Source organism: Musca domestica, unplaced genomic scaffold (assembly GCF_030504385.1).
Source record: "Musca domestica strain aabys unplaced genomic scaffold, Musca_domestica.polishedcontigs.V.1.1 25, whole genome shotgun sequence".
NCBI lineage: Eukaryota > Metazoa > Arthropoda > Insecta > Diptera > Muscidae > Musca > Musca domestica.
The window spans coordinates 1,403,483-1,654,445 of NW_026712277.1; the positions used below are offsets into that span (position 1 = coordinate 1,403,483).

Below are 250,963 nucleotides of genomic sequence, written 5' to 3' on the forward strand. Positions count from 1 at the left end.
AAAATCCACGTTTATTGGTCCTTTGATCCTGGTAAAAAAAATCTTTAAAAAATCCACGTTTATTGGTCCTTTGATCCCTGTAAAAATATTCTTTGAAAATCCGCGTTTAATGGTCCTTTAATCCTTAAAAAATATTCTTTAAAAAATCCACGTTTATTGGTCCTTTGATCCTTGTAAAAAAAATCTTTAAAAAATCCACGTTTATTGTTCCTTTGATCCTTGTAAAAATATTCTTTAAAAAATCCACGTTTATTGGTCCTTTGATCCTTGTAAAAATATTCTTTAAAAAATCCACGTTTATTGGTCCTTTGATCCTTGTAAAAATATTCTTTAAAAAATCCACGTTTATTGGTCCTTTGATTCTAAAAATATTCTTAAAAAAATCCACGTTCAATGGTCCTTTGATCCTTGAAAACATATTCTTAAAAATTTATTTTTTTGATCCTTGATTTCGATAAAAAGGTTCCTCGGCTGATTAACATCCCGAATTGTCACATGTTGCTTCAGTGGCATTTATTTTTGTTTTTGACGCACCACCAACAACATCACCAAAGCCAACACAACTGAGCGGGTCATTTCAAAATTTTGTTTTTAATTCGAAATGGAAATCTGAAACTAAGGCAACAATCGTCAGACAGTCATAACATAAAACCTGTTTGCTAACTGTAACAATTTCATTTGGGCGCCAAATTTAAAGTTTTGAGATATCCAAGAAATTCGACGAGTTCTCTTAGCTGGGTCATGCGCACTACGATCTGAGTGAAATATGGAGGATAATTTCAAAAAGAGAGTATAAGTGTTATATACTCCAGAATTTCCCCTTCAATAAAAGGGGTTGAGGGGGAGGAAACTTTCTAAACTCTTGACATCTTCTAGGACCTAGAGGAAGATAAAAAAACTGCAACAAAGTCAAAGCCATAATTTTTATTTATTTTTGTTTTTTAATTTTTTTGAATGAAAGCAAAAAATGTCGGAAATGGCATCAAATGTTAGAATAACTTTAGGTTTGTTCGAATTGGCACGAATTTTGACCATCAAACGGCCAATGAAACCGTCACACACTGCCCGAATGTTGTTCTGCGGTATTTTGGCCGATTGCCGGCATAGCGCTTGCTTGAGGAGATCGACACTTTGGTATTTTTTAGTGCCAACCTTGCTTTCCAAAATACTCCAGACCCAGTAGTCCAACGGATTGGTATCCGGAGATTTTGGTGGCCATTGTGCGCTGGAAATGAAGCGAGGAACCTCATTTAGTAACCATTCTTGGGTGGTGCGTGCTGAGTGCAATGGTGTTGAGTCCTGTTGGAATGTCCAAGGTCTTCGGCCGAAAAGTTTGCGTGCCCAAGGCTTTAATACACCCTTCAGAATATCCAGAATGTCCAAGGTCTGCGGCCAAAATGTTTGCGTGCCCAAGGCTTTAATACAACCTCCAGAATATTTTCGCAATAATATTCGGCATTTATTCTGATGACACGGTCGATTAATACGAGCAGAGAACGACCATCGGCTGTTATGGCGGCCCACACCATCACCATGGCCGACGCTCTTCGGCAAGTAAACACGATCATTTTGTTCGTTTATAAACTGCTGGACAACGAATGTTTTCTCATCGGAGAAAACCTAGTTCTTGCACTTCTTGGAATTTCAAGGGCTTTACCCCGAGCTCCATTCATTTTTCAATATTTTCCGAATGGAATATTGCGATATGTTCAGCTCAAGAGCCATATTTCGGCCACTGCGATGCGGGTTTCGATCTAGTCGCTTCTTTACTTTTCGAACCATTTCTGCTGATGTTACTGTTTTCTTCCGCCCACTTCCTTGACGTCGGTATAGGCTACCAGTATCATGGTAACGAGCGATGGTAGGATACACAAAAGAATAATTCACATTTAAATGCTCGAGTGCTCTAACGATAGCCACTTGTGGTTCTCCACCCAAATATAAAAAAATCACACCATTACGCTTGAGATCACACCATCACGAATAACTTTTTTCTGGAAAATTCTCACCAAAATGCTTTTGTACGCCTCTAAACAATGTAATGAGCTGTCACTGGAATAAATGCAATAGCTGTCGGACGAGTGGCTTAGGAATGACAGCAGTCTGAAGTTGGTTGCAGTTTTGTTATCTCACCCTGTATTATGAGTTGTAACTCATTTGGGGTCATTTCTAATATTTTTTAAATTAAAAAAAAAAAAAATTGAAAAAATGATGTTTTTTTTTTTGTTTTGAATAAAAAATATTTGTTTAAAAAAAATTAAATATTGCTGTTGTTATTTATGGTTGACCTAGTAGATTTTCAATATGTTTGATGATGGTTCGGCTGAAGGTCAATAAAACAATTTTATTTAGTTATTTTCTTTTTCTCTTTATTATATCCAATATTTCGATTGTCATCGACAATCATCTACAGGTATAATAGCTTTATTTTTTTTTAATTCTTTTTCAAAAAAAAAAAAAAATAATAATAATAATTCAAATTATTTTTAAAAAGATTTATCTTTTCAAAAAAAAAAAAAAACTGAATTGTTTGTCAAAAAAATATATTTTTTTTTTTTTGGATTTATTTGGATGGATTTATTTTTTAAATATTTTTTATAGAAGTGGATTTTTTTAAATATTTTTGAAGATTTCGATTTTTAAAAATTTATTTTAAGGACATAGACTTTTTAAATATTTGTAGGAATAAATAACTTTTAATCTTTTTTGGATGTGTGTTTTTTTCTCTTAACTAATTTTAAAGACATGAATTTTTTAATATATTTTTAAGGACGAGGATTTTTTTAAATATTTTTGAAGATCTGGATTTTTTAATATGAATATATATTTTATATATTATATAATATATATTTTAAAGATGAGGATTTTTTATTTTTTTTTTAAGAATGATGATTATTTTTAAATATTACGTGGGTTTTTTTTAATATTTTTAAGGACGTGTTTCTTAATTTTTTTAAGGACGTCGATTTAAAGAATAAATAAAAGCACGTGGATTATCAAAATATTTCTTTAAAAAGATTTATTTTTTCAAAAAAAAAAAAACTGAATTGTTTGTCAAAAAAATATTTTTTTTCAATTTTTATTTCAATATTTTTCAAATTTTTTTCAAAAAAAAAATATTTTTTTTAATTAAAAAAAATATTTTCCTATTTTTTTATCAAAAAAACAGTTTTCGGACGAGTGGCTTAGAAATGACAGCAGTCTGAAGTTGGTTGCAGTTTTTTCATCTCACCCTGTTTTATGAGTTGTAACCCATTTGGGGTCATTTCTAATATTTTTCAAATTTAATAAATATTTTTTGAAAAAAATTTTATTTAGTTATTTCCTTTTTCTCTTTATTATATCCAATACTTCGATTATCATCGACAATCGTCTTCAGGTATATTAGCTTTATTTTTTTATTCTTTTTCAAAAAAATAATAATAATAATAATAACAATTATTTTTTTTAATTATTTTTTTCAATTTAAAAAAAATATAATTCAATTTTTTGTCAAAAAAATATAGTTTTTCATTTTTTTCAAAAGAAAAAAATATTTTTTTCAATTTTTTTTCAAAAAAAAATATTTTTTTTCAAAAGTTACTTTGATTTTTTTTTTTAAATAACATCTCAAAGTTTTAATGCTGGATTTTTTAATTTTCTTTTCCAATACATTAACCTTTAGTCTTCACATGAGTTTTCCTGGAATCCTTGTTGGCCTGTCCATAGATCATCAAGTCGTTAACATAGAAATTGTCCACAGGCTGAATGCACTGCACTTAAACGCTTTGACAAGTCATCTATCAGCGAATGGGCAAACTCACACATACTCTCTCACATATACACATACACACACCATAACACAACATATCCTTTCACAATTGCAGTAAGGACCCTGGGTGCCATTGGATCTAGTTAACCTTACCACCTCCACAACCACCTCCATCCACTCTAGGATACCCAGGATCTCTAGGATTTTTTTTTGTCCCACACACACAAACACACACATTGAACTGGGAGTAACATTGTCGATTTAAATGGATAAATGGTTAGTTTTATGACCCACCATCCAGTCAGCTATCCAGTCAAACAAACATTTCAACGATGACTTTTATTGCCGGCAAATGCATTAAGCGAGAAAAATTATTGGCTCTCCTCTGTTGCCAGTCAAAGGCAGAAACAGCAAAAAAAAAATAAAAACGAAAAAAATACTGAATGAAATAAAAATTCGAAAGTTAGTTGGGATTTGACTCAAAATGTTGTGGAATTTTAAATGAAAATATTTAATGTGGGGTGGGGAGTTTCAAGGACCTGTTGACTAGAAAATGGGAGTTTTTTTATAGAATATTTTTTGCATGGATTTTTTAAAAAGAAAAATTGTCAGGGACTAACAAACGTGGATTTTTTTTGGTTTTTAGAGAATATTTTTCAAATAAACATGAATTCTTTTTAGCGACTAATAAAGGTTTTTAAATATTTTAAAAGACCAATGGACGTTGATAATTTTCAAATATCATTTAACGTGAATTTTTTTATTTTAATATTTTTAAAGATTCTAAAAGACTTTAAAGGATTTATTTTTTAAATATTTTTTATAGAAGTGTTTTTTTTTTTAAATATTTTTTTATAGAAGTGGATTTTTTTAAATATTTTTGAAGATTTGGATTTTTAAAAATTAATTTTAAGGACATCGACTTTTTAAATATTTGTAGAAATAAATCCTTTTTAATCTTTTTTGGATGTGTTTTTTCTCTTAACCAATTTTAAAGACATGAATTTTGTAATATATTTTAAGGACGAAGATTTTAAAAATATTTTTGAAAATCTGGATTTTTTTTAATATATTTTGTGGATGTGAATTTTGGAAATATTTATAAAAATAAATACTTTTTAATATTTTCGTTTTTGGATTTAGATTTTTTTTAATAATCTTAAGGACATAACTTTTCCATATATTTTTAAAGAGAGGATTTTTAAAATATTTTTTTAAGAGTAAGGATTATTTTTAATTATTACGTGAATTTTTTTTTTTTAATATTTGTAAGTACGTGTTTCTTATTTTTTTTAAGAATAAATAAAACACGTGGATTTTTCAAATATTTTTTTTAGGGACGTGAACATGTCAAAATATTTTTTGAGGCGTAAAATTATAAAAATATTTTTTAAAGTTTATTTTCTTTGTTTGTATTCGTTAAAATATTTTTAAAAAATATAGATTTTTTAATTTAAAAAATATATAATTTTTTAATTACATTTTCCCATAAATATGTAATTATACGATTTTTTAAATATTTAAAAAGAAATATATTTGTACATATTTTTTTTAAATTTTAAATTTGGATTTCGTTTAATTTTTTGCAGTGTTTCTTTATTTTAAATACCTTTAATTGCGTGAATTTTTTAAATATTTAAGAATGCGATTTTTTAATATTTTTATTGCTTTTTTGAAGAACGTATAATTTTTTTAATTGACGTTTTTTAAGGACAAGGATTTTTTAAGAGGTGGATTTTTTAAATTAATTTTTAAGGACGTGGATTTGTAAGAATGTGGATTAAATATTTTTAGGGACGTGGACCTGTGGAAATATATTTTTTATATATATTAAGAAATGCAATTGTTTAAATATTGTCAAGAACATGGATTTTTTGTAAAATTTTTGAGGCTATGCATTTTTTTTTATTTTTTTTTTTTTGACTTTTAAAGACATGGGTTTTTTTTATTTGGAATTTTCAATATTTCTGTTTTATTTTTTTAGTTATTTTTTAAATATTTCTAAATATTCAAGAATTTTTTTAATTTTTTTTTTCATTTTTTAAAATGTGAATTTTTTAAAATATTTCTAAGAACAAGATTATTTATTTATTTTTTAGCAATTTTAAATTTTCAAAATATTTTTTTAACAGTTTCAAGACGTGCATTTTTTTTAAAGAAAATTATTTAATTTTCTTTATTTATTTTGAATATTTTTAAATATTCAAAGTATTTTTTTATTTGTTTAAGGTGTGCATTTTTTAAATGGACATGATTATTTTTAATTTTTTTCATTTTTTATATTTTAAGGTTTTTAAATTTTCAAAAAATATATATATTTCTTAATTTTTAAGCTGTGCCTTTTTCAAAATGTTTTTAAGGACATGGCTTTCTTTGAAATATTTTTAAGAAAATTATTATTTATTTTTCTTTTTTGAAAAATTTTAAGAACATGTTTTTTAAAGACATGGACATTTTTAAATATTCAAAGTATCTTTTTTTATTTTTTTTAAATGTGAATTTTTTAAAATATTTTTAAGGACATGACTATTTTATTATATTCATTTATTTATTTTTTAATATTTTTCAAATTTCAAAATATTTTTCTTTAACATTTTTAAGATGTGCATTTTTTTTTTTTAAATATTTTTAAACGATTTATTTTTTTGAAAATTTTTAAGAACATTTATTTTTAAAAATATTTTTTAAGAACATGCCCCTTTTTAAATATTTTTAAATATTCAAAGTATTTTTTTAATTTTTTAGGTGTGTATTTTTAAAATATTTCTAAGGACAATAATCATGTCCTTAAAATATTTAAAAAATATAATATATATTATTAAAAATATATTTTTTATTTTTTTAATATTTTTATATTTTCAAAATATATTTGTTAATATTTTTAGGATGTGCATTTTTTAAATATTTTTTTAAGAACATGCATTTTTTTATATATTTTAAAGAAATTATTTTTTTGGAAATTTTTAAGAACTTCTATTTCAAAAACATTTATTTTTATTCATTTTTTTTTAATCTTTTTAAATTTTCAAAATATTTTTGTAATATTTTTAAAATGTGCATTTTTTTAAATATTTTTAAGAAATTAATTGTTTTTGGAAAATTTTGTAAGAACATGAACTTTTTTAATTTTTTTTAAGGGCGGCAATACTGCAATTTATTTTCTATAGTATTTAAAAAAAAAACATTTTTAAAAATACACGGCCATAGGATGTTTAAAAAACACATTTTAACAATGGGATTTTTTTTAATATTTTTGGAAGAATCTAACACCTGAAGATATTTTTTTAGTATTTTCTAAAGACGTTGATTTTTTTTAAATATTTTTGGGAGACGTAAATTTATTCAAATATTAAAAATTCATTCTTAAGCCAATTAAATTCTTTATATTTATATTTATTTTTTTTTCTCTTTTTTTTAGAATTTCTTATAATCTCATGACATTAATTTTTTTTTTTTTTTTTTGATTTTTATAAGAAAAAGTATTTCTCACATTTTTCCTATGGAAATATTTTTTCTCTTCAAAAAAAAATTTTTTTTCTAAGGACGTGGATTTTTTTAAAATAGCTTTGAAAGTTTCAAGTTTTTTAAAAACTTTTTAAATACTTGCGATTTTTTTTTTCTATTCAAAATTCATTCTCTGCAATTATGGATGTTTTATTAATTTTTATTTTAATTTTTCTCTAAGATAACTTGTTCTGCCTTTCTTCTCACCATTTATGTGGTATGTTATCTCTCCCTTCCCATGGCTTCTCATGAGTGTATGTGTTGAAATATATGTGCATTAATTATGCTTAACAGCCGATGCTGGTTGTGGTGGTGGGGATGATGGTCGTATTTTTTACGGCAGCCAACTCTCTTGTATTTTTACAGTTATTTTTTTTTCACCCGAAGACCATTAACTGCAAGACTTAATAACCGGAAATTATATTCACGGCATTATGTGGTTTATGGTTCCGGCATAAGTTTTATTTCCTTCTCCCACCCCTCTCTCTTCCACCTCCAAACCCTTTCACATGCAGTGGAGATCAAAAAAGAGTCCTTTTCGCAAATTATTATTTAAATTCTCAAATTAACTGCTGAGGTCCTTTGCCGGCAAATGACTGAATTTTATTGTATATCCTTTCGTTATGTCCTTTGGTATGTTTTTGAAATTGTTTCAACACAAAAATGTCCATGTGGTGCTTTTGGTTTGTTGATAAAAATAACTGGTGTTGTAGTGTTGTTGCTGATTTGTTGTAGATTCGTATCTCCCGGTTATGACGACCATGGCTAATCGTTTTTTGACCGAGGTATTTCTGGTTTATGACAAGTTTATTTTTTATGGGTCATTTCCGCAGTTTTATGGTTTTGTTGAAACAATGATGTTTGGAGCAGTGGACTAGACAGGGGATATCCTTATCTAGATACTGGAAACATGCACACAAAAATATATTTTATTAACTGCACCTAGATTTGTTAGAAAATATTATTTTTGTTTAAATATTTTTAATAATTTTCGATATTTTTCCCATTATTTTTTCTTAATTTATTGAAAAAAAAAATTTTTTTTGAGAAATTGTTTTCTGACCTCTTTAATTTTTTTAGGTTTACGCTCAATCACCTTAAAAATTATTTGGTATTTTTTTTAAAAAATATATATATTAAGAGATTTTGTCGGTGATTATTTCCATAAAAAGAATGAGGATGATTTTTTTTTTCTAAAAAATTCTCCAGATTCTCAAAAAAAAACTCAGTTCAGATCAGAACGTTTTTTGTAAAAACAAAGTTTTTTCTTTTGCCCAAAAAAATTCCCATTTTTTTAAAGAAAATCCTTTAAATATTTCACTCGTTTCTTGTTTGTTTTCCTTTTTTGCTACATTTAACGGTTTTCCCATCTCGCTAAGGTAACTTAACCACCATTCATCCTCCTCCACCTTCCTACCCCAAATGACAGGGGATTAATCATCGAATTGGCTTTTAGCCAGACATTTGCTAATCCTTTCAAGCGTATCATTTAATTTTGTTAAAGTATAGCCCATTTTGGAAACTTTTGATGCTCGTCTTTTTTTTTTCCTACCTCTTTTGTGTGCCATTAGCCACTTGAGCCCCTCGATTCAATGCGGGCGACATGTTTTTTTTGCCGCTGTTGTTGCTATTATTTGTTCAAGGGTTTCCACACACACACTCACTCACACACACTTTTGTGTATTTGGCTGGCATTTGCATTTGATGTCAAAAAATATTTACGTATTTACTCGAAAGAGCGAAGCACAGCAACACCATTAACGGGAAAATCAACAACAACAACAAAAGCGTCAATAGGTTTCTAAAAACCACCAAAAAAGAGGTAAACGGTTAAAAAGATACCAGAAAAGTTTTTTTTTTTCAATTCAGGCCCATCGAAGTAGCTGTTGCTTTTGCCTAATTCCCCAGTGATTAATGTTGTGGAATGGAAAGGGACAAGTTAGGGGACTTCTCAGTAAACATCAGCAAAATAAGTGCAGAAAACTTTTAAAAAAGCATATTACTAGAAAAAAGGACGTAATTGTGAAGTATAACCCAATTTTCTTTACTTCGATGGGAAAATAATAATGGAAAGTCAAAAGTATCGTAAAAATTTCAAAACTAAAGGCATTTAATGGAAAATACCCCAAATTCCAATTATTCCCATTAGAATAAGAAAGCATGACGGAATGTAAAATAGCGCCATCTAGTGATTGATAGTATTGAACAACAAACCTGTTTATTTCTCCCCTTCTAACAATACAGTTTGTGTACAATATTATGTGTGTACAGTACCCCAGTTAGAAATGTGACACAGCTGTAGGCTGTCACTATACAATGTTGTCGTTGTAGCGGTTTTATCAACTCGTAATTAATTGGAGTCATGAGATGTGCTTCAAATTGCAATGAAAACTTTAATGTTCTGTTCCAAAGCCCACAAGAATCTACTAGTTTTGACATTTTTTCAATATCAAATTTAGGTATAGTCACGATATTATAGGTACTTTAAAGATTTTGGTATTTGGGCCGCAATTTTCAATCTAATGGGCCACATACAACATTACATCCTGGTTTTCAGTATTTTTAAGGTCTCGGTCCCAATTTTCAACCAAATCAACTTTAATATAAAATTTGGAATTTTCACTGGGTAGGTCATGGTAAAATTAAGGAGGTAAAGTCATTTCAAAAATGACTACCCATCTCTGCATTTTCTGTAATTTAACTTGTCAAATGTCACTGTATAAAAAACAGATTCCCATCTCTGATTTCTGTGTATACTATGGATTTACAAATATACATTTTGACAATGAGATGTTGTCAAATAAATAATTTTGAAAAAAAAAATTGTGAACATATGCTTGCATGGTTTTTCCTTCTTAATTCTACCATGGGGTAGGTTATATGGATATTTTTTTTTATTTTTTCTTTATTAGAGTTTCTTCAGTTTTTCGGTATTTTAAAGCAATCAGCTTTAATGACAATGTATGTCGACATTTCGAGCTATCAATTAGTGATTTTACTTCTCAGTGCCCACATTAAGGAATCTCCAAATTTTAGGGATTTTGAGGCCATAAATCATATTTGGTATAAAAAGTTCAGCTCGTTCATGCTGGATGGTAAAGAAAATGTGGCTCAGTCGAACTTTCCTTTTTTATATCCTCCACCTTGAACTTTGTCATTCCGTTTGTAACATCCCAAAATATTCGTCGTAGACGCCTTAAAGTACATGTATTCATAATCAGCAAAAAATTCTAAGTCGATTTAACGATATCCGTCTGCCTGTCTGTTGAAATCACGACACAGAGCTTCAATATATGGCACAACAATTTGTATTGTGTCCAGGATGGTTGGTATTGAAAATGAGTTATATCAGTCTACGTTTTCGTATAGCCCCTATGTAACAGTGCCTACAGATATTCGGTATTTTGCCTAAAAATTGGTATTTGTAGGTCATAATGGGCTCTAGCTACGGTGGCGAAACATTTTTCTATAGCCCTCATACGGTACCTCCCAATATTCGGTATTTTGATGATAAAAAAAAAATATCTAAAAATTGGTGTTTGTAGTTCGTAATGGGTTCTAGCTCCGGTGGCGGAACAGGGTATATATAGGTACACGTTTTTATATGGCCCCCCCATATAACGGTACCTGCCGATAGTCGGTGTTTGGATGATTTTTGCCACATTTTTATACGGATTTGTCCACAAATTGATATTTGTAGTTCGTAATGGGTTTTCGTTCCTGTGGCGGAACATAGTATGTATAAGTCCACTTTTTCGTATGGCTCCCACATAATGGTACCTCCGGATATTCAGTATTTTGATGATTTTAGCCACATTTTTCTTCGGATTTGCCTAAAAATTGGTATTTGTACTTCATAATGGGTTCTAGCTGCGGTGGCAGAACATTGAAAATTTATGTCCACATTTTCCTACAGCGCACATATAACGATCTCCACAGATTTGTCTAAAAATTGGTATTTGTAGGTGATAATGGGTTCTAGCTCCGGCGGCAGAACATTGAAAATTTAGGTCCATATAACGATACCCTCCGATACTCGGTATTTTGATCATCTTATTCACATTTTTCAATTGTTTCAAATTTGCTAGATGACAATCCTCAAAGTATAAAATTGTCTATGGAGTTTTCCGTTTTGGTATGACCTCCGCCTAACCCACTTTATGTTTTTTTTTTTTTGAAAAGTTTAACAGCATTATCCAACTGGTATTTGTAGTTTAAAGTGGAATACATTTGAATTCAGATGCTTTTATATAAAAATGTTTTCTTTACCCAGGGAGTGTTTTAAAAGTTAGGCTCCGCCGAACTTAATCTTCTTTTTTAATTATTTCTTTGAATTTTCAGCAATATTTATTGTTTTTCGTTATCATATCTCCGGAATTGGAATATTAGGTGTGTCATGTTACCATGGCAGAAGAATACAGGTAGATGCATCAACGCTTGGGAGCATTGATATGTCAAAAAAAAAAAAAAAATAAGTAAATAAATGATTTTTCAAATATAAGTAGATTTTTATATGTTTTCTTATACTACGTCATTCGGAGGCTATTATAATTTGCATTTTTCAACAATTTTTACAAATTTAAATAATTTTTCATTCAACATTTTCAATTCCAAAATTGGTTTGACAGTTCATTGTCCCAGCAGCTGTGTCGACGCCTATACCTATATTCTTCTACCATGCCTCCGCCTTACCCACTTTATGTTTTTTTTGAAAAGTCTAACAGCATTATCCAACTGGTATTTGTAGTTTAAAGTGGAACACATTTGAATTCAGATACTTTTATATAAAAATGTTTTCTTCAACCAGGGAGGGTTTTAAAAGTTAGGCCCCGCCGAAATTAAAATTTTTCATTATTTTTTGAATTTTCAACAATATTTATTGTTTTTCGTTATCATATATCCGGAATGCAAATATTAGGTGTTTCAGGTTACTAAAAAATTTGTAAAAAGTGTTGAAAATTATTACTGATAGTTGTCTGTTAACACAAAAATTCTGCAAAAAAGAGCGGCGAAATTTGACAGTTTTTTTTATTGAATTTTGCAAATTTTCGCTAAACAAATATATTTTTCCAATCACTTGCAACTCTTCTGCTTGCGGCGATTAAAATTTGGACAACCAATTTTAAAACATCTTTATTTTGATATTTGATATTTTCGATTCATTTTTAATTTTGAATACTCAATTTCTTTTTATTTCGAACAAATTGTTTTGTTTTGACATATCAGCTGATTACTTCCATGCATGGTAGAAATACCAGGTAGCAACATAGGCGAAAATTACAACAAAGCAACTTTTTTGGAAACTTGATATGTCAAAGTTGTAGTCAGGGCGAATTGATTTGAAGTACAAAATTTGGGGCAAATTATTTTTCCAATCAAAATATTGAATTAAAAATTTTCAAAATTGTGTTTTTTTCTATTACAAAAGCAAATATTCAAAACTTCCAACATCGATTGAAAGTAATGCTGAAGCCGCTGCATCTTGGTTTGATTATAGCACGTTCAATACAACATTTTTGAAAATCACATAGACTGGAAATGGAGTAATTGTAGTCTCCAGCGCGCCAACGAAGGACATTTGCGATAATAGATGTCCAATCGTTGTTATCTCTTCATTATCCTTACACAGCATGCAGTCTTGGTAACGTTGGCAACGTTGATTTCATATTCAACAGCGATAATGTTCTTTAAAGGAAATATCCGGAAAATTATTTTTGATGCTTTAAAATTAGGTTTTGTGGTGGTTCTGGGGTGTACCCTTTTTTCTTTTGCTACATCGTCAGCTTTCTCGCTGTAGTGACATGCTACCTAAAAGGTACTTTAGGGTATATTTACTCCTCAGGCTTACTTAAGATTTGGATCAAAGATTGCAGAAGATACAGGGGGGCTGAGTCTACTCTGAGTTCAGGCATATTATTTGCTCAGCTATGAAATGTATAGCAGACAGGAAGTCTTTTAAGCATAGATAACTTTAATACATTCGAACAATTTGAAATAAAAAAATTATCTCAATATTTAATCACACCCCAAAAATTGCCAATATTTTGTTCCCCAAACCAATCCAATATGCTTTGGAATCATTCACCTTTCACTGTTGAAGCCCTATAGTGTATAACATAGTTGAAAATCCGTACAAATAAGATGATGAAATTCCATGTATCGGTTTATTTCCTAAATGAAATTGATTCCCTGTTTCACTTATTTCAAATATCCACGAATTTTAGATCTCCATATTACCTATGCCTACCATATGTTGAATATACACTTTTTCCCTCATACTCTATAAAAACGTAAAATCTCGATTTTCTATCAATAGCATTGTTAAAGTTTGAAATCTTGCAACAATTTTCTTATGTGTAAATGAAGGCGAATTCAAATTACAACAATTTTTTGACATATCAAATTGATACCAGCTGGCCTGAAAGGGTTACCTTGTAATTCTACCATGCTTCCATGTTTATGCTGGGATTCCGTCTATTTACTTTTTATTGTATTCTTTAAATAATGCAAATCATGTTTTAGGTAAACGCCAGGTTTCATTATTGTCATTAAAATTATTTTTATTTAAATTCTTGTTTTGTGAATATTTTTCATTTCACATTTTTGTGAAATCACCCCATACAAAACCAACGAAAAATCACTTGAGCGTTTTTTTACTAACGTCAACATTGGCATCACCACAAAACAGCTGTTATTTCTGTGACATTCCAGTTCATGACGATTGACGTTCAGGCGTTTGATTGTGTTTAGTAGAAAAAATAACAAAACAAAAGTGTCCGCCGGTTGTCGGGAAAAACGAATAAATCTTAGATTCCTCAATAATTTATAATATCTTGCAAAAAGATTGTGTTCGGTATTAATTGAAAAAGCCCCAACAACTACAACATGACCCAAGACATACTCATGAGCAGTGATGAGCCTGTGGCCCACACCAGTGACACATCCAGCAAACAATTGCAACAATTCTGTTTGCTGGCCAAGACGGCGCATGGTTCTGCCATTTTGGAGTTGATCAAACAAGTCCTGGAGGCACCGGGTGTATATGTTTTCGGTGAGCTGTTGGTGATGCCCAACATTGAGGCGGTGAGTTGTGAAATTGTCACGAAATATGTGTTTGTCTCTTAAATGGGGGGTTTCTTTTGTTCTTTTAGCTCAAGGAGGGTGACAATGTCAAGTATTACAACACCTTGAATTTATTTGCCTATGGCACCTATAAACAATATCGCCAAAAACCTGAGGATTATTTGGAGCTAACGGCGGCAATGCAAAAGAAGTTGCAACATTTGACCATTGTTTCGCTGGCCATACAAAACAAATCGATACCCTATGAAATGCTCCTGGAGGAGTTGGAAATCGATAATGTTCGTCATTTGGAAGATGTCATCATTGAGGCCATCTATGCAGGTGAGTTGGAGGAATTGAATAGAAAGAATATAATAAGTTTTAATTTGATATTAATGAATTGATGCGTGTATGCTATGGCGCCAGTTCCAGTTCCAATTGGAAAGAAATGCTACCTAGAATTTAAGATTTATGGTGACATTTTTGTTTAAATGCCATATGTGATTGAGGGTCCATTAATATAGAAGATTTGATGAAAGAAGTTTCACTAACATTGCATTTCAAATTCAAAAATATATTTAATGAGAAAACTAACTATTCTTGTACAGGGCATTGATTCAATGCCACTATTGGCAGGCAATAGTTTGAAATTCTTACAGAGGATAAAAAGAAAAGCCCTCATAGTTGTATATAAAATTATCAACATTACATTCAACTTGTCAAATTTAGGAAGGCAAGATGTTTTTTATGATCATTTTTACCGGCAGTTCAAAAACTGTGTTTCTGTTTGGAAATTGTCTGGAAAGACCAGCTCAACAACCGTCGTGAAATGTTTAAGGAAATATTTCTTTGAGGATCAGTATTTCAACAAATATAGAGTGAAATAGGAAGTTTCCCAACGTGACGTGAACTGTTAATCCTTTACCTTTCCGGAATTCCTTACCATCTACACGGCATAGAGATCGTAACGTATGCGGATAATTGCACGATCATAGCACTTTTGGTTTGACTTTTACTAGTCAATAAAAAAAACAAAATTCTTTTTGTTTTATTTTCTTGTAGCTTCTGCTACCACTTTATTTGAGTACTATTCTTAGACTAATTGAAAAACATAATTTCGGTTTTATTTATTAAATTAAAGTGCTTATTAAGCGTTCTTGTTCTTCTGCACGTTTATTATTTTATTTCAAAAAATATTGATTACTTGCATACGCGTGTTATATTAAATTATATTTCCCAACATTTTAGTTTCCCAGGTAAATTGCTAAAGTTGCAATTTCTAGGGTCAACAGCATAAGTGTGCTGAATTATATTTCCAACAAGTAAGCACACAAAAAATAATTACAACAACAAAAAAAAAAAAAAATAAAGAAGCAAGTGCATGAAGAACAGGAAACGCGTGTGTGTTATTTAAGAAAGGTAACCATTTAAATAATGACGCGATGGGGTGATATCATAACTCCCCCTCCGTTAGATTGAGGCTCCGACGAAATTTGGAGAATGGTTGCCCTTCTTTTACAAAATATAGGAATAATAATTAGCAATATAATTAATATTGTTATTGTGGTGCTATTTGTAGCTATGTTATATATTCTGTTTAATTCTTGAGTTCTGGTAAAATTATCTTCATATTTTATTTGTTTTATATATAGGTCCTCTAGATTTATTTCATTATATGTTCTATTTTCTTTTATTTCTTTTAAAAGAGAGGTTTGTATTAATTTTTCTTTAACTATTAGTTTTTCATTTTTAAATGTTAAGTTTCCAACATTGATTAAACAATTTTCGAATTTAATTATAAAGTTTTTACTTATATTAGTATGTTTTCTTTCAGAATGACAAGTATTAGTGAAATTTCCAAAGAAATTTTTGAATAAAATTATTCCTTCTTTTAATTCTTTTACTTCTGTGTTCTTATTATCTTTAAGGATACAATTTGCTGTTTTATTCTTTAAAATGCCCGAGATACATAGGTCGGTAATTTTTTTAAGGTTTTTATATAAACAAGTTTTATTTGAATAATATGCGTTTTGCTTATCGTCTATTAAAATTTTATTTTCCTTAAGAAGAATTGATTTATTCATGTTATTAGGCATTGGTTCGAGGATTATTTGTTCAAAGGATGATTTGGAAAATTGGGGAATGGAGAGGATGATGATAATTTGGTCTTTTTCAAAGGAAACGGCAACTTTTGTCTTAGTATATTTTTCAAAGTCGTCTATTAATTCAATTTCTTGTTCGTCGAGTAAGTCTGTTGGTATTATGTTTAATTTACTAGTAAATATAACTCCTGCGATATCATCTATATGATTTCTGAGTAAACTTATGTCGTTGTTAATTTGGTAAATGTGTTTAATGAAATCTATTTCGTCTTCTAATGAAGATATCTTATTTTCAATTTCATTACGGAACTTGTTGATGTACGTTTTAACTATATATTGTTGTCTATTAATATGAGTTGTTATGTTTTGAATCTGTGTAGAAAGAATTTTACTTATGCGCGCAATGTTTGCTATATCATTTGAGTTAGAATTATAAATTGTCGTTAAATTTGTAAGATAGGATCTGATTTCCTGTTCGTCATCACTATCCATATTTCCTGTTATAAATTTCAACCCTTTGCCTAAACCATTTATTAAACCTCGTCTAACTCTAAAATTTGGTGATAAATTCCCTAGTTTAATTTTCAAAATATGAAAATTATTTATAGTTGTATCCAATAACGACGTTGACTCAAATAGTGAGCCATGTAACGAATTAATATTATTCTCTATTATTTCTATAGTATTGTAGTAATCAGTTACATTAATAATATGATAAATTCTTCGGTAATGATCGATGATCCTTATGTTGCCGTCTTTAATTGGGATGTATCCTTCGTTTATAGATAAGTCGTGTATTTCCATTAGTTGGCAGTTGATAATGTTCACAATTGAAGTGAGTAATAAAAGATTTATTTGTAATTTCATCTAAAAATATAATGTAGTAATTATATTATGTTGAAGTCTGTTGCTAGTTAATGTTTTGAAATTTCTTTTTTCTTTTTATATGTGACTTATAATATTTTAGATTCTTATCTGTTACTACATGGTCAGAGTCTAGTTCGGTCACAATTACCTTTCGAAATTTAGAATGATTTTTCCCACCACGTTTATCATTTAAATAGACTGGACCTGTTTGGATGTCTACATTCTCGCGGTTTTCATTTAGTTTGTTTATGATCCTTTCCTTGGTTTTCATTATTTTTTCTTTAATTAGTGGATATTCATTTTGGCTTATTTTTCCATTTTTAAAATCTATTGGTTTCTTATTAGTTGTTGAATGGATAGTATTATTATAATACATTATGATTCTATACATTTTTTCTTCAACACTTTCTGTTTCTCGGTTGGGGTCATGTTTTAAAATTCGGATATGTTCATTAATGGTATTGTGGAGTCTTTCGACGTCTGCATTTGAAGTATGGTTATTATTTGAGGTATAGTGAATTTCAATTTCCTGCTCCCTTAAAAACTCTCTAAGGGGTATTGCCTTAAAACCTAGTTCATTGTCCATAACTAATTTCTCTATACTTCCAACTGCAGAAAGATATTGAGAAAGTGCTTTCTTAAATTCGATCCATGATCTATTTTTTATCCTAATAGCTTGAGCATGTTTTGAGAATTTGTCTAAAAAGGTAAGAAATAATGTTTTATCTAAGCTATAAAATACGTCCGCGTGAATTATTTCTCCGGGTTTATTAGGTGTTTCAGTAATTCTATATTGTTGTTTAATGGGGTTTCTTTCATATTTTTCTTTGTTACAAACGTCACAATTGTTAATGAACTGTGTTATACGTAACTTTAGTTGTGGGTGATAGATTTCGGTTTTTAATTCTGCAAAATTTTCATTAATTCCTCTATGGTTATTTTTTAAATGTTCTTTTTCTATTATTTCCGTCAACTCATTTTCGTCTGTAATATCCTTAAGGAGAAATTTACAACGTATGATCTTAAAGTTTTCGTTTTCCCCAAAGTATTTGTCAAAAGTTTGTTTCATTTCGTTAAAAACTAATTCATCATTAACAAAAATTGCGTTAGATCTGTCTGGATTAAAATGGATTTTTAATAGAGTGATTAAAGTATTTTCGTCAAAAGTTTTAGCATAAATTGTCTTCCTGTTATTATTAAAAATCTGTTCATTTTTTATCTTCAACGATCCTGACTGTGTTTTATGAATTATAATTTGTCTCTTGTAAAAATTTAGAGGATTATTTGTTTCTGAAATAGTGCTAGGTGCACTTCCATCGTCATTGAAATTAATTTCTATTCTGGATAATGCATCTGCATTTCCATTCATAATACCTTTTTTATACTTGATATCGTAGTCGTATTCTTGTAAGCGTAATCTCCATCTAACTAACTTAGAATTAGGTTCTTTTATAGAAAATAACCAGACTAACGGTCTATGGTCGGTCTCGATCAAAAATCTTCTTCCAAAGAGATATGGTCTAAAATACTTTGTTGCCCATACAATTGCAAGTAGTTCTTTTTCTATAGTACTATAATTCTGTTCGGCACCATTCAGACTACGACTAGCATAGCAAATGGGATGTCCATTCTGCGATAGAACAGCTCCCAGAGCGAATTTACTAGCATCGGTTTGAAGTACGAATTTTTGGTTAAAATCAGGATAAGCTAGAACAGGTGAATTTGTCAATAATCTTTTAAGTGATTCAAAAGATTCTATATACTCTAAATTTTCAATATCAACAACAGAATCTTTTTTAAGGCATTTTGTCATTGGCTTGGCTATCTTTGAATAATCTTTAATAAACTTTCGGTAATAGCCTGCTAGTCCAAGAAATTGCTTTATTTCTTTTTGTGTCTTCGGTAGGGGAAAATTTTGTACACAAGTTATCTTTTCAGGATTTGGTTTGATACCATTCTCTGATACTACATGCCCGAGAAATTTCGTTTCCCTTTTCATAAATTCACTTTTATCTAATTGGATTTTCAAATTAACTTCTTTGAGTTTCTGGAAAACCTTTGTTATGGATTCTATATGCTCTTGAAGAGAGGTTGAAAATATGATGATGTCATCCATATATACTAAACAAATTGTATTAGTAAGATCGCCCAAAACTTCATTCATTAAGCGTTGGAAGGTGGCTGGAGCTGTTTTCAGTCCAAATGGCATACGTAAAAATTCGTAGTGTCCGCCCTCCACGCTAAATGCTGTTTTTGGAATATCTTTTTCATGTATTTCGATTTGGTGGAATCCTTTCGCCAAATCAAGTGTGGTAAAATATTGACAGCGTCCAAGTTTTTCCAAAATTTCATCAATATTTGGTATTGGGTATTTGTCATCTATGGTTACTTCGTTGAGTTTTCTATAATCTATCACGAGTCTCCATTTAGGTTTACCACTGGCATCCATCTTTTTCGGGACAATCCAAACCGGCGCTGAGTAAGGTGAATGACTGGGTCTTATTATACCTTTATGTAGCATATCTTCAATTTGTTTTTTTACTTCAGTTTTATGAACATACGGATATCGGTATGTTTTTGTTGCAATAGGGATGTTATTCATGGTCCTTATTTCATGTTTAATGGCGTTCGTAAATGTAAGGTCACTTTCTTCCGAGTAAAATATATCTTTATATTTCTTAATAATCGGTACAAGTTTTCTATTTTCTTCTTCGTTTAGATGGTCCAAACGAACTTGTTCTAGTATTGGTTTGTCTATATTATCGCCAAAATCAAATGTATAAAAATTATCAGAGGTTATTTCTTTTGTGTTCTGGCTTTCTAAAATAACTCGTTTTGGTAAATTTCCATTAACTTTAATGAAAGCATTAATTTTATAATTTTCTGCTTCATATACACCTTCCATTATTTCGATATTCTTATCGTCATATATGGTTTGGGGGTTATATACAAGTCCGTTTTTCTGTTCAACAGGTAACGAGACTTGATGAAAACCTGTTTTTTCGAAATAGTATTCAACACCGTCATTGGTATATTGAATAGGTATTTTAATTTCTCCAGTTTCTAAAAAGTTATCCTTCAGATTTACTATTGATTTAATTTGTCTTAATATATTATTGCCAATTATTCCATCATATTGGTTATGGAATTGACAAACGAGGAATTCTATTTTGGTATCTACATTTGTTCCAAATTCTTTAAATGCTGGTATGGTTACTTTTTCCGAAATTTTAATAGTGTGTTGGAGGGTCTTAATGTTTGTGACATTGCAAGGTACCTTCCACTTAGGGTTGCAGATTCCAGGGTTAATTATGGAATGTGTTGCTCCCGTATCAATTAGGAATTTTAGACTTCCTAGTTTGGTTTTTATTGTTATATATGGTAAGTTTCCGTTGAGGCCTTCGGCTGAAAATTTTGGACATTCTTTGTATTTGTTCCCTTCTGTTTGTTGTCCTGATTGCAATGACATTGGTAACCCTTAGTTGAGGATGTCGGTTGAAAATATTGTATGTTATTAATTTCCATAGGTTCTACTGTTTGGGGTTGATTATATTTATGCATATTACGATGTTGGTATTGGTTATGATTTTGGTTATAATTTTCGCCGTTGCGATGATGATTTTGGTGGTAATTATCCGAATTGCGTTGGTAATAACTATTTTGATTGTCCTGTCTATAATTGTATTGGGTATCTCGATGATAATTGTTGCGATTGTTAGATTTATTAAAGTATTGTTTTCTATTATTATTCGTTTTATTCCCCATTGATTCGCGGTTACCGTCTAGTTCTTCACTATTATGTTTTTTTATTTTGTCGGTCTTTTTTATAATTCGGCCGTCCTTTCCCATACGTTCATAACCATTTTCAAATAGGATATCCATCGCGGATTCTAAAGTTTCAGGATTTCTACAAGCTAACACTGTTCGCATTGGCTCTGGCATCTTATTTTTAAAGATGTGCAGGGCAGATCTCCTGTTGTTAAGAGCTACTTGATTGGCTCCCTCACCCTCGCCTAAAACTTGTAGGGCTTTGTTATTCAGACGCCTAAGTCTGTGTTTTATTTCGTTATAAAAATCGATTGTGGTAGTTTCGAAATTGACCGCCCTTAGTTCGTCAAATAACTGTTCACAGTTTTTCTTTTCACCGAAATTATTTTCTAATACTGTCTTTATTTCTGTCCAGGATTGTGCCTGTGTATTTATTTCTATAATTTCCTTTGCGCTACCGACGAGTCTACTTTTTATAATGTCTGAGAATAATAGTTGTGATAGTTCGTCATAGGTCCTAAGCATTGGGTGTATTCGGTCTATTAGTCTGGTAAAGTTCGTCAGATCATTGCGGTTTCCATTGAATGGGGGGATCGTGTTAAGGTATTTAATAGGGTCTAACTGTATTTGATTAGGGAGTGCCATTTTATGATTTTCAATAAGTATATAAGTTATAAGTCTAAACAAAAATACTTATAATAGATATATAAATATATATAACAATGTTCTTACTTTAGTTTCTCCTTCTACTTCGTTTTCGTTTTTTTTATCTTCTTAATTCTTGCCAGCTCCTTCTTCCTCTGCGTGTGATTTTTCCTTCCGTCTTGTTTTCCTCCTCCTTGCCAGATCTTTCTTCTTTTGTAATATTCTTCTTTGGTGATGTCACCTCTTTTTTCCAAAAATGTTTCACCTTTTTTTTCTTTTTAACAATTTTTCGATTTCACCTTTTTTTTAACAATTTTTTATTTTGTTTTTACTGTTGTTTTTTTTTTTTTGTAAAATAAATATTATTGTCTTTTGTAAGGATCGCTTTAAAAGGATAAATTAATTATTGTCCTTTTTTTTATTGTGATATCCTTTTTCACTTTCACTTTTGTAAAGCACTTGTGTCACTATGGATCAGTTTAAAAGGATAAATTAATTATTTAATTATCGTCTTTTTTTTTCAATATCCTTTTTTATTGTAACTTTTGTAAAACACTTTTGTCACTAAGGATCACTTTAAAAAGGATAAATTAATTATTTAATTATTGTCCTTTTTTTAATATCCTTTTTTTTTATTGTAACTTTTATAAAACACTTTTGTCACTAAGGATCACTTTAAAAAGGATAAATTAATTATTTAATTATTGTCCTTTTTTTTTCTAATATCCTTTTTTATTGTAACTTTTATAAAACACTTTTGTCACTAAGGATCACTTTAAAAAGGATAAATTAATTATTTAATTATTGTCCTTTTTTTTTTAATATCCTTTTTTTTATTGTAACTTTTATAAAACACTTTTGTCACTAAGGATCACTTTAAAAAGGATAAATTAATTATTTAATTATTGTCCTTTTTTTAATATCCTTTTTCACTGTCACTTCGGATCGCGTTAAAATATTTAAAATATTAACAAGGAAATAATTAATTCTTTAATTAATATCCTTATTCGCGATATCCCATCCTCGTCGCCACTTTTGGTTTGACTTTTACTAGTCAATAAAAAAAACAAAATTCTTTTTGTTTTATTTTCTTGTAGCTTCTGCTACCACTTTATTTGAGTACTATTCTTAGACTAATTGAAAAACATAATTTCGGTTTTATTTATTAAATTAAAGTGCTTATTAAGCGTTCTTGTTCTTCTGCACGTTTATTATTTTATTTCAAAAAATATTGATTACTTGCATACGCGTGTTATATTAAATTATATTTCCCAACATTTTAGTTTCCCAGGTAAATTGCTAAAGTTGCAATTTCTAGGGTCAACAGCATAAGTGTGCTGAATTATATTTCCAACAAGTAAGCACACAAAAAATAATTACAACAACAAAAAAAAAAAAAAATAAAGAAGCAAGTGCATGAAGAACAGGAAACGCGTGTGTGTTATTTAAGAAAGGTAACCATTTAAATAATGACGCGATGGGGTGATATCATAACTCATAGCATCGGCTCCTGGTGTTGATGACATATGTGTAAGGTTGAAGATCTATCTCGCGGAGCTTACCGTATATTTCCACGCGAGGAATATGAAAATATTAGGCCCTAAATCAACGGTCACCACATTGTCTTCGGAGATGAGATCAGAGCTGAATATGCATGTTAAGGGAAATGTAATTCCGACCACGAACAGAACTACCCCAAGATCATGGGGTCACATCCGACAGCATCTTCAAGTCGTCAGCGCGATCCACAGGTCTTTGCGACACAGGAACCAGGTCCTCAAGGCGCTAGCTGGAAGCACTTGAATGCGAACCTCTTAACAGGTTGCCTCCTCATGACACCAGTGTATCATCTACATGAGGGGGCGTAGGCCCTTCCTATGCAGACCTGCCAGAGTGCTTCCCTGAAAGTGTCTTCTCAGGATAACAGTGGACCATCTACATGAGGAGGCGAAGGTCCTTCCCATACCTCAGCATAATCATATGCTTTCGTTGCTCGAGTGTTATTGTGGCAGTCATCTAAACCATAACAAAACTCCCCACCCAGGCGTATCAAGAAGGACGTACGCGATCAAGGGAGGTACGTCCAACGGTATAAGAGAGATCAATAAACCTATCCGGCAGGTCATGCAACCACAGGTGCCATCATCAATTTCCGTATGAATGTCGTCCTCGGAGTCCACCCCATCCATTGCAATTGAAGAACGTTGGCTGCCTAGACAAACCAGGTTAGTTTTGGCGTAATTAAGTTCAGAATGGTACAGTCGCGCACACAAAACTCTGGGCCTCTATAATTGTCCAGCCAAACCTATCCCACTTACTCCAGAATATCTTTGGCTACAGCCCACGAAATTAGCCGAATACTTGAAAATGATGTTAGAAACGGATTAGCAAAAAACAAACAAAACCTGTGTAGCTGATAAAAATGGAGAACCAATGAGAAATTTTGAACTCCATTTTTTAAGGACTTATCGCCACCGAATGTGCTTTTTTAAATAAATATTTTTTTAAGATCCAGCTGTCCTTAAGTCGTGGAATTTGTTGATATTTTGTGCAAGAAACTGTATACCACCGAACGTGTTGTTTTATGATTAATTTTTTATTTAGAGGCCAGCAGCAGAAAGTCTAAGTTTTATAAAGTCCAGCAACATTTAAAACATGGATTTTAACAGACTTTTTTTGGAAGGCCAGCAAATCACCCAACGTGAATTTTTATACATTTTTGTCAAGTATCAGCAGACCACTCAACGGGGATTTTTTAAATTTTTTTTTCAAGGATCAGCAGACCACAAGTCGCAATTTTGTCCAATAATATTATTTTCAAGAAGTAGCAGGCCAACAAATGTAGCTTTTTATGATTTTTTTGGATCAATAATTTTTCGAAAATTATTTTTTTCAAGTATCATCAGACCCATAACGTTCTATTTTTTAAAAATATTCTTTCAAAGGCCATCAGACCAACGTTGGTGAAATTTTAAAACGAAAGAATTTGTTGAGGTTTTCAAAGTTCAGACAAGCACAGGTGGATTTTTAAGGAGGGTAGATTTTTGAGGAATAATAATTTTCGAAGTTTAACAGGCCACTCACCGTGGATTTTTAGCCAAGTTTTTTAAGATCCGCCTGAAAAATCAATTTTAAGCATTCAAAGAATTACTTTTCATAGAAATTATTTAAGGACCAGCAGAGTTAAATTTTTTGAGTATTTTTCAAGCGGCAGCAAATTACTATTATATCTGCAAAAACTGAATTTTTAAAGCGTTTTTTTTTTTCAAGGGCTAAAAGACGAAAAAAAATTGGATTTTTGAGGGCATGGATTTTGAAGGACCAGCCATCCTATACTTTTCAAAAAGTATTCTTTTTTATATCCAACAACATTTTTATTTATTTTTCAATTGTTTAGTAAGTAAGGTCTTCTGCAGACCTGCACAGGGTCGGCCAAAAACTAATTTTGACAATAAATTTAGAATTTGTTGATACTACTGTGATTTGACAGCAAACTTAGTTGTCAGATGGGCTTACTGGTCGACCTTATATAGGCCATGACGTAGTCCATAGGGCCATGGACGGTACCAAACACTTCTATACATTGCTGTATTCCAATATTTAATATCTAAATGCTCTAATATTTTTTTCATGGACCACAGAGTCAAAAATAGGTGATTTTTCAAAGGGATTTCTTTAAGGACCAAAAATCGTTGATTGTTTGAGGAAGAGTTTCCTAAGGAGATTTTCGAAGCTTTTTATACCCTACCCCACAAGGTGGTCAGGGTATTATGTCTTTGTGCATTTGTTTGTAACAGGTAAAAGGAAACGAGATAGACCCATGGTTCCTTTTGATGATCTGCATAGAATCACATTCTGAGTCGATTTATGCATGTCCGTCCGTCCGTCTGTCCGTCTGTCCATGTATTTTTGTAAACAAAGTACAGGTCGCATTTATTGTCCGATCCAGATGAAATTTTGCACAAATTATTTGTTTCGCCCAAGGACGAACCCTATTGAAATTGGAAATAATCGGTCAAAATTTAGATATAGCTCCCATATATATCTTCATCCGATTTGCCTTGTATTGTGCACCAAACGTGTAATATCAGCCCGAATTGTATGGAATTTTGTATATACACCCAAATTAGGTCTGAAAATATGTATGCCAAATTTGATAGAAATCGGTTCAGATATACCTATAGCTCCCATATATATTGTTCATCCGATTTGTTATTTTTGTCCTCCGCAGCCGTAATATGCACTCTGTAACAACAATATTTGGAGAAATATATCAAATACAGCTCAGAAATACATTTGCTAAATTTTATCGAGATCGGTTCAGATTTGGATATAACTCCCATACATAACTTCGTCCGATTTACTTTTGATTGTGCACCAAACGTCTAATATTTGCCCAAATGGGATGAAATTTGGCACATACGACCGAATTGAGTCTAGAAGCTAGTATGTCAAATTTGGTGCAGATCGGTTCAGATATAGCTATAGCTTCCATATATACTGTTCATCCGATTTGTTATATTTGTTAACCACAGCCGTAATATGCACTCCATAACAACGATATTCAGGGAAATATATCAAATACAGCTCAGAAATATATTTGCCAAATTTTATCGAGATCGGTTCCGATTTTGATATAGCTCCCATATATATTTTTATCCGATTTCAAATTAATTGTGCACCAAATGGGCAATACAAGTCCGAATTTAAAATATACAAATGCTTCGGCATATTTAGTCCTTTGAACTTTAAATTATAATTATGATCATAGCGTGTATGACTGAATTCTCCCATAAAAACTTTTTGTAAACATGCGGAGCTGTACTAAATGAGTAAAGTGGTGTAGGGTATCATAAAGTCGGCCCCGCCCGACTTTAAGACTTTCTTTACTGGTTTTAACAATACTACTGTGATTTGACAGCAAACTTAGTTGTCAGATGGGCTTACTGGTAGACCTTATATGGGCCATGACGTAGTCCATAGGGCCATGGACGGTACCAAACACTTCTATACTTGCTGTATTCCAATATTTAATATCTAAATGCTCTAATATTTTTTTCATGGACCACAGAGTCAAAAATCGGTGATTTTTAAGGGATTTCTTCAAGGACCAATAATTGTTGATGGTTCGAGGAAGAGTTTCCCAAGGAGTTTTTCGAAGCTTTTCAAAAATTTTTTATATTCCAATTTTATTTTACTTCCCTCCAAATAACCACCATTTCAATCACTCGCCAAATTTCCTCTTCAAAAAAACGCGAGCTTATCTAAATTGTATCTAAGATTGATTTCATCAAATCCTAGGCCATCCAAAATACAGCCATATGTAGACAACATTAATCATTGTCAGATTTGAAGAAAATTCCTTTTAAAAACAGTTTCGTTTTTTTTTTTTAACAATTTCAGTTTCAAACATATTATCTGGGAGGATAAATCTTGGAGATTGCATAAAAGTGATTTTCAAGCTGTTATTGTCTTAAGGCTACAACACACACACTCGTACACACGAAGACTCCTGCACTTATACTCTCGCTGGCAAATTGTCTTCATGAAGATAAAGCGAAGAATATATATCACAACACGAACAATGACAAAATTAAATTGTTATATTACAGCGTCTTTTGTTGACTGTGTGCTATACGCTCCGGCGAATTGTGTGCGTGCTGTTTTGTCAGAAAATTTAAATGAAATTCTTTCAACTCAATTTTGGAGAGAGAGATAGTTGGTAGTCAGTCAGTCAGTCAGTTAGTTAGGCAGTCACTCAACCAGTCATTTAGTTAGACTGCTACCCGGGTACATATATGTACATACATATTTATATGCATTTGTCAATTTGCTTTCCGAGGAGGAACACATGTTTACAGATGTGAATTCAATTTACATTATGCTGTTCAGATGTATGTGCGGAACATCTCCCCAGATATAAGACGATATGCAAGGAATTCGAGGGGTATTGTATCGCTTTTATGAAATTTTTTTTTACATTTTTTTATTAATTTTCTTGATCTGCTCTATTTAGAAACAATGATTCCCTGGAAGTCTTTGATGGTCTGGGTAACATGGTCAAATAGTATGGGTTACATGGCATCATCAAGCCAATATATTCCAGGTATTTTTCGGAAAGTTTCAATCAAGAAATTTAGGAGTCTAGGACTAGCTTTTTGAAATTTCCTGAAAAATTATGGAATTATACTCAACCTCAAAAAAAAAAAATAAAGGAAAAAAATTAGCTATGTATGTATCCTCCATAAAATCAATATAAAACCCAATTGTAAATTTTCATTAATAGCTCTCATTCAGGAACATAAGTCCCCTGAAAGACTTCGATGGTATGGACAAAAATTTAACTAAAACAAGCTAAAAAATATCAATCGGTTTTGCCGAAAAATGCATACCCTTAGCCAATGGTCGATTCTTTAAATACATTTAAACTTCTGTTATGAAGTCTTCACAGCAGATCTTTTGTTACCAAAAATGTTTATATGTGTGAAATTTGAAGAGAATCGAATGCTTTTTTCGGATTTTATAAACGTTTTGGTTATTCAAAATTTTGACTCTTTGTGGAGGAGGTACCAGAAGGAGTGGACCGATATATCCCGTCTTCACACTTGACCTCGGGTTAATAAAAATAACGAGATGTGTGAAATATGAAGACAACCGGATGCTTATTGCGGATTTAATGATCGTTTTGTTTATTCAGAACGTTGACCCTTTGTGGTGGAGGTACCAGAAGGAATGGTCCGATCTCCACCATCTTTATAACAGATCTTGTGTTGATGGAAATATTGGGATGTACCAAGTCTGAATGGGATCGGATGTTAACTTCGTGTTTTATGGGCTTCATGGATACGCAAAATGTTGACCCTTTGTGGGGAAGGTACCTGAAGGAGTAGACCGATATATTCCATAGTCGCACCAGACCTTGGGCTAATAAAAATTTTGTGATGAGTGTAATTTGGAGAGAACCTTATGCTTATTTCGGATTTTGTGATCGTTTTTGAATATTCAAAATATTGACTCTTTGTGGGGGAGGTACCGGAAGGAATGGTCCGATTTCTACCATCTTTATAACAGATCTTGTGTTGATGGAAATATTGAGATGTACCAAGTCTGAATGGAATCGAATCTTAATTTCATGTTTTATGAGCTTCATGTATACTCAAAATGTTGACCCTTTGTGGGGGAGGTACCAGAAGGAGTAGACCGATATATTCCATTTTCACACCAGACCTTGGGTTAATAAAATAATTGGGATGAGTGTAATTTGAAGACAATCGGACTCTTAAATCATATTTTATAAGAGTTGTAATTATTTAAAAATTTGGACCCTTTGTGGGGGAGGTACTTGATGGCGTGATCCGATATTGTCAATTTTCACACCTGATCTAGCACTGATGCAAATATTAGAATTTACAAAGTTGGAGCAAAATCGGAGTATCCATTCTCATTCTGTGCAGTAAATTATTTTCCTTGAAGATGTTGACATTTTGTGTGGAAGGAGTGGACCTATATTGCCCATCACCGAACTCGATCTAAGTTTGAAAAAAATATTACGATTAACCCGGCGAAGCGCTTGCTTGAGGTGATCGACACTTTGGTATTTTTAGTGCCATCCTTGTTTTTCAAAATACTCCAGATACAATAGTCCAATTATTTTTAAAAAATCCACGTTCATTGCTGGTTCTCAAAAAACTATTTTTAAAAAATCCACGTTCATCGCTGGGTCTCAAAAAACTATTTTTTAAAAAATCCAGGTTCATTGCTGAGTCTCAAAAAATTATTTTTAAAAAATCCAGGTTCATTGCTGAGTCTCAAAAAATTATTATTAAAAAATCTAGGATTATTGCTGGGTCTCAAAAAATTATTTTTAAAAAATCCACGCTTATGGCTGGGTCTCAAAAAATATTTTTAAAAAATCCACCTTCATTGCTGAGTCTCAAAAAATTATTTGTAAAAAATCCACGTAGGTCTCAAAAAATTATTTTTAAAAAATCCACGCTTATGGCTGGGTCTTAAAAAAATATTTTTAAAAAATCCACCTTCATTGCTGGGTCTCAAAAAATTATTTTTAAAAAATCCAGGTTTATTGCTGGGTCTCCAAAAAATATTTTTAAAAAATCCACGTTCATTGCTGGGTCTCAAAAAATTATTTTTAAAAAAAATCCAAGTTCATTGCTGGTTCTCAAAAAATTATTTTTAAAAAATCCACGTTCATTGCTGGGTCTCAAAAAATTATTTTTAAAAAATCCAGGTTCATTGCTGGGTCTCAAAAAATTATTTTTAAAAAATCCAAGTTCATTGCTGGGTCTCAAAAAATTATTTTTAAAAAATTCAGGTTTATTGCTGGGTCTCAAAAAATTATTTTTAAAAAATCCACGTTCATTGCTGGTTCTCAAAAAATTATTTTTAAAAAATCCAGGTTTATTGCTGGGTCTCAAAAAATTATTTTTAAAAAATCCAGGTTCATTGCTGGGTCTCAAAAAATTATTTTTAAAAAATCCAGGTTCATTGCTGGGTCTCAAAAAATTATTTTTAAAAAATCCAGGTTTATTGCTGGGTCTCAAAAAATTATTTTTAAAAAATCCACGCTTATGGCTGGGTCTCAAAAAAATATTTTTAAAAAATCCAAGTTCATTGCTGGGTCTCAAAAAATTATTTTTAAAAAATCCACGCTCATGGCTGGGTGTCAAATAATTATTTTTAAAAAATCCACGGTCATTGCTGGGTCTCCAAAAAATATTTTTAAAAAATCCACCTTCATTGCTGGGTCTCAAAAAATTATTTGTCAAAAATCCACGTAGGTCCCAAAAAATTATTTTTAAAAAATCCACGTAGGTCTCAAAAAATTATTTTTAAAAAATCCACGTTCATTGCTGGGTCTCAAAAAATTATTTTTAAGAAATCCAGGAGATCATAAGAGTAGTTTTTAGAAAATTCAGGGGTTTTGCCAGGAATTTTTACCCAAGAGATCCCAAAAGTAGTCTTTTGAAATTTCCAATATTGGAATACTTATATATTTACTACCTTATTTCTTCCTGAAACATTATGGAATTATTTCCTACCAAAAATACTATGGTACATAGCCTCCATAAAATCATTATAAAATCTGATTTTTATTTAAATATAATTTTTTTTCTTAGAATCCCTTTTCTAAACTTCCATCGACACCCCACCACAAATTACATACCAAGGAGATCCCGCGACTAGCCTTTTGAAAATTCAAGAGTCTTGTCAGGAATTTTTACTCAGGAGATCCCAAGAGTAGTCTTTTGAAAATTCAAGGGTTTTGCCAGGAGTTTTTTCCCAGGAGTTCCCAAGATTAGTCTTTTGAAAATTCAAGGGTTTGGCCAAGAATTTTTGCCCAGGAGATCCCTAGACTAGCCTTTTGAATTTTCCAATATTGGAATACTAAATATATAAGTATTATTTCTTCCTGAAACATTATGGAATTGTTTCCTACCAAAAACCCTATGGTACGTAGTCCCCATAAAATCATTATAAATCCATTTTTAATTTAAATTAATTTTTTTTCCTTAGAATCCCTTCTCGAAACTTCCATGGCGACCCCATCACAAATTACATGCCGTTTCACAGTGCTTAGCCCACAACTTGCTTGTTGTACTGGCAACATTATCTAACCAATCTATGAAATAATTACATTTTTATTCTCTATTAAATGGTGTTTGTCTGAATACAAGAAATTGTGAAGGAGGGGTGGTGTCCTCCATCTATCCTTACCACTTTTACAAAGGAGAACAACCAAAAGAAATCTAGCATTTATAGATGAATGGCTGATATGCCAGCTCTCCTGTAGTTTCTTCTATTTTTCTGCTGCTAAGGGAGATTGGATTAAACGCTTTGCCATTCAGCCAGCCAACCAACCATTCAGCGTAGCATTCAGTAGCTGTAGTTATGTGGATGTGTGTGTAACGATGGCATGTTATTTGTCGCTCGCTCGGTTTAAAGGAAATGTTACCAATTTAGTTGTTGTCACAAAAAAAAAAAGCAAAGCGAACATAACTCTAACGACTTGGGGTATAACTGAGAATACAAGTGTACTTTTGTGTAAAAGGCAATGCATTGGCTGTATCGGTTTATTTTTTGTATTTTTGCGAATTTTTGTTGAAGCAGTGTTTCCCTTCACAGCAGGAGAGCGTCTTAAGTGACATTGGATTTTTGCAGAGATATGGAGAAAACTAGGTATTGAAATCACGTAGCATGACAATAAATGCTTGTTCAAAAGACATTTTGAAAATTGTCGGAAGCAAGATATGTTTTTTCTGTTGTTGTAATAGATGTGCAATTTCCAAATGGTGGTGTTTTGAATGCAGACAGAGATAGAGACGGAGATTGGTTACAAAAGGCTTATAGCAGCAAATAAACAACTAATGGGAAATGTTTCATGGATGGCAAAACATTGATATTTCAAGGCCAAAGGTATTTGGTTCTCGAACAACTTATTCTTCAAATCCAGAAAATGGTGGTGTTTTAAATGCCGACAAAGATGGAGAGAGATTGGTTACAAAAGGCTTATCAACAGAAATTAAATCTTAGATGGCAAAATATTGATATTTCTAGCTAAGCGATATTTGGTCCTCGAACAACTTATTCTTAAAATCAAGAAAATGGTGGTGTTTTGAATACCGGCGCAGAGACAGGGATTGGTTACCAAAGGCCTATCAACAGAAATTGTATCGTAGATGGCAAAATATTGATATTTCAAGGTAAGCGATATTTGATCATAGAACAACTTGTTGTTAAAATCCAGATTTGATGGTCTTTTGAGCCCTTGGAAAATGCGATGGCCCTTGAAAAAATGTTTGGAAAAATCAAAGTTTATGGGGTTTTAAAAAATTCGTATCAAAAATCCACGTTTGTTGGGTCCTTACAAAATATGTTTTAAAATCCATGTTTAATGTCCTGCTGGGTTTCTGGGTCCTTGAAAAAAAATATATATTTTCTTGGAAAAATCCTCCGTAACAAAAGATGATTTTTATATCCTCCACCATACATAGTATGGAGGGTATATAAAGTTCGTCATTTCGTTTGTAACTCATTGAAATAATAATTTTAGACACTAGAGTCAAAACGAATATAGATAGGAAGCTAAAATTTTGTACAGATCAGCCATGGAAGAGAAATGTCTATATAGGTTCACGATATCGTATAGGCCACACACAACGGTTCCCCCGATATTCGATATTTTAACGATTTTAGGGACATTATCCACTGGAGTTGTTTCAAAATTCGTATTTAGAATTCGTAATGGATACTACAGCCTGTGACAGAAAATTGTCCATGCAGGTCCACGTCTTCGTATAGCCTCCATATAAAGGTACCTCCCAATATTCGGTATTTGGATGAATTTAGCGACATTTTTCCCCAGAATTGTTTCACATTTGGTATTTGAAATTCGAAATGGATATTACAGCCTGTGACAGAAAATTGTCCATGCAGGTCCAAGTCTTCGTATAGTCTCCATATAACTGTACATCCCAATTTTCGGTATTTTGATGATTTTAGCGACATTTTTCAACGGAGTTGTTTCAAATTTCGTATTTAGAATTCGTAAGGGATACTACAGCCTGCGACAGAAAATTGTCTATGCAGGTCCAAGTCTTCGTATAGTCTCCACATAAAGGTACCTCCCAATATTCGATGTTTTGATAATTTTAGCGACTTTTTTCAACGGAGTTGTTTCAAATTTCGTATTTAGAATTCGTAATGGGTACTACAGCCTGTGACAGAAAATTGCGTATGCAGGCCCACGTCTTCGTATAGCCTCCATATAAAGGTACCTCTCAATATTCGGTGTTTTGACAATTTTAGGGACATTATTCACCGGAGTTTTTTCAAATTTCGTATTTCAAATTCGTAATGGGTACTACAGCCTATGACAGAAAATTGCGTATGCAAGCCCACGTCTTCGTATAGCCTCCATATAAAGGTACCTCCCAGTATTCGGTGTTTCGATGATTTTAGTGACATTATTCACCAGAATTGTTTCACATTTGGTATTTGAAATTCGAAATGAATACTACAGCCTGTGACAGAAAATTGTCTATGCAGGTCCAAGTCTTCGTATAGTCTCCATATAACGGTACCTTCCAATATTCGGTATTTGGATGATTTTAGCCACATTTTTCACCAGAATTGTTTCAAATTTGGTATTTGAAATTCGAAATGGATACTACAGCCTGTGACAGAAAATTGTCCATGCAGGTCCAAGTCTTCGTATAGCCTCCATATAAAGGTACCTCTCAATATTCGGTGTTTTGACGATTTTAGGGACATTATTCACCGGAGTTGTTTGAAATTTCATATTTAGAATTCGTAATGGGTACTACAGCCTGTGACAGAAAATTGCGTATGCAGGCCCACGTCTTCGTATAGCCTCCATATAAAGGTACCTCTCAATATTCGGTGTTTTGACGATTTTAGGGACATTATTCACCGGAGTTGTTTGAAATTTCGTATTTAGAAATCGTAATGGGTACTACAGCCTATGACAAAAAATTGTGTATGCAAGTCCAAGTCTTCGTATAGCCTCCACATAACGGTACCTCCCAATATTCGGTATTTTGATGATTTTAGCCACATTTTTCACCAGAATTGTTTCAAATTTGGTATTTGAAATTCGAAATGGATACTACAGCCTGTGACAGAAAATTGTCTATGCAGGCCCACGTCTTCGTATAGCCTCCATATAAAGGTACCTCCCAATATTCGATGTTTTGATAATTTTAGCGACTTTTTTCAACGGAGTTGTTTCAAATTTCGTATTTCAAATTCGTAATGGGTACTACAGCCTATGACAGAAAATTGCGTATGCAAGCCCACGTCTTCGTATAGCCTCCACATAACGGTACCTTCCAATATTCGGTATTTGGATGATTTTAGCGATATTTTTCAACGGAGTTGTTTCAAATTTGGTATTTGAAGCTCGTAATGGGAACTACAGTCTATGCCAGAAAATTGTCCATGCAGTTCCAGATCTTCGTATAGACCCCATATATGCCTCCCTCCCTATATTCGGTATTTTGACGATTTTAGCTACAATATTCATCGAAATTGTTTGAAATTTCCTAAGTCGATCTGGCGATGTCCGTCCGTCCGTTCGTCTATCCGGCTGGCTTGTGCGCACGACAACTCTCGAAGGGAGTATCCGATTTCGTCCAAACTTGGTACCTGGTAATATTATTGTCAAACGTAGATCGAGTTTGGAGATGGGCAATATCGGTCCACTCTTTCTGGTACCTACCCCACAAAAGGTCGAAATTTTCAAAAAAAAAAAAAAAACATTTTTTTGCACAGAAGGAGAAAGGATAATCCGATTGTGCTCTAACTTTGCAAATCCTAATATTTGCATCAGTGCTAGATCAGGTGCGAAAATGGACAGTATCGGTCCACTCCATCAAGTACCTCCCACACAAAGGGTCAACATTTTCAATAATTATAACTCTTATAAAATGTGATGCAACAGCCCGATTGTCTTCAAATTACACAAATCATAATATTTTTATTAACCCAAGGTCTGGTGGGAAGATGGAATATATCGCCGCACTCCTTCCGGTACCTCCCCCTCAAATGGTCAGAATTTGGAATAGCCATGAATCTCATAAAACGCGAAATTTGTATGTGATTCCATTCAGTGCATGTGACACATCTCAATATTTCTATCAACTCAAGATCTGTTATAAGGATGGTAGAGATCGGACCATTCCTTCCGGTACCTCCCCCACAAAGGGTCAACATTTTGAATATTCATTACGATCATTAAACTCGAAATTAACATCTGGTTCAATTCAAACTTGGCACATCTCAATATTTCTATCAACACAAGATCTGTTTTAAGGATGGTAGAGATCGGACCATTCCTTCTGATACCTGCCCCACAGAGGGTCACAGTTTTGATAAACAAAAACGATTATAAAATCCGAAATAAGCTTCCGGATCTCTTTAAATATCAATCGTGCTATTATTTTTACTAACACAAGATCAACGGAGTTGTTTCAAATTTCGTATTTAGAATTCGTAATGGGTACTACAGCCTGTGACAGAAAATTGCGTATGCAGGCCCACGTCTTCGTATAGCCTCCATATAAAGGTACCTCTCAATATTCGGTGTTTTGACGATTTTAGGGACATTATTCACCGGAGTTGTTTGAAATTTCGTATTTAGAAATCGTAATGGGTACTACAGCCTATGACAAAAAATTGTGTATGCAAGTCCAAGTCTTCGTATAGCCTCCACATAACGGTACCTCCCAATATTCGGTATTTTGATGATTTTAGCCACATTTTTCACCAGAATTGTTTCAAATTTGGTATTTGAAATTCGAAATGGATACTACAGCCTGTGACAGAAAATTGTCTATGCAGGCCCACGTCTTCGTATAGCCTCCATATAAATGTACCTCCCAATATTCGGTATTTGGATGAATTTAGCGACATTTTTCCCCAGAATTGTTTCACATTTGGTATTTGAAATTCGAAATGGATACTACAGCCTGTGACAGAAAATTGTCTATGCAGGTCCAAGTCTTCGTATATCCTCCATATAAAGGTACCTCCCAGTATTCGGTGTTTCGATAATTTTAGCGACATTTTTCCCCAGAATTGTTTCACATTTGGTATTTGAAATTCGAAATGGATATTACAGCCTGTGACAGAAAATTGTCCATGCAGGTCCAAGTCTTCGTATAGTCTCCATATAACTGTACATCCCAATTTTCGGTATTTTGATGATTTTAGCGACATTTTTCAACGGAGTTGTTTCAAATTTCGTATTTAGAATTCGTAAGGGATACTACAGCCTGCGACAGAAAATTGTCTATGCAGGTCCAAGTCTTCGTATAGTCTCCACATAAAGGTACCTCCCAATATTCGATGTTTTGATAATTTTAGCGACTTTTTTCAACGGAGTTGTTTCAAATTTCGTATTTAGAATTCGTAATGGGTACTACAGCCTGTGACAGAAAATTGCGTATGCAGGCCCACGTCTTCGTATAGCCTCCATATAAAGGTACCTCCCAATATTCGGTATTTGGATGAATTTAGCGACATTTTTCCCCAGAATTGTTTCACATTTGGTATTTGAAATTCGAAATGGATACTACAGCCTGTGACAGAAAATTGTCTATGCAGGTCCAAGTCTTCGTATATCCTCCATATAAAGGTACCTCCCAGTATTCGGTGTTTCGATAATTTTAGCGACATTTTTCCCCAGAATTGTTTCACATTTGGTATTTGAAATTCGAAATGGATATTACAGCCTGTGACAGAAAATTGTCCATGCAGGTCCAAGTCTTCGTATAGTCTCCATATAACTGTACATCCCAATTTTCGGTATTTTGATGATTTTAGCGACATTTTTCAACGGAGTTGTTTCAAATTTCGTATTTAGAATTCGTAAGGGATACTACAGCCTGCGACAGAAAATTGTCTATGCAGGTCCAAGTCTTCGTATAGTCTCCACATAAAGGTACCTCCCAATATTCGATGTTTTGATAATTTTAGCGACTTTTTTCAACGGAGTTGTTTCAAATTTCGTATTTAGAATTCGTAATGGGTACTACAGCCTGTGACAGAAAATTGCGTATGCAGGCCCACGTCTTCGTATAGCCTCCATATAAAGGTACCTCTCAATATTCGGTGTTTTGACAATTTTAGGGACATTATTCACCGGAGTTTTTTCAAATTTCGTATTTCAAATTCGTAATGGGTACTACAGCCTATGACAGAAAATTGCGTATGCAAGCCCACGTCTTCGTATAGCCTCCATATAAAGGTACCTCCCAGTATTCGGTGTTTCGATGATTTTAGTGACATTATTCACCAGAATTGTTTCACATTTGGTATTTGAAATTCGAAATGAATACTACAGCCTGTGACAGAAAATTGTCTATGCAGGTCCAAGTCTTCGTATAGTCTCCATATAACGGTACCTTCCAATATACGGTATTTGGATGATTTTAGCCACATTTTTCACCAGAATTGTTTCAAATTTGGTATTTGAAATTCGAAATGGATACTACAGCCTGTGACAGAAAATTGTCCATGCAGGTCCAAGTCTTCGTATAGCCTCCATATAAAGGTACCTCTCAATATTCGGTGTTTTGACGATTTTAGGGACATTATTCACCGGAGTTGTTTGAAATTTCATATTTAGAATTCGTAATGGGTACTACAGCCTGTGACAGAAAATTGCGTATGCAGGCCCACGTCTTCGTATAGCCTCCATATAAAGGTACCTCTCAATATTCGGTGTTTTGACGATTTTAGGGACATTATTCACCGGAGTTGTTTGAAATTTCGTATTTAGAAATCGTAATGGGTACTACAGCCTATGACAAAAAATTGTGTATGCAAGTCCAAGTCTTCGTATAGCCTCCACATAACGGTACCTCCCAATATTCGGTATTTTGATGATTTTAGCCACATTTTTCACCAGAATTGTTTCAAATTTGGTATTTGAAATTCGAAATGGATACTACAGCCTGTGACAGAAAATTGTCTATGCAGGCCCACGTCTTCGTATAGCCTCCATATAAAGGTACCTCCCAATATTCGATGTTTTGATAATTTTAGCGACTTTTTTCAACGGAGTTGTTTCAAATTTCGTATTTAGAATTCGTAATGGGTACTACAGCCTGTGACAGAAAATTGCGTATGCAGGCCCACGTCTTCGTATAGCCTCCATATAAAGGTACCTCTCAATATTCGGTGTTTTGACAATTTTAGGGACATTATTCACCGGAGTTTTTTCAAATTTCGTATTTCAAATTCGTAATGGGTACTACAGCCTACGACAGAAAATTGCGTATGCAAGCCCACGTCTTCGTATAGCCTCCACATAACGGTACCTTCCAATATTCGGTATTTGGATGATTTTAGCGATATTTTTCAACGGAGTTGTTTCAAATTTGGTATTTGAAGCTCGTAATGGGAACTACAGTCTATGCCAGAAAATTGTCCATGCAGTTCCAGATCTTCGTATAGACCCCATATATATGCCTCCCTCCCTATATTCGGTATTTTGACGATTTTAGCTACAATATTCATCGAAATTGTTTGAAATTTCCTAAGTCGATCTGGCGATGTCCGTCCGTCCGTTCGTCTATCCGGCTGGCTTGTGCGCACGACAACTCTCGAAGGGAGTATCCGATTTCGTCCAAACTTGGTACCTGGTAATATTATTGTCAAACGTAGATCGAGTTTGGAGATGGGCAATATCGGTCCACTCTTTCTGGTACCTACCCCACAAAAGGTCGAAATTTTCAAAAAAAAAAAAAAAAAACATTTTTCTGCACAGAAAGAGAAAGGATAACCGGATTATGCTCCAACTTTGCATATCCTAATATTTCCATCGGTTCTAGGTCAGGTGTGAAAATGGACAGTATCGGTCCACTCCATCAAGTACCTCCCACACAAAGGGTCAACATTTTCAATAATTATAACTCTTATAAAATGTGATGCAACAGCCCGATTGTCTTCAAATTACACAAATCATAATATTTTTATTAACCCAAGGTCTGGTGGGAAGATGGAATATATCGCCGCACTCCTTCCGGTACCTCCCCCTCAAATGGTCAGAATTTGGAATAGCCATGAATCTCATAAAACGCGAAATTTGTATGTGATTCCATTCAGTGCATGTGACACATCTCAATATTTCTATCAACTCAAGATCTGTTATAAGGATGGTAGAGATCGGACCATTCCTTCCGGTACCTCCCCCACAAAGGGTCAACATTTTGAATATTCATTACGATCATTAAACTCGAAATTAACATCTGGTTCAATTCAAACTTGGCACATCTCAATATTTCTATCAACACAAGATCTGTTTTAAGGATGGTAGAGATCGGACCATTCCTTCTGATACCTGCCCCACAGAGGGTCACAGTTTTGATAAACAAAAACGATTATAAAATCCGAAATAAGCTTCCGGATCTCTTTAAATATCAATCGTGCTATTATTTTTACTAACACAAGATCTGCTATGAAGATGAGATATATCGGTCCACTCCTTCTGGTACCTCCTCCACAAAGGGTCAACATTTTTAATATCCATGAGGGTTATAAAAACGCGAGCTTAACATCCGATTCCAGTTTTTTTTGTTTTAAGGATGGTAGAGATCGGAACATTCCTTCTGGTACCTCACCCACAAAGGGTCAAAGTTTTCAATAACCAAAACAATAATTAATTCCTAAATAAGCATCCGGATCTCTCCATATTTCACACATCCTATTATTTCTACCAGCACAAGATATGCCGTGAAGATGAGAAATATCAGTCCACTCCTTCTGGTAACTCTCCCACAAAGGTTCAAAATTTTGAGTAACCGTGAAGCTCATAAAAAGCGAAATTGACATATGATACGAATTGGTCAATATTGTCCAACTGCTTTGGAACCTCCACCATAAAGGGTATGCAGTTTGAATAACCATAACTCAAGACTGGGGGTATATATCAATCAAACATTGGCTAAGGCTATACATCTTTCGGCAACACCGACTGATACTATCTAACTTGTTTTCTACATAAAAAATATTCCCTAATTATTTATGAAAATATTTTCTAATTTAGATACCTGTTGTGCTTTCATAATTAAATATGAGTTACTGCCATTCCGGTCTGGACTAGACTTTCTTCCGTGGAATGTCTGATGGAACCATATTCCAAGGAATTCCGACGTACCAACACATATGTGTGACACAAAAATCAGCAGCTGGAGTATTCACAAGAAATCCAAACAAAATGAGAAACAACAGACATGAATATATTATTTCAACTTGCTTTTGATGAATAATTAGTCTACTGTTATTGCTGCAAACCTTGAGCCTTCATTAATCGACATGGTAACGCATTTGAATTTTGAGAGACAGAGAGAGAGAGAGGGGAGAGCCTTATAAATTTTGTGTTTTTGTGACAAAACATTGAAAACGAATCCAAATGGAATGAATGAAGAGTCCACATTTATTTAATTAAAAATTTAAAGCCGCCCTAAATCCCTTGGCTTTTCGTTTTCCTCCGCCCCCCCATCAGCCTAAAATTATGCTTTAATATTATTCATTTCAATTGTAATTTCCAATCTATTTTAAATGGCGTTAAAAATTGCAATTTGTAAAATTATGTTGTCTCTCTTTTTTTGTATACCCTCCACCATAGGATGGAGGGTATATTATGGTTATCATTCCGTTTGTAACACCTCGAAATATACATTTTAGACCCCACCAAGTATATATTTTCTTGATCAGCATAAAGTTCGATGTCAAGTTAGCGATGTCCGTCCGTCTATGGAAATCTCTGCAGCTTCTGAACGAAATGAAGTAGATTGATAAAATTTTACTCAAATGTATATTATGTCTGCAGGACTTTTAGTATTGAAAATGGGCCATGTAGGTCCACGTTTTGGTATAGCCCCCATATAATTGTACCTCCCTATTTTCGATATTTTGGTGATTTTAACGACGTTATTCATCGAAAATGTTTCAAATTTGGTATTTGAAGTTCGTAATGGATACTACAGCCTATGACAGAAAATTTTCAGTGCAGGTCCACGTCTTCGTATAGCCTCCATATAGCGGCACCTCTTGATGTTCGATGATTTTAGCGACATTATTCACCGGAATTGTTTCAAATTTGGTATTTAAAGTTCGTAATGGATACTACAGCCTAAGACCGAAAATTGTCTGTGCAAGTCCTTGCTTTGGTATGGCTCCCATATAACGCTACCTCCCATTGTTCGAAATTTTGATGAGTTTAGGGACATTATTCAACGGAATTGTTTCAAATTTGGTATTTGAAGTTCGTAATATATGCTACAGCCTAAGACGGAAAATTGTCTGTGCAGGTCCACCTCTCCGTATAACCCCCATATAATGGTACCTCCCGATATTCGGTATTTTGATGATTTTAGCAACATCATTCAACGGAATTGTTTCAAATTTCGTATTTGAAATTCGTAATGGATACTACATCCTATGCCAGAAAATTGTCTGTGCAGGCCCACGTCTTCGTATAGCTCCCATAGAATGGTACCTCCCGATATTCGGAATTTTGACGATTTTAGCGACATTATTCAACGGAATTGTTTCACATTTGGTATTTGAAGTTCGTAATGGATACTACAGCCTAAGACAGAAAATTGTCTTTGCAGGTCCAGGTCTTCGTATAGCTCCCATATAACGGGACCTCTCGATATTCGGTATTTTGATGATTTTGGAGATATTATTTACCGGAATTGTTTCAAATTTGGTATTTAAAGTTCGTAATGGATACTACAGCCTAAGACCGAAAATTGTCTGTGCAAGTCCTTGCTTTGGTATGGCTCCCATATAACGCTACCTCCCATTGTTCGAAATTTTGATGAGTTTAGGGACATTATTCAACGGAATTGTTTCAAATTTGGTATTTGAAGTTCGTAATATATGCTACAGCCTAAGACGGAAAATTGTCTGTGCAGGTCCACCTCTCCGTATAACCCCCATATAATGGTACCTCCCGATATTCGGTATTTTGATGATTTTAGCAACATCATTCAACGGAATTGTTTCAAATTTCGTATTTGAAATTCGTAATGGATACTACATCCTATGCCAGAAAATTGTCTGTGCAGGCCCACGTCTTCGTATAGCTCCCATAGAATGGTACCTCCCGATATTCGGTATTTTGACGATTTTAGCGACATTATTCAACGGAATTGTTTCACATTTGGTATTTGAAGTTCGTAATGGATACTACAGCCTAAGACAGAAAATTGTCTTTGCAGGTCCAGGTCTTCGTATAGCTCCCATATAACGGGACCTCTCGATATTCGGTATTTTGATGATTTTGGAGATATTATTTACCGGAATTGTTTCAAATTTGGTATTTGAAGTTCGTAATGGATACTACAGCCTATGACAGAAAATTGTCTCTGCAGGTCCACGTCTTCATATAGCCCCCATATGACAGCAGCACCCAATATTCGGATTTTTGATTATTTTAGCGACATCATTCACCGGAATTGTTTCAAATTTGGTATTTGAAGTTCGTAACGGATACTACATCCTGTCACTGAAAATTGTCTGTGCAGGTCCATGCCTCCGTATAGCCCCCATATAATAGTACCTCTCGATATTCGGTATTTTGATGAGTTTAGGAACATTATTTACCGGAATTGCTTCAAATTTGGTATTTGAAGTTCGTAATGGTTACTACAGCGTAAGACAGAAAATTGTCTGTGCAAGTCCAGGTCTTCGTATAGCCACCATACAACGGGGCCTCCCGATTTCGGTATTTTGACGATTTTAGCAACATTATCCACCAGAATTGTTTCAAATTTGGTATTTGAAGTTCGAAATGGATACTACAGCCTGTGACAGAAAATTGTCTGTGCTGGTGCACGTCTTCGTATAGCTCCCATAGAATGGTACCTCCCTATTTTCGAAATGTTGATGATTTTAACGACATTATTCACCGGAATTGTTTCAAATTTGGTATTTGAAGTTCGTAGTGGATACTACAGTCTGGGACAGAAAATTGTCTGTGCAGCTCCACGTTTTCGTATAGACCCCATATAATTGTACCTCCCTATATTCGGTATTTTGACGATTTTAGCGACATTATTCAACGGAATTGTTTCAAATTTGGTATTTGAAGTTCGTAATGGATATTACAGCCTATGACAGAAAATTGTCTGTTTAGCTCCACGTCTTCGTATAGCCCCCATATAATGGTACCTCCCGATATTCGGTATTTTGAAGATTTTAGCGACATTTTTCACCGAAAGTTCTTCAAATTTGGTATTTGAAGTTCGTAATGGATACTACAGCCTATGACAGAAAATTGTCTGTGCAGGTTCACGTCTTCGTATAGCTCCCATATAAGGGCACCTCCCTATATTCGGAATTTTGATGATTTTAGCGACATTATTTAACGGAATTGTTTCAAATTTGGTATTTGAAGTTCGTATTAGATATTACAGCCTACGACAGAAAATTGTCTCTGCATGTTTACGTCTTCTCATAGTCCCCATATAATGGCACCTCCCGATATTCGATATTTTAATGTTTTTAGCGACATTATTCACCGGAATTGTTTCAAATTTGGTATTTGAAGTTCATAATGCATATTACAGCCTATGACAGAAAATTGTTTGTGCAGGTCCAAGTCTTCATATAGCCCTTATGTAACGGCACCTCCCGATGTTCGGTGTTTTGGTGATTTTAGCGACATTATCCACCGGAATTGTTTCAAATTTGGTATTTGAAGTTCGTAATGGATACTACAGCCTGTCACTGAAAATTGTCTGTGCAGGTCCACGTCTTCGTATAGCCCCATATACTGGTATCTCTCGATATTCGGTATTTTGGTGATTTCGTTTTTTCGCATTGGGGTATTGTAATGGCTTATGACTTGCGGTATTTTTAAAGATTTTAACAGAATTTTTAACGGATTTTATTTTTTTGAAAATTGCCAAATTTGTTCCAAATGGTGGAGGGTATTAAAAATTCGCCCTGCAAAACTTACAGCTCTTTTAATTTTTTTTAAATTTATAAAAGCAATTAGTTTTAATGTTTTCCGTCGATCTCCAAACAAAAACTAAAAGCTAAAAACGAAATGGTTTTTTTTGCGATGCAACAAAGCCACACATTACAAAGAGAAGAAAAGCCAAACAAAACCCCATGGCATGACATTATTGTCAGCAGAATAATCCGGGGATTTGATGACTTGTCTCAATGCAATGCGAAGCGTGTTTTTTGGAAACTAAATAATTTGCAAATTCAGCACATATTTGACATACCCTCCTCTCTAGCTGATTTTCCCCCCCTTTCTTTTTTTTAGAAAATTTGTTTTAAATTTGTTAAACTATTAGTTGCTGTTATTCCATCGATTCAATTGAAACATTTGTAATAATGACTGTATGAAACATTGAAATTGTTTAGCTTTTTTGGTATAGATTTCTCCCAAACTTTTTTTTTGTGTGGCATTCAATTGAAACTAATGAATTTGTAGAACATGTTTCGTTGTGCTTTTTATTGAAAAAGTTTTGCGACAACCTTTTTTGGGTGGTTGGTTGTTTTTTTTTTTTTGTTAAACTATTTGTGGAGGATATAAAAATGGATGGAACTATTTTTGGTTACTCGTTTTTTTCTGCCTTTCTTTCAATGGACAATTTGTAGATTTTAATTGCAAGTTTTTATGGCAATTTTGGAGCAGTCTAAAAATCAGCTTAGTTGCAAAATGGCGTTGATTAAACTGAAATGGATTTTTTTTTTATAAAAAGGTATGTACTCGGAGTGAAGCGACATTTTTTTAGAGAAAAAACTTCGACCTCAGATCCTGAGGCGACATTTTTTTCTAGAGAAAAAACCTCGGCCTAATATCCTGAGGCGACATTTTTTTCTAGAGAAAAAACCTCGACCTTATATCCTGAGGCGACATTTTTTCCAGAGAGAAAAACTCGACCTCAGTGCCTGATGATGAACGAACAGTCCCCATTTATTAAATTAAAAATGTAAAGCCGCCCTAAATCCCTTTGCTTTTCGTTTTCCCCCAACTGCCTAAAATTATGCTTTAATATTATTCATATCAATTGTAATTTCCAATCCATTTTAAATGGCGTTAAAAATTGCAATTTGTAAAATTATGTTGTCTCTCTTTTTTGTATACCGTCCACCATAGTATGGAGGGTATGTGAATTTTTTTTTCTAGGGAATAAACCTAAATTTCTGAGCTTAAAGCGAAATTGTTTTCTATAGTAACAAGTTAAAAAGTATCGGTCGGTTTTGTCGACAGCTGTATACCCCCAGCCAATGTTCGATTATTTAAATATATTTTGACTTCTGTTAAGATTACTCAAAGTCTTGACCCTCTATGAAGTAGGTTCTGAAGGAATGGACCAATATTGTCAATTTCGTATCGGTTCTAAATATATATGATATAAATATTACGACGTGCCAACTATGGACTATAACGACTACTTCCTTCACTTTATATGAGATATGTGATAATTTCTAGAAAATGTTAAAATGTGCGTGAGATATTGTCCGACTTTATACTTCATCCACTACAGATAAAAACATTGGCATTGGCAAAACTATAAGGAAATCAAACATTTATATCCAATTTTATGCGAAATCATTAATTTTATATTCATTTCAGGTTTCTGGCTGAGAGAAATTTTTAAATAGAGCAAGTTGTAAAGATAAAAGTATGGAAAATTGTTATCCCCATTGTGGGTGAGGTACCAGAAGGGGTTTGCAGATATATATCATATTCTTCATAACAGATGTTGTGTTCTCGAAAATGTTGAGACGTGTGAAATATGAAGAGAACCGAATTCTTATTTTGGACTTTATGATCGTTTTGGTTATTCAAAACTTCGACCCTTTGTGTGGGAGGTACCAATAGGAATGGTCTGATCTCTACAATCTTTATAACAGATCTTGTGTTGATGGAAATATTGAGATTTACCAAGTCTGAGTGGAATCGGATGTTTTTTCGGATTTTATGATCGTTTTTGTTATTCGAAAATTTGACCCTTTGTGGGGAAGGTACCAGAAGGACTGGTCCGATCTCTACCATCGTTATAACAAATCTTGTGTTGATGGAAATAATGAGATGTGCCAAGTCTGAATCAAATTTAATTTCGCGTTTTAAAAGCTTCATGGATATTCAAAATGTTAACCCTTTGTGGGGAAGGTACCAGAAGGACTGGTCTGATCTCTACCATCGTTATAAAAGATCCTGTGATGATGAAAATATTGAGATGTGCTAAGTGTGAATGGAATCGGATGTTAATTTCGCGTTTTATGAGGTTCATGGATATTCAAAATTTTGACTCTTTGTGGGGAAGGTACCAGAATGAGTGCATTGATATATCCCCTCTTCACAGCAGATCTTTTGTTCGTGGAGATAATGGAATGTGTGAAATTTGAAAAGAATCGGATGCTTATTTCGCATTTTATTAGAGTTATTTTTCAAAATCTTGAACCCTATGTGGGAGAGGTACCAGTAGGAATGGTCTGATCTCTAACATCTTTATAACCGATCCTATGTTGATGGAAATATTGAGATGCACCGAGCCGAAATAGTATCGGATGTTAATTTCGCGTTTTTCGAGCTTTATGGCTATTCCATATTCTGACCCTTTGTGGTGGAGGTACCAAAAGGAGTGGACCGATATATCCCATCTTCACAGCAAATCTTTTGATAGTAGAAATAATGGGATGTGTGAAATTTTGAAGAGAATTAGATGCTTATTTCTTGTTTTATGAGCTTCATGCCTATCCAAATTCTAAACCTTTGTTGGGGAAGCACCAGAAGGATTGGACCGATATTGTCCATTTTCGCACCTGACCTAGCACGGATGCATATATTAGGATTCGCAAAATTTGAGCAAAATCGGATCATTCTTTCTCTTTCTGTGCAATAAATTATTTTCTTCGAAAATGTTGAAATTTTGTGGCGGAGGTTCCAGAAGGAGTGGACCGATATTGCTTATCCCCGATATTGCTAAGTTTGACAATAATATTATGATGTACCAAGTTTGGATCAAGTCGGATACTCCCTTCGAGAGTAATCGTGCGCACCTGCCAGACAGAGAGACGGGCCTCCAAATGTCCTGAAACGGATTTGTTCCAAAGAAACCTAGGATCTAAAACCGTTATTTCGATGAGGCACGTTATGAGGCTGAGGGTATAAAAAAAAACTTGACCCCAGTGTCAGAAGCGACATTTTTTCTAGACCTCGACCTCGGGCGAATTTTTTTTCTAGAAAAAACCTCGATTTTAGGCGAATTTTTTTTTAGAAAAAAACTCGACCTATGGCGAAATTTTTTTCTAGAAAAAAAATCTCGACCTGAGTCTAAATTTTTTTTCTAGGGAAAAACCTGGACGCCAGGCGAAATTTTTTTCTAGAAGAAAAAAACCTCGAACTCAGCCGAAATTTTTTTCTAGAAAAAAAACTTTGATCTCAGGCGATTATTTTTCTAGAAAAAAACTCGATGTCAGGCGAATTTTTTCTAGAGAAAAACCTCGACCTCAGGCGAATTTTTTCTAGAGAAAACCTCGACCTCAGGCCTAATTTTTTTCTAGAAAAAAAAAACTTCGAGCTCAGGCGAAATTTTTTTCTAGAAAAAAAAAAAAAAAACTCGACCTCAGGCGAAATTTTTTTTCGAATTTTTTTCTAGAAAAAAACCTCGACCTCAGGCGATTTTTTTTTTTCTAGAAAAAAACCTCGACCTCGGGCAAAATTTTTTTCTAAAAAAAAACGTCAACCTAGGCGAAATTTTTTCTTTTTCTAGAAAAAAACCTCGAAATCAGGCGAAATTCTTTTCTAGAAAAAACCTCGACCTCAGTCAAAAATTTTTTCTAGAAAAAAATCTTGACCTCAGGCGAAATTTTTTTCGACATTTTTTTCTAGAGAAACAAATTTCCAGCCCAGTTCCTGAGTCGAAAATTTTTTCTAGGGAAGAAACCTTAAGCTCTGTTTCTGTGGGGATTTTTTTTCTAGGGAAAAAATCTCGACCTCCCTTCCTGAGGCCAAACCATTTTCTTTTTTTCTTAGGAAATATTTTTTTCTTTCAAAAATCTTTTTTTAATTTCTTAACCGTTTATTGGTCTGCGGCCATTCTAAAATTTTTTAATTTCTCCCTAATTACTTTTTGCAATTAACCACTTTTTCCCTTTTCAGGATCTAAAATAATCAATCATTTACTAACCCAAAACCTTTGGCAAGGACACATTTTTAAAATACTATCCCCAAACAAAAATGTTGTGACCAAATTGCTGGTTAACTATCTTCCAAGAAAAATTACTTAAAACTATTTCTTGTTTCTCGGGCTTAGAGAGTTCGATAAAAAAAAAAGTTGAGCTGCTCATTCGTTGTCGTCGAAGAAGAAGTTGAGGAAAAATAATTGTGTGAAAAACTACTAACACTTTTGGTCAATGCGAACTTTTTAATAAAGCAAAGAAAAATGACAAGAATTTTCGCCAAAGTTCTGTGGCTGCTCTTATATTTTTTTTGTAGAAATTCTGTCCTCCCCGATGCCGCCAAATGCATTGTGTCATTGTGTCTTGGGCCAAACAAAAAAGGAGGCAAAAGTTTTGTGGTTTACGTTTAAAGTTAGCAACATTTTTACAAAATTACATTGTGGGCCAGGGCACACTACAACTTTGCCTTGGTGCTGCAAAGCGGGTTCAGTTTATGTGTGTCACCAGGCACGAGGAATAGTTGCGTTGAACAAAATGCTGTGACAGCTAAAGTAAATGTGGTTCAAACTTTAGCTATCAACGTCATCAGAAGAGGTGTAAAACTGGAAATCCCAGAGTTTTTTTTCTTTGCCAGCACAGGAAACGGGTCCTTAATTGGTGTGAACCAACCAGCCCGCCAGCCAGCCAGCCATCCAACCAACCAACACCGATGCTAACTTTAAACGACAAAGTCGTAAAAGCTTTCTCGCCTTTTCCAGTCTCCAGCCTCTCTGTCCGCTCTCTCTCTCTCTCTCTCTCCAACAAACCAATATTTTGAACAAATATTTTCCGCCTCACCGCATTGCAGGAAACTTTTTGCCACATGGCTGCTGTCTCAAAGTTACAATGTTGAGATATTTATTTTTTTCTTCTTCTTTTTTTCGTAGAAAACTAAAATGCTGACCAAGCTCTGGCATTGTGGTGGTGGAAGAGAAAGTTCACTTGGAGTTTATATTATTGTTATTATTGTTCCTTGTCTAACACTTGGTTAGACCAAGTTCTGGGAATCTGTGCATTAGGAGTTGTTCAAAGATTTATTTCAAAGAATAACATATACAGCACTTTGGTAATTTGAGGACACGTGCAACAACAATCTGCAAATCAATGAAATTTTAAATAGTTTATTTTCTAAGCATACTTTTAGGATGCTTTAAAAATTATGCTGGAGCTAGGGAAAGAAAGGTGAATTTGTGTCCTAGGAACAAATGTTGCCTTGGGAACTATAATGGGGTATTTTTGATAGAAAGTATTGAAGGTCAAAATACTACCAAACGTGGACTTTTTATGAATATTTTTCAAGGGTCAGTATACCAATATTTCCGCAAAGATCTGCAGTCGATCAATCATTTCAAAGAGTAGTATACAGCACTTTAGTAATTTAAGGACACGTGTCTAAAAATCTAAAAATCAATGAAATTTTAATCTTTTTTTTCTAAGCATACTTTTAGGATACTTTATTAGTTGTCAAGTAGCTGAGGAAACTATGTTGGGATATTTTGGATAAGAAGTATCAAGGATCAAAATACTACCAAATCTGGACTTTTTATGATTTTCTATCAATATTTCCGCAAGGATGCATAGACGACCAAACATGGATTTTTTATGAATATCTTTTTAAGAATCATATGAATATTTTATTAAAGGATCTACAAATCACTGGACGGGGATTTTTTAAGAATATTTCATCAAAAATTCGCAGACCTCCAGATGGGGATTTTTTATGAATATTTTTTCATAGATCAGGAGCCCTCCAGAAAGGGATATTTTCCAAAAGATCACCAGACCACCAAATGAGGATTTTTTTAAGTATATATATATCCTTGGGAAGAGATCACCTGACCACCACACGGGCATTTTTATGAATTTTTTCTCAAGGATCTGGAGATCATAAATTGTGGATTTTTTTTTGGGAATATCTTCTCAAGTATCAGGAGACCACTAAACTCGAATTTTTTATGAATATTTCTGCAAGGACCCCTAGACCACCAAACATGGATTTTGTAGGAATATTTCCTCAAGATAAACAGACGTGGACTTTTTAAGAACAAATGTTCAAGGATCAGCAGATCAATAAACTGGTATTTTTATGAATATTTTCTCAAAGTTCTGGAGACCATCAATCATGGATTTTATATAAATATTTTTTCTTAGGATCAGCAGACCACCAAACGTGAATTTTTACGAAAAATTTCTCAAATGTCAGCAGACCTTCAGATGTGAATTTTTTATGTATGTTTTTCCAAGGATCAGTATACCGCCGAACGAGAATTTTAATGAATATCTTTCCAAGGATCAACTGACCACCACACGGGGATTTTTAAGAATATTTTTTCAAGGATCAGGAGATCACTAAAATTGATTTTTTATGAATATTTCCGCAAGGACCCGTAGCCCACCAAACATGGATTTTGTAGGAATATTTCCTCAAGGTAAAAAGACCACTTGACGTGGATTTTTAAGAGAAAATTTAAGGATATGCAGACCACAATTATGGATTTTATATAAAATTTTCCCCAGGATCAGCAGACCACCAAACGTGGATTTTTACGAAGAATTTCTCAAGGATCAGCAGTCCTCCAAAGACCAAGTCTTTATGATATTTTCGTATGGGTAAGCAGTGAACCAAATGTGGACTTTTTAAGAATATTTTTTCGACGATCAGCAGACCACCAAACCTGGCTCTTTTACGAATATTTTTTTCAAATGTTAGCAGACCTCTAGATGTGGATTTTTTATAAATATTTTTCCAAGAATCATCAGACTATCAAACGAGGATTTTTATGAATATCTTCCCAAGGATCAACTGACCTCAACACGGGGATTTTTATAAATATTTTCTCAAGGATCATGATATGACTAAAATTGATTTTTTATGAATATTTTCGCAAGAACCCGTAGATCATCAATCATGGATTTTATATGAATGTTTTCCCAAGTAATAGCAGACCACCAAACGTGGATTTTAATAAAGGATTTCTCAAGGATCAGCAGTTCACCAAAGGAGATGTTTTTTTTTTTTTTTTTTTTTTTTTTTTTTTTTGATGCAGAGAACCAAATGTGGACTTTTTAGAAATATTTTTTCAATGACCAGCAGACCAACAAACGAGAATTTTTATAAATTTCTTCTAGGGTTCTGCAGACCATCGAACATGGATAATAAAATTAGGGTCGTCTAGACATCGGAACTGGATTTTGTTTAAGACAGACATTTTAAAGTCCTGAATTCGTTATACCCTCAGCCATATGGCTACAGAGCGTACATATCATTTGATACGACCAAAACGTGCCTCGTCGAAACAAAGGTTTTAAACCCTAGGTCTCTTTGGACCAAATTTCTTTTGGTCCATTTTCAGGACATTAGGGGTCGATCTAGCTATGTCCGTCCGTCCGCCTGTCTGGCTGGTGCGCCCGATAACTCTCGAAGGAGGTATTCGATTTGATCCAAAATTGGTACATCGTAATATTATTATGAAACTTAGATCGAATTCGGAGATGGACAATATCGGTCCACTCCCACAAAAGGCTGAAATTTTCAAAAATTATATTTTACTGCACAGATAGAGAAAGGATAATCCGATTTTGTTCAAACTTTGCAAATCTCAATATTCGCATCAGTGCTAGGTCAGGTGCGAAAACGGACAATATCGGTCCACCCCATCAAGCAACTTCCCCACAAAGGGTCAAAATTTCGAATAATCGTAATTCTTATAAAATGTGATGTATGATTCCGATTGTCTTCAAATTACACACATGTCAATATTTTTATTAACCCAAGGTATGGTGTGAAGATGGGATATGTCGGTCCACTCCTTCTGGTACCTCCCCCACAAAGGGTTAAAATTTTGAATATTCACGAAGCTCATAAAACGCGAAATTAATTTCCGATTCTATACAGACTTGGCACATCTCAATATTTCTATCAACACAAGATCTGTTTTAAAGATGGTAGAGATCGGGCCATTCCTTCTGGTACCTCCCCCACAACAGGTCAAAAATTTGAATAATCATATCTTTCATAAAATATTGAATAAGCATTCGACTCCCTTATAATTCCAAAACAAAAGGACTTGGACTTTCAAACCCTAATAAAGTTCCAGTCAGATAAAATTCTTAAACAAAACACAGATCTAATGTCCAGACTATCCTTAAATGTTTAAATCCACGTTCGGAGGTCTGCTTTTCTTTAAAAAAAATCTTAAAATAAGCTTGTTTTGTGGTCTGCCGATCCTTGAAAAAATGCATAAATTATCCTTGTTTGATGGATTGATTCCAGAAATATTATTGTTAAAAAAATTCACCGCTGGTGGTATGTCGATAAAAAATATTCTTAAAAAATCCACGTCTTGTGGCCAGTTGATCCTCGAGATTTTTTTTTTAAATTCCACGTCTAATGGGCAGTTGATCCTTGAGAAAATAAAAACATCCGATTCTATTCAGACTGGGCACATCTCAATATTTCTATCAACACAAGATGTGTTATAATGATGATAAAGATCGGACCACACCTTCTGGTACCTTCCCCACAACGGATCAAAATTTTGAATAATTATATCACTCATAAAATATAAAATAAGCATCCGACGACTCCCTTAAAATTTCACACATTCCAATATTTTTATTAGCTACAATTTTCAATAGAAAAAAATGTTGCCACAAGATTTCGTCTCTGGAGGTCTGAGGATGTTTTCTCTTTAGAAAAAAAATCGTCTCAAGAACTGTCGAAGTTTTTTTTTTCTTCCAAATTGTAATTGTAATTTTTGTCTGAGCACCTCAAAGTATGCTTTGCTTTTCTATCTCCAACATTTTGTTTTCTTGTTCTTGCCACCAGATAATTATTGACTTAATTTTCAATTAGTCCATTAAGCAAACGGCAACAGGTGCTTGCTTGCTTGCTTGCTGGCCCGGCATCCATCCATGCCAAAATCAAATAATAATCAACATCATTATTATTTCTGACAAGAATCAACAACAAACATGTAACCTTCATTGTTGGAATATTTATTTTAATAAAAACGTTATTATTTCGAATAATTACTACGACCGGCAAAGGACAACAAAAGCAAAAGAAAAACAATGCTGGTGGTGGCGTTGAAATCACAGGACACTGCATACAAATCAATAGCAACAATCTCAAAGTAAACAAAGGAGGACAGGACAGTATGGGGGAGCGTTGTCCTGGAGAGGAACGATGAACCATGGCAAATGTTCAACATTTAGCTCACAGCATAAACATTGTCAAGCTGAGATTTTTTTTTTCGGATTCGCTTTTTGTTTTTTTCTGCTGGTGGTCCGGCAGGTAAGCTCTGTTATTGTTACTACTACCCCACTGCTTGGCCTGAGGACAACAAATCAACCAACAAATGTAGACCAAAAATTACTCTACATTATTCTCTGTTTCCTCCTTTCTCCCGTTCTGCCTTTTTTCACGACCACTGCTGTCTGGATGTCTATCTTGTGTTTTTTTTACTTTTCACAATCCATCTCTCTCTCTGTGTCCAATGTCCATCCACATTGTTGTGCCATTCATTTTTACTACCATCCAATTTTCTCTTGGCCATGGAACAGCCAGCCGTGATGGTCCTTGTTGTAATAGCCACACTTTAGACAGGTGAAAAGTGCCAACAAGAAATATAGGTACAAGCTTTTAACATTTTGCTACCGACAACTGTCAGTGTGTTACACCGCTCAACACTTGGTCTGGAAAACCAGTATGGCCTACTTTTAGGCTGTCGAAAAAAAAACGAAATGACCGGACGACAAACAAAATAAATGGAATATTTTTTGTCGTTGTTGTGGGATTGAGTTTAGTAAACGGTTACTTAATGCTACAGGATACCAGTATTTAAGAGCTCTATGTTTTTTTTTTGTTGCATGCTAAAGCCTTAATATTAGAGGGGATTTAGGGTAGGAATTATCTTCGGCAGGTTCATACATTTGGATTAGATTGGTAGGGGTATTAAATAAATTGTTACTGGGGGAAGAAAATAAAAAAAAAATTATTTGTGGGCTTTTGGGGCGGAATTCGTTATTCTCAGATAAAGTTCATCTTCAGTCTCTCAGGTGTATTTTTTCTTCAAAAAAAAATTGTTTTTTACTGAGGCTTTTTTTCTAACGAAAAAGTCCTACTGAAAAAAATCAATTCCAGGGTCAATTTTTTTTCTAACGAAAAACCCACCTCAATCCCGAAGTATTTTTTTTTTTTTTTTTTTTTTTTTGACTAAGGAAAAAATTTATCTGAATTCCTAAGGAGATATTTTTCTGAGGTGACTTTTTCTTAAATAAAAATCCTACAACAGCTCAGGAAAAATTCACTTTGATTAAAAAAAAATCGTCAAATATATCAAAAAATTGCTTTTTTTCAGATAAAAATTCCCCAACTTATGCCCAGACACTTCAAAAATTAAAAAAAAAAATTCTCTCAAAAAATATTAAAAAAAAAAAACTAAATAAATAATTTATGGCCCTAAATGTCTTCCTCAAAATTCTTGAAATTCCCAAATTTTAACTCTGAGAGTCCTTTCTATGGATCCCAGAAATGATTTAAAAAAAATCGTCAAATATATCAAAAAAATTGCTCTTTTCAGATAAAAATTCCCCAATTTATGCCCAGACACTTCAAAAATTAAAAAAAAAATCTCTCAAAAAATATTAAAAAAAAAAATTTAATAAATAATTTATGGCCCTCAATGTCTTCCTCAAAATTCTTGAAATTCCCAAATTATAACTCTGAGAGTCCTCCCTAGACTCTTCTTAGGTATTCCTAAAATGCGCGTTTTTGTCCCCGAAAGTCCTTACCAAAATCCAAGTCTATGGCTCTGAAAGTCTTTCGTAAAACCACGGTTAAGCTTCTGAAAGTCTTAGGTAAAAACCAAATTCATGACTTTAAAATATCTTCCTTTAACCAAAGTACTGGGACTTTCAAATCCTAATAAAGTTCCAGTCAGATAAAATTCTTAAACAAAACACAGGTCTAATATCCAGACGATCCTTAATTGTTTAAATCCACGTTCGGTGGTCTGCTGTTCTTAAAAAAAAATCATAAAAAATGCTTGTTTTGTGGTCTGCTGATCCCTGAAAAAATGCATAAATAATCCTTGTTTGATGGATTGATCCCAGAAAGATTATTGTTAAAAAAATTTAACGCTGGTGGTATGTCGATTAAAAATATTCTTAAAAAAATCCACGTCTTGTAGCCAGACGATCCTTGAGATTTTTTTTTAAATTCCACGTCTAATGGGGAGTTGATCCTTGAGAAAATATTCTTAAAAAATCCACGTTTTGTGGTCAGTTGATCCTTGAGAAGATTTTCCTTCAAAATTACACCTCTGGAGGTCTGTAGATCCTTGGGAAAAAATTCTTAAAAAATCCACGTCAGTAATGTTCAGTTGATCCTTGAGAAAATATTTTTAAAAAATCCATGTCTAATCGGCAGTTGATCCTTGATAAAATATTTTGTTTTAAATCCACGTCTGGAGGTCTGCAGATCCTTGGAAAAATATTCTTAAAACATCCACGTCTGAAGGTCTGTAGATCCTTGAGAAAATATTTTTAAAAAGTTCTAATTTTTTAGTCTGTTAATCCTTGAGAAAGTATTCTTAAAAAATTCAGGTCTGTATATCCTTGAGAAAATATTCTTAAAAAAATTAACTTTTGGAGGTCTGTAGATCCTTGAAAAATTATTCTTAAAAAAAATAACGTCTGGAGGTCTGTAGATCCTTGAGAAAATATTCTTAAAAATAATAATGTCTGGAGGTCTGTAGATCCTTGACATCAAATATTCTTAAAAAATCCACGTCTGGAGGTCTGTAGATACTTGAGAAAATATTCTTAAAAATAATAATTTTTGGAGGTCTGTAGATCCTTGAGAAAATATTGTTAAAAAATCCAAGTCTTGTGGTCTGTAGATCCTTAAGAAAATATTGTTAAAAAATCCAAGTCTTGTGGTCATTTGATCCGTGAATATTCTTACAAAAAATTAAAGTCTGGTGGTCTGTAGATCCTTGAGAAAATATTTTTAAAAAAATAATGTCTGGAGGTCTGTAGATCCTTGAGAAAATATTTTTAAAAAAATTAACTTCTGATGTAGATCCTTGAGAAAATATTTTTAAAAAAATAATGTCTGGAGGTCTGTAGATCCTTGAGAAAATATTTTTAAAAAAATTAACTTCTGATGTAGATCCTTGAGAAACAATTCTTAAAAAAATCCTCGTCTGGAGGACTGTGGATCCTTGAGAAAATATTCTTAAAAAATCCAAGTCGAGGTCTGTAGATCCTTCGGAAAATATTCTTAAAAAATCCACGTCTGGAGGTCTTTAGATCCTTCAGAAAATATTCTTAAAAAATCCACGTCTGGAGGTCTGTAAATCCTTGAGAAACTATTCTTAAAAAATTCACGTCTGGAGGTCTTCAGATCCTTGGGAAAATATTCTTAAAAAATCCACGTCTGGAAGTCTGTTGATTCTTGAGAAAATATTCTTAAAAAATCCACGTCATATCGTCAATTGATTCTTTAGAAAATATTCTTAAAAAATTTACGTCTTGTGATCAGTTGATCTTTGAGAAAACACTCCTAAAATTGGGTTGATCTTTGAGAAAATATTCTTAAAAAATCCACGTCTGAAAGTCTGTAGATCCTTGAGAAAATATTCTTAAAAAATCCACGTCTGGAGGTCTGTAGATCCTTGAGAAAATATTCATAAAAAATCCACGTCTAAAGGTCTGTTGATCGTTGAGAAAATATTGTTAAAAAATCCATGTCTGGAGGTCTGTAGATCCTTGAGAAAATATTCTTACAAAAAATTAAAGTCTGCTGCAGATCCTTGGGAAAATATTCTTAAAAATAATAACGTCTGGAGGTCTGTAGATCCTTGAAATCTAAAAATATTCTTAAAAAATCCACGACTGGAAGTCTGTAGATCCTTGAGAAAATATTCTTAAAAATAATAACGTCTGGAGGTCTGTAGTTCCTTGACATCAATTATTCTTAAAAAGTAAACGTCTGGAGGTCTGTAGATCCTTGAGAAAATATTCTTAAAAATAATAACGTCTGGAGGTCTTTAGATCCTTGGGAAAATATTTTTAGAAAGTCCAGATCTTATGGTCACTTGATCCTTGAGATTTTTTTCTTAAAAATTTCACGTCTGGAGGTCTGTAGATCCTTGAGAAAAAATTCTTAAAAAATCCAAGTCTGGAGGTCTGTAGATCCTTCAGAAAATATTCTTAAAAAATCCACGTCTGGAGATCCTTGAAATAAAAAACCTTAAAAATCCAAGGAAATTGGTCCCAAAAAAATTACATATTCCACGTCTGTTGGCCAGATGGTCCTTGTGAAAATCCGTAATTTTTTTCTACTAAAAATAACCTTTTTCTTATATCATAATTTCAATTAAAATTCAATATTTTTTGGCTGCGGTTCTGTGGCCTGCCCATAATCAAAAAATAATGTATGTCTGACAACCTTACCGATCTGAAATACTTATTTCATATGGCCGCTATTATGGTTTCATATTTTTCGTCTGCTTTCATTTTGGTGTCTTGTCTCTCTCCTGGTCTCCTGCCCAAATGCAAGACACCAACTATAACTCAAAAAACATTCCAAAGCAGATAATAATTTGTATAATTCAGCGACTAAAACCAGTCAGTCAGTCTGCCAGCCAGCCAGCCATGGTGTGTAACTGTCATTTTCTAATTAAATATCTATTCAATTTAATTGAATGTGATTTATTTTTCTCGGTTACAGTCCATTAACTAACTGACATAAAGTACTTAAAAGGGATGATGGAGATAGAGACAAGGTGCTTTATACTTGGAGCAGAGTTTCTTTGGTGGTGGGGGTTAGTGGTCTGTTTGGTTGGTACTGATTCTACGATTTTTATTTCAAAATCACATGACATTGTGTGTTTGCTTTGCAATTTAATTCTTATTTTAATTAGTTTATTGAATGTAATTTAATTAAAAAAGTTTCGAAAAAAAAGCTTTTCAACGAGCTGTTGCTCTCTGACCATGTCTATCAACTTTGTCCTACGCAGAACATGTGAGGCATTTCCAAATTTTAATCTAAAGGAGGAAAAATGTTCTGCTTTTTGGCGACTCCTTCAAGTAATGCCCTCTAATGATATTTAAAGTCTACAGCCTAAGGGTATGCTTTAGAAAAAATACCTTAACTTTTTTCCTCTCTCTCTAAAAATTAATAAAAGTTTTGTTTCTAATTTTAATTTTTTTGTTCTGCTGCTAATCTCCCTCTGCATTTTTTTTCTTCTATTTCCAGGTAAAAATCTAGTTGCACTCTTCTTTTTTGGAAACTTTGGTAATTTAATTATCAATGCTTTGATTTTGCTTGAGCAGAGAGTAGTAGAGAGGTGAGGGAGGACGCACACGTGTGAAGTTTGTCGAACCTGGAAACTGTTGCTTTTATAAGCAAAACTTTACGAAAACAAATTAATGCCATGGCAAAACTTTCTTTACTGCTGACACTAAAATTTAGCAAAAACAATTAGAGCAAATTAGCAGGGAAACAAGTTATGGATTGGAATGAGGACCAAGAGGGCAATAGAGAGGGATTGCTTTAAAATATATTTTTCTTAATGACCAGAAGAACCATAAAAGTGGATTTTAAAAGAGCGATTTTTTTAATGGCCAGCAGATCATCGATGGCGTTTTTTTATTTCAATTAACAACAACCCTCAAAGACCAGAAGATAGGGCCAAACTTGGTTTTTTAAAGAATATTTTCTCAAGGATCATCTGAAAGAGTATTCTTCCAAGGATCGACATGCTATCCGACGTGGATTTTTTTAACAATATTTTCTCATGGATGAGCAGAGCACCTAACGTGGATATTTTCGATAATATCGCAAAGGGTGTTTTGTTTTTTAAATATTTACTCAAGGATCAGGAGGTAAATTTTAAGGAATATTTTCTCAGTTATAAACTGACCAGCAAACGTGGAAATTTCATTTTTATTTTTTAAGGACTTGCTGACCATCAAACGGGAATTTTTAAAAATGTTTCTCAAGAAACAGCAGACGACTGGAAGCACGTAAAAATAATTTCATAGGAGTTGAAGCCATTTGAATAAGGCATTGAACTGACTTTTTTTAAAAAATATTTTCCAAGGTTCAGCAAAATTTGATTCTTGTATTTATGAATATTTTTCAAGGATGAGCAACGAATACCAAATTGAGAATATTTTTCATGCAGCAGGAGAACAGTAAACCTATTTTGTTTAGAAATTATTGCAAGGACAGACCGGGGATCTCAAGAATTTTGTTTCAAGAATCCATAGATGTTATCTTTTATTTTTAAGGATTAGCAGACTACAAAGCTTAGATTTTTTTACAGATATTTTCTCAAGCCTCTTGAAATGTGGATTTTTAAGAAAATTTTTTCAGGGATCTACAGCCCTCCAGAGGTGGATTTTTTAAGAATATTTTTTGCCAAAGATCTACAGAACTCCAGACTTGTTTTTTTTAATAATATTTTCTTTAGGATCGACAGACCTCCAGTAGTGGATTTTTTAAGAATATATTCTCAAGGATCTACAGACCTCCAGATGTGGATTTTTAAGAATATTTTCTCAACAGACCTCCAGACTTGGATCTTTTAAGAATATTTTTTGTTCAAGGATCTACAGACCTCCAGAGGTGGAGAATGCTTTTTTAAGGATCAACAGACTGCCAGGCGTAGATTTTTTATAGATATTTTCTCAAGTCTTATCGGATGTGGATTTTTAGGAATATTTTTTGTTTAGGATCTACAGCCCCCAGACGTGTTTTTTTTAAGAATATTTTTTGTCAATGATCTACAGGCCTCCATGCGTGGTTTTTTTTAAGAATATTTTTTGTCAATGATCCACAGGCCTCCAGGCGTGGTTTTTTTTAAGAATATTTTTTGTCAATGATCCACAGGCCTCCAGGCGTGGTTTTTTTTAAGAATATTTTCTTAAGGAGCCGTGGGTTTCTTAAGAATATTTTCTCAAAGATTTACAGACCTCCAAACATGGATTTTTTAAGAATATTTTATCAAGGAATTACAGACCTCCAAACATGGATTTTTAAGAATATTTTCTCAAGGATCTACAGACCTCCAGTCTTAGATTTTTAAAAAATATTTTCTCTACAGATCTGCAGACGAGGAATATTTAAGAATATTTTTGTCAAGGATCTACTATCTTCCAGATGTGGATTTTTTATGAATATTTTCTCAAGGATCTACAGTCTTCCAGGCGTGGACTTTTTAAGAATATATTCTCAAGGATCTACAGACCTCCAGACTTGGATTTTTTAAGAATATTTTTTCTCAAGGATCTAAAGACCTCCAGAGGTGCAGAATGTTTTTTCAAGGATCAGCAGACTGCGTAGATTTTTTATAGATATTTTCTCAAGTCTTATCGGATGTGGGTTTTTAAGAATATTTTTTCTCAAGTATCTACAGACCTCCAGACGTGGATTTTTTAAGAATATTTTCGCAAGGATCTGCAGACCTCCAAACGTGGATTTTTTTAAGAATATTTTCTCAAGGATCTACAGACCTCCAGACATGGATTTTTTAATAATATTTTTTGTCAAGGGTCTACAGACCTCCAGACGTGGATTTTTTAAGAATATTTTCGCAAGGATCTGCAGACCTCCAAACGTGGATTTTTTTAAGAATATTTTCTCAAGGATCTACAGACCTCCAGACATGGATTTTTTAATAATTTTTTTTGTCAAGGGTCTACAGACCTCCAAACGTGGATTTTTTAAAGAATATTTTCTGTCAAGGGTATGTAGACCTCCAGCCGTGGATTTTTTAAGAATATTTTTTTGTCAAGGATCTACAGAACTCCAGACGTGGATATTTTAAGAATATTTTCTCAAGGATCTAGAGACCTCGAGACGTGGATTTTTAAGAATGTTTTCTCAAGGATCTACAGACCTCCAGAGGTGGATTTTTTAAGAATATTTTTTGGATTTCTCTTCCCTCCCTTCCCCTCTCTTAAGAATCTCTTACAAAACTTGTTTGTCCAAATTCAATACTTTTTCATGAGATCCTAAACGAATTCCTCCTCTCGAAAGATCAAACTCCTTCCCTACTTATTTCAAATTGTTTCTCTTCTCTTTCCTCCCTTCTCTTTCTAAAAGGATCTATCTCCTACAACACGTTTGTCAATGATATCATCTAACTCACATTTTGCACACATTTCGTATAGGTTGTGTATGGCCTGCTAAAGTGTTTGTTTGCCAACACATGAACTCATACGCACACACACACACACACACAGGCATTTAGTATGCATTCGAGTGAATGTCTGTCGTCTATTCATGTCCCATAGTTTGCCAAAAGCCGTCCTTAATAGGTACACTTATATGTCACTCATGGAAAATGGCATTTTTTCGGTTAACCACTTCATAGAGAGCACAACATAGAAATGTCCTTTTACAAATTTGAATTCATTGTAAATCATACCTGAACATGGCGAGCAAATAGGAAATGGGAAGGAGGAGAGGAGGGACAAGGCAGGAAGCGATACAGTTGTGAAGGGAATTTTAGCAATGTTAGGGGAAATATTTGAAAAAAAATGCTTTGAATAGCTGGGAGGAAAAATTCCAAATAAATTCAGGATTAAAGGTCGGAAGTACTTGATATAAAATCTATAAAAATTTCGGGAGTCCTGTTCCGCATTGTGGAATAGATATTGTTAAAAAAACTCTGTAAAAAAAACGTTTTCAATGTCTGTGAGGAAAATTTCAAAAAAAAAAAAAAAAACAGGATTTAAGATCGGAAGTACTTGAGAAAAATCTACAAAAATCTCTGATTATCCCGCGCTGCGGAAGAGATATTAGTGACACAAAAAGTCTTCAAAAATCCACATTTGTAGGGCCGAGGGTCCTTAGGAAAAAGTTTAAAAAATCCGTTTGGGGGTCTGGAAGTCCTTGAGAAAAACTTTTGAAAATCTACAAATGTAAGGCTGGTAGTTTTTGAGAAAAACATTAAAAAATCCAAAATCAGGATTGAAGATCGGAAGTACTTGAGAAAAAATCTATAAAAATCTCTGATTGTGAGTCGGGAAATCCTTGAGAAATAAGATATCCGGCATTGTGGAACAGACATTGGTAAAAAATCCACTTTTGTAGGGCAGTCCTCCAGAAAATGTTAAAAATTCGTTTAGGGGTCTGGAAGTCCCTGAGCCTGGTGATTGTAGATCTGGTGGTAGTTCTTCAGAAAATCTTTTAAAATTAACCTATAGAGCCTCTAGAAAAAATATTAAAAAAATCACTTTTGTAGTCCCCAAGAAAAAAAAAAAAAATAAATAAATAAATAAATAAAAATAAACGCGTTTAGAAATCTGCAGTTCCTTGAGAAAAAAAATCCGAAAATCCACATTCGAAAATTCTGCATTTTTTGAGAAAAAAAAAATTAAAAAATACTTTTTGGAAAACATTTGGAAATCTGCTAGTCCTTGGGAAAAATCTGAAAACTAATATTTGGAGGTCTTGCAATTTCTTGAAAAAAATACACGTTTGGAGGTCTTTAGTACTTGAGAAATCCATGCTTGAAGGTCTGGTAGTCCTTGAGAAAATATTTTAGAAAACCACGTTCATACAAAACATTTTATATAAATCAGCGATTGGAAACCTGAAAGTCCTTGATAAGAAAAATTGAAAATCTCTATATGTAAACCAGGTAGTCTTTGATTATAGGTCTGGTGGTAGTCCTTCGGGAAAACAAAAATCTACCTTTGGAGTCTCTGAGAAAAATATTTAAAAAATCATTCTTGGAGGTCTGATAGTATTTGGAAAAAAATATTACTAATGATCATTTGGAAATCTGCTAAGTCCTAGTCCTTGGAAACTGAAAATCCGTATTTTTAAGGTCTGAAGTTTTTGAAAAAATGCACATTCGGAGGTTTTGTAGTCCTTGAGAAATTCATGTTTTTACGTCTGTAGTCCTTGAAAAAGTCTTTAAGTAAGCCACGTTTAAAGGCCTTATAGTCCTAAGGAAATATTTATAAATTCGCGTTTGGGGTCCGACAATCCTTGAGGAAGAAGATTGAAAAATCCATGCAGATCCTTGAGAAACAATTTTATAAAAAATATAAGTCCGTATCGACCATGAAATATTTTTAAACTCCATGTATAAATGTCTGGTAGTGCTTGAAAAAATATATATTTAAAAAATCCTCATTTGCAGGTCTGGTAGTCCTTAAAAAAATATTTAAAAATTCCAAGTCCTTGAGGAAATATTAGAATAAAATAAAATTTGGAGGCAGTCCTTGAAAAACAAAATTAAAAATCCACATTTGGAGGTCTGTTAGTCCTGGAAAAAAATTAAATTCTACATTTGGAGGTGTGGTAGCCCTTGAGAAAAATATTTAAAAATCCAGATTTAAAAAAAAAATGTTTAAAAATCCACATTTGGGGTCTGGTTGTCCTTGAGAAAAATATTTAAAAATCCATGCGAGTCCTTGAGAAAAATATTATAAAACATATATGTTGGTATTGACCATGAGGATTTTTTTTAAAATTCCACTTATGGAGGTCTGGTAGTCCTTGACAAAAATATTTAAAAAAAATCCACACTTGGAGGTCTAGAAGTTCTTGAGAAAATGTATTTTAAGAATCTGCGTTTGGAGAATTTGTAGTCCTTAGGAAAATATTAAAAAAAAATTTGGAGGTCTAGTAGACCTTAAAAAGAAATATTTAAAAATACACATTTGGAGGTCTGCGAGTCCTTGAAGAAATATTTTAAAAATCAACTTTCGTTTGGCTGATAGTCTTTGAAAAAAAAAAAACACTCAAAAACTGAAAATAGTAGTCCTTAAGAAAATTGTTTTTATTCCACCTTTGAAAATCTGGTAGTCCTTGAGAAAAATTTTTAAAAATCTACTTTTGTATACAATCGAATGTCTTTGAGAACATATTTTAAAAATCTACATTTGGAGCGCAGGAGAGAATAGAGAATAATAGCTAGTCCTTGCGAAACAATTGAAAAATTGTCCTTGAGAAAATATTTAAAAAATTCACTTTTGAATGTCTGGTAGTCCTTGAAAAAATATTAAAAAATCCGTATTTGGAGGTCTTGCAGTCCTTAAGGAAATATTTTAAAGAATACAATTTGGATGTCTGGTAGTCCTTGAAAAAAAAATTAAAAATCCACATTTGGAGGTCTGGTAGTCCTTGAGAAAAATATTTAAAAATCCATACCAGTTCTTGAGAAAAATATTATAAAAAATATATACGTTTGGAGGACCATGAGGGAATATGAGTCCTTGAGAAAACTCATATTTGTTCTTGGATAGTCCTTGGAGGTTTGGGAGTCCTTAAGAAAAAGTAATTTTAATAATTCAAGGATTGACGTTTGGAGAATTGGTAGACCTTGGGAAAATATGTTAAAAATAAAATTTGAAGGCCTGGTAGTCCTTAAAATATTTAAAAAGTCCACATTTGGAGGTCTGGTACTCCTCGAGGAAATATTTTAAAAACTCATATTTGGAGGTGTGTAAGTCCTTAAAAAAATTAAAAAGACTTCATTTGGAGGTCTGATAGACCTTGAAAGAAAATATTTAAGAATCCACATTTGAAGGTCTTGTAATCCTTGAAGAAATATTTAAAAAAAAAACAAAATTTGGAGGTCTGGTAGTACTTAAAATATTTAAAGAGTCCACATTTGGAAGTCTGGTACTCATCGAGGAAATATTTTAAAAACTCATATTTGGAGGTGTGTAAGTCCTTAAAAAATATTTAAAAAGTCTTCAGTTGAAGATCTGTTAGTCCTTACGAAAATATTTAGAAAAAATTAACATTTGGAGGTCTGGTAGTCCTTGAGAAAATATATTTAAAATTCTCGTTTTTGGATGTCGGTCTCTTAGTCCTTACGAAAATATTTTAAAAATCCACATTTGGAGGTCTTGTAGTCTTTGAGGAAATATATTTAAAATCCTCGTTTTTGGAGGTCTGTTAGTCCTTGAGGAAATATATTAAAAATCCTCGTTTTTTGAGGTCTGTCAATCCTTGAGGAAATATATATTAAAAATCCTCGTTTTTGGAGTTCGGTTAATCCTTCAGGAAATATATTAAAAATCATCGTTTTTGGAGTTCTGTTAGTCCTTGAGAAAATATATTAAAAATCCTCGTTTTTTGAGGTCTGTTAGTCCTTGAGGAAATATATTAAAAATCCTCGCTATTGGTTACGAAAATATTTAGAAAAATCCACATTTTGAGGTATGTTAGTCCCTGAGGAAATATATCAAAAATCCTCGTTTTTGGAGGTCCTTACGAAAATATTTAGAAAAAATCCACATTTGGAGATCTGGTAGTCCTTGAGGAAATTTATTAAAAATCCTCGTTATTGGTTACGAAAATATTTAGAAAAATCCACATTTGGAGGTATGTTAGTCCCTGAGGAAATATATCAAAAATCCTCGTTTTTGGAGGTCCTTACGAAAATATTTAGAAAAAATCCACATTTGGAGATCTGGTAGTCCTTGAGGAAATATATTAAAAATCCTCGTTTGTGGCGGTCTGTTAGTCCTTAAAGAAATATATTAAAAATCCTCGTTTTTGGAGGTCTGTTAGTCTTTGAGAAAAATATATTAAAAATCCTCGTTTTTTGAGGTCTGTTAGTCCTTGAGGAAATATATTAAAAATCCTCGCTATTGGTTACGAAAATATTTAGAAAAATCCACATTTGGAGGTATGTTAGTCCCTGAGGAAATATATTAAAAATCCTCGTTTTTGAAGGTCCTTACGAAAATATTTAGAAAAAATTCACATTTGGAGATCTGGTAGTTCTTGAGGAAATATATTAAAAATCCTCGTTTGTGGAGGTCTTGTAGTCTTTGAGAAAATATATTAAAAATCCTCGTTTTTGGAGTTCGGTTAGTCCTTGAGGAAATATATTAAAAATCCTCGCCTTTGGTTACGAAAATATTTAGAAAAATCCACATTTGGAGGTATGTTTGTCCCTGAGAAAATATATTAAAAATCCTCGTTTTTGGAGGTCCTTACGAAAATATTTAGAAAAAATCCACATTTGGAGATCTGGTAGTCCTTGAGGAAGTATATTGAAAATCCCCGTTTGTGGAGGTCTGTTAGTCCTTAAAAAAATATTTTAAAAATCCTTGTTTTTCAGGTCTGTTAGCCCTTAAGAAAATATATTAAAAATCCTCGTTTTTTCGGGTCTGTTAGTCCTTCAGGAAATATATTTAAAATCCTCGTTTTTGGAGGTCTGTTAGTTCTTAGTCCTTGAGGAAATATGTTAAAAATCCTCGTTTTTGGAGGTCGGAAATATATTAAAAATCCTCGTTTTTTCAGGTCCGTGGTCCTTGAGGAAATATATTAAAAATCCTCGTTTTTTGGAGGTCTGTTAGTTCTTACGAAAATATTTAGAAAAATCCACGTTTGGAAGGCTGGTAGTCCTTGAGAAATAAATGTTAAAAATCCACATTTATAGGTCCTGCAGTCCTTGGGAAAAAATTTAAAAAATCCACCTTTTGAGGTCGGTTAGTTTTTCTGGAAATATTTTAAAAATCCACCAGGTCGGACATTAAGGAGAAAAAAATATTAAAATTGTTTTAAAAAGTTTATGACTTTTATAGCCCTTTAAAAATTATGCCCATGAAGAATTTTGTTGCCATGTCTGCCGATTTATGACCTCAACTGTTGCCCCCCGAAATATGCTCTCGTAAATCGTTCAGAACACAGATCCTGCCCTCCATGTCCCTGTCCTCAGTCCTTCGTCAAAGTACCAATATCCTTTTAACAATTGAGTCATGACATCGACCACAAATGCTACACTTGCAAACTTGAAACGTATTACATGTGTTGTTGTTGTTGTTGTTGCTGCTCTTGTTGTTGTTGTACGACTACGAACGAGCATGCATGTAAATACATCATTTGGACATTGTATTGTGCACACATTTGAATGGTTTGAATATCCTTCTTAAACAAGGTTGAACACAAAGCTATATGTATATGTAAAAATAAATGGCAGGATAGACACGCACGTAGCATTCCAACACACAGGCACTCACTCAGATGGACACATTTATACAATTGTATTTTGGGAGAAGAATTTCTGTATGTAAATATTTACAATAGACATGTGAGAATATAGTCAAAAAGTTTTTTTTTGCTCTCTCCGATTTTTTTTCCGAATTTGGTAAACACGAAAATTGTCCTCCCCCGCCACACTCGTTGTCTAACATGCGGGGGACATTTATAGTGATTTATGTTATGAAAGTCGGATGTTGACATTTGATCTGCTGCTACCCCTCGGGCCAACAACTCTCGAGAGTGAAATTTCAACATGAGCTGAGAGTTGGCCGGATGGAGAGATGGAGGAGGTTGAAGTTTTAACATACGCTCCCTCTTCCGACCATCAAGTAAGTTTTTGGTTAAGTTTTGCATGGTATACCAAATAAATGTTGATATTCCATAAAGGCCATAACCACTAGGATATGATGCAGAAGTTAGAGGACGAAATACAAATAAAAAAATATAAATTTTATTTTGATTTCTTTCTTCTTGTGATTGTTGTTTTAGTTTGCCTTTTTATTTATTTCCCTCCCTAACTTAACCTAAGCACAGGATTTATTTAACAGCAGTTGTTGGCGTTAAGGAAATGACAAATGTTGTGGAAATTCCACAAGGAAATTTGACATACCTTTCGAAATCCGTTTTGGAGGGGAAGAAGATATATGTGGTAAGAAAAATATTATTCAAGGACATTTTTGTGAAGGTCTAATTGTGTGTTTTTATTTATTTGCAGAGCGAGAAGGATTTTTTATGAATATTTTGCCAAGAAAACGTGGATTTTTAAGAAAATCTTTTCAAGGATTGGCAGAGCTAGAAATGTGGAATTTTTAAAGAAATGTTTTCTAAAGGATAAGAAGAGCCAAAAATGTCTATTTTTGAAAAATATTTTTTCAAGGATTAGCAGAGCTAAAAATGTGGAGTTTTTAAAGAATATTTTCTCATGGATCAGATGAGACAAAAATGTGGATTTTTTTAAGAAAATCTTTTCAAGGATTAGCAGAGCTAGAAATGTGGTTTTTCAAGGAATAATTCTTCATGGATCAGGAAGAGCCAAAAACCTGGATTTTTTTAAGAATATCTTTTCAAGGATTGACCGAGGTGGAAATGTGGATTTTTCAGAAATAATCCCTCATGAATCAGAAGAGCCAAAAATGTGGATTTTTTAAAAATATCTTTTCAAGGATTAGCATAGCTAGAAATGTGGAGTTTTTAAAGAATATTTTCTCATGGATCAGAAGAGCCAAAAATGTGGATTTTTTAAAAAAATCTTTTCAAGGATTAGCAGAGCTAGAAATGTGGAATTTTTAAAAAATATTTTCTAAAGGATCAGAAAGAGCTAAAAACCTGGATTTTTTAAGAATATCTTTTCAAGGATTGGCAGAGCTAGAAATGTGGATTTTTAAGGAATAATTCTTTAAGAGCCAAAAACGTGGATTTTTTTAGAATATTTTTTCAAGGATAAGCAGAGCTAGAAATGTGGATTTTCAAGGAATAATTATTTGTGGATCAGGCAGAACTAAAACGAGGATTTTTTAGAATATCTTTTCAAGGATTATCAGAGCTAGAAATGTGGATTTTTAAGGAATAATTCCTCATGGATCAGAAGAGACAAAAACGTGGATTTTTAAAAAAAAAATATCTTTTCAAGGATTGGCAGAGCCAAAAACGTGGATTTTTCAAACGTTTATCTCCAAGTCTCTCAGTTCTACAAGTGTGAATTATAAAACAATTTTTAAGTACTGTCAACCTTATAATTTTAGACATTATAGTAATTTTGTCCCGAGGATGGCAGCTCGTGGATTTTTAAAAATTTTTTTCTCAAGAGCTAATAGCTCCATAAACGTGGATTTTTTAAGATTTTTTTTCTCAAGAACTAAAAGCTTCATAAACGTGGATTTTTTAAAGAATTTTTTCTCAAGAACTAATAGCTCCATAAATGTAGATTTTTTAAAGATTTTTTTCTGAAAAACTAATAGCCCCATAAACGTGGATATTTTGAAATTTTTTTTTCAAGAACTAATAGCTAAATTTGCGTGGATTTTTTAAAGAATTTTTTTTTTCTCAAGAACGAATAGTCCCATAATCGTCGATTTTTCAATATTTTTTTTTCTAGAACTTATAGCCCCATAAACGTGATTTTTTAATAATTTTTTCTCAATAGCTTATAGCCCCATAAATGTGGATTTTTTGAGAATTTTTTCTCAAGAACTAATAGCTCAATAAACGTGGATTTTTTAAGATTTCTTTTTCTCAAGAACTAATGGCCCCATAAACGTGGATTTTTTAAAGAATTTTTAATCAAGAAATAATAGCTTCATAAACGTGGATTTTTTAAAGAATTTTTCTTAAGAACTAATAGCTCCATAAACGTGGATTTTTTGAATTTTTTTTCAAGAATTAAGAGCTTCTAAACACGTGGATTTTTAAGATTTTTTTCAAGAATTAATAGCTTCAAAAAACTTGGATTTTCAAGAATTTTTTTCAAGAACTAATAGCTCCATAAACGTGGATTTTTTAAAGAATTTTTTCTCAAGAACTAATAGCTCCATAAAAGTGGATGATTTATAATTTTTTTCTAACAACTAATGGCCTCATAAACGTGGATTTTCAAGAATTTTGTCTCAAGAACTAATGGTCCCATAAACGTGGATTTTTCAAGAATTTTTTCTCAAGAACTAATAGCCCCACAAACGTGGATTTTTTAAGAATTTTTATTCAAGAACTAATAGCCCCATAAAATTGTTTCTTTATGTTTTTTTTCTTCTAAAAACTAATGGTCCCCTAAACGTGGATTTTTTAAAGAATTTTTTCTCAAGAACTAAACTTGAATTTTTTAAAGAATTGTTTCTCAAGAACTAAACGTGAATTTTTTAAAGAATTTTTTCTCAAGAATTAATAGCGCCACAAATGTGGATTTTTTGAGAATTTTTTCTTAAGAACTAATGGCCCTATAAACGTGGATTTTTTAAAGAATTTTTTCTCAAGAACTAATAGCTCCATAAACGTGGATTTTTTAAAGAATTTTTTCTCAAGAACTAATAGCTCTATAAACGTGGATTTTTTAAAGAATTTTTTCTCAAGAACTAATAGCTCCATAAACGTGGATTTTTTAAAGAATTTTTTCTCAAGAACTAAAGCTTTATGAACGTGGATTTTTTAAAGAATTTTTTCTCAAAAACTAATAGCTCCATAAATGTGGATTTTTAAAGAATTTTTTTCTCAAGAACTAATAGCTCCATAAACGTGGATTTTTTGCAGATTTTTTTCTCAAGAACTAATAGCTCCATAAATGTGGATTTTTAAAGAATTTTTTCTCAAGGATCGTCAGGCGTTTATTTGTAGGCAGTCAGCTCTTTAAACGTGGATTTTTTAAGAATTTTTTCCCAAGGACCCTCAGGCGTATATTTGTAGGCAATCAGCTCTACAAACCTGTATTTTTTAAGATTTTTCTCAAAGACCATCAGCCCCATAAAACTTGATATTTGTCGAGTTTTTTATTTTTTTTTTTCTCAAAGACTATTAACTCCATCACGTCGGATTTTAATAAAATTTTTCTCAGTGTCCGTCAGTCCTAAAAACGTGGGGTCTTTAATATATTCTTTTAATGATATATTTTTTTAAGACCCTCAATCCCTGAAAATCATATTTTCTAAGGGCTCTAAAAACATAAATGTTTTCACATTTTCATAAGGCTTTACAAACTTGAATGTTTAATAATTTGTCTCAAATATCATCAGTCCCAAAAACCTGGATTTTTAGCTCCAAGTTTGCAAGGGTCTATATATCATAATATTTTAATAATTCACATTTGGATGTCTTGTAGTGCTTGAGAAACTAAAATCAGTTTTGAAGGTTTGGTAGTCATTTAGAAAATATTTTAAAAATCCACGTTTGAAATTTCTGAGAAATTATATGAAGAATGCAGGCCCCCAAAGCCTGGAAATCCTTAAAAAAATATTTCAAAAATTTACCAAATTTGGCAGTTCTTGAAAAAAAAAAATGATTAAAATCCCCGGTTTAAGGTCTTGCAGTCCTTAAGAAAATATATATTAAAAATCCACGTTTAAAGGTCTGGTAGTCCTTAGATCTTCAAATTGTATATTTTTTACAATTTTGTAAAGTTATATAGACCTGGTTTATTTAAAAAATTTTTTTTTTTGCAATAACCGCAGGAACCAGAAATGTGGATTTCCTTAAGGATTACCAGAACAGCAATCTTGAATTTACCTAATATTTTCCTTAACTATGTGGATGTTCAGATTTTTTCTCAAGAAGTAGATTTTTTGTGAATTTCTCAAGAACTAAATGTAGAAAAATATACATAAATTTTCATTCAGGCTTATTAAGTCAAGATTTTTTAAGCATCGGTCCCCTGAAAATAAGTCCTTCGTTTTTGGGTTCAAAAAAAAAATCTCAAGGTTAATTAACCTTTTCAACTTGGATTTTTTAGGATTTTTCTCTTCGATTTGGGACTTTTCAAGAGTTGTCCTGTATGACTTTTAGCTCTAAGGACCAACAGGCCGGGGATTTTTTCAGAAAATATTATTTTTTTGGCAGGACCAACAATCTGAGATTTTCTGAAAGTAGTTGTTTGCCAGGACAAAGTGAGTATTTTTGCCTGGGATTTAAGAAAACATATTTTTCCCAAAAATAAACATTCTTTGGTTTTAAATAAACTCGGTCCTGGCAAAAAAATTATTTTTAAAAATCCCTGAGTGTTGAACTTTTCAGAAAATATATCCTTTTTAAAAATCCACAACTGTTGGTCGTGAGAAAAATTAGTCTAAATATTCAAACGTCCCAGAATGTTAATTATGCAAAAAAAAAAAAAAAAAAAAAAAAAAAAATTGAAAAAAATATTCAGTACTTCAAAATAAATATTTTTTAAGGAATTTTTCATCAACATTTTTTCAAGGTTTTTAGGAAATTCTGTAGGAATATATATTTTTAGGACTACGAACATTTCTTTTTTACAAGATCTATAAAAATTGAATTTAAAAAAATTAAAAAAAAAATATTCTTAAAGACTATCAGTACTTGAGTATTTTTTTAAAGGAATTTTTCATCAACATTTTTTTCAAGGTTTTTAGGAATATTTTTTACCACGAATTTCTGTAGGAATATATATTTTTAGGACTACGAACATTTCTTTTTTACAAGATCTATAAAAATTGAATTTAAAAAAATTAAAAAAAAATATTCTTAAAGACTATCAGTACTTGAAAATAAGTATTTTTTTAAAGGAATTTTTCATCATTTTTTTTTCTAGATTTTTAGGAATATTTTTTGAAGAAAGATTTTTTACCACGAAATTCTGTAGGAATATATATTTTTAGGACTACGAACATTACTTTTTTTACAAGGTCTATAAAAATTGAATTTAAAAAAATCCAAAAAATTTCGCTGCATATTTTTAGGGCGTTTGAATATCACTGAAAAAATTTCCAACATTTTCGTAGTAAAATAGTTTTCACTTTAAGGATATTATATTGTTGCCTCTCTCCTCTCCCTCTGTGTCCCGTCTTTCGCCATGCAATGACATTTTGAACTATAAATTGTAGTCTACTCAAAAGGGGACTTTAAAAATACATCTGAAAAGTTACAATGAAACGAGCAAAGTTTGCTAAGTATATTTGACAAGTTAAGCAGATATGCAGGTGCAGCATTTCGGCAACACATTGTCATGTCTGTGTAATGTTTGGAAAAATGCACATTACGAAGTTTGTTTTGAAGCATTTGCGATCCTAAAAGTATGCTATTGTTTGTAGGATGTGAAGAAATGGAGGAATTCTTTTGAGGATTTTTTGTGTCTTTGTGGGCAAAGAAAGGTGGTCTTTGAGAAGCCAAGATAGTATTGAGAAATTTAAGTTAATGGCTTTTAGAAAGAAAAAATAAATAAATAAAAATCCATGATTTTGGACCTAATACTTGTTCCGAAAGCATTTAATTTATGACTTTGAAGTCTTTTCATATAATATTCGTAATTATACCCTACACCACAAGGTGGTCAGGGTATTATGTCTTTGTGCATATGTTTGTAACAGGCAAAAGGAAACGAGATAGACCCATAGTTCCTTTTGATGATCTGCATAGAATCATATTCTGAGTCTATTTATGCATGTCCGTCTGTCCATGTATTTTTGTAAACAAAGTACAGTTCGCATTTATTGCCCTATCCATATGAAATTTTTCACAAATCATTTGTTTGGCCCAAGGACGAACCCTATTGAAATTGGGGATAATCGGTCAAAATTTAGATATATCTCCCATATATATCTTCGTCCGATTTGCCTTTTATTGTTCACCAAACGTGTAATATCATTCCGAATAGAATGGAATTTTGCACGTACGATCTGATTAGACCTAAAAATAAGTATGCCAAATTTTATTGAAATCGGTTCAGATATAGCTTTAGCTCCCATATATATTGTTCATCCGATTTGTTATATTTGTCCTCCGCAGCCGTAATATGCATTCTGTAACAACAATATTTGGGGAAATATATCAAATACAGCTCAGAAATACATTTGCTAAATTTTATCGAGATCGGTTCAGATTTGAATATAGCTCCCATATATAATTTCGTCCGATTTACCTTTGATTATGCACCAAACGTCTAATATTTGCCCAAATGGGATGAAATTTGGAACTTACGACCGAATTGAGTCTAGAAGCTAGTATGTCAAATTTGGTGAAGATCGGTTCAGATATAGCTATAGCTCCCATATATACTGTTCATCCGATTTGTTATATTTGTTACCCACAGCCGTAATATGCACTCCGTAACTACGATATTCAGGTAGTCCTTCCGAAATATCCTTAAATATTTAACTGTATGACCTCAATAATCCTTTTTCAAAATTTTCATTTTTTTTTTTTGTCCGATAGCTTCCTCTTTTTGACCACTGTTCCCACGACCATTAAGTCCTCCCAAAAAATGGCCACATTTTCATCATTATGTATCATTTATTCCCCCCCATCTACCCATGAAACCACAAAATTCTCAAGAGCCAGCCATCAGTAACACCGACCACCACTCTTCTGTATGACTACTTGTGAAATAGTTCTGCCATTAATGATTGTTGGACACTTCAAATGAAGTGTCTCGCTGGAGTTAGAAATGTATAGCATCGTAGGACATTTCGCATGACCACATGTGTAAATTGGTTAGATTGTAAAAGGACTATGATGCTTCGGAAGGACATCATCTTTAGAAAGATATAACATTGTCCTCTTCCATCTATGATTCATTGAAGAGTAGTGCAAATATTTTAGTTAAATTGTCTTTCATTCTCTCTCTCTCTCTCTCTCTCTCTCTCTCTGCATTGCAAACCATAAAGGATAACATCCTTTCGGTAATGTCATACACATGTGCATTTGTTTGTATGTTTTGCATGTGTAAGTCAATCAAATCCTTATTAGAATAAGTAAGATTAGAAAATGTGTGACACCACACACAAATATACTCAAAAGATTTATGCAAATTATGGTAAATTGACCAAAGGAGATTGCAGCTGGGCAATGCAGGACGTACGTGTGGGAATATTTGAATATTGAGGGGTTAATAAGGACTTCAATTAGCATTCAAGGACATTTTTTAACTCCATGACAGTTGGAATGTTTGAAAAATATTTTTAAAAAAATCTAGCTTTTTTTTGTTGAAAAAATCCACGATTGTTGGTTCTTTGGAAGCATTTAAAAAAATTCCTGAGTGCTGGAGTGCACAGATTAAAAATCTGCGATTGTTGGCCCTTTAATTTTTTTTAAATCCACGACTTTTTGTTTTTGGAAAATATTTTTTAACAAATATTTTTTTTTGTTAAAAAAATACCACGATTGGTCCTTTGGTCCTTTGAAAGAATTTAAAAAAAATTCTTGAGTGCTGGTATTTAAAAAAATTCCTGAGTGCTGGACCATTGAAAAATATTTTTTTTAAAAAATGGACGACAGTTGGTCTTTGGAAAACAATATTTTTTAACAATCCGCGATTGTTGGTCCCTTAATTTGTTTTAAATCCACGACCTTTGGTCTTTGGAAAATATTTTTTAAACAATTTTTTTTTTAAAGGATTCACAATTTTTTTTTTTTAGAAAACCAACAGTCAGTTTTATTTTTAAAAATGTGTCTTTTCAAGAAGATATCTTTTTAAAAACAATGGCTGTCGGTCCTTTATTTTTTTTAATCCGCGAATGTACGTTCTTTGGAAAAATATTTTTTTAAAGATTCACTCCTGTTGCTCCTGTGGAAACATTTATTTTGAAAAATTCATGTCTGGTGGTCCTTTGGAAAAATACATTTTAAATCGCGGAGTGTTAGTCCTTTGGATTTTTTTTAACCCCTCAACTGTTAGTCCTTTGAAAAGATATTTTAAAAAATCCTGGAGTGTTGGTTCTTCGATTTTTTTTTAAATATTCCTGAGTGTGGTGCTCTGATTTTTTTTTTCAAATCTAGAACTGTTGGTCCTTTAAAAAATATTTTGTTAAAAAAATCCACGACCTTTGATTTTTTTTTAAATCCCTGAGAGTTGTTTCTTAAAAAAATATTTTGTTAAAAAAATCCACGTCCTTTGAAAAAATATTTTTTAAAAATCTCTGAGAGTTGTTCCTTTAAAAAAATATTTTTTTGGTCCCAAATATTTGGTTCATTGAAAACTAATTTTTTTTTAAATTCAAGTCCTTTGAAAAAATATTATTTTTCAAATCGCGACCTTTGAAAAAATATTTTTTGTCTGTTAGTCTATTGAAAAAATATAAAAAAACAAAATTGTTTGTCCTTTGATAAAATGTTTTAAAAAAATCCACGAATGTTCTTTTTGGAAAATATATTTTTTAAAAAATCCACAATGATTCAAATATATAATTGCTTTAATTTACGACCGTTGGTCCTTAGAAAAATATTTGTTAAAAAATTCACGAAACTTAGTATTTTTTTTTTTAAATTCACAGAACTCTTTTGAAAAAATAATTTTTAAAATATCCACAGAACTCTTTTGAAAAAATAATTTGGAAAATATTTTTTAAAAAATCCATGACAGTTCGTCCTTACAAAAACTATTTTTTTAAAAATCCAATACTGTTGGATCTTAGAAAAAATATTTTTTTAATAAATCCACGATTAAATTATTTTGATAATTGGTCCTTTAAAATATATATTAAAAAAAATCCGAGACTATTGATCCTTTGGAAAAATATATTTTTTTTTAAATCCAAGACTAATGGTCCTTTAAAAAAAATTGTTTACATTTTTTTAATTTTTTAGAAGGACGACTGTTTGTCCTTAGAAAAATCTACCACAGTTAATTCTTTTGAAAAAATATTTTTTAAAAAATCCACGACAGTTATTTCACGAGCGTTGATCTTTTGAAAAATTATTTTTTAAAAAATCCACGACAGTTATTTCACGAGCGTTGATCTTTTGAAAAATTATTTTTTAAAAAATCCACGACCGTTGGTCCTTTGAAAAAATATTTTTTAAAAAATCCACGACCGTTGGTCCTTTGAAAATATATTTTTTAAAAAATCCACGCCTGTTGGTCCTATGAAAAAAATATTTTTTAAAAATCCACGACCGTTGGTCCTTTGAAAATACATTTTTTAAAAAATCCACGCCTGTTGGTCCTATGAAAAAATATTTTTTAAAAAATCTACGACCGTTGGTCCTTTGAAAATATATTTTTCAAAAAATCCACGCCTATTGGTCCTATAAAAAAATATATTTTAAAAAATCCACGACCGTTGGTCCTTTAAAAAAAATATATTTTTTAAAAAAACAGGAGTGTTGGTCCTTTAAAAAAATATATTTTAAAAATCCACGCCTGTTGGTCCTTTAAAAAAATATATTTTAAAAATCCACGCCTGTTGGTCCTTTAAAAAAATATATTTTAAAAATCCACGCCTGTTGGTCCTTTAAAAAAATATATTTTAAAAATCCACGCCTGTTGGTCCTTTAAAAAAATATATTTTTTAAAAAATCCACGCCTGTTGGTGCTTTGAAAAATATATTTTTTTAAAAATCCACGCTTGTTGGTGCTTTGAAAAAATATATATTTTTTTTAAATTCCACGCCTGTTGGTGCTTTGAAACAATATATATATTTTTTTTGTTTAAATCCACATTAGTTAAAGGGATTGAAGATTTTTTTTTAAATCCACGTCCATCGGATAGTTTGAAAAATATTGGTTATAAAATCCACATTTATCGGATAGTTTGAAAAATATTTTGTTTTAATCCAGGTCTGTCGAATATTTCGAAAAATGTTTTTTTTTTAAAAAATCCACATCAATCGGATATTTTGAAAAATATATTTTGTTAAATGCAGGTCTGTCAGTTATTTTGAAAAAAAAAAAAATCACTTCTGCCGGATATTTTGAAAATAATTTTTTTAAAAATCAAAAACTGCCAGATATTTCAAAAAAATATTTTTTAAAAAATCCCGGCAGACGTGGATTACTTCGAAAAATATTTTATAAAAAATACCGGCTGACGTGGATTAGTTCCAAAAATATTTTTTTTTAAAAAATCCACATCTGTCGGTTAGATCGAAAATTTTTTTTAATAAATCAACGATTGTTGGAGAGTTCGAAAAATATATTTTTTTTAATCCACGTCTGCCGGATATTTCGATTTTTTTAAGAAAATTCGCGTGTGTCGGATATTTCAAAAAATATTTTTTTAGAAATTTACATTTGATGGATATTTTGCTCTTTATTTTTTCTAATATCCACGTTTGTTGAGGAGTTTGAAAAAATATTTTTTAAAAAATCCACATTTGTTGGATACTTCGAAAAATATTTTTTAAAATTTCAAATTTGTTGGAGAGTTTGAAATTTTCTTTTTAAGAAATTTATGACTTGTTCCCTCGAAAACAAAAATCTAAAGAAGATCTCCTTCTTTTTCTCCCCACAAGAAAATTCCCTTCCTTTTCTCTCTAGAATAACGCATGTCTTCTTTTAAAATGTAATCAATCAAGCCTGATGAGCATGTTTGTTTGCCAAAACCTGGGCGTATCTCGTCATTCGATGACATGACACGAAAATAAAAAAAAAAAAAAAAAAAAAAAAACATTGAAAAGGACTTCTGGATATTTATATAAAAGTTTTGTTTTTGGTGGCTTAATTTGTGTTGATTATTTTCAGCACTCAGTCTGCCATATGCCTTGTGACACACACACGCACACACCCACATCCCTTGGAAAAAAAAACATATTCCTCCCATGCCAATCCTTAAAAATCCCTGGGCAATCAAACATTCCATCAGACTGTCATTTATTCTTATCGATTGAATTGACACCGAATGGAGAACTTGTGTCAGCCACCACCACCACCAACCACGAGCACCACAATGAAAAAGGAAGAACTTGTAAGATGGATCTTCCAGGACATGTTGCTGCCCACCACTTGTTGTTCATTGCATGACGGCCGTCGGGGCATAAAGTCCTTTGGAGTAGTGGACAAATTGTTCTTTTTTTAAGGTCATATTTATAGATGGCCAATAACTTTGTCACAATGGATATCTCTTGTTGGTTTTGTGTGACATATATACACAGCCTGCTGTATGGCCTTACCAATTTCGGTGGGATGGAAAATGGATGAAGACTGAATGGTTGTTTAATATTTGATAACTTTTTCATTGAATAAATTGATGTTGGTATGGCCGATTTTTTTTCCTTCTCAAAAAAAAAAACAAAAACAAAAAAAGAGAACAAAAATTGCCACGATATCCTTTTTAAGGATATGGGTAAAGGGGTCATGAAGTTGCCCACAATTTTCGGGAAAATAAAGGAGACAAGTTTAAAAAATTCATTAGCTCTTATCATTAATGCCCTCTAGGGGTTTCCAAACCCTTTTCCATTTCAACGCCTAAGGACATCATTAGGTGCATCGACATTTCCCTATCCCGCAATGCAGTCTGTTTTGGCATTTCCAAATCGAAACTTTGTATGGAGTATTACCTTGGCAACGTTGACATGTCCTCAATGTCCTTGCCATGGCCCAAAAAAATAGAGGTTGACGATGGTGCGTTGCGTGCAACATTGACATAGAAATTCCGAAACAACATCATCACCATCATCATTATCTTTGGCAATACTCCTGTGGTTGATGTTCTTGTTGTTGTTGCTGTTGTCGTTTTGGAGAAAACATTTTGGGTTTGGTTTTGTATGACTGTCAAAACTAATTAAAAGTTCGCCTCCAGACTTTTTGCCATAGATAGATCCCTTTGGTGACTGCAGTTTCCCCCCCCCCCTCGCACTTCGGAAAAACGATGCAAGGAGAATTTGCACAAATATTTTAATTGCTGTCTCTCTCTCTCTCTCTCTTCCCGTCAGCCAAAAATCAGGGGAAGGTCATGCGAAACCACAGTAGAGTAAAAGTAATGAATATATGTGTTTTGGCGACGATGTTGAGATTTACAGGCGATGGGAAATAAATTATTACCGAAAAAGTCTTTTCACCAGCAAGTTGGCGACAAGGTTTTCCAAGGGTCTCACAACAAATTTATTTTAGAAAGAAAGTCCGCCACTTTGCCAGGAATGGATACCTCGAAATATTCTCCAAAAATAACTTGAACTATTCCACAAGAAAACTTAGAAGACTTTTTGAATAGGTTCTTATAAGCTTTTTAGGAAGACCTCGAAGTCTTTTCACCAGAAGACCTAAAACTCTTCTCAAAAAATACAGAGAAGTTTTCTTTTCGTGGAAAAGGAGAAAATATATATTTCAAATGAGCCGAGCAGCTACTCATTATATTCTCTCAAAATATTTGAGAAAACGTCGATTTGATTTGCTTTAAATATATTTTAAGGTACCCACAAAATGTCCGAGTAGAGGAGACCCAAAAGTCTTTTCCAAGAAATTCTCTTTTTAAGGAAATTAAGAAAAAAAATCTCAACAACTACTTAATATATTCTAGCACATAATTCCCAATATGTATGAGCAGAGGAGCCCCAAAAGTGTTCTCCAAGAAGACCAGGAATCTTCTGTTCATGGGAAGTTACCGTCAATTACATCCCCATAGCTGGTAAACCAAGTCATTCACTTCCAAAGGACATTGAAATTGAGAACTCGGTTAGACCACTCTTGTGCCACTTCTTTCGTGCGATACTCGAACATTACCGCGGGAGATTCTAATGAAAATGGTTAGATGAAATGCCCCTAAAAATATCTGGCCCATAATCTCCGAGAAGAGAACAATATTTCCCATCTTACAGGTCACTGTAGCTTGAGAGTCATGACTTCTGAATGGAGTAGCGATAATAACTATTACTTCAGGTTCTGCCAAGATGGGGAAGAAATTGAGACATCCGAATATCCCATAATCTCCGAGAAGAGAACAATATTTCCCATCTTACAGGTCACTGTGGCTTGAGAGTCATGTCTTCTGAATGGAGTAGCGATAATAACTATTACTTCAGGCTCTGACAAGATAAGGAAGAAATTGAGAAAATTTACTCGGCCAATGCCCCACTCTCCCCCAATGTGAGACCCAGGTGGTCTGGCCTATAATCTCCGAGCAAGATCGTTGAGACCCAGGTGATATTATCTTTGAGAAAATTCTTTTTAAAAATAGCAATGGTGCTTTTTTTCTTTAAAAATTTTTTCTTAAAATATTTTCTTTGAACACACCTGCGTTCGTATTGTTTATCGTGAATTTTTTGGCCTCTGAAAATATATTTGAGAACGAATTCACATTTAGATGGCGCCTGACGAATATAAGTCCAAAAACAGATGGCGCTTTAATAATATTATACAAATTAAAATATTTTCAACAGATCTGCCTTCAGATTGCGGTTCAAAACGTGATATTTTTAATTTATTATCTGCTGGTATCTGAAAAAATCATATTTACTAACCTTGCGTCCTGATGGCTCTAGAAAAATATTTTAATGGAAGTCGACATTGAGATGGTGCTTCAAAATATGTTTCGAAATGAAAATAGGATATTCTCAACAAATTTGCGCTCATATTTCGAATCAAAAGTGTTATCTTAAATCCTTTGAATCTCTGAAAGAAGTATTTTTTACAAACTCCACGATCAGATGGCGATTCATACATATTTTATTAATTCCACAAAAAGATGGCGCCCTATAAAGTAAATTAAAAGATATTCATTATTTTCTGGGCCTTTGAAAAATATTTTCCAAAAAACCAACTTAAAAGTCCATAGTTAGATGGCGCTACAAAAAATATTTTTAAAAATACCCACATTCTTTTGGGCGTCTGGAAAAATATTTTAACAAATTTCTAATCCTAGACCAAAATATTTAAAAAAAAATCTACGATTTTAGGTCTTAGGAAAATTATTTTCTAACACAGCAAAGTTAAAATTTTGACAAATATTTTCTGAAACCCCGTTTTTCGGAACGAATAATAGGTATTTTTTTTTCTTTTACATCAAAAAGTCTTCAAAACCTTTACCATTTTTTCAATCCAAAAATATTTCAACGTCATATGGAGACCCTAGACACCAACAGTGACCTCAGGATCAAATTTCAGAATTTCAGCTCTATTTCTTCACCTAATACCAAACTTAGGTAATAAATTCACCTCCATATCTCAATTCCAGATATCAACCTCAATATCAAATATCGGGATTTGAGCTCTAACCCTTCACCCACTACCTAATTAAGTACCACATAGTACTTTTCGTACAATTATAGTTCACATTTCCAAAACTATCTCCATATCTCAATTCCAGATAAAAAGAGAGACCTCAATATTAAATTTGGGGATTGCAGCCTAATCCCTTCATCCAATACCAAATTTAGTACCATTTATTACTTTTCGTACAATTTCCGAAACCACCTTCATGTCTCAATTCCAGATACCAACAGATATCTCAATATCGACTCTTTCCAGCAACTATTCCTTCACCCAATACCAAATTTAGTACCATTTCGTACTTTTCGTATAAATATAGGACGCATTTCCAAACCACCGTCAAATATCAAACACAGATGTCGTTAGTTATCTAAATATCAAATTTCAGAATTGTATCTCTATCACTTGAACCAAAACCAAATTTAGTACCATTTAGTACTTTTCGTACAAATATGAGAAATATTTCCAAACTACCCCCAAAACCTCAAACACAAATACCATCAGTAATCTAACTATCAAATTTCAGAATTTTATCCCTATTTCTTCACTTAATAAGGTACTACTTAGTACTTTTCGTACAATCGTAGTACATATTTCCGAAACCACTTCCATATGTCCAGGCTAAATATCTCAATGCCAGATACCAACAGAGGTCTCAATATAAAATTTGAGAATTCCAGTATTATACCTTTACATAGTATCAAATTTAGTACCATTTCGTACTTTTCGTACAATTATGGGACCCATTTCCAAACAATCGCAAATATGAAACCCAGATAGCATCAGTAGTCTAAATATCAAATTTCAGAAATGTATCTCTATCCCTTTACCCAATTTCAAATATAGTACCATTTAGTACTTTTTGTACAATTGTAGTACACATTTCCGAAACCACCGTCATATGTCCAGGCTAAACATGCAGAGCAAGCCTTATACCAAATTTCTGATTTCAAGCACTATCCGTTCACCCAAAACCAAATTGTACGACATGTAGTACTATTCAGTACTTTTTGTACATTTGTAGTACACATTACCAAAACCTCTTTTTTTATCAGAAAACTACCGCCAACAGGGAGGCCAATACAAAATTTCAAAGTACCAGCTTCATCCGTTCATCCTAAACCAACCTGTTCCAAATTTAGTACCATTTTGGTACAGTTCGCACACTTGGTACACATTTCCAAAAACACCCTCATATATCAAACTTATGTTACTTACCTTGATTCTCATACTAAATCTCAAGTTTTTAGTCCTATTCGTTTACATAACACCAAATGGTACCATTTTAGATGTTTGGTACCATTTTGAGATCTTTTCGTAACCTTTAAGTTTGAATTTCCAAAAACCTTTTGGTACATCTATCCTGTACTCCATTGGTGACCCTACTTCCAAATTTCAGAATTCTGGCTCATTCCGTTTGCCCAATACAAGCTATTCAATTTTAGTATTTTTTAACTCCAAAGGCATTTTTTTAAACTCCACATTCAGATGGCGCTCGAAAAATTTCTCTATAATGATCCACAAACAGGTGGTGTTTAATATTTTTTCAAGAATTCAAATATAGATGGCGCTTGAAATATATTTTTATAATTAAAAATAAAAGTTGTAATAATATGCCTGCCCGGATTCTGTAGCTCTTTCTCTATATATTTTCTGTCTGCATTTAAGCAGAGCTATTTGAATGCACAGGAAACTATCTTCCTTGGCATCTGGTTTGGGGAATAATGTTGGTTGTCAAGGATATTTGGTTTTAATGAAACAAAGTTGCATTTGGTTATTGCATACAAGGCAGGACTATTTCTAGTATTCCCTCCTGATGATGTTCGAAATATTTTTAGTCATATTTGCAAGGGTAATTTGTTTGTCTTGACTTGGTATTTCGAGCCACCTCAGTGGACATTCTTTGGAATATTTTTTGGAAATTGCAAAAATAATTCAGGCAATTAATTTTATTTTATTGGGAATTCAAAATTTATGGCACAAAAATTTAAATTGAAAAAATATATTTCTAATTTTCCTTTGTTTATACAACCTGGAAATTTGCAATTTTCCAAACGCTTAGGTGGTGGATTAAACTTCGGCCACGGGTATTGCAAAATTTTGTATTTTGAAAAAGAAAAAGCCCATTTCGAAATAACGAACAGCTTTTGCTTTGGATTACCAGAGAAAAATTGATTGTTTTTTTCTTCGTCATTTGTCTTGGCCAGATTTTCGTTGGTTCTGTTGGCTGGCACTACATTCCACATTTGAAAGCGAAGCAATGGGGAAAGAAAATTTCACGGCAAACACACAATCAATTTAAGCCGATATTGCATGGGAAAGGAATTGACGAACGCGAACCACACAGGACATAACAAAAAGGAGGATAAACTCGTTATGACACAATTGCTGGAGGATAGAATAACACGGTTAGTTATAACAGGATTTTTGATTGATACACAGATAAATCAAAGGAGATATGGGAAGTGATAGGAGATTTTGCGGAAACTTTGTTCTCGAGGAAATCTCAAACTTGGCAACTAATCATTGTTATATCCTCGGACATATGGCTAGAGAGGGAGGGCATATATCATTTGATAAGGCCAAAAAGTGCCTCATCGAAATAACGGTTTTAGACCCTAGATCTTCTTGGACCAAATCCTTTTCAGGACATTTGGAGTCGATTTAGCGATGTTCGTCCGTCTGTCCGGTACGCACGATAACTCTTGAAGGGAGTATCTGATTTGACTCAAACTTGGTACATCGTAATATTATTGTCAAACTTTGATAGAGTTCGATGAAAGGCAACATAGGTTCATTCCTTCGGGTAACTCCCCCACAAAAGTTCGAAATTTTCCAAAAAATATTTTCTGCACAGGAAGAGAAAGGATAATCCGATTTTGCTCCAACTTTGCAAATCCCAATATTTGCATCAGTCCTACGTCAGGTACGAAAATGGACAATATCGGTCCACTCCATCAAGTACCTCCCACACAAATGATCAAAATTTTGAATAATTACAACTCATATAAAATGTGATGTATGAGTTCGATTGTCTCCAAATTACACACATCACAATATTTTTATTAACCCAAGGTCTGGTGGGAAAATGGACAACATAGGTCCACTTCTTCTGGTACCTCCCACACAAAGGGTCAAAATTTTGAATATCCACGGAGCTCATAAAACGCGGAATAAACATCCGATTCCATTCAGACTTGGTACATCTCAATATTTCAATCAACACAACCTATGTTATAAAGATGGTAGAGATCGGACCACTCCTTCTGGTACCTCTCCCACAAAGGGTTAAATTTTTGAATCACCAAAACGACTATAAAATCAGAAATAAGCGTTCGAATATCTCCATATTTCACGCATCTTATTATTTCTACTAACCCAAGATCTGCTGTGAAGATGGGATATATCGGTCCACTCCTGCTGGTACCTGCTCCCACAAAGGGTCAAAATTTTGAATATCCACGGAGCTCATAAAATGCGAAATTAACATCCGATTCAATTCAGACTTGGTACATCTTAATATTTCCACCAACACAACATCTGTTATAAAGGTAGTAGAGATCGGACCATTCCTCTGTTACCTCCCCCACACAGGGTTTAAGATTTTGAAAAAAAAAAAATATGATTTCGCATAAAATTTGATATAAATGTTCGATTTTCGTAATAATAACAGAAGTCAACATATATTTAAATAATCGAGCATTGGGCTGAGGTTATACATCTGTCGACAAAACTGACTGGTACTTTTTTAGTTTTTTTTTTAAGGATAAATCATCCCAGATAAGACCTGGAGGTACCTGCAAGAGGGCATTGAAATCTTTCTTTGTGAGGAAAATCCATTAAAATTTTATCAAGAAATTTCTTGGATTCAAAGTAGGCGAAAAGCGACATCTAGTTCTCATCTTAAAACACACCATTAGATCTCAATGATGTTATTCAAATAATCTAACCACCCACTCATAACCTCCGAAAAAAATACCCATTCACAAACACCTGTAATCAATAGCACATTTAAAAAAAATATTCAATAAAACCCCTAAATTTTAAATTCTCCTTTTGTTCCAAATTGACCATTCATTAGTGCTGGGAATTTTTCCGAGAATATTCAATATGTATTTTCCCGGGATTTTGTTTACAAGTTTTATAATTGAAAAAGTTGCAGCTCAACTCACACCAATCACCCTCCCGCCCGCCATTCATTCAAACCAACAAAAGCCAAAAAACAAAAATTTGTTTCCTAAAACGTCAAGAAGCCAAAAAAAAAAAAAAAAATACTGAGCGGGGAAGCCAATACCTAGAACAAAAAAAAAAAAAACAAACTCTATTTCGAATCCCCACGTAACGGAAACTATATTCAATAGAAAAAGTTTTCGCTAAAGTAATAAACGATGAAGTTATGAACAACATGTTTTCAATACAAATTTTTTCAAATATCGTGTATTTTAATATGTAAAGTGTGCTTTTAGGAGGGGGAGCAGGAGCCAACAAGGAAACATAAAATATGCAGTGGACACCTTTGGGCTATTGGCACAAGGTGGGAAAGGTATATTTAAATTTAGAACAAAAAAAAATTTGAAAAAAACATTCCAAAAAATCCAATTATGAAAAAATGAAGACCTCAACGTGCATAAATAAATATTACAGAAATTCAAATATAGATGTCGCTTGACAAAGACTTATAAAAGGAACCATAATTCGGATGTCGCCTAAAATATTAGATATTAAAAATGTATTCTGCATTGGCCCGGGGATAAAAATTGAAGAGAATACACCCTCAGATTGTGCTCCATAATTTTTAAGTCTTTCATCCACCAGCCTTTGAAAATCAAAAAAAGAAATAAAAATCAAAAATTGATGGCGCTTGACAGATACTTAAAATATTACCAAAATCGAAAGTCACTTAAAAAATTAAATATTAAGAATCTATTGGAATAATATTTAAAAGAATACACCCGCAAATTGTTCTGCATATAATATATTTAAATCTCTAATCCGCCAACCTCTGAAAATTTAAAACCCCCAAAAATAGATGGCGCTTTACAAACACTTAAAAAATAAACTATAATCGCTTCACCTAAATATAAAAAATCGATCATTTGTTGGTCTTGGAATAATATTTAAAAGAATGCTCCCAAAGATCGAGAGATGTGTCATCCTCTAGCCTCTGAAAATTAAACAAAAATTCAGAAATAGATGGCGCTTGACAGATACTTAAAAAAAGAACCATTATCGGATGTCACTTAAAAAATTAAATATTGAGAATCTATTGGAATAATATTTAAAAGAATACACCCTCAGATTATCTTTCATATTATATCTTTAAATCTCTAATCCACCAGCCTCTGAAAAATTTAAAAACCCCAAAAATAGATGGCGCTTTACAAATATTTAAAAAATGAACCATAATCGAATGTCACTTAAAAAAATTGAATATAAAAAAATCTATTATATGTTGGTCTTGCAATAATATTTCAAAGAATGCACCCAAAGATAGAAAGATCTATCATTCTCTAGCCTCTGAAAATTAAACAAAAATCTAGAAATAGATGGCGCTTAAAACCGTTTTGATTACGAATCTATTATCAGATGGTCCTAGAAATTTTTTTCAAAGAAAAATTATCCACAGATTGCACTTCGAAATACATTTTTTTTAATTTATAATCTACTAGGCCCTAAAAAATTATGAAAAAAAAAACCAGAAGCAGATGGTGCTATTTATAGAATATATAGCATCTGGGAGGCCTAGAAATTAATTTGTAAAACAAACTGACCATCAGTTTGCGCTTCAAAAATATATATTTATAAATATGGATATTTTTTTTAATCTGGATTCTGAAAAAATATGTTTCACAAACTTCCCGATCCAATGGCGCCTGATTAAATTTGTCTTTACAAAGATTCACAATCAGGTGTCGTTGCAATAAATATTTTTTTAAAAATATTCACAATCTTCTATAGCCCTTCGGAAAGTATTTTCAACAAATGCATAATCTCAGGTTTTATGAATAATTCTTTCTAACAAATCATTAACCAACTTATCACCCTCTACCTTCTAAAATAAAATGAAAAATCAGGAATAGATGGCGCTAAAAATTTGAATCTATTATCTGTTGGCCCTAGAAAAATATTTTAAAAGAAAATGATTATCTTTAGATTGCATTTCGAAAAAATATTTCTTAATTCATTATCTGAGAATTAGGAAAAATGCAAAAGTAGATGGTACTATTTATTATCATCTGGGTGGCCTAGAAAATTATTTTTAAAACAAATTTACCACTAAACTTACCTCAAATGTATGTTATGTCTGCAGGACTTTTGGTATTGAAAATGGGCCATGTAGTTCCACGTTTTGCTATAGCCCCCATATAACGTTACCTCCCGATATTCGGTATTTTGATGATTTTAGCGAATTTATTCACCGGAATTGTTTCAAATTTGGTATTTGAAGTTCGTAATGGATACTACAGCCTATGACAGAAAATTGTCTATGCAGGTCCATGTCTTCGTATAGCCCCTATATAACGGCTCCTCCCGATATTCGGTATTTTAATGATTTTAACGACATTTTTCACCGGAATTGTTTCAAATTTGGTATTTGAAGTTCGTAATGGATACTACAGCCTAAGAGAGAAAATAAACTGTGCAGGTCCACGTCTTCGTATAGCCCCCATAAATCGGCACCTACCGATATTCGGTATTTTGATGATTTTAGCGACATTATTCACAGGAATTGTTTCAAATTTGGTATTTGAAGTTCGCAATGTATACTACAGCCTATGACAGAAAATTGTCTGAGCAGAAAATTGTCTTCTTATAGCCACCATATAATAGTATCTCCCAATATTAGGTATTTTTATGATTTTAGCTACATTATTCTCCGATTTTTTTTTCAAATTTCGCAATCGAATATTGTAGTGGCTTATGACAAAAGTTGCCTAAGCAGGTCCACTTCGTCGTAGATCATAGACCCTAACATAACGGCTACATTCCGTATTTTTAAGATTTTGGCAGGATTTTTAACGGATTTTATTTTTTTGAAAATTGCCAAATTTATTCCGGGTGGTGTAGGGTATTCAAAGTTCGGCCCGGCAGAACTTACACCGTTTTTATTTGTTTAAATTGAGGTTCTGGAGGTTTGCAATTTTATTTTTAAAAAAATCGTGATTATTATCTTGTCACTCTTTGAAGAAATATTATCCCTTTCAATTCTTTGTAGTTACAAGAATATTATTTATTTTATTAATTCCCATTACACACACACAAATTCCTAGCTGTTAATTAATTTTCAATATTAAATAAGTCACCATGTCAAATATATTAATTAAAAATAATTTTTATATGAATGGTATTTGCAACTGAATTATTTATTTATTTATTTAACTTGGCAGAGGGAGAGAGAGAGCGAATGACATATCTTTGATAAATTAATTAAAATAGAAATGGACATCAGAGGCCTAGTGCGTATTTAATTACAATAATTTCTTTGAATTGTTTGACAGCGATGCAGGGGAGGCTTAGCAGAGAGTAGGGAGTGAGGAGAGAGCTACTCAAATGTATTTGCATACATGTCTATCAAATAGCTCTTGGCAATTAAATGGATTTCCCAAGAAACACCATTTGCTGATGCTGCTGCTCCTGCTACTCAGCCACTTTTGTTCAACATTTCCATTAAAGGAAAACATTGAAATATTTATTGAATTTGTTGCAGATTGTTAGGCATTGAATAAAATGCTATAGCTTACATTTGGGATTTGAATTTGAAGAATGGTAGCAGCACCCACACACACACTCATGATGAATGTAAATTGGGGATTATAACTCTAGGTATTTGCAAGATCTGAATTCTTAAGATATGCCATACATTTCAATATTTAAATGGCGCCTTAAAGTATGCAACAGATTTTTTTAAAAATATATTATCAGTTATCAATAATAGTTGCAAATATAAAAATGGTGCCTTAAAGTATGCAACATATTTTTTATTATTGCGATTGCAGTGCTGGGGTTTTAAGGATTTCCTCTCAATGATTGTCAGTACCTTTGGGCTCGTGAAAATTATTTTATTAAAATTTAAATTTTTTTATACTCCTCCTTGGAAAAAAAAATATATATATTTTTTAAAATATTTAAAAAAATTTAATTTTTTTTTTATATTTAAAATATTTTTTTTTTAAAATCTTTTCCTTGAAATTTCTTCCTTGTATCGATATCAGTACCTTTGGATTCTTGAAAAATATTTTGTTTAACATTTTTTTAATATATATTAAAATATATTAAAGATATATTTTCAAACAGCCAACCTGGTTCTTGAAAAAATTAAGAACAATCAAATCCACCTTTTAACAATTTTTGAAAAAAATATATATATTTTTTAATTCCCTGAAAAATTTGTTTTTTAAAATTTATAATTTAAAAATTATAAAAAATTTTGAAAAATTTGTTATATAAAATTGAAAAATTTGTTATTTAAAATTAATTATTTTTAAATTTCTTCCTTGGAAAAAAATTACAACATTAAAAATATATATTTATTTAAATCCCTTACTTAAAAATATTCTTAAAAAATATAATTTCAGTTATCAATAATAGTTGCAAATATAAAAATGGTGCCTTAAAGTATGCAACGTATTTTTTATAAATTTTATATTCTCACTCTTTTTGCTATCTTTTCTAATTACCAACTATAAACTCTAGGTATGGGCAAGATCTGAACCCTTAAGGTATACCATATGTATCAATATTTTTAATGGCTCCTAAAAGTATGCAACATATTTTAAAAAATATAATTTCGCCTTTTTGTTATCATTTGTAAATGGTGCCTAAAAGTATGCAACATATTTTATATAAATTTTATATTTTCACTTTTTTGTTGTCTTTTCTAATTACCAAATATAAACACTAGGTATTGGCAAGATCTGAATCCTTAAGCTATACCATATATATAAATATCAATATTTAAATGACTCCTAAAAGTATGCAATATATTTTTTTTAAAAAATAAATATAATTTCGCCTTTTTATTGTCATTAATAGTTGCAGATATATAAATGGTGCCTAAAAGTATGCAACATATTTTTAATAAATTTCATATTTTCAATTTTTTTACTATCTTTTCTAATTACCAGCTATAAAATCTGGGTATGGGCAAGATCTGAATCCTTAAAGTATACCATATATCATATTTAAATGGCTCCTAAAAGTATGCAACTTTTTTAAATATATTTTTGCCTTTTTCTTGTCATAAATAGTTGTAATATATAAATAGTGCCTAAAAGTATGCAATATTTTTTTATACATTTTATATTTTCACTTTTTGTTGTCTTTTCTAATTACCAACTATAAACTTTAGGTATTGGCCAGATCTGAATCCTTAGGGTATACCATATATATCAATATTTAAATGGCTCCTAAAAGTATGCAACATATTTTTTAATATATAATTTCACCTTTTTCTTATCATTAATAGTTTCAAATGCATAAATGGTGCCTAAAAGTATGCAACATATTTTTTATACATTTTTATATTTTCACTTTTTTCTGTTATCTTTACTAATTACCAACTATAAACCACAATCCCTGGTTTTAACCCCATAATCTCTCTCGCTTTAAGTCCTGGCATATAAACAATATTCCATTCCATTTTTGTTTTTTGCTACCATCTGACCTTGACATTAACTGGCATTAGCATCTATGTAACAATGTAAACACTTCACATATGAAAGTAAAATCACACACACATACACACCCACACATATGTGTGTGTGTAAGCTAGATTATGTTAGGATCGGGTAGAAATTACCCTCTCGCCGGGAACGTTACTAAAATTTAAATATTTTTTTTTTTTTTTTTGATTTTCAAACAAAAAAATCTTTTTCAGCTCTCACGTCAAGAGTTGAGTTCAGAATGTGAAAGAGATAAATGAAAAAAAAATCTCTGTGTGTGTAGAGGAGGGGGCAATGGAGGAAAGGTAGAAAGCGAAAATAAAATTTGTATTCTGCCAACATTCGGGAACGTGGCAAACAAACGAGAGATTCACAAAATGATGCAAAACATTAGTGACTGGATGAGGTGAGAGGGGGTTCGAGGTGTAGAGGTTGGAGTGGAGCCAGAGATGCTGAGAATTTTGGGATCTTATGTTTTTTGGAAGTGAAATTTTGAAGGATTGTCCTGGATTTTTAAGTATTCATTTGAAGAACAATCCAGGGTCATATTCCTGGATTTAAGGATTTTAGGATTTTATTTCAAGGACCATTTAATACAAATTTTAAAGAACTATATCTTTGGGTCCATATGGGCCCTGTTAGTCCTTAAAAATAATTTCTTTAAAAATCCACGACCTGTTAGGCTTAAAAATATTTCTTTAATATCCACGGCCTGCCAATAACATTTTTTTTAAAGTCATTCAAAAAATATTTCTCTAAAAATACACGATCTGTTAGTCCCTCAAAAAAAAATATTTTTAAAAATCCACGACCTGTTAGTCCTTCAAAAAATATTTCTTAAAAATCCACGACCTGTTAGTCCTTCAAAAAATATTTCTTAAAAATCCACGACCTGTTAGTCCTTCAAAAAATATTTCTTAAAAAACACGTCCTCTTGGTCCTTCAAAAATATTTCTTTAAAAATCCACGACCTGTAAGTCCTTCAAAAAATATTACTTTAAAAATCCACGACCTTTTAGTCCTTCAAAAAATATTTCTTTAAAAATCCACGACCTGTTAGTCCTTCACAAAAATATTTCTTTAAAAATCCACGACCTGTTAGTCCTTAAAAATATTGCTTTAAAAATCCACGACCTGTTAGTCCTTCAAAAATATTTCTTTTAAAATCCACGACCTGTTAGTCCTTCAAAAAATATTTCTCTAAAAATCCACGAACTGTTAGTCCTTCAAAAAAAATTTCTTTAAAAATCCACGACCTGTTAGTCCTTCAAAAAATATTTCTTAAAAAAAACACGTCCTCTTGGTCCTTCAAAAATATTTCTTTAAAAATCCACGACCTGTTAGTCCTTCAAAAAATATTTCTTTAAAAATCCACGAGTTGATAGTCCATAAAAAAATATTTCTTTAAAAATCCACGACCTGTTAGTCCTTCAAAAAATATCTTTACAAATCCATGACCTGTTGTTCCTCAAAAAAATATTCCTTTAAAAAACCACGCTAAGTTGGTCCTCAAAAAATATTTATTTAAAAAACCACGCTAAGTTGGTCCTTAAAAAAATATTTCTTTAAAAATCTTCAAAAATCCACGACCTGTTGACGTTATTTTTAAAATTAAAAAATCCTCGACTACTTAAAAATATATCTTTAAACATCCACGATCTCTTAGTCCTTAAAAATATTTCTTTAAAAATCCACGACCTGTTAGTCCTTCAAAAAATATTTCTTTAAAAATCCACGACCTGTAAGTCCTTCAAAAAATATTTCTTTAAAAATCCACGACCTGTTAGTCCTTCAAAAAATATTTCTTTAAAAATCCACGACCTGTAAGTCCTTCAAAAAATATTTCTTTAAAAATCCACGTCCTGTTAGTCCTTAAAAAAATATTATTTTTAAAAATCCACAACCTGTTAGACCTTAAAAAATATTTCTTAAAAAATCTACGACCTGTTAGTCTTTAAAAAAAAAATTTCCTTAAAAATCGACGACCCATTAGTCCTTAAAAAATAATTCCTTAAAAATCCACTACCCGTTAGACCTTAAAAAAATATTTCTTTAAAAATCCACGACCATTTTAGACCTTAAAAAAATATTTCTTTAAAAATCCACGGCCTGTTAGTCCTTCAAAAAATATTTCTTTAAAAATCCACGACCTGTTAGTCCTTCAACAAATATTTCTTTAAAATATACGTCCTGTTGGCCCTAAAAAATATATCTTTAATAAAAATCCACGACCTTTTAGTCCTTCAAAAAATATTTCTTTAAAAATCCACGACCATTTTAGACCTTAAAAAAATATTTTTTTAAAAATCCACGACCTGTTAGTCCTTCAAAAAATATTTCTTCAAAAATCCACGGGTTGATAGTCCATAAAAAATATTTCTTTAAAAATCTAGGAGTTGATAGTCCATAAAAAAATACTTCTTTAAAAATCCACGACCTGTTGGTCCTTCAAAAAATATTTCCTTAAAAATCCACGACCTGTTAGTCCTTCAAAAAATATTTCTTTAAAAATCTACGACCTGTTAGTCCTTCAAAAAATATTTCTTTAAAAATCCACGACCTGTTAGTCCTTCAAAAAATATTTTTTTAAAAATCCACGACCTGTTAGTCCTTCAAAAAATATTTCTTTAAAAATCCACGATCTGTTAGTCCTTCAAAAAAAAATATTTTTAAAAATCCACGACATGTTAGTCCTTAAAAAAATATTTCTTAAAAAATCCACGACCCGTTAGTCCTTAAAAAAAATATATTTCTTAAAAAATCCACGACCTGTTAGTCCTTAAAAAATATTCCTTTAAATTCCCCGACCTGTTAGTCCTTAAAAAATATTTCCTTAAAAATCCACGTTCTGTTAGTCCTTACAAATATTTATTTGAATATCCACGTATGTTGGTCCGCAAAAAAAATTCTTTAAAATAAGTCCTTTCAAATATTTCTTCAAAAATCCACGTCCTGTTGACGTGATTTTTAAAATCCCTTCTCAAACTACCCTCGTCCACTGAAACTTCTTCCCCTCCCCTCTCTCTACCTTGCCATCCCTCCATTCATCCACCTGTGCCAAAGGATTCATTTGCAATGTCACTGTAGGATATGCCAAAGGAAATAGAAAAAATAAAAACAAAAACCAAAGCAGCGGATGAACAACAAAGAGTAGCATAGAAAACGAAAACATGTAGAAAGCAATTAACTAAGCGTATCCAAAAGCAAAAACAGATGAAAAATGTAAATGAACACCGCCACCACCAGTCGAACTAAGACTAGGTGGGTCCTGATGAAACGTATACAAATCCTGGTAAATGTAAACAAAAACAAACATGGTTTGGTAGGTGGCCATAACCAGACTTAGATATGGGGTCATGAAAAAGTAGTAGAAAGTTGTAGAAAAAACGATAGAGACCAGACCATCCATATGTTCTTTTGTTTTTATTTTCGAACGGAACCCTCTCTCTCTCTATGAAATTCCATGCCACATTTCCAATTGCGAATGGGGGAAAAAACTGAAACGAAAGCAATATATTTTCCCCCCATTTCTTTTTTGCCAGGATATAAATTTACAAAGAAAGGAAGTTTATTAAATAAAAATTGTGCCAGAAATGGGTCAAAATATGTCATAAACCAAGGGAGCTGCTGTAGAGCTAGCAAGCCAGCCAACATAGAAGTCAAAGGACCAAATGGTGTGTGTGTGTAAAGCAACAATTCAACAGGCTGGCAGGCGACCCGCCAAATATCCAACTAACCAGGCAACCATACATCTAACCATGATGCATAACATACTCCAGGATACTCCTCCTTCCTTTCTCTCTCTCTCTCTCTCTCACACTATCTCTCCCACACATATTGGCGACAGATCACCGCTTTAGGGGATTTTTTTTAAGTGAAAGCCACATAAAACAACAAAAACAACAATTTAGCCTAATAAAAAGCTATTACATCCTATGCAGATGCTCCCTCCGGCATGTGGATACATTTGAATTGTCTGTTTTGAAAAAAAAAAAAAAAAAATGATGTGAAACAAAGGAAAAAATGTTGAATTCAAGGCCAATTTGAAATAAAACTAAATTGCCCTTGAATTGTGGTTTTGCAAGGGAGGCTGAAACTAAAGGGACAACTAGGTCTTGTAATTTTTCCAAGAACTTTTCCAAGGAAAACCATGGATCCGTTGTTTTATCTGTTAATAAATAGTATTGGAAAATATCCGAATGACTCATTACGCAAGTTATAACAGATAAAAGTATTGAAAATTGTGGTCGTTTATGGGTGAGGTACCAGATGGGGTTTGCAGATATATATCATCTACACAACAGATCTTGTGTTAGCAAAAATGTTTGTGAATGTGAAAATTAAAGAGGTTAAAAATATTGAATCATATGTGGGGGAGGTACCAGAAAAATGGTCCGACCTCTACCATCTTCATAACAGATCTTGTATTGATGGAAATATTGAGACGTACCAAACCTGAATTAATTGGGAAATTCGCGTTTTATGAGCTTCAAAATTTTGACCCTTTGTGGGTGAGGACCAGAAGAAGAAGGCCGATATATTACAGCATATCTTGTGTTAGTAGAAATAATGGAATGTGTGAAATATGAAGTAAACCGGATGTTATTTAAAACTTTGACCCTTGGTGGGGGAGGTGCCAGCAGGAGTGGACCGATATATCACAACTTCACAGCTGTACAACTTTTTTTTTTTTTTTTGAAAATTTCGAACTTTTTTGAGCGAGGTACCAGAAGATGTGGACCGACTTGTTCATCTCCGAGTTTCATCTAAGTTTGATAATAATATTGTGGTGTACCAAGTTTGGTCCAAATCTGATACTGCCTTCGAGAGTTGTCGTGCTCACAAGCCAGCCAGCCAGACAGATAGATGGGCGGGCGGACATCGCTAGATCGACTCCAAATTTCCTGAAACAGGATATGCCCTAAAGAGACCTAGGGTCTAAAACCATTACTTCGATGAGGCAAGATTTCGGCGTAGCAAATGATATATAACCTCTTCAGCCATATGGCTGAGGGTATTAAAACTCACTTTCCAGGTCCTTTAGGAAACCTACAAATCATTTCAAGGCATTTGAAGATTCTAAAAAATTGTCTACCTCTTAGGGAATTGCAGAATTCTAGAAAGTAGTAGTCAAAGTACTAACGCCTCACGTTTCCGGGCCCTTATGAAACGTAGATAGAAAATCTTTAAAATCCCATTTAAAATTCTTGAATGATCCTAGAAAAGATTCCATAAAAATTCCACATTTTAAGGTCTCAAAAATGTCTTAAAAAAGTCCTTAAAAACTCTGAGGTTTTATGGTCTCGGAAAATGCCTAATTCAAAAAAAAAAAGGTACCTGGAAAAAGTGGTCTGCAAAAAGTCTTGGAATATTCCTAAAAACTCTAAAAAAAATCCCTTTATAATCTTGAAAAAGTCAATTTTTTGAAATCCAAAAATAAAAAGTACCTGAAGTTCCACTTTTGAAGGTCTCGAAAATGACTTGGACAATTCCCTAAATATTCTAGGGTTTTACGGTCTTAAGAACTCTACTTTTTAAATTTAGATGTTATATTCCACATTTTAAGGTCTCGAAAAGGTCTTGAAAAAATCCCAAAAAAACTGTATGGTTTCATGGTATGGAAGAAGCCTAATTTTTTTTAATAAAAAAAATATCTGAAATTTCCACGTTTATAGGTCTCGAAACAGTCTTGGAAAATTCCCTCAAAACTCTAGCCTACTTTTAAGGTTTTGAAAAAAAATCTCTACAAAACTTTGTTTGGTTTGAAAAAACCTAATTTTTTAAATCAAAAAAAAAAAAAACCTGAGAATTCCTCGCTTGAAGGTCTCGAAAAGGTTTTGGGGTCTTACAAAAAACTCCTTTTTTTAAATGCAGATGTTATATATCACATTTTAAGGTCTCGAAAATAACTGGTCTAGAAAATAATAACTTAAATAAACCTACTTTTAAGATCTCGAAAATGTCTTGAAAAAATCCGTAAAAAAGCCTAATTTTTTAAATCCAAAAAAAGATACATGAAAGTGAACTTCTCGAAAAGGTCTTGGAAATCCCCTCAAAACCCTAGGGTCCTACAAAAGACTACTTTCTAAATTCAGATGTTATATTTCACATTTTAAGGTCTCGAAAATGTCTTGAAAAAATCGATAAAAGTTTTAGGGCTTTATGGTCTTGAAAAAGAATAATATTTTAAATTCGAAAAAAATTATCTAAAAAATTCCACATTTTAAGGTCTTGCCTAATTTTTAAAATCTACATTTTATAGCCTTGAGTCTTGAGTAAACCCGGAAAAATTCTTGGAAAAATCAACATTTTAAGGCCTAGCAAACATTTAAAAAAAACTTGTTTAGAAGCATTAACACAGGCCCGAAAATGGTTGAATAAAATAATTTAATGTGTCTTGGAAGAGTTGGGCTATATCTTAAAAAATGCGTTTTTAGGACCCCCCATTTTTTTTTTTTTTTTTTGAGAAAAAAAATTATTTTTTTAGGTTTTGAAGAAGTGTAGGCATTATTTTTGATCCTTGAAAAGGTTTAAAGCATTCTTTAAAAAATCCGCACTTTTGGAAAAAAAATCTTTAAAAATCGTGAAAAATCTACATTTTAAGGCCTAGCAAACATTTCAGAAAAAATCTTGTTTTAGACGCATTAACACACTCCCGAAAATGATTGAAAAAATACATTTTTATGGTCCTTAAAAAAGTTAGGCTAAATCTTAAAAAATTTACGATTTTAGAAAAATTACGTTTCTAGGACCTTAGGAAACTCGAAAAGTTTTTGGAAAAAATACATGTGTTTTTTTTTGGATTTTGAAAAAGTATAGAATTTATTTTTGGGGCTTAAGGAGGTGTAAAGCCTTATTTCAAAGGTCCTTAAAATTCGTGGAAAATCTACGTTTTAAAGCCTGGAAAATATTTGAAAAAACTTATTTAGATTTTTTAACAAAGCCCCGAAAATAATTTAAAATTGAATTTATGGGTCCTTAAAAATTAAGACTTATTTTAAAAAAATATACGTTGTAGGACCTTATAAACCACGAACATTCATTTTTTGAAGTTTTTTTTTGGATCCTGAAGGAGTGTAGAAATTATTTTTGAGTCTTGAAGAGGTGTAAATAATTTTTTTTTTTAATCCACCATTGTAAAAAAAATCCCTGAATTGTTGCTTTAAAAAGAATAAAAAAAATTCGAATTCTTTAAAACACATCTCCAATTACCTGCTAATTTGCAAAACGCACACCAATTTGTTTGAAATCTTTTGTGAGCTGTGGAAATTTAATTCAATTCAATGAACTTCACTTTTATCAACGAATTTCTTAAGGCATTTTCAATCAAAATCATTCCGCCCATCCTTCGCCCACCCTCCAGCCACAAAATTAGAGGTTTATTTTCCATATTATTGAAATATTTACAAAAGCCAACGACAACATTATCATTTGGCTTAGATTACTGCGGCAAGTGATGGGAGTTTGGATGGGCGTGGCAGTCAATGAAAAATGTGGCGACACAAAGATGACACGTTTTGGGGGGTATATATGTATGTGTGCATGCAATTTGCCTCTGGGCCGCCCGCTCCCATCTTCTCACATATCTCTTTGAATTTCTTGGGCATAAATATTTACATAAAATGTATGCATAATTTCTTCATACTCAAAGAAAATATCAATCACTTATCAATTTAAACGAGGGGTGGTATGATGAGATGGGGAAAAATTTCGAAGAATTTTTCAAATATAAAAAAGGACATCATTTTGTGATTTTTCAAGGAAAATATTTTTTTTCAAGTATTACCTTAAATTAATTTAAAAAATATATATATTTTTTCCTCCTCATTCTTTAAAAACGAAAATGAAGAATATTTTTTTAAATATTATAATTCATGACATTTTTTCATGGTACATATTGAATGTACAAATTTCTTTTGTTCAGAGACTCACACTGAAATTTAATCTAGAATAATTCTTCCTTTGACACTTTTCCCAAAAAATGTAGTATAATGGGAGATTTTGACTTGGAGTGGAAATGTGGCAAATTGACGGTAAAAAAATGGAACAATTTTCACTTGTATTACATACATTTTAAGTTTAAATTTTTTTTAACTATTGCACCTAGGTATATAAGTTTATTCTGAGATATATAGTGAAATTTTGTGTAGAATATTTTTTCTTCTAACACCTTTTGTCTAAAACAAAATTTTATGTTAACTTCAGGCCTCAACTCGAAAAAGTCCGACGAAAAATTGATCAAAAAAAGAAAATATTTCAAAAAATGAAAAATTTTTTTAACAAAAATTTTTGATATTTTTTCTTGGCAGCTATTGAATATACAAATTTCTTTTGTTTCGAGACTCACAATGAAATTTAATTTTGAATAATTTTTCTTTTGACACTTTCCCCCAAAAATGTAGTATAATGGGAAATTTTGACTTGGGAGTGGAAGCGTGGTAAATTGGCAGTAAAAATGGAAACATTTTCACTTCATACATTTTGAGTTTAAATTTTTTTTTAAAACTATTGCACCTAGATATATGGTTTATTCTGAGATATATAGTGAAATTTTGTGTAGAATATTTCTTCTTTTAAGACCTTTTGCCTAAAACAACATTTTATGTTAACTTCGGGTGACAACTGAAAAATTGATCAAAATAAGAATATATTTCAAAAAATCAACAATTTTTTTTAACAAAAATTAATGATATTTTTTCTTGGCAGCTATTGAATATAGAAATTTCTTTTGTTTAGAAACTCACAATGAAATTTGATCCAGAATTATTCTTCCTTTGACACTTGCTCCCAAAAATGATGATTAAAGGGAGATTTCGACTTGAATTGGATACGTGATAAATTTACCGTAAAAAAGTCAAGTCAACATTTTCACTTTTATTAGCTAAATTTCGAATGTAATTTTCTTAAAAACCATTGCGCTTAGATTTATAGTTTATTCTAAGATTTATAGTGAAATTTTGTGTAGAATATTTCTTCTCTTGACACTTTTTGCCTAAAATAAAATTTTATGTTAACTTCCGGTGTCAAGTCGAAAAATTGAAAAAAAGAGGAATTATTTCAAAAATTAACAAGTTATTTTTATTAACAAAAATTGATGATACTTTTTCTTGGCAGCTATTGAATATAGAAAATTCTTTTGTATAGAGACTCACAATGAAATTTGATCTAGAATAATTCTTCCTTTCACACTTTCCCCCAAAAATTATGAATAAAGGGAGATTTCGACCTGGATTGGATATATGTTAAATTAACCGGGAAAAGTGACAACTTAGAATTTTAACTTTTAGTAGCTAAATTTCGAATGTAATTTTCTTAGAAACTATTACACCTAGATATTTGATTTATTCTAAGATTTATAGTGAAATTTTGTGTAGAATATTTCTTCTCTTGACACTTTTTGCCTAAAACAAAATTTTATGTTAACCTCCGGTGTCAAGTCGAAAAATTGATAAAAAAAAAATTAGGAAATATTTCAAAAATGAACAAGTTTTTTTATTAACATAAATTGATGATACTTTTTCTTGGCAGCTATTGAATATAGAAATTTCTTTTGTTCAGAGACCCACAATGAAATTTGATCTGGAATTATTCTTCCTTTGACACTTCCTTCCAAAAATGATGAATAAAGGGAGATTTCGACCTGGATTGGATACATGTTAAATTGACCGGGAAAAGAGACAACTTAGAATTTTCACTAAATTTCGAATGTAATTTTCTTAAAAACTATTGCACCTAGATATTTGATTTATTCTAAGATTTATAGTGATTTTTTGTGTAGAATATTTCTTCTTTTAAGACCTTTTGCCTAAAACAAAATTTTATGTTAACTTCGGGTGTCAACTCAATAAAAGTGCGACAAAAAATTGATCAAAATGAGAAAATATTTTAAAAAATAAAAAAAATTTTAACAAAAATTAATGATATTTTTTCTTGTTATATATTGAATATAAAAATTTCTTTTGTTCAGAGACCCACAATAAAATTGAATCTAGAGTAATTCTTCCTTTGAAACTTTACCCCAAAAATTATGAATAAAGGGAGATTTAGACCTGGGTTGGATACATGTTAAATTAACCGGGAAAAGAGACAACTTAGAATTTTCACTTTTAGTAGCTAAATTTCGAATGTAATTTTCATAGAAATTATTGACCCTAGATATTTGATTTATTTTAAGATTTATAGTGAAATTTTGTGTAGAATATTTCTTCCTTTGACACTTTTTGCCTAAAACGAAATTTTATGTTAACCTCCGGTGTCAAGTCGAAAAATTGATAAAAAAATGAGGAAATATTTCAAAAATGAACAAGTTTGTTTCTATTAACATAAATTGATGATACTTTTTCTTGGCAGCTATTGAATATAGAAATTTCTTTTGTTTAGAGACTAACAATGAAATTTGTTCTAGAATTATTCTTCCTTTGACACTTCCTCCCAAAAATGACGATTAAAGGGAGATTTCGAACTGGGTTGGATACATGTTAAATTAACCCTAAAAAAGTCAAGTCAAAATTTTCACTTTTAGTAGCTAAATTGCGAATGTAATTTTTTTAAAAACTATTGCACCTAGATATTTGATTTATTCTAAGATTTATAGTGAAATTTTGTGTAGAATATTTCTTCCTTTGACATTTTTTTCCTAAAACAAAATTTTATGTTAACTTCCGGTGTCAAGTCGAAAAATTGATAAAAAAAATGAGGAAATATTTCAAAAATGAACAAGTTTGTTTTTATTAACATAAATTGATGATACTTTTTCTTGGTATATATTGAATATACAAATTTCTTTTGTTCAGAGACCCACAATGAAATTGGATCTAGAGTAATTCTTCCTTTGAAACTTTACCCCAAAAATGATGAATAAAGGGAGATTTCGACCTGGATTGGATACATGTTAAATTAACCGGGAAAAGAGACAACATAGAATTTTCACTTTTAGTAGCTAAATTTCGAATGTAATTTTCTTAAAAACTATTGCACCTAGATATTTGAGTTATTCTAAGATTTATAGTGAAATATTGTGTAGAATATTTCTTCTCTTGACTCTTTTTGCCTAAAACAAAATTTTATGTTAACTTCCGGTGTCAATTCAAAAAAAGTCCGAAGAAAAATTGATCAAAAAAAAGAAAATATTTCAAATAATTAACAATTTTTTAACATAAATTTATGATATTTTTTCTTGGCAGCTATTGAATATAGGAAATTCTTTTGTTTAGAGACTCACAATGAAATTTGATCTAGAATTATTCTTCCTTTGACACTTTCCCACAAAAATGATGAATAAAGGGAGATTTCGACCTGGATTGGATGCATATTAAATTAACCGGGAAAAGAGACAACTTAGAATTTTCACTTTTAGTAGCTAAATTTCGAATGTATTTTTCTTAAAAACTATTACACCTAGATATATGATTTATTCTAAGATTTATAGTGATTTTTTGTGTAGAATAATAAATTGATAAAAAAAAATGACGAAATATTTCAAAAATGAACAAGTTTGTTTTTATTAACATAAATTGATGATACTTTTTTTGGCAGCTATTGAATATACAAATTTCTTTTGTTCAGAGACCCACAATGAAATTTGATCTAGAATTATTCTTCCTTTGACACTTCCTCCCAAAAATGATGAATAAGGGGAGATTTCGACCTGATTGAATACATGTTAAATTAACCGGGAAAAAAGCCAACATAGAATTTTCACTTTTAGTAGCTAAATTTCCAATGTAATTTTCTTAAAAACCATTGCGCTTAGATATTTGATTTATTCTAAGATTTATAGTGAAATTTTGTGTAGAATATTTCTTCTCTTGACACCTTTTGCCTAAAACAAAATTTTATGTTAACTTCGGGGTGTTAAGTCGATAAATTGATCAAAATAAGAAAATATTTCAAAAAATGAACAATTTTTTTTTTCACAAAAATTGATGATACTTTTTCTCGGCAGCTATTGAATATAGAAATTTCTTTTGTATAGAGACTCACAATGAAATTTGATCTAGAATTATTCTTCTTTTGACACTTCCTCCCAAAAATGATGAATAAGGAGAGATTTCGACCTAGATTGGATACATGATAAATTAACCGGGAAAAGAGACAACTTAGAATTTTCACTTTTAGTAGCTAAATTTCGAATGTAATTTTCTTAAAAACTATTGCTCCTAGATATTTGATTTATTCTAAGATTTATAGTGAAATATTGTGTAGAATATTTCTTCTCTTGACACTTTTTGCCTAAAATAAAATTTTATGTTGACTTCGGGTGTCAACTCAAAAAAAGTCCGACGAAAAATTGATCAAAATAAGAAAATATTTCAAAAAATCAACAATTTTTTTAACAACATTTTATGATATTTTTCTTGGCATATATTGAATATACAAATGTCTTTTGTTTAGAAACTCACAATGAAATTTGATCTAGAATTATTCTTCCTTTGACACTTTCTCCCAAAAATGATGATTAAAGGGAGATTTCGACTTGGATTGGATACGTGATAAATTTACCGTAAAAAAGTCAAGTCAACATTTTCACTTTTAGTAGCTAAATTTCGAATGTAATTTTCTTAAAAACTATTGCACCTAGATATTTGATTTATTCTAAGATTTATAGTGATTTTTTGTGTAGAATATTTCTACCTTTGACACTTTTTTCCTGAAACAAAATTTTATGTTAACTTCGGGTGTCAAGTCGAAAAATTGATAAAAAAAATGACGAAATATTTCAAAAATGAACAAGTTTGTTTTTATTAACATAAATTGATGATAATTTTTCTTGGCAGCTATTGAATATACAAATTTCTTTTGTATGGAGACTTACACTGAAATTTAATCTAGAATAATTCTTCCTTTGACACTTCCTCCCAAAAATGACGATTAAAGGTAGATTTCGAACTGGGTTGGATACATGTTAAATTAACCCAAAAAAAGTCAAGTCAAAATTTTCACTTTTAGTAGCTAAATTGCGAATGTAATTTTTTTAAAAACTATTGCACCTAGATATTTGATTTATTCTAAGATTTATAGTGAAATATTGTGTAGAATATTTCTTCTCTTGACTCTTTTTGCCTAAAACAAAATTTTATGTTAACTTCCGGTGTCAAGTCGAAAAATTGATAAAAAATGAGGAATTATTTCAAAAATGAACATATTTGTTTTTATTAACATAAATTGATGATACTTTTTCTTGGCAGCTATTGAACATAGAAATTTCTTTTGTATAGAGACTCACAATGAAATTTGATGTAGAGTAATTCTTCCTTTGACACTTTCCTCCCAAAAATGACGTATAAAGGGAGATTTCGACCTGGATTGGATACATGATAAATTAACCGGGAAAAGAGACAACTTGGAATTTTCTCTTTTAGTAGCTAAATTTCGAATGTAATTTTCTTAAAAACTATTGCACCTAGATATTTTACTTATTCTAAAACTTATAGTGAAATTTTGTGTAGAATATCTCCTCTTTTGAAACTTTTCGGCCAAAATAAAATTTTATGTTACTTTCCGATCCAAACTCGAAAAAAGGAAAAATTTATCAAAAAAATTTTTCGCGTTTTTTTCTTGGGAACATTAATGCAAATATTTTTTTGACTTACAATGAAAATAGCGATTTCTTGTCTTTGCTGACTTGGAGTAAAATTTGATGAGGAACATTTTTGCCTTTGAGGTCATCCTTCTAAAATGATTTTTTTGTTGGAGATTTTTACATTAATTCACACAAAGTAAGGCTTTAACCCCAAAATATCCTTTGAGGATGAGATAAAAAAAACTTCAACAAAGTTAAACGCCATAATTTTTACATTTTTTTTTTTTCAAATTTTATTGAATGAAAGCAAAAAATGTCGGAAATAGCATAAAATTTTAGAATAAGTTTAGATTTGTTTGAATTGGTCACCTTTGGTACGAATTATGACCTTCAAACGGCCAATGAAACCGCCGTCACACGCTGCCCGAATGTTGCTCTGCAGTATATTGGCCCATTCCCGGCGAAGCGCTTGCTTCAGGTGATGGACACTTTGGTATTTTTTAGTGCCAAATTTTTTCTCCCAAATACTCCAGACACAATAGTCCGACGGATTGTTATTCGAAGATTTTGGTGGCCATTGTGCGCTGGAAATGAAGCGAGGAACCTCATTTTGTAACCATTCTTGGGTGGCGCGTGCTGAGTGCGATGGTGTTGAGTCCTGTTGGAATGTCCAAGGTCTGAGGCAAAAATATTGGCGTGTCCATGGCCTTAACACAACCTCCAGAATATTTTCGCGATAATATTCGGCATTTATTCTGATGCCACGGTCGATTAAGACGAGCGGAGAGCGACCTTCGGCTGTTATGGCGGCCCACACCATCACCATGGCCGGCGGTTGATTTAAATTTTTATTATTATACCAAATCAATTATTTTTCTTCTCGGAATGATGCATACTTTTAGGCGCCTGATTCAATTTATCATCTTTTAAATTGTTTTCCATTATTACCAGTTTTTCTTTCCCACTTGCTGTTTAAAAATAACATTTATTGATTGAAAATTTTCGTTGTTATTGAAAAATAATTTTTATTATCGCGTAAAAAATCATTTTTGGGAAGGATATTTAACAAAAGTTTATTTAGGGATTGCCCCCTGCCCCCCGTATAAACCACAAAAAGTGGTTGGCATGTGATGTTAGGTGCTGTGACAAAACCATGATATGACATTTGAATACAACTTCGTTTCCTCTTCAAACAAAGGCAGAAGTTTGGTTATCAGTACGAGAGAGGGGTGGGAGTGGAGGAAGAAATTCATGTCCCGCGGGTTTTTTACACTTTGACACGAGTTGTCTTCCTTCCCGCGTTTTTTCTTTCTTTTTCATGTTGGCTCATCAATGTTTGTTTAACTGACAACCTTGTGTTAAATATTTGTATTTTACTTTGCCTGCTTTCCCTGAAGAAAAACAGAGGAGAGGGGGGTGGTGCCTGGAATGTGTGTTTGATTTTGAAATTGAGGTCTATAACTACATTTTGTATCAAAGCAAAGCAGGGCAAAAAAACAATTCCATCTAATGAAATTTGAGTCATGGAATAGGAGCTCCTGTTACGCGTGGCATCTCCTTCTGCTGTCGGCTGTCGTTCATCATCGTGTCATCAAATATCGACAAATAAGAAGAATTTATTATTAGCTTCCATGTTTTGGGGGGGACCTGGGGCTGTGCGGCAACAGTTGGCTGGCTGGCTGAATGAATGTTAAGGTGTAATTTTATATTAGCATTTTTAAATTTCATTCATTCCTTATCATCATCTTCTCTACTTTTGCTTCTGCATCTTTCATCAGCAATCAAAAATATGTCTTTGCAAGGATTTATTAGCTCTCACCCGGGCTTAAGCCAATTAAATTGCCTAAGAACTTTAAAATTTAAGAGACGTCTTAGGGAAATGAGTTACTTGTGTTTTTTATTTCATTTTATAAACATAACCATATTTTTTATTAATTTTGTTTTCCTTCATTCCATCCTGGCCCCTAATTGTAGGCCATAAATTTTATTTCTTTAATTTTTGTTTATTTCATTGCCGAGATTTTTATGACTCTTTGTTGAAACGTGAACTTGTGTCGAAAAAAATATTTATTGTAAAATATTTGTGTAACAGGTATAAAAAAAAACTGGGAAATAAAAACTTCACCTAAAAGTATGCCTTGTGATAACATTTAAATATTCTTGGCCCTAAAAGTATGCAACAAATTTTGTTTGTTATTCGTTTTATTAGCTCATCAGAAAATAAAATACATATTTATGAGGAGGGGAAATGGGAGGGGGTAGAGAAACAAGGAACAGCAGGGCAGAATATTCTTTCAAGGACCAAAAATGAGGAGTTTTAAAAAGAATTATTTATTTTAAATAAAAAATAAAGACCAAAAACAGGATTCACACGTTTTTTGAGGACCAATGGAAATAAGTTAAAGGTCCAAAAAAATGGGAATCTTTTAACGTGATTTGGATTTTTATAAAACTAATTTTCTGGGACGTGGATAATTCTCAAGGACGTTTTTACAAAAATAATTTTCAAGGACGTGGATTTTTATAAAAATAATTTTCAAGGACATGGATTTTTATAAAAATAATTTTCAGGGATGTGGATTTTTAAAAAAATAGTTTTCAGGGACGTGGATTTTTTTATAAAAATAAATTTCAAGGAGGTGGTTTTTATAAAAATAATTTTCAAGGATGTGGATTTTTACAAAAATAAATTTTCAAGGACGTAGATTTTTATTAAAAAAATTTTCAAGGACGTGGATTTTTATAAAAATAATTTTCAAGGACGTGGATTTTCATAAAAATAATTTTCAAGGACGTGGATTTTTATAAAAATAATTTTCAAGGACGTTGATTTTTATAGAAATAGTTTTCAAGGACATGGATTTTTATAGAAATAGTTTTCAAGGACATGGATTTTTATAAAAATAATTTTCAAGAAGGTGGATTTTTTATAAAAATAAATTTTCAAGGACGTAGATTTTTAAAAAAATAATTTTCAAGGACGTGGATTTTTATAAAAATTAATTTTCAAGGACGTGGATTTTTATAAAAATTAATTTTCAAGGACGTGGATTTTTATAAAAATTAATTTTCATGGACGTGGATTTTTATAAAAATAAATTTTCAAGGACGTGTATTTTTATAAAAATTAATTTTCAAGGACGTGGATTTTTATAAAAATTAATTTTCAAGGACGTGGATTTTTATAAAAATTAATTTTCAAGGACGTGGATTTTTATAAAAATAATTTTCAAAGAAGTAGATTTTTATAAAAATTAATTTTCAAGGAGGTGGATTTTTATAAAAATAATTTTCAAGGAGGCGGATTTTTATAAAAATTAATTTTCAAGGACGTGGATTTTTATAAAAATTAATTTTCAAGGACGTGGATTTTTATAAAAATTAATTTTCAAGGACGTGGATTTTTATAAAAATTAATTTTCAAGGACGTGGATATTTATAAAAATTAATTTTCAAGGACGTGGATTTTTATAAAAATTAATTTTCAAGGACGTGGATTTTTATAAAAATAATTTTCAAGGACGTTGATTTTTATAGAAATAGTTTTCAAGGACATGGATTTTTATAGAAATAGTTTTCAAGGACATGGATTTTTATAAAAATAATTTTCAAGAAGGTGGATTTTTTATAAAAATAAATTTTCAAGGACGTAGATTTTTAAAAAAATAATTTTCAAGGACGTGGATTTTTATAAAAATTAATTTTCAAGGACGTGGATTTTTATAAAAATTAATTTTCAAGGACGTGGATTTTTATAAAAATTAATTTTCATGGACGTGGATTTTTATAAAAATAAATTTTCAAGGACGTGTATTTTTATAAAAATTAATTTTCAAGGACGTGGATTTTTATAAAAATTAATTTTCAAGGACGTGGATTTTTATAAAAATTAATTTTCAAGGACGTGGATTTTTATAAAAATAATTTTCAAAGAAGTAGATTTTTATAAAAATTAATTTTCAAGGAGGTGGATTTTTATAAAAATAATTTTCAAGGAGGCGGATTTTTATAAAAATTAATTTTCAAGGACGTGGATTTTTATAAAAATTAATTTTCAAGGACGTGGATTTTTATAAAAATTAATTTTCAAGGACGTGGATTTTTATAAAAATTAATTTTCAAGGACGTGGATATTTATAAAAATTAATTTTCAAGGACGTGGATTTTTATAAAAATTAATTTTCAAGGACGTGGATTTTTATAAAAATTAATTTTCAAGGACGTGGATTTTTATAAAAATTAATTTTCATGGACGTGGATTTTTATAAAAATAAATTTTCAAGGACGTGGATTTTTATAAAAATTAATTTTCAAGGACGTGGATTTTTATAAAAATTAATTTTCAAGGACGTGGATTTTTATAAAAATTAATTTTCAAGGACGTGGATTTTTATAAAAATTAATTTTCAAGGACGTGGATTTTTATAAAAATTAATTTTCAAGGACGTAGATTTTTAAAAAAATAATTTTGGATTTAAAAAAAATATATTTTTAAGGACACGCAGGACAGCATATCTGCGTTTTACAAAGGAACTCCTAAACAACAAACCTGGAAAAATTTTAAAATGGATTCTCCTGGATTATTTGAAGAATATTAATACAAGGACATTCTTTGTATTCTTAAGGGAGTATTTTTACAAGGACCTCCTGCGTACAGTAAATATTTTTAAGACGTTAATATTTTAAAAGGACAAGGAATTTTAAAATACATTTCTTAAGGATGTGAATTAACAAAATTAAAAATATTTGTTCTAGGACAATGTACGAGAATTTTTTAGGGTCCTCCTGAACAACAAACCTGGATTTTTTAGGAATTTTTAAGGACCTCTTGCGTTATTTTTATAATATTTTTAGGGCCTCCTGAGCAATGAAAGAGAAATTTTTTATAAATTATTTTAAGGACTTCCATTACAATACAATGGCAAGGTTCTCCTGAGCAATGATGTTTATGAATATTTTTGCAAGGATATTTTTCAAGGGCTTGCTGACCAATGAATGTGGATATTCCTTCTGACGAATAAAAAGGGATTTTTAAGAGCATTGTTTTGAGGATCTCCCTACAATCATGTGGATTTTTTAACCGTAATTTGGCAACGACCTGCCAAGAAATGATTTTTCAAAATATTTTTTTTAAAGAAATTTTTGATTTTTAAAAATATTTTTCCAAGTATATTAAAAAATGAAGGTGAATTTTTAAGAAATTTTCTCAAGAACCTCCAGACCAATGAACGTAGCTTTTTTGTGCGTATTCTTTCAAGGACATCTTTTAAAATAAATGTGGTCTTTTAGGAATTTTTTTTCAAGGACCTCCTGGCAATGAACGTAGATTTTTGGCAATGATTTAAAAAAAAAATTAATTAAAAAATGTTGCTTCAAGGACCTCTTGACCAATGAACGTGGATTTTTAGCGTATTCTTTCAAGCACTTCTTTAAAAATAAATGTGGTCTTCTAGGAATAATTTTCCAAGGACCTGCTGGCAATGAAGGTAGATTTTTTAAGAATATTTCTTTTTGGGACCTCCTTGCCAGTGAACTTGTATTTATTAAAAATATTTGTTCAAGAAAAAATCTGTATTTGTTTTATTTTTTTTTTTTCTAGGACCTTGTGAGCAATTAACCTAGATTTTTAAAATTTTTTCAGACGAATTGACATGGAATTTTTATCAAGGACCTTCTGTATAATTTTAAAATAATTTGTAAGGACCTTCTGGCAATGATTTAAAAAAATATTTTTTAAGGATAAAAATATTACTTCAAGGACCTCTTAACAATGAATCAGGATTTTTAAGCGTATTTTTTCAAGGACCTCTTTTAAAATAAACGTGGTCTTTTAGGAATATTTTTCCAAGGGCCTCTTGGCAATGAACGTAGATTTCTTAATAATATTTTTTTGCACCTCCTTGCCAGCGAACTTGTATTCATTAAAAATGTTTGTTAAAGGACCTCCTGGAGACAAAATCTGTATTTATTTGATTAGGACCTTGTGAGCAATTAACATAGATTTTTATGATTAACATAGATTTTTATCTTTTTAAGGACCTTCTGGCAATGAATTGAAAAATTGATTTTTTTAGGGATATTTAAAATAATATTGCTTCATGGACCTCTTGACCGATTTTTAAGCGTATTTTTCATGGACCTCTTTTGAAATAAACATAATCTTTTAAGAATATTTTTCCAATCGCCTCCTGGCAATGAACGTAGTTTTTTTAGAATATTTTTAGTTACCTCCTGACGTGGACTTAATAAGAATATTTGTTCAAGGACCTCCTGAAAAAAAAATCTGTATTTTTGTTCAATGGCCTTATGAGCAATAGACCTAGATTTTTAATAATTTTTCAATGACCTCCTGAATTATTTAAAGAATATTATTTCAAGAAACCCCAGACGAATTAACAAAAAATTTTGAAGGATATTTCATTAAGGACCTTCTGGGCAATAAAAATGATTTGAATTTGTTTTTGGAGAGCCTAAAAGTGTAATTTGCTTTTGAACATCCTAACAATTGAGCGTAGATTTTTAAGGTCCTCCCGAGCAATGATTTTTAAGAAAAAAAAATTTCAAGGATATTTAAAAAAAATTACTTCAAGGACCTCTTGACCAATGCACGTGGATTTTTTAAGTGTATTTAAGGAACTCTTTTTAAAATAAACGTGGTCTTTAAAGAATATATTTGTGTAAGGACCTCCTGAAGAAAAAAATCTGTCTCCAAGGGCTTTACGAAAATAAACCTAGATTCTTAAGTGTTATTATTTAAAGAATATTATTTCAAGGACACCCAGAAGAATTAACAAGGCATTTTGAAGGATATTTTATCAAGGACCTTCTGTATAAATATAAAATAGTTTGTAAGGACCTTCTAGGACCTTGTAAAACCTTCTAGGCAGATAGTTTTTTAAGAAAAAAAATTGGAGAGCCTAAAAATGTAATTACCTCTTGGACCTCCTAAAAAATGAGCGTGGATTTTAAGGTTTTTTTTTTTTGAGAAACCTCGTAAGCAAACAAAATAATAGAAGGACACCTTGAATAGTGAGCGCGGTTTTCTTAAAATATTTTTGAAGAACCCCTTGAGTGGTGAACGTGTTTTTTTACAATATTTTTCTAGGACCCCTAGAGTGGTGAACGTCAATTTCTTTAGAAAAATTTTATGGACTCTTTAAGAATATTTTTTAAGAGCTCACAAAAAATCGGATTTTTAGGAATATTGTTTCCAGGAGGTCCCTGAAGTTGGATTTTTGAAAATATTTTTTAAGTGTCTCTGGAGCAATGAAAGTGTTTTTTTTTTTTCACGGCCATCCGGAACTACGAACGTCGATTTTTTGAGACTCATTTTATTGATTTTCTATTGACTCATTGTAACCTCCTGCTAAAAGCTCATCCACTTTCCTTAATATTTGTGTGTTTTTTTTTTTCTTTCGACACAAATCAATCGAATTAGAAAAGTTTAGTTTTCTATTAACCCGCCCACAAGTTGATTTTAGTTTTATTTTTTGTTGTTTTTGTTTGTTTTGTTAACTAATCATAATCTATGCTTTGTTGCTCTTCGTAACAACTGGGTATTTAATAGACTTTCTCGTTTTCCCTTTTTGTTTTTGTTTCCCCCTTGTTTTTTTGTTTTGCTGTTGTCAGCCTGAAACTATGCACCTTTAATGCTCAGCATTTAAGCCTTTAAGTATGCTGTGACTTTTGATGAAGGAAAACAAGAAAAACTATTAAAAAAGTTGTTATCCCAAGTTGGTGGTAACATTTAATCTACTAACATAATAAGAAGGCAAAGGCAAAAAAGAGAGAGAGAGGGCGAACAGCTACTGAATGAGAGAATAGAGACAAAAACCTGTAACAACAAAAACACAACAACACAAATAATGCAAATCTTTGGAGAATGGATATTGTAATAGTCTCAATGAAGCAGTTCCTTGTAGTTTCGGAACTAGAATTCAACAACAGCCAACAACAAATAACACAACTTTGCCAAGTAATTAATCTTGAAGTGAGAGAGAGCGAAAGCTTTAAGGCGAGAGAGGAAGCGAAAGAGTGAGAGGCAAGAGATGTTGTTTGCGGTTGTCATCGGGTTTGGGGCGTTAATAGGAAATCAACGAAAAAAATAAAGGATTACAAGGAATCCCATCAACTTAACAAAACAAAAATCATGGCATCTCGCCCCTGCCCCTTCTCCCCCCTCCTCCACCCCTCCACCTTCACCTAACCTCAATGGGAAGTTTAACTCATTTATAAGGAAATTTAATTAAGATTCATCCCCGGTAATGGCAAACGGAATTAGAAAGGATATCTCCGCTGTGTGGCACACACACAGCGAAGCAAAAGCCAAGTCATTCATCACGTAATAAAATATCATTAACTTTAGATTTTTAATGAAAGTCCGCCGGTTTTTCTTTTTTGGGAGATGGTTTTGGAAAATTCACATTTGAGAGTGTGGCATGAATATTAAGAAGTTGGGAAATTTATGTATTTCCGAACATGTGTAAAAATAAATGCGAATTTTTTAAATATCCCATGTTTTTAACGTAATTTGGAATTTTGAAAAGTATTTGTTTTAAGAGACTTTGAACAAAATATTTAAAAAAAAAAAAAAAATTTTTACTTTCGAATAATTTTCTGGTCTCAAATGTGAACTTTTTGGAATTTTTTCTAGACCTCTTTTAGTAATTTTTCTTGGCTTTTCCAAGGTTTTGTGACATAATTGTTTTAATTTTTTCAGGCTTCCCAGATATGAAAATATTCGATTTTTTCATCTGATTTGTTTTTTTTTTCAGGGATATAGTCTCATTGTTAGGTTTTAGGCTTTAAGTCGTGGATTTTCAAGGAATTTTCTAAGGATTTTACAAGGTATTACTCCGTGGATTTTTCTAAGAATTATTTCGGGCCTTTTTGATTTTTTTTGTGCTTTATATTTAGGTTTTAGGACTTAGATCGCGGATTGTAAAGGAAGTTTTCTTACATGGTACTGGTCCATGGACTGTTTTAAGAATTATTTCGGGCCTTTTTGGCGTCAAGAAATACCGATTTTTTTAGATTTTTTTTCTGGTGTTAATATTTGTTTTTATGATTTTTTTTTCAAGGATATCGGTTGGGGTTTTAAATGATTCTTCATGGCCTTCCAAAGTAAATTTCTCAACTAGAAACCTACATTTTTATACCCTCAGCCATATGGCTATATATGTTTTGATACGGCCAAAACGTGCCTCATCGAAATAACGGGTTTAGACCCTAGTTCTCTTTTGTCCAAATCCGTTTCTAGCGATGTCCGTCCGTCCCTCTGTCTGGCTGGCAGGCTGGTGCGCACGATAACTCTCGAAGGGAGTATACGATTTGAACCAAACTTGGTACATCAAAATATTATTATCAAACTTAGATCGAGCTCGGAGATGGGCAATATCAGTCCACTCCTTCTGGTACATCCTCCAAAAAAGGTCGAAATTTAAAATAAAAAAATATCTTTTTCGCACAGAAAGAGAGGGGATAATCCGATTTTGCTCCAACTTTGCAAATCCTAATATTTGTATAAGTGCTAGGTCAGGTGCGAAAATAGACAATATCGGTCCACTCCATCAAGTACCTCCCCCACAAAGGGTCAAAATTTTGAATAATTAATACTCTTATTAAATGTGATTAGAGTCCGATTGTCTTCAAATTTCACAAATCACAATATTTTTATTAACCCAAGGTCTAGTGTACAGATGGAATATATCAGTCCACTTCTTCTGGTACCTCCCCCTCAAAGAGTCAACATTTTGAATATCCTGAAATTCATAAAACGTGAAATTGGCATCCGATTCCATTCAAAATTGGCACATCTCTATATTTCCATCAATACAAGATCTGTTAGAAGGATGGTAGAGATCGGACAATTCCTTCTGATACCTCCCCCACAAAGGGTCAAAGTTTTGAATAACCAAAACGATTATAAAATCCGAAATAAGCATCCGGTTCTCTTCATATTTCACACATCCCGTTATTTTTACTACCACAAGATCTGCTATGAAGATGGAATATATCGCTCTACTTCTTTCGGTACCTCCCCCACAAAAGGGTCAAAATTTTGAATATCCATGAAGCTCAAAAAACGCAAAATTAATATCCGAGTCCATTCAGACTTGGCACATCTCTATATTTCTATCAACAAAAGATATGTTATAAACATGGTAGAGATCGCATATTTTCTTCTTTACCTCCCCCACAAAGGGTCAAAATTTTGAATAACCAAAACTATCATAAAATACGAAATAAGCATCCGGTCCTCTTCAAAAATGTTGAATATCCATGAAGTTCGGAAAACTCGAAATTAACATCCGATTCCATTCGAATGTGTTATATCTCAATATTTCCATCAACACGAGATCTGTCACAAAGATGGTCGAGATCGGATGGGGGTATACATCTGTCGGCAAGACTGACTGATACTATTTTACTTGTTAAACATTTAGCCTTTTTCTCGTGACCTAGGGACGTGGATTTAAACGTGACTTTTTTAAGTTTTTTTTTTTTTAATTCTAGGATTTTGATTTTTTAAAAATATTTTTTAGGCCTTCAGGATCTTGATTTTTTGAGCTTTTCAAAGGTCTTAGGAATTGCGAAATTTTTGAAACTTGCCTGGGTTTTTGAGCCCTTAATATTTGAAAATTTTCCTACGGTTTTCATATTTTTTTGCATTTTTTCTCCGCATTTTTAAGTTCTAGGGACGTGGATTTTTCATGACTTTTCCCAGGTTCTTCGAGGTCATAGAACGTGATTTTTTGCGTTTTTTGGTAGACATCGGATGGGGGTATACATCTGTCGGCAAGACTGACTGATACTATTTTACTTCTTAAACATTTAGCCTTTTTCTCGGTATCTTTAAGACCTAGGGATGTGGATTTTTAAGACATTTTTCAGGTGCTGCGAGGTCATAAAACGTGACTTTTTAAGCTTTTTTTTAAATCCTAAGATTTTGATTCTTTAAAAATATTTTTTAGGCCTTCAGGACCTTGATTTTTTTAGGCTTCTCAAAGGCCTTAAGAATTGCGAAATTTTTGAAATTTGTCTGGGCTTTTGAGATCTTAATATTTAAAAAATTTCCTGCGGTTTTCATATTTTTTGCATTTTTTCTCCGCATTTTTTGAGTTCTTGGGACGTGGATTTTTCAAGACTTTTTCCAGGTTCTTCGAGGTCATAGAACGTGACTTTTTTTGCGTTTTTTTTTTTCAAAGTCCTAGGATATTGATTTTATAAAAATATTTTCTAGACCTTCAGGGCCTTGGTTTTTAGGCTTCTCCAAGGCCTTATCTTTTGTAAATTTTTCCACGGTTTAGTTTTTTTTTTTGAATTTTTTTCCTCCGCATCTTTAAGGCCTAGAGACGTGGATTTTTGTCAAGACTCATAAAACGTGACTATTTTAAGCTTTTTTTCTAGGTCCTAGTATTTTGATTTTTATCAAATATTTTGTAGGCTTTCAAGACTTTGATTTTTCTAGGCTTGTCAAAGGTCTTAGGAATTGGGATTTTTTAATATTTGTCCAGGCTTTTATCGCCTTACTTTTTGAAGAATTTCCCAAGGCTTAACATTTTTTAATTTTTTCCTATTTCAATTTTTTTTCCTATATCAATTTCTAAGACCTAGGGACGTGGATTTTTCAAAACTTTTTTCAGATCCTGCGAGGCCATAAAATGTGACTATTTTTTAAGCTTTGTTTCTAAATCCTATATTATTGATTTTTTAAAAATATTTTCTAGGCCTTCAAGACTTTGATTTTTCTAATCTTTTCGAAAGTCTCAAAAAGTTGGATTTTTTTTAATATTTTGAAAGCTTAATTTTTGAAAAATTTAAAAAAAATTAAAAAAAAAAAATTTTAATTTTTTTCTCCCCATTTTCCTTCAGGCATGAGGCTTTAATTTTTGAAAATTTTTCCACGGTAAAAAAAAACATTTTTGCATTTTTTCTCCGCAAAGCTGTTTTTAGGTCCTTCGAGGTCATTAAACGTGATTTTTATAAGTTTTAAGTCAAAGTCCTAGGAAATTGATTTTTTCAAAATATTTTCTAAGCCCTCAGGACCTTGATTATTGATTATTCCCGAAGGTCTCAAGAAGTTTTTTTTTTTTGTAATATGTGTCTAGGCTTTCCAGGCCTCAATTTTTGAACAATTTCCCACGGTTTATTTTTTTTTTTTGCATTTGTTCTCTGCATCTGGGCCTGAGAACGTGGATTTTTAACTACTTTTTACCAGGTTCTTCGAGGTCATAAAACGTATTTTTTTTTTACAGATATTTTCTAGGCCTTCAAGACCTTGATTTTCATGGCTTCTCGAAGGTATTAAGAAGTAGGTTTTTAAAAACTTATTTATAGTTTTTTGGTCTTAATTTTCGAAGAAATTCCCGCGGCTAATTATTTTGCATTTTTTCTCCGCCTCTTTAGGGCCTAGTGACGTGCTTGTTTTCAAGAATTTTTCCAGGCCCTGCGATGTCATAAAACGTGATTTTTTTTTTAAACTTAAAATTTTAAAATATTTTCTGGGTCTTCAAGACCCTGATTTTTTTAAGCTTCTCGAAGGTATTAAGAGGTTGGTTTTTAAATATTTATCTAAGCTTTTAAGGTCATAATTTTTGAAAAATTTCTCACGGTTAGTTTTGTTTTTGCATCTTTTTCTTCCCATATTTAATGCCTAGGGACGTGGATTTTTTCAAGAATTTTTCCAGGTCCTGCGAAGTCATAAAAGGTCCTAGGATATTGATTTTTTAAAAATATTTTTTAAGAATTCAGGACCTTGATTTTTCTTGGCTTCTCGAATATATTAAGAAGTTAGATATTTTAATATTTGTCCCAGGGATGGTTTTTTTTCAAGACTTTTTCAGGTCTTTCGAGGTCATAAAACGTGATTTGTATAAGCTTTCATCAAAGTCCTAGGAAATTGATTTTTCAGGACCTTGATTATTTAGGCTTCCCGAAGGTCTCAAGTTTTTTTTGTTTTATTTTTTTTCTCCGCATCTTTAAGGTCTAGAGACATGTTTTTTTTTTTCAAGGCTTTTTCAGGTACTTCGATGTCATAAAACGTGACTATTTAAATCTTTTTTTCTAAGTTCTTAGATATTGATTTTTTACAGATATTTTCTAGACTTAAGAGACCTTGATTTTTCTATGCTTCTTCAAGGTCTTGAGAATTTGAATTTTTTATTTTTTTGTGCAGGCTTTGAGATCATAATTTTTTAAAATTTTAAGGCCTAGGGACATAGATTTTTTTAAGACTTTTTCCTTAATTTTTTAAAAATTTCAGGCCTAGGGACATAGATTTTTTTTCAAGACTTTTTCCGGGTCCTTCGAGCTCACACAACGTGAATTTTCTAGGTTTTTTTCTAAGTCCTAAGATATTGATCTTTTAACATATTCTAAGCTTCTCGAGAATTTGGATATTTTAAAATTTATCTAAGCTTTTAAGATCTACATATTCGAAAATTTTCCCAGTTAAAAAAAATAATTTTTTATAGGTCAAAATCCTATTTGACTTTTTTTTAATATTTTTCTAAGCCTTCAAGGCATCTCGAAGCTCTTTATGTAAGCTTTTAAGGTCATAACTCTTGAAAATTTTCCAACGATTACAGTTCTCCATTTTATTCGATGCTGCTTCTACGCCTACGCACGTGAATATTTTCTAAGTTATTCAGGGCTATAGACCTTGACTTTTTAATTTTGTTTCTGCATTTTCTAAGGTAGTTGAGTTTTAGGACATTTTCCTGGCTTTTAAGGCCTTAATTTTTTTAAGAATTTCTCCTGGCCTTTCCATGGCCTTAAAACTTGGATTATTTATACAATTATCTTTAAGACCCTCACTTTTTTATGAATTTCTCATGGCTTTAAAACCTCATGTTTTTTCCATAAACTTAATATTTTTTTTTTCTATGTCCAAATGGCATCCTGCAAAGTATTTAAAATAGGAAAACTTCCTCGAAAGTATTTTACATAAAATTTAATTTCTTGGCATATTTGCCTTTTGTCCTAATGCCAGTTCATCTTAAACTTTTTTATTCTCCCATATTTTTTTTCCAACTTTTACACCCTTAGATTATGCCCATATCCTTGGGGGCTTTTCTTGAAATATCCTTAGTCTCTTATTTTTTTTCTTTATCCTCATACATATGTGGGCCATTGTGTAATCTGGAAAAATCTTATATCGACCATTAGTTTCTCATCGTTTAGCCCAGTAACAATAGACGCACACACACACACATATGCAAAACTTTGAAAATAAAAATTCATTGCCTACTTTAAGGGGGCAAAACGCATTTCAAGGCCTACTTTAAGGAGGAAGTTTTGGATTCTTTGTTTTTTTCTTTTTTTGTTTTTGTTCAAATATTTTGTCAATTCAATTTGATGTTTGGAGGGAAAAGTTTAATATCCTCTTAAAAACAAATGAAATCACACATTTTGTGTGAAAGGAAGGAAGGTGGGTCAAAGGACCTCGTGACATGTCGCCAAGGAGTGTTTTTTTTTTTTTTGGTAAAATAAACAAAAAATGTGTCACAAATAATTCTCTATAAATTTTTCAAAGTTAAAGTCACATGGTGACAGGACGGCAGACAGAAACTTAGTTGGAACAAATGGCCAGAATGCTTGGCCAAAATGCATGCCTCTTCCCCCCTGCTCCGCTTTTTATAAAGTAAATATCATCAACCACAAAATAAATATCCCCTACCCTCCTGAAAAAAATCAAGCCCCCCCCCAAAAAAAAAAAAAAAAAAAAACAAATCACTGACAAATTAAGTAAAAAGTTCGGCAAGTAAATATTTTGTGTAGGAGTGTGTGTTTGTACGACTCCTACATTAATTTATTTAAGTGTGTGGCATATAGAGGTGGCTTGGTGGTTCGGTGGTTCCTTACAAGGTCAAAATAAATATGCCTCAGGGGAAACAGAGTCTTGTGCCCTGTTTTCCTTTGGGCTTTGAAAGTTGCCAACAAGTCTCTAAGTTTGCATAAAAATAAGTGCTAATTTACCATCAATACAGAGAGAGGAGAAAAATTGTATGTCTGGCTGTCGGTCTGTCTGTCCGCCTTCACTTTCTTTCTTGTCTGTGTTGCTTGGCAGGCAACAACAACCAAAAAATCTTCATTTAGTCATAAAATCATAAAGTTCTTATTTTCAGCATTCATTCATTCATTATTAGGTGGGAGGTCGGTCTTTCTTTTGATGAACACTTGATTTTGGTTTATTTTTTATTCATTTTTCTAAGTATCATCAAATATTCTTATCGAATGACTGACAGACAGACTGACAAGTGCCTGCAATTTATGTGAGTGTGTGGGTGGGTTGGAATAAAATAAAACAAAGAAAAAAACTAATGGGAAGTCAAAAGGAAAAATAATTCAAATGAATTTAGGTTATTTTAGGAAGAATATTTTCCGAAAGAAGCCTAAATGTATGCTCTCATTTTGGCAGGCAAATGATAAGCGCCCCAAAAGTATGCTAATTTTTTTTTTTGGTATGGAAAGTTTTTATTTAAAATTTTAAATTTTGAATAATTTTCGAAAAAAAATATTTAATGGCCCCAAACAGATTTTTAAACAAATTCTGGGCTCCTAAAACTATGCTAATTACTTTTGGTATAGAGAATATATCATACAAGGCAAGAATTTACGATACATTAGAAAGATAATATTTTGGAATAAAGCCTAAATATATGCTATTAATTCTAGCAGCCAAATGATAAGCGCCCAAAAGTACGTTAACTTTTGGTGAGAAGAATTTCGAGTACCAGTACGAGCATTTTCTTGATTTTTCGAAATATTAAATGGCCACAAAACGCATTTTTTAAACAAATCCTCAACTTCAATATCAGTGCCATGAACTTGGGATATGCTGGGAGAGGATATTTTGGAAAAAATCCTCAATATATACTCTAATTTTGGCAGGTAAATGATAAGCACCCGAATGTATGTTAATTATTTTTTATGTGAATTTTTTTTTTTTTCAAAAGCCTTAGGTGGACCTCAAAACGGATTTTTAAACAAATCCTTAATTTTCTAAATATCAGCGCCTAAAAGTATGCCAATCACTTTTGGTATAGAGAATATATCATATAAGCCAAGAATATCAAATTAATCTGGAATATTTTGAGAGGACGATTTGCGGAAAAAAGCCTCAATGTATACTCTCATTTTGGCAGGCAAATGATAAGCGCCCGAAAGTATGTAAATTATTTTTGGTTTGAAGAATTTTTATTAAGAGCCATAGGTGGACCTATGAGTACCGATATGAGTCTTTTGATATTTTTTTTAATAATTAATGCCCTCAAATCGGATTTTTGAACAAACCCCTAACTTTCAAATATCAGCGCCTAAAAGTATGCTAATTACTTTTTGGTGTATAGGATATATATTATATGAGCCAAGTATTTCAAATGAATTTTAGGATATTTAAGGTAGACGGTCCTTTGAAAGAAGCCTGAATATATGCTCTCATTTTGGCAGGCAAATGATAAGCGCCCATAAGTATGCTAATTTTTTTTTTGGTATTTTATTTCAAAGCCATAGATGCACATTCCGAGTACAATTATGGGAATTTTGATGATTTTTTTTAAAATATTAAATTGCCTCAAAACGGAATTATCAAAAAACTCACCAACTTTAAAAGATCAGTGCATAAAAGTATGCCGATTACTTTTGGTGTCGAGAATATGGCATATATTTTTTGAAAGAAGACTGAATATATGCTCTCATTTTGCCAGGCAAATAAATAGTATGCTAGTTTTTTTTTTGATATGGAGACTTTTTATTCAAAGCCATGGATGGCCTGTCGAGTACCGATATGAGCATTTTGATGAATTTTTAAAAAAAAAATATTTGAGGGCCTCAAAACGTATTTAAAAATGCTCTACTTCAAGGTATCAGCGCCTAAAATTATGCTAATTATTTTTGGTATCGAGAATATATCATATAAGCCATAGTTCAAAGTTTCCCTCGATGATTTTTTTATTAGAGGCTATTAAGGGACCTTTGGACGTGGATCTTTTCTAGAATTTATCTAAGCGATCTGCCAGCGTTCAAGTCTCCAGACTTCAAAACTTCAATTTTTTTCAAAACTTTTCTAGTATTCCTCATTTCAATTTAAAATTACTGAGCTAGGCTTCCTCAAAGCTTAACCAATTTTCTTTATTTTTTCTTTGATTTTTTAAAGACTTTCTCTAGACTTTTTAATGTCTTCAAACGGATTTTTTCCGCGAATCTGTTTATGATTCGTCAAGGGGTATGTTTCTTCAAGAGGTACGGACATGGATTCTTTCAAGGATTTTCTATTTTTTTCTATTTTCAAGACATAGCTTCCTTAAGTCCTTGGGAAGTGGATTTAAAAATCTTTGGCTTCAAAAGATAAACGCCAAAGTATGCCAAAGAGAATATTTCTTATGAGCTACAGGTCATAGGTTTCGTCAATAGTCCTTTGCAGAATTTTTTTAGACCCATTTCAGGCCTTTCAAAGGGATGGGGTTCATAAAGGACTTTTGGAATTTTTCTAGACCAATTTCAGGCCTTTCAAAGGGATGGGGTTCATATAGGACTTTTGGGGTTCCCTTGGAGGTCGTATAAAAATTGATTTTCAAGGACTTTTGTGGGTCTTTCGTGGATTTAAAAGGAGAATTTTGAAAGAACTTTTCTAGACTTTCAATAGGTCCTGCTTTTAGGATATATTAAAGGTTTTCTACGTCCTGCAATGTGAATATTTTGAAGGATTTTTTGGTCGAGCTATTTTGATTTTCAAGGACTTTTGTGATTTCGATGATTTCAGATTTTTTTTTTTAATTAGATAAATAGATATTAAGAGACCTTAGGACGTAGATTTTTTCTAGCATTTATCTTAGGAACATAATTTTTTCAATACCCTTTTTTGGGGCTTCCACATTTCAATTCAAATTTATTGATTAAGGCTTTCTCAAGTCCTAACCAATTTTTCAGGACTTACAAACGAAAGGGATTTATAAAAAAATTGTGGGGTCCTCTTGAGGTCGTAAAAAAATGATTTTTAAGGACTTTAAATCCTAAATTAGTTTTTTCAAGACTTCCTAAAATTTCTACTTCGAGGATGTTTTAAAGAATTTCTAGGCTTTTAAGGTGCGGATATTTTGAAGGATTATTTGTAGCTTCTTCGAGCTATGAATCAAGTTTTGATTTTCAAGGACTTTTGTGAGCCTTTCGAGGATTTGAGGTATTACTAGTCAAGGATTTTTCTTGGTTTCTTTAAGGTCCTACATTTAAGGAGGGTACATTCAAGAATATGTCAAGGCTGTTTTTAAAATATGCACTTGATATTTTTAAGAATATTTAGGCTTTTTCAAGGTTCTAGTTCGATGATAATGGAATTATTTTCTGGACTTCTCCAAGGTAGTTTATTTCATGGATTTTAAAGAATTTTTTCTGGACCTCAAAACGTGATTATGCAACATCTTTTTAATACAATCTGGGTTTTTGACCAGAAATTCCTGATTTTTTCCTGACATTAAAACGCGAATTGTTATTTTAGGTCCTAAGATGAGGAATTTTTAAGAATTTGTCTATGCCTTAAAACCTGGATTTTAAAACATTTTTAAATGCATTTTTTAGGCCTTAAGATGTGGATTTTTAAAGAAGTTTTCCAAGGCGTAAAATGTGGTTAAAAAAAATTAGATTTTTTTAGGTTTTAAGACTTGGATTTTTTAAAAATTTTCTAGGCCTTAAAACGTGGATTTATAAAGGATTTTTTTAAAAACTTTTCTTGACTATAAAACGTGGATTTTTTATGAAATTTTCTGAGCCTTAAAAGTTGGATCTTTGGTTACTTCTAGTGGCGCCCAACGTGGAGCACTGTTGAAATTTGCCCTAAATAGTGGATTTTGAAAGATTTTTATTACGATTTTTTCTAGACCTTAAAGCGTGGATTTTTAAAAACTTCCAAAAGTTTTCTATGCCTTAAAATGTGGATTTTTAAAGTTTTTTTTAAGAAATTTTCCAAGCTTTAAAACGTATTTTTTTCAAACTTTTCCTAGATTTTTCCAGACCTTGAAACGTGGATTTTTTAAAGAATTGTTGTAGACCTTAAAATTTAAAAATGTGGATTTTTTTAGATCTTGTGTACATGGATTTTTAACAAATTTTTCGAAGGCTTAAACTGTGGATTTTTTAAAGAATTTTTATAAGGCCTTAAAACGTGGATTTTTTAAAGAATTGTTGAAGACCTTAACATTTAAAAATGTGGATTTTTTAAATAATTTTTAGACCTTGTGGATTTTTAACAAATTTTTCGAAGGCTTAGAACGTGGATTTTTTAAAGATTTTTTTCTAGACCTTAAAACGTGGATTTTTTAAAGATTTTTTTCTAGACCTTAAAACTTGGATTTTTTCTAGAATTTGCAAGGCTTAAAACGTGGATTTTTTTAGAATTTTCCAAGGCTTAAAACGTGGATTTTTTCTAGAATTTTCCAAGGCTTAAAACGTGGATTTTTTATAGAATTTTCCAAGGCTTAAAATGCGGATTTTTAAAAAATGTTCCAAGGTTTAAAACGAGAGTTTTTTTAAGAATTTTCAGACGCCATCAAACGTGGATTTTTTAAAGATATTTTTAAATATTTTTTCAACGTTAATTTCTTAAGAATTTTTGATGCCTCTCTTCAGGCTTTACAATCTGGATAATTCAAAAACGTTATTTTCCTACGACGTGGATTTTTAAAGGATTTTTCAAGACCCTCTTCGGACCCTACAACGACTGTTTTTTATAAAATTTTTCTAGTTTCCCTTTTGACCATACAACGTGGTAATATTAAAGAATTTTAAGCCTTCATTTTAAAGGAATTCCAACCCTCTCTTCCCCTCCTCTCCCTTTTACACTGACCCCATTTAGAGACAAAATTAAACTGTCACTTTTCTCTCAACCCGAAGCATTGTTTCCATTCTCTTTCCAAAAAAAAAAAAAAACAAAAACGAAACAATCTTCATTTGCCGTTTGAAGCAAAACTTATGACAGCTTCAAATGGAATTGCATCATTAGCCTCAACTGATTTCCTCTCCATTGCAACAACAACAACAACAAGCCACGTTCAACAAGTTTGAAGAGCCATTTGCCAAAACTTCAATGTTGTTATTGTTGTTGTGGCAAACTGCAAAACTGACACAACTTTTATTTAATAACATCGTTGTGTCACTTTTGGTTCTATGCAAAAATTTTTGCTACTACTTTTCAGTGTCAACTGTCAGAGAGACTAGTGCTGTCATGTGGAATAACATGGAAGCTACGTGGAAATTTTGCAGAGAAAGTCAGGGAGGAGAAATGGAGGGGGAAGAGGAGTATTGAAATATTCATGATGGGAAATAGTTGAGGTAGAAAACTTAAGGAGTAGTTCGGAAGTAAGAAGAGCCAATCATGCGAAGAAATATATCAAGGGTGTAGAGATCAGAGGTTAACCTTTTAAATATTTTTTTAATTCTAGTGGCGCCCAAAGGGAGATCTTGGGGTGATGGAAATGTCATGAGATGTACCAAGTCTGAAAGGAATCGGATATTAATTACGCATTTTATGAGCTTCTTGGATATCGACAATTTTGAACCTTTGTGGGGGAGGTACCAGAAGGAGTGTGCCGATATATTCCATCTTCACACCGGACCTTGGGTTAATAAAAACATACTGATGTGTGTAATTTGAAGACTACCAGATGCTTATGTCGGATTTTATGATCGATTTGGTTATTCAAATCTCGAACCTTTGTGGGGGAGGTACCGGGAGGAGTGGTCCGATCTTTACCATCTTCATAACAGATCTTGTGTTAATGGAAATATTGAGATGTGCCAAGTCTGAATAGAATCGGAGGTTAATTTCCCGTTTTATGAGCTTCATGGATATTCAAAAATTTGAACCTTTGTGGGGGAGGTACTAGAAAGAGTTGACCGATATATTCCATCTTCACACCAGACCTTGAGTTAATAAAAGTATTGTGATGTGTGAAATTTGAAGACAATCGGGCTATTATATCACATTTTATGAGGCTTATAATTATTCAGAATTTCGACCCTTTGTGGGAGAGGTACTTGATGGAGTCGACCGGTATTGTCCATTTTCTCACCAGCCCTGGCTCTGATGTAAATATAAGGATTTGCAAAGTTAGAGCAAAATCGGAATATCGTTTTTCTTCCTGTGCAGAAAATATATATTTTTGAAAATTTCTGCTTTTTGTGTGGGAGGTACCAGAAGGAGTGTACCGATACGTACCATCTTCATATCAGACCTTGGGTTAATAAAAATATTGTGATGTGTGTTATTTGAAGACAATCGGACACGTACATCACATTTTATAAGAGTTATAATTATTCAAAATTTTGACCCTTTGTGTGGGAGGTACTTGATAGAGTTGACCGATATTGCCCATTTTCGCACCTGACTTAGCACTGCTGCAAATATTAGGATTTGCAAAATTGGAGCCAAATCGGATTATCCTTTCTCCCACTGTGCAGTAAATTATTTATTTTGAAAATGTTGACATTTTATGGGGGAGGTACCAAAAGGAGTGGACCGATATTGCCCATCTCTGAGCTCAATCTAAGTATAATAATAATATTACGATGTACTAAGTTTGGAGCAAATCGGAAACTCCCTTCGAGAGTTATCGTGCAGACCAGTCAGCCACGCAGACAGACGGGCACACGGACGGACTTCACTAGATCGACTCCAAATGTCCTGAAACGGATTTGGTCTAAAGAGACCTAAGGTCTAAAACTGATATTTCGATGAGGCTCGTTTTGGTCTTATCATATGATAAATTCCCTATTTAGCCATAGGGCTGAGGCTATAATGAAGGGTTAAAGACACTAAATGAGTGGCGCCCAACGTGGGGAAATCGGAAATACACTGTATTTGCTAAAATATAAGCTAATATTAAAAAATTGTATTCTTAACATGTTATATTGAATATGTGAGCTGTTTAAAGAAGTGGCGCCCAACGTGGGGAACCCTTCGCAACTAGATTCTTTTTATGAAAATACGTTACTCGAAATATTTGATAACCAAACTTGACAAACGAATATGTTTAAGTTAATTAATGAGTGGCGCTCAAAGTGGGGAATCTCTTTTTTAACTAATTTTAAAAGTCAGGAGGATGGAGGGGTGGTAAGAGTATTTGAATATTCCTGATGAGAAATAGTTGAGGTAAATATGCCAAGGAATAGTTGAGTGGTAAAATGAGCCACTCACGGACAAATACATCGAATTATTTCAGAGAAGCAGAAAATAGTGATTCACCTCTATGATATATGTTAATTATAGTGGCGCCCAACGTGGGATTCCGTTGAAATTGGATTATATGGCAAGGAATATTTGAGTGGTAAAATGAGCCAATTACGGACAAATACCTCAAATTATTTCAGCGAAGCAGAAAGTAGTGATTCACCTCTTTGATATATGTTAATTCTAGTGGCGCCCAACGTGGGGTTCCCTTGAAATTGGATTATAGGGCAAGGAATAGTTGGGTATCATGGCCAAATGCTTAAAATTATTTCGGAGGAGAAGAAAATAGTGGTTCACCTCTTTGTTATTGGTTATTTCTAGTGGCGCCCAACGTGGAGTTCCGTTGAAATTTGACTATATTTAATAAAAAATTAAAGAAAGAGTTCTAGTTATTTTATAAATTGCGCCCAACGTGGGGTAACCTCTCATTTTTTTGGTCTAAGTAACTTAATTTAGGCAGTTGGTTTTCGAACTCGAAATATGAAGGTTTAACGACACGAAATGAGTGGCGCCCAACGTGGGGAAATTGAAAAAATCACTGAAGTTGATAAATTGTAGCCTAAAAATAATAAAAAAAATTGACACCCAGACATGTTAAATTGAACCGGTGCGGTTTTTAAATAAATGGCGTCCAACGTGGGGCAACCTTCTTAACTAGCTTCATTTTATGGAAATAACATAATATTAAAAATTTGTTTTCCAGACATGATAAATAAAAGATTTATGTTAAAAAATGAGATGGCGCCCAACGTGGGGCATTGCCTTTTTTGAACAAATTCCAAAGAAAATAGTCTTTTTTTGCTTAGCCACAATAATCAGTTGATCCATACCATTTCTCACTCATCCACTTTCCCTGCAGCCCCACATGGCAATAATTATTTTGACATTTTATTCATATCCATCACTCATCGGACATAAAACAACGGAAATTGAGCACGAAGAAAGACATTTAACAACAAGTCCATGGAAATTTCAAGTACAAAAGGAAATAAATGCCATAAATCCCCCCCTTCCCCCAACTCCACGAAAACCCCTTCTGCCAATTCTCAAATTCATTTGTATAATTGTCAAGTTAAACCACATGTTTGCATATACACTCACACACACACACACTCACACACAAGCAATTTTCGCAATGTTGTCCTTGGCCATTAGGAGTAATACCATGTTCAGCTATGAATTATTTCCTGGAACTCCAAAGAATCATAATAACAACAACAACAACAATAATTTTGCTGATGTTGTTGGACGACTACGACGATGATGTTGATGATGATGACATGAATGAATGTTTATTTGGCCATCGTTTGTTTGTCGTCTAATGGCCCAGAGTGGGGAGAGAAAAAAGAGTGATGGAGCATAAAACCAAAAACGAAAAACGGAAGTTCAACTACTAGTACTACTATATGGTCATGTGTGTTTGGCAAAGGAACTTGTCCGGAAATGTTCTTCCAAAAAAAAAAATATGCAAAAATAAAACAAAAAAATCATGCATGACATTAGAGTATGTGTCATTTAATTAAAGTTGATGTTAGTTACTTACATAGAATGGACTTTGCATACGACACACATATACAGTGAGACTCCAAAGAGGACTCACAAAAAATCTGATATTCTTAGGAAAGTTTGGAAATATTCTTCAGAAATTGAAAATTCTAAAAAAAATATTTTTTTAAAGAATTTTTAGAGGTCACTTAGAGATCAGAAAACGTGTTTTTTTTAATTTTTAGAGGTCACTTAGAGACCAGAACACGTGGATTTTTAAGAATTTTTGAGGCCACCGTACGCCCAGAAAACGTGGATTTTTTAAAGAATTTTTAAAGGCCACCTAAAGACCAGAAAAAGTGGATTTTTCAAAGAATTTTTAAAGGCCACCATAGGCCCAGAAAACTTGGATTTTTTAAAGAATTTTTAGAGGTCACTTAGAGACCAGAAAACGTGAAATTTTTAAAGAATTTTTAAAGGCCACCTGAAGCCCAGAAAACGTGGATTTTTTAAAGAATTTTTAAAGGCCACCTGAACCCCAGAAAACGTGGATTTTTTAAAGAATTTTTAAAGGCCACCTGAACCCCAGAAAACGTGGATTTTTTAAAGAATTTTTAAAGGCCACCTGAAGCCCAGAAAACGTGGATTTTTTAAAGAATTTTTAAAGGCCACCTGAAGCCCAGAAAACGTGGATTTTTTAAAGAATTTTTAGAGGCCACCTGAAGCCCAGAAAACGTGGATTTTTTAAAGAATTTTTTTAAAGGCCACCTGAAGCCCAGAAAACGTGGATTTTTTAAAGAATTTTTAAAGGCCACCTGAAGCCCAGAAAACGTGGATTTTTTAAAGAATTTTTAGAGGTTACTTAGAGACCAGAAAACCTGGATTTTTTTAAAGAATTTTTAGAGAATAGAAAGAATTGTTAAAGGCCACCTGAAGCCCAGAAAACGTGGATTTTTTAAAGAATTTTTAGAGGTCACTAACCAGAAAACCTGGATTTTTTAAAGAATTTTTAGAGAATACCTTAAGACCAGAATACGTGAATTTTTTAAAGAATTTTTAGAGGTCACTTAGAGGCCAGAAAACGTGGATTTTTTAAAGAATTTTTAGAGGTCACTTAGAGACCAGAAAACGTGGATTTTTTAAAGAATTTTTAGAGGTCACTTAGAGACCAGAAAACGTGGATTTTTTAAAGAATTGTTAGAGGTCACTTAGAGACCAGAAAATGTGGATTTTTAAAGAATTTTTAGAGGTCACATAAAGATCAGAAACCAAGGATTTTTTACGTGAATTTTTTAAAGAATTTTTAGAGGTCACTTAGAGACCAGAAAACGTGGATTTTTTAAAGAATTTTTAGAGGTCACTTAGAGACCAGAAAACGTGGATTTTTTAAAGAATTTTTAGAGGTCACTTAGAGACCAGAAAACGTGGATTTTTTAAAGAATTTTTAGAGGCCACCTAAAGACCAGAAAACGTGGATTTTTTAAAGAATTTTTAGAGGCCACCTAAAGACCAGAAAACGTGGATTTTTTAAAGAGTTTTTTAGAGGCCACCTGAGGACCAGAAAACGTGGATTTTTTAAAGAATTTTTAGAGAATACCTAAAGACCAGAAAACGTGGATTTTTTAAAGAATTTTTAGAGAATACCTAAAGACCAGAAAACGTGGATTTTTTAAAGAATTTTTAGAGAATACCTAAAGACCAGAAAACGTGGATTTTTTAAAGAATTTTTAGAGAATACCTAAAGACCAGAAAACGTGGATTTTTTAAAGAATTTTTAGAGAATACCTAAAGACCAGAAAACGTGGATTTTTTAAAGAATTTTTAGAGAATACCTAAAGACCAGAAAACGTGGATTTTTTAAAGAATTTTTAGAGAATACCTAAAGACCAGAAAACGTGGATTTTTTAAAGAATTTTTAGAGAATACCTAAAGACCAGAAAACGTGGATTTTTTAAAGAATTTTTAGAGAATACCTAAAGACCAGAAAACGTGGATTTTTTAAAGAGTTTTTAGAGAATACCTAAAGACCAGAAAACCTGGATTTTTAAAAGAATTTTAAAAGGCCACCTGAAGTCCAGAAAACGTGGATTTTTAAAGAGTTTTTAGAGAATACCTAAAGACCAGAAAACCTGGATTTTTAAAAGAATTTTAAAAGGCCACCTGAAGTCCAGAAAACGTGGATTTTTAAAGAATTTTAAAAGGCCACCTGAAGCCCAGAAAACGTGGATTTTTTAAATAATTTTTAGAGGCCACCATAGGTCCACGATACTTGGATTTTTTAAAGAATTTTTAGAGGCCACCATAGGTCCACGAAACTTGGATTTTTTAAAGAATTTTTAGAGGCCACCATAGGTCCACGAAACTTGGATTTTTAAAGAATTTTTAAAGGCCACCTGAAGCCCAGAAAACGTGGATTTTTTAAAGAATTTTTAAAGGCCACCTGAAGCCCAGAAAACGTGGATTTTTTAAAGAATTTTTAAAGGCCACCTGAAGCCCAGAAAACGTGGATTTTTTAAAGAATTTTTAAAGGCCACCTGAAGCCCAGAAAACGTGGATTTTTTAAAGAATTTTTAAAGGCCACCTGAAGCCCAGAAAACGTGGATTTTTTAAAGAATTTTTAAAGGCCACCTGAAGCCCAGAAAACGTGGATTTTTTAAAGAATTTTTAAAGGCCACCTGAAGCCCAGAAAACGTGGATTTTTTAAAGAATTTTTAAAGGCCACCTGAAGCCCAGAAAACGTGGATTTTTTAAAGAATTTTTAGAGGTTACTTAGAGACCAGAAAACCTGGATTTTTTTAAAGAATTTTTAGAGAATACCTAAAGACCAGAAAACGGGAATTTCTTAAAGAATTGTTAAAGGCCACCTGTAGCCCAGAAAACGTGGATTTTTTAAAGAATTTTTAGAGGTCACTAACCAGAAAACCTGGATTTTTTAAAGAATTTTCAGAGAATACCTTAAGACCAGAATACGTGAATTTTTTAAAGAATTTTTAGAGGTCACTTAGAGACCAGAAAACGTGGATTTTTTAAAGAATTTTTAGAGGTCACTTAGAGACCAGAAAACGTGGATTTTTTAAAGAATTTTTAGAGGTCACTTAGAGACCAGAAAATGTGGATTTTTTAAAGAATTTTTAGAGGTCACATAAAGATCAGAAACCAAGGATTTTTTAAAGAGTTTTTTAGAGGCCACCTGAGGACCAGAAAACGTGGATTTTTTAAAGAATTTTTAGAGAATACCTAAAGACCAGAAAACGTGGATTTTTTAAAGAATTTTTAGAGAATACCTAAAGACCAGAAAACGTGGATTTTTTAAAGAATTTTTAGAGAATACCTAAAGACCAGAAAACGTGGATTTTTTAAAGAGTTTTTAGAGAATACCTAAAGACCAGAAAACGTGGATTTTTTAAAGAATTTTTAGAGAATACCTAAAGACCAGAAAACGTGGATTTTTTAAAGAATTTTTAGAGAATACCTAAAGACCAGAAAACGTGGATTTTTTAAAGAGTTTTTAGAGAATACCTAAAGACCAGAAAACCTGGATTTTTAAAAGAATTTTAAAAGGCCACCTGAAGTCCAGAAAACGTGGATTTTTAAAGAATTTTAAGAGGCCACCTGAAGCCCAGAAAACGTGGATTTTTTAAATAATTTTTAGAGGCCACCATAGGTCCACGAAACTTGGATTTTTTAAAGAATTTTTAGAGGCCACCTGATGCCCAGAAAACGTGGATTTTTAAAATAATTTTTAGAGGCCACATAGGTCCACAAAACGTGAATTTTTTTAAAGAATTTTTAGAGGTCATCATATGCCAAAAAAAACGTGGATTTTTTAAAGGCTTTTAAAAGCTTCCCTTCAGGTCTTTCAACCTGTATTTTTAAAGGATTTCAAAAGCCTTCTTTCAGGTCATTAGGCGTGGAGTTTTTAAAGAATTTTTGACTCTTTCCTTTAGGTCATTAGGCGTGGTTTTTTTAAAGAATTTTTGAGACCTTCCTTCAGGCTATTAGGTGTGGTTTTTTAAAGAATTTTTGAGGATTTTCTTAAGGTCGTTAGGCGTGGATTTTTTAAAGCCTCCCTTCAGGTCTTTTAACGTGGATTTTTTAAATAATTTTTAAAGTCCCTCTTCAGATCATTAGGCGTGGATTTTTTAAAGAATTTTTGAGGCCTTCCTTTAGGTCATTAGGCGTGGTTTTTTTAAAGAATTTTTGAAGCCTTCCTTTAGGTCATTAGGCGTGGATTTTTTAAAGAATTTTTAAGGAATATATTCAGGTCATTAGTTTTGAGACCTTCCTTCAGGTCATTAGGCGTTTTAAAGTTTCATTTCAGGTCTTCCAACGCGATTTTTTTAAATTATTTTTTCACCCTTGTACCCACTTTTGATCCCCACTGTGTCCATGAATTCTCATGAAAATGAGCTGTGAGTGAAAGTCTTTAGTTTTTGCATGTAGTTTGTTTTCTTCTTTTGATTAATGTAATGAGCATTTTGGAACACTTAGAACGAGTGTAGGGACCAGAAAAAAATTAATTGGAAAAATAATTTCAAAGGAAAGAATAACCAACCATTTTGACAAAGTATGTGAAATACTCTACAAAGCTGGGACGTTTCTGACGAAAGTTATATGCGAAATGTTGTAATTTGTTAATGTGTTGGTGTGGAGTGCTTTGAAAAGAAATATTAAAAAATATTTCCAAGTAAAACAAAGAAACAAAAAATCTGCCAAATGGACTTTTAAAATTTTTTAAATAAAAAAAAAATAAGTGGCGCCCAAACAGGGGCACAAAATTTGAAACAGTAATATATAAAAAGAAAAATATATATTATTAATCCCTCATTGGATTTTGTTAATTTTTCTGAAGATATAATGACACCAAATAATCAAAAATTAAATATTTTTTCTAATGGCGCCCAACGTGGGATAACGGATTAAAATAGTAAAATGACCTTAGAGAAAAATTCTATTAGGCACTGGTTGGTTTGATATTTTTTTTTTCGAAGATATGATGCCAGAAACTCTTTAATAAAATACTTATTTAAATGGCGCCCAACGTGGGGTAAGGAATTTAAACTGTAAAATAGCCTAAGAAAAATGTATATTAATCACTCTTTAGTTTTTATACCCTCCACCATAGTATGGAGGTTATATCAAGTTTGTCATACCGTTTGTAACACCTCGAAATATACATTTTAGACCCCACAAAGTATAAATGATCTTGATCAGCATAAAATTCTATGTCGATTTTGCGATGTCCGTCCGTCTGTGGAAATCACTCTAGCTACCGAACGAAATGAAGTAAGTTGATAAAATTTTACTCAAATGTATATTATGTTTGGAGGACTTTTGGTATTGAAAATGGACCATGTAGCTCCTCGTTTTCGTATAGCCCCCATAGAATGGTACCTCCCGATATTCGGTATTTTGATGATTATGGCGACATTATTCACCGGAATTGTTTCAAATTTGGTATTTGAAGTTCGTAATGGATACTATAGCCCATGACAGAAAATTGTCCATGCAGGTCCACGTCTTCGTATAGCCCCCATATAACGGCACCTCCCAATATTCGGTATTTTGATGATTTTCGAGACATTATTCACCGGAATTGTTACAAATTTGGTATTTGAATCTCGTGATGGATACTGCAGCATATGACTGAAAATTTTCTGTACAGATCCACGTCTTCGTATAGCCCCCGGATAGCGGTACCTCCCGATATTCGTATTTTGATGATTTTAGCGACATTTTTCACCGGAATTGTTTGAACTTTGGTATTTAAAGTTCGCAATGGATACTGCAGTCTATGGCTGAAAATTGTCTGTACAACTCCACGCCTTTATATAGCTCCCATATAACGGCACCTCCCGATATTCAGTATTTTGATGATCTTAGCGACATTTTTCACCGGAATTGTTTCAAAATTGGTATATGAAGTTCGTAATGGATAGTACAGCCTATGACAGAAAATTGTCTGTACAGGTCCACGTCTTTATATAGCTCCCATATAACGGCACCTCCCGATATTCAGTATTTTGATGATTTTAGCGACATTATTCACCGGAATTGTTTAAACTTTGGTATTTAAAGTTCGCAATGGATACTGCAGTCTATGGCTGAAAATTGTCTGTACAACTCCACGCCTTCGTATAGCCCCCATATAACGGCACCTCTCGATATTCGGTATTTTGACGATTTAAGCGACATTATTCACCGAAATTGTTTCAAATTTAGAAATAGAGTTTCGTAATGGATACTCCAGCCTATCACAGAAAATTGTCTGTGCAGCTCCACGTCTTCGTATAGCCCCCAGATAGCGGTACCTCCCAATATTCGTATTTTGATGATTTTAGCGACATTATTCGCCGATTTTTTTTTTTTTTTTTTGTTTGAGTTTCGCATTTAAATTTTGTTATGGCTTTTGATAAAATATGCCTTTACAGGTCCACGTCGTCGTTTAGACCCTAATATAACAGCTGCATTCGGTATTTTTAAGATTTTAACAGAATTTTCAACAGATTTTTTTTTGAAAATTTCAAAATTCGTTCCAAATGGTGGGGGGTATTCAAAGTTCGGCCCGGCCTTTTTTAATTGTTTATTTTTCTGATGATGCAATGTTCTTAAATAAAATATTTTTTTAAATGGCGCCCAACGTGAGGTGAAAAATTAAAGCTTTAAAATTGCCTTAGAAAACATTTTATTAATCGCTGTTTGGTTTTATATTATTTTTTCCGAAGATATGATGCCAGAAATTCTCTTTTATAAAATGTCTTTAAAATGGCGCCCAACATGGGGTAAAGAATAAAAATTGTAAAATTGCCTTAGAAAATGTATAATGTATCACTCATTAGTCTTTTCTTTTTCTGATGATGTTATGCCAGCAATGCTCTTAAATAAAGTATTTTTTTAAATGGCGCCCAATGTGGGGAAGGAACATAAAATAGTAAAATAGCCTTGAAACAATATATTAGTCGCAGGTATGTTTTATATGGTTTTTTTCGTAGATATGATTCCAGTAATTCCCTCTAATAACAATATTTTTTTAATGGCGCCCAACGTGGGGTAAAAAATTAAAAAAGGAAAAATGACCCTAGAAAAAATTCTATTAATCACTCATTAATTAAAAAAAAAAATAAAAAATATGATGCCAGAAATTCTTTTTAATAACAATTTTTCTTTTTGAATGGCGCCCAACGTGGTGTAAAAAGAATTAAAACAATAAAATAACCTTAGAAAAAATTCTATTAATCACTCATTAATTAAAAAAAATTAAAAATATCATGCCAGAAATTCTTTTTAATAAAAATATTTCTTTTTGAATGGCGCCCAACGTGGGGTAAAAAATTAAAACAGGAAAAAAAAACCTTAGAGATTCTATTAATCACTCTTTAGTTTTTTTTAAATAAAAAATATGATGCCAGAAGTTCTCTGTAATAAAAATATTTTTTTGAATGGCGCCCAACGTGGGATAGAAAAAAATTAAAACAGGAAAATGGCCCTAGAGAAATTTCTATTAGTCACTCATTATTTTTTTTTTTTAATAAAAGATATGATGCCAGAAACTCTCTTTAATAAAAATATATTTTTTTTTTGAATGGCGCCCAACGTGGCGTAAAGATTAAAACTGGAAAATAACCTTAAAAAAATGCTATTAATCTTTAATTCTCTTTAGTTTTTTTTTTTTAATAAAAGATATGATGCCAGAAATTTTTATAAAAATGTTTTTTTCAATGGCGCCCAAGGTGGGGTAAAACAATAAAATAACCTTAAAAATTCTATTAATCGCTCTTTAGTTTTTAAAAAAAAATTAAAAATATGATGCCAGAAATTCTATTTAAAATAATATTTATTTGGAATGGCGCCCAACGTGGGGTAAAAAAATAAAACAGGAAAATGACCCTAGAAAGTTTATATTACTCACTCTTTAGTTTTTTTTTTAATAAAAGAAATGATGCCAGGAACTCTCTAATAAAAATATATTTTTTTGAATGGCGCCCAACGTGCGGTAAAAAAATTAAAACAGGAAAATGACCTTAGAAAAAATTCTATTAATCACTCATTAATTTAAAAAAAAAAAATGTGGCCAGAAATTCTTTTTAATAAAAATATTTCTTTTTGAATGGCGCCCAACGTGGGGTAAAACAATTAAAAAAATAAAATAACCTTAAAAAAATTCTAATGATCAGTATTTAGTTTTTTTTTTTTAAATAAAAATTTGATGCCAGAAATTCTCTTTAATAATTTTTTTTTTTTGAATGGCGCCCAACTTGGTGTAAAAAATTAAAACAGGAAAATGATTGTAGAATATTTTTTTTTTGTGGGGTTGGTTTTTCCTTTTTTTTTTTTTGACAATGTGTCAGCTTAACTCTAAAATAAAAAAAAATATTTTAAATGGCGCCCAACGTGAAATAAGAAATAAAGAATGCGAAATAGGCTACCCAATCCCAGGTTGGATAATTTGTAACATTTTTTGATTATTTTTATGATTTCGAGAAGATATGATGCTCCAAAAATTTTTATTATTATCAAATGGCGCCCAACAAGGGGCATTGACATTCCTTCCAACAAAGAAACCTTGTAACATTTAGAAAACTATTTTCTACTACTCCTGCTTGTCTTCCATTAAATCTTTTGCTCAATTGGAAATGTTAAATTAAAAGCAAACCACTTGCTATGGCAATCGACAAAAAATTTCAAAGAATATGAAAGCAGGCTACTCAATTCAGGATACTTGCAACATCAACAACAGCTCTAAAACCTTACACCTCCCTCCCTCTCTCTCTCTCTCTTTCTTTAGCCATTATCCCATACAATTCAATTCATTGGGAATTGGTATTTTTTTTTTTTGTTTTGTTTCTTGTTGCTTTTTTGCATCCAATCAAACACATGCGTCCCCATCAGCCGCATCACATGCATTTGTCGACCGAGAAATGTGTGTGTGTGTGTTGTTATCCTTTTGCGAAAAGGATAATCTTGCTGTATGTACTTTATATCTCTCGCTCTCTACTAATAATCCCATATTGTTTCATTTTGCATTTAAGTGAGTACTACATATATGTGAGTGTGTGTGTGTTTCGTTTCATTGCAGATATTATTCATGGAAAGCTGTTCCAGAATAATCGCTTTCTGGAAATCGATTATGCCCAGGGTCGTGATATACCACCCGGTTATACAACAAAGATTGCTAAAACCCTACAGGATTGGGTCGATTCATGTGATGCCATTTCCAATTGCATTGTCGAACAGATAAAACATGCAAATGCCGAGAAATCAAAGAAGCTGGATAATAAAAAGCAAATTGAACAAAAGGTAAGGCCAAATAAAAAACATGGTAGTGATGATGGGGGTACTAATGCTGGACGGATATGTTTTAATGCATTTTTTTTTAAGAATTTCTTAAGATTTAATTTTGGTCTTAAACAAATAATTTTCGAGGACCCCTTGAAGGATCTTGTAAAAAAATTTCGGGGAGTCCTCGAAGACCTTGTCACAAGGATTTCTCAATAATTTTTTGAGGTGTCCTAACAGCCTTGATACGGAAAATTTTTGAGGCCTTCCACGTGGATTTTTAATGAATTTTCATAGCCTACTCCAGACCTTACCACGTGAATTATTCAAGAATTCTTGAGGAATACTAAAATGTGTTACACCTGAATTTTTAGAGCTTTTTAGGCTTTGATTTGTTTTTTTTAAATAATTTTTGAGGCTTCCCTTCAGGTCTTTAAACGTGGATTTTTTTGAAAAATGTTTGAAGCTTTCCAATGTGTTTTTTAAAGAATTTGTTTAGGCTTTCCTTCAGGTCATTAGGCTAGGATTTTTGAGGCCTCCATTCAGGTCTTTCAACGTAGATTTTTTTAAAGAATTTTTGTGGCCTTCATTCAGGCCGGTAAGAGTGGATTTTTCGAAGAATTTTTGAGGCCTTCCTTCAGGTCATTAGTCGTGGATTTTTTAAAGAATCTTTAAGGGCTTCCCTCAGGCCTTTCAAGGTGGATTTTTTAAAGAAATTTTAAGGCCTTCCCTCAGACCTTTCAATGTGGATTTTTTAAAGAATATGTTTAGGCCTTCCTTCAGGTCATAAGGCTAGGATTTTTTTAAGAATTTGTTTAGGTCTTCCTTCAGGTCATTAGGCGTGGATTTTTAAAGAGTTTTTGGGGCATTCCTTCTTTCAGGTCATTAGGCGTGGATTTTTTAAAGAATTTTTGAGACCTTCCTTCAGGTCATTAGACGTGGATTTTCTAAAGAATTTTTGAGGCCTTCCTTCAGGTCATTAGGCGTGGATTTTTAAAGAATTTTTAGAGGCCCTCCTTCAGGTCATAAGACTAGAATTTTTTAAATAATTTTTGAGGATTTCCCTCAGGCCTTTCAATGTGGATTTTTTGGAGAATTTTTTAAGGCCTCCCTCCAGCCTTTCAAAGTGGCTTTGCGACATGAATTTTTTATATAATTTTTGAGGAATCTTTAAATTCATTTTCCGTAGATTTTTGGGGACTACTCAAAGACGTTACCAAGTGGATTTTTTAAATCCTTAACCCCTTAAACTTTATTCTGCTAGAACTTTTTAGATGTGGGGTTTTTGAAGAATTTTTTGAGAATTTCTAAAGCCCAAAAAATGTGGAATTTTTAAAGAAATTTCAAAAAATACCTAAAGCTCAGGAAATGAGTTTTTTAGAGAACATCTAAGGCTCAGAAAACGTCGATTTTTTATAAAGATTTTTTGGGGTTCTCTATAGACCAAAAAACGCGATTTTTTTAAAGATTTTTCTGAGGCCATCCTATTGCCCTGAAACGTGAATTTTTTTAAGATTTTTCTGAGGCCATCCTATTGCCCTAAAACGTGGATTTTTTAAAGATTTTTCTGAGGACATCCTACTGCCCTAAAACGTGGACTTTTTAAAGATTTTTCTGAGGCCATCCTATTGCCCTGAAACGTGGATTTTTTAAAGATTTTTCTGAGGCCATCCTATTGCCCTGAAACGTGGATTTTTTAAAGATTTTCTGAGGCCATCCTATTGCCCTAAAACGTGGATTTTTTTAAAGATTTTTGAGGTCATCCTATTGCCCTAAAACGTGGATTTCTTAACGATTTTTCTGAATCCATCCTATTGTTCTAAAACGTGGATTTTTTAAAAGATTTTTGAGGTCTCCCGTAGACCTAAAATGTGGATTTTTTAAAGATTTTTCTGAGGCCATCCTATTAGCCTAAAACGTGGATTTTTTAAAGATTTTTCTGAGGCCATCCTATTGCCCTAAAACGTGGATTTTTTAAAGATTTTTCTGAGGCCATCCTATTGCCATAAAACGTGGAGTTTTCAAAGATTTTTCTGAGGCCATCCTATTGCCCTAAAACGTGGATTTTTTAAAGATTTTTCTGAGGCTATCCTATTGCCCTTAAACGTGGATTTTTTAAAGATTTTTCTGAGGCCATCCTATTGCCCTAAAACGTGGATTTTTTAAAGATTTTTCTGAGGCTATCCTATTGCCCTTAAACGTGGATTTTTTAAAGATTTTTCTGAGACCATCCTATTGCCCTAAAACGTGGATTTTTTAAAGATTTTTCTGAGGCTATCCTATTGCCCTTAAACGTGGATTTTTTAAAGATTTTTCTGAGGTTATCCTATTGCCCTTAAACGTGGATTTTTTAAAGATTTTTTTTATCTTTATTTTAATTTCCAAATGTTTGCTATTTAAAACTATTCAATTATTTATTAAAAAAGCATTCTACCGATTCGGTATTTTTTATGCATTTCAGTTTCAGGCTTTTTTTAATTTAAACAAATCACAATTTATCTGCAGATAAATTTCCAAATTTTGGCAATTGATAAAATTATCCATCTTTTAATAAATTATTATTTAAAAATTCACTCTCCACATTGGGGATTTATTTAATGAATTTCTAAAGCATACTTTCAGGCTAATTTTTTAATTTAAATCAAATCGCAGTTTATCTGCAGATTAATTTCCAAAAATTTGGCCATTTAAAAAAGTGACCATGTTTTTGTCAAACATTCATTAAAAATTCATTCTCCACAAATTGTGGCACTTGATGGCGAAATTACAGCCACTTGACTGGCTGGGATTTCATAGACAGACACCCTCACTCATGATTTCATCGTCGTTCGTCATACCTTATTAATTTAATTAAAACTTTGTCACTGATTTTGTTTTATGCGAATGAGAATAATGCCTGGGAGTTAGCCAAACCTATTTGTTTAACAGTCAGTCCAACCCTCCCGCTAAACATTGCTAATGCTCTTCCAAATGCGTCTTCTCTTCTTTTCTTTTCAGATATTTAATTTGAAGAAAGTTTTCAAAACTCAAATTAACGACAACGATGATGCCATGCAAATCGATTCACGGGAAACAACAACCTCATCCACCAGCCAGGAGGCAGCGCGCAAGAAAAGTTCCAAAGTTAAGCCATCACGATCTGCGGGTAAGTTGGACGAAACGGGAAAAAAAAACTTTCAAATTCACTTAAATGTTAATTCAATTGGTGGTGGGGTTGGAGAGGTGTAGGAGAAGCTTGGAGGGTGTCCATTACAATGTAAAAAGGTGCAATGTGTTTGCACAGAAAATAATTCTCCAACCCTCCCCTCACCCACTTTTCAAACTCTCGCTGGCAAAGTCAACAATCAAGGATCTTCGACGCCCAACACTTGAACACTTCAAGTTTTGCTGCAGCACTTTCTGACAGTTGCAATGCTGGGCTCTGCTGCATCAGTTTCAGTCAGTCCGTCAGCCAGCCAGTCGTCATTCATCCATCAAATGCCATGATGAATACCCATTAGAAGCTACTGTTGTTGTTTGCCATTTGAATAGATTTCCCAGCCCAGCCTTGTGGCTGGCCATTGGAGTTCCAGGAAAGACTGCTGATGGTGGCGTTGATGATATTGCATCTGCATGAAGCTGCAGCCATTTGTTGCTTTCTCCATTGCGGCGGGTACTTTTCATCATCAATATTAACGGCATTAAGTTGGCGATCCTTGAAGTTGATTCAATGAAGCGTGCATATTTTTCAAACTAGCTCTTAATTTGTTTTCTTTGGCATCGGCAAATTTGGCGAATTGATTTTTTTCCTGTTAAAAGTTTTGAGGGGGAGTCCTCCGCTAAATTGCTGCAATTGATTTGTAAGCGAGAGAAAGTTAGGAATTGGGTGATTTGGGAAGGGAAGAACACCAAGAGAATTTTTTCCTATAAAAATCCGAAACAAAATACCAAATATTTTCTCTAGGAGAGTGGCAAAAAAAATCATTATAGAAGGACAAAAAGGCCGGGCCGAGCTTTGAATACCCTTAACCATTTGGAAAAAATAAAATTTGAAACAATTCCGGTCAATAATGTCACTAAAATCACCAAAATACCGAATATCGGGAGGTACCGTTATATGGGGGCTATACGAAGACGTGGACCTGCACGGTCAATTTTCTCTCATAGGCTGTAGTATTCATTACGAACTTCAAATACCAAAATTGAAACAATTCCGATGAATAATGTCGCTTAAATCATCAAAATACCGAATATCGGGAGGTACCATTATATGGGTGCTATACGAAGGCCAGGACCTGCGCGGACAATTTTCTGTCTTAGGCTGTAGTATTCATTACGAACTTCAAATACCAAAATTGAAACAATTCCGATGAATAATGTCGCTAAAAGCATCAAAATATCGAATATCGGGAGGCACCACTATATGGCGGCTATACGAAGACGTGGACCTGCACGGACAATTTTCTCTCATAGGCTATCATATCCATTACGAACTTCAAATACCAAACTTGAAAGAATTCTGGTGAATAATGTCGCTAAAACCATAAAAATACCGAATATCGAGAGGTACCGTTATATGGGGGCTATACGAAGGCATAGACCTGCGCTCACAATTTTCTGGCTTAGGCTGTAGTATCCATTACGAACTTCAAATACCAAATTTTAAACAATTCCGCTAAATAATGTCGCTAAAATCATCAGAATACCGAATATCGGTAGGTACCGTTATATCGGGGCTATACGAAGACGTGGACCTACATGGCCCATTTTCAATAACAAAAGTCCTGCAGACATAATACACATTTAAATAAAATTTTATCAACCTACTTCATTTCATTCGGAAGCTAGAGTGATTTCCACAGACGGACAGACGTACGGACATTGATAAATCGACAGAATCTTATGCTGATCAAGAGACTATATGTACTTTGTGGGGTCTAAAATGTATATTTCGAGGTGTTACAAACGGAATGTCAAACTTAATATACCCTCCATACTATGGTGGGTATAAAAAAGATTTATTTTTAGATGATTAAAAAGGTCGGTTTGGAGAAGGACCTTAAACGATTGATACACAAGACCCTATCCTATAAGACACCTAAGACGTCTGCTCAAAAACGACGACGACGAAACATCTAATGAAGTTCAAAAAGAAGTTTTATAAACGTTGTTAGAAGTCGAGGAATGAAACAAGTCCGCTTTGTTAGGGTGTAATTTCAATTCTAGTTTTTATTTAAAAATAGGTTCCTTAAGTTCTACTGAAACTTATCTTACTTAACCTAATTATTCTTATCTATTCTAATATTGAATGGAGAACATTGCAGGACTGCTTGCCATTTTATTCAAGTGGTCTTGTACATACAGGGTGAGATGAAAAAACTGCAACCAACTTCAGACTGCCGACATTTCTAAGCCACTCGTCCGCCAGCTGTTAAAATTATTCTAGTGACAGCTCATTATATTGTTTACAGGCTTACAAAAGCATTTTGGTGAGAATTTTCCCGGAAAAAAGTTATTCGTGATGGAATTCAAGCTGGATAGGTGTGATTTCTTGATATTTGGCTGGAAAATCACAAGTGGCTATCATTAGGCCACTACAGCATTTAAATGTGAATAAATCTTTTCTGTCTCGTACCATCGTTGATACTGGTAGCGTAGCCCGACATCAAGGAAGTGGACGGAAGAACACAGCAACATCAGCAGAAATGGTTCGAAAAGTAAAGAAGCGACTTGATCGAAACCCATGACGCAGTGGCCGAAAAATGCCTCGTGACCGGAAATATCGCAATATTCCATTCGGCAAATATTGAAAAATGAATGGAGCTCGGGGTAATGCCATTGAAATTCCACAAAGTGCAAGGTTCGAAAAGTAAGGAAGCGACTTGATCGAAACCCACGTCGCAGTGGCCGAAAAATGGCTCGTGAGCTGAACATATCGCAATATGCCGTCTGGCAAATATTGAAAAGTGAATGGAGCTCGGGGTAAAGCCATTGAAATACCAAAAAGTGCAAGAAGTTACACCTCAGCAGAAAGAAAATAAGCTCAGAAGAGCTAAAGAGTTGCTTCGCTTGGCCAAAAGTGGTGAATTGCCGAGTTTGGTTTTCTCCGATGAGAAAACATTCATTGTCCAGTAGTTTGTAAACAAACAAAATGATCCTGTTTACTTGCCACAGAGGTCAGCTGAAATGTGCACCTTTCGTTGGCCACCTGAACTCAAGCGCCGGCCATGGTGATGGGGCATGCCAATATTTTGCCCGCAGATCTTGGACATTCCAACAGGACTCAGCGGCATGGCACTCAGCACGCCAACGCCACACAAGGATTACAAAATGAGGTTCCTTCCAATATTTTGCTCGCAGATCTTGGACATTCCAACAGGACTCAGCAGCATCGCACCCGTTGGACTATGGTGCCTGGAGTATTTTGGAAAGCAAGGTTGGCACTAAAAAACACCAAAGTGTAGATCATCTCAAGCAAGTGTTTCGCCAGGAATGGGCCTAAATACCGCAGAGCAACATTCGGGCAACGTGTGACGGTTTCATTGGCCGTTTGAAGGCCATAATTCGTGCCAAAGGTGACCAATTCGAACAAATATAGACTTATTCTAAAATTTGATGCTATGTCCGACATTTTTTGCTTTCATTCAATGAAATTTAAAAAATATGTAAAAATTATGGCGTTTGACTTTGTTGCAGTTTTTTTTTATCTCAACCTGTATTCTTATCTATTCTAATATTGAACGGAGAACATAGAAGGGCTGCTTGCCATTTCATTCAAGTCGTCTTGTACATCTACTGAGCGAATCGATATCTCTGCGCGGAAATCATAACCTTTATTATCTCACACATTATCGAATTGTTCACATGTAGTATTTTATGTCGACTGGAAAATATGTAATTTTAGAATATTTATTGTCTATTGCGAGATTTTTCCAGCGCCTCAACCGCACTCAAAAGTATGTCCAAAGTATTTTGTACAAACGTTGCTTGGGAAAAAGGAAATCCCTTCCTATTGAAGTATTAAAACATTTTCTTATCAAAATCATTAGAATTATCCAATATAAGTATGAATATGTCTTTTAAAAATGGTATCTCTCTATGGGACCAAGAAGGACTTTTGAAGATGGGAATCTTTAGCTGATAAGGAGACACGATACAGCTTTTTTAGCGTTGGGCCTTAAGAACTGCTTATGATAATATGTCTTAACCTAGCTTAACCCGGATTGGCTGTCCGTAAGTTAGATCCCTGTTTAAGTAAAATCTCTCTATATCTGCTTGAACATTGAAACACCAGGAATACTTAGAGTGAATGCCATTAATATTCGATTTTTTGTTTATTTTTTAAGTAAAAATTTCCTTTTAAAATTATAAAAAATCTGCCATTAGTATTCGGGTTTTAAGTTATAACCTAGAAAACTATTAAAAAAAAAATACATAAATATTAATATCTTGTAGGATAGCCCTTATTTTTAATCACTTCTGAAAGGCGATTTGGCATATTCTTAATGCATTTTTGTAAATAATCAACTCCGATTTTATTCCATTCTTCTTGAAGCCTGTTTTTAAGATCATTTTTCGAAGAAACTGGCTTCTCACGAACACGCCGATCCAAATGATCCCACAAATTTTCAATCGGATTCATGTCGGGTGATTGTGATGGCGTATTTATAACTTTTGGGCAATTGTATAATATGCTTAGGGTCATTGTCTTGGTATAATTTAAATGTAGACAAAATACCCATTTTTTCAGCAGATTGCTTCAAAGTGTCTTTCAAAATTGTTAAATAAGACTCCTTATTCATTATAGCATCAATGAAATCTAGGTTTCCCACTCCTTTCGCCGATATGCATCCCCACACCATGACACTTCCACCTCCGTGTTTTACTGTTGGAGTGATATTTTTCCCTTTCAGTTCCTCATTCGGTTTACGCCAAACCATAGCCTTCCCATCACTTCCAAATGTGTTAAATTTGTTCTCATCGAGGAAAATTACATCATCCCACCAAGATACATCCTTCTGAATATGTTCCTTCGCAAAATTGAGGCGATTTCTTCTATTGACCAAATTCACAAAGGGTTTTTTTTTTTTGAGCCACTCGACCGTTGTACCCTTCTCTTTTTATTATGCGGCGTACAGTTAACTCAGAAATTGATTTTTTTTTTAATTCCGTTTTAACCTCGGCCACAATTTTAGGAGCACTAAGTCGCGGATTTACTTTTATTTTCCTGACACTATTGCGTTCTTCCATCTTGGTTAGTTTTTTGGGCTGGCCAGTTTGTTTCTTAAACTCAATTCTACCCTCATTTTTGTACCTTTTGACGATATCACCAATCGTATTTTGTTTTATATTTAACATTTCAGCAATTTCTTTATACTTTTTTCCGTTTTTGTAATGTATAATTTCCAAATTTCTCAAATTTGGCGGAGTATTTTTTCTTTTACGACCCATTGTAGTTTATAAGAGTCAAAAAATAAAAAGAATGCTGTTTATGCATGTGTTGAACTTTTTTTGTGTTTTGTTAATGCGTGATTCCCCACTTTCTACAGAAAACATGCAGCATTGAAGATTTACAGCGTTGTATTTGCGAGTTTGGGGAAAAACCGAATATTAATGGTGCACAAATATTTTGATATTTTCCGTATTGGTCGAATTTGCCATATTAAAGTAAATATTACGAAATAAATTATGAGGTAATTTTTACCTCTAAATATGTATATTTCACTACATAAAAAATAGATTTTTTTAAAATCTAAATAGAAATTTCGACTTACAAAAAAATCTATAAAAAACCGAATATTAATGGCATTAACTGTATGTCTTAATTTGGAGCTTCTGAAACATTTTTTATGTCTCCCGTTTTTTGTTTTTTTTTTTTGCAAATTTATTTTTCTCCTTTCCCTAGCCGACTCATTTCTTCTCCGCTTCTCACTTTGGAAATTCACTGTGCCACATGTGATATATCGTTATGAGTCTTATTAATTTTTGACATTTTGCTTGGCATTTGCGATTTTTTTTGCTCCCTGTGACCTTAAGGATAATATGGGATTTAGATTTACTTAAAGCGAGAAAAAAAACAAGGAAAAAAGGAAGCTTCTGTGACATTGAAATATGGGTGTTGTGCTCCATTTGACTGTGTCCAAAAATACATATTATGGTATTTAACCTTTAGCGTGAGATAAAGAGTCTTATACAATTTGTTATCATATGCCCTGCAGCGTTTTTTCGTATTTTTTCTCTCTCTCTTTTAACTTATTAACAGTAACTTTATTCGCAGCAAAATATTTAGATTGGGGTGGTGCTTGGGCGAAAAATTTATTTTATATTATCTAAGTTTTCCCTTTTCTTCTCGTTTTTTGCAGTTTGAAAGGATTCCGGTGACTGGTTGCGGAATACTAAGTGTGTCGCTGAAATGGACAGCATCTCGATTTATGAATATTCAAATTATGAACACGCTCGCTCATCCAATATAATTTGCCAATAAAATATCATTTTTGGAATTTAATTTAACTGCAAGGCCGTTTTATATTTTGGAGATGGCTGCATGCAGTTGGCAACGGCCATGGAAAACGAATTAATTTTTGTTCTCAATAAATTTTTTTACAAAGAATCAGCGACGTTACAAATTAAGACAAGACTGCTACATAAAATTATGGCAAGTGGCAGTTTGGTGATAAGAAACTTGTTGTTGGAATATATTATCAAAGGGTCGAGGTAATTTAAGATTTAAAATATTTCTATTTCAGTCTAGGTCAGCGAAGTTTCGGACGAGTTGGCAACGGCCATGGTGGCTAGGAGACGGCCATATGAAAAACGAATCAATTTTTGTTCTCAATAAAAATTTTAACAAAGAATCACCTACGTTACAGATGAAGGCAAGACTTCAACATAAAATAATGCCAAGTGAAGATTGGAGATAAGAAACTTGCTGTTGGAATATATTATTAAAGGGTTAAGGTAATTTAAGATTTAAAATATTTCTATTTCAGTCTAGGCCAGCGCAGACTGGACCAAGAGAAGTTGAATATGTCATCAAAGGGCACTTTAAGACGGCCATATGAAAAAAGATAATACAGGGTTCCCCATTCCAATCGACGAGGCTTGTCCGCAGGCAACATTCTTTGTGTCAATTGAATTTTGTACGGGAACAAATGCAAATCAATGCGAATAATCCATTGTAAAGTGGACCGAGCCATGCCCAACTGTTGAGAACGGCGTTTTTTGGATGTTCTTGAGGACCTCTCAACACTGGCTCGTACGGCAGCGATATTCTCGGCCGATCGCCTTGGTCGACTTTTATATGGCCTCTATGGATTAGAAAGAGCCTTACCAGTCGAAAATTTTTTGTATAAACGCTTAATGGTGTTCTTAGAAGGCGCACTTCTCACATTTTTTTTCACAATTGACTTCTTCTGTTGAATGTAAATTTCAACTATTTCAGAGCGCTCGCGTGGCGTGTATTGGTTCATGGTAAAAATCTGCTTGGACTGACGCTTCAAAGGCGGTATGTCATTAAGCGATGTGACATCTCTGTCAAAAGTTATGGCGTTGCCAGATGGATCCGTCGAATATGGGCAACTCTGTAAACTTGTTGCGGAATATGTTATCAAAGGGCACTTTGAGATTTAGGTTAGCGGAGATCGAATCTAGGTAGGTCACTCGCTTTCAACTCATCGGGCATGTTAGATGCTGTTAGATGCTGAATATGCTGATATAAAATTCCATTGGATAAATGCAGTCCGACTGTAAAAACCTATTTCAATACTCAAGGCAACGGCCATGATGATCAGGAGACGGCATACGAATGAATTAGTGTTCTCAATGAAATTTTAACAAAGAATCCGCGAGGGAATAAATTAGACCAAGACCACGCGCAAAAAAGTCAAGTGGCAGAATGGAGATAAGACACTTGTTGTGGAATATTTTATCAAAGGGTTATTTAAAATTGGGAATATTTTTCTAGTCTAGGCCAGCGGAGATTGAAACTAGGGAAGTTCCATGCACCCAACCAATAGACTACATGTTTCGCTGTCGGTTAGGGAACCCATAAGGCATATGAGATGCTATTTTAGAGACTATGATGGCTAGGAGACGGGATATGAAAAACAAATTAATTTTTGTTCTCAATAAAATTTTAACATAGAATACGCGAGGATATACATTAAGTCAAGACGACATGAAATAATGCCAAGTGGCAGATTGGAGATCAGAAACCTGTGGAAAGAGTCAAGGTAATTAAAGTTTTCAAAATATTTTTTAAGTCTAGGTGAGATAAGATTGAATCTAGGCGGGTCACACGCATCCAATTAGTAGGCGATGCTATTCATCGTAGGTTAAGGGACTCATCAGGTCTTCTTTGAAATATTTTATATGCGAATTAATGTCAAACATTTTTCATTCCAAGTTTGTCTTTAATCTGGCTTTGGAAACCTATTTCAGGTTTCAATCCTTTTCTGGTTTAAAGTTTTTATTCTTCTAATAATGCCCACCATAATATTGAAACCCCGATCTTATCTTCTGTTGACACAGGTCAACATTGAAAATCGATTTTTAGGTAGTTTTAGGTCGAAGATAGAATTATTTATCCATCGAAATTTCTGAATGTCGAATTTTGCCCTTGAAAACGTATTCTTAACTTAGTTTGAGCCCAGCAGTTTTTTTTAATTACAGAGCTTAAATTGAAATGTATTTCCCCATTTTTATACCCTCATCCTTATGGTTAAAGGGGGGGATATATCATTTGATACGGCCAAAACGTGTCTCATTGAAAAAAAGGTTTTAGACCCTAGGTCTCTTTCGACCAAATTGGTTTCACGACATTTGGAGTCGATCTAGCGATGTCCGCCCGTCCGCCTGTCTGGATGTTGAGCACGCTAACTCTCGAAGAGAGTTTCCGACTTGATCCAAACTTGGTATATCATAATTTTATTGTCAAACTTAGATAGAGTTCGGAGATGGACAATATCGGTCCACTCCTTCTGGTAACTCCCCCAAAAATTTCGAAATTTTCAAAAAAAAAAAATTACTGCAAAAAAAAGCGAAAGGATAATCCGGTTTTGCTCCAACTTTGTAAATCCTAATATTTGTATCAGTGCTACGTCAGGTGCGAAAATTGACAATATCGGTCCACACCATGAAGAACCACCCCACCACCAAAAGGGTAAAAATTGAATTTAATATCCTTGAAACTCAAAAAATGCAAAATTAACATCCGATTCCATTCAGACTTGGCAAATCTCAATATTTCCATAAACACAAGATCTCTTATAAAGATGGTAGAGATCGGACCATCTTGTGGTACATGCCCCACAAAGGGTCAATGTTTGGAATAACCAAAACGATCATAAAATTCGATATAAGCATTCGGTTCTCCTCAAATTACACACATCACAATATTTTGAATTAACCCATGGTCTGGTGTGAATATGGAATATATCGGTGCACTCCTTCTGGTACCTTCCGCACAAAAGTTCAAAATTTTGAATATTTTTGAAGCTCATAAAACGCAAATTAACATCCGATTCCATTTAGACTTGTCGTATGCCAAAATTTCTAGCAACACAAGATCCGTTGTAAATATGGAAGAGATCGGACCATTCCCCACGGAGGGTTCAACATTTTTGAAAAAAAAAAAAACAAAACTCTCAAAGAATGCGAAATCCAAATATTTTTGCTAACGCAAGATCTGGCCAAGCCCTTTTGGTACCTCATGTACAAAGGATCACAATTTTCAATGCTTATATCTGTCACAACTTGCGAAACAATTCGGCGATTCTTTACAACTTGACATCTCTAAATATTTCTCTTAGCCAGAAATCTGATATGAATATATAATTTATGATTTCGCATAATATTGTATATAAATATTCGATTTTTATTCCTCTTCTAAATTTTTTTTTTTTTAACTCAATGACACTTGTTCTAGTTTTCTTTGTCCTGAAATACTTCATAAATTTACAAATTTTAATTTTCCCCAAAATATTTGAAAAAAATTATCCTGAAAATTTACACATAACAAACTTAATTAAACAAAGTTTTCAATACCCAAAACAAATTTCCATAATTTCTCAACTTCAAAATAATATCACAAATCATCCATTTTTGCCCCCTTCGAAATTGTTTCAAATTGCCATTTAGGCTTCATAGTAGCACATAGACATTTCTCTAATTCGCAAAACTTTTAATAGCACTTAAACAATTTTAATACTATCTCCAATATTTTATAGAGTTGTACATGCACACACACAAACACACACACACACAGATATCTACAACTGCATATGTGCGCCAAGCAATTTTCCCCCAAAAAAAAACTGATATTAGATCTTTGCTGCTGTTGGAAAAAGTTTCGGCTCTTTCTCTGTTTTTACCATTTTCTGCTTGAGAAATTTCCTATATTGCAGTGTAATTGAGTTGTAGAATTTTTTTTCAGCTGCTAGAAAGGATTATGGCAAAGGGTGGTGATTGGAGGAATTTGTTTAAAATGTCAAAGAATAGGGGGCAGGACATTTTTGGAAAAATTACATTTGAAGGGCCAAGAATCTAAAGGAGGATTAAGGGAGAAAAATCAAACCGCAGCACCCACTTTCGTGGTATAGTCAAGTATCTGAAGATAAGTAAGCGGAAACTTTGCAAAAACTAGGTAAGTTCAAGAGATATTCCATGTCTATGTTATTTTCTACTTTTGCAGATCCACATCGCTAGTTTCTTTCAGGGGAGAAAGTCTTGACTAATTGTTGGCGTTCCATTTATTTGGAATCTCATGACAAAACCCTCGGATGCCGATGCTCGCATTTTAGAACCGATCTGAAGATAATTATGGTGGAACAACTAAATTTCCCGATTCACATTTCAAACATCATCACCACATAATGACCGCATGTATTTTCAATTTCTTGTTCACTTTCGATTTTATAATCCAATAAGGTATTACGTCCAAAAAGAAGTCATCCACAAAAAAAAAACCGGTTCATCGAATTCTTACAAATTTGTACATGTTTGACGTGCGGACATGCGCTTCTTTGATGGTTTGTTGTTTCTTTGTTTTTGTCGTTTGAACTCAATGGCCATAAAAATTATAACTATTAACACCATTTGGCATTCAAAATTATGGATAATTTTGGAATCACAAAAAAAGAAGCAAAACAAAAACTGGTTCAAGTCATCTTTGATGATTGACATGTAGATTTGTCAAATGGCATATGACAGTTTGTAATTAGTGTGAGTGAAGGATGGATAACATATTTTTAAGAATTTTTTTGCATTTAATGATATGCTGTGAAATCAAACGCGGAAAGAGGCCTTAAAATTAAACAATGGAATCCTATTTTGAAGAAAAACTTAAATTTTAATTTTTCTGGAACGTTGTTTTAGGTTTTCAGTTTGGTCCAATTTCACAAGATCCGAACTTATTTAACCATACAAGAGCAGATAGATTCTTCTCGTCAACACAAAATAAAAACATTTTTAAATTCGACGAAAACAAACCCAAAAAACCTGCTAAAAAATCTTAAAAAAATTACATTCGCCATTAAATTGAACAGTTATAATTGAAAGAATTTATTGAAGATGATATTTGAATGCTGCTTACGTATTTTCAAAATTCACGTCTGGTTTAACATTTCAAAACAAAGAAATTTTGCAATTGAAAATTAACAGTTAAAAATAATTCAGAACACCCAAAAAAAACCAGTTACTTTTTAGTCTCGAATTCTAAAGACGATTCCAATCAAAACAATTATTATTCGTAACACTTCTGTTGTTGTTTTCGATACTATTTTGCGACAAACAAAAACATAGTGTGATCATAATTTATAAGTTATTTTGAATGAAAGTTGTGAGATCCATGCTTTCATTGTGGAGTATTTCCAAATCAGGTTTATTAATTGGGTCACAATTCAGTAGTTTCTTAACTTATTTTAGAAACAAGGAATCTAGTTTAGAATGCAGTTTTACTACAAATTTTGAGGGAATCCGATAATATGATTCACCTGAGAACATAATTTAATCGGGGATAATTTTTTTTTAATATTTGTGAAGCTAGATATCAGATTGAATTTTAAAAAGGTTTTTTTTTCAATGATTAGCAAGGCCAGAAAAATTAAAATGCTTAGAATATTTAATGTCAAGGACTTACAAGGCCAACAAAATGAGACTTCTAACAAAATTTCCTCTAGAACAGCTTTTATTTTTTTTAAATATTTTCTCAAGGATCTTTCAAAGCCTTAAACGTGGATTCTAATAAAAAACTTTCAAAAGAATCTTCCAAGGCCACAAGGGGGAAATGTATAGATATTTTTTCAAGAATCTCCCTGGCCACAAATGTGGACTTTTTTTAATTCCTTAAGGATTTTAAGAGTCTTCAGCGTGGAATCTTAAAAATATTTCCTTAAGCATCTCCCAGGTCACAAATCTGGACTGTTTTAATTCCTTAAGGATTTTAAGAGTTTTTTGCGTGGATTCTTAAAAATATTTTCTCAAGGCTCTCCTAGGCCGCAAATGTGAAATGTTTTAATATTTCTTAGGTATTTTAAAGGCCTTTTAAGTAGATTTTTCAAATATGTTTTATTTTTTTGAAACATATTTTCAGAGCCATAAATGTAATTTAAACAAATATATACATTTTTAGAGCCAAATACTTGGTTTTTTGGAAAAAATATTTTCAGAGCCATAAACGTGGCTTTTTTAATTTTTTTTCGGAGCCATAAATTTGGATTTTTGAAAAAGATTTTCAGAGCCACATAATTGGATTTGTGAAAAAAAATCTTCAGAGCCATATTTTTTTAAAATATTTTTTAAATTTTTATTTATATATTATATTTTATTTTTTTTTTAAATGTATCAACCCGGATTTTTTAAATCCATAAACGTAGATTTTTTAAAATAGTATTTTCAATCCGTAAACGTGGATTTTTTAAAATATTTTGTTTCAATTCATAACCCCGATTTTTTAAAATAATTTTTAAATCTATAAACGTGGATTTTTTAAAATCATTTTTTCAATCCATAAACGTGGATTTTTTTAAATAATTTTTTTCAATCCATAAACGTGGATTTTTTTAAATATTTTTTTTTCAATCCAATAACGTGGATTTTTTTAATTTTTTTTTTTCAATCCAATAAAATGGATTTTCTTAAATTTTTTTTTTCAATCCAATAACGTGGATTTTTTTAAAATCATTTTTTTTCAATCCATAAACGTGGATTTTAAAAAAATATTTTTTTTAAATCATTTGGATTTTAAAAAAATATTTTTTTTTCAATCATTTTTATTTCAAAAAAATATTTTCAGAACCATAAACGTGGATTTAAAAAAAATATTTTCAGAACCATAAACGTGGATTTTAAAAAAAAATTCAGAACCATAAACGTGGATTTTAAAAAAATATTTTCAGAACCATAAACGTGGACTAAAAAAAATATTTTCAGAAACATAAACGTGGATTTTAAAAAAAAATATTTTCAGAACCATAAACGTGGACTAAAAAAAATATTTTCAGAAACATAAACGTCGATTTTAAAAAAATATTTTCAGAACCATAAACGTGGACTAAAAAAATATTTTCAGAACCATAAACGTGGATTTTAAAAAAAATATTTTCAGAACCATAAACGTGGACTAAAAAAATATTTTCAGAACCATAAACGTGGACTAAAAAAATATTTTCAGAACCATAAACGTGGATTTTAAAAAAATATTTTCAGAACCATAAACGTGGACTAAAAAAATATTTTCAGAACCATAAACGTGGATTTTAAAAAAATATTTTCAGAACCATAAACGTATTTTTTTAAATATTCTCAAACGTGAATTTTTTTAAATATTCTCAAACGTGATTTTTTTTTAAATATTCTTAAAAATGGATTTTTTTTTAAATATTCTTAAAAGTTGATTTTTTTTAAATATTATCAGACGCGGATTTTTTTTAAAATATTCTCAGAATGTTGATGTTTGAAATATATTCTTAAACGTGGCTTTTAAAAAAATATATTCTGAAACGTGGATTTTTTAAAATTATTTTCAGAAAGTGGATGTTTGAAATATATTCTTAACCGTTGATTTTTTAAATATATTGTAAAATGTATTTTTTTAAATATTCTTTGACGTGAATTCTTTAAAAATATTTGCAAACTTTTTTTTTTCGGAAAATATTCTCAAACGAGGATTTTTTAAAAACACTCTCAAATTTTCTCAGTCATGGATTTTTAAAAAATATTTTCAAACGTGGATTTTTGAAAAATATTCTCAAAACCATAATCATGGAATTTTGAAAAATATGTTCAGATTATTGAAATATATTTTTAGAGCCATAATCATGAAAAATTTTTTTCAGTCACGTGAACAAGAACTGTGTTTTTTAAGACTTTTTTCCACAGACACAAACGTGGATTCTTTTCAGAACTTTTGAGTTTTTTTTCGAAACCATGAACGTGAATTCTTCCGAATTTATATACATGGACTTTTGAAAAACACAAACGTAATTTTTTTTTGAGGAGGGAGTATCTGATATTCGATTTTATTTTTACTGTCTTGTCCAAAAATATCACTTGTCCGAACAGGTTTTTCAATTATAATTGAATAATTTACAAAAATGTATTTGTGGCAATGCAAATATATTCTACAATTCAATTTGAAATTAAAGAAGAGCGATTTGAGATAGTTAAGATTTGTTCTAGAATCTCCAAAAAATGATGTTAGCAGTTCTTCATTGGATGGCATGCTAAAATGTAGAGGAGGATGATGAAAGTTTGTGAGAGAGTTTAATGTGATTGAGAATTATTTCCTCACAAAAAAAAAACATTTTTTTCTTTTCTCAAAATAAACATTTTTAATTTTTTTCATTTTTTCCTTCCAATTTTACTTTCCTTTTTTCAGTTCATTGTTCCTTTTCAAGCTTACATCTTCAAAGTGAAATTTACTAAATGCCGACTGCCCTCTGTCCACGTAATGTTGATACCAATCTCCCTCTCTCTCACCCTCCCAGCATTTGCATTCATTCATTCATAACTTCGGCGTTCTCGTTTTTGTATTTCTTTTATTAATAATGTCAATTAGGAATGACACAAAAGCGAAATTTGCCTGCATTCATTACTCAATACTCAAAATGCCAAATTAATTGCTCCAATTCCCAATAACAAATGGAAAAATATGTTCCAGGAAAAAGGTCAACAAATTCCACGTTATTGATTCCTCGTTAATGTTAAACGTGTACCGAATAATAATTACGTTTACATTATTGTGAATGAAGAGCGGGGAAGGTGGAGAAGAAGGAGAGGAGGAAAATATATATCCCGTAATTTCTAAACTTTTGCATTGAAGATAAATGGCCGTGATCGGTAGAGCAGGAGCGGAATAAAAAAAAAACCACCAATGAAGAAGGGGGGTTAAAGGCAGATTTTTTTAGATTATGTCCCGACAAGTACAAATATTCCCAAACGTGGATTTTTGAAAAATATTTTCAAACGTTGATTTTTTAAAAATACTTTTAAATGTGGATTTTTTAAATATAATTTCCAACGTGGATTTTTTTTGAAAGCATTCTCAAACGTGTTTTTTGAAAATATTTCAAAATGTGGATCTTTTTCCAAATATTCTGAAACGTGAATTTTTCAAAAATATATTCAGAACGGATTTTTGAAAAATGTTCTCATTCGTGGATTTTTTAAAACAATTCTCAAACGTGGATTTTTTAAAAATATTCTCAAATGTGGTTTTTTTAATTTTACTCAAATGTGGATTTTTTTAAATTTTACGCAAATGTGGATTTTTTAAAATTTTACTCAAACGTGGATTTTTTAAAAATATTCTCAAACGTGGATTTTTTTTAAATGTTACTCAAATGTGGATATTTTAAAATTTTACTCAAACGTGGATTTTTTAAAAATATTCTCAAACGTGGATTTTTTAAAAATATTCTCAAACGTGGATTTTTTAAAAATATTCTCAAACGTGGATTTTTTAAAAATATTCTCAAACGTGGATTTTTTAAAAATATTCTCAAACGTGGATTTTTTAAAAATATTCTCAAACGTGGATTTTTTAAAAATATTCTCAAACGTGGATTTTTTAAAAATATTCTCAAACGTGGATTTTTTAAAAACATTCTCAAACGTGCATTTTTTAAAATGTTCTCAAAAGTAGATTTTTTAAAAATATTATCAAACGTGGATGTTTTAAAAATATTCTCAAACGTGGATTTTTTAAAAATATTCTCAAACGTGGATTTTTTAAAAATATTCTCAAACGTGGATTTTTTAAAAATATTCTCAAACGTGGATTTTTTAAAAATATTCTCAAACGTGGATTTTTTAAAATGTTCTCAAAAGTAGATTTTTTAAAAATATTATCAAACGTGGATGTTTTAAAAATATTCTCAAACGTGGATTTTTTAAAAACATTCTCAAACGTGGATTTTTTAAAAATATTCTCAAACGTGGATTTTTTAAAATGTTCTCAAAAGTAGATTTTTTAAAAATATTATCAAACGTGGATGTTTTAAAAATATTCTCAAACGTGGATTTTTTAAAAATATTCTCAAACGTGGATTTTTTAAAAATATTCTCAAACGTGGATTTTTTAAAATGTTCTCAAAAGTAGATTTTTTAAAAATATTATCAAACGTGGATGTTTTAAAAATATTCTCAAACGTGGATTTTTTAAAAATATTCTCAAACGTGGATTTTTTAAAAATATTCTCAAACGTGGATTTTTTAAAAATATTCTCAAATGTGGATTTTTTAAAAATATTCTCAAACGTGGATTTTTTAAAAATATTCTCAAACGTGGATTTTTTAAAAATATTCTCAAACGTGGATTTTTTAAAAATATTCTCAAACGTGGATTTTTTAAAAATATTCTCAAACGTGGATTTTTTAAAATGTTCTCAAAAGTAGATTTTTTAAAAATATTATCAAACGTGGATGTTTTAAAAATATTCTCAAACGTGGATTTTTTAAAAATATTCTCAAACGTGGACTTTTTAAAATTTTACTCACATGTGAATTTTTGAAAAATGTTCTCAAAAGTAGATTTTTTAAAAATATTCTCAAACGTGGATTTTTTTAAAAATATTCTCCAACGTGGATTTTTTAAAAAATATTCTCAAACGTGGATTTTTAAAAATATTCTCAAACGTGGAATTTTTTACAAATATTCTTAAACGTGGATTTTTTCAAAATATTCTCAAACGTGGATTTTTTAAAAATATTCTCAAACGTGTTTTTTGAAAATATTTTAAAACGTGGATTTTTTTAAAATATTATCAAACGTGGATTTTTTAAAATTTTACTCAAACATGAATTTTTGAAAAATGTTGTCAAAAGTGGATTTTTTAAAAATATTATCAAACGTGGATTTTTTAAAATTTTACTCAAATGTGGATTTTTTTTAAATTTTACTCAAATGTGGATTTTTTAAAAATATTCTCAAACGTGGATTTTTTAAAAATATTCTCAGACGTGGATTTTTTTAAATTTTACTCAAATGTGGATTTTTTTTAAATTTTACTCAAATGTGGATTTTTTAAAAATATTCTCAAACGTGGATTTTTTAAAAATATTCTCAGACGTGGATTTTTTTAAATTTTACTCAAATGTGGATTTTTTTAAATTTTACTCAAACGTGGATTTTTTTAAAATATTTTCAAACGTGGATGTTTTAAAAATATTCTAAAACGTGGATTTTTTAAAAATATCCTCAAACGTGGATTTTTAAAAATATTATCAAACGTGGATGTTTTAAAAATATTCTCAAACGTGGATTTTTTAAAAATATTCTCAAACGTGGATTTTTTAAAAATATTCTCAAACGTGGATTTTTTAAAATGTTCTCAAAAGTAGATTTTTTAAAAATATTATCAAACGTGGATGTTTTAAAAATATTCTCAAACGTGGATTTTTTAAAAATATTCTCAAACGTGGATTTTTTAAAAATATTCTCAAACGTGGATTTTTTAAAAATATTCTCAAATGTGGATTTTTTAAAAATATTCTCAAACGTGGATTTTTTAAAAATATTCTCAAACGTGGATTTTTTAAAATGTTCTCAAAAGTAGATTTTTTAAAAATATTATCAAACGTGGATGTTTTAAAAATATTCTCAAACGTGGATTTTTTAAAAATATTCTCAAACGTGGACTTTTTAAAATTTTACTCACATGTGAATTTTTGAAAAATGTTCTCAAAAGTAGATTTTTTAAAAATATTCTCAAACGTGGATTTTTTTAAAAATATTCTCCAACGTGGATTTTTTAAAAAATATTCTCAAACGTGGATTTTTAAAAATATTCTCAAACGTGGAATTTTTTACAAATATTCTTAAACGTGGATTTTTTCAAAATATTCTCAAACGTGGATTTTTTAAAAATATTCTCAAACGTGTTTTTTGAAAATATTTTAAAACGTGGATTTTTTTAAAATATTATCAAACGTGGATTTTTTAAAATTTTACTCAAACATGAATTTTTGAAAAATGTTGTCAAAAGTGGATTTTTTAAAAATATTATCAAACGTGGATTTTTTAAAATTTTACTCAAATGTGGATTTTTTTTAAATTTTACTCAAATGTGGATTTTTTAAAAATATTCTCAAACGTGGATTTTTTAAAAATATTCTCAGACGTGGATTTTTTTAAATTTTACTCAAATGTGGATTTTTTTAAATTTTACTCAAACGTGGATTTTTTTAAAATATTTTCAAACGTGGATTTTTTTTAAACTTTACTCAAATGTGGATTTTTTAAAAATATTCTAAAACGTGGATTTTTTAAAAATATCCTCAAACGTGGATTTTTTAAAAATATTCTTAAACGTGGATTTTTTAAAAATATTCTCAAACGTGGACTTTTTAAAAATATTCTCAAACGTGGATTTCCTAAAAATATTCTCAAACGTGAATTTTTTAAAAATATTCCCAAACGTGGATTTTTTAAAAATATTCTCAAACGTGGATTTTTTAAAAATATTCTCAAACGTGGATTTTTTTTAAATATTCTCAAACGTGGATTTTTTAAAAATATTCTCAAACGTGGATTATTTAAAATTTTTCTCAAACGTGAATTTTTAAAAAAATGTTCTCAACGTGGATTCTTTTTAAATTTTACTCAAACGTTTTTTTTTTTGAAAAATGTTCTCAAACGTGGATTTTTTAAAAATATTCTCAAACGTAGATTTTTTAAAAATATTCTCAAACGTGGTTTTCTTTAAATTTTACTCAAATGTGGACTTTTTAAAATTTTACTCAAACGTGGATTTTTTTTTTAAAAATATTCTCAAACGTGGATTTTTTAAAATTTTACTCAAATGTGGATTTTTTTTTAAATTTTACTCAAATGTGGATTTTTTAAAAATATCCTCAAAGGTGAATTTTTTAAAAATATTTTCAAACGTGGATTTTTTAAAAATATTCTCAAACGTGGATTTTTGAAAAATGTTCTCAATTGTTTTTTTTTTTAATTTTACTCAAATGTGGATTTTTTAAAAATATTCTCAAACGTGGATTATTTAAAATTTTTCTCAAACGTGAATTTTTTAAAAAATGTTCTCAACGTGGATTCTTTTTAAATTTTACTCAAACGTTTTTTTTTTTGAAAAATGTTCTCAAACGTGGATTTTTTAAAAATATTCTCAAACGTAGATTTTTTAAAAATATTCTCAAACGTGGTTTTTCTTTAAATTTTACTCAAATGTGGACTTTTTAAAATTTTACTCAAACGTGGATTTTTTTTTTAAAAATATTCTCAAACGTGGATTTTTTAAAATTTTACTCAAATGTGGATTTTTTTTTAAATTTTACTCAAATGTGGATTTTTTAAAAATATCCTCAAAGGTGAATTTTTGAAAAATGTTCTCAAACGTGGATTTTTTAAAAATATTCTCAAACGTGGATTTTTTTTTTAAATTTTACTCAAACGTGGATTTTTTAAAAATATTCTCAAACGTGGATTTTTTAAAAATATTCTCAAACGTGGATTTTTTTTTTAAATTTTACTCAAACGTAGATTTTTTAAAAATATTCTCAAACGTGGATTTTTTAAAAATATTCTCAAACGTGGATTTTTTAAAAATATTCTCAAACGTGGATTTTTTAAAAATATTCTCAAACGTGGATTTTTTAAAAATATTCTCAAACGTGATTTTTTTTTTAATTTTACTCAAATGTGAATTTTTTAAAATTTTACTCAAACGTGGATTTTTTAAAATTTTACTCAAACGTGAATTTTTGAAAAATGTTCTCAAACGTGGATTTTTTAAAAATATTCTTAAACGTGAATTTTTTTAAAAATATTCTTAAACGTGAATTTTTTTAAATTGTACTCAAATGTGTATTTTTTAAAAGTATTCTCAAATGTTGATTTTTTTAAAAGTTTAAAACGTGTATCTTTTTCAAAATATTCTGAAACGTGGATTTTTCAAAAATATATTCAGAACGGATTTTTGAAAAATGTTCTCAAACGTGGATTTTTTAAACATATTCTCAAAAGTAGATTTTTTTAAATTTTACTCAAATGTGGATTTTTTAAAATTTTACTCAAACGTGGATTTTTTAAAATTTTACTCAAACGTGAATTTTTGAAAAATGTTCTCAAAAGTGGATTTTTTAAAGTATTCTCAAACATGTTTTTTGAAAATATTTTGAAAAGTGGATCTTTTTAAAAATATTCTGAAATGTGGATTTTTCAAAAATATATTCAGAACGGATTTTTGAAAAAAGTTCTCAAACGTGGATTTTTTAAAAATATTTTGGATTTTTTGGATTTTTTTAAATTTTACTCAAAAGTGGATTTTTTAAAAATATTTTGGATTTTTTGGATTTTTTTAAATTTTACTCAAAAGTGGATTTTTTAAAAATATTTTGGATTTTTTGGATTTTTTTAAATTTTACTCAAAAGTGGATTTTTTAAAAATATCAAACGTGGATTTTTTTAAATTTAACTCAAATGTGGATTTTTAAAATTTTATTCAAACGTGAATTTTTGAAAAATGTTTTCAAACGTGTGGACTTTTTAAAATTTTACTGAAATGTGGATTTTTTTCAAATTTTACTTTAACGTGGATATTTTAATAAATGGCCTTGATCAGCAGGGGCGGGGGCGGGGTAAAAAAAAAACCACCAATGAAGAAGGGGGGTTAAATGCAGATTTTTTTTTTTGATTATGTCCCGACAAGTACTTGCCATTTTCAAACACTTCCTAGAAAGTCCCTGGCTACGCCCTTGACCCAAACTGGCTGATGCAAGTAAACCGGCCAAAGATGGATATCTTTTTCGTTTTAAATGTTAAATTATTTATTAATTCCTTAAATAAGATGTTAATGAAACACGATTTGCAGCATTTACCACAAAACCAAAAAAAAAAAAGCACAAAAATAAAAATTCAAAATCTTTCCTTGAAGCTTTGCAACCTCCAGCCAGGTGGCTGTGAACTCTGATTTCAATTAAAAAAAAATCCGAAAAAACGTTAATTATTAATAAAACGTAATTTTACGAAGATAGACTTCGCAAAAAAAAAAGGCATAAACACAGCAAAGCCATCAGATTTCGAAATTTAATATAAAAACCTCAAATAAATCTCAAAACCACATCAGTTATTTTTAGGGGATCACAGAACAAAAACAAACTGAAGATGAAATATGTAAGTAAAACGCAAGGATCCAAAGGAACAGGACTAATAACTTATTTTTCTAACATCCCATCAGTTCATACTCCTTGCCCTGTTGGCCTTTGCTGCCGCCTCCGACGATGAGGTCCATGCCGAAATCAAGGAACTTAAATCCGATGTCCGTCCCGATGGTTTCGATTTTGTTTTGGACACCAGCAACAGCATCCATCAGGAGGCTGCCGGCGATGAACATGGCAATATGCACGGCTCCTATGAGTATGTCTCACCCGAAGGTGAACACATCAAAGTGACCTATGTGGCCGATGAGAATGGTTATCATCCCGAAAGTGATATCCTACCAACACCACCACCAATTCCAGAGGCCATTCTCAAGGCTTTGGAATACATCAAGGCCCATCCACCAGCAGCTGATCCAGAACATTAGGCTTCCGAATTGGGGAGAGGATTTTGTATATATTAACCTGTATATATGTGAACGATGCTTTCAATAAAGAGTTGACAAACAACTGCCAAAAAAACCAAAAAAAAAAAAAAAAAAAAATGTGGAAATTATTGTGGAGGGAATCCGTTCTAGCCAAGAGGCTAGGTTTATGGCTCTGAAAAAATTATAAAAAAATCTGCATTTATCGCTCTAAAAATCAAAATTCTCAGAATCCGTTCAACAACACGTTTACGATTCTTAAAAAACTCACGTTTATGGTTCTGAAAAAAATCGTAGAAAAATTCCTTACAAAACCACGTTTATGGCTTTGAGAAAAACTTTATGGTTCTGAAAAATGTTTGAGAAGTTATTTAAAAAATCCACATTTGTGGCTCTGAAAAAATGTTTTAATTTTTTTTTTAATCTAAAATAATTATTTAAAAATCCACGTTTGTAGCTCTGAAAAAAATGTTTTAATTTTTTTTAAATCTAAAATAATTATTTAAAAATCCACTTTTGTGGCTCTGAAAAAAATGTTTTATTTTTTTTTAAATCTAAAATAATTATTTAAGAAATCCACGTTTGTGGCTCTGAAAAAGAAATTATTTAAAAGACCACGTTTGTGGCCCTGAAAAAAAAAATATTTAAAAATCCACGTTTGTGGCTCTGAAAAAATGTTTTAATTTTTTTTTTTGTAAAAAAATCTAAAATAATTATTTAAAAATCCACGTTTATGGCTCTGAAAAAAATGTTTTATTTTTTTTTTTAAATCTAAAATAATTATTTAAAATTCCACGTTTGTGGCTCTGAAAAAAAATATTTAAAAATCCACGTTTGTGGCTCTGAAAAAAAATATATTTAAAAATCCACGTTTGTGGCTCTGACAAAAAAATTATTTAAAAGTCCACGTTTATGACTCCGAAAAAAAATTTATTTAAAAATCCACGTTTGTGGCTCTGAAAAAAATTATTTAAAAATCCACGCTTATGGCTCTGAAAAAAATTTATTTAAAAATCCACGCTTATGGCTCTGAAAAAAATTTATTTAAAAATCCACGTTTGTGGCTCTGAAAACAATTTATTTAAAAATTCACGTTTGTGGCTCTGAAAAAAATCGTAGAAAAATTCCTTAAATCCACGTTTGTAGCTCTGAAAAAAAAAATTATTTAAAAATCCACGACCTTAAAATTAGTTTTTAATAAATCCATGACTATAATAGACCTACAAAAATATTTTGAAAAAATTTACGATTGTTATAGGTCTCCGAAAAATATTTTTAAAAAATGCTTGACTATTATAGACCTACAAGAATTATTTTTTAAAAAATCCACGATTGTTATAATATTTTTTTAAAAATATTTTTAAAAATTCCAAGATGGTTATAGGGTTTCGGAAAATATTTAGAAAAAAAATCCACGATTGTTATGGACCTTCTAAAAATATTTTTAAAAAATCCACAATTAATAAAGGCCCTTAAAAAATATTTTTTAAAAATTTAGAATTGCTATAGTCCTTTGGAATTTTTTTTTTTAAATCCACGACTATTATAGTCCCTAAAAAATATTTTTAAAAAATCAACGACTATTATAGGACCCAACAAAAATATTTAAAAAAAATCCATGATTATTATATGAGTTCAAACAAATATTTTTAAAAAGTTAAATTTATATTTCTAAAAAAATTCACGATTTTTATATTTTTAAAAATTCCAAGACTGTTATAGGCCTTCGGATTTTTTTTAAATCCACGACTATTATAAACCTTCAAGGAATATGTTTCAAAAATCCACGATTATTAAAGGCCTTTAAAAATATTAAAGAAAAAATCCACTGCTATTTTTGTGTCATCAAAAAGGTAACAAATTAGAATACAATGCCATTAGGATTAAAGAATATAACGAGAGAGAGAAAAGGGCCGACAGGTATAAAGTTCACGTTTATATATCCGTGTAAAAACGTTCTCCTTCCAGCGGTGGAAATGTTGGAGTCACCGAGTTCAATAATATGTCTTTGTTACTTCTAGACAATACATTCTTGCATTTTCTAAGGTAGGCAAGGATCCACACACAATACCTCAGCCATAAACACCTCCGCATCAGAAGAAGCTCACGGGTTCGCCATTTGACCTTACCTTTTTCGCTTGTCTAAGGGACATGTTACTAGCATGGTAACTCACCTAACGAAGTACGAATTTTGATCCCAGCCCATGTCTTTTGTTTTTACTTCTAATCCCTGGATTTTTCTGTATTACTTTGAAACGCCGTCCTCAATAAGATTATGATCACTTATATCCAAAATCCTTTCCGAGGAGGGTGCATTCGTATATAACCCTAGCCTTATAAGAAAAATACTCCCAAACGACCCCAATGGTGAGCCAAATTTACAATAGATGCTACCCAACAACATATTTCCCTCTCCCCGTTTCACGGAGATAGAGACACTAATTGAACAAAAGGTAAAATCAATGTCACTAGAAGAACTACTCTTTTCGAGTCCAGAGAAACTGGTGACCGCCGCGAAGTCTTTCAAGAACTTTGCGAAAAGGATGCATTTATAGAGGTTAGAGGCCAATTACTCCCAAAGTGTAGTGTACCGAATCCATATAATTTAAATACGGCACCAGTCAACTTTACAATAGATGCTATCCAACAACATATTTCCCTCCACCCCGTTTCACAGGGAGAGAGAGAGAGAGAGACACCCACGACTATTATTGGCCCTGAAAAAATATTTTTAAAACATCCACAGTTGTTGTAAGCCTGCAAAAAATATATTTTAAAAATTCACGACTATAATAGACCTTCAAAATAATGTTTAATAAATCCACGACTATATTTGACCTACAAATATATTTTTTTATAAATCCACGACTATATTTGACCTACAAATATATTTTTTAATAAATCCACGATTATTATAGGTCTCCGAAAAATATTTTTAAAAAATCCTTGACTATTATAGACCTAGAAGAAATATTTTTTAAAAATCCACAACTGTTATAGGCCTTCGAAAAATATTTTTAATAAATACACGACTATTATAGGCCTTGGAAAAATATTTGAACAAAAAAATCCATCTTGAAAAAATATTTTTAAAGATTTCAGGATTGTTATAGGCTTTCGAAAAATATTTTTAAAAAATAATTTAAAAAAATTCTTAGACCTTCTAATAATATTTTTAAAAAATCCAAAAATTTACGACTATAATAGACCTTTAAAATAATTTTTAATAAATCCATGACTACAAATATATTTTTAAAAAATCCACGATCCACTTGAACAAACAGTACAATCAATGTCACTAGAAAACTACTCTGTTCGAGTCCAGAGAATCAGGTGTCCGCTGCGAGATTTTTGAGGACCGTGGCGGGAAAGGTGCACTCCGAAGTATAGTATCGAGTCCCTATAATTGAAATACGACTCCAATGGTGAGTCAAATTTACAATAGATGCTATCCAACAACATATTTCTCTCCTCCTATTCCCCAGAGAGAGAGAGAGAGAGGGAGATATAACCTCATATCTACTACAGAGAACTAGATGACCGCCTCGAAATCTTGGACGAATGCAGCAAGGAGGACACTCTTCCATCTATTTCTTCCCAAGAGCAGTACAATTTACGTTTAACTAAATTTACAATAGATGCTATTCAACAACATTCTTCATTTCAACCATTCCACAGAGAGAGAGAGAGAGTGAGAGAGAGACACTGATTTAATCAATGCAACTGAAACAATTAACTACTCAAGATAAACTTCTCCCTGCCACAGATTAGTACCGAATCCATATACCTTGAATGCGACTCCAACGGTCATAAACATTTTCTTTTTTTGCCTCGTATTATTTTTTATTTCAAATTCATCATAGCTTCGAGTTCCATATTCAAATTCTAGTCCATTTTTATGCAAATACTTTAAACACGACTCCAGCAGTTGCTACTGATTTAGCAGTCGGCTATCACAAACTACTTTTATATTTTTTAAAAAAATAAGAAATAATCCAATTTTTTCGGATTTTTTTGTTACCATTGCAGTTTTCCATAGTTTCTTTATTCCCTTTAAATTCCACTCCTTGTTGATCCATATACCTTAAGTACGACTCCAGAAAAAGCTAATGGTTTTAACCCCGGCAATTAATGACGAATTCTCAAAATTAAAAAAAATCTTTTTTTAACTTTCTTTAACTTCTTTTTATTGTCGTTTTTTTAATATTTTTTTAATTCGCATTAGTTTCTCGTATCCTCTTTAAGTTCCAGTCCATTTTCGTCTCCCCCCGCCCCTTTTATTCTGCATGAGGATGAGCCTTAATGTATTCAATGGCCTTCAAGATGTAATCTGGGATTGGTGGTGGTGTGGGAAGCCATTCACTTTCGGGATGGTAGCCATTTTCATCGGCTGTATAGGTGACCTTAACATGTTCGCCCTCTGGCGTGATATATTCGTAGGCTCCCTTCATGTTGCCATGTTCATCGCCGATGGCACTTTGGCGGCTGTGATGTTCCAATTCAACGTTCGTTTCAAACCCATCAGCGCGTACATCGTTCAGATAAGTCTTGACAACCAGGTCGTCGGCAAAAACGAGCGACAAAAGGGCGCTGAAGACAATCTAGGTTGGGAAATTTAAAGGATTACAAGAATATTTCCCTTATCGCCATGCGATTTCCTTGGCTCAAACTTACCCACTTGAACATTTTGGAATAGAGGTTTTAGTTTGTGTCACAAATGAAGGCTTTGCTTGAAACTGATTGGATTCGAACAGTAGCTGGGCTTTTAAACAAAAATTCTGCAGAGCATTTCTCTTACCTTTTCTTTTTTAGGGAACAAGTTTGCTTTGGCTGGCTAATTTAAATTTTGATTTGCTCCGTCTGCAAAGCAAATTTATTGTATTTTCAATTACCACCCAAGAGGTGGATTTTGAACTGACGTCGGCTGGCCTATAATTAGGACTAGTTTGATTGTTCGATTATTTCTAATAGGCCAACGGAAATATTTGCTCACCGAACGGTAAATATTAAATGTCAGGAAATAACCGTTACTTCTGTTTTGTTCCAGTTTTATTTTCTCCCGCAAAGATTTGCTTTAAAAGCTCGCCCGTGATGGGTTAGCAAATCAGTTCTAGTCATAGATCTTAATATCTTCCAAGATTTCCAAAAAAAAAAAAAAAAAAAAATGTTCAAATTTGTAAGTTCCCATTTTTATCCTGCCATATCCTTCCCCCACACCCATTACCTAAAAGAAAATATCATTTTAGCTTGTCTTCAGCGCTATTTTGGCTCTCGTTGTTGCCGACGACCTTGTTGTCAAGACTTATCTGAACGATGTACGCGCTGATGGCTTTGAAACGAACGTTGAATTGGAACATCACAGCCGCCAAAGTGCCATCGGCGATGAACATGGCAACATGAAGGGAGCCTACGAATATCTGACACCAGAGGGCGAACATGTTAAGGTCACCTATACCGCCGATGAAAATGGCTACCATCCCGAAAGTGCATGGCTCCCAACACCACCACCAATTCCAGATTATATCTTGAAGGCCATTGAATACATTAAAACTCATTCGCATTCGGAATAAGGGGGGGCGGAAAAAATGGACTGGAATTTTCGAGAAGATGGACAAAACCGTAACGAATTGAAAAAATAATAAAAAAAATAACAAAAAAAAAAAAAAGAAGTTAAAGAAAATTATTTTGAGAAGTTTTTTATTATTGGGAGGGAACTTGGTGAGTAGATCACAAGCTACTGTTGAAGTCGTATTTAAGGTATATGGATTAAAATGGACTGGAATTTAAAGGGAATGCAAGAAACTATTGCGAATTGTAATAGGTATTAAAACAAAAAATATTAAGTTTAGTGAATTTATTTCAATATTTCCTATTTTTAAAATATCGGTATTGATAGAGGGTGGCTAAATCAGTAGGAACTGCTGGAGTCGTATTTAAGGTATATGGATCTGAAAATGTTTAAAGAAATTTGAAACAAAGGAAAAGAGGGAACTTGGTGACTAAATCGCCAGCTATTGTTGGAGTCGTATTTAAGGTATATGGATAAACATGGAGCGGAATTTAAAGGGAATACAAGAAACTATTGCGAATTGTAATAGGAATTGAAAAATAAATACATTTGCTCAAACTTATTTGATTACTTCTTAATCCTAAATTGTAAAAGTCGGTGGGTAAATCAAGTGCAACTTCTGGAGTCGTATTTAAGGTATATGGATCTGAAAATGTTCAAAGAAATTTGAAACAAAGGAAAAGAGGCACACCACAGACAGAGGATGGAAAATGGCGGAAAAAACTCGCCTTTGCAGCTCATATCCAGTGAATGCCTATAAAAATATCAACAAAGGAAGATGCTAGAGGAAGATGAAGCCATATGGCTAGAGGAAGACAAAGGAAGATGAAGCCATATGGCTAGAGGGGGTATAAACGGCCAAAAAGTGACTAGCCGAAATTACGGGTTTAGATTCTAGGTCTCTTTGGATCAAATCCGTTTCAGGATATTTGGAGTTGATTTAGCAATGTCTGTCCGTCCGTCTGTCTGTCTGGCTAGTGTAATTCTCGAAGGGAGTATCGGATTTGTAATATTATTGCCAAACTTAGATCGAGTTCGGATATGGGCAATATCGGTCCACTCCTTCTGGTACCTCCCCCACAAAAGGTCGAAATTTCCAAAGAAAATAATTTACTGCACAGAAAGAGAGAGGATAATCTGATTTTGCTCCAACTTTGCAAATCCTCCTATTTTCATCAGTGCCAGTCAGGTGAGGAAATTGGCAATATCGGTCTACTTCATCAAGTACCTGCCCCACAACGGTTTAACATTTTTGATAATTTGAACTCTCATAAAATCGTATGTAAGAGTCGGATTGTCTTCAAACGATATTCATCACAATATTTTTTATTAACCCAAGGACTGGTGTGAAGATGGATTATATCGGTCCACTCCTTCTGGTACCTCCCCCACAAAGGATCAAAATTTTGAATACTTACAACTCTCAAAAAATGCGATGCAAAAGTCCGATTGTCTTCAAATGACACTCATCACAATATTTTTAACAACCCAAGGTCTGGTGCTAAAATGAAATACATCGGTCCACTCGTTCTGATACCTCCCCCACAAAGGGTCTAAGCCTTAAATAACCAAAACGATCATAAAATTCGAAAAAAAAAAACATTCGGTTCTCTTTAAATTACACACATCACAATATTTTTATTAACCCAAGGTCTGGTGTGAAGGTGGGATATTTCGACGCACTCCTTCTGGAACCTTCCCCCTACAAAGGGTCAACATTTTGAATATCCATGGAGCTCGTAAGACGTGAAATTGACATCCGAATCCATTCAGACTTGGCACATGTTGGCATTTCCATCAACACAAGATCTGTTATAAGGATGGTAGAGATCGTTCCATTCCTTCTGGTATCTCTCCCCACAAAGGGTCAACATTATGAATAACTTTGAAGCTCGTAAAACGTGAAATTAACATCAGATGCCATTTCGGCTCTGTACATCTCAATATTTCCATCAACACAATATATGTTATAAGGATGGTACAGATCGGACCATTTCTTATGGTACCTCCCCCATATAGGGTTCAAGATATTAAAGAAAAGAAAGCGATATAAGCATCCACCTCTCTTCAAATTTCACACATCCTCATATTTTTGCTAACACAAAATCTGTTGTGAAAATGGTATATATCTGCGCACTCCCTTCTGGTATCTCACCCACAATGGGTCACAATTTTCAATACTTTTATCTGTCATGGCTTGCGAAACAAGTTAGCGATTCCTTAGAACTGAGAGCTATAACTAAATATTTCTCTCAACCAGAATCCTGAGATGAATATGGAATTTATCGGAAGTTATGATTCACATAAAATTGGATATATAGATAGACCTATATTTATAACCTACACCACAAGGTGGTCAGGGTATTATGTCTTTGTGCATTTGTTTGTAACAGGCAAAAGGAAACGAGATAGACCCATAGTTCCTTTTGAGGATCTCCATAGAATCACTTTCTGAGTTGATTTATGCATGTCAGTCCGTCCGTCCGTCTGTCCATGTATTCTTGTGAACAAAATGCAGGTCGCATTTATTATCCAATTAAGATGAAATTTTTCAAATAACATTTGTATAGCTCAAGGACAAACCCTATTGAAATTGGAGATAATCGGTAAAAATTTAGATATAGCTCCCATATATATCTTCGTCCGATTTGCCTTTTATTGTGTGCACCAAACGTGTAATATCAGTCCGAATAGTATGGAATTTTGCACATACAACCAAATTAGACCTGAAAATAAGTATGCCAAATTTAATCGAAATCGCTTCAGATATAGCTATAGCTCCCATATATATTGTTCATCCGATTTGTTATTTTTGTTCTCCGCAGCCGTAATATGCACTCGGTAACAACAATATTTGGGGAAATATATCAAATACAGCTAGGAAATACATTTGCCAAATTTTATTGACATCGGTTCAAATTTGGATATAGCTCCCAGATATAACTTCGTTCGATTTACCTTTGATTGTGCACCAAACGTCTAATATTTGCCCAAATTGGATGGAATTTGGCACTTACGACTCAATTGAGTCTAGAAGCTAGTATGTCAAATTTGGTGAAGATCGGTTCAGATATAGCTATAGCTCCCATATATATTTTTCATCCGATTTGTAGTATTTATTACCCACAGCCGTAATATGCACTCCGTAAGAACGATATTCAGGGAAATATATCAAATTAGGCCTGAAAATAAGTATGCCAAATTTGATCGAAATCGCTTCAGATATAACTATAGCTCCCATATATATTGTTCATACGATTTGTTATTTTTGTCCTCCGCAGCCGTAATATGCACTCTGTAACAACGATATTAGGGGAAATATATCAAATGCAGCTCAGAAATACCTATGCTAAATTTTATCGACATCGGTTCAAATTTGGATATAGCTCCCATATATAACTTCGTCCGATTTACCTTTTATTGTACACCAAACGTCTAATATTTCCCCAAATGGGATGGAATTTGGTACATACGACCGAATTGAGTCTAGAAGCTAGTATGCCAAATTTGACGGACATCGCTAGATCGATTCCAAATGTCCTGAAACGGATTTGGTCTAAGGGGACCTAGGGTCTAAAACCGTTATTGAGGCACGTTTTGGCTGTATCAAATGATATATACCCTCTCTAGGCATATGGCTGAGGGCATAAAAATAAAAAAATTATGCTAAGTAGTTTTAATAATTAATGTTACTATATTAGTTATCACCTAATTGTTTCTGTGTTCGGTGAAAACAAATGAATACTAAATAAATAAATAAATTACGCCTGAAAGTATGCTCTGAAAATTATAACGTAAGATTACGAACAAATCAAATAAATATCCAAATTGCTATTTACCAATGGAAATATTACCATTTTCAATAGCAACACTTCTTTTTAGGTCTTCATGGAAGCTATGGAAGTGGGGCTTGATTTTCGGGCTTTGGAAAATATGAAATGAAGAACATTTTTTTAAGAAATTTTTCATTTAAAAATGAGTTCCTGGGGCTAAATTTTTTCTTTTTTTTTTTTTTGAAAGAATTAAATTATAATTTGTATGAATAAAAAAATTGAAGATCAAATGAAATATTTTATAAAAAGAATATCTTTCGCTTCATGTTTTCATAGGACTCTGAACTCAAGTTTCTTACAGAAAATGTTCTTTGAGAGGAGGAATTTTTAAGAATATTTTTCACAGGCCTCCATTTTCAAAAACCTATAAAGTTTAAGAATATTTTTAAGGAGGAATTTTTAAGAATATTTTTCAAAGACTTCCGTTCTCAAAAACCTGAAAAGTTGACGAATATTTTTAAGGAGGATTTTTTAAGAATATTTTTCATAGACCTCCGGAATTTTTAAGAATATTTTTCACAGGCCTCCGTTTTCAAAAACCTATATAGTTTAAGAATATTTTTATGGAGCAATTTTTAAGAATATTTTTCACCGGCCTCCGTTCTCAAAAATCCTAAAAAGTTTAAGAATATTTTTTAGGACCAACGGAATCATATACTTGCATTTTTGGCAGGGAAAATCTCCATGTTTATGATTGGAGAAGTTCTTGAGAAAATATTATTCCTGAAAAATTTATGTTTGTGACCTAAAAAGTCCTTAAAAAATATATTTTGTAAAAATTAACTTTTGTGGCCTTAGAAATCCTTGTAAGTCTCCTTAGAATTGTTTAAGAAAAAAATAATTCTCAAAAAAAATTTAATAAAAAAATTACAGCCTTTCAAATTCTTTTGAAAATATTTTAAAAAAGCCTCATTTTTACTATGGAAGTCCTTGATTTGTTAACTTGTTATTGACCTTCGAAGTCTTTGGAGAAATATTCTTAAAAAATCAACATCAGTTCACTTTTTTGGGCTTAAAAATCCTCGTAAATCTCAGAAACATAATCCTAACAAGTCCACTTTCCGACCTTGGAATTCTTTAAGAACAAAAATTATTGTCAAAAAAATTTTAATAAAAAAATCACAGCCTTTCAAATTCTCTTGTAAGTATTTTTAAAAAGCCTAATTTTTACCATGGAAGTCCTTGATTTTTTTTGGAATTCTTGTTATTGACCTTCGACGTCCTTGGAGTAATATTCTTAAAAAAATCAACATCAGTTCACATTTTTGGCCTTTGAAATCCTCGAAAGTCTCAGAAACATATTTTTAAAAAGTACACTTTTTGACCTTGGAATTCCTTAGAAAAAAATAATTCTCAAAAAAAATATTCCAAAAAAATTCACTTTCAAATTCCTAAGAAAATATTTTTAAAAAGCCACATTTTTTACTATGGAAGTCCTTGATTTTTTTTTCTAAATTCTTGTTATTGACCTTCGAAGTCCTTGGAGAAATATTCTTAAAAAATCAACACGAGTTCCTTTAGAAAATTTTCTTTTTTGTAATTTCAATATTAAGGCTTTAAAAGTATTGAGCGAGTATTTCAAAAAAAAAAATCTTAGAGATAATATATTTAAGAGAACCAATATTGAGGCCTTGAGAAATAAAAGTTTGCCTTGAATACTTGAGAAAATGTTTTTAAAAAAATATTCAGAAAATCCTTGGTGGTCTTGGAAATCTTGGAGAATTTACTTTTAAAGAATCCTTGGAAATGCTTGAAAAATATTCTTAAAAAAATTTGACGTTTGTGTCCTGGGAAGTCCTTCAGAAAATAAATTTAAAGAAATCAAAATTGAGGTCTTGAGAAAAACTATGAAAAATCCTTCAAAATATTGAAAACATATTTAAAAAAATCCCGGAGATAATATATTTAAGAGATCCAATATTGAGGCCTTGAGAAGTACAAGATTGTCCTTAATCCTTGCGAAAATGTCTTTTAAAAAAATATTGAGAAAATCCTAGGTTGTCTTGGAAATCTTTCAGAATTTACTTTTAAAAAATCCTTGGAAATGCTTAAAAATATTCTTACAAAAATTATACGTTTGTGTCCTGGGAAGTACTTCAGATTATAAATTAAAAATATAAAAATTGAGGTTTGAAAAATAAATCTAAAAAATCATTTAAAATCTTGAAATGATATTTTTAAAAATCTTGTGATCCAAATTTGTAGTCCCTTTGCATTCTTTTTAAATGTGTGGAAATCCTTGGGAAAATATTAAAAAAAAAATACGTTTGTGGCTCTGGAAATCCTTGAGAAAATTTAGTTGGAATGGTTACCGATTACTTTTACCATTAATTTTTTGTTTAAAACATTATTTTTGTTGCATAAAATCAGAAAATATTTTAATTTACAGTATTTTTTGAAAAAAAAATGAACATTTTACTTAAATGGTTACCGATTACTTTTCCGAATATATCAGTAATTTGAAGATTTGTGGTTGAAAGCTTTATTTGTGTTCCATAAAATCATAAAATATTTTAATTTGGAGTATTTTAAAAAAAAAAATAATGAACATTTTGTTCAAATGGTTACCGATTACTTTTGCCAATATATCAGTAATTTGAAGATTCGTGGTTAAAAGCTTTATTTGTGTTGCATGAAATCATAAAATATTTTCATTTGGAGTATTTTTTTTTAAATAATGAACATTTTGTTCAAATGGTTACCGATTACTTTTGCCAATATACCATTGAATTGGATAATTTTAGTTTCTAACATTGTTTTTGTTGCATAAATTTAGAAAATATTTTAATTTTGTGTATTTTTTTTTAAATTAATGAACATTTTACTTAAATGGTTACCGATTACTTTTCCCAAAATATCAGTAATTTGAAGATTTGTGATTGAAAGCTTTATTTGTGTTGCATAAAATTAGAAAATATTTTAATTTGGAGTATTAAAAAAAAAAATAATGATCATTTTGTTCAAATGGTTACCGATTACTTTTGCCAATATACCATTGAATTGGATAATTTTAGTTTCTAACATTGGTTTTGTTGCATAAATTTAGAAAATATTTTAATTTGGAGTATTTTTTTTTTTTTAAAAATTAATGAACATTTTACTTAAATGGTTACCGATTACTTTTCCGAATATATCAATAAAATTAAAAATTTTGATTTAAAACTTAATTTGTGTTCCATAAAAGCAGAAAATATTTTAATTTGGATTATTTTTTGAAAAAACAATGAACATTTTACTTGAATGGTTACCGATTACTTTTACCAAATACATCAATAATTTTAACAATTTTTGATTTAAAATATTATTTTTGTTGCATAAAATCGAAAATTGTTTTAATTTAAAGAATTTTTTTTGGAAAAAATTTTGGAAATTCAACAGTTCTTGGGAAGAGATTTATAAAAAAAGGTCCTTAGAAATCCTTCAGAAATATTTTTCAAGAATCCATTGTAGAATCCTTGAAATGCGTGAGAAATATTTTTTTTTTTAAGGAAAGGCCTGCAGCTATGGGAAATTTTCGTGGGCAGCTATCTAAACCTCTTACCTAAGGAGCAGAAGGCAAGAAGAAGTTTTTATCCTTGCACCAAAGGATAATCTTAGGGCTATGATTAATTGGATTTAGAAAAATAATAACTTTTAATATTTTTCTCTCATATCCTTTACTTCTCTCTCTCTCTCTTTCTCTCTCTCTCTCTCCTTCCTTCTCTGTTTGAAATATATGATTCCTAAAACCCCCATTGGAAGATATGTCTTTACACCAAAGGATAATCTTAGGAGTATAATTTTTTGGATTTGAAAAAATAATAATATCTTATATTTCTCTCCCATTTCCTTTTCTCCTCTTTTTATTTCACTCTCTTTTTTTAAAGATCTCCCTATGAAAGTTATGTAATTCGATCTTTAAATTATGGAAATGATTCATTTGAATATTTTTGGCATTGGTAAAATTTTGCAGACACCACAGGGCAATAAACTTCCCCGCGGAACCCAAAACCAATCGGAATATTCAAATCTGAATTGGAAATTCTAGTGGAATAGTAAGTGCCATTTAAAAATCGCCATAAAAAATTAAGGCAAGTTATGGATGGAATTTCATTATTAGATAAGGGGTAATTCAAGGCCCACACAAAAAAAAAAATAATTAAAAATTTCTCTAGACTCTGCAGCAGAAGAAGAAATGCAGCCGAACAAATGTTTGAAGCAGAGCAATTCAAAAAAAACCAGTACAGGGCAGTTATTCCGAACGACAAGAATTCCCAAAAATTTCTTGATATAAATACCAAGAGTGGGAGATCGAAAGACAACAGTTTTACGATTCCAATTGAAAGAACAATGATAAAATTTGTAAGTTCCGCAAAAGAGATCCTCAATATCAAAATATCAAAATCCTTAATCCATATCCTTTCAGCTGATCCTTACTCTCTTCGTTGCCTATGCTGCGGCTGGCGACAGCGATGTCCATGCCGAAGTTAAGGAACTTAAATCCGATGTCCGTGCCGATGGCTTTGACTATGCTCTGGAAACCTCGAATAGCATTCATCAACAGGCATCCGGTGATGAACATGGAAATATGCATGGCTCCTATGAATATGTCTCACCCGAGGGTGAACACGTCCTGGTCTCCTATACGGCCGATGAAAATGGTTATCATCCCGTCAGTGAATATTTGCCAACACCACCACCAATCCCAGACTACATCTTGAAGGCCATCGAATACATTAAGGCTCATCCATCAAAGGAATAAGAGGAGTTTTTAATGGACAACTGAATGGACTTCTGGGAACACTGATCTGGAGGATTATGCAATTTATGAGGCGAGACATATTTAATTCGAATATAGAGATTATTTTGCAGACAAACAAAGAAACAAGAAATCTTTTTTAAATTAATAAATAATTAATGCATTTTGAAAAAAAAAAAATCAAAACAAAAGAGAATTTGTGTATTAGGGTGGACCGCAAAAAAAGTGAAAAGATCTGGAAAATTAAATTTTTTTGGAATTTTTTACAAATTTTTTTCATAAGGGGCCCACAGGACTTTCTAAAGGACTTTTTGATTCACATTTGGTGACACTAACTGGAATTTCTGAGAAAAATATTTTCCAATGTCCTTCAGAACATTATGCGAATTTTTGGGATTTTTTTTTGACAATCTGTGTGGCAGTACAGGTTCTGAACAAAGATTTTAAAAGAGAAATTTCTAAAGGACTTACAGATCCACATTTTGGGAGGAATATATATTTCCAATGCCCTTCAGAACATCATGTGAATTTTAAGAATATTTTTTCGAGAATCTGTGTGGCTATACTGATCTCAAAAAAAAATATTATCCTTAAAAAATTTTCTAAAGGACTCACAGATCCACATTTTGGGAGGAATATATTTCCAATGTCCTTCAGAACATCATGTGAATTTTAAGGGCATTTTTTTGAGAATCTGTATGGCTATACTGATCTAAAAAAAATATTATCCTTAAAATTCACATGTTGTTCTGAAGGACTTTGGAAACATATTTCTCCCAAAATATGGATCTGTAAGTCCTTTAGAAATTTTTTCTTAAAATTATTTTTTCAAGGATCTACGCTTCTAAGGTGGATATAATGAAATTTTTGTAGCCCCATTACGGAATTTTTTTGGAATATTTTTTATTCAAGGATAGCTAAGGGGGGTTTTTAAGAAATTCTGTACAAGATGCTCTAAAGGACTTTAAGGTCCATATTTGGGGATAGAACTGGAATTTTTAAGTAATATATTTCCAATGTCCTGAAGAACATCATGTGCATTTTAAGGAATTTTTTTTTTGATATCCTGTAGAGCCAAAAATACTCTTTCAAGGATGTGCGCTTCTAGCGAGGATTTAATAAAAAAAATTTATAACCCTATTGGGGCAATTTTGGATTATTTTTTTAAGGATTTTTTCATCCATAGGGGGAATTTTAGGGAATTCAAGGGCAAAGACAGACACAAACGGGAATTTTAAAGATTTTTTCAATATAAATTGAAATTCTTCAGAAAATAATTTGTTTAAAAAATTCACATTTGTGTCCAGAGAAATCCCCGATCAATTATTAAAAAATTCCTTGGACATCCATGAGAAAATATTTTTTTAAAAATCCTTATAAATCATTGAGAAAATATCTTTAATATCCCTTGAATATCCTTATTTTATTTTTTAAATCCTTGAGAAAATATTTTTTAGAAATTCAAGAAATTATTTTTAAATAATCCCTGGAAACCCTTGAGAAAATATGTTTTTTTTTTAAATTCACATTTGTGTCCTGAGAAAACCTTGAGAAAAAAATTTTTAAAAATCTTTGGAAATCCTTGAGAAAATATTTTTAAAAAATTCTTAGAAAGCATTGAGAAAATATCTTTAAAAGTCATTGGAAATCCTTGAAAAATATTTTTTTTTAGAAATCAAACATAGAGGATCTGAAAGTTCCTGAGAAATATTTCTTGGAAATCCTTGAAAGAATATTTTTTCAAGCATCCATAGTTGTGTCCTTGAAATCCTTAAGAAATTATTTTTGAATAATTCTTGGAAATCCTTTAGAAATATTTTTTCTTAGAATTCACGCTTGTATCCTGAGTAATCCTTGAGACAAAAGTTTTAAAAAATCCTTGCAAATCCATGAGAGAATATCTTTAAAAATCATTGGAAATACCTAAAAAATATTTTTAAACTATCCTTGGATATCATTGAGAGAATATATTTCAAGAATCCATGTTTGTATCTTTGAATTCCGTGAGAAAATATTTAGAAACAGTCCTTGGAAATCCTTGAGAGTATATATATATTTTTTTAAATTCACATTTGTGATTTGAGAAATAATTGAGCAAATATTAAAAAAAAATCCTTGAGAACATATGCTTAAAAAGTCCTTCGAAATCCATATGAAAATATCTTTAAAATTTTTTGGAAATCCTTAAAAATATATTTTTTTAAAAAATCCTTGGAAATCCTTGAGAAATATTTTGTAGAAATCCTACATTGAGGATCAGAAAATTAATATTATAAAATAAAATATTTATAAAGCGTCCTTGGAAATTCTTGCGAGAATATTTTTCAATAATCAATATTTGTGTCCTTGAAATCCTTGAGAAATTATTTCTGAATAATTCTTGGAAATCCTTGAGAAAATATATTCTTTAGAATTCCTTAGAAATCCTCGAGAAAATATTTAAAAAATGTTGGAAATCCTTGAGAATATTTTTTTTAAAAAAGTCCTTGGAAATCCATCAGAAAATATCTTTAAAAACCCTCGGAAATCCAAAAAAAAATATTTTTAAAAAATCCTTGTGATAAATATCTTTCGAGAATTCATGTTTGTGTCCCTAAAATCCGTGAAAATTTTTTTTTAAAAAAAATTTTAATACTTTTTTTTTAATTCAAGTGTGTGTCCTGAGAAATCCTTGAGAAATTTAAATAAAATCCTTGAGAATTCTTGAAAGAATATTAAAAAAATCTTTTAGGAAATATTTTTAAAAAACCCTTGAAAATCCTTGGAAGTCCTAAAAAAAATATATTTTTAAAATTCCTTGGACATCCTTGAGAAATATTTTTTGGTAATTTTAAGATTGAGGGTCTGCAAGTTCTTGAGAAAATATTTATAGCTAGTCCTTGGAAGTCCTCGAGAGAATATTTTTCAACAACCCATATTTAAACAACAAATTATTTAAAAAAAAAAAAACATCTTTGGAACTCCTTAAGAAAATATGATTTTTAAACATACACGTTAGTGAATTATCCTTGGAAGTCCTTTAAAAGTATTATTCGCGCCTCTTCTGTGGCTCTCAGAGCCTATAAGCAAATACTAAAAAATTCCTAACAATCGTTAAAAAATTAACTTCAAAAAATTTTTAGATGTCCTTAAAAAATTCAAACCAAGGTCCTTGAGAGACAGTTTTAAAATAATTAAAAAATAATTATTAAAAAAACATTCGTGAGTGTCCTTGAGATAAAATTTAAAATATCCTTAAAAAACGTAAGAACGGATGTTTTAGATGTTTTGATGGCCCTAAAATTTCTTAAAAAATGTAAAAAAATCCTTTAAAAAATATTTTTAAGAAAGTCACATTTTAGACCCTGGAAGTCCCTGACAAAATACTCTTAAAAATCACCGCCTGGGGCTCAGAGAGTTCTTTAGACAATATTTAAAAAATTTATACCTTAACATTTCTTAAGAAAACCTTTCGGAGAAATCCACGAGTATTTCTTTGGAGGTCTTTGAAAAATAATTTTAAAAGTCCTGAAAAATCCTTAAAAAAATATCCTAAAAATATTTTGATGTCTTTTAGAAAATATTAAAAACAAATCTTAAATAGTGGCTTTAAAGGTCTTTTAGAAAATATTTTTTTATGAAATTCTGAAAAAAATATTTTAAAAAAATATTCAGATGTCCTTCAGAAAAATATTAAAAAGCAAATCTTGGTGAGGGGCTTTGAAAGTGCTTGAGAGAATATTTTTTATAAAATTCTCAAGAACAAAATGATAAAACCCACATTTGTAGCCTTGGATGTCCTTGGGATAATATTCTCAAATTTGAATTGAAATATGACCTTCAGCAAAATATTAAAAAGAAAATCGTGGTGAGGGTCTTTGAAAGTCCTTGAAAGAATATTTTTATAAAATTCTCACTGAAATATTGAAAAAAATATGCAGGATATATGCATACTTTTAGCAAAATATTGGAAACCAAGCTTTGAAAGTCCTTGAGAGAATATTTTTATGATATTCTCAAGAAAATATTGAAAAAATCCCACGTTTGTAGCCTTGGATGTTCTTAGGATAATATTCTCAAATTTGAATTGAACCAAATATTCCGATGTCCTTCAGCAAAATATTAAAAATAAATTCTCAAGAAAATATCGAAAAAAAAAAACACATATGTCCTTGTGACTATATTCTCAAATAATTCTCAATTGAGTCCTTCAGATTTTTTCTTCAAATTTTTAATCCCCAAATAAAAATATTCAAAAATTTCCAATAATTTCGAGTTTTCTAAAAAATAATATCCATTTTATTTATCATTATATACAAATTTATGTGTTTTTTTTTTTCTTCCAAGGAAAAAAAATATAATGAATATCACAACTCAATGGTCCTTCGAATCCACCTCGCACGCCTGCCATTCGTCGTACCATCAGCCATCAGCAAGGATTTCGAAACAATTTAATGTTTTCCCTCCTCCTTTGGTGGATGGGCCTTAATGTATTCGATGGCCTTCAAAATGTAATCGGGAATTGGTGGTGGGGTGGGTATCCAGGCACCCTCGGGATGATAGCCATTTTCATCGGCAACATAGGTCACCTTGACGTGTTCTCCCTCGGGAGTAAGGTACTCGTAGGAGCCATGCATGTTGCCATGCTCATCGCCGGCGGCTTCTTCGCGAATGTAATTGGATGTTTCCAGGGCGTATTCAAAACCATCGGCACGGACATCGGAATGCATGTTCTTCACCTCGGCATGGACATCATCGGCGGCAACCGCGGCGGCGGTGGCATAGGCTACCAGGGTGGCAAGGATGAGCTGTAATTTTTGCAAAAAAAAAAAAAAAAAAAAAAAAAAAAAAAACAAAAATACATTAGACCAGTGATTATGGCGATGATCCTGGCAAAGCCTTTTTCAATTACACTGAGGCTGCGGGAGGACTTACGAATTTCAACATTCTGCTTTGTTTGTGGAAAGTTTATCAATTAATTGATTCAATTGCTAGACTGTGCCTAGGCAGAGCTTCCAATTAGCTATTTATATGATTGGCATTGGAATTGGGAAGCAGGCTTAAGCTTCTTTGTTTTTTCTTTAAGAAATTTCGAAATTTGCAAAAAAAAAAAAAAAAAAAAAAAACAAATACTTGCAGGCCTTGTATTTTCGGTATGGATAGATATTGGGTTTGGGAATTTATGGGACAGTCAAACCCAGGTATATCAGCCAATTTTTTCAGAATTGTAAAATTAAAATAAATTTCAAATATTTCTCCTTTCAAAATTGCCGTAATAAAATAATTACGAAATAATGAAATTTCCGAACATATGGCTAGCAAAATTCATTTTAACCTGGTTTCACTGTCCCTGCTAATGACAAATAATTGCATAATAATTTGCTGTGCAAACATTATTATTGTCCAAATCGAATAATTCCAAATCGAATAAAGAAATCTTGCAATTACGCCTCGTTATTTGGTAATTTTGAATTGGGCAAGTTGCAGGTATTTCGAACCGGTTTCAATTTCTCCAGAATTTTTTTGAGTCATCCCAAGCCAGTCTCAGATTACCGATCTTCTTCAAGGTTTATTTTTATATAATATTTACAGCCAAAACGTGTTCATAACGGTATTGGCAATTAAACCGTTAAACCAAAAGTGAATTACAATTTTTGAAATGGGTTGTGGAGGGAACCGGATAAAAATGGATGTGATGTGAGAAATTTTTCTCAGGGATTTCCAAAAAATACACACACACAAACGTGGGTTTTTTGATATGATTTTCTCAGGGATCTTCGAGTCCTGTCATCTTTTGAATATATTTTCACAAGGATTTTCAAGGACATACACGATAATTTTGTAAAAATATTTTCTAAAGGATTTCCGAGGCTACAAACCTAGATTTAGAAAATACTCATTGATTTCCAAGACTTTAAACGTATTTTTGTTTAAATATAGTCTCAAGGATTTCCAAGGACACAAACGTGGATTTGTAAAAAGATTTTCTCAAGGATCTCCAAGGCTTAACAGGTGGATATTTTCTTATGGGTTTCCAAGGAATTTTTAAAAATATTTTTTCGAGGATTACCACGGTAGAAACGTGGATTTTTTTAAAAGGAGTTTTAAAAATATTTTCTCAAGGATCTCCAAAGCTGCACAGGTGGATATTTTTCTCAAGGGTTTCCAAGGAATTTTTAAAAATATTTTCTCGAGCATTACCACGGCTACAAACGTGGATTTTTTGAAAAGGATTTTTAAAAATATTTTCTTAAGGATTTTTAAAAATTTTTTCTCAGGGACTTTCCATATTTTTGTTGATATATCTTCAAGGATTCCCAAGAACACAAACGTAGTTTTTTATTTAAATTTTCTCAAGGATTTCTACAACTACAAACGAGGATGTTTGAAATATATTCTCTCAAGGATTTTCGAAGGACACAAACGTGGATTTTTCAGAAATATTTTCTCAAGGATTTTTAAAGCTACAAACGAGGATATATTACAAATATTTTCTCAAAGATTTTCAAAGGACACCAATGTGGATTTTTCAGAAATATTTTCTCAAGGATTTCTAAAGATTTTTTTAAAATATTTCTAAGAATTTTTAAAAAATATTTTCTCAAGGATTTTCTAGAAATTTTTCGAACGATTTTCTAGGACACGAAATTGGATGTTTTAAAAATATTTTCTGAAGGATTTCCAATGGTTAACAAAGATATTTGCTCAAGGATTTCGAAGAGTTTTGGAAGATATTTTCTCAAGGATTTTCAAAGCTACAAACGAGGATATTTTAAAAATATTTTCTCAAAGATTTTCAAAGGACACAAACATGGATTTTTAAAAATATTTTCTCAACGATATCTAAGGATTTTTCAAAAATATTTCTAGGAATTTTTAAAAATATTTTCTCAAGGATTCCCTAGGACTGTTAAAATTTATTTTCTAAAGAATTTCTAAAAAAACTCAAAAGTGGATTTAAAAAAAAATATTTGCTCACAAATTTTCTAGAAATTTTTCGAAGGAATTTCTAGAACACGAAATTGGATGTTTTAAAAATATTTTCTGAAGGATTAACAAAGATATTTTCTCAAGGATTTCGAAGAGTTTCTGAAGATATTTTCTCAGGGATTTTCAATACTACAAACGCGGATTTTTTGAAGGATTTCTAATGATTTTTTTTAAAATATTTTCCCAAGGATTTACAAGGACACAAATGTGGATTTATAATTTTTTTCAAGGATTTCCAAGGATTTTTTAAATATGTTTTGTCGAGGATTTCCAAGGCTACAAACGTGGATTTTTTTTAAAATATCCTCTCAAGGATTTTTTAAAGACATTTTGTCAAGGATTTCCAGGGCTACAATCTAGGAGTTTTTAAAAATATTTTCTCAAGGATTTCCAAGGATACAAGAGTGATTTTTTTAATATTTCCTGGAGGATTTTCCAAGGACACAAACGTGGATTTATTATTCAAGATTTCCAAGGATTTTGTTAGATATTTTGTCAAGGATTTTCAACGCTACAAAAAAGGATTTTTTCGATATATTTTCTCAAGTGTTTTTTAAAAATATTTTCTCAACGATTTTTAAGGATACAATAGTGAATTTTTATAAATTTCTTCGAGGATTTTCCATGGACATGAATGTGAATTTTTTAGAAATATTTTCTAAGGAATTTCCAAGGATACAAGAGTGAATTTTTTTGATATTTCCTTGAGGTTTTTGCAAGGATACGTGCGTGGATTTAAAAAAAAAAATTTTCAAGAATTTCTAAGGTTTTTATTTTTTTTCTGAATTTTTTTAATAATAATTTCTCAAGGATTTCCAAGGATACAAGAGTGATTTTTTTAAGTCTCACTCAAGGATTTTCGAAGGACACAAAAGTGGATTTTTAAAAATATTGTTTCGAGGATTTTCGAAGGACACAAATGTGGATTTTTAAATATATTTTCTCAAGAATTGCAAAGAACACAAGCGTGGATTTTTTAAAATATTTGCTCAAGGATTTCTAAGGATTTTTTAAAATATTTTTAATGGAATTCCAAGGTTATCAACGTGGATTTTTTACAAATATTTTTTTCAAACAAAAGTAGATCTTTTTAAGAATATTTTGTTAAGGATTTTTTTTAAGAACTTTTCTGAAGGACTTACGGAGAATAAAATTTGAATTTTTAAAATATCTATATCAAGGATATCGAATTTCCTATAAATATTTTTCTAGAATCTCCAGACCACCCAAAGTGGACTTTTTAGCAAATTTTTTAAAGGACATATTTTGTGGACCGATTTTTTTTTTTGGATTATTTTTATCAAGGACATCGAATGTAGATCTTTAACAATATTTTTTTCAAAGACCTTCAGGCCACCTACCATGAAATGTACATTTTATAAGGACCTCTAGACCTCCGAGTTTCCACTTTTAATGAATAATTTCTCAAGGACTTACTATCTGAGAAACGTGGATATTGTTGGAGATTATTTTTTGCAATGATCTTCAGACCCCCAAATATTATTTGTTTGGACATTTTTTTCACAGGCCCTTGGGCACCTAAACTTCGATATTTTTTGAAAAAATTTCAAAGGACATCCGGACCACAAAACGGTGATTTTAGTAATATTTTCTCAGGGACTTCCTAGGCCACAAAAGTAGACCTTCAAACCATTTTTCTCAAGGACATTCAAGTTCCAAAAAGACTACCTTTTGAAAGATCTACAAGTTCGTAATACTTTTGAAATGCCTTGGCCGTGGATTTTTTGGAGTATTTTTCCAAGGACATTTTTCGTGGTTTTTTGTATATGTTTAAAGACCTTTTTACTGGATTTCTTGAATAATTTTTTCAAGAAACTTGGATGTGGATTTTTGGTGTATTTTTTCCAAGGACTTTGGACGTTGATTTTTTCAAAAATATTTTTAAGGACATTGGACGTTGATTTTTTTAAATACCTTTGATGTGTTTTTTTTGAATATTTATTTTTTCTACGACAGAAATGTTTTTTTTTTCTCAAACCTCAAAACGTGGACTTTTTGAAGTTATATTTAAAGGAATTTTTAGACCATCAAACTTGAATTTTCCAAGGACCTTCCGACCACATAACGTGTTTTTTTGAGAAAAATCTTGCAAGGACTATCAAATTTCTAGTATTTTTAGAAATTTATTTTTCTGAACAGGCAAACGTGCATTTTTTAAAGACCTTCAGACCTTCAGACCACCAAGCCAGAAACCAAAAATTTAATATTTAATTATTTTTTTCGGAATATGAAACATAGATTTTGTACTATTTTTGAAAATTTTTAAGGAAAGTTAGAACGACATAGATAGATAGATATTTCATCCCATATCACCTCACTTCATCAATATCGACACCACAATGACCTCTGCCGAAAATGTTTCTATACACATGTGTATATAGTTCATAAACAATAAGCTATTATAATTTAAATTAAACCATAACAAATAACTCACATATTTCTTGGCCAACAACAATAGAGCACTAGGTAGCAACAATAACAACAACAAACAAATAGAGTTGATATCAGAGTCTCATTTAAACCGGTCGCCCCATTCACCATCGTGCAAGCAAGCAAGCAAGCATCCATCCAATTATAATGAGAAATATTTAAAATTTATGCAGCGATAAAATAAAATTAATGCAATCAAACAATGAAAGTATCGAGATTTCGAATCAAAGAATCGATTTTGGATCAAAAAGAATAGCAAAAAAAAAAAAAAAAAATAATAATAAGCGAAGTGTGAAGTGGATCAGAAAAGGTCAAAGCAGAATTGAAACAGAATGTAATGAACCGAAGGGCTGTCAGAGCTATATAGGGGGAATTTTTAAATTTTTTTTGAGGGATTTTTGCGAATTTTATTCTTAATTTTTTTATTTTGGCCCAAAGCCTACTTCACAATCTAAGAATATTTCTGAGGACTATTTAGGGTCCAAAACATGGAGTTTTTGTTAAACGTGAAAAGCAAAAACAAAGATTTAAATTTTTTTCAGTTCGTGCTGAAATGTCTTTTATGAGATTTTTCATTTATGGGATTTTACATTTTTTTTAGCAAAATATCCAAATATTTTTCAATAGCGTTTTTAATTTTTTTTCTCAACGACTTTTGAAGGTCATAAACTCGAAATATTAAAAATTTTTTATCAACGATATTTCAGGATTTTTCAGTATATTTTCTAAATTATTTCTAAGGCCTCAAAAGTGGAATTTTTTTAATATTTTTTCAGGACAATTTTATTCAAGGACATTCAGATTATCAATCTTCGATTAAAAAAAATCAAGGACCTTAACCTCAACTTTTAGGACTACTTTTAAAGGAATTTGCGGATTTTTAACAATTTTCTACATTTTACCAGAATTTTTCGAAAGGTCCTTTATGAGTCCTAATAAGGTTTTTTTGGAATGGTTTCAGAATCGTTAACATAGATTTTTTCTAGAGTTTACGAAACTTTTTTATGAGGCCATTTAGAACCCGAAACGTGATACTTTTTGTAGATTTTAGACATTTTATGATTTTTCCCCAAATAATTGGCAATTTTTGTGGAAGGTCTTTTAAATCCCAAATAAAAAACTTTTTGAAAATAATTTTGATTCCATCGAAACATACATTTTTTAAGAATTTTTGGAAGGTTTGTAAGACTCCTTAATGTGAATTTCTAATTTATTTTTTTAATGGTTTTAAGATTTTTTTTAAATTATTGCGGAGTTCCTCGTGTGACCTTTTTTTAATTTTTTTTAACTTTTTTTTCCAGAATTTTTTGTAAGAGGAATTTTTTTTTTTGTTGATGGAAGCTCTTTCTTGAAGTGATTTTTTTAAATAATTTTATCGTATTTCTTTCAGATTTTCTTGAGACATGTTTTTAGATTTTTTGGAATTATTTCTGCGGGGGTTGAGGGCTCTAAATGTGTAATTTTGAGAAAGATTTATCAGAATTTTTGTGGACATCAAATTCGACTTTTAAGTATTTTTCTGAGGACTATTAAAGCCATGTCACGGTTTTCTTTTTTTTTAATTTCTGGAGGACTTTTTGAGTCCTAAATGTGGAATTTCATTGCCGAAGAACTACCAAACCCAAAAAAGTAGCATTTTTCCGTATTTTCTCAAAAAACAATTTTTTAAGATTTGTTTTGAGGACTTCAAAAGAAAGTCTTAGTTTTTTTGCAGAATTTTGTGGAAGTTAAATCCAATATTTTTTTTCCATTTTTTCCGAGTTTTCTGGGGTTGTTCTTCAGAGCCTTTAAGTCGATTTTAAAGTATTTTTCCATCAAAGCCAAAAATACAGGCTTTATTTATTTATTTATTTATTTTTTTGAAGAACTTTAAGAGCCAGGAAAGTGAATTCTTTTTCCAAACTTTTGAAAGCCATAAATGCAATTTTTTTAGCCTTTAAAGAGGATTTTGAATAAGATTCTATAATGTTTTTTTTTTATGATTTTATTTCCGAATAACCATTAAAGCCAAATAATATGGATTTTTTCTCAAGGACCGGTAGAGCCTTAACTTGACTTTTCCAAATTTTCTTTTGGGGGTCTACACAGAATATTTTTCTATATTTTTTCAAAGATGGTCATTGAGTGGTTTTTGGATGCTGATTTTTTTTTTTGGGAGACTATCAGAACCTTGTATTCGGAGTTTATATATATTTTGAAGGACAATATTTAAGGAGTTATGTCCATTTTAAAATATTGACTAATTCACATTTCAAAAAGTGATCACAAATAATAGCTAAAAACGCTCTAAAGTCAATATTTAAGGAGTTATGGCCATTTTAAAATATTGAATAATTCACACTTAAGAACTTTTTCCATATTTTTTTCGGAGATGGTCTTTGAGAGTTTTGAATGTTGATTTTTTTTTCTGGGAGACTATTATAGCCTTGAATGTGGCATTTACATAAGTTTTCTTGAAGGACTCTAAAGTTCAGGAAAATATTTTCTAAGGACTTTAAGGGGTTTTTTTATAATAATTTCCGAGGATAAGTAGAGTCTTAATCATATATTTTTCATCATATATTTCCCCTAGTATATTTCCTGGTGTTTGTTAGAGTCGACAACGTGATTTTTTTTTAAGATTTTATTATCTAAAGACATGAGAGCCTAAAAGTGATTTTTTTTTTAAGATTTTTCGGAGGTTTGAAAAATGGATTCCTTAGAATTTTATTGAGATTTTCAAAATTTCCAAGTATTTTTTTAAAGGTGTTTATAATGTATCTTCTTAAGGCCACAAACGTTTAATATTTAAAATATGTTATCAATGATATTCAAAGATTTGTCTAAATATTTTCTAAAGGATTTCTAAGGACACGAAAGTGGATTTTTCAGATTATTTTTTTTTTCAAAGAATTTTTGTTTCACGAATTTGGATTTTTTTACAAATCATTTTCAAGGACCTTCAGACCACCAAACGTGGACTTTTTAGAAAAAAAAAAAAAAAACAAGTAAAAAAGCTGTTGAATACCCTCCACCATTTGCAACGAATTTGGAAATTTTCAAAAAAAATAACATTCGCCAAAAATTCTGTTAAAATCTTAAAAATACCAAATGTAGCCGTCATATTAGGGTCTAAACGATGAAGAGGGCCTGCGTAATAAACTTTTGTCGTACTCAAATGCGAAATTTAAAAAAAGTATCCCTTACGAACTTCAAATGCCGAATTTGAAACAATTTCAGTGAATAATGTCGCTAAAATCATCAAAATACCGAATATCGGGAGGTACCGTTATATTGGGGTTATACCAAAACGTGGACCTTCACAGACAATTTTCTGTCTTGGGCTGTACTGTTCATTACGAACTTCAAATACCAAATTTGAAACAATTCCGTTGAATAATGTCGCTAAAATCATCAAAATAACGAATATCGGGAGTTACCGTTATATGAGGGCTATACGAAGACGTGGACCTGCACAGGCAATTTTATGTAATAGGCTGTAGTATTCGTTACGAACTTCAAATACCATAAATGAAACCATTTCAAAATCGTCAAAATACCAAATATAGGGAGGTACCGTTATATGAGGGCTATACCAAAACGTGGACCTGCTTTGACAATTTTCTGTTATAGGTCGTAGTACCCATGAGGAACTTTAAATACCAAATTGTAAATAATTCCTTTGAATAATGTAACTGTATGTACCTACTATCGGGAGGTACCGTTATATGGGGGCTATACGAAGACGTGGACCGACATGACCCATTTACGATCTTAACCTGCCTACTGACTGGTAAACTATGCATGTATGCAAAATTTAAGCCTTCTATCCCAAGAATTGTGGAGTTTATAAAAAATGCAAGGACATTAACTTCGATTTTAAGACAATTTTTAAAGATATTTGCGGATTTTTAAAGATTTTCTACATTTTAACAGATTTTTTCGCAAAGTTCTTTATGAGCCCTAATAAGGATTTTTTTTCGGTATTTTTTTCAAGGATCCTTTAAGATTTTTTAATTTTTTGAAGGTTTTTCAGAACCTTTTAGATAAATATTTTTTGATAGTATTTTCGGAAAATTTTTTTGAGGCCTAGTTACAGTGATTTTATTTCTTGACGGGTTTTTAGAGATTTTTTTCTAGATTATCTCAAAATTTCTTTATGAGGTTTTTAAAGATCCAAAAAAGGGGATTTTAACATTTTACCCGCAAATAATTGCCATTTTTCTTTCAAATTTTTTATTTTTTTTTAAGGTTTGTCAGAACCTTTAAGTTAAATATTTATTCGAGAGTATTTTCGGAAAATGTTTTTGAGGCCTAGTTGCAGTGTTTTAGGGATTTTTTTCTAGTTTTTCTCAACATTTCTTTAGGAGGTTTTTAAAGCTCTAAAAAAAGGGGATTTTAACATTTAACCCGCAAATAATTGCCATTTTTTTTTCAAATTCCGTATCAAAAACTTTTTGAAAAAAATTCAATTTTTTTTTTAAATATTCCAGTGGGTCTTTATTGAGATCTAATTGATATTTTTTTTGGAGTTATTGGCAAACTGGAATTAGCCCAAAAAAGGGGATTTTAACATTTCCCCCCCAAATAATTGCCATTTTTCTTTCAAATTCCGAATCAAAAAAAAAAACCGATTTTTTTTAATATTCCAGTGGGTCTTTATTGAGATCTAATTGATATTTTTTTTGGAATTATTGGCAAACTGGTATTAGTTTCAGGAATATGTACTCAGTTCTCTGTTGAAGAATTATTCAATAAAAATTCTACGAATATCTATCCTCAGAAAATAAAATAACCATCCTCTGAACAGAAATTGTTAAAAAAAACGACGGATATTCTGTTCATAATTCTCCTCCTTAATTATTATATGTTCAATGAATATTTCCCTGGATTCTCCTCAACAAAAAAAATATAAAGTTTGACATAAAATCATTCCCAAAATAAAAATCAACTTCTTAACTTCCTCCAAAAAAAATTCCAAAAAAAAAAAAAAAATCGACAAATATCCAATTAAAATTCCATTAATATTGCCCCAAATCAAGTCGCTAAAAAATTGCTGACTGCACCTATTAAACCATGAATATTGTCCGCCATTTACCACCAAGGACTTACCATCTGCTCAAATATTTAATATCATTCGACATCAAATTCGACTTTTAAGTGATTTTTCTGAGGGCTATCAAAGCCATATCACGGTTTTCTTTTTTTTTAATTTCTGGAGGACTTTTTGAGTCCTAAATGTGAAATTTCATTACCGAAGAACTACTAAACCCAAAAAAGTAGAATTTTTCCGTATTTTCCCAAAGAACAATTTTTCAAGATTTTTTTTGAGGACTTCAAAAGGAATAAGTCTTACTTTTTTTTGCAGAGTTTTGTGGTTAAATGCAATAACATTTTTTCCGAGTTTTCTAGGGTTGTCCTTCAAAGCCTTTAAGTCGATTTTATAGTATTTTTCTATCAAAGCCAAAAATGCAGGCTTTATTTATTTATTTATTTATTTTATTTTTTTTTGAAGGACTTTAAGAGCCAGAAACTTGAATTGTTTTTCCAAACTTTTGAGAGCCATAAATGCAATTTTTAAGGATTAATTTTGATTTTTTTGAAGGCCTTTCAGAGCCTTTAAAGTAGATTTTGAAAAAAAAAAAATAGATTCTATAATGTTTTTAATGATTTTATTTCCGAATAACCATTAAGGCCAACTAATGTGGCTTTTTTTCTCAAGGACCGGCTGAGTCTTAATTTGACTTTTCCAGATTTTCTTTTGGGGGTCTACAAAGAATATTTTTCCATATTTTTTCAGAGATGGTCATTGAGTGCTTTTTGGATGCTGATTTTTTGGGAGACTATTAAAACCTTGTATGCGGAGTTTATATATTTTTTGAAGGACAATATTTAAGGAGTTATGGCCATTTTTAAATATTGTCTAATTCACACTTCAAAAAGTAATCACAAAAAATAGCTAAAAACTTTGAAAACTCAATATTTAAGGAGTTATGTCCATTTTAAAATATTGACTAATTCACACTTAAGAACTTTTTTCTATATTTTTTTCGGAGATGGTCTTTGAGAGTTTTGAATGTTGATTTTTTTCTGGGAGACTATTTGAGCCTTAAATGCGGCGTTTACATAAGTTTTCTTGAAGGACTCTAAAGTTCAGGAAAATATTTTCTAAGGACTTTAAGGGGTTTTTTTATAATAATTTCCTAAGATAAGTAGAGTCTTAATCATATATTTTTCCCTAGTACATTTCCTGGGGTTTATTAGAGTCGTAAATGTAATTTTTTTTAGGAATGTTCTTCTGAGGACATGAGAGCCAAGAAGTGATTTTTTAAGATTTGTCTGAGGTTTGAAAAATGGATTCTTTGGAATTTTATGGAGATCTCCATTATCTCCAAGTATTTTTAAAGGTGTTTATAATATATCTTCTGGAGGCCACAAACGTGTAATATTTAAAATGCGTTATTAATGAAATTCGAGGATTTCTTAAAATATTTTCTTAAAGAGTTCTAAGGATTCAGATTTCTGATTCAGATTTTCAAAGAATTCCTGTGTCACAAATTTGGATTTTTTTACAAATCATTTTCAAGGACCTTCAGACCACCAAACGAGGACTTTTTAGAAAAAAAAACAAGTAAAAAAGCTGTTGAATACCCTCCACCATTTGCAACGAATTTGGAAATTTTCAAAAAAAAAAAAAAACATTCGCCAAAAATTCTGCTAAAATCTTAAAAAATGCCAAATATAGCCGTCATATTAGGGTCTAAACGATGATGAGGTCCTGCATAATAAACTTTTGTCATAATCCATTACAATATTCAAATGCGAAACTTGACAAAAAAAAAATCGGTGAATAATGTCGCTGAAATCATCAAAATATCGAATATCGGGAGGTACCTTTATATGGGGGCTATACTAAAATGTGGACCTGCACAGACAATTTTCGGTCATAGGCTGCAGTATTCATTACGAACCTCAAATACCAAATTTGAAACAATTCCGGTGAGTAATGTCGTTAAAATCTTCAAAATATCAATTATAGGGATGTACCTCCACAGATAATTTTCTGTCTTAGGCTGTAGTATCCATTACGAACTTCAAATACCAAATTTGAAACTATTCCGGTGAATAATCGGAAGGTGTCGTTAATGGGGGCTATACGAAGGCGTGGACCTGCATAGACAATTTTCTGTCATAGGCCGTAGTATCCATTACGAACTTCAAATACCAAATATGAAACAATTCCGGTGAATAATGTCGCTAAAATCATCAAAATACCGAATATCGGGAGGTACCTTTATATGGGGCCAAATACCAAATTTGGAACTATTCCGGTGAAAATGTCGATAAAATCATCAAAATACCGAATATCGGGAAGTACCATTATATGGGAGCTATATGAAGACGTGGACCTGCACAGACAATTTTCTGTCATAGGCTGTACTACTCATTGAGAACTTCAAATACCAAATTTGAAATAATTCCGGTGAATAATGGCGGTTATACGAAGACGTGGACCTGCACAGGCAATTTTCTGTCATAGGCTGTAGATTCCATTACGAACTTCAAGTACCAAATTTGAAACATTTCCGATGAATAATGTCGCTTAAATCATCAAAATGTCGAATATCAGAAGGTACCGTTATATGGGGGCTATACGAAGACGTGGACCGACATGACCCATTTACGAACTTAACCTGCCTACTGGTAAACTATTCACGTATGCAAAATTTTAGCCTTCTATCCCTAGAATTGTGGAGGGTATAAAAAATTCAGGGACCTTAACTTCGATTTTTAGGAATACTTTTAAAGGAATTTGCGGATTTTTAAAAATTGTCTACATTTTAACAGAATTTTTCGAAAGGTCCTTTATGAGCCCTATTAAGGATTTTTTTCAGTATGTTTTTCAAGGATCCTTTAAGATTTATTAAATTTTTTTTTTTTTGAAGGTTTGTCAGAATCTTAAAATTAAATATTTTTCGAGAGTATTTTCGGAAAAATTTTTTGAGGCCTAGTTGCAGTGTTTTTATTTTTTTGCTGTATTTTTAGGGATTTTTTTTTTCTAGATTATCTCAAAATTTCTTTAGGAGGTTTTTAAAGCTCCAAAAAAGGGGGATTTTAACATTTAACCCCCAAATAATTGCCATTTTTCTTTCAAATTTTTTATTTATTTTTTTTTAAGGTTTGTCAGAACCTTTAAGTTAAATATTTATTCGAGAGTATTTTCGGAAAATGTTTTTGAGGCCTAGTTGTAGTGTTTTTATTTTTTGCAGTGTTTTTTATGATTTTTTTTCTAGATTATCTCAAAAACTCTTTAGGAGGTTTTTAAAGCTCCAAAAACATTTTTCCCCAAATAATTGCAATTTTTCTTTCAAATTCCGTATCAAAAACTTTTTGAAAAAAAAAATCCGATATTTTTTTAAATATTCCAGTGGGTCTTTATTGAGATCTAATTGATATATTTTTTTTTTGGAATTATTGGCAAACTGGAATTAGTTTCAGGAATATGTACCCAGTTCCCTGTTTCAGAATTATTCAATAAAAATTCTACGAATATCTATCCTCAGAAAAAAAATAACCATCCTCTGAACAGAAATTGTTAAAAAAGCGACGGATATTCTGTTCATAATTCTCCTCCTTTATTAATATGTGTTCAATGAATATTTCCCTGGATTCTCCTCAACAAAAAAAAAATATATAAAGTTTGACATAAAATCATCCCCAAAATACAAATCACCTTCTTAACTTCCTCCAAAAATTTCAAAAAAAAAAAAATCGACAAAAATCCAATTAAAATTCCCTTAATATTGCCCCAAATCAAGCCGCTAAAAAAATGGGTGACTGTACCTATTAAACCATGAATATTGTCCGCCATCTACCACCAAGGACTCACCATCTGCTCAAATATTTAATATCATTCCTTGAAAAATCATTAAGAAATTCGATGCATATCCCTTTCAAAATTCACAAAATCTTTCACTCAATCGTCCTCCCAAAATATCGATCAATTTCAACGAATATACCTTTGAAAATCGTCGCAATATTCCTATTAAAAATTAATAATAGTTAGACCAATATCACATTCAAAATCCAATAATATTGCCGGTAATGTGCCCACAAAGTAATTTCTGAAAATTCCGCAAAAAACGTCTATAAAAACTCACGAAAACTGCCACCAATTCTAAAGCCAGAAAATCATTTTAATATCCACGAATTTTGCCAAAAAAAAAATCTCCAATTCTAGGAATATTAATTTCAAATTTCACGAATTATACTCTGAATCCTCCTTTTTGTGAATATTCGACAAATATCCTTTTTAAAAAGCAATACTCCAAAAAGAGCATAAAAAAGTAGGACGAATACCCTTTCACCCTAAAAAAGGCATTAACACATCGATCGTGTAACGTCTTTCCATATTTTTGATATTTTGAGTTTTATCGAACGCCAACCAACGCCGTTTTTATACCCTCCACCATGGGTAGGAGGGTATATTAACTTTGTCATTCCGTTTGTAACACCTCTAAATATTCGTCGTAGACCCCATAAAGTATATATATTCATAATCAGCATAAAATTCTAAGACGATTTAGCGATGTCCGTCTGTCTGTCTGTCTGTCCGTCTGTCTGTTGAAATCACGATAGAGCCCACATTATTTGACGTAGACCTTTGAAATTTGGCACAAGTGTGTGTATTGTCCCTAGGATGGTTGGTATTGAAAATGAGATATATCGGTCCACGTTCTGGTATAGTCCCCATATAACGGTACCTCCCGATATTCGGTATTTTGATGATTTATGCCACATTTTTTCACGGATTTATCTGAAAATTGGTATTTGTAGGTCATGACGGGTCCCTGAGCGTGTGGCAAAACATTGCATGTATAGGTCCACGTTTTGGTATAGCCGCCATATAACGGTACCTACCGATATTCGGTATTTTGATGATTTATGCCACATTTTTTCACGGATTTGTCTGAAAATTGGTATTTGTAGGTCATAATGGGTCCTAGTTCGTGTGGCGAAACATTGTAATTATAGGTGCACGTGTTGGTGTAGCCCCTATATAACGGTACCTACCGATATTCGGCATTTTAATGTTTTTTGCCACATTTCTTCTAATGTTCTTTTACCCTAGGGTGGAGGGTATTAAAAGTTTGGCCCGGCCGAACTTAATGTTTTTTTACTTGTTATTTATTTTTTATGCATAGATAAATAAATAAATAAATAAATATATAATGCATTGGCACCACTTTAACGAAATGTTATAATTTTAAGTAGATAATTAATCTAAACACCCAAAAACAAACTATTCATAATCCCCCCGCCCCTTCCCCACCAACAGAAAACTCACATAAAATATTTATGAATTTTTAATTTATTTAATTTAAATGTTAATTGGTCGGTATTGTTGTTTTTTTTTTTTTGTGATTTGATTATGTTAATCGTTTGGCTAGCTAGCTAGCTGACCCGACAACTGATTGACGTCAAACCGTTTTGACCGAAACAAAAGCGGAAACTAGAAACAACTGGGTGTGTCGCGTTGTGTGTCCGATTTATTGACGCTGATGATTTTATTTGAGCGTGTGGGCCCCAAATTAATAAAATGTCAATGAAAACGAAAAAAAAAAAAAAACAAAAACGTTATGAATGAGAAAAGATGATGATGATGTTGATGATAACAAAAGAGCAAATAAAGTGTGCTTTTGGACCAAATAAAAAAAAACACATTTTTTAATGGGGACCACCTGCCAATTTTGTGTGAATCGCAACCGACAGACATTGTGGCGACCATATTTGGAGGGAGGTTTATTGTAAATTTTGTTTATTTGTTTTTTTTTCGCGGTCACGAACCCAAAATGGCAAAAAGTTGGCCAGTAATTTGAAGAATGGGGATATACGGTTTCTTGGGGACCATTTCAAACCTTAACCTAAAAAAAAAACAAAAAAATAAATAAATAAATAAATTAAAACTAAATAAATATTTTTGAATCCAACATTGGTGGATTTCTTGATAAATATTTGTCAAAATCTTATGGGGTAGCAATTAGTGCAATATTCCTGGATTTAAAAAAAAAAAAATATTTATCTAATATCTAACAATTTTTCGATCAGAGTATTGGGGGTAATACTCGTTAATCTTGATGGTAATAATTTTTCAACAGAATCACGGACAATATTTGGAGGATTCAAAACAATTGAAAAACATTTTGAAAATTCTTTATTAAAATTTATTAAAAATCCAGGAAAACCAAAGCTAATTCGGTCCAATTATCGTCCAATGTTTGATAATTTTTTGGTCGAGTGTTGAGGACAATATTTTTAGAATTTCGTCGGAATTTTTTTGGGAGAAACATTGGGGGCAATACGCCATAATTTTTATATATATTTTTAAATTTTATTGATTGAAAGCGAAAAATGTCAGAAATAGCATCAAATTTAAGAATAAGTTTAAATTTTTTGGAATTGGTCACCTTTGGCACGAATTATGGCCTTCAATAGGCCAATGAAACCGTCACACGCTGCCCGAATGTGAATGTGTGCTCTGCGGTATTTTGGCCGATCCCCGGCGAAGCGCTTGCTTGAGGTGATCGATACTTTGGTATCTTTTAGTGCCAACCTTGCTTTCCAAAATACTCCAGGCACAATGGTACAACGGATTGGTATCCGGAGATTTTGGTGGCCATTGTGCGCTGGAAATGAAGCGAGGAACCTTATTTTCTAACCATTCTTGGGTGGCGCGTGCTGAGTGCGATGGTTGGTACTGAGTCCTGTTGGAATGTTCAAGGTCTGCGGCCAACACGTTTGCGTGCCCAAGGCATTAATACACCCTCCAGAATATTTCCGCGATAATATTCGGCATTTATTCTGATGCCACGGTCGATTAAAACGATGGAAGAGCGACCATCGGCTGTTATAGCGGCCCACACCATCACCATGGCCGGCGCTGGAGTTCTGGTGGCCAACCGAAGGTCACATTTTCAGTTTTCAGCTGACCTCTTTGGAGAGTAAACAGGAGCGGATTATTTTGTTTGTTTACAATCTGCTGGACAACGAATGTTTTCTCATCGGAGAGAGAGAAAACCAAATTCGACAGTTCACCACTTTCGGCCAAGCGAAGTAAATCTTTAGCTCTTTTGAGTCTATTTTCTTTCTGCTGCGGTGTAAGTTCTTACACTTTTTGGAATTTCAATGGCTTTACCCCGAGCTCCATTCATTTTTCAACATTTGCCGAATGGAATATTGCGATATGTTTAGCTCACGGGCCATTTTTCGGCCACTGTGAGGCGGGTTTCGATCAAGTCGTGATATTCCAAGGTTTTTTTTTTTGTTATATTTTTGGGAGGAGTATTTATCGATTTTTTGATGGGACTCGATGCCATTTTTATTATTATTGTTATTTTTTTGGGACAAGGATTTAGGGGAAAGGGGGAAGAATTTGTTGTTTTTGTTATACAAATTTGTCGAATTTTAAATATTTTTTAGGAGAATTTTGGGGCTTATTTCGCGGATGTGGAAAAGATGCTTGTCATTTTTTGGAAGGATGTTCGCGGACAATACTTGTGGATTTTAAAAATCAGCAATGTCCGTCTGTCTGTCCGTCTAGCCTCCGAACGAAATGAAGTAAGTTGATAAAATTTTTCTCAAATGTGTATTATCTCTGCCGGACTTTTAGTATTGAAAATGGGTCCTGTAGGTCCACGTTTTGGTATAACCCCCATATGGCGGTACCTTCCTATATTCGGTATTTTAATGATTTTTTGCGTCATTATTCGCCAGAATTGTTTCAAATTACGTATTAAGAGTTCGTTAATGGGAACTACAGTCTGTGACAGAAAATTGTCTGTGCAGGTCCACGTCTTTGTATAGCCCGCATATAACGATACCTTCCGATATTCGGTATTTTAATGATTTCAGCGACATTTTTCACCGGAATTATTTCAAATTACCTATTAAGAGTTCGTTGTGGGAACTACAGACTGTGACAGAAAATTGTCTATGCAGATCCGGGTCTTCGTATAGCCTCCATATAACATTACCTCCCGATTTTCGGTATTTTCATGAATTTAGCGACATTATTCACCGGAATTGTCTCAAATTTGGTATTTGAAGTTCGTAATGGATACTACAGCCTATGACAGAAAATTGTCTATGCTGGTCCAGGTCTTCTTATATCCCATATGCCTTATTCGGTGTGTTGATTATATATACGACATAAATTTACCGGAATTACTTCAAATTTGGTATTTGAAGGTCGTAATAAATACTACAGCCTATGACAGAAAATTGTCTGTGCAGGTTCACGTCTTCGTATGGCCCACATATAATGGTACCTCCCGATTTTCGGTATTTTGATGAGTTTAGCGTCATTATTTACCGGAATTGTGCCAAATTTGGTATTTGAAGTTCGTAATGGATGCTACAGCCAAAGACAGAAAATTGTCTATGACAAAAGTTGCGTATGCAGGTCCACATCGTCGTATAGACCCTAATATACGGCTTCATTCGGAATTTTTAAGATTTTAACAGAATTTTTAATGGATTTTAATTTTTTGGAAAATTCCCAAATTTGTACCAAATGGTGGAGGGTATTCAAAGTTCGGCCCGGCCGAACTTACAGCTTTTTTACTTGTTTATTTTTGGGAGGAGTATTTATCGAATTTTTAATGGGACTCGATGGCATGAATTTAAAACTATATTTTTTTTTTGTGACAAGGATTTTTTTTTTTTGGTTTTTTAGTATTTCTTGTTTTTTTATACAAATTTGTCGAATTTTAAATATTTTTAGGAGGATTTTGGGGTTTATTTTGCGAATGGTTTTTGGGAGTATGATCGCGAACAATATTCGTGGATTTTAAAAAATATATTCTTTGAATTATTAATGACATTTTCGTGGTGGAGGAGGGGTGGAGGCAATATATTTTTTTTATTTTAAATTGGATATTGCTCGAGATTGCAATAATTAATTGAAAGAAGTATTTGAGGGCAAATACGGCAAAGAAATATTTGCCGTTTTTTTATTAATTTCGTAATTCCGGGGATGAGAAATGGGGTCTATTTTTATACATTTCGAAGGGTCTATAAGTAGTTTTTGTTTTAAATCGGAAGGAGTATTTGTCAAAGTTTTAATGATTTTTGATAGAGGATAATCGGGGTCAGTTTTCACGATTTTTGTCCGATAAGGTTGAGGATCGGAAGCAGTATTTGGAAATTTTGATAATGGATATTTATCGATTTTTTGATAATGGATATTTATCGATTTTTTAGGTTAAGGATCGGAAGGTTGAGGATCGGAAGCAATATTTGGAAACTTTGATAATGGATATTTATCGATTTTTTGATAATGGATATTTATCGATTTTTTAGGTTAAGGATCGGAAGCAATATTTGGAAACTTTGATAATGGATATTTATCGATTTTTTAGGTTAAGGATCGGAAGGTTGAGGATCGGAAGCAATATTTGGAAACTTTGATAATGGATATTTATCGATTTTTTGATAATGGATATTTATCGATTTTTTAGGTTAAGGATCGGAAGCAATATTTGGAAACTTTGATAATGGATATTTATCGATTTTTTGATAATGGATATTTATCGATTTTTTAGGTTAAGGATCGGAAGGTTGAGGATCGGAAGCAATATTTGGAAACTTTGATAATGGATATTTATCGATTTTTTGATAATGGATATTTATCGCTTTTTTAGGTTGAGGATCGAAAGCAATATTTGGAAACTTTGATAATGGATATTTATCGATTTTTTAGGTTAAGGATCGGAAGGTTGAGGATCGGAAGCAATATTTGGAAACTTTGATTATGGATATTTATCGATTTTTTGATAATGGATATTTATCGATTTTTTAGGTTGAGGATCGGAAGCAATTTTTGGAAACTTTGATAAGGGATATTTATCGATTTTTTAGGTTAAGTATCGGAAGGTTGAGGATCGGAAGCAATATTTGGAAACTTTGATAATGGATATTTATCGATTTTTTGATAATGGATATTTATCGCTTTTTTAGGTTGAGGATCGGAAGCAATATTTGGAAACTTTGATTATGGATATTTATCGATTTTTTGATAATGGATATTTATCGATTTTTTAGGTTGAGGATCGGAAGCAATATTTGGAAACTTTGATAATGGATATTTATCGATTTTTTAGGTTAAGGATCGGAAGGTTGAGGATCGGAAGCAATATTTGGAAACTTTGATAATGGATATTTATCGATTTTTTAGGTTGAGGATCGGAAGGTTGAGAATCGGAAGCAATATTTGGAAACTTTGATAATGGATATTTATCGATTTTTTGATAATGGATATTATCGCTTTTTTAGGTTGAGGATCGGAAGCAATATTTGGAAACTTTGATTATGGATATTTATCGATTTTTTGATAATGGATATTTATCGATTTTTTAGGTTGAGGATCGGAAGCAATATTTGGAAACTTTGATAATGGATATTTATCGATTTTTTAGGTTAAGGATCGGAAGGTTGAGGATCGGAAGCAATATTTGGAAACTTTGATAATGGATATTTATCGATTTTTTGATAATGGATATTATCGCTTTTTTAGGTTGAGGATCGGAAGCAATATTTGGAAACTTTGATTATGGATATTTATCGATTTTTTGATAATGGATATTTATCGATTTTTTAGGTTGAGGATCGGAAGCAATATTTGGAAACTTTGATAATGGATATTTATCGATTTTTTAGGTTAAGGATCGGAAGGTTGAGGATCGGAAGCAATATTTGGAAACTTTGATAATGGATATTTATCGATTTTTTGATAATGGATATTATCGCTTTTTTAGGTTGAGGATCGGAAGCAATATTTGGAAACTTTGATTATGGATATTTATCGATTTTTTAGGTTGAGGATCGGAAGCAATATTTGGAAACTTTGATAATGGATATTTATCGATTTTTTAGGTTAAGGATCGGAAGGTTGAGGATCGGAAGCAATATTTGGAAACTTTGATAATGGATATTTATCGATTTTTTGATAATGGATATTTATCGATTTTTTAGGTTGAGGATCGGAAGCAATATTTGGAAACTTTGATAATGGATATTTATCGATTTTTTAGGTTAAGGATCGGAAGGTTGAGGATCGGAAGCAATATTTGGAAACTTTGATAATGGATATTTATCGATTTTTTGAAAATGGATATTTATCGCTTTTTTAGGTTGAGGATCGGAAGCAATATTTGGAAACTTTGATTATGGATATTTATCGATTTTTTAGGTTGAGGATCGGAAGCAATATTTGGAAACTTTGATAATGGATATTTATCGATTTTTTAGGTTAAGGATCGGAAGGTTGAGGATCGGAAGCAATATTTGGAAACTTTGATAATGGATATTTATCGATTTTTTAGGTTGAGGATCGGAAGGTTGAGAATCGGAAGCAATATTTGGAGACTTTAATAATGGATATTTATCGATTTTTTGATAACGGATATTTATCGATTTTTTAGGTTGAGGATCGGAAGGTTGAGAATCGGAAGCAATATTTGGAGACTTTAATAATGGATATTTATCGATTTTTTGATAACGGATATTTATCGATTTTCTTTTTTTGTCGGATTCGGGACATTATCGTGGAATTTTAAAGGGATACTCATCCAATTTTTATTGATTTTTGGGCGCGATACTGGCGAAAAAACTTATGGATTTTGGAAGGGATATTTTCGAATTATTATTTATTTTTGGGATGAAGATTAGAGGGAATATTCGTAAAATGGAGGCAATAGTAGTGACATTTTAGAAAGAGTTTGGTGGAATGATTTTTAATGTTTTTTTATTTTTTTTGAAATCTGATATCTTTTATTTTTGCGGATTTGGAAAAAGAAATATTCATGGTTACGTTATTGATTATTAGGTGGAAATTCGAAAATTTTTTTCATGAAGCAATTCAAAGAGTTTTTCATTTTCAATTCTGGATTTTTAATTTTCTTGAGAAAAACGGATTCATATTTAAAGTCACTTACTCAGTGGCAGCATCGGGTAGAGTGAATTCAAGTCGAATAAAAATCTACCAAATTTAATGCTACTATTTTATTGCTTCATTTCGATATTCCTTTCTGAGCCCATAAAAATTTCAAATAAATCCAGTTTAACAAACAATTAAATTTAGTTTCAGATTTTTTTTATTTGAAAAATTTTATGACAACAATTAAATGCCTGGTGATTTAGAGCAGCACGCAGGTAGGTAGGAAGCAAAACGTAGCAATTTACCTGTTTTAGAATTTTTAATAAAATCATTGGAGAATCTTCCCGATATTTTAAATAAGTTTCGATGTTTTTATGGCGACATAATTTGAATGGCGGAGCATCAAAAATGTGGAATAACAATATTTTTAATTTCGGCTAAAATTTTATTATTTAATCTAAAACCCTTTGCCACAGAGCACCATAATCCATAATAATATAGGGGGAGGGGGGAAGGGTTATGTTAAATTTTATTAACTTTTTTTATTTTACGACCAAAATTTATAGTTTCACACCTCTTTTTATTCACCATTTTTTTTATTCCCTCCCATTTTATGGGAAATTATGCTCACTTCGCTGTTTTTATTGAATTTCAAACAGGTCTTCGTTTGAAGTTCCACGACCATTTGATCGTTTATGACCACCAACTGAGTAAATCATTAAAAAAAACTTGTATCCCGACATATTGGTTCACACGGAAGCAAAGTGGATTGGGTGGTGGGTGCAGTCAAATCTTGTCAAATTTTAAATGTCAAATTTATTTGTTTTCAGTTTTGAAATTGAACAACTGAAAATTTAATTACAGTGATTTGGGGTTTTGGAGGGGGGGTGGTAAGGGGAAGGGAGGTCTTCTATTGTCCATAGAAGGCCAGGAGGTCTTCCATTGCCCCAAGAAGGTCAGGAGCTTATCTATTGCCCATAGAAGTCGAAGAGGTCTTCTATGGTCCATAGAAGGCCAGGAGGTCTTATATTTTCCATAGAAGAGCAGGAGGTCTTCTATTACCTATGGAAGGCCAGGAGGTCTTCTATGGCTCATAGAAGGCCAGGAGGTCTTATATGGCTCATAGAAGGCCAGAAGGTCTTCTATGGCTCATAGAAGGCCAGGAGGTCTTCTTTGGCTCATAGAAGGCCAGGAGGTCTTCTATGGCTCATAGAAGAGCTGTGGGTCTTCTATGGCTCATAGAAGCCCCGAAGGTCCCCTATGGCTTATAGAAGAGCTGTAGGTCTTATATGGCTCATAGAAGGGCTATAGGTCTTCTATTGCCCATAAAATAGCTGCAGGTCTTCTATTGTCCATATGGCTCATAGAACCCCTTCAGGTCTTGAGGCTCATAGAAGAACTGGAGGTCTTCTATGGCTCATAGAAGAGCTGTAGGTCTTCTATGGCTCATAGAAGGCCAGGAGGTCTTCTATGGCTCATAGAAGGCCAGGAGGTCTTCTATGGCTCATAGAAGAGCTGTAGGTCTTCTATGGCTCATATAAGAGCTATAGGTCTTCTATGGCTCATAGAAGAGCTATATGTCTTCTATGGCGCATAGAAGAGCTGCAGGTCTTCTATGGTTCATAGAAGGCCAAAAGGTCTTCTAGGGCTCATAGAAGAGCTGGAGATCTTCTATGCCTCATAGAAGCGCTGGAGGTCTTCTATGGCTCATAGAAGAGCGGTAGGTCTTCTATGGCTCATAGAAGAGCTGTAGGTCTTCTATGGCTCATAGAAGAGCTGTAGGTCTTCTATGGCTCATAGAAGAGCTGTAGGTCTTCTATGGCTCATAGAAGAGCTGTAGGTCTTCTATGGCTCATAGAAGAGCTGTAGGTCTTCTATGGCTCATAGAAGAGCTGGAGGAGGTCTTCTATGGCTCATAGAAGGCCAGGAGGTCTTCTATGGCCCATAGAAAGCCAGGAGGTCTTCTATGGCTCATAGAAGAGCTGGAGGTCTTCTATGGCTCATAGAAGAGCTGGAGGTCTTCTATGGCTCATAGAAGAGCTGGAGGTCTTCTACGGCTCATAGAAGAGCTGGAGGTCTTCTATGGCTCATAGAAGAGCTGGAGGTCTTCTATGGCTCATAGAAGAGCTGGAGGAGGTCTTCTATGGCTCATAGAAGGCCAGGAGGTATTCTATGGCCCATAGAAAGCCAGGAGGTCTTCTATGGCTCATAGAAGAGCTGTAGGTCTTCTATGGCTCATAGAAGAGCTGTAGATCTTCTATGGCTCATAGAAGAGCTCTGGGTCTTCTATGCCTCATAGAAGGGCTATAGGTCTTCTATGCCTCATAGAAGGTCTGTAGGTCTTCAGAAGGTCTTCTATGGCTCATAGAAGAGCTGTAGGTCTTCTATGGCTCATAGAAGGCCAGAAGGTCTTCTATGGCTCATAGAAGGCCAGGAGGTCTTCTATGGCTCATAGAAGGCCAGGAGGTCTTCTATGGCTCATAAAAGGCCAGGAGGTCTTCTATGGCTCATAGAAGGCCAGGAGGTCTTCTATGGCTCATAGAAGGCCAGGTGGTCTTCTATGGCTCATAGAAGGCCAGGTGGTCTTCTATGGCTCATAGAAGGCCAGGAGGTCTTCTGTGGCTCATAGAAGACCAGGAGGTCTTCCATGGCTCATAGAAGGCCGGAAGGTCTTTTAGGGCTCATAGAAGAGCTGTAGGTCTTCTATGGCTCATAAAAGAGCTGTAGGTCTTCTAGGGCTCATAAAAGAGCTGGTGGGCTTCTGTTGGCCAGGCGGTCCTGAATTTTTCTATTTCTTCATTTTTTCCAATATTGAAACAGTTTTTTTGTTGTTGTTTTTTCGAAATATTTTTTTTAAATTTTCTAAATAACGAAGCAGCTAACATTTGTTCAAACAATACTGAAAACTTTATACACACACCTTAGAAACGTCTGCCGTAATTCTTGGCACCATGATGGACCACTTGCTTCCTGACTGGTTCCTCCTCATAGCGAGGATGGGTGCGAATGTATTCCAAAGCCTTCAAGATGGCCTCGGGGATTGGTGGTGGTGTGGGCAAAATATCACCACTTGGCTGATAGCCATTTTCATCGGCCACGTACTGGATGGCAACATGTTCACCTTCGGGAGAGATCCAAGAGAAATCGCCATTATGTTCACCATAGGCACTGCCAGCAGCAGCGGCATGAATGGCATTGGTGGTGTCGTAGGCGTATTGGAAACCATGTTCACTGACATCCGATTGGAAATGTTTCACCTCGGCATTGGCATCATCCGAGGTGGCGGAGGGGGCACTGCGATGGTGGCCCTTGTAGGAGGTTTGGTGGGCGAATTTGGTGCTGCCATGTCTGGGAACTGCCACGGCTGCGGCAATCAGGGAGCAAAGAAGGACCTGGAGGAATATTTGAAAATTGAATTAGTTTGGAATTTCTATTTCTTTCGAATTTGGTTTTCAAACTTACAATTTTGAACATTTTATTGGCTTTTGTCGGAAATTGGGTACTGATGTTGAATTGTTGTTCTATCGAAGACTGTTGATCTGTTTTTGGAAATCATGCGGTATTTATATGATTTGCGAATTATGATTTGAGTTATTAATCACCTGTGGCCAGCATATGTTGCCAGTCGATGATTTTGGATTGGATTGTTTGAATGTCCAACTATGGCATTTGTTTAAAGTTTTAATAAAAAAACCGATGCTTTAGTTTTCCATTGTTCCATTTTTTTGTGATAACAGGTTGACCATTCTTGGAGATAGTTAATCAATGGCTCAATGACGACAAGGTGAGGAATTGTGAATATTAATTTGAATAGGGTTTTAAAAAAATATAGTGGTACTAAAATAAGAGCTGCAAATTTTTTTTTGCGGAGCAGTTGGGAAAAATTCACATTTACGCATTCATGTGAGCCGTCACTCATCGTGGTATGTCGGGCTTGATCTTGGTAGCGACTAAAAAACCCAGCTGCCGACCTCTGGGAGTTACTACCACCTCGGCACCACTTTCGTATTACTTCAAGGTGGCTTTCGGGCCTCTTAGGCCTTTTTCTTATGGCTTGCGTTCAAGCTCTGCTATTAATTTCGAGGTCTTAGAGGGTTGTCTAAGTCCCTCTGCCATAGTATGGAGGGTACATTAAGCTTGTCATTCCGTTTGTAATACCTCGAAATATACATTTTAGACCCCACAAAGTATATCTGTATATTCTTGATCAGCAAAAAATTCTATGGCGATTTAGCGACGTCCGTCCATCTGTGGAAATCACTCTAGCTTCCGAACAAAATGAAGTAGATTGATAAAATTTTACTCAAATGTATATTATGTCTGCAGGACTTTTGGTATTGAAAATGGGCCATGTAGGTCCACGTCTTCGTATAGCCCCCATATAACGGTAACTCCCGATATTCGATATTTTGATGATTTTAGAGACATTATTCAACGGAATTGTTTCAAATTTGGTATTTGAAGTTCGAAATAAATAATACAGCCTATGACGGAAAATTGTCTGTGCAGCTCTAGGTCTTCCTATAGCCTCCATATAACGGTACCTCCCTCTATTCGGTATTTTTATGATTTTAGCGACAGTATTAGCCGGAATTGTTTTAAATTTGGTATTTGAAGTTCGTAATGGGTACTACAGCCTATGACAGAAAATTGTCTGTGCATGTCCAGGCCTTCGTATAGCCCCCATATAACGGTACCTCCCGATATTCGGTATTTTGATGATTTTAGCGACATTATTCAACGGAATTGTTTTAAATTTGGTATTTGAAATTCGTAATGGGTACTACAGCCTAAGACAGAAAATTGTCTGTGTAGGTTTACGTCTTCGTATAGCCCCCATATAACGACACCTCCCGATATTTGGTATTTTGATGATTTTAGAGACATAATTTAGCGGAATTGCTTCAAATTTGGTATTTGAAGTTCGTAATGGGTACTACAGCCTGTGCCAGAAAATTTTCTCTGCAAGCTTATGACAAAAGTTGCCTATTCAAGTCCACCTCGTCGTTTAGACCCTACTATGACGGCTACATTTGGTATTTTTAAGATTTCAAGAGAATTTTTAACCGATTTTATTTTTTTTTTTTTTTTTGAAAATTGCCAAATTCGTTCCAAATGGTGGAGGGTATTCAAAGTTCGGTCCGGCCGAACTTACAGCTATTTGTTTTTAATAAATGCTCGCAGAATTCGGAAATTGCATTCCAGTTTTCTTCGGCTTCTATCATTTTCGCAACTATGTTCGTCACTGGTCATTGCACCTGCTGGCAGTTGTACTTCTGAGCGTAGGTTTGTCCACCGACCGCTTGAGAAGAATGTATGTTCTGCCTCGTCTAAAATTTGTTCGACTTCATACAAACAATATGCGGAATCTCTCTTTCCGTACTTTAACAGATATTTACGAAAATATCCATGTCCGGAGAGCATCTGTGTTATGTAATAGTTTAAATTGCCGTGCTTCCGTTTTGTCCATGCTTCTATATCTGGTACATCTTCCATTTGTCACTCGCTGCCATCATGTCTGCCATTTTTCAAAAGTCTCCTCATTTATTTGAGCATGTTCTGAGACTTCATGTTGGCAACACTTTACCTTAAATATTTACTGCCTCTCTTCTGCTACCAAAGGTACCCGCTACCCGCTATAACTAGTATCGCTAGTCCTACTCTCAGTGCCGCTGTTCTCTGTACTTTCAGCAGTTTCTGTGCCTTCTGTACTGAGACTTCATGTTGGCGACACTTTACCTTAAATATTTGCTGCCTCTCTTCTGCTACCAAAAGGTACCCGCTACGGCATGCAGATGCCACTCTCACTGCCGCTGTTATTTGTACTTTCAGCAGTTGCTACGCCCTCTGCTTATTGAGCATGCTCCAGGCCCAGATTTTATATCCGTACAGTAGAATGCTGTTATTAGTAACCTCCTCTTGCAGGTTTGGGGGCCCTTCAACGTTTGCCATCAATCTGCTTAGCTGCATCGTGTTAGTGGTAGCCTTCTCGGCTGCATTGGTCACCTTTGGCACGAATTATGGCCTTCAAACGGACAATGAAACCGTCACATCGCTGGCCGAATGTTGCTCTGCGGTATTTTGGCCCGTTCCCGGGGAAGCGCTTGCTTGAGGTGATCGACACTTTGGTATTTTTTAGTGCCAACTTTGCTTTCCAAAATACCCCAGACACAATAGTCATCCAACGGATTGGTATCTGCAAATTTTGGTGGCCATTTTGCGCTGGAAATAAAGCGAGGAACCTTATTTTGTAACCATTCTTGAGTGGGTGGGTGCTGAGTGCGATGGTGCTGAGTCTTGTTGGAATGTCCAAGGTCTGCGGCCAAAATCTTGGCGTGCCCAAGGCTTTAATACACCCTCCATCCTCTTCATGCCCTAGCAGATGATTTTATCAATTTCATCAATTATCGCCCATAATTTGATGCAGCGAGAAACATAACACCGTCCCGCTGCCATAGCACATCACGCACACGCATCAGATATCCATCAACATGAGCAGAGCCAATGATGCTTGATGTTATCGTTGTTGTATTTGCTAGCAAGCGTTTGACAAGCTTCATAAATATTTTGCCTATTAACAATAGCATCAAACCTAGTTCAGTGGTTTTAGTAGCATCCGCCCAAATAGAAAAGAAAAATAAAAACAACAACGAAAAAGCAGCATGTTGCCAACTTAGCTGATGGCAATGAAATCAAAGTAGCTTTTGGCAACCCGGTTAAGTAGCTTCTAGTCGTTGGCAAGAGCATAAAAGCATTTCTATGCTAAAACTGCACATTGAAGGCATATAAAAACTCGGCCGGTAATTCGGAACAGCATCAGTTCAAAACTGTGAAGCCTGACGGATTAAAGATCAAAAATGTTCAAATTTGTAAGTTTTAGAAAATTCAAAAAAAAAAATTAAAAAATAAATAAATCAAAATCTAATAAAATCCTTTTCCCCCCAGGTTGTACTCTGCGCCCTGATTGCCACTGCCGCTGCAGTCTCGAAACATGGTGGCAACAGCAAATTCCATGGTGCCAGCAGTTCCAACTCCAAACATTACTCCGCCCCCGGTGGTCGCACCAGTGATGATGCCAATGCCGAAGTAACCCGTTTCACAGCCGATGTCCATGAACATGGTTTCCAATATGCCTTCGACACCACCAATGCCATTCATGCTGCCGCCACGGGTGGTGCCGATGGTGATCACCAGGGTGACTTTGCCTGGATCTCTCCTGAGGGTGAACACGTTGCGGTGCAATACGTGGCCGATGAGAATGGTTATCAACCCGACAGCGCCTTGTTGCCCACTCCCCCACCAATTCCAGATGCCATCTTGAAGGCTTTGGAATATATTCGCACCCATCCTCAGCAAGAGGAAAAACAGACTTTCAAAGCAGCTCCTGCCAGGAGAGGTTAAGCGATAGAGGGGCAATGTAGTTTTAAGAAAAAAAAAATATTTAATAAAGACCGAATGATCTGTTGATTTAACAACACGTTTTTTTCAAAGTTAGTAAAGGGTATAGAGCTTTTAGGTCATCTATAGATAGAAAAGCTTTCAAAAGCTTTCTGGATATATAATCGATTTTAAGGTCCTTCCTTTGTTAAGGACCTTCTTTAGGTCAAATGAGAGAGAGAGAGAGAGAGAGAGAGAGAAAAATCCACGTTTAGTTTTGGTCCTGGAAAAAATATTTTTAAAAAATCGACGTTTAGTTTTGGTCCTGGAAAAAATATTTTTAAAAAATCGACGTTTAGTTTTGGTCCTAGAAAAAATATTTTTAAATAATTGACGTTTAGTTTTGGTCCTGGAAAAAAATATTTTTAAATAATTGACGTTTAGTTTTGGTCCTGGAAAAAAATATTTTTAAAAAATCCACGTTTAGCTTTGGTCCTGGAAAAAAATATTTTTAAAAAATCCACGTTTAGTTTTGGTCCTGAAAAAAATAATTTTTAAAAAATCCACGTTTAGTTTTGGTCCTGGAAAAAAATATTTTTAAAAAATCCTCCTTTAGTTTTGGTCCTGGAAAAAATATTTTTAAAAAATCCACGTTTAGTTTTGGTCCTGGAAAAAACATTTTTAAAAAATCCACGTTTAGTTTTGGTCCTGGAAAAAATATTTTTAAAAAATACACGTTTAGCTTTGGTCCTGGAAAAAAATATTTTTAAAAAATCCACGTTTGGTTTTGTTCCTGAAAAAAAAAATATTTTTAAAAAATCCACGTTTAGTTTTGGTCCTGGAAAAATTTTTGTTTAAAAAATCCGGGTTTGGTCCTAGAAAAAATATTTGAAAAAAATCCACGTTTAGTCTTGGTCCTGGAAAAAAAAATATTTAAAAAGTCCACGTTTGGTTTTGGTCCTGGTCAAAAAAATATTTTTAAAAAATCCACGTTTAGTTTTGGTCCTGGAAAAAAATGTTTTTAAAAAATGTGCAGGAGCTTTTTAAAGTCTCCCAACCATGTAGGAGCCTTTAACGGGTCTAAAGGCAATAAACGATCTATTTAAGGGTATCCATTACACACAAGTTATTTTAGCTTCTTAAGGTCTTCTATACAGAGAATAGCTTTTAAAGGATTTTCATGGATAGAAGAGCATATGAAGTTCTTCCTTTAAATAATGTCTTCTTAACACAGATAGATAAGCTTCCAAAAGTCTTGTACATATAGAAGAGCTTCTACAATTCTTCTTTATACCAAAAAGAGATTTTAAAAGCATTTTTTTATAGATGAAAGAGATTTTGAAGATCTTCTGAAGATAAAAGCTCGTTTTACAGTCTTCAATAGATAAAAGAACTTTTTTTTTAATTTTTTTGAAAGTGCTTCATCGTAAGATTGTCTCTTGAATTTCTTCCACTGATATCTATATTAAAAGCTCTTCTGTATATATTAAAAGCTCTTCTGTGTGTATATATATATATATAAAGCTGTTGAAGGTCTTTCGAAGATAGAAGCGCGACTTTAGGTCCTCTAAAGATAAACGAGCTTTCGAAGGTCATTTAATTATAGAAGTTCTGTAAAATGTATTTCATTGTAAGATTGACTTTTGAATGCCTTTCACAGCTACATAGAGAAGGTCTTTAAAAGCTCTTCGGTCCACAGTAGGCCTCAAAAAGTCTTCTATTAATTGAAGACATGTTTTTATCTATTGATGACCTTGAAAGGCTCTTTTATCTTCGGAAGACCATAAAAGCTCGTTTTGTATTTAGAAGGTCTTCAAAAGCTCTAACTCTTTTTATATAGAAAAATGTTAAAAGCTTTTCTATCTAAATAAAAAGTTAAAAAGCTCTTCTATCTGCACAAGACTTTTGAAAGCTTTTGTGAGCTTAGGAGACCTTTGAAACGTCTCTTATTCAACTAAGAACATCATATAATTGCCCATTCTCAAAAAGCTTTTAAAAGCTGGTCTCTGTATAGAAGAATTTTAGAAGCTTTCTTGCCCGGAATACCCTTAATAGCTCTTCTAAACATAAATTATCTCCAAAAGCTCTTTTATAAAAAGTATACATTTGAAAGCTTTCGAATTCCTCCAAAAGTTACTCTGCTTATAGAAGACCCTCAAAAGCTCTTCTATCCATAAATGTTCCCAAAAAGCTCTTCTATAGATAGCCGACATTTAAAAGCTTTAGAATTTCTATAAAAAGCTTTTCTGAAATTTAAAATTTTAAAAACTTTTTTATCAGTAGAAGCATTTTAAAGGCTTACTTATCCTCACAAGACTTTTGAAAGCTTTTGTGTGCTTTGAAGGTTCTTAAAATAGAAAATGTAAGAACATCATGTAATTTTCCATTCTCAAAAAGTCTTCTCAAAAGCCGGCAGAAATGAATTTTAGAAGCTTTCTTGAATGGCAGTCTCCTAAGGGCTTTTCTGTTTATAGAAAATCCTCCCAAAAAGCTATTTTATACATAGTAGACATTTAAAAGCTTTGGAATTTCTCTCAAAAGCTCTTCTGTGTTTTTTTTTTTTTTTTTTGAATTGAAGCAAATCCTTAATCAAAAGGAAGACCTTAAAAAGCATACAATCAACAGAAAGCCTTTAAAAGCTTCTCCACCTATGAAAGACCTTAAAAAGCTCCATCCCCCTTTTCAAATTCAGAATACTGTAAATTTTTAAATCAACAGATCAATCGGTCTTTATTAAATATTTTTTTTTCTTACAACTAAATCTCCTCCCTCTATCGCCTAACCTCTCCTGGCAGGAGCTGCTTTGAAAGTCGATTTTTCCTCTTGCTGAGGATGAGTGCGAATGTATTCCAAAGCCTTCAAGATGGCATCTGGAATTGGTGGGGGAGTGGGCAACAAGGCACTGTCGGGTTGATAACCATTCTCATCGGCCACATATTGCACCGCAACGTGTTCACCCTCGGGAGAGATCCAGGCAAAGTCACCCTGGTGATCACCCTCGGCACCACCCGTGGCGGCAGCATGAATGGCATTGGTGGTGTCGAAGGCATATTGGAAACCATGTTCATGGACATCGGCTGTGAAACGGGTTACTTCGGCATTGGCATCATCACTGGTGCGACCACCGGGGGCGGAGTAATGCTTGGAATTGGAGCTGCTGGCACCATGGAATTTGGTGTTGCCACCATGTTTCGAGACTGCAGCGGCAGTGGCAATCAGGGCGCAGAGAACAACCTCGGGGGGGAAGGAATTTTATTAGATATTGATTTATTTATTTTTTATTTCTTAATTTTTTTTTTATTTTTTTTAAATTTTCTAAAACTTACAAATTTGAACATTTTTGATCTTCGATCTTCGAGTTTTGGTAGTTATGAACTGATGCTGTTCCGAATTACCGTCAGAGTTTTTATATGCTTCCAATGTGCAGTTTTAGCATAGAAATGCTTTTATGCTCTTGCCAACGACTAGAAGCTACTTAACCGGGTTGCCAAAAGCCGCTTCGAATTCATTGCCATCAGCTAAGTTGGCAACATGCAGATTTTTTGTTGTTGTTTTTATTTTTCTTTTTTATTTGGGCGGATGCTACTAAAACCACTGAACTAGGTTTGATGCTATTGTTAATAGGCGAAATATTTATGAAGCTTGTCAAACGCTTGCTGGTAAATACAACAACAATAACATTAAGCATCATTGGCTCTGCTCATGTTGATGGATATCTGATGCGTGTGTGTGATGTGCTATGGCAGCGGGACGGTTTTATGTTTCTCGCTGCATCAGATTTTGGACGATAATTGATGGATAATATCAGCTGCTAGGCCATTAAGCAAAGACAACATAGAAGATCGGCTTTAATTTCGAAATGTATTTTTAATATTTTTTTTTTAAATCCTACCGTTTAGCGAAGATTTAGACTTTTGATGTCTTCTGGGACCCAGAGCAGAATTTTATAACAAACCATTTTTGTGGAATATTTTGATTTGCTTCGATCCCATTTAAAGGGATTTTTTTTACCATATTTTCAAAAAAGGACCAAAAAGACCCTATTTTTGACACGCTTGAGGGTTAAAATGGTGAACCGAAATAATCCTGATATTGTTAACTATAATATTACCAGAGACACTGTATACCTAAAATCAATGGATTCCGAGGAATCTTAATATCTTGCAGGTGTTCTGTAGAGGACCAATTCTAAACGTGGATTGTTTAAAAATATTTTTTCCAGGACCAAAACTAAACGTGGATTTTTTAAAAATATTTTTTCCAGAACCAAAGCTAAACGTGGATTTTTTAGAAATATTTTTTCCAGAACCAAAGCTAAACGTGAATATTTAAAAAACATTTTTTCTAATACGACAACTAAACGTGAATTTCTTAAAAATATTTTTTCCAGGACCAAAACTAAACGGGGATTTTTAAAAAAATATTTTTTCCAGGACCAAAACTAAACGTGGATTTTTTTAAAAATATTTTTTCCAGGACCAAAACTAAACGTGGATCTTTTAAAAATATTTTTTTCAGGACCAAACTAAATATGGATTTTTTTTTAAATATTTTTTTCAGGACCAAAACTAAACGGGGATTTTTTAAAAATATTTTTTCCAGGACCAAAGCCAAACGTGGATTTTTTAAAAATATTTTTTCCAGGACCAAAATTAAACGTGGATTTTTTAAAAATATTTTTTCAAGCATCAAAACTAAACGTGGATTTTTTAAAAATATTTTTTCAAGCATAAAAACTAAACGTGGATTTGTTTAGAAATATTTTTTCCAGGACCAAAACTAAACGTGGATTTTTTAAAAATATTTTTTCCAGGACCAAAACTAAACGTGGATTTTTAAAAAATATTTTTTCAAGCATCAAAACTAAACGTGGATTTTTTAAAAATATTTTTTTCAGAACCAAAACTAAACGTGGATTTTTAAAAACTATTTTTTCCAGGATCAAAGCTAAACGTGGATTTTTTAAAAATATTTTTTCAGGACCAAAACTAAACGTGGATTTTTTAAAAATATTTTTTCCAGAACCAAAACTAAGCGTGGATTCTTAAAAATATTTTTTCCAGGACCAAAACTAAGCGTGGATTCTTGAAAATATTTTTTTAAGCACCAAAACTAAACGTGCTTTTTTTTAAATTATTTTTTCCACTACCAAAACTAAACGTGGATTTTTCAAAAATATTTTTTCAAGCAACACAACTAAACTTGGATTTTTTTAAAAATATTTCTTCCAGGACCAAAACTAAACGTGGATTTTTTAAAAATATTTTTTCCAGGACCAAAACTAAACGTGGAATTTTTAAAAATATTTTTTTCAGGACCAAAACTAAATGTGGATTTTTAAAAAATATTTTTTTTAGGACCAAAACTAAAGTGTATTTAAAAAAAAAAAAAAAAATTCCAGGACCAAAATTAAACGGAATTTTTTAAAAATATTTTTTTCCAGCACCAAAACTAAACGTGGATTTTTTAAAAATATTTTTTTCAGGACCAAAACTAAACTTGGATTTTTTAAAAATATTTTTTCCAGGACCAAAACTAAACGTGGATTTTTTAAAAATATTTTTTTAAGCATCAAAACTAAACGTGGATTTTTTAAAAATATTTTTTAAGCATCAAAACTAAACGTGGATTTTTTAAAAATATTTTTTAAGCATCAAAACTAAACGTGGATTTTTTAAAAATATTTTTTCCAGGACCTTAACTAAAAGTGGATTTTTTAAAATATTTTTTTCAGGACCAAAACTAAATGTGGATTTTTAAAAAATATTTTTTTCAGGACCAAAACGAAACGTGGATTTTTTAAAAATATTTTTTCCAGGACCAAAACTAAACGTGGATATTTTAAAAAATGTTTGTTTTTTTCAGCACCAAAACTAAACGTGGATTTTTTAAAAATATTTTTTCCAGGACCAAAACTAAACGTGGATTTTTTAAAAATATTTTTTCAAACATCAATTTTTTGTGAAGAGAAGGTGTCTTACTTCAACAGAGAGATACACTTTTTCAGCCTCTCTGTAGGAAAATAGTGAAAAATACCTCTTTTATGTCTTCTTTGGAGAGAATTACATCTTAAAATTTTTCTATGAAAAGAAGTCCTTTGATGAATCTCCTTGAGATCCCCTTCGAGTAAATTTTCTTCTCGAAACAAAAAAATAAAACCCACATTTTCTTTTTCTCTTTTTTATTCCATACTACCACTTTATTTTCAGATTAAGCTATCCTTTTAGTACTCCCTGAAAGGACTCTTAACCCATGACATTCCCCTTTTATTTAGAAATGTCTGCCAAATTGTTTGTTGCTATTTCCCCGGTTGTTGCTGTTGCTGCGGCTAAAGGTATTGCTGCGATACGAAGCTGCGGCACTGTGTTCATGATCCACCTCCTTGGGAGGATGGGTACGAATGTATTCCAAAGCCTTCAAGATGGCCTCTGGAATGGGTGGTGGTGTTGGCAGCAAGGCACTGTTGGGTTGATAACCATTTTCATCGGCCACATATTGCACAGCGATGTGTTCACCTTCGGGCGATACCCAAGAGAAGTCACCCTTGTGATCGCCGTTTTCATCTCCGGAAGCGGCGGCATGGATATCATTGGTGGTGTCATAGGCATATTGGAAACCATGTTCATTGACATCGGCAGCAAAGTTTGTTGTCTCGGCATGGACTTCATCACCGCTGGCATGGTGGCCACCACTACTGGCCGGGGCATGGGAACCATAGGCAGCTTTGTAGGTATTTTTGCCGCCATATTTGGGTAGGGCCACAGCCGTGGCTATCAAGGCACAAAGGACAATCTGGGGAGAGAGAGGGGGAATTTTTTCAGGTAATCCAAGAGTTGCGGGTAAATCCTGAGCTTCTTCTACGAAATACTTACAAATTTGAACATATTTTGGCTGGAAATACTGTTGGGATTTAGCTTTGAATTCGAAAACTGATGATGCTGCCAAGAATTCACCAAGTTTTTATATGATTTTGTTTGCCAACGGCTTTGCCAATTTCTGAGATTGGTTTGACTATTTTATGGTATCATCTCCCATCCATACATCCGTCCATCCATCCAACCATCCGACCATTCAAGCATGCATTTCGTCATGTTGTGATCACCAAATTTAGATAATAATTTTAGTATTTTGACATTTCCAAATAAGAATATTGAAGGCAAGTGTCTCACTATGGGGACAGTGGGACTTAGTAAAAAATAAAAAAAAACTTCTCAAAAAAAAAAAAAAAAAAAACAAAAAAAAATAAATATTAAAAAAAAAAAATAAAAAAGAGACTAGAATTTAATCTATTTTCCCATTAAAATAAAAATATTAAATCAATTTCTAGAAGCCCTTCCTTTGTGGAGGGGTCCCACTGTTTCTGGGAATGCATGTTTTTTTGTTTTTTCCATTTCATGAAAGAAATTTCTTTCGGGAATGGTGGTGAGGATAATTTATTATTGCAATCTTTGGAGAAAAAAAAAGAATGCGATTAAATTTATTTGCGAATCAACCCACGCTGTATTGGCTTTGATGTTATGAAATATGCATTCTCTTTAACTCAAAAATAAATATCCATTTTTTTTATTTCAAAAATATTTGAAAAAAATAAAAATTTTAAAACTTGTTGAAATCTAATTGCCATTATCCAACTTTCATTTCCCCTGATTAATTCGGCCAACATTGTCCAATTAGTTCGCAAATTTATCACTCTATTTTGATTTACTATAATTTTTAAGCCATAATTATAGCAAGCATAAAAATCGAATTTGATACTTGTTTTTACTATAAATATAAAAAAATTTCAATAGTTTTATGAACAAAGAAAATATTGAACGTGTTGAGCGTATTTGGGCCTCAACGTGGAGGTAATTTTTAAGGAATTTTGAAAAACCAAAAAATGGGAATTTTTAAAAATATTGGATCGAAGAAATAGGGATTTTTAAAGGATATGTTCTCAAAGGAGTATCAATTTTTTTAAATTTTTTTTCCAAGGAAATTCGTCCTTATAAATTCATATTTTTTAAGGAATTTTGAAACCCAAAAAAATGGAAATTTTTTAAAAATATTTTTTCAAGGGTGTGTGAGTCCAAGAAATAATAAGGATTTTTAAAGGATATGTTCTCAAAGGAGTATCAATTTTTTTAATTTTTTTTCAAGGAAATTCGGCCTTATAAATTCATATTTTTAAGGAAAATTTTTTTTATATTCAGGAATATATTTTTAATTTTAAAAATATTTTTTCCAGCACCAAAACTAAACTTGGGTTTTTTAAAAATATTTTTCCAGGACCAAAACTAAACATGGATTTTTTTAAAATATTTTTTCCAGGACCACAACTAAACGTGGATTTTTTAGAAATATTTTTTTGGGGATCTACTTTACACGTGGATTTTTTTTAAATTTATTTAAAAGCACAAAAACAAAACGTAGATTTTTTTAATTATTTTTTCCAGGACCAATACTAAACGTGGATTTTTTTAAAATATTTTTTCCAGGACCAAAACTAAACGTGGATTTTCTAAAAATATTTCTTCCAGGACCAAGACTAAGGGTTGATTTTTAAAAAATATTTTTTCCTGGACGAAAACTAAACGTGGATTTTTTAAAAATATTTTTTCAAGAATCAAAACGAAACGTGGATTTTTTAAAAATATTTTTTCAGCACCAAAACTAAACGTGGATTTTTTAAAAATATTTTTCCAGGAAAAAAACTAAACGTGGATTTTTTAAAAATATTTTTTCAAGAATCAAAACTATACGTGGATTTTTTAAAAATATTTTTTCCATGACCAAAACTAAACGTGGATTTTTTAAAAATATTTTTTCCATGACCAAAACTAAACGTGGATTATTTTAAAAATATTTTTTCCACGACCAAAACTAAACGTGGATTTTTTAAAAATATTTTTTCCAGGAAACGTGGATTCTTAAAAATATTTTTTAATTTTAATTTTATTCCAGGTTCTGGAAATAAATTTTAATTGTTTTCCAGAACCAAAACTTAATATTTGTTTTCTTTAAATATTTCTTCGAGTTTTTTTTTCAAACGCTGACTCTAAAAGAACTTAAAAAGTCTTCAGTCTATGGATTCCCTTTAAAAATATCTTCTCTTAATATAAGACCTATTAGAGGCCTCTAGTTTATAGAAGACTTCTAGGAAGTGATTTTTTTTAGCATGGAAGACATCTAAAGCAATTCTATCTAAAAAAGACCCCTAAGGGGGACCTTTAAAATATCTTCAATCTACATAAAACCCTTAATATGCCTTCCATTTTTTGTAGAAGTTTTGAAATTTACGTTCCTCCATTTACCCCCTCTTTCACTGATTCTATCTGACTCTTACACTCCCTTGAATATTTAATTCAATTCTAACTTATAATTAGCTGCATATCTCTTCGCCTGACATTCGAAAAGTTCCGCTCTCCTCCCTCCTGCAACAAATTATTATGACAAGATTCTTAAGGAACTTGTTTATTAAATATACAAATATGATGTGACATACAAGTGTGTGTCTACTTTGTGTGCGTGTTCACTCACACATATGAGTGAGCATGAAATTTTCAAAATGTTGAATAAAGTTCTGTCATATTTACCAGGGTATAAAAGGAGTGAATTTCAACGAATAAACATGAGGAAATTTTTAGCAAACTAGTTAAGGAAAACGATGCTTTCCTTGGAAAATATGTCAATTAGTTTATTTAAACGATGTGATGGAAAATAATATGGCATTTTATATTAGGGTGGGGTGAAAAAATGGCACAAGAAGTGTTCTGGAGAAAATATCCTTGTAGAAATCGGCGCTAATGGATAGTCCTTTGAGAAAATATACTTGTAAAAATAGAAAGTATTACTTTTAAAATACACGTTTATTGAGCCGAATGTCCTATATATATATATATTTTTTTTTTTAAAATCTGCGCTCATTAAAATTTAAAAAAAAAAAAAAAATATATATATATATATATATATATATATATATATATATATATATATATATATATATATATATATATATATATATATATATATATATATATATATATATATATTTTAGTCTACGAACAAATCTGTAAAAGTCCTGGAAAATGTATTTTCATAAAAGTCCTTGAAAAATATGTATTTTTTTAAATTCACCTTTATTAAAGCCCATTGCCTAAAATTCCTGAAAAAAAATTTTAAGTCAATTTTTATGGGCCCTTTCACTAAAATTCCTGAAAAAACTGTCCTTGAAAAAATATATTTTTTTTACATTCACCTTTATAAAAGCCTATTCACTAAAATTCCTGAAAAAACTTTTTTTAAGTCCATGTTTATGAGCCTTTTCACTAAAATTCCTGAAAAAAAATGTTTAAGTCCATTTTGAATTTTTTTTTTTTTGAAAGTCCTGGAAAATAGATTTTTATTCACGTTGATTCTTAGAAAAACATCCATAATGAAAGAGCTTAAACTAAAAATCTAAAAAAAATATTTTTAAGACCCACTTTCACGAAAATCCTTGGAATATATATTTTTAAGATTCCATTGGGAATGAAAGTCCTTGAAAAGATATTTTATTGCCTTCCATAAAAATATATCAATTGGCTTATAAAATATAGCATAAGAAGAATACTGTAGGAAATATCCTTGTAGAAATCCACGCAGATATGGTTGAGGGTCCTTTGAGAAAAGATCCTTGCAAAAAAATCCTTTTGAAACAATTTTTTAAAAATTCAAGCTCATTTAATTCCTGAAAAAAATATTTCTTCCACGTCTATGAAAGTCCTAAAAAAAAATCATTTTTTAGGTCCACGTTTATGACAGTTCTTGAAAATATATATATATTTTAAATCCACGTTTATGAAAGGCCTTTAACCGAAAGTCCTTAAAAAATGTATTTTATGAAACTTTTTAAATATTTTTTTTGGAATCCATGTAAATGGAAATCCTTAAAAAAATGTTTTTTTTTTTAAACCAGCGTTTATGATAGTTCTTGAAAAAACTATTTTTTAAATAATCCAAGTTTATGAAAGGCCTTTAACCAAAAGTCCTTAAAAAAATATTTTGTTTAAATCCATTTTTATGAAAGTCTTTGAAAAAATATATTTTTTAAAATCCATTTTTATGAAAGTCCTTGGAAAATATTTTTTAAAGTCCTTGGAAAATATTTTTTAGGAATCCATGTTAACTAAAGTTCTAGAAAAAATGTGTTTTTTTTTAATCCACGTTTATGAAAGTCCTTGAAAAAATATTTTTTTTTAAATATACATGTTTACAAAGAGCCTTTAATCGAAAGTCCTTGAAAAAATTTATTTTTATAAAAATCTTTGGAGTTTTTTTTTTGTTTGGAATTCATGTAAGTGGAAGTCCTTGAAAAAAATGTTTTTTAAACCAGTGTTTATAAAAGTTTTTAAAAAACAATTTTTTTTCAAGGACTTTCATTTACATGGATTCCTAAAAAAAATATCTTTTTAAACTAATATAAAAATTAAAATATTTTTATGAAAGTCCAAGGACCTGAAAAAATATATTTTTTAAAATCCATTTTTATGAAAGTCATTGGAAATTATTTTTTAAACATCCATTTTTTTTAAAGTCCTTGGAAAATATTTTATAGGAATCCAAGTTAACTAAAGTCCCAGAAAAAATGTTTTTTTTTAATCCACGTTTATGAAAGTCCTTGAAATAATATTTTTTTTAAATATACACGTTTACAAAGAGCCTTTAACCGAAAGTCCTTGAAAAAATTTATTTTTATGAAAATCTTTGGAATTTTTTTAGGAATACATGTAAGTCCTTGAAAAAACCAGCGTTTATGAAAGTTCTTGTAAACATACATTTTTTTTAAATCCACGTTTATGAAAGGCCTTTAACGAAGGTCCTTGAAAAAATATTTTTTTTAATCCATTTTCATTATTCATAGTCTTAAAAAAATATTTTTTTTAAATCCATTTCATGAAAGTCCTTGGAAATTATTTTTTAGGAATCCATGTTAACTAAAGTTTTAGAAAAAAATTGTTTTTTTTTTAAATCCACGTTTATGAAATTCCTAGAAAAAATATTTAAAAAAAAAATACACGTTTATAAAGGGTCTTTAACCGAAGGCCTTAAAAAATATTTTTTTGAAAACCCTTTTTTATGGGAAATATTTTTTTTTTTTAAATATTTTTGAATTTATTCTTTTTTATATCACTCTCATAAAACTCTTGGAAAAATTTTTTTCCATGTCTATTAAAGTCCTATTTTTTTAAATCCACGTTCTTGAATTTTTTTTTAAATCCACGTTAATGACATTTCTTCTATTTTTTTTAATCCACCTTTATGAACTGCCTTAAACCGAAAGTCCTTTAAAAAGTGAAGTTTTACCATTTTCATGAAAATCCTTGGAAAATATTTTTATGAAATTTTTTTATGAAAGTGCTTGGAAAATATTTTTTAAGAAGCCATGTCCTTTTTCTTTTAAACACTCCACATATATGAAAAACTTTTTAACAATCAACATTTATGAAAATCGTTTTAATGAAAGTCCTCGATTTTTTTTTTAAATATACACATATATAAAGGGCCTCTAACAGAAAGTCCTTGAAAATATATTTTTTAAAAGCCAATTTTTATTGAAAATATTTTTTAAAAATATTTTGAAATTTATTTTTTTTATATCACTCTCATTAAACTCTCATTAAACTATTAAAGTCCTATATTTTAAATTGAATTTCTTGATTTTTTTAAATCAACGTTGTTTACGTCAAAACGTAAACCATTTTCACTTTCTTAAATTGTATCTTAAATATGAATAGCACCATTGTTAGTGTACTATCCATTCGAACTGTTATCGAAGTTAAGATAAATATGCTATGTTTTTCCTTTTCCCATTTCCATACTTTCTTTTATCGGCCTTCTCTAATGGCCATATTGGGAGTCTAATTTCCGCATTATCTTGGATTCTATTCTAATTCGACTCTTGAACCTTACAGTCCAAATCCAGTTCAATCCTAATAAAAAGAATTCTAAAAGAACTAAGTATAAAAGCTTTTTTCATTACTCTGGATTTGGGTTCCAACCGTTTTCTACGTTTCTGCCAGTTACAACGATCTAGATAAAAACTGGTCTTGGATATTGTTTGGGCTCCAGAGAGCAAGTTTGTCCACCATCACACTCACGGTAGCTGCTTCCAAAGCTTTACCAGGCAATTCAGCCGTTTGCCTGAACATTTTGGTCCACGTCGAACCGGATCGACAAGCTGCTCTCCGGAGATTTCAGCTGCAGAAGCTTTTGATACCTAGAGGTATGTTTCTTGTTAGTTTATTTCGTATCATCAGTACAAAAAAAGAAGTCGAAGATCGCATTTAATCTCGCACAAATTACAAAGTTCGGTTTTTTCACATCATCAAAATATACATAATTAAAACAAATACTACAATTTGAATATAAAACTATATTTGGAGACCTGGCTATCTTCCCAACTATCTTAGCTCAGAAGGTAATATCAATAAGGAGGAATACAATTGGCAATTGTGGAATTACCAAGAGGAATTATAAGAGGATTTCGGATTCCAGCATATGCTACCTGTCTTAAGCCAAGCAGAGGATTGTGCGTGAGTTAAAAAAATAATAATTTCTTAAAAAGATCCTTTTAAAAAATTTTCTAACTCAATGAATCTGTAAAAAGGAAATCTCACGTGAAAGTTCAAGGAAAAAATAGTGTGAAAAAAGATTCAAAATAAGTGAGGAAATTTGTTTGAACACAGAAAATTTTGCACTTTAATGTAACATATATAAGGCTGTTGAAATAAAAAAACGTGTTCTGTAGAACTATGTTAATAACAGAGGCATAACATTTATCTACAACAGCAGCACTGTTAGCTATTTGTTATCAGAACGTCTTTCTGTTGTATCAAATGCAGTTTATGTTTACATGGTAAATCTATTGGAAGATGTGTCTCAGTTCTCGGAGAACACGACTTTATTTATCATTCAGACACTCATAATACACATGTGAAGTGAGCAACCTCTATGCACGATCTCTTCCATACTGTTGTTCACTCGTCTTGCATTGTCCATTCCATTCTCTTTCCCAGCGCGCATGTCCACTGAGTACATGCTCTTATGTATGGATGTTGAGATCCAAGCTTGCCTTGTTCTCTTAAGTTATTTTTCAGCTTACCTTCGCCTTCTGTGGTCCGAGTGAGCATATGCTACTCTTGTGCATGTATGTGGTGATCAGAGCTTGCACACGTCTCTTAACTCAGTTTCAGCATCACTCTCTTCTTTTCTATTGTTCGAATGCGCATGTCCACTGAGAATGCGCTTCTCTCGTGCATGCTGAAACTAAAGCTCAACTCATCGTTCTCTTCCTCAGCCACATACATCCAATTGCTACCAATGTTTACATTCTCTGCTTTGAGTGCGCATGTCCAATGAGAATGCGCTAGTCAATTGTGGGTGAGATTACAACTCAATCGTGTTGTTGTATCATTGCCGTGTAACTACTACTGCAGAGTTTGAGTTCTCCACTCAATCAGTTGTTACATTTGTGTTCTTTTCTCTATTTATTTTTTACGTGTCATTCTCGCTGTTTGAGAGTCCGACACATACCAACGGAGGATTGATTGCTCAGAGCGGAGCATATCATTCCAAATTATTCCATTTATTCCAATTCTTCCAAATTCTTTCCACTTACATTGAGTTCAATGAACTCTTGAACGATCAGCTGCTTTTCTACTTTGGCAAAGTCGTGTTTTTGCTTGTGATGTATCTGAAGCACATTTCGAAGCAATTAGATAAAAATATTTATATCTGGATACCATCGCACAGTGGTACCAAATATCACTTTTCCACAATAATTAAAAAATTATACACTTGTCGTTATTTCCACTTTATATTGAAAATTAAATAAATTAATTGTAATAATTCAGAATTATTTAATTGAAGTTAAAAAAAATAATAATAATTAATCGATATTTGAGAAAAAGTTAATAATTAGTAAAAAATCAAGTACATTATTTAATTGAAATTTTAAACTCAAGAGACTAGTTAATTATTGGGAAAAAATTAATTGAAATGAAATATACTATTCTACTGATACTAAAATAAAGAAAAACTTCTACTTGAATTAAAAATAGTAATAATTAAAACTTTAACTCAAATTAAAGGAAATAATTAAGTAATTAAAAAAAATAAATACAATAAAATTACAAAAATATTCCACCAGTGGAATTTGAAATTAATAATAATACATAAAACAATCTCCTGTTCGTTTCAAGTTGGTTTTTCCTAAAATAGCATTCAATTGGTATCCGTACTTTATACCAGGACATTTTATGCTATTTTTGCATCATTTTCAAATTTGCGCATCATTTTCAAATTTGGAACATACGGTGAACTCAGCTTGTTGTTTCTTTCACCAGTCCTAGTTGCCTACTCCGATATAACCACTTATCTGAATAATCTTTATTCATTCATTTTCTTGCCTTTGATCCACCAAACTTCTTGCTTGTAGTCATGTCACTCGACAAATTCATTCGCCTAGCTGACAGCTTGGTAGAATTTGAAGCGGCACTTATTGCCAATGAGTTTCCTCTAACAACTCGTTGTTTGCTGGAAACCCACACTGAAGAGGTGAAATCCACATGGTCACATCTTAAACAAGCTTATGAGCAATGTCTGGCGGATTTGGAAAATGAAGAAGAAGATGAAGAGGTGTCTGATGATCGAGAAACCAATGAGGTAGCGACAGTAAAGGATAAATATAAAAAATCCTACTCCACTTACTGTCGTTGTATCTCAAAGCTCAATGAAGCTCTGGAACCTCTCTCTCCTTCCTCTTCTAGTCCAAGTTTACGGTCCAGTAACTCTTTTAACTTGCCTCCAATTGAGTTATCCACATTCCATGGGGACTACAAATCCTGGCCAAGCTTTCGTGACATGTTTACGGCCATTTGCATACGCAATTCCAAATTAAGCCCAGTAGAAAAATTGTTCTACCTAAGTCAGAAGACCAAAGGTGAAGCACACGACATTGTTAGGAAAAGTCCTTTGACGAATTCCGGATTCACCTTAGCGTGGAACAATCTATGTTCCAGGTTTGAGAACAAACGAGTGCTGGTTAATGGCCAACTAAAGAATTTATTTTCACTTGTCAATATTCATACAGAAACTGCAATATCCATCAAGAAGCTTCAAAGAGATATCAATTCTTGTATATCCACTCTAAAGCTTTATGATGTTGACGTTGAAAGCTGGAATCCGATTTTCGTGTTCATTTGTTCCAACTGTCTTCCAGATTCTACTTTAACTTTATGGGAACAAACACTCTCGGATAAAACCAGCATTCCAAAATGGTCTGAATTGGATATATTTCTTACCAACCGGTATAGAACATTGGAGGCTGTCTCTGAAACGAGAAGTTCTTCTGATTCCAAGTCCAAAGGGGATAAGTCCAGACCTTTAAATACAAAGAATCAGAAGGACAGGCTTCAGACATACCAAACCAACGTCAACAAAACTAAATGTCGATTGTGTTCCAATGAATTCCACATAATAAGGAAATGTCCTCGGTTCCTAGCATTTAATTACGCACAGAGATTGGCGGAAATAAAGGCCAGCAATCTCTGTCTAAATTGTTTTTCCAGCTCCCATGCTGTCAAAAATTGTAAAAGCAAAAATTCTTGCTTCAAATGTCAAAAACGACATAATACTCTCCTCCATAAGGATGCTGAGCAACAAAATATACCCATTAGTACTTCTCCTTCAGCTTCCAATACACCACTTCAAACGCCTAGGACATTTGCATTCCAAGCTTCTCCAAATTCCTCCATACAGTCCACTAACTCTTCAACCGATGTTATTCAAAATTGTTTCGCGGTTAATTCAAACGGCGTTTTGCTTGGTACCGCTGTAGTAAAAGTTATTCATGCAGGTGTTGGTTATATAGCGAGGGCCCTCATAGATTCAGGTTCAGAAGGTACCTTTATATCTCAAAACCTTGCCAATGCCCTCAGGTTACCTTCCAAACCTACATCCGCTATCATATCAGGCCTTAATAACACGGTTTCAGCTGCTGTTCAAAAAGAATGTCGCTTTATCCTGGGCTCCTATGCGGATAAAGCTTTCGAGATCGATGTTTCAGCCTTAATTGTGCCTCATCTTTCTAATAACCTTCCAACCTGCACAATAGGGTCTGATATTCTCTATTCGCTACCAAAGTTAGACTTAGCTGACCCGTATTTTTACCGAAGCTCCAAGATTGATATCCTAATTGGCGCAGATTTACTTCCTTCTGTCATGTTATCTGGGTGCCAGCGAGCGATTTGCGGATCCTTATTCGCCCAGGAGACCGTATTCGGATGGATCCTCACTGGCCCCATTCCAACCAAAGCTCCAAAGTCCTTCTCTACATGTGTATCGTACTTCTGCGAAATTGCTTTAGAAAAAAGTCTTCTGAAATTTTGGGAGGTGGAGAATATTCCACAACAGCGTGTAATGTCCAAAGCAGATAGACAATGTGAAGAAATTTATCAGAGAACGACAACTAGAGATGGGAATGGAAGGTATACTGTTTCGCTTCCGTTTAAAGACGAATATTCCGATTCACTAACCTTAGGTCAGTCGAGAAAAGGTGCGATGGCCCAATATATTCGGAATGAAAGTCGTCTGCTAAAAAATCCAGAATTGAAAAGAGAATATGATCTTAATATTGAAGAGTACGTCAAACTAGGACATATGATTCCTGTTCTACCTCCTACAATCTCAGAATTTCCCGATCATTACTATTTGCCGCATCATGCTGTTGTGAAGCCAGATAGTTCTACCACTAAAGTCCGTGTGGTTTTCAATGCTTCTTACGCAACATCGAATGGTACAAGTCTAAATGACGTTTTGTACACTGGTCCAGCCTTACAGAACGACTTGACTATTCTCATCCTTAAGTGGCGTTTTTATCGCTATGTTTTCAGTGGTGATATAGAGAAAATGTATCGCCAAATCCTTGTGTCTCCTTCTCACACCCACTTTCAGAGAATCCTGTTCCGCCAGAATCCAACTGAACCAATAAAGGATTACGAGTTGAAAACTGTAACCTTTGGTGTTAACTGTGCACCGTATCTTGCGATACGTACGATGATTCAACTAGCCAATGACGTCCATGATTCATATCCATTAGCTAGTCATGTTTTGAAGAATTGCATGTATGTGGATGATGCCCTTGCAGGGGCACATGACATACACACAGCAATTTCAACCGTACGTGAATTAATCCTATCTCTGAAGTCCGCAGGATTCAACATGCGAAAATGGACCTCCAATTCAACAACAATTCTCTCGGACTTGTCACCCGATGATCTTCTTAATGATGGCTTTTTAGACTTTAACGCACATTGTGCAGCTAAAATGTTAGGCATTCGTTGGAATGCGTATTCTGATCAGTTTTATTTCTCCTCCATTGCATTTTCTCCCCATACTTATACCAAACGAGAGGTTCTTTCCCAAATATCAAAACTATTTGATCCTGCTGGCTGGATTTCGCCGGTCATTGTATTAGCCAAGATAATTATGCAAAAAATATGGCTAGATAAAGTGGGTTGGGATGAAGAGATATCACCAGAATCAATTGACTTATGGAAAGCATTTCAGTCTTCATTTTCTTCCATCAATGAGATTCGTGTTCCACGTTGGTTTAACTTTGTCCCAGACCATGAAATTGAATTCCACGGGTTTTCGGATGCATCAGAAAGGGCTTATGCCGCAGTACTATACATTCGAATTGTTTCTCCAACTACTGTGTACACCCACTTAGTGGCTTCCAAAACGAAAGTAGCACCGATTAAGTCCCTATCTATTCCTAGACTGGAATTATGTGCAGCTACTCTCCTTGCTGAGCTAATTGACAATTTAGTGCCTCAATTCGACGTTCACCGTCACTCATTACATTGCTGGACGGACTCCACCATTGTGATTTCATGGTTAGCAAAACAACCATGTCATTGGAATACTTTTGTAGCAAATCGAATTTCTAAAATCATCCAAACTGTCGATCCACCAAAATGGCACCACGTCAGTTCAGAGGACAACCCCGCCGATCTCGCGAGTAGAGGTGTCTATCCACAGGATCTAATCCAAAATGATCTTTGGTGGAGAGGTCCTGCATGGTTATCTGAATTTGACACTCCTTGGGAAAATTACTCTAATCAAGATGTCCAACCAACTGAATTAGAGAAGAAGTCGGTAAAGACACATTTTGCATATTTCGAAAACTTCCACGATTACTTAACGAATTTTTCTTCCTACCCAAGAGCTCTAAGGATTATGGCGTATGTATATCGTTTTATAAATGGTACTCATCCACGATATAAGACCAATAATAGACGTTATGGTAACGTCATAGAAGCTCAAGAAATCATCCATGTTCGCTCAAAGCTGATATCCATATACCAAAGGCTATTTTACCCAAATGAGTACATGGCGCTGAGTATCCAAAGACCGATTCCTTCTTCTAGTAAACTATTGAGTTTGAATCCCTTCTTAGATTCCGAAGGTCTAATGCGAATTTGCGGTCGACTTGAAGTATGTCCAGAGTTATCCTACAACGAGAGACATCCTATAATTGTTCCATACAACTGTCAATATTCCAAACTATTAGTCCAATATATCCATTTGATAAGTCTACACGGGGGCAATCAACTTGTCCTCCGATTGGTCCGTACACAATACTGGATACCAAAGGTTCAAAATCTTATAAAATCCATTATACGAAATTGCAAGATCTGTGTCATATATAAGAAAAGATGCCAAAAGCAGTTGATGGCTGCATTGCCTCCAGAAAGATGTGAAATATCCCGACCATTCACACATACCGGTTTGGATTTTGCAGGACCTTTTGATATCAAGAGCTATACTGGAAGATATTGTCGGATTACCAAAGGATATGTGTGTGTGTTTGTCTGTTTTTCCACAAAGGCAATTCACCTTGAAGCAACATCCGACTTATCCACATCCAATTTTCTGGCAGCTTTTAACCGTTTTGTTTCCCGTCGTGGGTGTCCACTCCATTTGCACTCTGATAACGGAACTACGTTTGTCGGAGCTTCCAAGAGGATCGCAAAGGATTTTATCGATACCTCGAATCAAGCTCTAATGTCCAATTACGCCCACCAAAATTTGACATGGCATTTCATACCTCCCGGAGCTCCTCATATGGGTGGACTCTGGGAAGCCGGCGTAAAAAGTTTCAAACAACATTTCCGCAAAATTGCTGGCAATACAAAATACACATACGAAGAATTTCAAACCTTGCTGACTAAAATTGAGGCGTGTCTAAACTCTAGACCAATATCCCCATCTTCTCAAAGCCCATCAGATTTCACCGCATTGACTCCTGGACACTTTTTAATCGGTTCTCCTATACTATCTCTCTTAGAACCAGAAATTTCCCAGTCATCCATTTCTATTCAAAATCGCTGGCAACGAATCCGATCAATGTATCAACATTTTTGTAGCAGGTGGAAGACTGAATATCTGAAGGAACTTCATAAAAGGACTAAATGGAAAAGTCCAGAACGCGATGTCGAAGAAAATATGCTGGTGGTTATTCAGGAAGAAAATCTCCCTCCGACCTGTTGGCGTTTGGGCAGAGTGGTTCGTGTCTATCATGGCAATGATCAGAAAGTGCGCGTTGCTGACATTCTCACTCAGAAGGGAAGAATCACCCGGCCAATTACAAAATTGGTCATCTTACCAGATAACCAGTCTTAGACTTTATCCTCATACAAAGCCTAAGACAAATCATTTTTTCCATTTTCTATTTCACTTCCATTCCATTTTTCTTTTTGTAATTCGTTCCTTTATTTCAGTTCTCTATTTACAATATTACTATGAAGGGTCCTTCGTCTTCTCGTTATTCGGAATTTGCCTGCAGGTTGTGCCGCAAAAAACATCCTCTGAAATCGTGCTGGAAATTTCGTGCCATGAACTCCGCCGAAAGGTTAAATGCGGTCAAGAAATATGGGTACTGTATGAACTGCCTGGCGCATACCCATTCACAGGGCACCTGTTTTACCACCACAGGATGTGGATATTGCCACAAAAAGCACCACTCCTTGTTACATCAACACCCAAGGTTACAAAAGGCAAAATCATCCTCGACAAAAAAGACCAATAAGACGGTTACCCCTCTTGATATCACCACCCCCAAGGACTCTTCAGCCACTACCGGCTCAATACCGAGGTCAACATCGACATCCAGTATTACCTCTTTGTCGGCACTTCTTAGGCAGAATGCCACCCCTCTTCTTCCTACTGCAGTCGTCAAAATCAACGGAGCAAATGGCACACAGTTGGCAAGGTGTTTATTGGATTCCGCGGCCCCCATGAGCTGCATTTCAAAACGCTTCGTAGATAAGCTGGGGTTGTCTACGCTCGAGTTGGAAGATGAAGTTATGTGCCCCGTCACCTTGACATCCTGCGTCGATTCCAAGACAAAAATAGAGGCTATATTGCGAATGAGGAACAGGATTGGAATTACAACTCCTAAGCAATCGCTGCCCGAGTCTTCAAAACTCAGTTTCAAAAACTTCGTCCTAGCAGATAGCAAATTCTACAAGGCAGCTTCTGTTGATATCGTCATTGGGGTTGACATATATTCCAAAATTATAGTCGACGGCATCTTTATTCGCCATGGACTTCCTACAGCTCAAAATACCCTTTTCGGATTAGTGCTATATGGAACATTTTCAAATTAATACAAATAATTGTACTCTCTTCCACCACTTTTATTCTGAATTTACGATACCTTTTTTTTTAAATACTAATATGCCAATTGAAATCACTTGAAAAGACATATTGTATTATGATATAATAAGTTATGCATTAAGTCATTTAGTCATATGAATTTAGTCCTAAATGAATTGATTATATAATTGTCATGTCCCCTTGCCATGGGGGGCGGAATGTTTACGTCAAAACGTAAACCATTTTCACTTTCTTAAATTGTATCTTAAATATGAATAGCACCATTGTTAGTGTACTATCCATTCGAACTGTTATCGAAGTTAAGATAAATATGCTATGTTTTTCCTTTTCCCATTTCCATACTTTCTTTTATCGGCCTTCTCTAATGGCCATATTGGGAGTCTAATTTCCGCATTATCTTGGATTCTATTCTAATTCGACTCTTGAACCTTACAGTCCAAATCCAGTTCAATCCTAATAAAAAGAATTCTAAAAGAACTAAGTATAAAAGCTTTTTTCATTACTCTGGATTTGGGTTCCAACCGTTTTCTACGTTTCTGCCAGTTACAACGATCTAGATAAAAACTGGTCTTGGATATTGTTTGGGCTCCAGAGAGCAAGTTTGTCCACCATCACACTCACGGTAGCTGCTTCCAAAGCTTTACCAGGCAATTCAGCCGTTTGCCTGAACAAACGTTTATTGTAATTTTTGATTTTTTTAAATCCATGTTTATTGAAGTTTTTGATTTTTTTTTAATCCACGTTTATTGAAGTTCTTGATTTTTTTTTATAAATCAACGTTTATTGAAATTTTTGATTATTTTTTAAATCCACGTTTATTGAAATTTTTGTTTTTTTTTTAATCTACGTTTATTGAAATTTTTGATTTTTTTTAAATCTACGTTAATTGAAATTTTTGATTTTTTTTTAAATCCACGTTTATTGAAGTTCTTGATTTTTTTTTTAAATCAACGTTTATGAAAGTCCTTAAAAAATGAAATTTTACCATTTTCAAGAAAATCCTTGGAAAATATTTTTTATGAAAGTCCTTGGAAAATATTTTTTATAAAAATGCACGTTTACAAAGACCCTTTAACCGAAGGTCCTTGAAAAAATATTTTTTAAAAGCCCATTTTTATGGAAAATATTTTTTTTTAAATATTTTGGATTTTTTTTATATCACTTTTGTTGAACTCTTGGAAAAAATATTTTTTCCACATTTATTAAAGTCCTATTTTTTAAATCCACGTTCTTGATTTTTTTTTTAATTCACGTTTTTGATTTTTTTTTAATTCACGTTTATGAAAGTTCTTGAATTATTTTGTTAAATCCACGTTTATGAAAGCTCTTGAATTTTTTTAACCCAAATTCCTTGAAAAAATATTTTTTAAAAGCCAATTTTTATTGAAAATATTTTTTAAAAATATTTTGGAACTTATTTTTTTATATCACTCTCATTAAGCTCTTGGAAAAAATATTTTTTTCACGTCTATTAAAGTCCTATTTTTTTAAATCCACGTTCTTGATTTTTTTTTTTTAAATCCACGTTAATAAAAGTTCTTGATTTTTTTTAAATTCACGTTTTTGATTTTTTTAAATCCACGTTTATGAAAGTTCTTGATTTTTTTTTAAATCCACATTTATGAAAGCCCCTGAGTTTTTTTTTTTTAATTTTTTATATCACTATCATAAAACTCTCGGAAAAAATATTTTTTCCACGTTTATTAAAGTCGTTTTTTAAATCCACGTTCTTGAATTTTTTTTTTAATTCCACGTTTATGATTTTTTTAATTCCACGTTCTTGTATTTTTTGAAAATTCCACGTTCTTGAATTTTTTTTTAAATCCACGTTCATGAAAGTTTTTGAAATTTTTTTTTAAATCCACGTTAATGAAATTTCTTGAATTTTTTTTTAAATCCACGTTTATGAAATTTCTTGAATTTTTTTAAATCCACGTTTATGAAAGCTCTTGATTTTTTTTAATTCCACGTTTATGAAAGTTCTTGCATTTTTTTAGATCCACGTTTATGTACGCCTTTAACCGAAAGTCCTTGAAAAAATGAAATTTTACCATTTTCATGAAAATCCTTGGAAAATATTTTTTATGGAAATCCTTGGAAAATATTTTTTCGGAAGCCATGTCCTTTTTTTTTTTAAAAAATCGACATATATGAAAAACTTTTTTAACAATCCACATTTATGAAATTCCTTTTACTAAAAGTCCTTGAAAAATATTTTTTAAAAAGCCATGTTTATGTAAGTCCTTAAAAAATATATTTTTGATCTACGTTTATGAAAGCCCTGGATTTTTTTTTCACATTCATAAAAAGTTCTTAAAAACAATTTTTTTAATCCACGTTGGAAAAGGGCCTTTAACTGAATGTCCTTAGAGAATTTTTGTAAGAATCCACATATATGAACGTCCTTGAAAAAATATGTTTTAAAACCCATTTTTATAAAGGTCCTTTATTGAAAATCCCTAAAAAATTATTTAAAAAAAAAAACATTTTTATGAAAGTCCTTGTAAAATATTTTTTTTTAGGAATCCATGTCCTTGAAAATTTTTCTTTTAAAACATCCACATATATGAAAGTTCTTGAAATGTGATTTTTTAAGTCAAGGCTCATGAAAGTCCTTGAAGAGTTTTTTTTCAATCCACTTATAAGAATGTCCTTGAAGTCCTTGAAAAAATCCAAAATTTTTAATTTTTTTCATTAAAAAGTCCTTTGGTTTAATTTTTGTAATTAAATTTATTTGTTCATTAATTTTTTTTAATTTTAATTTATATAATTTAATTAAATTTATTTTTTTTTTCATTTTTTTTTTTTTTGGATTCTAATTCCTTTTTTTCAATCTCACCAAAATGCCATTTTCAGATTTCAGAGTAACTCTAATATTCAATATGGGATCGTAATCACTCTCCGGTACACAACCCTTGCGGGAATGGTCATTGATGCCAGCCGTTAAGCCATCCTTGGCTGGTAGGATTTCATAGTTTCTGATCACCTGAGAGAGTAAGGATTTCAGTTCCAAAGTGGCAAATCTTTCGGCTGGAAGAGGGAGGGAGAAAAAGAGGGAGAGAGAGTGAGTAGGGGAAATGAGATAAAAATAAGGATTAAGTATTGGAGGAACATTGAAAAAAAATAAGGTACCCAAAAAAATTCCCAAAACCTGGAACAGGTCCTGGGAAGTGTGAAGAATGCCTGGATACTATTTCGTCCTGTTGCTAGGCATTGGAAGAAAATTAAAATAAAAATTTAGGAGGCAGACCAAGAAATTGTGGTAAATTCTGGGTCTTCCTCCTAACCTCCTCCGTTTGGATTTGGGTTAACTAAAAACTGTCCTGAACAAATTTATATCCTTGCCTGGATACTATTTCATCCTGGTGCTAGGCATTGGAAGAACGTTAAAATAAAAATTTAGGAGGCAGACCAAGAATTTGTGGTAAATTCTTGGTCTTCCTCCTAACCTCCTCCGTTTGGATTTGGGTTAACTACAAAAGTCCTGCAGTGAAAGAGTCCTGCAAATGGGTATTCCTGCTTACCTATACACTTCCTGGGTCCAGCACTGAAGGGTACACTCTTGAAGGCCTCAATACCTTTATTTTCCCTATCGCTGGCATTGGCAAAACGTACTGGGCGGAATTCACAAGGGTTATCAAAATATTTCTCATTATAGCCCATGGCAATGAGGCACATGATCACCGTGGTACGGCGGGCAATCTTGGTGCCATCTAAACAAAAAAAAAAAAACAAAAACTTATTCCAGGACCACATCAAAGAAAAAATCCCGCCCCAACTTACTTATATCGATTGCCTTGCGATTGGTTCTGGCAATCAATGGCACCGAAGGATACAAACGCAATGTCTCTCTCAACACCATTTCCAAATACGACATCTTATTCAGATCTTCAATTTTGGCCACAGCCTCTTTGAATTCCTGTCCCTTTTGTCCGGCGAAAATTTTCTGTTGTTCCTCGTAGACTTTCTGCTGTATGGCCGGATGGCGGGAGAGGGTGTACAGGGTGAATGACATTGCAGCTGCGGTAGGATCATGACCCTGTTCGTATGAGAAAAGTAAAACGAAATGCCAGGATGCCAGAGATGAAATGCGAAACTACTTACGGCAAATATGAATGTGGACAGCTCTTCAAATATTTCACGGAATTTTAATTCTCTGCCATCCAATTTGGCATTCAGAAGGACATTTAAAAATGGTTTTAATTCGTCCTTATCGGCAGGCTTGACATTGCCCTCAGCCTTTAGTTGGGCCCGCCGTTGTTCGACAATCTGCAGAGGAAAACAAAACAAACAAAGGGAAGGATGAGAAAAAAGGATAATGAAAAAATAGTAGGTCAGGACAGGACTTGAAGGACTTAAAAAGGGACACTTCATTCTCCAAAAAAAAAAAAAAAAAAATCCAAAAATTTATATTTTTTTTAATTTCTAAAAATTTGTCCCTACCAAAATTTTGACCCCCCTTCCCCCATTACTCACCCGATTCATTTCCGTTTTCAGCGCCCTCAAGGCCCTACGCTGCTTGCCATAGTAGGGTGTCATATAGAACAGGGTGTCGAACCGCTTGACAATGCTAAAGGTACGCTCCTGTATGACATCACACAGGCTGTAGTTCAGACAAAAGACAGAAATTAACAACCAGCATCAATGAATTTTCCGATAAGAAAGAAAAAAAATGAAAGGAAATATTTGAAGGATAACGAAAAATAAACACAACGAAAGAAATCCTTATTTCAAAGGATATTTAACTTACTCAGCAATGGCGGCATGCATGTTTGATGGCTGGTCATCCAAGGAGTTGCTGGGCACACCAGTGGCATTTTCTGTAAGAAAAGGATATCATTTTTATAAAAAAAAGGATATAAGGGTAATGGAAAAATTCTCGAAAAATCAATCAATTGTTAGGCGCTTAAGGAGCCATTGAAAAATTATAAAAAACTTACGTTGAAGGACCTTGAAGGGCCCACTAAACTCAATTTGAAAAATGCACTTGAAGGACCTTTGAAAAAAAAATTAAAAAGGACACATTTAAAATCCTTTACAACTAAACGGAACCTGCAATACTTCACTAAAAATCCAGATACCCCAAAACAATTTATAAAGTGTTCGCCTAAGGACCTTTAAGGACACCCTAATAAATCCCCGATTTAGGGCCTTTAAGGTATTCCACAAATTCTGTAAAAAATAAATTTGAAAATTTCACTTGAAGGACCTTTGAGAACAAAAAAAAAATATTTAAAAGGACAAACTAGAAATCCTTCAAAACTAAACGGAACCTCCAATATTTCTGTAAGAATCCAGAGACTCAAAAAATTATAAAATGTTGGCCTAAAGACCTTAGGTGTTCTACAAAATCTGTAAAAAATCTAATTGAAAAATTAATTTGAGGGACCTTTCAGAACCCAAAAGAATTTTCTTTAAAAGAGGACACATTAAAAATCCTTGAAAACTGAACGGGAACTCCAATATATCTTTAAGAATCTAGAGACCCAAAAAAAAAAATATAAAGTGTTCGCCTTCGGACCTTTAAGGACACCCTAAATCTTTTTAATAATTCCCCGATTAAGGCCCTTGAAGGTATTCTACAAATTCTGTAAAAAATATATTTGAAAACTTTACTTGAAGGTCCTTTGAGAACCAAGAAAAAAATCTTAAAAAATGACACATTAAAAACCCTTGAAATCTAAACGGAATTTGCAATATTTCTTTAAAAATCTAGAGACCCAAAAAAATATAAAATGTTCGCCTAAGGACCTTTAAGGACACCCTAAAACTCTTCAATAATTCTCCGATTCAGGGCATTTAAGGTATTCTGAAAAATCTGTAAAAAAAACTATTTTAAATATTCACTTGAAGGACCTCATTAAAAATCCTAGAAAACTAAACGGAACCTCCAATATCACTTTATGAATCCAGAAACCTAAAAAAGTTATAAAATGTTCGTCTAAGGACCTTTAAGGACATCCTTAAAACTCTTCAATAATTCCCCGATTTAGGGCAGTTAAGGTATTCTACAAATTCTGTAAAAAATCTTTTTGAAAAATTCACTTGAAGGTCCTTTGAGAACCCCAAAAAAAATCTTTAAAAAGACACCTTCCAAATCCTTTAAAACTAAACGGAACCTGCAATACTTCTCTTAAAACCCAGATACACCAAAAATAATATAAAGTTTTCGTCTAAGGACGTTTAAGGACACCCTAATAAATTCCCGATTAAGGCCCTTTAAGGTATTCTACAAATTCTGTAAAAAATATATTTGAAAACTTTACTTGAAGGTCCTTTGAGAACCCAAAAAAATCTTTAAAAAGGACACGTTCCAAATCCTTTAAAACTAAACGGAACCTCCAATATTTCTTTAAGAATCCAGAGATTCCAAATAAAATTAAAAAGTGTTCGCCTAAGGACCTTATAGGACACCCTAATACTCGTCAGTAATTCTCCCATTCAGGTATTCTACAAATTCAGTAAAAAATCTAATTGAAAAATTAATTTGAGGGACCTTTTCTTTAAAAGAGGACATATCTTTAAGAATCTAGAGACCCAAAAAAAGAAAAAAATTATAAAGTGTTCGCCTGTGGACCTTTAAGGACACCCTAAATCTCTTCAATAATTCTCCGATTTAGGGCTGTAAAAAATCTATTTGAGAAATTCACTTGAGGAACCTTTGAGAATTAAAGAAAAAAATCTTCATAAAGGACCCATCAAAAATCCTTGAAAACTAAACGGAACCTTTAAGAATCCAGAGACCCAAAAAATGTATAAAGTATTCGTCTAAGGACTTTAGAGGATACCCTAAAAACACTCCAATAATTTCCCGATTTGGGGCCTCCAAGGTATTCTTCAAAATATGTAAAAAATCCACATTATAAGCTCTCAGGAAAAGCTGAAAAATCTTTATGAAATTCGCATTCAACAATTCCCAAGGACATCCGAAAAACTCTTTAAAAATCCCTTTAAGAAGCACTCACATTTTTTTAAAAAGTTCACTTTTAATGTCCTGTAAGGATACATTAAAAATTCTTTAAAAGCTGAAGAACCTTCAAGGTACCCTAAAAAATTCTGTACAAATCCACACTGTAGGTTCTCAGAAACAGCAACAGATTTTGTGGGAAGTCTATGTCGAACGACCTTCAAGGACATCCTAAAAATTCTCTGAAAAGGCCACATTGAAGGCCCTGTAAAAGCTCCAAAAATTCGCTACAAATCGACGTTGAAAGACTTTCAAAGTACCCTAAAAAAATCGGTAAAAATCCTCACAGTAGACCCTTAAAAAAACTAAAAATCCACGTTAAAGGACCTTCAAGGGCATCCTAAATTTTTTTTTTCACAAAACTTAAGGACCGTTAAAGTCCCCTTAAACATTATGTAATATTCACAGTTTAGGCCCTCAAGAAGCGCCAAAAAATTCTTAAAAAAACACGTTAAAGGACCTTCAAGGACATCCTAAGAATTTAGCAAAGATTTCTAATTTTTGGGCTCCTTAAAAGTCACCTAAAAAAACATTGTAAAAGTCCTCATACAAGAACCTTAAAAAGCCCCAAAAATTCTCTATAAAATCTACGTCGAAGGACCTTAAATGACATCCCAAAAGTTCTTCTCTAAATCCACGTTGAATGATTTTAAAAATTCCACTCTTTAGGTTCTCAAAAAAGCGGAACAAATTTTGTACGAAGTCCATGTCAAAGGACCTTCAAGGACATCCTAAATTTTTTTTACAAAATCGACGTTGTAGCGTCTTTAAAGTCCCTTTAAAAATGACGTCAAAAACTCGCAATGCAGACTCCCAAGAGGCGCAAAAAAATCTTAAAAAATCCATGTTGAAGAACCTTTAAGAACACCCAAAAAATTATAAAAAAAATCCAAATTGTGGGACCTTTAAAATCGCTTAGTCGCTTCTGTAAAAATTTCACATATAAGACCCTCAAAGAAGCCCCAAAAATATCTTTAAAAAAATCGACGTTAAAGGACCTTTAAGGACACGCCAAGAGTTCTTCACGGGGTTGACGTTAAAGGAACTATAAGGACACCCCAAAATCTTTTCACAAAATCAACGTTTAGACCCATCACTCTTTAGATCCATTTCAAAAGAAATCTGGAGAAATGATTTAAATGACACTCTAAAACTCTTTTTAAAAAATCCAGAATATTTAGCCTTTACAGACCCATTTAAAGGGCTCCCAAAAATACTTAAAACTCCATCCTTTGAGGCTCCCCAGTGGTCCTCAAATATTCTCTAATACTCCACATCAGGGGTCCTCTTTTAAAGGTCCTCAAAAATTCTATAGATATATTCACGCCAGAGGTCCTCAAAAATTTATTAGAATATCCACGTCAGAGGCCCTAAAAAATTCTTTAAAAAATCTAAGTCTTAGGATCTTTTGAAGGTTACGAAAAATTCTATAAAAAATCCTCATCTGAGGGTCTATCTGAGGTCCCCAAAATTTCTTTAAAAAATCCTCATCTTAGGGTCTATCTGAGGTCCTCAAAATTTCTTTAAAAAATCCAAGTCTTAGAGCCTTTCAGAGGTTCTCAAAAATTCTTTAAAAAATCCTCATCTTAGGGTCTATCTGAGGTCCTCAAAATTTCTTTAAAAAATCCAAGTCTTAGAGCCTTTGAGAGGTTCTCAAAAATTCTTTAAAAAATCCTCATCTTAGGGTCTATCTGAGGTCCTCAAAATTTCTTTAAAAAATCCATGTCTTAGAGCCTTTCAGAGGTCCTCAAAAATTCTTTAAAAAAATCCACGTCTTAGGACCTTTCAGAGGTCCTCAAAAAATGTTTAAAAAATCCACGTCTGAGGATCTTTTGAAGGTCATCAAAAATTCTTTAAAAAAATCCACGTCTTAGGATTTTTTGAAGGTCATCAAAAATTCTTTAAAAAATCCACGTCTTAGGATCTTTTGAAGGTCACCAAAAATTCTTCAAAAAATCCACGCCTTAGGATCTTTTGAAGGTCACAAAAAATTCTTTAAAAATCCACGTCTTAGGATCTTTTGAAGGTCATCAAAAATTCTTTAAAAAATCCACGTCTTAGGACCTTTTAGAGATAATCAAAAATTCTTTAAAAAGTCCACGACTTAGGACCTTTCCAGGTCCCTGAAATATAATTAAAAAATCACGTCATGAGGACTATAGGACTCATCAAAAATTCTTCAAAAAATCCACGTCTTAGAGCCTTCCAAAGGTCCTCAAAAATTCTTCAAAAAATCCACGTCTTAGAGCCTTTCAAAGGTCCTCAAAAATTCTTTACAACATCCACGTCTTAGAGCCTTTCAGAAGTCCTCAAAAATTCTTTAAAAAATCCACGTCTTATGGCCTTCCAAAGGTTCTCAAAAATTTGTTAAAAAATCCACGTCTTAGGACATTTCAGAGGTCCTCAAAAATTGTTTAAAAAATCCACGTCTTAGGGCCTTTCAGAGGTCCTCAAAAATTCTTTTAAAAAATGATCGTCATAGGGTTTTAACAGGTCCTCAAAAATTCTTTAGGGTCTTTTAGAGGTCCTAAAAAGTTATTTAAAAAATTGAAATTTTAGGGCTTTTTGTAGGTCCTCAAAAATTCCTTAAAAAATTCACCGCTTGGGTCTTCTCGAGGTCCTCAAAAATTCCTTAAAAAATTCACCGCTTGGGTCTTCTCGAGGTCCTCAAAATTTTTTTAAAAAATGCTTAAAGGTCTTCAAAAATTCTTAAAAAATCCACGTTTTAGGACCTTTCCGAGGTTCTCGAAAATCGTTAAAAAAATCCACGTCTTAGGACCTTTCTGAGGTCCTCGAAAATTGTTTAAAAAATCCACGTCTTAGGGCATTTCCAGGTCCCTGAGAAATTATTAAAAAAATCAAGTCATGAGGGCTTTAGGACTCCCTAAAAATTCATTAAAGGTCCTCAAAAATTTCAATGGTCCTCGAAAATTCTTAAAAATCCCGTGTCGTATGGGGCTTTTATAGTTCTTAAAAAATCCGTGACGTAGGGGCTTTCATAGGTCCTCCAATAATTATTTTAAAAAATTCACATTATAGGGCCTTTTAGAGGTCCCCAATAATTCTTTAAAAATGCCACGTCGTAGCGCTTTTTAGAGGTCCTCTAAAACGCCGAAAAAAATCCACGTCTTATGGCCTTTCAGAGGTTCACAAAAATTCTTAAAAAGATCGAAATCTTAGGGTCTTTTAGGGGTCCTTAAAAATTATTTAGAAAATCCACGTTTTAGGACCTTTCAGAGGTTCACAAAAATTCTTAAACAGATTCAAATCTTAGGGCCTTATAGGGGTCCTTAAAAATTCTTTAGAAAATCCACGTCGTAGGACCTTTTAAAGGTCCTCAAAAATTGTTAAAAATCCACGTTTGTAGGCCTCCAATTTTGTTTTAAAATTCCACGTCTTAGGATCTTTTAGAGATTCTCAAGAATTCTTTAAAAATACACGTTTTCATTGAAAAATTTGAGCTCCTTACTTACCACACACAATATCCAGCGTGCATTTCCTCACAATCTCCTGAATATCAAATACCTCCCCATCGTCGGCATGTTGCCGCAATTTGTGGGTGAATTTTTTACCCGTCCTATTCACCACCTGCATATAGCCCTCCACAGCTTTGTTGTCAAAGGCGGGCATATACAGCTTTTGATGCTTAAGCCATCTGGCACCGGAGCTCGTTAGGAGACCATCACCCAGCCATGGACGCAGGAATGAATACAAATGTTCTTTGTAGAGCAAAGATGAACTGGAGAGCATGTTCTGTAAATATGAGAGAATATAACGAAAGGATTATTTGTTGTGAAACGAGGGGCAGGGGAAACATAAATTTTCATGTGTGTGTGAAGATCATATGCATATATATGTATGAGGGTGTGTGTGTTTACCTGAATTTCTGCTGGGTCACTTAACATGACATGATATTGAAAGAAAACCAATGAACGGAAGCCTTGAAAATCATATTTCCGGCAATATTGTAAAATTTTCTTGGGATATTCTGAAAAAGAGAGGGAGAGGGGGAAAGCATGTGAGACAAATGAAAGTGGAAGAGATTAAATAAACGATTTTGATAGCAGCCGCCCGGGGAGACCTACTCCTGGTCTTTGGGGCGGTAAATTCTTTTATCTTTGTTATGGTTGCGCTCAATAAAAGCGGAAAGTAGAACTTTTGTATGACAAATGTGTCTGTGTGTGTTTTAGCCACACACACACACTCCCATTTTATTAGCATACATTTTTAATTACCGGTTAATGTTCAGCAACTATGCCTCCCATGCCCGCCCATGCCTTTGACATAATCTAATTTGTTTGTTAATTGTCAACAAATTGTTTCGGTTGAAAGTTATCGCAAAAATGTTCGACGATAAAGCTGGCATTTTATGTGAATATTCAGGTGCTAAAGTGAGTATGTGTGTGTGTGTGCGAACTGGGAAATATTTTTGAGGGTGAAGGAGGTAGGCATGGAAGTTATTTAAATTATTTAAGGCATTAGAAAATGTTTTGTATATGGTAGCCTTGTGTTGGGCGCCACTCCAATTAAGTGCTTGAAATGATTCTGTATGCAGATCTGGAGATATCAAGTTCAGAGTCAGAGGGCATCGGAATCGTAGAGGAGTTACAAAAGTCCATAGCCCTAAAATTCTTTGAAAAATCCACGTCTGAAGGCCTCCAATTTATTTTTAAAAAAATCCATATTTGAAGGCTTCTAAAAATTCTTTAAAAAATCCAGGTTTGAAGGCCTCCAATTTATTTTTAAAAAAATCCATATTTGAAGGCTTCTAAAAATTCTTTAAAAAATCCAGGTTTGAAGGCCTCCAAAAATTCTTTAAAAATCCACATTCGAAGACATCTAAAAATTCTTTAAAAAATCCACGTCAGGGGCCCTAAAACATTCTTAAAAAAATCCACGTTTGATGACCTCAAAAAATTCTTAAAAAAATCCGCGTTTGAAGGTCTTCTAAAATTCTTTAAAAAATTCACATTTGAAGGTCTTCTAAATTCTTCAAAAAAATTAACGTCTGCAGGTCTTCTAAAATTCTTTAAAAAATCCACATTTGAAGGCCTTTTACAGATCTTTTAAAATTCTTTAAAAAATCCACGTTTGAAGGCCATTCAGAGGTCCTCTAAAATTCTTTAAAAAATCCACGTTTGAAGGCCATTCAGAGGTCCTCTAAAATTCTTTAAAAAATCCACGTTTGAAGGCCATTCAGAGGTCCTCTAAAATTCTTTAAAAAATCCACGTCTGAAGGCCTTTCAGAGGTCCTCTAAAATTCTTTAAAAAATCCACGTCTGAAGGCCTTTCAGAGGTCCTCTAAAATTCTTTAAAAAATCCATGTCTGAAGGCCTTTTCGAGGTCCTCTAAAATTCTCTAAAAAATCCACGTCTGAAGGCATTTTCGAGGTCCTCTAAAATTCTTTAAAAAATCCACGTCTGAAGGCCTTTCAGAGGTCTTCTAAAATTCTTTAAAAAATCCACGTCTGAAGGCATTTCAGGGGTCCCCTAAAATTCCTTAAAAAATCCACGTCTGAAGGCCTTTCAGAGGTCCTCTTAAATTCTTTAAAAAATCCACGTCTGAAGGCCTTTCAGAGGTCCTCTAAAACTCTTAAAAAAACTACGTTTGAAGGCCTTTCAGAGGTCCTCTAAAATTCTTTAAAAAATCCACGTCTGAAGGCCTTTCAGAGGTGCTCTAAAATTCTTTAAAAAATCCACGTCTGAAGGCCTTTTAGAGGTCCTCTAAAATTATTATAAAAATTCGCGTTTGAAGGTCTTTTAAAAAATTTTTAAAAATCCACGTTTGAAGATCTCCTAAAATTTTTAAAAAAATCCGCGCTTGAAGGTCTTCTAAATTATCTATAAAATTCAAGTCTGAAGGCCTTTCAGAGGTCCTCTAAAATTCTATAAAAAAATCCACGTTTGAAGGCCTTTCTAGGGTCTTCTAAATTTTTTTAAAAATCCATGTTTGAAGGCCTTTCTAGGGTCTTCTAAATTTTTTTAAAAATCCACGTTTGAAGGCCTTTCAGAGGTCCTTTAAAATTCTTTAAAAATTCACGTCTGAAGGCCTTTCAGAGTTCCTCTAAAATTGTTTAAAAAATCCACGTTTGAAGGCCTTTCAGAGGTCCTCTAAAATTCTTTAAAAAATCCACGTTTGAAGGCCTTTCAGCGGTCCTCTAAAATTCTTTAAAAAATCCACGTCTGAAGGCCTTTCAGAGGTCCTTTAAAATTCTTTAAAAATTCACGTCTGAAGGCCTTTCAGAGTTCCTCTAAAATTCTTTTAAAAATTCCACGTCTTAAGGCCTGTTTGTTTTTTTTCGGCATCAAATAAATTAACCCTTTGAAATAAGTTTTTGTTTCGAGGGCTTTGATTTTGTCTTCGGCAAAAAAAAGTGGTCTCAGTTACTGAACTCTGGCTTGTTTTTCGAGGATAAATATTTTTTTTTCTATTTTTTTTTTTTTTTTGTTTTAATCCTTTGGGAAGTTCAGAGATTTACTCACCATCCGGCTTCAAACCAAATTGAAAGAGGTTACCCACAAATGGATAGGGTGTGGGACCGGGTATCATTTCCATTATCCCAGCAACATGATCAATATAATTGAAGATCTTTATGCCCTTAAAGAACAGCACTGTGAAGATCACAATGGCCAGGGCCAATACGAACATTTCCATTTTTTTTAAAAAATTCGGATTTTTTGCTTCCCTTGAATTATTTTTCCAAAATTTAGCACCGATCACGTAGCGTTCAAAAAATATACTGACCGGTAATGTACTTGTCAGCGGGCTCTTTTCCGAACTGGAAATAGAAAATATTCCCCTTTCGCCTCAAATTTCGACGTGGCCCAAAAGAGTTCTCTGATAATAACCTCTAATAAAGCTTATCTGGTTGCCCCCTTATTTTTTTCGATTTTTTTTTTATTCATATTTCAGAATATTATTTTCGAGATAATATCGTTCAATTATTCGATTATGCTTCGTATTTCAAGATACTCGAGTGGCCATAATTGACTCATTTACGGTTGCCCTAACTTTGGCTGCAAAGTTTGTTTGTTTGTTTGTTTTGATAATCAATCGACCGGACCGGGCCAGTCAATCAACCATTTGGTTGACTTCACTCTGAAGTATCCAGCCATCCTAATCACCGCTAGAGTTCAAAGTCTTTGACGAATAATTTCACAGCCTGTTATCGATCGTATGTTTCAGATGATAGCTGTTGGTTCTATTTTAGGGGACTCATTGATTACGTGCCGTTTGGAGGAACTTAAAGGTAAAAACGAGTGCTGGGAACATTTTGTCGCTGCACTTGAGGGCTGAGGTAATCAGGGAGGGGCTATAAATAACCCAAAAACAATTGTTGAAAATTAAAAAAAAAAAAAACTATAAAAATTAGTCACCTGTTTGTGGGCAATCCTGACCTAGGCCAAAGTAGTATTTCACAGTTTGATGTTATCCCACGGATTATTTGGTCATTATAAAATTCTCCAATTTTAATCTTAAATTAAAAAATTTACAAAATTTGGATTGGGATTTGTTGGATCGCTTGAAGAAAAATAAAGTTAAAATCAACAAGTTCGACCGGGCCGAACTTTGAATACCATCCAGCATTTGGAACGAATTTAGAAATTTTCAAAAAAAAAAAAAAATAAATAAATCCGTTAAAAATTCTGATAAAATCTTTAAAATACCGATAATAGCCGTTATATTGGGGTCTATACGAGGACGTGGACCTGCATAGGCAACTTTTGTCATTAGCTATTCAAATCTGTTTATAAAGAAGCTAAAATCATCAAAATTCCGAATATAAGGAGGTACCATGGGAGTTATACAATGTGGATCTGCACAGTCAATTTTCTGTCTTAGGCTGTGGTATCCCTTTGGAACTTCAAATACCAAATTTGAATCAATTCCGTTGAATAATGTCGCTAAAATCATCAAAATACCGAATATCGGGACATACCCCTGTATGGGGGCTATTAGAAGACGTAAACCTGCACAGACAATTTTCTGTCATAGGCTGTGGTATCCCTTTGGAACTTCAAATACCAAATTTGAAACAATTCCGGTGAATAATGTCGCTAAAATCGTCAAAATACCGAATATCGGGAGGTACCGTTGTATAGGGGTTATACGACGACGTGGATCTGCATAGACAATTTTCTGTCTTAGGCTGTAGTATCTCTTTGGAACTTCAAAGATCAAATTTGAAACAATTCCGGTAAAAAATGTCACTAAAATCATCAAAATACCGAATATCGGGAGGTACAGTAATATGGGGGCTATACGAAGACGTGGACCTGCACAGACAATTTTTTGACTTAGGCTGTAGTATCTATTACGAACTTTAAATACCAAATTTGAAACAATTCCGTTAAATAATGTCGCTAAAATCATCAAAATGCCGAATATCGGGAGGTACCCTTGTATGGGGACTATTTCCACGAGGACGTGGACCTGCACGGACAATTTTCTTTCTTACGCTGAAGTATCCATTGCGAACTTCAAATACCAAATTTGAAACAATTCCGGTGAAAAATGTCACTAAAATCACAAAAATACCGAATATCGGGAGGTACCGTTATATGGGGGCTATACGAAGACCTGGACCTGCACTGACAATTTTCTGTCATAGGCTCTAGTATCCATTACAAACTTCAAATACCAAATTTGAAACAATTCTTTTGAATAATGTCGCTAAAATCATCAAAATAACGAATATCGGGAGGTACCGTTATATGGGGCTATACCAAAACGTGTACCTACGTGGACCTACATGGCCCATTTTCAATACCAAAAGTCCTCCAGACATAATATACATTTGAGTAAAATTTTATCAATCTACTTCAATTCGTTCGGAAGCTAGAGCGATTTCCACAGACGGACGGACAGGCAGACGGGCGGGCATTCTAAATCGACATAGACTTTTATGCTGATAAAGAATATACAGGTATACTTTGTGGGGTCTAAAATGTATATTTGGAGGTATTACAAGCAGAATGACACACTTAACATACCCTCCAAAATATGGATATTTGGATTGGGATTTGTTGGACCGCTTGAAGAAAAAACCTCTCGGCCTTAATTTTATAAAAATTTATCATTTCTTTAATTCATTTTTTTCGAATTTCCAAATTACCTTCAGGTCGATTTTGATGTGGATTTTCTCCTTAACGCTGGGTCTCGATATTTTCTTTAGTATTGACCATTTAATCTCTTCCAGTTGGTTGTGGTGATAAAGCAGTTTCCAGGTAATACAGTGCTTTAGTAGGCGATCGCAATGAAGGGTTTGTTGATTGGATAGGCGCTATAGTAAAGACCACAACCCCCACCAAAGCAGCATGGCATTGCCATTCAGGTCTAGAGATAAGAAAAAATACGATATCAGAGAACTCAGTTCTATTACAAAAAAAATACGCCTCAGAACGTAAAAACAGCGGCAGGTTCGAATTGGCCTCTAGGAAATCTTTAATCGTAACAACAATCGATATGGAAATTTGGATAAAAAAAATTTTGCTCACGGATAAGTGAACATAGAAATAGCGGTGCTATCTTGTGTAGAAGAGAGAGAGAGAGAGACAGAGAGAGAGAGAATTTAATTAAACAGTAATCTGTTGTAATACTGTTTAATAAGATATGAATATGTGGTAAGCAGACCATTGAGGTCATTAGAAATAAATCATTCAGGATTTCTCCGTTGCCACATGTGGTATGTTGGAGTTAGGTTACGGGAAGTCTCTCTTTCTCCCTATCTCTCTCTCTCCCTCTCTCTCTTACACTTTATACCAACGTAGTTTTTGCACATTGTATATCTAAGACCACTGACGATGTGGATGCGAATCATCCAAAGATTGTGTACAGTTTCAACTTATCTATACACAGGACTTTTGGTTTTGAAAATGGGCCAAATAGGGCCACCTTTTGGTATGGCCCCCTTATAACCGTACCTCCCGATATTCGTTATTTGGATGATTTTAGCGACATTATTCACCAGAATTGTTTCAAATTTGATATTTGAAGTTCGTAATGGATACTTCAGCCTAAGACAGAAAATTGTCTATGCAGGTCCACGTCTTCGTAGAGCTCCCATATAACGGTACCTCCCGATTTTCGGTATTTTGATAATTTTAACGACATTATTCAACGGAAGTGCTTCAAATTTGGTATTTGAAGTTCGTAATGGATACTACAGCCTAAGACAGAAAATTGTCTGTGCAGGACCAGGTCTTCGTATAGACCCCAAATAACGGTACGTCCCGATATTCGGTATTTTGATGATTTTAGCGACATTATTTATCGGAATTGTTTCAAATTTGGTATTTGAAGTTCGTAATGGATGCTACAGCCAAAGACAAAAAATTGTACGAGTAGGTCCACGTCTTCGTATAGCCCCCATACAACGGTACCTCCCGATATTCGGTATTTTGATGATTTTAGCGACATTATTCACCGGAATTGTTTCAAATTTGGTATTTGAAGTTCGTAATGGATGCTACAGCCAAAGACAAAAAATTGTACGAGTAGGTCCACGTCTTCGTATAGCCCCCATACAAAGGTACCTCCCGATTTTCGGTATTTTGATGATATTAGCGGCATCATTTACCGGAATTGTTCCGAATTTCGTATTTGAAGTTGGGAATCGTTACTACAGCCTAAGACAAAAAATTGTCTGTGCAGGTCCAGGTCTTCGTATAGCCACCATACAAAGGTACCTCCTTTCGGTATTTTGATGATTTTAGCGACATTATTCACCGGAATTGTTTCAAATTTGGTATTTGAAGTTCGAAATGGATACTAAAGCCAAAGACAGAAAATTGTCTGTGCAGGTCCAGGTCTTCGTATAGCCCCCATATAACGGTAGCTCCCGATATTCGGTATTTTGATGATTTTAGCGACATTATTCACCGGAATTGTTTCGAATTTCGTATTTGAAGTTCGGAATCGTTACTACAGCCCATGACTGAAAATTACTTATCCAGCACCATGTCTTCGTATAGCCCTCATAAAAAGGTTTTTATTTAAAAGGTATTTTTCGACAGAGTTTTTTTTTTTGAAAATTTTCAAATTCCTTTCGAATGGTGGAGGTTATTCAAAGTTCGGCCGGGCCGGGCTTTTTTATTTGTTTTTTTTTTTTAATATCAACCTTAAAATCCATATATAGAAAACCTGCAGGGCTTTTCCCAAATTGCCATTGGAAATGGTTCCAATATTATATCAGTCCTACCTCAATA

The 250,963-nt window shown here is 32.5% G+C and overlaps 13 protein-coding genes across 14 annotated transcripts; 7 read left to right on the plus strand and 6 right to left on the minus strand.

The window, feature by feature from the left end:
• The first annotated feature begins 14,054 nt into the window (after positions 1–14,054).
• Positions 14,055–147,708, plus strand: LOC101888979 (COP9 signalosome complex subunit 7). Its single transcript, XM_059123694.1, has 5 exons — positions 14,055–14,338; positions 14,407–14,659; positions 138,020–138,240; positions 141,217–141,364; positions 147,561–147,708. Exons 1-5 carry the CDS (start codon positions 14,141–14,143, stop codon positions 147,563–147,565), a joined length of 825 nt encoding a protein of 274 aa, XP_058979677.1. The 5' UTR covers positions 14,055–14,140; the 3' UTR covers positions 147,566–147,708.
• A 14,955-nt stretch (positions 147,709–162,663) lies between these two features.
• On the plus strand, positions 162,664–163,332 carry LOC131802896 (larval cuticle protein 2-like). The gene is made up of 2 exons (XM_059123646.1): positions 162,664–162,826; positions 162,891–163,332. Exons 1-2 carry the CDS (start codon positions 162,818–162,820, stop codon positions 163,236–163,238), a joined length of 357 nt encoding a protein of 118 aa, XP_058979629.1. The 5' UTR covers positions 162,664–162,817; the 3' UTR covers positions 163,239–163,332.
• Positions 163,333–167,395: 4,063 nt separating this feature from the next.
• LOC131802891 (larval cuticle protein 4-like) lies at positions 167,396–168,066 on the minus strand. Its single transcript, XM_059123638.1, has 2 exons — positions 167,910–168,066; positions 167,396–167,836 (listed from the first exon to the last, which is right to left on the minus strand). Exons 1-2 carry the CDS (start codon positions 167,919–167,921, stop codon positions 167,513–167,515), a joined length of 336 nt encoding a protein of 111 aa, XP_058979621.1. The 5' UTR covers positions 167,922–168,066; the 3' UTR covers positions 167,396–167,512.
• A 206-nt stretch (positions 168,067–168,272) lies between these two features.
• Positions 168,273–168,810, plus strand: LOC131802892 (larval cuticle protein 4-like). Its single transcript, XM_059123639.1, has 2 exons — positions 168,273–168,411; positions 168,482–168,810. The coding sequence occupies exons 1-2, from the start codon at positions 168,400–168,402 to the stop codon at positions 168,803–168,805; spliced, it is 336 nt and encodes a 111-aa protein (XP_058979622.1). The 5' UTR covers positions 168,273–168,399; the 3' UTR covers positions 168,806–168,810.
• Positions 168,811–176,840: 8,030 nt separating this feature from the next.
• On the plus strand, positions 176,841–177,571 carry LOC101898614 (larval cuticle protein 4). The gene is made up of 2 exons (XM_020037743.2): positions 176,841–176,978; positions 177,043–177,571. The coding sequence occupies exons 1-2, from the start codon at positions 176,967–176,969 to the stop codon at positions 177,376–177,378; spliced, it is 348 nt and encodes a 115-aa protein (XP_019893302.2). The 5' UTR covers positions 176,841–176,966; the 3' UTR covers positions 177,379–177,571.
• Positions 177,572–181,623: 4,052 nt separating this feature from the next.
• LOC131802899 (larval cuticle protein 2-like) lies at positions 181,624–182,449 on the minus strand. The gene is made up of 2 exons (XM_059123653.1): positions 182,290–182,449; positions 181,624–182,162 (listed from the first exon to the last, which is right to left on the minus strand). Exons 1-2 carry the CDS (start codon positions 182,299–182,301, stop codon positions 181,806–181,808), a joined length of 369 nt encoding a protein of 122 aa, XP_058979636.1. The 5' UTR covers positions 182,302–182,449; the 3' UTR covers positions 181,624–181,805.
• A 24,182-nt stretch (positions 182,450–206,631) lies between these two features.
• Positions 206,632–207,111, minus strand: LOC131802821 (larval cuticle protein 4-like; the record flags this gene model as incomplete). The annotated part of the gene is made up of 2 exons (XM_059123485.1): positions 206,632–206,996; positions 207,072–207,111. Coding segments are annotated over 2 exons (405 nt in total), but the record flags the coding sequence as incomplete, so codon positions are not given.
• A 3,456-nt stretch (positions 207,112–210,567) lies between these two features.
• LOC131802822 (larval cuticle protein 4-like) lies at positions 210,568–211,111 on the plus strand. The gene is made up of 2 exons (XM_059123486.1): positions 210,568–210,579; positions 210,656–211,111. Exons 1-2 carry the CDS (start codon positions 210,568–210,570, stop codon positions 211,109–211,111), a joined length of 468 nt encoding a protein of 155 aa, XP_058979469.1.
• Positions 211,112–213,861: 2,750 nt separating this feature from the next.
• On the minus strand, positions 213,862–214,425 carry LOC131802943 (larval cuticle protein 4-like). The gene is made up of 3 exons (XM_059123746.1): positions 214,414–214,425; positions 214,286–214,321; positions 213,862–214,228 (listed from the first exon to the last, which is right to left on the minus strand). Exons 1-3 carry the CDS (start codon positions 214,423–214,425, stop codon positions 213,866–213,868), a joined length of 411 nt encoding a protein of 136 aa, XP_058979729.1. The 3' UTR covers positions 213,862–213,865.
• Positions 214,426–217,267: 2,842 nt separating this feature from the next.
• LOC131802901 (larval cuticle protein 2-like) lies at positions 217,268–218,118 on the minus strand. The gene is made up of 2 exons (XM_059123659.1): positions 217,960–218,118; positions 217,268–217,879 (listed from the first exon to the last, which is right to left on the minus strand). Exons 1-2 carry the CDS (start codon positions 217,969–217,971, stop codon positions 217,358–217,360), a joined length of 534 nt encoding a protein of 177 aa, XP_058979642.1. The 5' UTR covers positions 217,972–218,118; the 3' UTR covers positions 217,268–217,357.
• A 6,087-nt stretch (positions 218,119–224,205) lies between these two features.
• LOC131802915 (uncharacterized) lies at positions 224,206–233,270 on the plus strand. 2 transcript variants are annotated; one of them, XM_059123689.1, is made up of 2 exons: positions 224,206–224,330; positions 231,892–233,270. In XM_059123689.1, the coding sequence occupies exon 2, from the start codon at positions 231,913–231,915 to the stop codon at positions 232,777–232,779; it is 867 nt and encodes a 288-aa protein (XP_058979672.1). In that variant the 5' UTR covers positions 224,206–224,330; positions 231,892–231,912; the 3' UTR covers positions 232,780–233,270. The 2 variants fall into 2 exon arrangements, with proteins under 2 accessions (XP_058979672.1, XP_058979671.1); XM_059123688.1 differs by lacking the exon at positions 224,206–224,330 and adding an exon at positions 224,363–224,640.
• LOC131802914 (uncharacterized) lies at positions 226,997–233,270 on the plus strand. The gene is made up of 2 exons (XM_059123687.1): positions 226,997–230,266; positions 230,335–233,270. The coding sequence occupies exons 1-2, from the start codon at positions 228,329–228,331 to the stop codon at positions 230,392–230,394; spliced, it is 1,998 nt and encodes a 665-aa protein (XP_058979670.1). The 5' UTR covers positions 226,997–228,328; the 3' UTR covers positions 230,395–233,270.
• Positions 233,271–235,591: 2,321 nt separating this feature from the next.
• LOC131802890 (probable cytochrome P450 4ad1) lies at positions 235,592–246,473 on the minus strand. The gene is made up of 9 exons (XM_059123637.1): positions 246,239–246,473; positions 243,635–243,744; positions 243,230–243,509; positions 237,540–237,609; positions 237,266–237,392; positions 236,894–237,058; positions 236,573–236,828; positions 236,314–236,502; positions 235,592–235,819 (listed from the first exon to the last, which is right to left on the minus strand). The coding sequence occupies exons 1-9, from the start codon at positions 246,408–246,410 to the stop codon at positions 235,605–235,607; spliced, it is 1,584 nt and encodes a 527-aa protein (XP_058979620.1). The 5' UTR covers positions 246,411–246,473; the 3' UTR covers positions 235,592–235,604.
• Between the last annotated feature and the right edge of the window lie 4,490 nt (positions 246,474–250,963).

What these genes read in the sequence shown, in the direction of transcription:
- LOC131802914 (XM_059123687.1), top strand. Translation starts at nt 228,329, where the DNA reads ATGTTATCTGGGTGCCAGCGAGCGATTTGCGGATCCTTATTCGCCCAG. An exon ending in CTGAATTAGAGAAGAAGTCG is followed by an intron (nt 230,267 to 230,334) that starts GTAAAGACACAT and finishes TTCCTACCCAAG; the next exon opens with AGCTCTAAGGATTATGGCGT.
- LOC131802915 (XM_059123689.1), top strand. Translation starts at nt 231,913, where the DNA reads ATGAAGGGTCCTTCGTCTTCTCGTTATTCGGAATTTGCCTGCAGGTTG.
- LOC131802890 (XM_059123637.1), bottom strand. Translation starts at nt 246,410, where the DNA reads ATGGAAATGTTCGTATTGGCCCTGGCCATTGTGATCTTCACAGTGCTG. An exon ending in ATGCATGCCGCCATTGCTGA is followed by an intron (nt 237,393 to 237,539) that starts GTAAGTTAAATA and finishes TCTGAACTACAG; the next exon opens with CCTGTGTGATGTCATACAGG. An exon ending in TGTCCACATTCATATTTGCC is followed by an intron (nt 236,829 to 236,893) that starts GTAAGTAGTTTC and finishes TCATACGAACAG; the next exon opens with GGTCATGATCCTACCGCAGC.
- LOC131802943 (XM_059123746.1), bottom strand. An exon ending in TGATTGCCACTGCCGCTGCA is followed by an intron (nt 214,229 to 214,285) that starts GTCTCGAAACAT and finishes TCCAATTCCAAG; the next exon opens with CATTACTCCGCCCCCGGTGG.
- LOC101888979 (XM_059123694.1), top strand. Translation starts at nt 14,141, where the DNA reads ATGACCCAAGACATACTCATGAGCAGTGATGAGCCTGTGGCCCACACC. An exon ending in TGATGCCCAACATTGAGGCG is followed by an intron (nt 14,339 to 14,406) that starts GTGAGTTGTGAA and finishes TTGTTCTTTTAG; the next exon opens with CTCAAGGAGGGTGACAATGT. An exon ending in AAAAGCAAATTGAACAAAAG is followed by an intron (nt 138,241 to 141,216) that starts GTAAGGCCAAAT and finishes TTTTCTTTTCAG; the next exon opens with ATATTTAATTTGAAGAAAGT.